This window comes from Pinus tabuliformis, chromosome Q, assembly GCF_031772625.1.
Source record: "Pinus tabuliformis cultivar Carrire ecotype Pingquan chromosome Q, CPIR1, whole genome shotgun sequence".
Lineage (NCBI taxonomy): Eukaryota > Viridiplantae > Streptophyta > Pinopsida > Pinales > Pinaceae > Pinus > Pinus tabuliformis.
Window position 1 is genome coordinate 898457444 of NC_142296.1, and position 257197 is coordinate 898714640.

A 257197-nucleotide genomic window follows, 5' to 3' on the forward strand; every position below is an offset into this window, starting at 1 on the left:
CGGGGGGTGACAACTCCCCTTGCTTGGGTCTACCCCCCCCCCCCACACAACACACACACACATAGAAAAAGGGTAGTTTTTGTGTCCATTTTTGGCAATTTTTGCCACGTGATTTTTGTTTTTGGCGATTTATGGCACATGGTGGTTCAACCCATAGTTTTGTAATTTTTGTTAAGGAGGTATCATTGAATTCAAATGCAAGTTTAATGGATTATGGATTTTTGGATGCTACATGATATACATGTTTTATTTGAAGATTGTAATGGAATAATATAGTAAAAAAAATATTTATGGTTTTTCAGTTTTTGGGTTTCCAAGGTAAAATGTTTGAGTTAAATGTGTGTATCCCATTACATCTTTTTTTGTTTTTATTAAAAATTTATTTATAGTAATTAATTTTACATGTTCAAAACCAATAGGTGAAGCATGGAGTTTTGAAAAGCATTGTGGATTTAAGAATGGAGTGTGGGAGCAAATTTAGATAGCCTTTATAATAAAGCTCCTCATTTTTTTAAGTGAAGCCAAGAAAAACTTGAGAATTGTGTTGAATCCAGTGGATTAGATTTGAGGGCTTGGAATTTGGGAACCATTCTTGGTGAATTGCTATCAACCAATAAGATAGAGTGAAGGAAAGGGAAAATAGGGATTGTCTCTTCATATTTTATGGAAAGAGTGTTAATAACCACATTCTCTTTTCCCTTTCTATATATGAGCTCATAATCATAGCCAAACATTCTCCTAACTCATTTTTGTTGCTTCAATGATGAAAGTTGCTACTCAAAAAAATTATTTGAGATTGTGATGATATGTTTTAATCTATAAATTTTTCCCAAGCAAATATGGGCCCCAGATGTTGACATTATGCAACATGGCCATAATTTTTTTTTCATAAGTAGATTTTCATATGTCGCTCTAAAATTTGTTTTCTAGTAAAATCCAAGGAGCGACCTTCTTGCATGAGAACTGCACCAATGCCTTTCTCAAAGGCATCTCATTTCAAGAAAAATGTCTTAGTGAAAGCAAGTAGGGGCAGGACTCGAGTGGTGCACATAGCATCTTTCAAAAGCTTGAAAGGCAAGATTAGTGGCCTCAATCTAATGAAAATAATTTTCTTAAGTAAGGTTGTAACCAAGGATTCCTAGATGGTTAATGAGTGATATAAAAGACAAGGATGATGATGACCAATCTCACCCCCAAGCCACATATCCCTTGAGTGTGCCCTCTATTTATCCTTGGGAATTTATTGTTTGCCTCGGTTTACTAGTAAATCCCTCTATTTCATGACAAGCAATAACACTACTTGTGTCAATGCCTTCTCTATATTTTTTTACGAGGGCACCTTCTCTTTCTATGTGATCGTACTTTCCTTTATCACTTGGGCCTTCTCACCTTTTTTGTTTCCACTCCACCATGGATTTCGCCTCGTTATATTTCTATGGTGTTCTACCTAGCTACCACTTGTTGGCCTTCCTTTTACCTTCGTCAAATTTTTTCGGCATGATTTTGTGTATCCTTAACCTATTCTTCAGGATTCACTTCATGCGCTCAACTTCTCCAAAATACCTCAATCTAACTCGCTTTTCCTCCCGCTTATAGTGATGATTGACAAGCACACCTAATGTTGTGGTGGTGGTGGTGGATGTGGGAAACTTGGAGGCTCATAAGCTTAATTTCGAGCAGAAACTTATGTTCACTAATATCTAAGCCACACTCCTCCTAAGATTTGGTCTGGAATGCAGGTAGAAAAGGATGAGGTTTTCCATGAGCATCAATGCATCCTAGATTCAAAGTCCTTGATTGTACAGTTGCTTAGGTTCCTAAACCAAGAATATGTCAAGGTGCTAGAGTCACTACTTCATACTGTAGATTTATATTTTCATGTCAGTTGTTGGGTAATATGTTGATTGACAGACAAAATGAATGAGGAAACCTTTTGATTAAGTTGAAGGAGCTAAAGGAGATGTTGATGATAGAAGAAAAACACTTATTTTTCCTAGAAATGGGTTTTTCCCTTAGGTTGAGAGCTATAACGGAATGCAAGGATCGAGGCCCAATCATAGATTTGAACACCTCCCTTACCTCATGATTGACAAGTTATTATATTTAGTTGTTCAAATCACTCTAATGCACTCTCTTATTATTATGGTATCTACATGTATGACTAGTTTTCCCATCTATAAGACAACCTTTTTTTCTTTATCCTTTCATGTGAAATTTTGTATGTCGATGATAACTTTAAATTTTGATCTTATGAGACTATTGGTTGGTTTTCCCTATGTAGGGCATGCCCAATTTTGGATAGTTTCTGGAAATTTGTTATTTTATCTCTAGGTTGGTTTCCCTTGTGGCAAGTCGGAGACATATAACCTTTTATGTTGTATGTAATCTTCTTATCCATTTATGAAAACTTAAACTAACTAAAAAAAAAGTTGTAAGCAGAGCTATAATTTTTCCATAGTTGTGGATAAACTTTTTATAGTAGTGTGTTAGGCCTAAGAAGCCATGTAATATTTTAAGGGTCATAGGTCATGGTTGATCGTTCATAGCTTCTATTTTCTTGGAGTCCACTCATACACCACCGTTACTAACAAAATGGTCTAAGTATTCTACTGTTGAGGCCCCAAAATCACATTTCGACCTTTTACGAAAAGTTTGATGATGATACAGTAACTGTGAGACCTTATCAGCATGGATGGGGTGGGTCTGCCATGAGTTCCTGTAAATGAGGATGTTATCAAAGAAGGCAAGGAAAAAATGGCATTGAAAAGCTTGAAAGACGTGATTCGTGAGCCTTTGGAAAGTGGAGGGGTTGTTGCACAAGTAAAGAGGCATGACCAAGAAATCATAATGAACTTCATGAGTTTGAAAGGTAGCCTTCATAATATTAACCACCTTCATACAAATTTGGTGATAACTAAAGTGGGGATCAAACTTGGTGAAAATTTGGGCACTAATAAGTTCATTCAAGAGGTCATCAATGAAAAGGATGGGAAATTTGTACTTGATGGTAATTTTTTTAAGGGCATGAAATTAGGCCTCATGCACCAAGTGCCATCTCTTTTGAGGACATGACCACAAGAGAATAATACAGGCTATTACTTTGGAAGATGATGTTGGAAACTAACAATTCTTGACCTATTTTATCAATTTCATTTTTCTAAGCAAAGGGGTGGTGATAAGAATGAATAATGGGGGGGAGTCTACTAGGAATGAGTGGACTAGAATGATCATGGGAACTACGAGAAGGTGGGAGGCCTTGAGGGTCTTCAAAAACTAAGTGGTTGTGGGACAAGATAAGGTGTATGTTAGGATGGATAGGTTGGGAAAAAACTTGAATAACATAAAACTCGGAAATTATGTTATAATGGCCCTTTTTGAAGAGTTTTTCCATGAAATGTGAACTATTAATCTTTGTTAAGTCGATTATGATGCCCTGGAAAGTATATAGATGGCCCTATTGCAAGCTCATATATAATTCCTTAAAATCCATACTAATGGGGCCTCGTGTGTGCAACCATTCCATTTTCAACACAATGTCACAACCCCCCATTTCAATAGCAAACATATAATATTTGAGTGAATAATACCCATTGTGAATGCAAACATTTTCACAATGACAACAAAATTTAATGGACCCACCATTAGCAATCATAACTTCGAAATTTTTAATGGCACAGATATAACAATGGGTCTCTTGAGCTACACTATATTGAATAAAATTGCCATTGATAATGAGGATAATGACTTTTTTGTGCTTGATGTAGCTAGTTAATTTCAAATCTTAGGGGGCTGAAAAGTTTTTGTTGCTTGCATTTGTGACCTGGAAATTATTTTTCATCACAGTTGTAACAAATACCTTTAAGTTGTTGTCCTGCCCTTTTTTACCATGTTAACTTGTGAATATTGGGTAGAGGAGATGGAGGAGAGGTATTGTTGGGGCAGGGACGAGGAATAAAAGATGTCTTTTAAGTTGAGAACTAACCACTTGTTGGGCTTCTTTGGCTTGTTGAGTAGCTTCAAGTCAAGTATGAGGGTGGGCCATTAGAGCATGGATTTTTTCCTTGAGACCATTGATAAATAATTCATGGAAGAAGGTGTCAAACATGCCTTTGGTGTGAAAATCCAATTGCTTGAAAGTATTAATGTAGTCTTCAACTATGCTTGATTGTTTAAGCTTGGTCAAATTGCCTAGATCATGAGTATTGATGTCAAGGTTTTCATTAAGATTAGCAACAAATTGAGTCCAAGAAATATATCCGTGGTGGGAATTCTTATGTCATTTCCACCATTACCAATGCTTTGGGTCTAAATAGAGGACACCCACACAAATTTTTAGGAGGCCATATGTGATACCATCCAATAAGAAATAATGTTCCATTTGGGTGACCTAGTTAATGGGGTCAAAGCCATCAATTTTATTATGATCTACTTTAGGAAGGCATAGATCACGAGAAAAAGGAGTTAGAAAAAGGATGATTCAATGCCCTCATGGTGTAGCATTTACTCTATGGAATTAGGACACTTGTTTTTATCAAGCTAGTTGATCCTATAATTAAGGGTAGATAATGGGGAAGCAATGTCATGAAATTTGTTTTCATTATGAGCTTGAGTAATTGAAAATTGGTTTGGGAAGTTTGTATAGTACTCTTCCAAGGAAGAAATGTGATCTTTGTATTCCATTGGAAGTGAGTGATGGGAGGGTAGGGCTAGAAATGAGGGAATAAGGTAAGTAGGCGAGTGGGTCCACACAAAAAGAGTTACTAGATAGTTATACATAAGTGATCAATGTGATGTTCTTAAGTGAGGAAGATAGGTGAGTAGTAGTATGCTAAGTGGGTCTACAGAAAAAGGGGCTAAATAATGAGAGGTACCAATACAATCAACACAACATTGGGGATTTGTTGAGAGAGGTCCCAAATAAGGGTATTGTTAGGTCCACTTCATACTCTCTTTTTTTATTTTTTAAACTCTGGCAAAGTTATAGTCTGAACTAAATAATAATGCGCTAACAAAATGCCCAAATTTTACATATTAACATATGTGTAGGAATTTTGTTACCTAATGCAATAAATTGATTTTCTAGGAATTGAAGCAATAAAGATAAGGGTATGAAGGGTCATAAGGAGAAGTGATCGTTCCATGTTGTAGCTATCTTATATGCTTGTGAGCTTTAACAATAGTACTTTAACCAACATCTCAGGGCTCTAACTTAGAAGGGCTGATCACACCCTTAGTCATACTACCTAATTACCCATACATGTGAGAGTATTCTTCATGACTACTATACTTATTGCCACTATAGTAGTCAAATAGTTGAGTGGTAGATTTAGAGTTGGTTTAAGGATGCCTACATGACTTACAATAAACTCAAGGGTAAATGAAAGTGAGATTCAAAGTATAGGTGTTGTTTGATGTGGTATTACCTTAGAGGTACCAGTATGGGTTACAAGGGTTTCCAATAAGGTGAAACCAGAAGTTTCCATCCAAGTGGAACCATGTGTAGTTATTATGTGTATTTGTCCTTGACTATATTTTTATCCACATAACGATAGATAATTGTGTTTTATTATAGATGCCAAAATGCATCTCTAGCATACGAAGATTTTTAGAAGAAAAAAAGGTTGAAGGAAGGTTGCTCTTATACCATTTATAATGTACCTAATAGAGATACTTGGAATAGAGGTTCAAATAACATCTAGGTATTTAACTAATTGAAATAAAAGAGAGAGCACATTGATAAAGGAGCAAAATATGATACTTTAATTACCAAGGGAATGATGTTCACTTGCTTCTTCAAGGGGAAAACCTCCAAAAGAGCAAAGCTCAAGTACAATAATCCTACAAAATTTGTCTTTCATAATGCTTCTACCTCTATATATAGTACTCTCTATTCTTTTAGAACATTAAAAAGGAGGAACTTTCTAGTAATCCCTCCTACATAAGTTATGTTCACGCTACTACTTTCCTTATTTACTAATAATGGTCTTCCTTACACAACAATATATTAATCTATATATAGGTGTTAGGGTGACTACGAACCTAACAAATTTTCTTGGTTTCATTTACCATGATAGAAACTCCCAACTTATGTTAGAGATCGCATTGGAAGAACTTTAGATGGTTTTACATAGCTTTTAAAAAGATAAAACCCTAGGGAGAAATTGGCTACTAGTGGAATTTGACATATTAGGATGTTTTGATTTTTTGGGAAATGACCAATTAATAGTCATCAAGTACTCAAGAACCTCAGGCATTGGCAATATTGAATACCACATTTCTTGCACTCATTCATAAATATGACGACCCATCCTCTTTTGAGCAATTGAATCCTATGTGTTAGCCTCCTATTCCAATAGGTGTCATTTTTCATGATTGACAGTAGAAGTGCCAAAAATGTTCATCTTTTCCATGCTGCAAAAGTTCCATTTTTGAAGGATTTCACAGTTAAGGGAAGGCCAAACAGCTTAATCTTGGCCTCCCTAGGTTTAAATTTCTTGTTTTAGAAGATAGAGAATAAAGATCTGTCCAAACTGTTTAATCTTGGCAGATTATTAGATAGGTAGAGAAGCTAGGGTACTCAACAGCCTAATCTGAGCCCCTGGAAGATATAAGGATAGATTTAGATAGGAGGATAGCCAAAAGAAAAGAAGAAAAGTTGGGTTTGCTAGTTCAAGTGCACCCAAACAAAAAGAAGACAAAATGCTAGGTAAGTAGGCTGGGTAGGTAGTTTTGAGGTTGCAGAATGATGAATTGTGATCAGTTTTGTGTTTCAAAGTGCTAATCTACTTCAGATCACAAGTGCAAGGCAATTTTCCCTTGGAGCAGCTCAAGCGAGGCATGACTAACTTCCCCTTCTTCCTTTTCCCCAAATCATTCACTAATTTTGCCCTAAAAGATGTTAAGATCTGCTTGATATCTTTAAAAATCATCATATTCCATAAACATTTGCCTAAGTAAAGATCTACTTTACTTAGGGGTGCTCATATCTCTTCTATAAAGTCCTATTTCCCCTTTGTAGCCTAATATTTCTATCCTTAGCGCTTTCTGAGCAAAATTCATATTAACTTCTAACTCTATTATATAAATCCCTCCTTATTTCCCCTCCCCATATTAAAAATATAGTAAAAATCCCCTTTATATACATATCCCCTCCTTTGGTTGAAAAATAACCATAAGTATTGCTTGGGAATTACTAAGTTTGCCTGAAACTTAGTAAGAACCCTCATTTTGCTCACCTAGCCCTCTTTCCATGCTTTGGACCCCTTCCAATGCATCAAAAATCCTTTCTAAGCCATAAAAACCCCCCTCCGATTTCATAAAACCCTTCTCTGATCAAGAGAATCTCCCTCTGATCGCATTGACCCTCTTCCGATTGAATAATTCCTCCTCCGATGAGCTTTCCTCCCCTCCGACGCGATATCGCTGTCGGAGGTCGCAGCATTCAATTATCGGCCCCCTTTTATAACACCCCGATATCATTACGTCGATGCGATTTCGCAGTCGGCAGTTGCAATGGTTTAATGCCCTTTAACATTCCTCCGATCACTTCCGCCGATGCGATATCGCTATCGCATCCGAAGCAATATCGCAAGCCACTTCTATCGCAAGCCCCCATTTCGCTATCGCATATATATAAGTCCCGACCTCTCGCCCTCCGCCGACGCGATATCGCCGATCGCGCGGTAGCCATCCGATCCGCCCCCAGATCCAATGGTCCACATTGTGTCGCATTCCCCATATCGCATCGCTCCATCGCATATATGATTAAGCCTCTGCCCCGATATGCGATCGTCGATAGCAATATCGGCGATCGCTATATCGCTAACCGTTTGTACATAAAGCACTCCGCCCATTTCTCACCCCCGATAGCGTTATTGCGATTTAATCCTTAGCCCTCCGATCCGCTCTCCCCGATCTGACAATGGACAGAAATGGCGAGGTGGCGGGATGTTAGCGTCCGATGGAGGGTGGTTTTACCACCGTACGCGCGGACGCGTGCCCTATTTTCATTGCATTGGGCCTCCTCTAACACTTACCACCCCCGTACAAAAGGTGGTCCGATGAAACCACTTACCGACATCTGCCTGCGTCCCCACCCTGCCACCGTGTCCTGTGCCACATCATCGCCCCAGTCAGCTGCCATGTCATCTTGCCGTACCTGGGACCCGCCGATGACGTCATGCTGACATCATCCAAAAAAACGCCAAAATGCCGCGGAAACCCAAATTTGCTCCGGACAGCGAGCTCGGCCCCAGCACAGTTATCTTTTTGCAGATCTTCCGCCAGTTTTCAGTATTTCTTCATTTTTGTTGATATTTTGATCGGCCAGCGCCGAAACTCCTCCAAAAGCCCGCAAAAGCACCGCAGCAGCTATTTTTTCCATAAAGTGGTGGGCAAGGGCGATTTTGCAGAGTCAAAGTGTATCAGCGGAGCGTTAAAGAGTATCAGTTAAAGAATATCAGTGGAGAATTAAAGCCACATCAAAGGAACATTAAAGAACATCCAACAAAGTCAAAGAGTATCAGTACAGAGTTAAAGGCTATTAAAAGCTAAATCTAATCAGGATCGATAAACATTGAAGCCGGCTAAAAGGAACAGATCAAAAGCCGAGGAACAGTTATTGCAGATAGACAGCACAAAGCTCAAAGGACACCTCAAAGCCTCGTTTTTTATGCAGCTGCCTCCAGCGCAGCAGTAGCTAGATATTTTACATTACTTGCAGTAGAAGTTAGGTTAATCTAGATATTGTTTCATCAGATCTTCTCCAAGATCTTGTTTGTAGATATTTTGCTTATAAATACCTCCCCAAGCGATGTATTGAGGGTTGGTTGTTGTTGGTTTGTAATTCATTTCTGAACTGCACTGTAACTCTGTGAATATTCTTAATAAAAGGCCGTTGGAATGCATTGTTGCTGAACTTTGGATGTGGGATTGATGACAGGGAACTATGTTACAGAATTCTTGAATCATTTTTTAGATCAATAAGTCTTTCTCTTACTTGTGTCTTCAATTTATGTCTTTCTATATCATACATGTTTCATAATCTAAATATCAGGGAAAAGGAATAGCCCAGAATTTACGTAACTGTAATCTGTGTTCAATCTCTGTTATTTTCTATGTTTTCTTCATAATTAGCACAAACAGTGAATACTTAATTGCTCATGTTTCCCTAGTTATCACATCTTGATTACAGGCTAAGAAATCCTTAATTGCTTCTTGGTCTTAATCATTCACTTTCCCTCTGTTAGATGAAGGATTCTTAGTTGCCCTTCACCTCTGACCCCATTCCATCTGACTTCAGCTTACAGATTGTTCCATGACTGATTCCCTGCTCTATAGCACCTCTTTTTGTCAAAGAAACCATATCTAGCTCATCGTCATGCACTCCATTGCCCAATGGACTGAACTTCTTAGATTTGCACCCTGTTCCATTGAATGACACCATCCATCCAACCAAACTTAAAACAAACTCTGTACTTCATAACTAGACTAAAATCTCCCCAAACAAAGCTAAATCATAAAGAGAGAGCCCTCTCTAGTTGCAGGTAGGCTAGGACCTGCAACTAAAAGATTAGTTTGTGGTTACCTCGGCCGTATTCCCATAGGAGTCAAAGGGAACAACCTGAGTGATAACACTATGTCAATTTGCAACACCACATAAAAAATTAACTCTCAATCAATAGCTTGTTGTCTCAAGGATATACTCTTATACTGCATATCCCTAGAGTATTTTGGTTTCCTTAATGGGAGACAAATTCATAAATCTATTATTCTTTCATAAGAAGCCCTACACTTTCTTAATATGGGTTTCTAAAAAGCCATCATATATAAAGTTGGCATATCAAGGGCCTTTGATAGAGTCAATTGACTTTATCTTCTACTACTACTAATTTCCCTTGGTTTTTGTCATTTCTTTGTCTCTTGAATTATGAACTAAACTAGCACTACCTTCTATGCTTTGTTAATCAATGGCTCAGTCACCCCTTTCTTCGATGTTGAAGGAGGACTAAAATAAGGGTTCCCTCTTTCTCCACTTCATTTCCTTCTAGTGGCAAAAGGTGCAATCAAGCTAATTAATAATGCCTTGACCATAGCATGTTTAAAAAGGCATGGTATTTAGCCTTATATGTTTCATTTACCATGTGTTGTTTTTTAATGACATATTGATTTTTGTTCAAGGAAATTTAAGATAAATTTAGCACTTAGAGGGTCTTCTTAGCATATTTTTTAAAGTTACAGGAATGTGCATTCATGAATCTAAATCCTCTATATTCTCTTAGGGGATGCTAGACCTTGAAAAACACTGCAAATTTCATATTCCTTCTCTCCATATTGAGGATATTGGATCATGCTTCAATTACCTAGGAATTACTCTCAAACCAAATGACGACAAGAAAATGATTTGTTTTGGCTTTTGGCAAAAAAATGAAAGGAAAATACATATTTCGTGTAATACATAGTTTTCTCAAGCAAGCCAATTAGTTATAGTAGAATTTATTTTAGGAGCCATTCAAGCCTATTTCTCATCCCCGAATTGGATCCCTAGATGAATTTTAGGAAAAATTTATCAAGTATCTTTTAGATTCTTTAGGTTGGACGAGTGTGGGTGCATTTTTTATGGCTATTTTTGCTTGGCCTAAACCCAAATTTTGGCTTATTATACGCAAGTTATACTTCATTTTGCCTATTTTATATTCATTTTGGCTGCAAAATCCATGAAAAAGGTATCCAAAGTCATTCTCTTCTAAGTTATGAAATTTTGATAATAATAAAAAAAGTGTGCATTAAAGAACATCTAACCATGAAATTTACCTTAAATGTTTTGCAAATACTCATTTAATTGGATAAATGCAAGACAACTAGGCAAAATGTAAGACGTGTCTTTTTCCTTGGGACCCAGACATGGAAAAACACCTATTCGCTTGTCAAGAATTAGCCCATACAGACCCGATCAACATTGAGTCAACACAACCAATTTTTCAAGAAAAACCCTTGTTTTGAGCTAAAATCAAATATATTTTAATTTTTTAGGGGTTGGATCAAATTTCAAGGGCCTAGAAGGGTGGAATTTGACCCAAATAGATCCTAAAAAAACTATTTTACTCTATGGCATTAGAAATCATAGCCTTTTCAATTTTGAGAATTTGTATGAAGGCACCAAGTGTGTGAAGACTTGACACAACTTTGTATTTTTCATAACTCTATTTTGAGAGCTTTGGTACCAAACTTTTAAGAACTATGTTGTAGATCTATTTATGTCTTTTTTATCAATTAATGAATCTTTTTGAATTTTTTTAGCTGATAGTCTTTGATAGATGTGCTTGCTTGAAGGTGGAGGGCTCTCACAATCAACTTGTCCACTTAGTTATTTTGTTGTACATCAACTGTGTTTTGGTATATATTTCCTTATTATTTTAATGCTAGCATATTTTTTATTTCATGTACTTTCTCAAGTCATATTGTACATACTCATACTTTTGCTTTTATATGCTCAAAATTGTCAATAAATGTCCAAGTTTGTTTTGTTGACTATTTATACTAGTTTAGTTTGTTGTCCATACTTATTTGGATTTTATTTAAACTTGTTTTATTTGTTTCCCATATCTTTCATTGTTTATGAGCAAAAATATCATAGGATAAGTGGTATACATTAGATTGTCTTATTGTTAAACTTAGTTGCAGATTAGGAGTGACGCTCTCTTCCTCTTCCTAAAGAGAAAAGGCCTTAAAGCATGCTTTGATTAATCAAAATAGCATTGTCTCGTGACATCTCAGTTTTTCATGCTTATAAAGATCAAATCATGCTTTCATATATTAGACAATGAATGGAAAGAAGAGCCAATTGTTGGATGTTGTAGACAATTAAGAGTGGCCCCTGATTTGGAAAGGCTTTTGTGCATAAGTCCCTCAAACTGGACTTGTTATCATTGTTTACATTTCTTGTCAATTTCCCTATCAAAGTATTTCATTTCAATATGTGTGATATTCTCAAAATCGATATTACATGAGAGTGTACAAGATCAAGAGCCGACCATTGTAACCTTGGGAAACCAATAAAGTTTGCAACATTTGGGACATTGATGCATGCCTAGTCATTTAATCAGTTTTTGGTATATTTTTGTTTCATTTCAAACCCTCTAAAGTTCTTCCAGTGTGATCTCTAACATCTTCAAATAGTTTATTTAAATCGAGTGTTGAAATATTTTTTTAAAGTATATGGTTTAAACATCTTATTCACACTTTTTTAAATTTTTAATTACTTTGTTTTTTTTTTAAGTTTATATGAAATTATATTAAATCATTTAGACATCCAAGTATTTTACTTATGATTGAGAGTGAGCAAAATATTTTTTATCACATTAAGTTATAATATCAACAACAAATCTTGTGACCATAATAAGATTGAGATTATTGATATGTTATAATACTTTTAATTAAAACTAACGAAACATACCTACTTAAAATCTTGTGACCATAATAAAATTGAGATTATTGATGTGTTATAATACTTTTAATTAAAACTAACAAAACATACCTACTTAAAATTGATACATTAATACATGGCAATCCTCACTCAGTGCAAATGGAGCACGAACATGTTCTCGATGCCCACGAGGTGGACGAAGATCTCGATGGCCATGAAATTAATGGGTAGCCGTTGTCGAGAATGAAAACATTGCCAAATCAACCTCGGCCTCGCTAACCAATATTCCTGCTTTTGTCAACTTCGCAATGCCAACGGACAAAAAACTAAAAATATCTTGCATTTGCATGACGTAATAGCTCATAAAAATGAATAAGAAAATATCATTCATTTAAAAGTTCTCCGAGGAAAAGAAACCTAAAATTATTGGTAACATGTTTTATGCCTTCGTGATTTGTTTTATTGTGATCAAATATGGTAAAAAGTTATTCGAACAGTTTACCATCCCGCTCAATTATGCACCAGCGTTCTCGTCGTTTGTTCGAGAGCATGGTCACGGTTAACATCTCCGTATATGTTTCATATCTCGTTAATATGTTCTATGTTAACTTTTGGATATTAACTGTGTGTAAATTTATATTAGTCCATCCTTCGGGTGGACCCACCATCTATGAAAGATATATTTGGATTGGAAAAGAGTGCAATGAGGGTTATGAGAGGTGAGACATCAAATTAGAGTGAATTGGAAAAGAGTATAAGGAAGGTTATGAGAGTTGCTTGTAATTTAATTGGAAAATTATGTAAATGTCAATTTATAGAGATTTTTTAAAAATATTTGAGTTTTAATTGGATATCTTGCTCTTTTTCCAGTAGGAGCTCCCCATCTACTTTGACCCTGATTTAGTTGTCCCAGTTGACTTGATTGTATCATGCTCCAACCTTAACGTAAACCATAATGTGAATTCAGTGTTTGCTTCTATTAACATCTTCATCCCCTCTTTCAAATTACTTCCCTCCTCTTTCGTTTGTCACTCCCCTTGTGTGAACACCTCTTTGAAGCATTCCTCCCCCTCCATTTGTTATCCCTTCGCATGATGTATCCCTCTCTTTGAATTGGTCATTTCCCCCCATTCCTTGAGCCCCCATTGTCCCTCCTCCCTCATCCTAAAATCCCCCATTATTGAAGGAACCCCTTCTTATTATATTTCACGAACGAGTGTCAAAGAATATTTCAACCCCCTCTCTTAATAGTAGGATGATTCCCTCCATTAACAGTAATATGTTAGCACCCTCTCGTAATAATAAGAGGGTCGTAAATCTCTCTAAGTTATATTTTGAGCCCTTGGTATATAGTCTCTTAGAGAAAGGATTAAACTTTATCCTTGCTCCGAGAAAAATCTCAATGGAAGATATTATTTGTAACGTTGAATATGGAATTAGGGACTTATCGTATAACATAAAAGATATCATTCGGCAGGATTATGCAGTTGTCCTTATAAAGGCTAGACCCCATAAGAGAAATACTACCAAGTCAGAATTTGAAGCTCTTAAGGCTTTGAACAATAACCCTGAAATTGTTATTCTAAAAGTCGACAAGAGTTGGGTGGTCATTATCTTAGATAGGGAGGAATATCGTAGAAAGATGTTGGATCACCTTTGTAACAGTGGTAGCTACAAAAAGCTTGATAAGAACCCACTAAACAAACTCTCAAAAGTTGTGGCTTTAGATATAAAATCTTGCTACACTGTAAGCTCCATAAGCCATAAGTTTATTGAGAGCAACCCTCTTACTCTTGGGATCTATGGGATTCCCAAGATCCATAAGAAAGGGGCCCCCCTTTGACCCATTGTCAATACAATAGGCGGGACAACTTATCTTCTTACCAAGTATCTTGCTCAAAAGATCAAACCCCTTGTTGACCTTACAAAATTCTTTGTTAAGGACTCTTCTTATTTTGTCAATGAGTTAAATTGATGCTTGGTCTTGGTGACATTCTGGTTAGTTTTGAGGTTGTCTACCTTTACAGCAATATCCTTATCAATGAAATTATCGAGGTGATAAAGTGCATTATTGATCTAGATACAACCAAGTTGGTTGAGATCTTCCTTACCTCAACCTTTTTCAGCTTCGAAGGCAAATTCTATGAACAAACATGTGGAGTTTCCATGGGTTCTCCCCTCTCCCCTGTTGTAGCTAACTTGTTCATAGAAGACTTCGAATCTAAAGCATTGGCTTCAGCCCAATTATGACTTAAGATTTGGAAGAGGTTTGTAGATACCTTCATCATTTGGCCTCATGGACACAATAAGTTATATTTGTTTTTTCAACATCCAAACAATCAATCAAACTCCATCAAGTTTAGAATGGAACCAAAAGTCAATTGAAGCCTTCATTTTTCTTGACATTCTTATCTCTAAGAAAGATGATGGTTCTTTCTCACACCAAATATTTCGTAGGAAAACCCACATTGAGCAATATCTTCATGCTAGTTCCCATCATTATCCTGCTCAAAAGTTGGGAGTTCTCAACACTTTGGAAACTCGCGCTTTAAAGATTTCTAATGAAAGTCACTATGAAAGGTGTTTATGAAATCACATGTTCCTGTGGGACTCCCTACATTGGAGAAATTGGCTGCTCTCTTAAACTAAGGATTCAAGAGCATGCAGCAGACCTCAAACATTTAGGACCCGCACCTAACCTTTGGCGGAACATTTGGAGAAGACAACACACCACATCTATATAGAAGAGTCCTAGGTCATTACCAAAATTGATCATTTCTATCACCAGAAGTTTAGGGAGACCGTTGAAATTGAAAAAAAATCGAGTACGCTTAATAGAAACGATGATTGGAAAATTAACACTTGTTGGACCCCTACCCTATCTTCCTATTGATTTTCTTTTTTATCTATTCTTTCCTTCCTTTCTTTTATTTAAGTTATTTCACCTTATTTTTATTTTTTCTTTTCGTATTAGACATTTTTAAATGTATATTACTATAATGTATTTTTGCATACTTATGTAAATTTATATTAATAATTTCTCATAATCATATTAATGTATATTTAGATAATATATTTCTTAAATCTTTTATGTTTCATTTTTTATATATAGGATCATTTTTGCTTGATTAGAATCATTTTGCTTTTGTTTCGATATATTTATATATTATAGATTTGTATTAATATTTTCTCATATTTATATTACTATATATTTATATTTAGAAATTTATTTCTTAAATAATATATATATATATATATATATATATATATATATATTCATTATGTAAGGATTTAGATCTTCTCCCCTAATTTTTTTTTTTTGTTTTTGGTTTATTATTTATTTAGAGAAATACATTTATTAATATATTAAAATATATTTTTATATATTAATAAATATAAGTATAATTAATTAGGTCGATAGGCCTTCTTTTGAATGAGTTTAGTAGTCTACCTTTTGATTCTCTGATTGAAATCTGGCGTCAAACTGGCATTTGGTTTAATTGACATCTGTCATATATACATTTTCATTTTCTGATTGACATCTGGTATATGCTTTTCTGTTTCACATATGGCCGCAAAAGATCTTCTTTTTGACATCTGGCTATAGTATTTATGTTATAGAGGACCATCTCCCTTGTTATGCTATGTCCAGTTCTTCTCGCTCTCCAAAACCGCAACAACATGCAGAACATTTGGCTGCTCCCTCTGTGATTTTAGCAGTGGAGGAAAATCAGCATAGTGGGGCTTGGAAACCCCGAACTCATCTCCCCTTTATCGCATTTCAGTCCAGGTTGATGATGAATGGTTTGGTATTTTCAGTACTTCCCAGACAATTTTTATTCATTGTTTCGATTTCACAGTGAAGACATGGAAAATCCCAAGGGCTTTCGCCATAGAGATTGCATTTAGATTATTTGGTCGTTCTTGCTTAATCGTTTTGACCTGCTTAAAAAAATTGCTAACAGGTGAAGAAAGGTTCGCCATGGACGGAGAATTTGAGACGTGAAGCTTCGGTTTCTGTATTTGTTTTATGTTTTCTCATTCATTTCTGTATCTGTTTATCCGTCAATTTATTTTAAGGCGGTGCTTAAAAGTTTTGCAGAGACTTTGGGGTGATGAGAGGAAATGTAGGACAAAAAATTCGAACGTGCCAAAGGATGTTCGTATACTTTTTTGCCTCCATTTCATTAAGTTAGGTAAGGACTGATTTCTCTTTCTCAGTTTCTCAGAAAGAGAGAAATCATTCAGTCATTCTCGGTATACTCTCAGTTCTCAAAAAGGGAGAAATCATTCTGTCATTCTCAGTATACTCTATTTGCAGGTACAAATTCTGTCAGTCTGTCGGCAAGCATTCGATAATTTCTCTGTTTACTTACAATTATGTTATGTCCTGAACCTATAATCGATAAGGGTGCCCAAGGTAATTTCTTTGTTTACTTACTTAATTAAATGCTTTATACTGAGGCAATGAGGTCCTTTATGACATGAGTTACAATCGAAATTTCACTGTGGCCTTCTCCACCTATATTGCACGAATTCATTTCCAATTTTTCTATCATCCTTTATGACATGAGTTACAATCCAAATTTCATTGTGGCCTCTCCACCTATATTGCACGAATTCATTTCCAATTTCTCTATCATCTGCTGGCTAGCACAAGTTGCATTTCCACTTTCCTTTGGCCTGCTACACTTATTTGGAATTAGTTTCAATTCCAATCTCTCTATGGGTTGACCCCTCCTGTGTGACATGACTTCCATTTCCATTCTCTTCGTGCTCTGCCCTATCTGTATAGCATGCAGTTCAATTCAATTACCTTTATGGACGAGTTTCATTTCCAATTTCTTTGTGGTTAGCTCCACTGGTATGGTATGAGTTTCAATTCCAAATTTCTATGGTTCGCTTCACCTGTATGGCATGTGTTTCAATTTGAGTCTCTTTGTGGTTCGTCTCAATGTATGACACAACTTTCAATTCAAATCTCTTTCTGGGTTGCCGCAGCTGGTCTGCTCCACCTCTACGGCTTGATTTTTAATTCCAATCACTCTATGGTTTGGTCCATCTGCATGGCACAAGTTTCAATTCAAGTCTCTTTTTAGGCTGCCCCTCCTATATGGGATACGTTTAAATTCCAATTTCTCTTTTGTTTGCCCCATTCTTATAGCATAATTTTCAATTTGAGTTTCTCTGTGGTCAGCTTCACCTTTATGGCATGAGTTTTGATTCCAATCCCACTGTAGTTTACTGTTTTCTCCACCTCTATGGCATTAGTTTTAATTTGGGTCTCTTTATGATCTACCCGACCCGTATGGTATGAGTTTCCATTCCAATCTCACTATGGGTTGTCCTACTTGTATGGCACGTGTTTTCAAAAGGATGAAGCTAGTTGAAAGTCCTAGGTGACTTTTGTCAATTAAATACCCTCAAACTTGGTGTCTGTGCTTCATTCCTTGCTCTCTCAATTAGCTTTCTTTCCTTTCTCAACATTCTATTTCCCAGATCCCTACATTTCGCCTGTTGATTAGCCACCAGTGTTGTTTTACAAAAAAAATGAAAAATCATCTATCTAAACCAAACCTACAAAAAAACAAAGTAAGAGACATTAGCCTCTTGATTATCCCATAATTTGAGGCGGCTACTTTTGTTCTCACTGCTTTCCAATTCCCCTTCTTGCTTCCTCTCTTGGGATTGACATCTTGAGCTGCCCCATTCCCAAATCAGGTTTCAAATTTGCTTTCAATTGTCCCTGTTCTCTCTGTTTTCTTTGTCTTTGAGCAACTCTGAGACAAAGAAGCTTTCACGTATACCTGGTGATAATCTGGAACCTTATTTCATTGACAACAAGAGAAACTCATGACAGTATGGGACCTTTGTGGCTTCTAAATTAAATTGACATCTACTCTTACTGCACAGTCATAATGTGTTCAATAATTAGGTGTGAATATCTAATTGTGAGCAATATGCTCTCACCATAGCATTTTGGTTATTGTTATAAAGCACTGCCACACACTGATGTTATGTAAACTCACGTTAGTGATCAAGGAGGATCTCGAGACACCAAGGGGATGGATAAAGGCTTGAAATTCAAAATGGTTGAAAGGAGAATTTGATGGCATCAATTGAGAGGGCTCGTCTTCCTGATCGTGGTGGCGCGAACAGTTTGTCAATCTGAGCTCGTATGCAAAAGATAGAGCTCTTCAAAGATTGGTATGGCAGAGGAAAAATGGGGCCCACAGTGCGCCACATGGCATCCCAGTCAGCACGTGGGACCCACATGGCAGCCCATCAAACGCTGACACATGGCAGCCCGTCATTAGCCTCCTAAACCTGCACAAGAAACATTTTGGTTATAACTACAGTTTTCATATAGTTATCCACTTAACTATATCAAAAACCAAATCAAAAAAAAAATAAAAAAAATAAAAAAAATAAAAATATATATATATATATATAACCAAAACCATATAATAATATGGTTATACCATACATGGTAAAAAGTTATAACCATACCAAAACATATATAACACATATAATAAAGTTCCAACGTATTGGGCACATATAACATATGGTGAACTATATTAAACCAACCCATACGTGGCATATTCCAACTCCCAACGAAAGTCAACAATGCAAGATATTATGGGAGGCAATACGTAACTGTGCCAACCCATGTATGGCACATAAACCAAACAAAACCCATACACCAACAAAGATTATGGTTGAACCAACGTATATGGAAATCCGCATGGAGATATGGCAAGAGCTAACCAGCTTGCCATAGGGCATTTAATGCTCCTATGGAGGCTGGTTCACCATACATGACCCACAGAAAGATTTGGCAAGAGCTAACCAGCCTTCCATAGGGCATTTAATGCTCCTATGGAGGCTGGTTCACTATACATGACCCATAGAAAGATTTGACAGGAGCATGCAGTGGATAGTTCTTGAGTTCTGACCTATCCACTGCATGCTCCTGTCAAATCTTTCTATGGGTCATGTATGGTGAACCTGCCTCCATAGGAGCATTAAATGCCCTATGGAAGGCTGGTTAGGTCTTGCCAAATCTTTCTATGGGTCATGTATGGTGAACCAGCCTCCATAGGAGCATTAAATGCCCTATGGCAGGCTGGTTAGCTCTTGCCAAATCGTTCTATGGGTCATGTATGGTGAACCAACCTCCATAGGAGCATTAAGTGCCCTATGGCAGGCTGGTTAGCTCTTGCCTGGAGATATGGTGGGTGGGGGCAGCCACGTGGTGGTCCCGCCACCCCCAACGTACAGCCTAAGTAAAGCATGCATTAAAACAAGGATGCCGCAGGTTTGGGGATGGGTGAGTGTGGTCCCGTGAAGTACGGGCCCACTCCCCAATCAAAAATTAAAATATATTATATGTGGTATAAAGTGGGTTTTTGGCTATGTAAAAAATGGGTTTGGTAAAAATAAAACATAACCACCTCATGGAGTAATCTGCCTTCATTATTTAAACTCATTCCTTACCATTTGACAAGGGGGGAGATCAACGGGCACGAATTTTGAGACCAAGTGGCGGAATCCTAAGTAGCCGAGAAACACTGGTGGAACCTTGCTTGAGCAACATTTTTGCAGGAAGGTGATTTTGGCCCAGACTCAAAATTGGGCAAGTTTTATATGGATTTTGCACCTCTCGGTGATAGGAATCCATTGGTGGTGTCAGTTTCTGCAACAGAGCTCTCCAATTTTCGAGAACTTTTCAGCATGGAGGTATAGTGCTCCATTTTGTAAATTGATGAATGTAACTTCTTTTGATGCCATTTTTAATGAATGAAGGCCTCCCCATTGATCGAGCAGGGCTCAGAGATGTAGTACAGGAGGGATGAACTCCATTATCAAGCTTCTTATCTTCTTGTCATGCTTATGTGTTTCTTCTTCTTCTTCTCACATGTGCACATTTAAGTTTCTCTTTGGTTAAGCTACAAACTGTTTATGTAATTCTTTTCATGCATCTATAAACAAAAGATAACCTGGATCAGTTAGGATATCACTGAGCATGATAATATGTGAAATCATTTAACTGCATTCATGGTTGGGTATATTGTTAAATATAGTCATCTAACTCAATGTTGGGTATGGAGTATTGTTATTTGATGTCTAAGCAGGGTGTACTTTTAAGGAACGACTGTCTCTGGAAGTAACAATGCTTTCAATGTTGGGTATGGAGTATTGTTATTTGATGTCTACGCAGGGTGTACTTTTAAGGAACGACTATCTGTGGAAGTAACAATGCTTTAAATAAGGTGGGCAAATTGTTGTCCTAAAACAAGAGCTTAACCGAGCATCATATGAAGAATCCATCCATGGGTTGTTTGTGTCAACTAATGATACCTCTATTATAAACGATGAAAGGTCTCTGACAGTGCACAAATCCTTAATTGTGTTAATGTAGGCAAAATTCAAGCTAAACACAAGGCTAAGTGACAATACGAGTACCAAACTCAAGATCAAGTTGTGGCAGTCATGAACATCATCCCTCTCTTTCACTCTTTTTTCTATCAGGTTGGAAGAGCTTCTAATATCAGGGTTGCTCATGATCACTGCTCATGATCAGTGGAAAAATAACCCAAATAATATATTCTTCCAACAAAGGAGCATCACATATTATATATTTAATATGAGGTCTGTTCTAATCACATGTTGGTGGAAGAGAGTAAAAGGAAGGTCATCTTCTCTCTGTATTGTTATCTCTAGGCCATCACATGTAGAATATTTCTACACCTTTCTAACCAAGTATAAGTTATGTAGTAGTATTAGAACCTGAAAATGTTAGATCCTTGTGTACCTTCAATTGATGAAATGATGCTTCAGCCATATTGTTCGATTCCAAAAAAAAGGGTTCAATAGTTAGTATATCATCTGAATAGATACCCTCCACGTGTGGGTGCCTTGAACCAATAACATGGAGATGTGTGCAAGGGAACCTATTCAAATGGAGATACATCAATAGGTGGAGCACTCCAATGAAACAAATTCCATAATAAGTTGACTAGTTCACTTCTTAAGGAAGATGCTTGTTCTTTTAAATATAGGCTGGAAAAGGTCAGTCCCTTGGTTTAGTTGTTTGCTCAATTGCTAGAGGAATGTACCATTTGGAGGAAGATGCAAGTATTTGGAATGGCCTACAAAGGTTGGAGTACCTAGCCCCACACATATTTGGAAGTGTTTCTTGTAGAAGTATTTACCTTTGAAGCGCCTTTGGAGGATGGATGTTAAGCATTGAAGCCCTTTGTTTCCAATGTTTATGGAGGTATTCCTCTCTTTGGGGGCTATTTAGTGTAAAGTATTATACATGTGGCATAAAAAAACTCAATTCTATGGAATAAGTTCTCCCTCTGGCAACTGTTTTTTCCCCATTACAGCCCTCGAGTCAGTGCTCCAATAGCAATGCAGTGCAACTACACATATAACATAAAACTTAAAAGGTAATTGGAACAAACCTAATAGTATATAATATATATTGTCAAACAAAACATACCATAAACCTCAAACTTCAGTATATAGGAACAAAGCAACCCCACCAATAATTAATCTTCTACATGACTTGGACATATATAAATTTTTTATCCATTATTATTTGCTTAATTTTGAAAACCAAAGTAATTTTTTTTATCAAAATTCTACAAGGCTTATTTGTTAATCAGGTAGCTGATCTATTTCATTATGTACTCTGCAATGCTTGATGACAAACTATGAAAGGTTCGTAACTTTGCTATCACGAATGTGTTTTTTTTTCCTTTTTCTTGATTCTGTCAACGATTAGGAATTACGGGGGTGTTGATTATAGTTTTAGTTGTAGCCTTTCAACCTTTTGGGCTTATTTTCTTATATCAAACATTTGTGCAGGGTTTCAATGAAATAACATTTCATTGAGTATGTATTTACAAATAAGTGATTTTGGGATCAAATCCCATAAAGTAATTTTATATTTGCTCTTCAAATTCCTTCAAGTTTTTGAAAGTAAAACCAATAAATTATCAATATAATTTTACCATAATAAAAAACAATTAGAAGGACTTTAGCCAACTCAAATTGCTCATCAGTATCTCTTCTAGAGAACTTCCCATGTAAAAATCTTGCAAGTATCCAAAAAGAAAACTTTTAATTAGGTAGGAATTTATACAAAAATTATTATTTTAATCAAATTAAAACTTTTCCAATTCAACCATTCCAATTTAATAACCTTATCGGCCTCTCTTTGTACCTTTTGGGACAATTGCTAGTAAATAAATATATAAATATTTTAATTATTTTGGTCTTTATATTATACGATTCATTAATTAACCAATCTAGATATATTTTAATTCTAGATTTACTAAACACCTAGAAGAAGAGATTTTAATTTTTTGGCGTTAGGTAGATCTGAAATTAAGATTGATCTAGGTTGGTTTAATTTCCCCCTTTAAATAGGATATATTCTATATGAATACCATGGATCAATATCATGAATTTTCAAAATCATATGCTATTTTTATTTTACTTTTATAGGGTTATTTTGATTTATTTTTTATATAATTTGACTTAGTCAAAATGTTAACATTAAATTACAACATCTCTAACATATTGGGATGAGAGAGCCTCTCCGTGCAACCAGAACAAATTTCTAGAAAAAAGATTTGAAATAAATAAAATTTCAACTAATTCTTATTTTATTTTATTTTTATTTTTATTTTAATTAATTCTTATTTGAATTCTTTTTTCAATTCTTATTGTAATTAATTCTAAGTTAATTCTTAATTCTCATTAATTCTTATTTTCAATTAATATATATATTTTATTATAAATTAGTTAATTACCAATAATTTTTAAATTTTGATTCACTCTTATTTTATCTTTAATTAATTCTTATTCAATTTTGAATTGGGAATTTGGTACAAATTACAAATATTAATTTTAATTATTTTAATTTGTGAAGTGTTCAGTGGAAACATTGGACATACCAATGATAACACACAGAATTCCAGAAAATTTCATCTACATCAAAATACTTGTTTCACTTATCAATAAATTTAATAATTTTTATTATTTGACCTTGACCAAATTTATTCTCTATACGATTAACCCAACAAATACTTTATTCTTTTTATCCTATGAAAAGGCTCTTCAGCACTCATTTACTCACAAAAGCTCTTTGGTCCGTGATAATGGATGGAGTAACCATCGAAACGTTGGACATAAAAAACATCACACAATTCACTTCTGGAAATCTCCAACAACAACAGTGATTTCATCTATTAGTTGGACTACTTTTATTAATAATATAAAACATCTAGGTCAAAAATTCTTATTAATTAACTTCTAGAAATCTCCAACAACAATAGTCATTTCATCTATTTTTTTTCACAAGAACGGTTATGGATTGTATTAATTGAATGGCCTAAATACCAGACTTGATTACAATGGGGGTGAGCCCGATCCAAATAGAATCGACCTTCTGAGGTACTATGGGGCTTGTATTCCCCTTCCAGCTCTTTTTGGGTTCAGCAATGTAGTTTATTTTTGTGATTTTCCCAAGCTTGAATATACAAACAAACTGATTTAAAATCAAACAATAAAACATATCAGCTGAGTTGAGTTATGGAATTGGATCCCATGTTTCGTCCCCGTCTCTTATCATTGCCCCGGCAGAGAGAAGTGCAGCTTTATTAGCTTCAAGATCTGCTTCTTTGTTGTTATCTCTTAGAACATGAAAGTAATTCAGTTTTTGGAACAGCTTTGCCACGCTTCTGATTCTTTGTATCAGCCTTGCTAATCTTAAGTCCCGAGGTGTAGAATTGGTCACCATGAGTTTTATGATCACTTGGGAGTCCCCAAAAATATTTGCCTCCTTGATTTCCAGATTCAAGAGCGACTTGAGACCTTGGTAGAGGGCCAATGCTTCAGCTTGAATGCCGGAGTTGATCCCCAAACCCCAGGCAAAGTTGTGGAGCGATGTGCCTTCAATGTTTTTAACAATTCCTCCTGCCCCAGACTTTCCAGGATTTCCTTTTGTTGCCCCGTCAAAGAAGAGAGAGTGCACCTTTTGATTGGAGATCCAGTCTTGAAAATCCTCCTTATTTTTTCCCCTTATTTGCCATTCCTCGGGAGAGAACATGCTTCTGACGGCTTGGTGAAATTGCAGGTTCAAGGAGGTCCCCCAATCAATGTCTAGCTGACTGAGATTCGAGTCGTCTTTTTGATCTCCCAGGCATTCTTTTAACTGGATCTTTACCTTGGCCGCAACCACCTTGGCATCGTGCTGGATGCTTCTGAAAGTTCTGTTGTTTCGCTCTAGCCAGATCTGCCAGCAGCAAATTTTGAGGAGAGAAGACCAAGCCGCTTTAATCACTTTGTTTTTTTTTTTTGGGGGGGGGGGGGGGGGACCGGGATAGTTGTTCTGCCAATTAGCGAACAGATCTGTTATGGAGGCAGGGAGCTCGAATTTGGGGTTCCAATGGTCCATCAGCTCTCTCCAGACCTGCACAGTGAAGTTGCATTTTAAGACGAGGTGCGTGGCACATTCCACATACTCTTTGCACAGGGAACACCTGGACGGGCCATAGAATCCACGCCTCTGAAGATTGTCATCGGTTAGAATTTTTCTGTGGCATAGGAGCCAATAGAAAATGTCAATTTTGGGCAGCGAGGGGATGCCCCAGACAGCCTTCCACGGAGCCGGATCAGGAGGTACGTTTGGAATTAAGGCGAGATTCGCGTATCCTTGGGCAACTGTGAAACCTGCCGAAAGAGTGCCCCAGCCATGCCTGTCTTTTCTACGGATGTGCGAGGGGGAAATCCCATTCAACAAATCATGGAGGTGGATGGAGTCCTGGAGGAGATCCGAAGGCAGATCGATCAAGCTCCAGCCAGCCCAATGCGTCCCATCCCACGAGGATATATCCCACAGTGTGGTTTTTCCAGAAGCCGTCAGCCAATCTCTCAGCGCCTTCACGGATGGACAGTCACCAATTGGATCGCGGTCCATGATGGTCCAGATATTATTTTTTTTCCCATTTCCAGGGATCCAGTAAGCCTTGGATCGGATCAACGGGGCAGCTTTGGAGCAGAGACTAGCAAAAGGCGAAACGCCTTGGGGGAGAGGCCCATCCAGACATCTAATCTGCTCGCCTTTGAAGTATTTTCTCCAAAGCGCTAGCTGAGCCCAGCCAGGCTTGGGCGCGATAATTCTCCAGAGGAGCTTAGCTCCCACAGCAATGTTCTGCAGGGGAAGTTTCTTGAAGTTAAGCCCTCCCTCCATCTGAGGCTTGAGGACAGTCTCCCAATTAACAAGAGGGATTCTCCTCTCATTTTGTTTACCTCCCTTCCAAAAGAAATTTCGAATATGCTGGTCCATTTTCTGAAGAATGCCAATTGGAGCTAGAAGCACTGAGAACTGAAATAATGGGAGACTGCTGAGAATGGCTTTGATAAGGACTGACTTGCCCGCCATATTTAGCCAGTTAAATCCCCATGCCTGGAGTTTGATCTTGAATTTTTCTACCTGAGGAAGCCAATCCCTGCTATAGGCACGCTTGAGAAAGATAGGGAGCCCCAGATACTTGAACGAGGTCCATTCTGAGGAGGCAACAAATCCTAAGCATCTGGTGATGGAATTAAGCAGAGTGGGCGTTGTATTCCAGCAGTAAGTGTGGCACTTTCCCTTGTTGAGACTGCTTCCAGACTCCATACAAAACTCATCAAGAGCCTCTTTGAATCTGTTGGCAGAGTGGATCGAAGCAGCCCCAAGAAGCAGGGTATCGTCTGCAAATAGGGCGTGGTTGATGTTTTGGACCCCCCTCGCAATGGAAATCCCTGAAATCTCCTGATCTTGCATTTTTTTATTTAGGTGGAAACTGAGAACGGAAGCTTGAATAACAAACAGAAGAGGAGACAGGGGGCAGCCCTGTCTTAGTCCTCTTGAATCGTTAAAGAATCCAGCAGCTCTACCATTGACTAGAGGAAAAATCCATGGTTATGAGATGCAAGCTCGGATCCAGTTTGTAAAGCTCTCCCCAAAACCAAATTTTTTCAAAACATTCAAGAGAAAGCTATGTCTAACACGATCAAAAGCATTTTCTAAATCTAGTTTGATAGGCATACCTTTTTCCTTGCACTGCTGACTTGAAAGGATTGCCTCTTGAACTAAAATGAAGTTGTCCACCAGTTGTCTTCCATGGATGAAGCCCCCTTGGTTCTCTGGAATGATTTTAGGGAGAATATGCTTCAGCCTGTTAGCAATAATTTTGGTGATCAGTTTGTAACCAGTGTTACAAAGGGAGATGGGACGAAATCTATTAAAGGAGTTGGCACCCTTTTCCTTGGGGATGAGAGCAAGAAACGAGGAATTTGTACTTCCTCCTATTTTCTGACAGGCTTGCGATTTTTGGACCATTTTATAGAGATCTTTTCCCACGATGTGCCAGCAGGTTTGGAGAAATCTGGCGGAGAAACCATCAGGACCTGGGGCTTTATCTGGGTCCATGGCAAAGAGAGCGCTTTTGACCTCGTCCATTGTGACTTTGGCTTCTAGATGGTGATTCATCCCAGCAGAGATTGAAGAGGGAACCCCGTCCAGCAGACAAGAGTTCTGAGACGCATTCACCTCTTCGCTGTACAGATATTTGAAATGAAGAAAGGTTGCTTGTTTGATGCTTGCAAAGTCTTTGTGGATGGTAGATTCTTCTTTAATTTCAGCTATGGAGTTGAAACATTTTCTAGCTTGAGCTTGCTTGTGGAAAAATGAAGAATTTATGTCTCCTGCTTTGAGCCAAAGGCAACGAGATTTAATCCTCCACGTTTCCTCTTCGGCCAGGCAGGCTTTATGGTATTGTTGTTGGAGTTGGACCTCTTTATCTAGAGTTTCTCTAGACACATATGCCTCTTCCGAGAGCAAATGATGGGCGTCTAGCTAACTTTGGAGCTTTTTTCTTTCAGCTGTTGGGTTAGGAAGAGTTTTGGCCCAGCACTTTAGGGCAGATTTCAATCTTCTGAGTTTTTCTTCCCATATGTAGAATGGAGATCCGTTGACAGGCTGGGACCAGCTTTCTTTGACTATCTGCAAGAAGCTGGGTTCCTTGATCCACAGAGGGCTAAACTTGAAGGGGATGGGGCCAAGATCAGTGTGAGCCCGGAGATCGAGCTTGATAGGCTTGTGATTAGAGGTGCTACTTGATAGAATATGCATACTAGCGTCTAAACCAAGCAAAAGAAAGGAGCTTTGCACAAAGAATCTATCCAGCCTTGCTGCAATGTGTCCAGGGCCTATTCTTTTATTTGACCATGTGAACTTACCTGAGACAGGCTTGATATCTAACAGATCCCAATCTTGGAGGAGATCCTCTGCCCATTCCCTTGCCGGATCTCGCACAATGTAGCCTCCTCGCTTTTCTGAAGAGTGCAGCGTGATGTTTAGGTCTCCTGCAATGATGACATTTTCCAGATTGCCCAGATCTGCTTGTTGTCTTATTGAATCCCAGCAGATCTTTTTTTCTCCAGCATTAACCGGCACATAAACGTTGAAGAGGCAAAAAGTTTCTTTAGTAATTAGATGTTGCATCTTTAGCATCAACCAGTGGGTATTTGAAGTCTCAGACACTAGCGAAAACCTACTATCATTCCAAAGAGTACCCAACCCTCCGGAGGCTCCTCGGGCTGAGACAGTTGTTGCTTTACTCTTATTCCAAAGTTTTTTACTTAAATGAAGGAAGTCTGGCTCCTCCATCTTAGTCTCCTAGAGAAGGAGTATATTTGGGGCCTCTATTCTTATTAAATTTCTTATAGCCTCTTCTTTGATTTTTCTCCCCATACCCCTACAATTCCAGGAGATTATTTTCATTATTTACCTTTGCTTTGCTAGACTCCCTTGGAGCCTTGATGCTGGTTTCTTGCCATCTTCGGCTTTTTTGCTAACAACTTCTCCAGAGTTGGTTGGCTGCCCTGTAATTTGTCCTTGTACGTTTCGTGCTCTCTTTTCTCCCGATCTGTTTTGTGCCCTCTTGTAGATCTCCTTACAGAGGTTTGGGAATCTCCTATTTCTCCTTCCTCCTCCGAGTCTTCCGATTCTTGATCCTCCTCCTCAACTTCAACGGGGGTTCCTTTTGAGCTTTCTGCAACACCCGTGTCCTTGGAAAAGGTAGGCAGGATACCTTTATCTGGGGACACTGGTTTTTGGACTACGACTTCATGGGTGTCCTCTGGCTGAGAGCTAAGAGGGTCGAACCTGTTCTCTGGGGCGGACTTGGGCGGGATCTGCTGAGCAGGGTCCTGATGAGGACCTTTGCCACTAGTGCCTCCCGACTTCTGGGTCTTGGAAGGAATTTTGGATCGTTTAACTTGATTCCAGCCGACCTCCTTCCCTTGCACAACTTCATTGGCAGATGGGCAGTTTCTGGCGAAGTGTCCATAAACATGGCATTTCCGGCATTTGAAGGGCAACTGTTCATAGTCTAGTTTCTGCACATGCGTCCAGCTTCCTACCTTGATTTTGATGGCCTCTGGAAGCCCCACCTCCAGATCTACCTCAACGCAGATCCTGGCACAATCATATTGGTCCTTGTTATTCGCTCGATCTATGAATTTCCCCAAGGCATTTCCAATGTGCATCAAAGAATCCCAGTTCCAACAATGAACTGGGAGATTTGGAAGCCTAACCCACACCGGGACAGCTTTGGGTACATCTACTGCTGGATCGAAGTCCGGAGTCCATTTATTCAGGTACAAACCCTGGGGGCCCATGAAGTAGGGGCCATTTCGAAAAATCAGATCTTTGTCGTCCTTTGAGGTGAATTCGAAGAGGAAGAATCCTCACCCCAGAAAGTATGAGGTCACACTTTCTTTGATCAGCGACGACCAGTTTCTTTTGACCCAGCTCTCTGTGGATTTGGGGGATGGCCATAGACCAGTGAACTGGCCGATGAGAGCTCGCTCGGACAAAGACAGAGCAACCTGAATCGGGGTTTCCGGAGGAAGAGAGATCTCTGGAATATCATCAAGTTTCTTGACGAATTTCGTCGCTTCAACATTCTTCTTCTTTGGGAGTCCTTCCAAAAGCCGGCTGAAAGCCTCAGCTGAAGAGATCGGCGGAGGGGGAGGAGAAGAAGGCGCCTGGGGGGTGCCCAGCACCTCCATGAGCGCAAGTCCAAAAGGGAGCCTGCCAGAAGCGAGCAGGGGTAGCTCAAACCCCCATGGCCAGGCCGACCGCAGGGAGGAGAAGAGCCCCGCGCGGACACGCCCGCAGGGATCTGGGCAGCGGAGTGCAGGCTCGCGCGCTGTCTGCAGGACGCGCAGGGAGCGGATCTTAAGGGAAGGCCAAGCAGGGGCCGAGATGCAGCGCTCAGTCGGATTAAAAATCGCTTCAGTCATTTCATCTATTAGTTGGACTACTTTTATTAATAATATAAAACATCTAGGTCAAAAATTCATATTAATTAATTTTTATTTTAACTATTTATTTTTAATTTATTTTATTATTATTGACTTTTTACTACCATTTTTAAAATTGTTAGTAATATAGACATTCATTAAGCATGTCTTTCGGATTAATCACATCAGTGTTATTTGGTGGACATTTCGAACCAGCTAATGTGGTTAATCCTTAGGATAAAGGTGAAAAAATCTATAGATCCTAATGAATAAATAGCAAGGATGCATCAAAAAAATCTATAGATCCTAATAAATAAATAGCAAGGATGCATCAAAGTCCACAATTAGTGTTAGAAACTAGCCCTTAGGAAATTAGTTATTTAATTAATAAATTAATATATTTTTAAAAATTTTAAATTCCAGTTAAAGACTATCTGTTATAAATTAGTCGTTAATTGTTTATATAAATATTTAATTATTTATTCATAATATTAAAATTATTATATATATTATTTATTATAATAATCAAATAAGAAATTATTTATTTGTTTATATAGATATTTAATTATTTATTCATAATATTAAAATTATTATATGTATATATTATTTATTATAATAATCAAATAAGAAATTATTTATAAAATTATTATATATGTATTATTAATTATAATAACCCATTTTTATTTATAAAATAGCGAGAGTCAAAGCCAACTAACCCTATTTATATTTCATAAATAAATCAATAAATAGAATAATAAAAACAGAGTTATTTATTAATAATATTAAAATATATATTGGGAGGACGGATGAGGCTCTGAAAATGTCGGGTCGGGTTATTTTGCGCGAAGGGTTTGGTTAGGGTTTCTTTTACTGAACCCTGATGCTGCAGTAACCGCGTAGCCCTCCGTTTTCCTCCCGCCGCTACCGCTGTCACCGCCTACCTCTCCTCCGTTACACTGCCTCTTTCGGTTTCGTATCTCCGCGCAGGGGGGATTATACTGTGCCGTGACTTCCGTTTCTACCTGTGACAGTTCATTTTTACCCTGCACGGTCCGTTAACTGCAACCTGTCTTTTTCTCCGGGATTCTCTACTCCACAAGGTGTCCGCCGTCCCGAGGCGCAGCTGGCCATGGAGGATCTGGATGCCGTTGATTATTCTGCTGACCCGTTGGAAGGGGTCTCCATCTGGCGCACCCCATATGCCACCTCAGAAGGTATGTTCAATTCTGATTTTTCCAGAAATTACTCACAGTTTTCCTTCGGTGAACCGTCGAGGACTCAGCCTGTGGTCCTTCCGGATGAACCTCCTACCTGGCCGGCCCTCTCTACGCCCCCTCACTCTCCGGCAACCCTCGGTTTTGTCTCCGGTTGCCTAAACCCTAACCCTGGTTTAGATCTCCCGGAAGCTGGCTCCATTTCTCGACCGCCGCATAATCCTTCTCTGCCTTCTTCCTCTGCCGGTCCCGTGGTCTCCCTTGGTCACTTCTCCGGTAGCTTCACTGCCATACCCCCGCTCTCGGGCCCCTCTTTTGCTTCTGGCTCCGGAATCCCTGCCTCACATCAGATCTCGGCTCCTTTGAATGTTACCGCTCCGCCTTCTGGTCAACCTCAGAACCTTCCACCTCCGCGCGGCCCTAAACGGAAATATAAGTGCTTCAAATCTAAGGAGGACGATATTTTCCTCAAACTGGAAGAGGATATTCAGTGGGGAGAAGCGATGGACTTTGCAGATCGGGTCTTGGTAGGTCGCATCAGGGGACGCAGCTACACGGCGGCACAATTGAAGACCTGGGCAACTGAGGTTTGGGGGCATCATTTGGTGAACATCCCTCATGTGCAGACTTTCGTGAGGGGATGGTTCGCACTGAGATTTGCTCGTGCTGACCACACTAATTGGGTTTTGTCCTCCTATTGGCACTTTGAGCATGCCCCTATGCTCCTTAAAAGATGGACACCTCTTTTCGACCCTGAGACAGAGCAGATAGGTATTGGACCAGTTTGGATTAGGCTCCCAGGGTTACCTCTCCAATACTGGTCTGAAGATATATTCAAACGTATTGGTAATGCTCTTGGTACTTACATGGGCTACGATAAATCCTATCATCAGACTGGCATGATGGCTTATGCCAGGATCCTTGTCAACATGGACACCAGGGGCGGGCTTAATGAGCACATTATTATACAGTGGAGAGACTTAGCTCGCAGACAGATCATTGATTATGAGGGCATTCCCTATCGATGCCGTAGGTGCCACAAAGTAGGGCATCTCTACAAGGACTTCCCTCTCCTCCGGAAAATGCCAAGGAACGGCAATGTAGTAGGGGTCGACCCGTCCCTAGACACCTCCCCTATTCAGCATCCTGCACAGCATACAGAGCCCCAACTGCCCGAACAGGAAGATGGTGTCCCCCGGAACACTTCTGCGGCCGCTGATACTGCCAGTGTCTCTGCTGCACCTCCAACAACATCAACAGCACCTGTGCAATCAGCGCCACAACAAGAGGACTCAGCGAATACGGGTATGTCTTTGTCTCCCCCTTCTTTGATATCTCATGCATCCTGCACTGCATCGGGCATATCATTTCCCCCTCCCTGCACTGATCCTCTTTCCTCTTTATCATCTCCTGCTCCTCATATCATTCATTCTCATTCATCTCTCACTTACTCCCTTCCTCTCCCTCCTCCGTTGGCCCCTCCTCTGTTGATCACATCGACCCTCGCATCCCTCTCCATTCGATCGACTCAGACATCACCTCGTTACTCGCTGCGATCCCGGTCGAGGGACAAGGGTCCTGACGTCGTAGGTCTCGACCCCGTGAGTGTTCCCTCCTCTCTTAGGACCTCCCGTGGTCGACCCTCCCGCATTGCCAAAGCCAGGCACACTGCCGATAAAGAGGTTGCCCTCGGGCGACAGCAAACTATCTTTAGGGCGCTTAGAGCAAGGGATGGCCCTCTTCCCCTTCCCTCATGAAGGTTCTATCATTTAACTGCCGAGGGTTTGCTAACTCAACCAAAAAACTAGCGCTCAGGAGGTTTCTCACTTCGACTCATCTGGACATTATTTTCCTGCAAGAAACCCTCTGCTTGGTTGAGCCCCTTACTCATACCCTCTCCTCCTGGCTCCCTAATTAGACCTTCCATGCACTGGATGCGTCCGGGCGATCTGGTGGATTGGCTATTGGGGTTTTCAACAGAGCTGTGGATATTAGGAATTTCTGGGGAGGCAGGGGTTTCATTGGCCTAGACATTTTTGTTCACTCTATTGAAAGGTAAATTCGCATCATCAACGTCTATGGCCCTTGCACTGACCGCGAAAACTACTGGAGATCCCTTCTGGAATCTAGACTTCTTCAAGCTGATAACATCATCTTGGGAGGGGACTTGAATTTTTCCCTGGGTTTCTGTGAATCATGGGGGCATATGGCACAGGTCGACACCCTCTCCGACACTCTCTCCACCTTATTAGAGGATCATCACTGTGTGGACATTCCATCTGCTCGTTTACAATACACCTGGTCAAATAATAGGAGTGGTGATCAGAGTTTGGCCAGGAGGCTTGATCGCTTCCTTATTAAGGAGACCCTGTATAACAGCCTCCCCAGATTCCGACAATGGGTTGGATCCGGTGGCTTATCCGACCACAGGACTATCTTCCTGGAGGCAGAAGACCTTGATCACAAAATCAAGAGCCCTTTTAAATTTAATGCAGCTTGGCTTCAGGACCCCTCGTATATTCAGCTGGTGCAACATTATTGGCAGAACAATCCCATCAGGGAAGATGAGGAACTCTCTGCGGGTTTTGTTAGAAAGCTTACTGAACTCAAACAGATCACCAAAACTTGGGCTCATCAAAAGCGAATCTAAGATAATCACATTCTGAAAGAAGCGGAACAGGTCATTGCTGAGTTTGAGAATACATCATCTGGGACTTTCCCCACCCAGGAGAGCAAGGAACTGTATACCTCTCTCATTGCAAAACGCTCCCAAATACTGAAAGAACGAGAGGAAAGTTGGAGGCTAAGGAGCAGGGCTATTTGGCTCTCTGAGGGTGACAATAACACCAAGTTTTATCATAAATTCTCCAATGGACGCAAAGCCATCAACACTATTTGGGAACTAAAGGATGCTCATGGCCACACTGTTTCATCTCAACAGAACCTGGCCAGACTGGCCACTGAGCACTTTAGAAGTATATATATCGCACCTGGAGACATCAATATTTTGGAAATCATGAGAGTAGCTGAACTCTTCCCCAGATATATTGAACAAGAAGAGTCGGATGAGCTTCAGAGGGAAGTATCCATGGAGGAACTGGAAGCTACAATAAAATGGTTTAAAAAAGATAAGAGCCCTGGCCCAGATGGGTGGACCATAGAATTCTACATCGCTTTCTTCGACATCCTGGGAAATGACCTTCTGAAGATTGTGGAAGACAGTAGGAGGAGAGGAAGGATATCCTCTGCTATCAAGTCCACCTTCATCGCTCTTATTCCCAAATCCGATGCCCCGACCTCCTTCGATGACTTCCGCCCCATCTCACTCTGCAATTGCCTCTACAAAATCATTGCCAAGATTATCGCCAACCGCCTTAAGCCCATCCTCTCGCTTCACATATCCTCCGAACAATTCGCTTTCTTGCATCAAAGACAGATCCATGAAGCCATCGCCACTGCTCAAGAACTCATGCACTCCCTGCAGATCAAAAAACAGAAAGGAATGATTCTTAAAGTGGATCTCTCTAAGGCATTTGATAGAACTAACTGGCTGTATTTAAGGCTGCTCCTAACTCATCTTGGTTTCCCCTATGGCTTCATTAAATGGACGATGAGCTGTATCACCGATGTATCTTACAGTGTATTACTCAATGGGGAAGCTACCTCCTTCTTTACATCTGAGAGAGGACTTAGACAAGGATGTCCTCTCTCACCATTGCTGTTCTTGCTGATCATGGAGGGTTTAAGCAGAATTATCTCATCCGCCAGAGATAGGCATCAATTGACAGGCATCAAAATTGTGGACAATTTCTTCCTCACGCACCTGTTATTCGTTGATGACATCTTGATATTCTTGAATGGCAGCATTGGGGACTCCACTTCGCTTCACAATTCCTTTCTCCTATTTCAGCAAGCCACTAGAATGAAGATCAATGAAAATAAATCCACGATCACTACGGTTGGCTGCTCCATTCATGAATCTGCCTTTGCCTCACAACGCTTTCCCTTTTTCTTTATGAATCTGAAGGATGGAATAAAGTACCTCGGTTTTAGACTTAAACCATCTGGCTACAAAATTGCTGACTGGTTATGGCTAATAGCAAAAGTGGAGAAGAGGCTACAGGTATGGTACCATCGATACCTCTCACGTGCAGGCAGATTAGTACTCATCAAAGTTGTCATTGAAGCCACACCTGTCTATTGGATGGCCCTAGCCTGGATTCCAAAAGGCATTTTGAACAGGCTCCAAAGTATTTGCTGCAGATTCCTTTGGAAAGGACAACAGCAGGGGAGACTTTTCGCCTGGGTAAAATGGGATACCATTGCCAAGCCCAAGCGATGGGGCGGTTGGGGCATCAAGAAGTTGGATTTCTTCTCCAAGGCTCTGGCTGCTAAGCTCGGATGGCGTCTACTTACCTCAGATGGTCTCTGGTCTCAAGTCGCATATGCTAAATACATTAAACCACAGACCGTTTTGGATTGGATCTGTACACAGCATGGCACCAATCACCAAATTTCCAATATCTGGAAAGCAGTCATCGGCACCTTACCTCTGCTGCGAGATGGTATCACTTGGCGCATAAAGGAGGGAAACGCCGTCCGCATCGGGCTGGACCCATGGGTTGGTTGTGGAAATGCCCATAGATTATCTGCTGATCTTATTAGACACCTCCAAGACAGAGGGATTACTCACATTAAACATATTGGAGATCATGTAAATTCCTCATTCCTTCAGCAAGCCTGGTTATCCGCCCAAGCTTTAGAACTACCTGCACAGTGGATTAACGAATGGTCGGAATATACAAGCGCACTAACTCAAGCTCACATCAGGCTCACTGATGGACCAGATGAGATCATTTGGGCGTTCGCCAAGCATGGTGTCTACACACCAAAGCTTGGATATCTAAGGCTCGTGGAACCTTATAGACCCCTAGATATACTACCCACCTGGAAAGCACTCTGGAAGCTTAAGTCAGCCCCTCGGACGAGACTGCTGATGTGGAACATCCTATTTGACAAAATTCCTACCGGCACCAACCTCATGAAGAGGTCCTTCTATGGACCCTTTCGCTGTCACTTATGTCATAACGCCGAAGAAAGCACCGATCATTTGTTTCTTTTCTGCAGCTCTTCTATTCAATTCTAGAAATCTCTTACCTCAGAGATCCCGCTTTTGTCAGAATGGCATGGTAACAACCTCTCTGAAGCTTGGAATGCCTGGTGCCATAATCACTCTGGGAAAGCTATTAACCTGCCTCTGCTGGCTTGCTGGGCCATTTGGATCGCGCGGAACCAGTCAATCTTTAACCTTAAAGCCCCTCTCTGGCCTTCTATTATCCTCCACACGGTTGCTGATTATAATATGCTTCCTGAAGAGGATCCCCCTGCCCCGCCTCGCATCCTCAGACCTGTTCCCATCGACATATCAAAACCATGGGCTTTTTTTGATGGCTCGGCCCAAGAAGCGGGCTGTGGGGGTGGTGCTATCCTCCATCTAGACGAGAGGCACTGTTTCAAGTTACAAATCAATCTTGGTAGAGGCACAAATAACTATGCTGATCTGTGCACGGCCAAACATATCATCCACTTTGCTATACATAAACAATGCAGACATCTACAGCTATTTGGAGACTCAAAAATTGTGTGCAATTGGCTGAATGATGCATCCCATTGTCATGCATATTCTTTGAGGCACATTCTTGATGAAGCAAAGAGATTGACTGCAGCCTTTGACTCTTTTGTTTGCCATCATGTTTACAGGGAACAAAACATCGTCGCCGACCAGCTCTCCAAAGAGGCCGCACATAGAGAAGGAGAAGACTGGTTGATCCAGGAGGAAATAGACGGCACATACTACCAGCACTACCACAGAACTTTTGATGACTACATGGACGAGGGGCTATGAAGCCCACTCTTTATTACAGTTATCTTTTTGTTTATAGCATGTACATAGATACTGTCTAGACATGAGTCCAGCTCATCTCTATTTTGTTTATATACAGCATATATATTGCTCTCTGCGAAGAGCATAGGCAAATTTTGTACACTGACAAACATACCAGTATTTTTGGAAATGCTCCCTGCGTGGAGTCATCTTGGACTACTCTCACTAGACTACAGTTATTTTTTGATCTCGACAGGCAATGCTGCCTCCATATGAATATGCTTCGGCATCTGCAAAATGTAATTTCTTAACACATAATAGAAATTACGACTTTTTCCCAGGGGAAAAAAAAATATATTAAAATATATATATATATATATATATATATATATATATATATATATATATATATATATATATATATATATATTTATTATTTATTATAATAATCAAATAAGAAATTATTTATTAATAATATTAAATTATTATATTTGAATTATCGATTATGATAACCATTTTTATTTATAAAATGAGCAGAGTCAAATCAAAAACAAATAAATAATACAAATTAACTATATTTTTATTTCATAAATAAATAAATCAATAGAAAAATAAAAATAAAAATATAATATAATATTTACTAATTGTTTATACACATGAAATTACTCATTATCTATTAATAATGGATGGAAATTGAGTAAAAGTTGGATTCCAGCGCTTTTATCTTGGTTATTCCTTTTTTGTGATAGACCATGAGTAATATTATAAACTATTAGTAAATATTATATTGTATTTTTTATTTTTATTATTGTATTTATTAATTTATTTATTTATGAAATAGAAATAGAGTTAGTTTGTATTATTAATTTGTATTTTATTTGAATCTCCTCATTTTATAAATAAAAATAGTTATTATAATCAATAATTTAATATTATTAATAAATAATTTCTTATTGGATTATTATAATATATATATGTGAGAGAGATTTAATATTAATAAATAATTCTATATATATATATATAATAATTTAATATTATTAATAAATAATTTTATTTTTATTATTCTATTTATTTATTAAAGAAATAGAAATAGGGTTAGTTTGTTTTGACTCTTGTCCTCTTGTAAATAAAAATTGGTTATTATAATCAATAATACATATATAATAATTTAATATTTGAAACTAGTGAAATGACACAGGTGAAAAAGTGGGATTGAAACTAGTGAAATGAATCACATAGCGTCAATTATCACTTTGGGATTGAAACTAGTGAAATGAATCACATAGCATCAATCATCACTTATGGGGCTTGCACCCAGCAACCAGGACTTCCCAGGAGGTCACCCATCCCGGACCTCCTCTAGCTCAAGCGTGCTTAACTATGGAGTTTTCCCACAATCAAGCCCACTTAGCTTGCTTACCCATTTGGAAAACCTTAGCAAGTATTGTGCCCCATGAACCATTCAAGTAGAGCTCCCTTCACTCTTATGTATTTAAGAGTGCTAAGTGGACTATTCAAAAATCATGAGAAATTAGTGAGTTACGACTACCTCTCATGGAAATGGTCATAGATGAATGACTTTCTTAACGCAATTGAATCCCAAAAAAAAAATGATATCTAATATAATGCACTGCGGAAGACCCTCAATACTTAAATACATAAGAGTGAAGGGAGCTCTACTTGAATGGTTCATGGGGCACAATACTTGCTAAGGTTTTGCAAATGGGGTAGCAAGCTAAGTGGGCTTGATTGTGGGAAAACTCCACAATTAAGCGCGCTTGAGCCAGAGGAGATCTGGGATGGGTGACCTCCCGAGAAGTCCTGGTTACCGGGTGCAAGCCCCGGAAGTGATTATTGACATTATGTGGTTCATTTCACTAGTTTCAATCTCACTTCTTCACCCCTGTGAGCATCACCTCATGCAATGAGTGTTAAGTGGACTATTCAAAAATCATGAGAAATTAGTCAGTTACAACTACCTCTCATGGAAATGGTCATAGATGAATGACTTTCTTAACGCAGTTGAATCCCAAAAAAATGATATCTAATATAATGCACTACGAAAGACCCTCAGGTTATTATAATATATATATATATATATAAATATATATCTATATATATATATATATATAATAATTTTAATTTTAATATTATGAGTAAATAATTAAATGTTTATATAAATAATTAATGGCTAATTTATGACAGCTAATCTTTAATTGGAATTTAAATTTTTTAAAATATATATATTAATTTATTAATTAAATAACTAATTTCCTAACAACTAATTCTGGACTTTGATGCATCCTTGTTATTTATTCATTAGGATCTATGGATTTTTTCACCTTTGTCTTGAGGATGAACCACATTAGCTGGTTCGAAACGTCGACCAAATAACACTGATGTGATTAATCCAAAAGACATGCTTACTACATTATGGATCACAAAAGCCTAAAATCTAACAATATAGACATTTCTTGGTAAAAATAAATAAATTTTTAATAATGATGCTCGTGATGAACAAGTTTCCAATGTCCAACTTCCGTTCATCCATGGGACCACTGATAAGATTGCTCATATTCTTAAAAATAATAAAGTTTTTGCTACCTTCAAACCCCTTAATACCATTAGAAATTCCCTTAGATCCGTTAAGGACCCAGTTAACCTTAAATACATGAAAGGGGTTTACTCAATCTCTTGCTCATGTGGGATTCTCTACATTGGGGAAATTGGTTGCTCCATTAATCAAAGAATTCAAGAGCATGCAGCAAACATTATGCACAATCATTCTAGTTCCTTAGCTATTGTTGAACATGTTGAGAAAACTAAACACCATGTCTGCATTGAGGATTCTCATGTCCTCGTGAGTATTGATCATTTCCATCATAGGAAGTTAAGGGAGTCCATCGAAATTGAGAAGCATGCAGTCAATATCAATAGGGACGATGGCTGGAAACTAAGTAGGAGTTGGATTTCCCTCTCTTCTTTAGTATCTCTTATCCCTCCCCCCTTTTAAAAAAAAATAAATTATTATTATTATTATTATATATAGACGTAGTTTAACTTATAGACGAAATGGCCCTATTTATTACATATTTTCTAGTTAATTTGAAACAAAATCCGAACAGGCACGTTTGCAGGTCTCCAAGATTAAATCAAATCTAACATTCTTGAAAAGATGTAGAGATTCATCCATTGTTCCTTCGTTTGCTAAGATTAAGCATTACCTTAATAATTCTAGGAACCATCATGTATTTTTTATTGCTAGCATTTCATTGGTTCGTTATGAGATTTCCAGGATTAGAAAAAGTATTGATCTTATATCTCGGAAGTTGTTCTCATTACATTTAGAGCTTTCTAATGTGGTATCCCCTGCCATTTAGATGAGGATTGAAGCATGTTCGACATTAAAGTCTCTTCGCTTAGAGGTATTATGGAAGAGGAAACAATCTTCAAAGTTTCTCAAAGTCTTAGAAAATTCCTCTTCTCATAGAGGTTTTTCTATTTCTTCCAATAGCAGATTGAATGGAAGTCAAATATATGCTCTTCGTTCTTGGATTAACAGCATTGCTCTTCCTAATTTTAGGAGTGTGTTGTCCCTAGCAAGCAAAAATGAGGATTCGAGGTCTCTCTATCAAACTTCTCATCATTATTATTTAGGGGTTGATTCTAGTGGATATTCCATGAACATTGTGCATTCTGAAGTTGCTCTTCATGTTCTTCCTCTTAACTCTGTCCTTCCTGCACTTCCTTGTTTCTCTAGCGTTGATGTTATTTCTGAAATTGATTCTTCCAGATCAAGCTCGATGTGTCCTAATTTATATGGTCTCATGGATCCCTCCCTAGCCTGTCCTTGTAATTTGTATTCTTCTTCTATTCTAGTTTCGGTTCTGTATAGTCAGCTTCCTTCCAGCGTGGCCTCACCTGTGGATAGTCAATCCTCCACATACGTACACTCTCTTGGCAACCATTTCTCTTTAATGTCTCGTGTTTCAAGCCCTAGATTTAATCCTTCCTAGTCCTCCATTAATCGGTTAACTCCCCTCGTCTCTATGAACCAGGCCCCTCTCTCCCCATCTTTCCCTTCTTCGTCGGTTGTTAACCTTTAAATCAATAGAGATGAAATCTCTACCTTCGAGACCCCCACAAAGGTGAACATTGATGTTAACCTCTCCTTTTATCCCAAGCATTCTAGTTCACCTTCGATTCATATTCTCATTTTGCGTAGCCCACTTTCCTCCAGCATGGATGGTCAACCCTCCACGTCCATTGGGCTTCATGGTAGTGAATGTTCCTCGATGTCCAGGGTTTCAATGGACCGAACCTCTCTCTCCCTGTTTTTTCCTTATTCATCAGATGATGACCATTCGAGCAAGAGAGGTGAATTATCCACCTCTGAGACCCCTCTTGAGGTGAACCTTTATATTGACCTCTCCTCTAATCCTAGGAGTTTCCCCTCTTTGGGTATCTCATGTCCTTCTTCTTTTGAATCCTTTAATAATAATAATAATAATAATAATAATTCTTTTGATTCCAATAATAATGATACTAATAATTTTGAATATAATAATAATAAGAAGAAGAACAATATTAAGCTCCAAGGGATAGCTCAGTTGGTCGAGTTCTCATTGCTAAGTACCTTGCCAATTGGGAGGTCACGGGGTCAAATCTCCTCGACTCCCTTGGGGTTATGCCCAACATATTAGGCAGTCAGGTAGATCCCTTTGAGTGGATATGCCCAGATTATTGCCCGTGGATGTAGTGACCACTCAACGACTATGAACCACAGTTGAAAAAAATAAGAAGAGAGATATCAATGTCGATAATAATAATACTAATACTAATAATAATAATAATCATTTATTTTTTGTCGATTCTAATAATAGTATTAATATTAAAAATAAAGTTTCTCTCACCTCTTTTAATGATAGAAGTTTAATCTTTCCAATTTTTCTTTTGATCCTTCTATTTATAGTCTTTTAGAGAAAGGTTTAAATTTCCCCCTTGCTCTTAGAAAAATCCATGTTGAAGAGATTATATGTGACATTGAATTCGGGATAAGGGACTTACGGACACTACTAAGGATATCATAAGGCAAGATTGTGTGGTTATCCTAAGAAAGGCTAAGTCCCCTAAGAACAACCTTAGAAAACCTGAGTTTGAAGCTCTCAAAGCTTTGAAAAATAACAAGGACATCGTTGTTCTTAAATTTGACAAGGGGGAAGTTGTTTTCATCTTAGATAAAGAGGATTACCAAAGAAAAATGTTAATAATACCACCTTTGTAATAGCAAGAGCTACATAAAACTTAAAAGAATCCCTTAAAGAAAATTTCTAAAACAGTTGCTCTAGCCATAAAATTTAGTAGCACTGTTAGCTCCCTTAGCCAGAAGCTTATTGAGAGTAGCCCTCTCACTCGTAGGATTTACGGTCTTCCAAAAATTCATAATGAAGGGGCTCCCCTGCGTCCCATCGTCAACACCATAGGAGGGTCGACCTATCTTCTTGCTAAGTTTTTAGCCAGTAAGCTAAAACCTCTTGTTGGACACATTGAATCCTTTGTCAAAGATTCATCTTCATTTGTCAACGAGTTAAAGGGTATAAGGATGGATCCTTGTGATAATCTATTGAGTTTCGATGTGGTCTCCTTGTACACTAATATCCCCATTAACGAGGCCATTGAAGTCATGAAACACATTACGGATCCAGATACAACTTATTTGGTTGAAATCTGTCTTACCTCCACTTTCCTCAGTTTTGAAGGGGAATTTTATGAACAAACCTATGGCATGACCATGGGTTTCCCCCTTTCCCCCATAGTGGCTAATTTGTTCATGGAGTACTTTGAATCCAAGGCCTTGTGCTAAGTTTTATTCCAACCTAAGCTTTGGAAAACATTTGTGGATGACACTTGCGTCATCTAGTCTCATGGTCAGGAAAAGTTGGAGCTCTTTTTCCAACATCTTAACAATCAATCTAGTTCCATAAAATTTACTATGGAATGTGAAATCGATGGTAGTCTACCTTTCCTCGATGTTATTATTTCAAAAAGAGATGATGGTTCTTTCTCCCACCAAGTTTTTCAGAAGAAAACTCACACTAAGCAATATCTTCGCGCTAATTCTCATTGTTTCCCTAGGTGTCCTCAACATCTTAGTCACTTGGGCGTTATAAGTTTTTGATGAAAACCACCTCAATGAGGAAAAGACCCATCTCCTTAATGTTTTTAATAAGAATGGTTATAGTAGGCATCAATGTCTTAGAGCTTTCCTGAAGGCTGAAAAAAGTCCTAGAATTAAAAAATATCTTAAGCATTGGTTTTCAGGGGTGCATCTTTCATTTATTCAAGGGACCACAAACATGATTGCAAGGATCTTGAAGAAGCATAAGGTTCCTTCGACATTTAGGCCCCTAAAAACTATTTGAAGCTAACTAAGATCGGTGAAGGACCCTATGAACCCTAAATATGGGAAAGGTGTTTACATCATCCCATTCTCCTGTGGGACTCTGTACATTGGTGAAACTGGTCGCTCAATAAATCAGAGGATTCATGAGCATGTAGCCGACATCAAACATGGTAAGTATCGCTCCTCTGCTTTGGAAGAACATGTGGAAAAGACAAAACATCACATTTGCATTGAAGAGGCCAGGGTGATCGCAAGAATTGATCATTTTCATCACCGTAAGTTTAGGGAAGCCTTAGAAATTGAAATGAGGTTTATCAATCTGAATAGAGACGATGGTTGGAGTATTAGAAGGTGATCATTTTCATCACCGTAAGTTTAGGGAAGCCTTGGAAATTGAAAAAAAGCTTATCAATCTGAATAGAGACGATGGTTGGAGTATTAGCAGGTGTTGGATCCCTACTTTGTGTTCCTAAGTTTTGTTTGTTTATTATTATTATTATTATTATTATACATTTGTATTTATTATTAGTATTATTATTAAAAAAATTAATTTTTTTTATTATTATTTATTAATTTTATTGTTTGGAACTATTAAGTTTGACCATATTATTCAATTTTAAGTATTTCTATAGGACCTTCCTTTTTTATTTAAGTAATAATAATAATAATAATAAAATTAATTTAATTCATGATTTCTATTTATTTTATTTTTTCTTAGTGTTATTTGTTTTATTTACTTTATTAGCTTGACCATACTATTTTTTAATTTTAGTTGTTTCTATATGACTTTCCTTTTGATTAAAATATTAATAATTATAATAATAAAATTAATTTAATTTTTACAGTTATTTGTCAATTGTTATATATGGTTCTTCATATTACCCTGAAGATGAACCACACTTGATGGTTCGAAACACGTCAACAAAAATGTTCCCTTATGTGATTTTCACCAAAAGATTTCTTAGCATGCAAGTTATGGATCACAGAAGCCTAAATTGAGAAATTTGAGTTTAAGTTGTTTAATATGTAGAATTTGAGTGTCACATGGGCCTTTTAGGGTGTTGAATCCATTTATGAAATCAAAAATGCAATTTAAACAACAAAAAATCACATTCTTTCTTGAAATTGTTTTGTCATATTTTAGTGAAAAAAGACTATTTTGTCTATATATATAATAATATAAGTTTAAGAATATGATATAAACATATATTTATTCCATTAATTAACCTATATTTATTTTTTCCCCTTTTCCAATTATTTTTAATTTTATTTATTTTATTTTTTCTAATTATTTTATTTATCATTTATTTATTTTTAATTTTTTTTAAACTTCCAGTTTAACTATTTATATTTTTACCTAAATACATATGATATTTAAACTTATTTTATAATAAAATGGTTTAATTTAATTTAATTCCTTTTAAAAAAAAATTATCATTTTTCTTTCCCATTTATCTTCTTGTTCTAGTCCTTTTTATTTATTTATTTTTATTTTTATTCTTTATTATTTTCATATTTTAAAGTTCTTTAATAAATGATTGGCTTTCTAATATTTTATAATATAATATATTGACATATTCAACTACTTGATTATATATATATATATATATATATTGGCCAATTCTCTAATCTAATGTTTAATTTTAATTAAAATATTTTATTTTTCCTAATGATTATGGTTTAAACAAGTTGACAGATTGGTTTTTTCACTGGTGATGAACCACATTAGATGATTGGAAATGTCCTCCAACAACTAATGATGTGATTCATGGGAAAGAGAGTCTGAAAATCAATGTCAACATTTCTTGGTAAAAAAATTATTAAATTTTTTTACCGTACCGTTATAATTCTTTGCATCTTTACTCTATTTAACACTAATGATGTGATTCATGGGAAAGAGAGTCTCAAAATTAATGTCAACATTTCTTGGTAAAAAATTTATTGAATTTTTTTACCGTACTGTTATAATTCTTTGCATCTTTACTCTATTTAACTCACCATCTTAAGCTTGGTGATGAACCACACTGGGTGGTTCGAAACTTTGGACCGAATATGAGTCCAAAAAACCAAAATTAAGAGAGAAATTGGAAATCGAATTATAAAAAATAAGCTTTTAAAATAAAAATTAATAAAAGGAGTAGTCTAACTAATAGACAAAATGGAAGTAATATAGATTTTTCTAGAGTTGACAACTTAGAAGATTCTGGATTACAAGTCTGCAACCTGCGAGCCTCGGCTCCTGCCATTTTGCGAGATCCGCTCTTTGCGGGCCCTGAAGCCTGCGGCTGTGCTCGCTCTCTGCGGCATCTGCTCTCTGCGGGCCTGCCCGCAGAAGGCCTGGTTCTGATCTGCGGTCGTCAGTCGAAGCATTGTCCTCTGGCTAGGGTTTGGTCGTTGCTGCGTGGCTGCCCCTGTGGCGGCCGGCATCAGGCCAGATCATATGGAGACGCAGGGTCAATCCACGGATCCACCCTCTGATCCTGCCTTTGATGCTTTCAATCAGCTCCTGGCCGGCTTGCCCCCGAAGAAAAGAAGTGATGCTTCAAAATTCGTTAAGAAACTCGATGAAATTCCTGAGATCTCTTTGCCTCCGGAGACCCCCATCCAAGTAGCTTTGTCTCTGGCTGATCGTGGACTCATTGGCCAATTCACGGGACTTTGGCCCTCTCCGAAATCTACTGAGCAATGGGTTAATAGGAACTGGGCGCCTCTGATCAAGCAAAGTGTTACCTCATACTTTCTGGGGCGAGGGTATTTCCTTTTCGAATTCACCTCCAAAGAAGACAAAGATCTGATCTTCCGAAATGGGCCGTATTTCATGGGTCCTCAGGGCCTCTACCTGAACAAATGGACTCCGGACTTTGACCCGGCGGTCGATGTTCCCAAGGCTGTTCCGGTGTGGGTTCGTCTCCCAAATCTGCTAGTTCATTGCTGGAACTGGGACTCCTTGAAGCACATTGGCAACTCCCTCGGGAAATTCATAGATCGGGCAAACAACAAGGATCAGTACGACTGTGCCAGGATTTGTGTAGAGGTAGATCTAGAGGTGGGTCTACCAGAGGCAATCAAAATCAAAGTTGGCAGCTGGTCTCATGTGCAGATCTTGGATTATGAACAGCTGCCATTCAAATGCAGGAAATGTCACGTTTATGGGCATTTCGCCAGAAACTGTCCGACCAATGCAGAGCCAGAGAAAGGGAATGAAGAGGGTTGGAACCAAGTCAAGCGAGCAAGAACCAACCACAAAGGGCAGAAACAGGGTGGACCCTCTGGCAAAGGCTATCTCCAGGCTAATGTCCAGCGTCCCCCTCCCAAAAAGGCGCAAGAAAACAAATTTGATCCTCTAAGCCAGCCGACAGAAGACACTCTGGAGATAGAGACCCAAAAACCAGTCTCTCCAAGTAAAGGCACTCCCTCAGCTTCCCCCAAAGAAGCTGAAAACCCCAAAGGCATGACTTTAGAGGATGAGGAAGAAGAGCAGGAAACTGATGAGTCAGAAGAAGAAGGAGAAATAGGAGAGTCCCAAACCTCGGTAAGAAGATCTACAAGAGGCCGTAAAACAGACAAAGAAAAAAGAGAGCAGCAGACCTACAAAGACAAGCTACAGGGCAGCCAGCCAACTCTGGAAAAACTGCTAGCCTCAAAGCCCAAGATGTTGAAAAATCAGCCCCAAGGCTCCAAGGGAGCCCACCAGAAACATAAATAATGAAGGTCATCTCCTGGAATTGCAGAGGTATGGGGAGTAAAGTTAAGGAAGAAGCCATAAGAAACTTAATAAGAACAGAAGCTCCAGACATACTTCTCGTCCAGGAGACCAAGCTGGAAGACAAAGTCTTCCTGCAAGCAAGCAAAAATCTGTGGTTCAAAAGTGAAGCAAGAGCAATCTCTGCCAGGGGTGCCTCGGGAGGGATTGGTACACTATGGAACTCCAATAAATATGCAGTCATCTTTGAAGCGAGCAACATTCACTGGTTGCTGCTAAAAATGCAGAATCTGGACACAAAGGAAACCTTCAGCCTCTTCAATGTATATTCTCCAGTTAATATCCGGGAGAAAAAGGATTGTTGGGACTCTATAAGACAACAGGCAGACTTGACAAATCTGGAAAATACAATCATCGTTGGAGACCTCAACCTCACTCTTCATTCGACTGAAAAAAGGGGAGGAAGTGCAGTTTGAGATCCAGCAAGGGAATGGGCGGAGGATCTTTTGCAGGATTGGGACTTGCTGGACATCAAGCCCTCTTCCGGTAAGTTTTCTTGGTCTAACAAAAGAGTAGGTCTTGGACATATTGCTGCCAGGCTAGATAGATTTTTCATTCAAAGCTCTTTCCTGTTACTTGGTTTAGAACCCAGAATGCACATTCTTGCTAGCAGCGTCTCGGATCATAAGCCCGTAAAACTAGAGCTCCTTGCCCATCTAGATCTGGGCCCTATCCCCTTTCGATTTAGTCCCCTTTGGGTCAAGGAGCCTCTTTTCATGCAAACAGTCAAGGACTGTTGGAGCCAGCCTGTCAAAGGTTCACCTTTCTTCATCTGGGAGGAAAAGCTTAGAAGGGTTAAAGGAGTTCTGAAACGTTGGGCCAAAACCCTGTCCAATCCTATAACAGAAAGGAAAGCCATTAAAGCCTCTCTTGCCTCTCATCAAATTCACATGGAGAGCACTACAGTCACAGAGGAGATGTTAAATCAAGAAACTCAGCTGCAACAGAGCTACCATAAGGCCTGCTTAGCTGAAGAAGAATACTGGAGATTAAAATCTCGAAACCTTTGGCTCAAAGCAGGGGACAAGAACACAGGTTTTTTTCACAAGCAAGCCCAGGCCAGGAAATGCTTCAACACTATTTCCGAGATCAAGGAAGATAATGACACGCACAAGGAATTTGCAGACATTAAGAAAGCAGCCTTCTCTCATTTCCAAAACTTGTACAGTGATGATCAGGATTCGCTCCAACACCCAGAGCTGCTAGACATTATCCCTCCAACAATCTCTCCTCGTATGAACGGGATTCTAGAGGCCAAAATCACTAAAGAGGAAGTTAAAAAGGCCCTCTTTGACATGGATCCGGACAAGGCCCCGGGGCCAGATGGCTTCTCCGCTAGGTTCCTCCAAGTTTGTTGGCCGATTGTTGAAAAGGACCTCCTTAAAATGATACAAAAGTCTCAAAATACTCAGAAAATAGGAGGCAGCACAAACTCCGCTTTCTTAGCTCTCATTCCAAAGGAAAAAGGCGCCAACAACTTCAGCAGATTCTGCCCGATCTCATTATGCAAGACTAGGTACAAATTAATCACCAAAGTAATTGCAAATAGACTGAAGCCTATTCTACCTAGAATAATTCCGGAAAATCAAGGAGGCTTCATCCAGGGAAGGCAGATCGTGGACAATTTCACTCTCGTTCAAGAGGCAATACATTCAAGTCTTCTCCGAAAAGAACAAGGTATGGTGATCAAACTCGATTTAGCAAATGCCTTTGATCGAGTAAATCATAGATTTCTTTTAAAAGTCATGTGCAAGTTTGGTTTTGGAGCAAATTTCATAAAATGGATCCGGGCATGCATCTCAGAGCCATGGATTGCCCCTCTTGTAAATGGAAGAGCCACTGATTTTTTCAAAGCCTCGAGAGGACTTAGGCAGGGGTGTCCCCTTTCCCCTCTGCTTTTTGTCATCCAAGCCTCTGTTTTCAGCTTTCTGTTAGACAAAAAGATGCAAGATCAAGAAATTAATGGACTGTGTATTGCAAGAGGGGTCAAAAGCATAAACCATGCCTTATTTGTGGATGACACACTGCTATTAGGCAATGCCACCCTTTCCTTAGCCTCTAAGTTTAAATCTGTTTTGGATGATTTCAGTGAGGCCTCGGGCAGCACTGTTAACAAGAATAAATGTCATATCTTCAGCTGGAATACCTCACCCAGGATACTCTCTGCCATATCTAGATGTCTGGGCTTTGCAGCCTCCTCTTCCTGGACCTCTTTCAAATATTTGGGCCTCCCTATTTTTCATAAGAGACTTACAATCAAATACTGGCACCCTCAGCTTGAAAAATTCAAGTCTAGGATCCAAACCTAGGGCTACCGCTGGCAAGTCTGTCCTTATAAAATCCGTGCTCTCCAGCCTCCCCCTATTCCAATTTGTTGGTCTTCTCGCCCTGGTAACCATTCTAAATAAAATGGATGAGTTCATGCGCAGGTTCTTCTGGAAGGGCGGAAAACAGAATGAAAATAAAATTCCTCTCATCAGCTGGGAAACTATTTCCAAGCCACTGTGGGAAGGTGGATTGAATTTTAAAAATATATGTCAGCAGAATGTGGCTATGGCAGCAAAGACTATCTGGAGGATCATTGCGCCCAAGCCTGGCTGGGCCCAATTGGCTCTATGGAAAAAATATTTCAGAGGACCTCGTTTAAGCTGTTTAGAGAATGTGATCCAATTGCCAAACTCGCCTTTCCTCAAGTTGTATGCCAAAGCAGCCCCTTTAATCAAAGCGCACTCCTACTGGATCCCTGGAAACGGCAGAAAGATCAACATCTGGACTAACAAAATAATGAATATGGATCCAATCGAAGACAGAACCTCCATCAGAGAGCTGCATTACTGGATGGACAGAGAAGGGCTGTGCACGCTGTGGGATATCTCTCTATGGTGCGACTCGGTATGGGCAGGCTGGAAACGCATTGAGGTGCCGCCCCAACTGCGCAGTGAATGGTCCACGTTGCTAGATCACCTCCACGGCCTGGCACCCACGCAAATGAGGAAAAAAGATTCGAAAGGCTGGGGATCGAATGACAGAGGATACACTGTCTCCATGGGATATATCAAGCTAAACGAGAGGCCTTACGTTCCCCCTGACCCAGCACCTTGGCAAGGAGTCTGGCGCATTCCCTCATGGCCCAAGATCGACTTCTTTGCTTGGCTACTCTGTCATGGACGAATTCTAACGTATGACATCTTGCAAAGGAAAGGATTCCACGGGCCATCCATATGCTCGTTGTGCAAAGAAAACGCAGAAACAGCTGTCCACTTAATTCTTGAATGCAAGTTCTCCAAACAAATCTGGCTCTCCTTCACTCACAATTTGGATCCCAACTTCTTGATGCCTTGTTCCACTGCTGAGATTTTCTCTAATTGGGCAGTCAGATACCCCGGTCCATCTCCTAAAAATCAGGTAATTAAATCAGCATGGGCCATCCTTCCAAAGATTATTTGTTGGCAGATTTGGCTAGAACGCAATAGAAGAATTTTCAGAAGCACTAATCAGAACAACAAGGCCTTAGAAATCAAAATTAAATGCCATATAAAGGAGTGCTTGACTGATATTAAAGACAATTCTAATCTCAGCCAACAGGACATTACTTGGGGTTCACTCCTCGACTTGCAATTCCAACCAGCAGTCAGAAACGCCCTTCCTCTTAAAGACTGGCAAATAAGAAAATCTGAAGCTGACTTTCAAGACTGGCTCAAATCGCATTCAAGGCACTCTCTCTTCTTTGATGGGGCAGCAAAGGGAAATCTGGGCAAAGCTGGTGCAGGAGGTGTTATTGTAAATCCATATGGGGAAAAAACCCATTCCTTCGCTTGGGGGCTTGGACATGCATCCAGCATTCAAGCTGAGGCTCTGGCCCTCTTTCAAGGCCTCAAGATCCTCAAAGATTTAAATATTGATGAAGCTAATGTAATCGGTGACTCCCAGATCATTATAAATGCAATGATATCCAAATCCCCAGTGTTGGACCTCAAGCTAGCAAGGCTGATATCTAGAATCAAGGGCCTTGGAAAAGATTTTCAGAAGCTAAACTACTTCCATGTGTTGAGAACTCTTAATAAAGAGGCGGACATTGAAGCCAACAAAGTTGCCCTCCTCTCAGCCGAGGTCAAGAAGAAAGACGAAGAAGAATCATGGGATCCCATCTGTTGGACACCTAATCCTAAGTGGGTTAGTGTGGAAGTCGAATGGACAAAAGGAGTCCAAGAGACCTTGGGATCTGAAACCCAAGAGTCACATATTTGTACTATAAATGTATATCTATTGTTAATAAAAAATGAACTCACATGATTTATCTTTCCTATTCTTTGTTGTCCATGTGTGTTTAACATGGTATCAGAGCCGCTTGTTTTTCTGTGGCCTTTTTATGTGCATGTCAGTGCTGCACCTCTGCCCATAATCCTGTAATAGTAAAACTGGCCTGGTAGATCTGCAAACTCAAATATATTGTCAGCGCTGCATTCTTTCCAAGATTTGTTTGCCATTTCTTTATTTGTCTAGTCAGCTATAGAAATAAAATTACTCTATGTTTATAATATTACTCAGTTCAATTCTGTGGCTTTTCTCTACTGTCGGTCATGCCTCCCTGAGCGCTCTGCCAGCACTACCTGTCTAGTTGCACTAAACATTATCGCTTCTCTCTGAAATCGGGTCTGACACTATTCCTAACGTCTCTGTCACCTACCTACCCTAGCTATAACACCTCGGCATCTTTGTTTGTCTCTTCAGACTTATCAAGCCTGTGCTGCCTCTGTCAAGTTAGCGTTACTGAAACAAGCCTGTGCTGCCTCTGTCAAGTTAGCTCTTTTTCTTACCGACGGTTACTAAAACCCTAACGCTCTCACCGGTATGAGAGACTCAATACGCCGCTGGATTGGTGAACGCTGCCTGACAAAGAATATTGTGGAGGACGCAGCTGGTATCATCGTTCTGAATGTGCAGTGCATTAAAACTGTCTCCGGTTGGAACCGTCCGTGTGCTCAGCGAAAGGAATCTCATAATCTAGCAAGTTAAGGTCTGCGGCTGCAATCTTTAATGGTCTAGTCACTCGATTTATGGAGGAAGCGAACAAGTAATGGCGTCGATCTATATTACATGCTAGGTCAATGGTCTGAAATTTTTTCTTACGCTGCATCATAACCGCTCACTCCCTTGCAACAATTTGAAAAGAATGCACTCCAGAATGTTCTGGTCTCTATGCCGATGCCGGGGGATGAGAAGATAGGCGTGTGATCGACTCAATAATGACTTTGATTTTTCATATTTTTTGCTACAGTGCCTTGTAGTGCACCACATCAATTGTTTTAATTGTTGAATTCATTCCTCGAATCGAATGTTGTCCATCTAGAGTCAGTTGAGGCCTCTTTTGCATAGGGGAACCATTTGCCTGCCTCTGTTGCCTCTCTTCACTGTATTGCTCCCTTAAGCGCTGCCAGCGTTCCATTGCCAGACCTCCGGCCTCTCCAATACGCATACCTTCATTGCCAGACCTCCGGTTGCTCATGCCTCTCCACGTTGCTCCCAATACGTTGTATGTTGCTCCCAATATACGCTGCTATCTCTGCTTTAATTCGCAGTCAACATCTCTCGCCTTCGCCTACACCATTGGCTCTCCAATACGCATCGTTGGCTCTCCACACATATATGCTTACCTCGGTCATGTGATAAGAATTTTGGAGCACTGGTGAGATCTTCTCGCTGGAAACATTGTCGATCAAGCACAGAGCAGAGAGGAAAGGTTCAGATTTGAAACAATGTCCTCATCAACAATGTCATCTTGAAGTCGCCTTTTAGTGGAGCCTGCGTTGAATGATGCAGTCAATGACTATGAGAATCCAATTGTTTGGTTTGGGAGCCGAGATCAGATTTATTCGAACAAAATAAAGACTTCCAAATTCAAAACCCTATTTTGTCCAACAAGGTACCGCTGTTTATCAGTGCAACAACTTTAGCTGTGCGATTTCGAGAGTTATATACCAGACGTGGCTTGCTAGGTATCAAGCTCTTCTACAGCTATTTGCAGAAGACTGTCGAACAGTCGGATTCGCCGTGGCTGTAATTCGCTGAAGCCTTTTTTCTCGGAAAATTTATGGCCGGGGTAATTTACAATTTCTCTTTACTGTCTCGGAGTAATAACTTAGGTACCGAATCTCCCGTGAAACAAAATCCTGGGTATTTACAATGGGAGTTGACTTTTCATGACAGGGTTGTGGAAAATCTTCGAGGACACTTCCCTAAGCGCAGTCCATTGCGCAGGTGGTTAGGTTGTTGTACAGTGCTATTCAATCACAGAGATCCCGGACAACTTCTATTGTTTCCAACCGTAAAGTTTATGGAGACATGGAGATCGCCGCTGATGATTTAAGAGCTAATGCTGGGAAAATGTGTTGATCTTCATTATAAGCATCATTTATATAGATAATCATCCACAATAAAGGAGTAACCTACCAAAGACCAGAAGTAGTGTGGGAATGCCTCTATCTCTGTGTGAGCTCGAGAGGCATCGAAAGGGTCATTGATGACCTGTGGTCATTCGTATACCCAATGCATAGTGCAGCATGCAACCACCATACTAGCTAGCTCTTGTTATGTTGTTTCCTTCGACTGGTTCATTTAAGTGATAGTGTGTTGGAATGTAATGAGGTTGATCTGGTGAGAATATAACAATGCATTGATATGTTTTCTGTTCTCGGCAAGTCGTGAAGGCTTTGTGCTTTGAATAATTCTGAATGTCATATGCTGGTATGCGCTCTGTTGGATTCTGCGTTGAATTGAAGGCTCTGGTTTGTGGTATGTGTTGAGTTCTTTTCTTGAAGGCTGTGCCGATGTTCTTTAAAGCTTTTATATTTGGGAGTGTTTGGTTCTGCTAAACATAGCATGCACAGTACAGTAGAGAAGACCTTTTATATTGAGCCTGCATAACAGCTATTTGCAGAAAATCATTTGTTATCATGCAAATCTGGAAGTGGACTATTGTTTTCTTTGAAGAAAGTGGCAAAATCAGAGGATACTGATTCGTACCCCAGTCAAGGCATATGAACATTCAAGTCCTGTCCATGACAGTGTTATAATTGTTGAAGTTTTGTTAGCCATCATTTCTGATTCAAAAGGGAAGGAGTATTTGAAGGATCCAAGTAAGTTTGCAGTTGCTGCTGCCCCAGTTGTGGAACTGTATTTAAAACTCATTATAGTTTTTGTTCCTTGATTCATTTGCTGCACATTTACAAAGGATTTTTCTGTGGCTTTGTACTGTGAGTGGGTGTTACTTTTACTCATTGGGTCATAGTTGTAATCAGTCTTTTAAAGGGGTGTAATTTTGACAATGAAGAATATGCCTCAAATTACTGAAGTATTAGAGTTCTTAAAAACTCTGATACATTCCTCTAATCATGAAACATTCCAAATCAGCAAAGGCTCTCTCTCAGAAATTCAGACATGTCTACAATATGCACAAGACAAAGTTGATTTTTTGCAGCTTGAAACACAGCTACAGCAAGAAGAATTAAAACGAAGGAGTCATTCTGAACCTGTTTCTGTTCAAAACAATGAAGCAGACTCCCATAAACAGCAAGTCAATATTGTTCAAGTTCATTCAGATCCAGTACCCAATAAAGCAACGATTGTATATGCAGATGCAGAAACTCAGTCTGCACTTCCCAAGCCCATCATCAGACCTTGGGAACAGCTTGTCCACAACAAGCACAAAAAAGGTCTTGGATATGACAAGGACTTGTCCTTTCATATTCCAGACTACTCAAAGCCCATTCAGTTTCAGAGTGCTGGATTCATTCATGACAGTTCACTTGTTCCTCATGACAGTTCACCTTCAGCTGTTCCAGATTCTGCCCCTCTTCCACAGCAACAACAACAACAAAAACAACAGATCGTGAAATGCCAACACTGTGACCGAGTTGGCCATTTGAAAGATCACTGTTTTGATCTTCATCCATGTAAGCACTGTCATAAAACCACTCATTCTTCAAACAGATGCTTCAAAAACAAAGGTCCTGCAAGAACAAAGATTCATATTGGATGGATCGCTTCTTGGCAATGGGCATCAACAACCAAGAAGATATTTCAAACACATGTCAGAACTTGTTCCAGAATATTGAACAGTCTTGCAGTTGAGTTTTCTCCATCTTCTCACCTTGTATCTGACAGGGGGGGAAATGATGGTCATCTACAAGCTTCAAAGTCATGTCAAGCGAGCCTGAGCCACAACCTGCCACACCAGTTTCAGAGTTGTAGCCAGAAGAAAAGATGCCCCTGAACATGCCTTCAGTTGGCAATCTGGGACACTTCCTCTAGCAGAAGACTTCAGCTTCTTGCCAGTTTTGGAAGAGTTCCAGGAACACAATTGAGAACACTTCCTCTAGCAGAAGACTTCAGCTTCTTGCCAGTTTTGGAAGAGTTCCAGGAATTGCATTAAGCATTCCAGAGTTGTTGGTTATCCTTAAACCATCACAGATTGAGAACACTTCCTCTAGCAGAAAACTTCAGTTTCTTGCCAGTTTTGGAAGAGTTCCGGGAACTGCACTAAGCGTTCCAGTGTTGGTGGTCATCCTTAAACCACCGCCCTTTATACCAACATTTCATAGAGCACATTCAGCCTAGTGCTGCCATGCATTTTTTGCACATTTTGTATTACAACTCTCTTCTTGGACTCATACATAACCCTTCGGATTAAGGAGGGGAATGTTGGACACCTAATCCTAAGTGGGTTAGTGTGGAAGTCGAATGGACAAAAGGAGTCCAAGAGACCTTGGGATCTGAAACCCAAGAGTCACATATTTGTACTATAAATGTATATCTATTGTTAATAAAAAATGAACTCACATGATTTATCTTTCCTATTCTTTGATGTCCATGTGTGTTTAACACCATCCCATAATCTGATTACTGCCATGTTTTACTGTTTGCTTTTAAAGAAATTTGTTTGTATCTCCAAGTGGGGGAAAATTTCAGAAATCGAAAATATAGACCCTATATCAAGGAAGAAGTCTTCAAGATTCAGAGGCATTCTCATTCATAGAAGTGAGATGCACCAGGACACAGACGTCCTCTATGTAATCAGTTTTTCGGCATTCAGGCCAAGAGGAATATAAATACCCCATAACAGTTTCTGTTTAACCAAAAAAAAAAAAAAAAAAAACCCTAATAGCCAAAATGACCTTTTTCAAGATTTTTTTGTTATTTTTAATCAAAATTTGGCATATATTTTTTAAAATTTGAGTTTAAGTTGTTTAATATGTAAAATTATTGTGCCCCATGGGTTATTCAAGGTGTTGAAACCTTTTATGCATTCAAAAATGTATTTTAAACAATAAAAAATCACAATATTGCTTGAAATTGTATCGTCGAATTCCACTGAAGAAGGATATTTAGTTTATAAGTTAGATTAAGCCTTAATAAAATAAGAGTATTTAATGGTAATCTTTGACTAAACAATGGAAAGAAATTTACCTCGTTAGGGGTGGATGAACCGGTGTTACAAGAAGGTAGAGCAAATTATGAATATAATTAATATGCACCGTGGCTTAAGCTTTGACGACAACCTGGCCAAGTGGATGGGTTGATGAGAAACATCAAGAAGGTCTTAGCGGGCTATATAACTATGGTGATTGGCGCTCTCAGCAAGGTTTTTGTGTATTGGTATCGGAGGGAAGGTAAGTGAAGGAACTTTGAATGAGTGTGCATAGGCTCGTTTCCTGTGCATGCCCCCTGGTCTGGGCAGTTTGTGTCTGCTCTAGTTTGACTGTGGGAGGTATGAGTTTAGTGAGTTTGTGGTTTGAGTGACTAGCCGAACGCTGTGGGATCCAGGAGAATGGAGTGGGAACCGTTAGCCAACCAAGCTCACATTGGAAGATTGTAGCTCTTGTATCATTGACTTGAGGGACTTTGTTCGGCCCTGAACGCAATTTGTTGGCCAGTGATGGTACTTGGGTAAGTGTAGGTTTCTTCCTGTATTGTAATTTCGTTCAATTCTTTGTTCTTGGGCTTTTCCTGGAGATCTCGATCCTTTTTCTCTGTTGGGAAGGCGTCTCTTTGTGTTATTTGTTTCTAGGCATTTAGAAAAGTGGTTCGATGTGGCCCCATTTTACAAGGGACATGGTTAGGGTCTTGTTGGTGAAGGGTGGAGACATTTCAAATTATAGCATAAGAATTGTGCTGGCAGTTGTTATGGGGAAGGGATAAATGGTGTTTTTTCTTAGATTGATGCTACCTCATGGCCTAACATCACTGGGGAGTTCTATGGTGGCCTTCTTGGAAGGCATGCTTGGCTAGTCGGGTAGCCTCTAGGGGAACAACCTTTCATGTGCCATGAGGCGGGATGCAATGCACCCACTTAGGTGTTGGAATGGAGGTGGGTGGTTAAGTGTAGGTGACTTGGGGTGTATGACCCCTCAACACTTTGTAGTAGCGAAAACATGAACCACCAAAGGGGTCGTGCTAAGCGAGGTGGTGGCCTTAGGGGTATGTCAAGTAAGTGGGCCAACCTAGGGGCGAGGAATGAGGAAATGGAGGGAAGCACATATGAGGAGGGTGAGTTCATTGTCAACCAATCTCGACAATGGGTGGTGCAACCGACCTCGCTTGCCACAAATGTTTAGCAAATGAGGGACATTGCAACTAGGTTAGGGATATTGCAACTAGGTTGGATGTCCTGAGTGAATGAAGATACGAAGACCGTAGTGAGACCATAGCCTACATTAATGACATCTAGTTTAGCCAAGGGGAAGTCCTTGACTGTCTTGCATTTGTGCATCAAAGCTAGTGAAAGACTTAATGAAATTGAAGCGTAGTTGGCTCACATAAACTTTCATGTTCAGAAAAATCTGGGCCACCCTTTGAGCCAAGGTGTTGCCAATGCACCAAATCCTGTTATATCTCTAATACCACTTGTTATGGCTCTGACCCATAAATATATGAGAATACAAATAAACCCAATAAATAACAAGATATAGATAAATGCGTCTTTATTGATCAAACCCTTAAGGTAGGGCAACACCATAATTCACTCCTTAAGGAAGGAGAGTACTCCACAAGCCATATGCCTGTTCATACAATATTCCTTGACATCCCTCAATGTGGAGTCTCTAGCCTCTATATAAGCCTCATACATATAATACCGTGGGTCATTACCATGGTTTCCTCAATACCATCTATCTAATACCATGGGCCCATTACATTATTACTAACTACTTGTGGTCCCTTACATGATACGGGTTAACCACCTTATTTATTACTATGGCCCATCCCATTATTACATTATTCCCTTGGGTACCTCCCTTTGTACCCCATATTATCCCCTGCTAGGTACACTACAAATCCTCCATTGTAAATGCTCTATGTTGGTTGTTTTCTAGTTTTGCTTGTGTTTTGGGTTTCAAGGATTTTTTGTCTATGGAATTCATGTAGATCTTGTCAATATCTTTTATATTTTTATATCGCTCTATTGGCTAACAAATGCGATTGGACTGAAGCTGGGAGAGCATGGACGATTTGGACTATATGATGTACTACCTTTTTTATGAAATAATATAAGATCTTTGACCGACAAAAAAACAATGGAAAGAAATTTGAAAGATAAATTATTAAAATAATAATTATTTAAAGAAATAAGGCTAACATTAATAATAGTAGCGGGGGGATAGATTAAGGCGTAGTCTAACTTATAGACGAAATAGTTTTTTCCAAGACATTTTTTCTGAGATTGGAGGCCTCTGTGATTCATTATTTAAGCAAAAATCTTCCGGAAAAATCACATTGATAACATTTTTTCTAGTTAATTTTAACCAAATTTCAGCAGAGATTTTTAAAAACTTGAATTTAAGTTGTTTAATCTGCAGAATTCGAGTGCCACTGGGGTTTATGAGGGTGTTGAATTCATTTATGCATTCAAAAAAATATTTTAAACAATAAAAGTCACAATCTTGCTTGAACTTGTATCACCAAATTTCGATGATAAAAGGTTATTTCGTCTATAACTTAGACTACACCGTAGATTAATAATAAAATAAATTCATTTAATGTAATAATAACAATAATATTGAATGGATCTTTTATTAAATTAATAAAATAAAATAATAAATTATCTATAATGATAGAAATTAATAGATAGGCAGTGATAAAATATTTAATGGATGATTCAAGGAAATTTGAAACTATAGAATGAAGATTTCCACATTTATTCATATTCGTAGAATATTTCCACAATTCCATCTAGAAATCTTCTGCAAATTCGAAACTTTCAAAGTGGAGAATCCAAGGAACACTTAGCATAAAGAAATTAAGGTATATTAGACGAAGATATTAAATCATTTATTAATAATTGATTAGATAGTAAATTTTTAATAATTAAATTAATTTATTAATAATAGACAGTTGATAGTAATAAAGAGGAGGAACCACTATTCAAAAGAAATTTGACAGGAAAGCTAAAGAATGTATTAAAACTATAATTATGTTAAATTTTTCTCAGAATTAGAAAGAATGGGCAATTTCAAAATGTATCAATGATCAAAGAAAGGACTGAAGAGCAAACTTGGTTGGGATAGGGAACCTTCGAAAATAAAGATAATAAATTCAATTAAATTGAAAGGGCCTCAAAATCTAAGGGACAAGAGCCTTGGGGGGGGGGGGGGTTGGTGGCGAAAATTTAATGAGGAGAGAGAATAAGCTAGAAATAAGGAGGTTTCAAGTAAGGGGAAGGAGAGAACAAAAGGAAGAGTTACACAAGCAAGGGGGGATGGGGAAGCAAAAGAAATATAAAGAAAGAACGAAGAGTAGATCACTGACTAAGACAGTGGATGAGGGCTTTCCAAGAGTCACTAAGTTTGAAGCCATCTTCCATATTGAAGTTTTCCTAAAGCTTTTCAATCTCAATAACTTCCTGAATCAGACGAGTGGACTAGAAAGGAGCACAAGCTAGTATCTTAATTTGGTCAAAGCTAATGAGGTTCTAATGAGGTGCTTGGTTTTTAAGGAGTGTTCTGCTAGAGAAGACTTTATGCCCCATTTTTTTAGTCATGTCAGCTATGTGATCCTTTAAATGGGCTTTAAAATACCTACCAGTTCGACCAATATAAGATTTGTGACAAAACAGGGAATTAGGTAAACTCCAGGACTTAGCATTGGATCCATCTTATCTTTAAGAGACCTAAATAATTGCTTTAGGGTTTTGAAATTTTTGAATAAGGTTTTTATGTTCCTGTTGGATAAGAATTTAGAAATGTTGTAAATGGTTCCTTTTATATACGGAAGGCATAAGAGGGCCCTAGGAGGGGGCAGAGAGTCTTAAGGATGGTGAGAACGAGAATATGTATAGGCTAATTGATTTGGATGAGGAATAATTGTTCTTGATAAGGGATTTGATGAGGTGAGCTCTTTCAATGGATAAAAATTGAGGATAAGATATTTTGAACACTCTATTGACGAGGGTCTTTAAGACGACAAGCTTCTGAGATGGTGATGATGAAAGTTTGCATAGAGATAATGGTTTGTGTAAGTTTTCTTCTGATACACCTAGAAGGAAAGGGAACCATCAGACAATCGGGTGATGAGGACATCTAGAAATGGAAGGGAGGAGCTATCTTCTAATTCCAAGGTGAATTAAATATGCGAAGAGAGTCTTCCAAGGTGATGTAAGAAATCCTGGAGGGCAACAAGTCCATGTGGCCAAACCACAAAAATATCGCCGATGAACATATACCAACATTTTGGTGGGTGATGCCATGAATTAAGGGACATAATCTCAAAATTCTCCATAAAGGTATTTGCTACAATAGGAGATGGAAAATATCCCATTTTTGTGCTTTCATTCTAGTCTAACAAGTACCTTTAAAGGAAAAGAAAGTAGAGGCTAAACAAATTTTAACGAGACTTATGGTTTCAGAGTCAACTAGCTTGGAGATAAATACCAAGGTTTCGGGAATAAGGATTTTGGTGAAGAGGGAGACAACATCAAAGCTAACCAAGATGTCATTCAAGTCAAGATGGATGGACTTGGATTTTTTATTGAAGTGGGAAGAATCTTTAATGAAGGATTTTTTGGCACCAACAAAAGGTTGGATTTTGTCGGTAAGGAATCGAGAAAGAGCATGAGTAGGGCACCAATGGCACTCGCTATGGGTTTTAAGGGAATGTCCTTTTTATGAATCTTAGATTGTCCATGGATTCTAGGGGTGACAGGGTGATGAGGGATAAGTCATTTCTAAATCTGGGGATCAATGGATGAGAATTTAATGGCTTTGGTGACCAAATTAATGGATTTTTTAGAGAATGGTTTAGAAGAAGACAAATATAAGATCTCTCAAACCTTGTCTTCATATTCAGACACATTCATTATCACCGAGGTGTTCCCTTTACAACCTTTACGACTAATATCTTAAGGTTATTGTTAAGCTCATTGATGGCAAGGAACTGCTCTTTTGAAAGGTTAGTCTAGAGGGTTTTTCATTCCTTAAAATTCTACCACATTCTTGTTTAATATCTTGGGCTTCATGAGAAGGCATACCCTTAGTAATTGACTAAATATCGTACATATTGTCTTCCACTAGGATTTTATGAGGCACACTGACATAATTGAAACCTTGTTCTAACTGCTTAAGGATGGGGGGATTAAGGTGAATAGGGGAAAGATTTACTACATTGGTGGAAAGGGTTAATGAAGAAGGGAGGGTGAAAGCCTTTATGTAGGAGTTAGGCAGGGGTGATGGGTCAAGTAAAGGGTTGGAATGGAAATAATTATGATGAGAAGAAGTCTGAGGGGAAATAATTGAACTCAGGAGATAATCATGAGGAGGGGAAAGGGTTGGAGATAAAGGGAAGCGATTGGATGGATCATAACTATGGCTTGAAAATGTTGGATGACGGTTGAATCAGAACGAGGGTTGAGATTCCTCATGGGAATTGTGAACAACTTCATGAGGTAGACCACAATAATCATAAATATTTGTAGTGAGAGCCATCGAGTACATGGATAGGGACGGGGAAGCAGCACCCTGAATATGAGACAAGGCATACGGGTCCTCAAGAGAAGATATGTTCAACGATTTAGAGCAAGGATTGGGGTTGACATTATGGTCATAAAGCAAGGCAGATGTGCCAAATAAGTTATAGGAGTCACTGATGCAAGCATCATTGATGATTGTTGGAGTTGTGGACAGCTAGCATGGTGAATCATACAATGGAGACAAGCGGAGGGAATTACACATTGAGGAAATCACATGAAAATTATGGTTAAGAAAAACATGGGAAATAACACCAGGGTCATCCAAAGAGTTTGAGAAATTGAGGGGGTGGACCAAAGAAGCGTCAGATGCAACATCATGGGAACCAATAAACTCATATGTAGATTCCACTAATCTAATTGCGAATTGAATAAACTGAAACGTAGAATCTCCAAATTCATTAGCAAACAAAAGCAAGGATGAGATCTAGTTATGAGAAGAAGAAGGAACTCATTGGAGTCAATTCATAGATTCACGAGATTCATACATTCTTTGTCTTTCCTTTTTAATCTTTTTTTTTTATCATTGCATCTTCTAATCATCTTTCTCCATTAAATTATTTTTATAATGGTTCTCAACCCCACCAAACCCTTTATTACTATTAAATCTCTATTATTAAACATACAATTTAATTATTGTTAATTTACTATTGAATCAATTATTAATAATTTTTATGAGTTTAGGCTTATGTGATGTGGATAACTTTGAATTGATTTGTCCAAATCCATCTCAACCATATATTTGAGTCGAAATTTGGAGCGAGTAAGTGTGTCTCATCATCACGACAAAGATGTGAAGTTTGTTTAGGTCTAGCTAGTTAAATAGGTGAGAGATGCCATGAAAAGTCAAACAATCATTATTTATTAATTTCTATCATTATAGATCAATCGTTATTTATTAATTTTTATCATTATAGATCATTTTTTATTTTATTTTATTAATTGGGCCAAGAGATGTTGTAATGTCGTGTAAGCATTTTGACTAGGTCAAAATAAAATAGAAAAAAATAAAAACAACTCTATGCTAAAATAAAAAGGAGTCGTCTAACGAGGCGGAGGAATTGCTCGGACAGCCAAAAGTGGCCGGAATCCAGGCAGAGAAATTTCAAAAAATCTTGTAGAGACATTGTTTGAATCGTGCTTTTGATGGTGGAAATGGATTCAGCACCATCAAAAACGTCTAGGACACCTAAACTTTTGAAGTTTAACAACTATAACTTGGATTTACAAAAATCCTTGTCAGATTTTCTCTAAATAAGACCGGAATTTCCATAACTTTCCGAGCAACTCCCCCGCCTCGTTAGACTATGTGAAACAAAAATAACTTCAACTTAATATAATAAAAATAAAATTTATATGTTATTATTATTATTTTTACTGAATTTTGTTTGGAGTCAAATTACCATTGGTTTTTTAGCTCTAGGTTTATAAGAAACCATGGTATTCATGTGGAACATAGCCTATTTAGGGGGGGGAATTAAAACAACCTAGATCCATCTCAAATCGGGATCTACCAAGCGAGAAGGATCAAATCTCTTTTAGAGTCGCTAAAAGATATTTGATCCCTCCTCACGCTTGGTAGATCCAAATTTAAGATAGATCTAGGTTAGTTTAATAATAGATCCATTTAATAGTATTATTATTATTACATTAAATTATTTTATTATTAATCCACCCTGTCTAAAGACTATTACTAACACTGGTGTTTTTTCTTTAAGTGGTTATTAATTTAATAATTCATCTTTCAAATTTATTTCTATTGTTTGGTCAAAAAATTTATTTAACATCTTTGTCTATTATAATTTAATTTCTTCATGCTAAAGTGTTTCTTGGATTCTCCACTTTGAAAGTTACAAATTTAAATATAAATCATTTTTTAATTTCATTTTATTATTAATTTAATAATAGATCCATTCAATAATATTATTATTATTACATTAAATTATTTCATTTTATTATTAATCCACTCCTTTTTATTAACCAAGAGGTCCTCTCCTACTTAGTATTGAAAATAGCAACAAGAAATGATAAAAATAGAATCCATAAATTCCAATTTTAATTTGTCCTTGAATTAAAATTGTGAATTAAAATCGAATTTAGTTTCACCAGCTGCTTGGAAATAATTAATTAATTCATTATGGATTAATTAGTTGGAGAAATTCAAGTTAGAAGTGTTTCTCAAGTCATGCAAGAATTATCCCTTAAATTAAGGAGATTATCCCTTAATTAAGGAGATAAGATTGAGTTATATTTGAGTTGTAATTAGTTAACTCAGTTTACTGAGTTAAGTCCAATTAAATTAGTTCCAAACTGTTTGAGGAACTAGTTGTGAGTTATCAGTCAGTCGATGCATGCATGCACCCAACCAGTGTACTCCAGATAACTGAAGATTCCCTCATCAGAAACTCGTGCATGTCTATTTTGATAAAGACCCAATTGAGCTAAATGTCAAGGACAATGTACTATCAGTTGCATGTGTTTTCCTATAAAGGAAACTCATGCATGCATTCAAGGTAAGGTTCCTTGAGGATTGCGCAGTTTTGACAGGGTGTGAGATTAGTGTGAGAGATCAGTGTTCCACTTGGTTGAGAGTTTTCCACTTGGTAACAGGAGGACCACCAAGGAGAAACTACGCAAGGAAATAGGAGCTTGGAGGGCAAAGGGGAAGGCTTGTGAGAAGCTTTGATTGCCTGTGAGCATCCAGGAGGATTGTATTGAGAGTTGGTTAGCTGTGAGAGCTAAGGCTTTGTATAATTCTGATGTATTTCCACCTTGTACGATAATACAGATAGTGGGGGTTTTAGCTGAGGCTTTCTCCTGAGTATTTTCTGTGTTTCATGTGTATCGATTCTTCTTCTTCTGGTTATATGTGTTTAGCTCTGATTCAGCTCAATATTTAAGCTTCCGCAAAGCAAATTGATAGTAGAAGTAGGTTATAGTATTTTTCTTTGGTATATTGCATTATCGGGTTAATCTACAATCAGATTTTCTACATGGTCTTAGAACGAGATTTGTAGAGAATTTGAATAATTTCTACATGGTATCGGAGCTAGCTAATCTATAGAGAAATTTCTACATGGTATCAGAGCCAAGTTTATCAGAGCTGTGAGCAGTATACAGAGAAGAGAATTCGAAGTTTGAAGTTCTGGGTTGTAGGTGCAAATCGAATTCTTATCATACTTCAAGGTTGGCCAATGGCGTTCTATGGCTTGAGACTTGAGTATGACTTGGAAGGTAGCTCGAATTACATAGCATGGAAAGATCGCATGGAGGCTGTATTAGAAGGCAATGGCTTGAAGGATTTCATTGATCAAGAAATCCCAAAGCCAGGTTCAACTGATGCACAAGAGTCGACTGAGTGGAAGAAGAGTGTGGCAAGGGTGAGATGGATCATCCTTGAGGGAGTTCGAGACCATTTTGTCTTGAACCTCCATGGGAAGGATACTCCATATTTTATGTGGAAGAAATTGAAGGACCTCTACCAGAACAATAGCGACCAGAGGAAATTGGTGCTCAAGGATAAGCTTCGAAGAATCAAGATGGAGAACGGCGATACTATTTCCACATATTTGAACAAGCTCACCACTTGCATAGATGAGATTGGTAGTGTGGGAATAACTATTGTTGATGATGATATGGTGAGCCTTTGGCCTTCCAAAGAGCTAGAATAGCTACCAGGACTCTGTGAATGGAAGGGAGAAACTACCGGATTGGGAACGACTATGGTCGGATCTTATGCAGGGGGAGATCAGGAGGAGCACTCAAGATGGTTCTTCATCTAAGGATGATGATGAAGAAAATCTGGCCTTAGCGAGTAAGGCAAGAAGGATTTCCATTCCAAATCCAATTCTTCTCATGGAGGGAAGAAGGGCGACAAGTCTAAAGTGAGATACTTTAATTGTCACGAGATGGGACATTATGCGACTAATTGCCCATCGAAGAAGTCCAAGAAGGATCCTTGGATGGATCGGAAGGTGAGGCATTAGCCTCTTAGTTCGAAATGGACCTTACTCTCATCGCATGCATGGTGTCATTGATGATGGGTTGTGTCTGGTATCTTGACAGTGGAGCCTCATTCCACATGACTAGCAATAAAAGTTTATTCAGTGCCTTGGAGGAGAAAGACCTCAAGATGCGCATAGAGATGGGTGACGACAAAAGGTATAATGTTTCAGGAGTGGGCACGGTTGCTTTTCAGAGGGAGCATGGAGCTCTTATCACCTTGACAGGTATGAAGTATGTGCCTGGACTGAAGAAGAACTTGGTATCAGTCGCGATGTTGGAGAACGAAGGCTACGATGTTGTCTTCAATAAAGGAAAGGTGTTCCTTAAGCACATCACCATGAGACAGGTGAAACAGATCGGTTCACGAGTTAAGAACCTATATGCTCTTGAGGTTCAAGATGCATGCAAAGCCTTGAGGAGCAAGGCAAATGTTAGAGACTTGGTGGTTGAGAGGGAGAGTAAATTACCTCTCAATATGCAGTTCCAGAAGAAGTCTCAGACAATTGTGGAGGAGCCACAATTGGAGAAGTGGGTAGAGGGATCACATGCAGCCATACCTCCAGGTGTGAGGTGGGGCGATGTGAAGTGATAGTCTCAAGAAGGCTGAAATTGGGCAGGGTCCATTGAGAGGTTTTATCTCATGGATCGTACCTTGCTACGAGAGCCCAAAGTACATAGTAGCGGGAGGAATCAATGGGATTGATGCAGTCAGAGATCAAAGTGACAGAGGCTAGAGCAGTCAGATACTAAAGAGTGCAGAGAAGGATTAACAACAGTGCAGAAAGGCAGAGTCAATAGAAGCAAAAAGTTTTTAGTTGACAGAGGCAATAGCAGTCAGAGACTTTGATGACAGATGCATCATACTGATTCAGGTTGGATTTTTTTTATTTTTTTTTGGAGTTGCTGGAGCAACAACACTAGAGAGAAGTGTTGCATGCATAACATTCCAAAGGTTCACGATCGGGATCAAGTTGAATTCCTTTCTTGTTGAGAGGGAGTGTTGAAAATAGCAACAAGAAATGATAAAAATAGAATCCAGAAATTCCAATTTTAATTTGTCCTTGAATTAAAATTGTGAATTAAAATCGAATTTAGTCTCACCAGCTGCTTGGAAATAATTAATTAATTCATTATGGATTAATTAGTTGGAGAAATTCAAGTTAGAAGTCTTTCTAAAGTCATGCAAGAGTTATCCCTTAAATTAAGGAGATTATCCCTTAATTAAGGAGATAAGATTGAGTTATATTTGAGTTGTAATTAGTTAACTCAGTTTACTGAGTTAAGTCCAGTTAAATTAGTTCCAAACTGTTTGAGGAACTAATTTGAGTTATCGGTTAGTTGATGCATGCATGCACTCAACTAGTGTACTCCAGATAACTGAAGATTCCCTCATCAGAAACTCATGCATGTCTATTCTGAGAAAGACCCAGTTGAGCTAAATGTCAAGGACAGTGTACTATCAGTTGCATGTGTTTCCTATAAAGGAAACTCATGCATGCAGTCAAGGTAAGGTTCCTTGAGGATTGCGCAGTTCTGACAGGTTGTGAGATCAATGTGAGAGATCAGTGTTCCACTTGGTTGAGAGTTTTCCACTTGGTAACAGGAGGATCACCTAGGAGAAATTGCGCAAGGAAATAGGAGCTTGGAGAGCAGAGAGGAAGGCTTGTGAGAAGCTTTGATTGCCTGTGAGCATCCAAGAGGATTGTACTGAGAGCTGGCTAGCTGTGAGAGCTAAGGCTTTGTATAATTCTGATGTATTTCCACCTTGTATGATAATACAGATAGTGGGGTTTTTAGCTGAGGCTTTCCCTTGAGTATTTTCTATGTTTCATGTGTATTAATTCTTCTTCTTCTTCTGGTTATATGTGTTTAGCTCTAATTCAGCTCGATCGTTAAGCTTCCGCAAAGCAAATTGATAGTAGAAGTAGGTTTGCTTTGGTATATTGCATTATCGGGTTAATCTAGAGTCAGATTTTCTACATGGTCTTAGAACGAGATTTGTAGAGAATTTGCAGAATTTCTACACTTGGTATGGTAGAGATATTGTAACATAATGTAATGTAAAAATAAAATTAAAAATAACCCTATGTTGAACATTTTTACCTCATCAAAATAAAATAAAATTAAAATTAACTCTATTTTAAAATAAAAATAACTTTAAACTAAAATAATAAGGTAAACTTGACTTGGTCAAGTTACTAGTGGTTTTTGAGCACTGGTTTATGAGAACCCATGGTATTGATCCATGGTATTCATGTGGACTATAGCCTATTTAAAGGGGAAATTAAACCAATCTAGATCCATCTTAGCTCTGGAACTAACAAGTGAATCTACTTAGATGCAAATCTCTTTTAGTGTGAAAAGAAATATTACCCCTCTTTGGGCTTGGTTGATCGAGAGTTAAGATGGATCTAGGCTGGTATTATTACTAATACTAGTGTGATTTATTTAAATGGTTATTATTTTAATAATTCATCTTTCAAAATTCTTTCCATTGTTTGGTAAAAGATTAACCATTAAATATTTTTATTTCATTAATTATTTAAAGCCTATATGTCAAAATTTCTTATTAATTAATCTTTATTTTAAATGTGTATTTTTAATAATTCAACTTTCAATTTCTCTTTGATTGTTTGGTGAAGGGTTAAGCTTCAAATAATTTTATTTTATTAATAATTTAAAATCTCTAGGTCAAAAATCTCTATCAATTGATATTTATATATTTTTTCAATTGAACGATAATATTAACTACATATTACTGTTGTGGGTGGCTCTCATATTGTTCATAAACCTCAAGGCACTATTTTTCCAATCCATCATAGCTTGCTTCAGTCCCTGATGATGGGTGGTGAGTCCACTCTAAATCTACACACAGTTAAAATCCAAAAAATAACATACAACATGTTGTACATGCTTATCCAAAATTTCCATTGTCTCTATGGATATTTTTCTCCTCTCTATGGATATTTTTCTCCTTTTTCTTTAAGTCTGAGGGAGTTTTGATCATGCCTTTGGGTTTCCATGGGAGGAAAGACAAATTGATTCTCACTAATTTATCATTCTCATCAATGTATATACGTAAATATTTATGAAGTCAAATATACTCAATATCTATTCAAGCATTATGTGTGACCTTGCATTGTAATAGGAACTCAAACATCAAACCAAATTGTGATTTTCTATATGAAAGTTCTTACAATCTCTCATTATGTTATTTGGTTTATTTCACATACATATATCTATAAAGGTAATATCTCATTATGTTATTTGGTTTATTATGCTGTAAAGCGTTCCCCTCTGAAATCAACTCCCCTCTTGTCCATCTGTCATAATCATGCCCCGTTAGATTATATGTTAGATGATTGGAAGGTTTTTAGCTGTTGGATCATGCAAAGGTAGTTTGGAAAGGAGTTATTAAACCCTAACCCATCACTCCCGAACGATTTTGACTTCGCGTCTTCAATCGTAGGCAACGAAGGCTCACAGGGGATCTTCCATTCCTCCCGAACAATTTCGACTTCGCGTCATCAGGAACAGTTTTGATTTCACCTCGTCGATTGCAAGCAGCAAGGGGTGAGGTAAAACCTTTCCACAACAAAGAGCTCAACAATGCTACCAAAGGATTCAACGTGGCTAGAGTTGCGGGTCATTGTGCATTTGGGACAGTTTATAAAGACATTCTGCCTAATGATGGAGCTTTGGTGGCAGTGAAGAGATCTACTTGCAACAATAAAGGGAAATATGAATTTCATACAGAGCTCTCAATTATAGGATGCCTTAGTCATCGAAACCTAGTCCATCTACAAGGATGGTGTCAAGAGAAAGGAGAGATTCTTTTGGCCTATGATTACATGTCGAACAATAGCTTGGATAAGATCATTTTTCAAGTAGGTGGAGGACCGGTGCTATCACGGGAAAATAGATGCAAGATAGTGATGGGGGTTGCATCTGCATTGACATATTTACATGGAAGATGGGAGAAACAAGTGGTTCACAGAGATGTTAAATCCAGTAATATAATGTTAGATGGAACTTTCAATGCTAGGATATTTTGGGCTTGCTCAACTTATAGAGAACAATAAGGGCCCTGATGCAACTTTAACAACATGAACAATGGGGTACCTTGCTCCTGAGTATTTATTCTCGGGAAAGGACTTAGACAAAACAAACGTCTTCAGCTTTGGGGTAGTTGTTTTGGAAATTTCTTGTGGAAGAAGAGATATTGAGGCAGATACACGACCTGGACAAAGCAATTTGGTTGATTGGGTTTGGGGTTTGCATAGAGATGGGAAGCTTCTTGAGGCCTCAGACTTAAGATTGAAAGGAAATTTTGATGAGAACGAAATGAGAAGAATGTTGCTGGTTGGAATTCTCTGTTCACATCCCGATCCTGGAGCTAGACCGACAATGATGCATGTATTGTAGCTTTTGATTGGAGAAGCTTCGGTTCCTCATGTTCCTCAGCGCAAGCCTAGCATGCCATTTCATTCTAACCTCCTTCTGAGTCTTCAGGAGTTTGTCTTTGATTGTGATCAGAGCCAGGTTTCTAGTTCCTCTACGAGCATCAAGGACTATTCTTGAATGTGATTGATAATCTTTCAAAGTTTAGTCAGTTCATTTTTCATTCCCCTAATTTGTCATCTCTCCTTGCTTTGTTTGGAATACAGAAGTGCATTTATTACAAGAAACTAGGTCACCAATTGCATTAAGAAGCCATTTTCTCAAAGCTTGATGATATTACTGCATGGATATTCTCCATTCAATACAGTCTCACCTGTTGACTTATTAAGGGCAGCTAATTCCACCTTCATTTGATGATTCCAAAGAGAGATGTAAAGTCTCCAGAATCACTGACTCTCAGATATGTGTGCTACGCAAAAAAAATTAACAGATCCATTTCCCATTTTGACAAATAAAATTTGATTTTATGTATGAAAAAAATGGTTGAATTTCCGAAAAAAAATGTTTGTAATGACATTCAGTTGCATTTCTAACAGGACAGTACAACAAAAATAAAAATAAAACCTATTTTCATGCATGTATATTTTGAGTATGTACCACACCAGCAGCAGTGGACGCCTTTAACTTCTCAGGAATTAGCTACGCAGTTTCATGCACAAATTGTTGAACTTGGAATTTTATTGGAGGATTTGAATGCCACCTACAAGCAAAGCACATTAGATTTTAATACGTCTGATCCTGAAAATATTATTCACATATGCTTCGGAACATGATGTCAAAAACTACAGAGACTCTGCCTACTGGATTGTGCTTCTTTCCATTAATACTTGAGTGAAACTGAAAATTATTCATAGCTGAGACCATATTTGCATTTTTTCGCCGCAAATTATTACTTGAAAATTTTCGGTGATGCGTAAAATTTTTTAGGTCTGTGAAAGGATTGTTCCGGCTTTGAGGAAAAGGATTCGACTGGAACAAAATATTCTTCCTATAAGTAAATTTTGTTCAGGATTAACTGCCCTTCCAATTTCACATGTAAATAATGGTATACATTCCATTTTGTGGGTATAAATCCTGTACACAATGGAAATTATGTTGGTGAGGAAATGTTGCCCCATTTGTTTTGCGATCACTGGTCTTCCAGAGGAATTTCAAATATTGCAAGAACAGTAATCACAAAAATATTTCCCAGGTTCCTGTATGTGATCATAAATTTACAATATTATTGGGAAGTCGGTTCTATCTTTTACTAAGAATGTAATGCAAGGCTAGGAGATTTTGGGCTTGCTCAGCTTACAGCGCACAATAAGAGCCCTGATCCAACTTTAACAACAGGAACAATGGGGTACCTTGCTCCTGAGTATTTATTCACATGAAAGGCCTCAGACAAAATGAATGTCTTCAGCTTTGGGGCAGTTGTTTTGGAAGTTTCTTATGGAAGAAGAGCTATTAAGGCGGATACACGACCTAGACAGAGCAATTTAGTTGATTGGGTTTGGGGTTTGCATAGAGATGGGAAGATTCTTGAGGCCTCAGACTTAAGATTGAGAGGAAACTTTGATTAGAATGAAATGAGAAGAATGTTATTAGACCGACAATGATGCAGGTATTGCATATTTTGAGTGGAGAAGCTCTAGTTCCTCATGTTCCTCGGGGCAAGCCTAACATGTCATTTCATTCTAACCGTCATCTGAGTCTTCAAGAGGTTGTCCCTGATTGTGATCAAAGCCAGGTTTCCAGGTCCTCCATGAGCATCAAGGACTATTCTTGAATGTGATTGATAATCTTTCAGAGTTCAGTGAATTCATTTTCCATTCCCCTAATTTGTCATCTCTTCTTGCTTTCTCTGGAATACAGAAGTGCCTGTATTACAATAAACTGGGTCATCAATTGCATTAAGAAGCTAGTTGGTCAAATCTTGATGATATTACTGCATTGATATTCTCCATTCAATACAATCTCACCTGTTGACTTATTAAGGGCAGCTAATTCCAACTTCATTTGATGATTCCAAAGAGAGATGTAAAGTCTCCAGAATCATTGACTCTCAGATATGTGTGCCACACAAATTTTTTGAACAGATCCATTTCCCATTTTGACAAATAAAATTTGATTTTATGTATGAAAAAATGGTTGAATTTCTGAAAAAAGGTTTGTAATGACATTCAGTTGCATTTCTAACAGGACAGTACAACAAAAATAAAAATAAAACCCATCTGAATTAGCTACGCAGTTTCATGCACAAATTGTTGAACTTGGAATTTTATTGGAGGATTTGAATGCCACCTATAAGCAAAGCACATTAGATTTTAATACGTTTGATCCTAAAAATATTATTCACATATGCTTCAGAACATGATGTCAAAAACTACAGAGACTCTGCCTACTGGATTGTGCTTCTTTCCATTAATACTTGAGTGAAACTGAAAATTATTCATAGCTAAGACCATATTTGCATTTTTCTCGCCGCAAATTATTACTTGAAAATTTTCGGTGATGCGTAAAAATTTTGAGGTCTGTGGAAGGATTGTTCTGGCTTTGAGGAAAAGGATTTGACTGGAACAAAATATTCTTCCTATAAGTAAATTTTGTTCAGGATTAACTGCCCTTCCAATTTCACATGTAAATAATGGTATATATTCCATTTTGTGGGTATAAATCCTGTACACAATGGAAATTATGCTGGTGAGGAAATGTTGTCCCATTTGTTTTGCGATCACTGGTCTTCCAGAGGAATTTCAAAGATTGCAGGAACAGTAATCACAAAAATATTTCCCAGGTTCCTGTATGTGATCAGAAATTTACAATATTATTGGGAAGTCGGTTCTATCTGTTACTAAGAATGTAATGCAAGGCTAGGAGATTTTGGGCTTGCTCGGCTTATAGAGCACAATAAGAGCCCTGATCCAACTTTAACAACAGGAACAATGGGGTACCTTGCTCCTGATTATTTATTCACGGGAAAGGCCTCAGACAAAATGAATGTCTTCAGCTTTGGGGCAGTCGTTTTGGAATTTTCTTATGGAAGAAGAGCTATTGAGGCAGATACGCGACCTGGACAGAGCAATTTGGTTGATTGGGTTTGGGGTTTGCATAGAGATGGGAAGCTTCTTGAGGCCTCAAACTTAAGATTGAGAGGAAACTTTGATTAGAACGAAATGAGAAGAATGTTGTTAGACCGACAATGATGCAGGTATTGCATATTTTGAGTGGAGAAGCTCAAGTTCCTCATGTTCCTCGGGGCAAGCCTAACATGTCATTTCATTCTAACCATCATCTAAGTCTTCAAGAGGTTGTTCGTGATTGTGATCAAAGCCAGGTTTCCAGTTCCTCCATGAGCATCAAGGACTATTCTTGAATGTGATTGATAATCTTTCAGAGTTCAGTCAATTCATTTTGATGAGAACGAAATGAGTAGAATGTTGATGGTTGGACTTCTCTGTTCACATCCCAATCCTGGAGCTAAACCGACAATGATGCAGGTACTGCATATTTTGAGTGGAGAAGCTCCATTTCCTCATGTTCCTCGGCGCAAGCCTAGCATGTCATTTCATTCTAACCTTATTCTGAGTCTACGAGTTCTGTCTATTTCTTGAATGACTTGAACTCTACGCTATGGCATGTCGATCCGCTTCTTGTCTAATCACCGATCCAGAGTTGAAGTAACGCTGCATTGTTTATTAGTATGATTCATTTTTCTACATTGTTATGTTGCTTCGTGGATTATACATTCCCGTAACATGAAATGCATAATGCAACTTCCTCGTGAAAAAAAAAAATAATAAAAAATTAAAAAATTAGCTAATAATCTTTTGAAAGAGGTAAGTTTCTTTAATTGTATAATGTGGATGCCAATTTGTTTTTTGCAATGTTCCAAGTAGTTCAAAATGGCCATTCATAAGAGGTTTTCTTTCAATGCCAAGAGACTAGGATTCTTATAGCATACCATTTTTAAAAATTGGTAGAGGTTGGTAAGCTTGAGTCTCAATTTGTTTCAGCCATTATTTTACTTTTTTGTTGGAGGTTTGACATGAAATATTACTATTTGAAATAGGTTATCTATTTTAAAATTGATGAATGTGGTAAAGGTTGGCTTGAACCTTGAACCTTTAAACTATATTTCTTTTATCTTGGTTTCTATGGGAGATCATGTGTAGAGGAGACGCAAGGAAGGACAATCAGTGGAAGAGGTATGCTACCCAATGTAGATTCTTATGATTAATTTGTTGTAGATAGACATTTATTTTCATTGATCAGTTTACAGTTATTTCCTTTGATTAGTAACATTATTTCCCCCCGAGGGAATAAAATGGCCCAATTGGCCAAAAGAGAGGCATTGATAAATCCAGAGATATGTTTTCTGACCATTTAACATGTACACAATTACATGCTATATCCTCTTCTATCTAGGATATTTTGGCAGGTCCAACATTGTTCAATATGTTTTAGTTCCATCAAATTTTCCTGTTCTATGCACAATGCTTCATGTTTCCCTTGATTGCAATTTTAGTCTCCTTCGCTAGCAGTTCATTTTTGTTGAAGTTCCTCCAACACTTAAATTTTCATTTATATTGTATGCTTCAAAAGTGCTATAGTCTTTTCCTTTATCTATTACCAGATTACGATCAGATAGGTCACATTACTTTTTATCTTCCACAATGTTGGGCTTGTACAACACCTATGTTTTATTTGTAAGGAGACACCACCCAATTGGTATTGAAAAATTGTGACCTTTTGCATTATTGGTTGATGCATCGTAAGCCTAAGCCTATAGTAGTATGTGCTTCTTCTTCCTATGTAATGTTGCATCTTCTTTGTCATTGCACTAAGATAAGTGAGGGGTGTTCTACAGCCCTGTATGAGGGAGATGTGTAATACCAAAAGCAATGATCTAGCTGCTGGCATAGACAATGTTATTAAACTATCGATATCTATTGTATGTTTCATGTTATAAATTGCAGTATTTTGTCAGTTGTCATTACATTGATTACAAATTTTAATTTTTGTGTTATAAATTGTAGTATTTTGTCAGTTGACATTACACTGATTACGAATTTTAATTTTTGTGAAGTTTAGTTGTTATTAGCTGTGAGTTCATTGAGAAAGTAACATTGAAGGAGGAGAATTGATTAATGTTAAGGTTATTTATCTTTTATGGCTCGGCTTCAATGAAGCAAATTAAAGCAGGTGCAAACTAATGATGGTTTATCTTTTGGGATTTGTTTCATCTCAAAGGCTGAATCTAGCCCATGAAAAGGAAGGATCTTCTCCGAAAGAGTGCATTTGTCATGGAAGGCTTTCATTTTCCATTCAAAAGAAGTGATCTAGCTGTTGGCATAGACAATTTTTAAAATATCCATATCTTTTGCAAGGATTGGATTCATTACAAGTTTGCAAGTCCCATTGGAGAGATTGGCAATTGTTTTTAGCAATACACATTTTTGTAAAGAGTAACATTTAAGTGATTGGCTCAATTCAAATGGTAGAGTTGTTGGTAGTAGCTACTTTAAAGTTAGTTGACCAATCATGTGTTGTGATTAAATACTTCACCATGACACATCCAAAGTCTTTATGAAGCTAAAATTTAAACTTTTACCATACTCTTGAAGCCAACAAGTGGGATATTTGTAAGGGATTCATGTTTTGTTGGCTGAAAAATAGTGAATTCTTGTTCCTGAAGCCTTAAAATTAATATCCAAGTTGGTCGATTCTGAAACCCTCAACCTTATTAAAATGTGTGTATCTTCTACTTTCTTTTTCTACAATTGTATTTTCTATGAACACCTCAACTTTATTAAAATGTTTGTATCTTCTACCTTCTTTTCCTACAATGGTATTTTCTATGAACACACAAAAAGAATGGCAATGGGATATAATGATTTTTTATATATCATGATTCTTCTTGAATGTATGCCTTACAGCGTTTCCTTTGCAACATATGATGCAAATGCTAGTTTTACATACATATAGCTATAAAGGTAAGCATTTATTGGTTATTGCATGTGGTATTAATGTGTAACCTTTGTTTTTTGCGCACATTATCCATAGTTAATTTAATATCACTCTTTTTTTCTAGGGAATTCTAAACTTGGACGAGAAACCTATCCTTATTGCCAAGTATATACTTTTATTTGGAATGATATATGGTTCTAAATATTTGTTATTTAATTGACAGTCATGAAGAGTTTTAGGGTTTCAACAAGGTTTAATGATCTATCTCAACTTTAGTAACATCGTTATTACTCTTATGGTTTTCTTCTTTCGACTTTTCGCTCTTTGTGGCTAGGGTTTCGATTATTTTTCAATGGTGACCCTTCTTTTTCATCGGCATTAAGTTGCAGATGTAAATAGGATAAACTTCTCAATTTTGCTACTTCCATCTATCGCACAATGACCATTGACCATGCAATTTTTACAATGGAGTTCCTTCTCCTCTAATATGTGTCAAAACCTTGTTGAAGGTAACTCTAGTATTCAATTTTTTTCCTAATTTATAGTTGAAAATTATATATAACAATGTTATACAATTCCTCTGCTTCTTGTAGGGTTTTTTTGAAGATTATTTTGAGTTTTGGAACCTATGTATCTTTAAGGTTCACTCAGTTTCACTGAGGCAAACTCTTTTGTTCCACTCTGAGATCCCATTGGGTAATTATTGGTCAATTATTTCGTTTTTTTTTTTTCAAGGTTTCGTTTCTTAATTTACAATTTTCCTTAACTTTGCTCTTGTTTTATTTTTCAAGTTTTTCAAAGGATTCATAATGAAACCCTTATCCTTATCCTTATTTCTACTAGCTTGTAAGGATATTTTTTATGTCATTGGCTTTTATGTAGAATTAAAAAGGGATTCGCCAATCAATAAATGTAATATTTACACCCTACATTATCATTTCATAAATTTAGAATTTCTTTTTCATTGTATCTCGTTTCTTCAAAATTTGACTATTTTTTTGGTCTTTGAATGAAGGAAGCATTTATAACCCTTCTACATCTCTTGTCATAGGGGCTATGACAATTTTAGAGATTGGTCCATTTCTATATGTGTTTTATTTTAATATATAGTCTAGTTTGACTATTTATGTTATGTTTCTTTCTCTATGTTTTTCCCAAGACCGTCGAAACTATTGTTATTCTCATAAATTTTACAGGTTGTAAGAAACCTAGGTTTTATCCTGATTTCTGAATATAACAAGGTATTTGTATTTCATATGTCAGCTCTACCTATAACTGACTAGTTTGAACGTTTTTCATTTATTTTCTTTTTTTGGTCCTTTTAGTACCAAATTCATACTAAAAATAGAATTAACTTTTTGCTTATTATCTGGCAAGACGATTCCATCTAAAATTTTGTTTAAATTTTCTATAATTGTGTGTAGGGTTTTATCGGGACAAAGTGATAAACCTCGTTAGGTATACTTTCCATAAATCTCTTCCTTACATTCTTTCTTTCGACATATTAGATAATATTTTTTTTACATAAATACTCATAATAGTTTCTATGTTTATGGATAAGTACATTCACAATGTGCTTCATTCCATAAGTTATTCTCCTTTGGAAGCCTTTTTCTTGGCAAGCGGAATTGCTATGATTCAAGAGAAATGCTAACCAAGTTGTCTTTTTCTTATGAGGTTGGACAATACCTACAATTTTCTTCATCATTCCTTATATAGGAAAAAAATATTTTTCTTCAGCTAGCATAGTTCTTATTGTTAGTGTAATTATACTTATAACCCTTTGATGGGTTGTCTTTTAGGAATTTGACAGTTATAGTAGAACTAAAAACACATTTTTTATTAAAGGGTTGCAGACCTGTAATGTTTTTGTCATGTATTCTTATTTTAACACAAAGGTTATTCTAGAAACCCTAACCTTAGGGTTTACGTTTATGTTTTAATTAGTTTAAATTACACCTCAATTCTGAGTTTTCGGCCCCGTAGAACTAAGTAAAATGATTTTTTTTAGAATAAAAGTACTTTTTTTATTAAAGGGTTGCAAACCTGTAATGTCTTTGTCATGTATTCAGGTTATTCTAGAAACCCTAACCTTAGGGTTTACGTTTATGTTTTAATTAGTTTAAATTACACCTCAATTCTGAGTTTTCGGCCCCGTAGAACTAAGTAAAATGATTTCTTTTAGAATAAAAGTACTCTTAATATTCCGCAACAACGCTGTTTTAAATTTAAAATCTTAGAAATACTTCTATAATTTTTCTTTGTGGCGTTCGTTAACTATTTACTATGTTAATATTGTTCAATATACACTTGAATAATATATATATATATATATATATATATATATATATATATATATATATATATATATTCTTTTTTTTAGTTATACGTCTAAAAAATTGTGTTTATATTATTGTGACCTCACCCTTCTTTTGCTTCTATTATTCGACTTCAATATTTTTCATACAGTTCTCTATTTTACGAAAATTATAACCCTCACTTCTAAATGCTTCTCTTGAGTATGAAATTCTCTTTCTGAGACTTTAGTTTTTCAACATATCATTACACAAGAGCTTCTTTTACTTCTAAATAAAAAAACATAGAATGCATAATTTTTGCATATGCATTAAGTCTTCGTTTCAAATTTAGTGTAATTCCAACATATATTTTGAAAAAGACAAGAATAGTGTTTTCGTTTTATGTGAAAGAAGATAAAGAACCATATCATTAGTATTTCTATTTTGTTACTTGAATAATTAATACCAGAGAAAATAATGAAGTTTTTCTTTTCATCCACCCATCTATAAGAAAAATCATTTAGCTACACTAGTTGTTTAACAACAATATTATTTTAATATGTCAATGATCCGAATTTAAACAAGAATGCAACAAATTATAGATATAACCATAAACACAAACATGCAACAGAAATAACACTTCATTTCATTAATATCAAATACTAAAATATGCTTACAAACAGAATGCAATAGGACTAGCTCGGGCGATGATAGCTTATCTTTGAGAAGAGATGTGCCGGCTACATGCCTCTAAATTGTGTTACAATGAGGCTCAAGGGCCTATTTATTATTGGAAAACATGACAAACCATAAACAACCAAAACACTTACCCCAGGAGATGTAACGCTAGGAGTTTGTGGGCCCTATTGAGGTTAGTTGGGTAGCCAACTTCCCAGGGTTGTAACGTGGTCATATTATCTCTGTTTAGCACGTAAAATACCTTGTTGGAAAGGTCTCTTTGAGTACTACAGGTTTTGCCGCAGGCTCCTACCTACAATTGTGGGTTTGTTGCGGACCTAAAAAAACATCATTTAGGGGGTAAAAATTGCTCCGGAAGTTCAGGGCCCAAAAAACTGCTAAAAATAGTAAACACTGAAATAAACAAGGAAACAAATGAAACTGACTGGAGGTCTAGGTGGGAGAGGTGGGTGGCCACCAATATCCACCTAGATCATTCCTCCCCCCTTGGGAAGCAATGGTCCCCATTGCATGCAGAGCCTCCGTGACCTCTTGCCTTGGTGCAGGAGTTGACCAACTTTGACAACCCAATATAGTTGGATCTTCTGCTGGTGAGTGTTCTTGACCTGTGTGTCCATAATCTGATCAGTAGTGGCATGTTCCATGCAGTCTAGATTTAACTTTGTTGGCGTGAGTTGTTCTGCAATGTCTCATGTGTTCAGTAATGGTGGGAAGTATGGTTGAAGGTGGTCCACATTGAACACTAGGTGCAGACCAAGGAATAGGGGAATGTTGAGCTCAAAATCATTGTCTCCCATAGCCTTGGTAATGGTGTAATGACCATATCGGAGTGGTCTGAGCTTCCAATGGGCTCTGGTAAGGCATTCTTTCTACAAATGCACCTAGACTTTATCGCCCACCTGAAACTTATGTGGCAACCTATGTTGATCATGTCGCTACTTGTACTTGGCATTTGACTTCTCCAATATGCCATGAACCTGTTGGCCGATGTGTTGGATGTGTTTAATAAATCTGGTCACTTTATCCGCCTCAAACGATACACGTGTGGATTTTATTTGTGTAGTCGCCTGAGGCATGGCAACATCAATCAGACACAACGGTTGAAATCCTAGACCCACTTGAAAGGGACTGCGACCAATCGAGCTATGGAGAGCTCTATTATAACTATGTTGCACATATGGAAGACTCTCATCCCAGGTTCGAGGATGCTTGGAGTTGTACATGCAGAGTATGTGCACTATCATCCTGTTGATGACCTTTGTCTGACCATTAGTCTGGGGATGGAAGGCAGTTGACTTGGTGAGCTTGGTGTCCAATAGTGTCCAGAGGCTTGACCAGAATGTGCTCAGGAACTTGCTATCCCGATCTAATATAATGGTCTGTGGGATCCCAAAATGTACCCATACTCGTTCAAAGAAGAGTTTGGCAGTGTCCTCTGCTATGATACTCTTCTTGTAGGCTGCCAATATAGCCATCTTAGAAAATTTGTCCATGACCACAAATACACAGTCATTACCATGTTTGGTAGAAGGGAGGCCATACATATAGTCCATGGAGATGGATTCCCACGGCTGGTTGGGAGTAGGCAAAGGAGTGTACAGGCCTTGCTTCTTGATGGATGGCTTGGCAATGGCGCAGGCAGTGCAGGATCTGATATATTTCCCAACATCCAGTCGAAGTTTGGGCCAATAGAAGTACTTTTGTAGTACAACCACAGTTTTCTCCACCCTAAAGTGTCCTGCAATCCAACTGTAGTGCGCCTCCCAAATCATTTTGGCACGCTCGCTTGAAGGAACACAAATGTGGCCCAGGTAGCATAACAATGTGTCCTAGAGGTGGAAATCAGTAACATGCTTTCCATCCCCTCGCATCTGGTATGTGGAGGCAAACTCTTGATCATTTTTGTATAGTTTCGGCCATCCAGAGGTATCGAGACCACAAGAGTTGAGAACAATAGTAAGTGCTGCAACTAAGGGTCGACTGAGGCAGTCTTCAAACATGATTGGTGCTTCCCTTTTTGTATTTAATGTTCAAGTGGAATTGTTGCATATATGTAGACCACTTCTGATGACGATCATTCTGCAACTTCCCCTATGTCTGTATAAATTGAAGAGGTCGGTGATCGGTGTGGATGATCATCTCCTTCCCTAGAATGTAGTGCTTCCACTGTTGGCGAGCCTGCACGATCGAATACAATTCAAAAAGTGTCTCACTGTGATAGGCCACTCGATGCCCGTGTTAGGTGAAGACTACATCAATAACATAGTCTTAGGTGTTTGGCTCAATTTCAAATGGCTACTGTAGGTCTGGCAATGTGAATACTGATGCAGAGCAGAGGCGACGCTTCAACTCAACGAACACCTTCTGTTGGGACTTGGACTAGGAAAAATTTGCTTTCGCCTCGCCCTTAGTAATCTAACTCAAAGGCCAAGTGATATGGGAGAATCCCAACACGAACCTATGATAAAAATTTGCAGGGCCCAAAAAGCTGAAAGCTTCGTTAGAGTGGTCAGGGCTGGCCAATCTCGAATGACTTGGATTTTGGTCAGGTCCACATGCATGCCACGCTCATCTATGATGTACCCCAAGTATTGGACATGGCCCATCCCAAAGGTGCATTTCTCCAAGTTGGCACACAGTTTGTGTTGTCTAAGGGTTTGAAGGACTTGCCGAATGTGCTGCAAGTGTTCTTCCCAACTCTTGCTAAAGATGAGGATGTCGTCCAGATAAACTACCATGAATGACTTGGTGAAGGGTCGTAAGATGTCATCCATTAGCCTTATAAAAGTAGTGGGGTCATTTTTCAACCCGAAGGGCATAACCAACCATTCAAAAAGGCCTTCCTTGGATTTAAAGGTAGTCTTCCATACATTTATAGGCTCTATTGGAACCTGGTGATAACCAAACTTTAGATTGATCTTGCTGAAATACTTGGCCCCCTTGAGTTGGTCCAGCAGGTCATCAATCCATGGGATTGGATACCTATTCCTGACAGTGATTTTGTTTAATGCACGATAATCAATGCAGAGCCTCCAAGTTCTGTCCTTCTTTTGTACCACTATAATTGGGCTCCCACAAAGCAAGGAACTTGGTCAGATGTGCCTTTTTTGCAAAAACTCTTGGCTTTGCAGCTTTATCTCTTCATTTTCCATAATGGAGTGGCGATATATCGGCATGTTTGGTAGAGGTGCTCCGGGAGTCAGATCAATTTAATGCTTTCCTTGATAATGCAAGCATACCCCTGTGGGTGAGGAGAAGATGCCCTTCTATTATTCCACGACCGCATCCACCTACTTCTGTTTCTTGGAGGAACCCTTCCCGGGGGCCATAAACATGGCTATGACCTTCCCCTTACTTTGAGAGTGAATCAGAAAGAAAAAAAAATTCCCAGTCTGGGAGATGACCTTACTGCATTTCTTAGTAGATATCAAAGAGATGGCAATAGGTGGGGCTACCTCCAGTATCCTATATAACTTAGTACCCAAAGAAATAATAACAGAACAAGGTTTAGACTCATATATAGCATGTCGCTTCCATAAGTATGGTTGTCCTAATAATACATCACAAACTTCAAGAGGAGCAACATCGCACAGTACCTCATTCGTGAAGGGCTTGATGTTGTAGAGAAGGCGACATTGCTGGCTGACTCAGAGATCTTGTCCTTTATGAAGCCACCCGATGGTGTAAGGTTGCGGATGTGTTGTAGTAGGTAGGCCCAGCCGCTTCACGACCTCTGTTGAAATGAGGTTCTTTTGGCTCTCGTTGTAGATAATGAACTGCAGCGGAGAACCCTTCACCCACATTTGTGAGTGGAATAGGCTCTCCCCCTCTTCTGGATCTTCAAGCTCGATATTCTGGATCTTGGTGGTGGCCACAGTGGCACTGGGCTTTGCGTCAATGATTTTCTTCCCTTTATCATTCCCCTTGTCGGGTTCTGACTTAGAGTCAGAACATGCGTCGAAGTCAAAAGCCTTCAGCTCAGCCACGAGTCACTGTTTGGCCGAACAATCACTTGTGTTGTGAGTAGAGCTCTTATGGAACTCACACCACTTTCCCATGTCCTTCTTTATCTTCGTGGTGTTTTTCTTTGCTTGTGGCTTCGGTGGGTTATTCTGGGTCGCCCCGCCTTAGCTTTTCCCTTTGCTCTGCGGTTTGGGGGTGCCTTTCCCTTGCTTCGGATTCGTAGATCCAAAGTCTTCTTTTTCTGCTTAAGCTTCTTCTCAATCTTGACAGCGTATCAGTACACCGTGCCAAGCAAGGAGATGTCCAGGAACTCCATCTCATCTGGGATGTACCTGTGTAGGCAGTCACAATACTTGAGTACCAAATGTTTCTTAGAATCCTTGATACCCAACTTCGTGCGAAGGGTATGAAAAACATTGGTAAACTCTGGCACGTCTTGGTCCCTTCCCTATCGTAGTGTGGTCCAATTTATGTATTTATCCTCATAGCTCCCGACAGGGTAGTAATGCTCTTTGATGGCGTCTCGGAACTAAAATCAAGTGGGTGTAGCTGAAAATAGTGATGGAATACTTTCATCCTTATGCTCGTAGTAGGTTTCCCACTAGTCCTTGACATGGGGGGTGGTTTTGAGAAGAGAAAAAGTAATATTTTCCCGGCTAGAAAAATAATGAATAGAAAAATATCCTTTTGGCATATTTAACCATTTATCTACGGCGTCTGCATTTATTTGACCCTCAAATATGGGAATGTCAAACTTAACTTGTACCTTAAAGGGTGTGGCGCTTCCAAAGTAGTTGGTGGAATTAGATGTATTTCCCCTCAGTAGCCGCTGAATGATCTGGTCGAAGTTGTCCATCATCACGTTCCTTTGTTGCTCGAGGGCTTCTTTAAGCAAGATTTTGATAGGATATCGTGCCCCCTCTTCCTTCTTTTCTTTCGCCATGGGAGGCCATCGGCATTTGCAAGGCTAGTCTTGCAAAGGTTCGACCAATTCAAGCCCTAACTCCTTATATCTCAACCTCATTAGGGACAAGCAAAGAAAAACAGAGAACGAGCAGAACACTCTGATACCATTGATCCGAATTTAAACAGGAACGCAACAAATTACAGATATAACTATAAACACAAAGATGAAACAAAAATAACACTTCATTTCATTAATATCAAATACTAAAATATGCTTACAAACATAATGGAAATAAGACTAGATTGGGAGATGGTAGCTTATCTCTGAGAAGAGATGTGGCGGCTACTAGCCTATGAAATGTGTCACAATGAGGCTCAAGGACCTATTTATTATTGGAAAACATGAGAAAATCCTAAACAACTAAAACCCTAACCCTAGGAGATGTAACGCCAAAATTTTGTGGGTGGTGTTGGGGTTAGTTGGGCAGCCAACATTCCGGGGTCATAATTTGGTCATATTATCTCCATTTGGCGCATACGATACCTTGTTGGAAAGGTCTCTCCAAGTACTACAGGTTTTGCCGCAATCCCCTACCTATGACTACGGGCCTGCCGCGGACCTCAAAAAAACAACGTTTAGGGGGTCAAAACTGCTCCGGAAGTTCAGGACCCAAAAAACTACTAAAATAGTAAATGCTGGAATAAACAAGGAAACAAATGAAACTGACTTGAGGTCTATGTGGGATAGGTGGGTGGCCACCAATATCCACCTAGATCAGTCAAATACTCGAACAATATAATAGTTAGAAACATCGACTTCCAAAGTAATTCTGACTTGTAAACAATTTTGGCTCCACCCAACCTTGACACAACAATCAACTTGTCCCCCCAAGCAAACATGTCTGCAATTTGTTCTCTATTTTTCTCACTGCTTCTCTTCAGTCTCTCCAATTCTCTTCTCAGAAAATTACAACACAAAACACATAAATCCCAGAGATATTATCCATATACCACTCTTTGGGTGGTTATTAACTGCCTCCACCTCACCAACAGGTGGGAGGTAGTTAACTGCTCATTTATGAGCTCTTGTTTCCCACTTCTGAAGATAACTCCCTATCTTCTAGGAAACATTAAATTAACCAACATAATAATTTCAGTATTAAATCTAATCACCCAGATTAGATGCCTTTAACGTTCTTATGGATAATAATTTCCCAAATAGATTGCAACCTTTTTTCCTCTTTCAACCATATGTACTTTAACAATCAATTTCTTGGTTTTTCATAAAATAAAACATAACTAGACTTTACAAACAAAAACTTTTACATTGGTTATTATCAGTAAAATTACTGATAATCAAATGTCTATCTGTCTGTTAATGTAGCATATTCAATCAAAATTAAACTTATGTACATTTATTTACAATAAAACATTAAGTTGAGGGATATCACACCCTCCCTCGCTTAAATTTGACATTGTCCCGATGTCTATTCAACACTCTTCTTGGAAACCATTCTAGAATTCCTTTCAAAACATGAATGGATAAGCTTTTTCGAGAGCATCTTCTAACTCCTAGGTTGCTTCTTCTAGAGTGAAATGTTTCCATTGAAGCTTTAACTGTACCAAATGTCTATTATGAAGTGTAATCATCCTCCGATCTAGAATATGTAGCGGTTTTGCTAAGAACTCTCCCTCTAGTTCCACCTATAAAACATGTCAATAAATCACATGAGATGGATCGTGCACATACTTTTTCACTAATGAAATATGAGACACATTATGAATATTAATGTTGGCTGGTAGGGCAAGTTGGTAAGCAACATGTATAACTCTGGGTAACACTTTAAAGGGTCCACAATATCTAGGAGATAACTTAGCAAAACTGCCAAGTCAAAGTGTACTTTTCTTAGGTTTGACGTTCAAGTATACATGATCTCCCACATGGAATTCTTTCTAAGTTATTTTCAGGGCTGCATAGCTTTTCTGACGATCTAGGGTTGTTTTTATATTCTGTTTGACTTGCTTGACTATTTCTTCCATTTCTTTTAACATGTTTGGACCTAGTATCAATCTGTCCTCAAGATGATCCCAACTTAATGGTACCTTGCATCTTCTTCCATACATGACTTCAAAAGGACTCATTTTTAAAGAGGTTTGATAACCATTGTTGTAGGCAAATTCAGCTAGATGCAAATAGTCTTCCCATTTAGTTTGCTTATATTTCATATACATCCTTAACATGTCCTCTAATATCTTATTGGTCCTTTCTGTTTGACCATCAGTTTGAGGATGATAAGATGTACTAAATTTTAACTTAGTTCTCATATTTTCAAACAACCCCTTCCAAAATTTGGAGGTAAACTTTGCATCTTTATCTTAAATTACAACCTTAGGTACTCCATGGAGCCTAAAAAAATCCCTCATAAAGATTACTACAATGTTTATAGCATTAAAAGTGGATTTGACTAAAATGAAGTGTGCTTCTTTATTGAGCTTGTCAACTACAACCATAATGGCATCATGTTGTTTTCTACTTCTTGGTAGCCCAATAATAAAATCCATTGAAATGATTTCCCATTTCCACTCTGGAATGGGTAATGGTTGTAGCAATCTAGCAGGGTGTTGATGAGATGCCTTGACTTGCTGGCATTTTAGACATCTTGCTACATATTCAACTATCTCATTTTTCATATTTGGCCAATAAAAATCCTTTCTTAACATAGTGATCAACTTTTTATAACCTAGATGACCAACTGTTGGCCTCTTATGCAACTCAAAATATATATATATATATATATATCAAAATTATGTCATTTGGTATGTAAATTATGTCTCTAAACAACAATACATCTTGACCGTTAACTAAAAAATCAGCTTCCTCTCCTTCCAATTTATCAATTTTTTGCACCTTTTCTTTAATTTTTCAGATATTCTAAATTAGATTTTCCAACTGTTTTGACTCTTTCTATCAAATTTGTTGACCAATTGATTGTTGTATTTCAAATTTGATTAAGTTTTATGCTTAAAGCATCAAATATATTGTTTTCTTTCCCTTTGATTTGTATAGGCTTAAAATCATACTCGCTAATAAATGTTAACCATCTTGCTTGTCTAACATTTAAATTAGGTTGATCAAATAGATACTTGAGACTAACATTATCTATCCTTAGCTGAAATCTTTTCCCTATTAAGTAATGTCTCCACATTTTAAATGCATGAATTATTGTTGCTAATTCCAGATCATGAGTAGCATAGTTTTTCCCATGTTCCTTCAATTTTATGGATTCATAGCAAATAACATGACCATCCTACATTAAAACTCCTCCTAATCCCTCTTTACTTGAATATGTACAAACCACAAATTCCTTATTGGGGTCAACTAGTTTTAGAATTTGGAGTTGTAGTCAAAATTTATTTTAGTTTATCAAAACTAGCTTGACACTTTTGACTCCATTCAAATATGATTCCTTTCTTTTGTAAATTAGTGATTGGATAAGCAATTTTAGAGAAACCCTCTATGAATTTTCTATAATAGCATGTGATGCCCATAAATTAATTGACTTCTTCTACATTCTTAGGTACTAGCCACTCCACAATTTCTTTTCTCTTCTAAGGGTCTACAACAATTCCTTCTTTTGATATTGCATGTCCTATATAATGAATTTGTTGCTAGTAAAATTAACATTTGCTATATTTAGAATATAGTTCATTGTCTCTTAGAGTTTGGAGGACCATTTTCAGATGTTGGTCATGCTCTTCCTTACTCTTTGAGTATACTAGAATATCGTCTATAAAGACAATCACAAATTTATCTAGGAATGGCCTTAGTACATTGTTCATGAGGCACATAAATGTTGCAGGTGCATTATTCAACCCAAATGGCAGCGTTACAAACTCATAGTTCCCATAGCGGGTGCGGAAAGTTATCTTGTGTATATCTTCATCCTTGATCCTGATTTCATGAAATCGTGACGTTAGATTAATTTTAGAGAATATAGAAGCTCCTCTAACTTGATCAAATAAGTCATCTATTCTTGGCAAGGGGTATTTATTTTTTATAGTCATTTTATTCAGTTGTTTATAATCTATGCATAGTCTCAATATTCCATCTTTCTTTTTCACAAATAACACAGGTGCTCCCCAAGGAGATACACTTGGTCTTATGTACTTTTTGTCCAATAATTCTTGCAATTGAATCTTTAATTCCATTAATTCAGGAACATTCATTATGTATGGGGCTTTGGAAGCTGGAACAACACTAGGAATAAGATTAATGGTAAAGTCAATGTCCCTTCTTGGAGGCAATCTTGGTATTTTTTCTGGAAATACATCCTTAAACTATTCTAGTACAAGATATTTCTCTAATGATGATTGTTGTTTATTTTCAGATAGATCTTGTACTTGGACAAAGAACAATAGGAAACTTTTCCTAACATATTTCTTCACTTATATAGCAGAAATTTGCCTCACATAATTTTTCCTTGGAGTTCCTTGAACCATGCAAGCTTTCCCTTCATCATTAACATAGGTAAAGGGTTACTCGAAACAGTTTAATATCACTTTATGTTTTTCTAACGAGTTCATTCCTACAAGGATATCATAAGATCCTAATGGTAAAATATTTAGATTGAGGAAAATTTGCATTCCATTAAGGTCTATAGTGCAATCCTTACTAATTTCAGATACTTTTCTTTTGGTTCCTATGGCCAACTGTACTAACCAAGGCTTATGCTATTTTTCCTTTCTAAGTTTACACTTCTCAACTACAACAAGGGAAACATAATTCAAGGTAGATCCTGGATCTATAAGTACAAATACACTTTTATCAAAAATCTTACCTTGGACTTCAACCATAGTTGACTGATGGTCTACTTGACTTCCATCCAGTACAACACTAATTTTGGGTATATTACAGGCGACATCATGTATTGTTGATGCTTCTTGAACTTGATTTAACATTGTATTCTTCTTTTGAGGATTCTGTGGATAATCTCTCCACAAGTTATTTTCACCACAACCTCAACATTTTATGGGTGATCTCACAGAATCACTGAAATTTTGGTTGACCACATCAAATCCTCCTTAATGTCCAATATTTTTCTATTGGTTAAAACTTATGTTGTATTTTCCTAGTTTTTAAACCCTATTCTTTTGCTTTTAAAATTTTCAGGTTTCTCTGACACCCATCCTTTATAGCTATCTCCTTTTTTATTTCTTTGGTTGAAACATAATTTTTCTTTTCTAATGGTCTCATCCATTGTTTTTTGTTAATCAAATTCAATTCTTTCTCTATATGAGAAAGGTAGACAACTGACAAATCTTTGGATTTTTGCTTTCTCTTCTTTCAAGTATGGAACATATCTCAACATATTCATGAATTTGTTAACAAATTCATCCATAGTAAGTTTTCCCAATTTTAGCTCATGGAACTCCCTAGCTTTCTCATCAAAATATCTCTCAGTTAAATACTTCTTTTTGAATTCTTTTCTGAACAATTTCCAAGTTAAATATTTGCTTCTAATCCTTTTAACTTATTTATTTTCTTCCCACCATAAGGTAGCCTTACCAGTTAACTGACAGGTGCCCAGCCTTGCCTTAATGTTTCTTCGATAATTATACACTTCAAATTATTTGGACATATCGAGGAGCCATGCCTATGCTCCTTTTTCAAATTCACCATCGAAATTGGGAGGTCTGATTTTCTTAAATTCTCCCTGTAACTAAGATGATGATTTTCTTTTTCTGGATGAAGAAAGGTTGCTACTTGATTTCTATTCATCTTGATCATTATCAGTAAAAGTTTTTGAATTTCTTATGCTTATAGTACTAACCTATTTACTTCTAGGTCTCTTCCTATGAGTCCTTTTACTAGTTTTTCCTTCTGCAATTTTCTTAACATGTATTCATTGGTTTCTTATTGATCTCATCTAGATTTTATCAACCTTTCCTCACTCATTTTAATATCATCCAGATCAATTTTTAGATTCCTTATTACTTGTAACAGATCAATATCTTGTCTACATTGTTGATTCCGCCCCCAACCATTCCTAGTTCAATATCATGTTTTGCATCACCCCTTGGTGATCCCGCATAAGTTTATCCATTAAATTCTTCAACCATTTTTTACTTCTTTTGCTCTTGTTCACAATTTTTTCATAACATATATAATGGTTTCAATTTCAGGACCAAAAAGAGGCCCAGTGTTGCAACTTGGCTCTCATAACGCTTGTAAAGACCCTTAACTGCATTTGTTTTTTTGAGCTTTTATCAATGAAACCATATTATACTGAGGAATATAATGTAATTTTATTGAATTAATGTTTTTGATTAGATTTCCCATTTTGTATCGTTTATGAATGCGTGACTCCACTATATTTTGGAATCTCTATTATACATAGTTTTATTAGAGTTTCACACTTCAAGGCATATGTGTGTGTGTGTGTATCTTTAGTTTCTATATTATAATCCTTCTGTTCAAAATATTATGGATTGATTTACATTATATTAAAAGAGTGGACTTATATCCAATCACCTTTTGCTCATACTCAATATGTATTATAGTATTATGTGCAACCTTGCATTCTGTTATCACATTTTTTAGTCTGTAATTTTTTGAAGCACTGACAATGGGAGTGTCAGCACGGATTTTAAATAAACAGGGTTAAAGCGTTGACAACGGGAGTGTCAGCGTGATTTTGTAATAAACAAGGTTAAAGTGGTGACAACGGAAGTGTCAGCGCGAATTTGTAATAAACAGGGTTAAAGCGTTGACAACGGGAGTATTAGCGTGATTTTGTAATAAACAAGGTTAAAGTGCTGAAAACGGGAGTGTCAGCATGGATTTGTAATGAACAGGGTTAAAGTGTTGACAACGGGAGTGTCAATGTTATTATAGTATTGAAAATTTAAAATTACGCTCACATCCAAGGTATCAACGCCAAATGGAGAATTTTTTTTTTGTCTTATACCGCGTTGACATAATCCACATTAGCCATCGAGAAATCATGGATCAAACATGTGTTGGGTAGTCAGATTGTAAGATCACGTGATATGTGGTTGGATTTCGCTGTCGAGAGGTATGTGGGTTTAAAAAATTATGATCACATGATAATATTTTTTCAAATCGGTTGTCGGTTCATTATAATGATGAACATATTGACACATTTTGGAATAAGTTTCCCCATATATAAATTACCCATATTATCCATGCTTTAAATGTTGTTGCCTTATGCTAAACGCAGATGGTTTGTTGAGTGTTCCCCGGAGAGATAGAATCTAATCGTGATCCCTTTCCTATCCTTTCACTTGGCTGTGACAAACATGGGAAAAAGTGAAAAATTGAATAGGAGTGAACGCAAGGCTCCTGACCTACTCGAAGTGTATCCTGAAATCCAACAACGGTTTCGGGAAGTAGGATGGGAGGGATTTTTCAATCGGTGTGTAGGTTACCATGACAATGTCACTAGAGAATTTTCTGAAGGCTTCTATGGTCAATACGTGTTTGTTGGAGGAGTTACCTTTCAGGTGATAGAGGAGTTGATTGTTGAAGTTACAAGATTGCCTACATATGGAGAGAGGGCGTTTAGAAGTCATGTCTTAGCTGGCGTTGATGTATCCTTCTTTCAGAGAGATGAGTTTAAATAAATGAAGTGGAGATTAGGGGTGCAGAGGTCTTGTCTAAAGGATGAATGACACTATCTCCTACGAATCCCCAATCATATTTTACCTGTGAAGGATGCTACAACCATGTTAATCTTTATCACTTTTGATTTTTTGCTCACATAGTAGGTCAATTAAGAATCAATACCCCTTATTTTCTGTTGGAAATCCTAAAGCACATGTGTGCTAGGGTCAAAGCAAGAACAGATGGTTGCTCCCATTTTATATATCATAAGGGTCTAATAAAACTATTAATTGAAAGCCAATTAAGAAAAGTTGGGAGGACTTGGGAGCATTTTTTGTTTTGGGGAGGGTTTCAACCTCAGTTTACAAAACCAAAAAGGGGTAGGAAGAAGGGAAGTAAAAATAAACTTAGACAAGAAAAACCTTGAAGTAGGGACTTCACCTTAGGGAACCTCTTATGTACAAACAAAGAGTCAGAAAAAAGTAGAAATAGTTCTTCCTTTGGTTCCTGAATTATCTAGGGTTTATACCAAGAAAGGTTATAGGCTAAAGAAAATGAAGGAGACCCCTCCTCCCACTTAAACCCTACCTACAGACAACAAACAGACAAAGAAAGATAAGGGAAAAATGATTGAGCCCGAAGCTGAGCAGACACTAGTAGAGAAGGAACCCACCTTGGCATAAATGTTTAAAGGTGGAAAGAGACCCCACACTAGGCCATGGAACAAACTAAAACTTAACATCAAATTGAAGCATAAGCCTGAGCTAGATGAGGAGGTCATAGATGTAGACAAGACTCCTCAAAAGGATATAAGCTCAAAAATATCAAAGAAAGAAAAGGACTCAAATAAGGAGGTTACTATCGAGGGTCAAAAGAGTAAGAGATAGAGGAGGACGAATGTGGATATTCTACTGGAGGCAGCTAGCACACTTAGCTAGTTAATTTTTTGACCACACAGTTTTGATCGCTCACTATCAAGGTGAAATTTTGATCTATAGACTGACAACTCGCCTATCAACGATTTTACGCTGGTAAAGGTAAATGGGCGCTGACAATTTCATTGTTAGCGCATTTTTGGCAAGCAGCTTAAATAAAAGAGTTGGTAATCGACTTGTTAGCGAAACTATCATATTCCAGCTTCAAAAGGATAACAATGAGATTGTCAGCGTTATCAGATTAAGAATACAAGAAGGAGGAGTTGTTCAATAAATGATGTTTTTCGAGGGGTGACAAAGCACGAATTCCAGCGAAGGAGGCAAAAGATCAGTCACCATTTTGACCTTGTTTTTCGAACATATTTGTAGCATGTTGTTATGATTTAGATACATATAGGATTAGAAAAGTTTTATATGCATGTATTTGATATGTACGTCGTTATTTTTAGACTCAGTAATTAAGAATGTGCTAGAAACATGTTTTAAGTTGTAGTATTTTCTATAAAGATGAGTTATGAAGAATGAAAAATGGTTGAAAACTTATTGCAGAACCTTATGTATACATTTTGACATTAATATCATCATGATTGATGTTATTTGTTCAGATTTACAAATATTCCAATTGTGCAGGCAATCCTTTCTGCAGACAGAAACGATCCCTCTAATCCTATGGGAGGATCTAGCAACTACAAAAGACAACTACATGCAATATTTCCTAATTCATATTAGAAAATACAAAGGAGGATATATCTCCTACCTCTCTCTGATGCTAATACCCTTGATGTCGACCTTGACTCTTTGGCTTCCAAGCTCACGATCTCCTCTTCACTAGTGTAGATGAGTGCCTACAAGAAAGATCAAGTGGAGACAACAAAACTATGCAAAGCATAACATTTTCTAATACAAATTATGTAACAGATCGAGGAGCATTATAATAAATCAACAATAATTGACACAATTATGGAAAGAAAACATATATTGTATTATTAATAGATGGAAAAGGGAGTATTACAATCAATGAAGCCTTGATATTGGAAGGCTCCTTCAAGTGAGATTCCAAGTGCAAGCCTTAGCCTTCAAACACCTTTTCTCCTTTGAAAATGGGCAACATTTAGGCACAATTCAGCACTAGGATGGCAACCAACCATTGGTGGATGGTGGGCAATTCATTTATAGGGAAGGAGAGGGAGTTGAGGATCCATGAAAAGAGGGAGGAGTTCCACATATCAAGGGAGAGATCCAAGGAAAGAGGATCAAGGGCTAGGAATGGGAGCTCTCGTTCCAATCTTCATTCACTTGAAACCACATTATCTTTCTCAAGCTTTCTAGTGAAAGAAGCTTCTCCTCCATTTTGGGAAAAACTGCCTGAAGAGGACCAATGCAGCTTTTCTTGATAAAAGTAGCACTGACAGCGCTAGACATGTGTAATGCCAGAGGTTATCAGTGTAGCTTTGCATGATAAAAGTAGTGTTGGGCTTGCAAAACAAATTTTTTGACATGTTCTTCAGAATGATTTCAAGGCAATTTTTTTTCCTTTTCTTCAAGGATGTTCCAAACATGTTTCATGGTGAATACATTATTTGTGACAACTTTCATCACTTTGCGAAAATTACAACATTGACGACACAAAGTGCGACACTTCAGGATACGAGATTAGGAGTGCGACAAAATACTATATAACAGATGCCCCCTAAAGCATGAAGTCAAAACGGGAAGTGATGGTTGAAATGCTTTACAAGAAAAGGCAAGGACTTAGAGAACCACCATCAGGAGACCTGCAAATCACACATAATACAATATATCTAACATCTCTGATGTAAGTATGCTTAAAGTGTAAGCATCTAACAATACATGGATCCATGACATGGACACAACCATCCGTATAGAAAGGATCATGTTTACAATCATGAATACTTAATAACTCCATGCAACCTAGATTTATCAAACAAAACCCAGGGTCTTCATCTCTGTCTCCATCCAACCAAAGTATGAATCTCACCATGCAAATAAATTGTTGGGTTGTGTTATATTCTTTCCACGACTACCCCATGTGCAGGGGGGTGTTAGACCCCCCTATACATTACGTCAGGGGCTACCGGAGGGTCACAAGGGGGTTGGTTTCCCCCCCTGTTGAGGGGTATGCAAGGGGGCAGCGGCCCGAGAATTTTTTTTGGACCCTATATTAGGTGGGTGGACCTACCTATGGTTTTGTGCATGAATTTCGCACATGGTTTTGGGCATGATGGTTTTCTGTCCATGGTATTTTCTAGATTCGGTCAAGGGAACTATGATTATGTTCTAATCCAGGGTTAATGGATTGGAGTTTATAGATGCTCTGACATGTATATATATGTATTGTAACATTGAAAGGAACATAATGAAAAATCAATCCAGTAGTCCTGATTTTGGGATCCAAGGGAAAATCTATGTGTATATTTGTGTTATGTTTTATGCTCTCGCCGTTGTTCATTTTTTATTTTTATAGTTCTTATGTAAGTAATTTCTGTACAGGGTTAAAACCTACATAAATGGGTTGTAGTCGAACATGGTAGAAACCACCTGATTACCGACCAATGATGTAAATCGTTAATAGGCACGAGAGAAACCACCAATGATGACGATGGATCTCAAGGTACAACAACACAATCCACAAGTGTGAACAATGAAGTTGAAGTTGAACACTTGCAGAATCATTCGATCAAAGGCTAGTGATGTGAACCTATCGTCGAATGTGAAGAACCTGCCATTGAGACATGCAAGCTCCAAGGTATTGAAAGGGAGTTTCTAGATCATCCTCCTAGATAATGAGTTGGAGTCTGTAGGAGGTGATCCGTCGAAGGAGGGCCATAATGTTTCCCACATCATCAACATGGAACATAGGATTTTGAAAAGTTGGCAAGAGTGATTCATGATTGATACAGGAAAATTCAAATAGGGTATAAGTGGTTTGAATTTGCAGATGGGACTTCTCTTGAACATATCGACGACACGACTCCGAAATTTGGTAGCATTTGACTCAAAATAGGATAAGAGGTCATGGTGATAATAGGATATAGTCAAATGAGAGGCAAATGGATTTCCCAAACCCAGTAAGACAAGTGACGAAGTGAGGATACCCCAAACCCAACACAAGATATAGATAAGTGTCACGTTCAAGAGCGACATATTGCCTTTCACACAAAATACAAGATATATGTTTCTTTCCATTTCCCCCACTATTTCTAGAGAGTACCTCTTTATTTTAATCTCAAGCTTGAAGAGGATACCATATGTTTGTCATATAAGTTCATCTTCAGATGAATTCATTCTAGTATTTATAAAGAGCCCTAGGAAGGAGTAACTCGGTCTCGTCATGGTGACAAGTCCTCCTTCATTTTAGTTTTACGAGTCCGACAAAGGGGTAACTCGACATATTTTTCATGTTTAGAGAGTTTGAAAAAGAGGCGAAAAGCAAACTCCAAATTTCCCTTTTCGTAGATAGCCTCTTAAGTCTGAAAATGTAGAGAAAAATACTCAAGAGAACCTCTTAGACATGTTACACTAAAGTATTCCTTTTTTGTAGCTAGTCTATCTTAGTTCAGAAAAGGGTTAAACTTATATTGATTGGACGTCTTTTCATTTACTTTTAAAAGTTCGAAAATGCAAGTGCTCGACAATATTTTCATATTTTTGGAGTCTGAAAAAAGCTGAAAGAGGATTCCACCTGAAGAACGAGTGGTATAAAGGGGTAGCAACTGGTTCCAGTAATGATGGAACTACTAAAAACATGTACAGGTCAAGAGGCTAGCTAATAAGACCACTCATCGCAGTAGTTCCTCAGAAAAGGGTAAAACAACCAAGTGAAAGCATATGATCAGCCAAAGAGATGGTGACGATGGAATGAAAAAACCAAGGCTCATCTAGCAAAAATAGACTGATAAAAATGACAATCACGAGAGGTAAAGTGGGAATGGTTTCATTTTTACACAAGATTGAAACATGGGAAACTATGCTTGAAGATACTTGAAGATGGTTTCTTTTTTTCACAAGCTTGAAAGATGAGAAAAAACTATGCTTGAATTTGGCTTTATTTTTACAATTCTTTTGGTTAATGCAATATAGATAGTCGGGGTTTTGAGCAGTGGCTTTCCCCAAAGAAATGTTGTGTTATGTGCGATTGGTATTCTTCCTCTTTTTGATTATTGTTTTTCATCGATCATTATTGGTTTCCGTTGTAAATAGTAGAGTATATTCTTGTCTTATGTTTTAGTATATCACATGAGTTGTTGAATCTACAAAAAAATCTACATGGTATCAGAGCTGAAGACAATATAGAAGAGGAGATTTCGAGTTTTTTGTGTTGGTGAAAATCGAATTTGCAGTTCATACTTTAGATCAACAATATGTCTTTCTACGGGTTGCGACTTGAGTATGCCTTGGAAGGCAGCTCTAATTACATAGCATGGAAGGACATGATGGAAGCAATGTTGAAAGACAATGGCCTCAAGGAATTCATTGATCAACACTTTCCTAAGCCTCTAGCATTAGATGCTCAAGATCTAGCTGAATGGAGAAAGTGTGTGGCAAAAGTGAAGCATATTATTCTTGAGGGAGTTCGAGACCACATTGTCTCGAGTCTCCATGGCAAGGAATCTCCATACTCAATGTCGAAGGAATTGACAAACCTATTTCAGAATAGCAGTGACCATATAAAGCTGGCACTGAAGGACAAACTCAGAAAGATCAAGATGGAGAAGGGTGACTCAATTTTGAAATACTTGACCAAGTTCACTCATTATTGTGATGAGCTTGGAAGTGTTGGGATTACTGTTTCTAAGGATGATATGGTGAGCCTAGCTCTTCTAGGACTCCCCAAGAGTTGGCACAGTTATCAGGACTCTGTTAATGGGAGGGAGAAGCTGCCAGATTGGGAACGACTGAGGTCGGATTTGGTACAAGATGAGATTCATAGGAACACTAGAGACGGATCCTCATCAAAGACTGATGATGAGGAAATTGTGCCTTCGCTGGTAAGGCAAAGAAATGGAAGGGGAAGGCGTCCCATTCCAAATCAGATTCTTGTCATGGAGGCAAGAAGAAGTACATGTCAAAAGTCAAGTGCTTTCATTTTCATGATCTGGGACATTTTGCTACAATTTGTCTGCTTAAGAAGTCCAAGAAGAATTCCCCAAGAGGAGCGGCAGGTGAGGCTCTTGCCTCACAATTCGAATTGGACTTTAGCCTCATCACATGCATGGTGTCATTGATGATGGGTAGTGTATGGTACCTAGACAATGGAGCTTCTTTCCACATGACTGGTAATAAGGAGCTCTTTAGTGACTTGAAGGAGAAGGATCTCCAGATCCATATCGAGATGGGTGATGACGGGAGGTATAGTGTTATTGGGTTAGGTACAGTTACCTTTAAGAAGGAGCCGGGTGCTCCTCTCACCTTGCGAGATGTTATGTATGTTCCTGGTTTGAAGAAGAACTTGGTATCTGTTTCCATGTTGGAGGATAGAGGTTATTATGTGATATTTAGTAAGGAAAAGGCATTCCTTCGTCACATAAGCACATGGTAGGTAAAGAGGATAGGGATTCGAGTGAAGAATCTCTACAAATTGGAGGTAGAAGATTGTGTTGCCTTGAGCGTGAAAGCAGAGAAGGTGTAGAGCCGAGACATCAGTGAGTTGTGGCGCAGGTGGTTGGGCCACTTGCATCATGGTGCTTTGAAAATCATACATCAAATTTCTACTGGTCTTCCCAAAGGCACACTAGAGCAAGTTGAAACTTGTAAAGGGTGTACTTTGGGAAAATTAACCAAAGCTTCCTTTCATGACAAAGACAGTCGAGCACAGGCAATCCTAGATCGAGTCCATTCAGATGTGTGTGGACTGTTCTTGACAACATCCACGGCTTAACAATGGTATTAGGTTGTATTTGTTGATGATTTTTCTCGCAAATGCTGGATCTTTTTCATGCGGAAGAAAGATCAAAATTTTGAAAACTTTTGTGAATTTAAAGCATTGGTCGAGAAAGATACTGGTGGGAAGGTTAAAGCTCTCAGGAGTGATAACGGTGGAGAGTATGTGCCAAATGAGTTTAAAAACTTATGTGCGACAAAAGGCATTAAACGAGAATTGACAGCACCCCATAACCCACAACAAAATGAGGTGGTTGAAAGGAAGAATAGAAGCATTGTAGGGGCAACACGGGCGATGTTGCATGATCAGGGCCTGCCACTACATTTGTGGGTCGAGGCATGTAACACAACTGTTTATTTGTAGAACATAAGCCCTCATTGAATTCTTGGGATGAGTACACCAGACGAGGCTTTATCAGGGAAGAGACTAGATATGGGTCACTTCAGGATTTTTGGCTCATCGGTATATTGCCATGTGACAAAAAATGCACGAAAGAAGCTTGAGTCGACAGCAGAGTTGGGGATATTTGTGGGGTACACTGATACAAATCACAACTATCAGGTGTATCTACCGACCAGCAGGATGACAGTGGTTCGCAGGGATGTCAAATTCGATGAAGAGAAGGACATGCGATGTTCCCTTGAGAGCGAGCTTCAACTACATGTGGTTCAGGATCTTTTAGCTCCTAAGGAGGAGCGTTAGATTGACGTGGAATAGCCACATGCAGAGGATCCAAAAGTGGAGACATATACTTAGGCAGAATCTTCCAGAGATGGGAGAAAGCGCACCAAAGAGGTTGGCATGTTATTGTAGGATGCGAGAGAGAATGTGGGAGCACCCACATCACATCGTAGGCAGAGTAGGTCACCTGAGAGGTACACTGGATGCATGGCTCTTATGAGCAGATGTGTTGAGACAGAGTCGTCTTATTTTTAGGAGGCAGTGTAGCAACCAGTTTGGATTGATGCCATGGTGGAGGAATATGACTCCTTTGTTCGTAATAATGTTTGGGATGTGGTCCCAAGACAGGCAGACAACTCAATGGCGAGTTCCCGATGGCTATACAAGGTAAAGCAACCAACGGATGGTAGTGTGGAGAAACATAAAGCCAGGTTCGTGGCCTGAGGCTTTTCTCAGGTAGAGGGTATTGATTACGATGAGACTTTTGCTCTTGTTGTAAGGTACTCATCAATCAGATCCATTTTGGCACTATCAACGTAAATGGGATGGAAGATACATGAGATGGATGTAAAGACAACCTTCCTTAATGGCATGATTAAGGAAGAGGTGTATATTGAACAGCCTGAAGGTTTTGAGACCTTTAACCATGAGTCGCATGTGTGTCAACTCAAGCGAGCATTATATGGGCTGAAGCAAGCACCCCGTGCTTGGTACACCAGGATCGATAACTATTTCACCGGTTGGGCTTCACCAAAAGTGAAGTAGATGCAAACCTGTACCATATTGTGGTTTAAGGTAAATTGTTGATTATCATTTTATATGTCAACGATTTGATTATGATAGGTGATGATAAGATGATAAAGTCTTGCAAGGAGGATCTTGCAAGAGAGTTTGAAATGAAGGACTTGGGGCTCATGCACTACTTTCTTGGCATGGAAGTATGACAAGGTGATGGGGAATTGTTTGTCTCTTAGGGAAAGTATGTCAACGAGATACTCAAGAGGTTCCACATGGAGAGTAGTAAACCCATGGAGACTCCTCTACCAGGTAACTAGAGGAAGGAGGATGCTACTTCGAGTAAAGTACTGGAAGCTATTGTTTATAGGCAGCTTGTGGCTTCACTCATGTATTTGGTGAACACACGACCGGACATGTGCTATGCAGTTAACCAACTTAGTCAAGCGATGGTTAGGCCGACCAAGTTGTATTGGAAGACGACCAAGCATGTGTTAAGATACCTTAGAGGCACTACTTAGTATGGATTGTGGTATCGACAGACAGAGGGAGTGAAGCTTCAAGGCTTCACCGATGCAGATCGAGCAGGGAGTCCATTCGACAGGAAGAGCACATCAGGAGGAATCTTCAGTATTGGGTCAACAGTTGTTTCTTGGTACAACAGGAAACATAGAACAGTTGCACTTAGTTCAGCAGAGGCAGAGTACATGGCTGCTAGTTAAGCAACTTGTGAGGCCATCTAGATGAGGAAGATTCTGGTTGGTTTGTTTAGTAAGCAGATGGATTCAACTGTGATGTGATAATAAGAGTTGTATCAAACTCTCTGAAAACCCATTTTTTCATGATTGGTCCAAGCATATTGATATCTGGTATCATTGTAACAACCCTGGTGAAAAATTCATGTAATAAAAGTTAATAAAGGAAAAATAAGGCCATGGTTAAGAGACACTTATTCCAAGCTTGATGATTGGGCAAATATATCCTAGTGGGTATCACTGGATGTGCGTTTATGGCTAAGGAAATTAGCAAAGGCATTAAAAGGAAAAAATACATTTTTAGCACATTTATTTATGAAAATAAAGGAAATTAGGAGAAAAGGAAGGTAAAAGGTCACATGTTGCATGTGAGGAGGAAATTGAAGGAAAATAATGGAAAATGAAGAAATTAGAGGCCTCATGCATAAAAAGGATTCTAAGGATCAGTTCATGGCTTTTGTCAAGTTCAAGTTTGGAGCTCTCTCATTATTCTCTCTCTCTCTCACTCTCTTGGTCACTTAGAGTTTTCTTGGAGCACTCTAGTTTGGAGCAAAGGAAAGGGAAGGCAAGGAAAGGAAAGGAAAAGCAAGCAAGGAACAAGGAAAGGAAAGCAGGATCAAGCAGCTTTAGCAGGAATACTTGCAGGTAACCTTTTGCATGTGTGATTTCCTAACTAGTTTGGACATGCATGGCTTTGCATGTTGGTGTATGGTTCTCTTGTTGTCGATGGCATGGTTTTGTCAGGTTATGACAGTGGTTTTTAGCCTAGCCTAGCCTTTTTCCGAATGCCATGGTATGTTGGGATGTTTATTTCGGTTTTGGAACTTTGGAATTTCCAGATGGATTTCAAAATCCGAGGCGAAGGTGGTCTCATGGTTCTTTCCCAAAGGCCCAGGAATCCCTTGAGCGATTTTGGTGGGATATATGGTAAAGCCTAAGGGAGCGGTCTCGGTTTAGGGCCTAGTGATCTGGGTTTGGATTGTGGTAAAGCCTGAGAGACAAGGAGACAAAAATTACTCAAGGATAGTGATGGATTCTGGATGGCATTCCAAGTTCTGTTCGATTGTGATCGAAGCACCGGTTTTGGTGTGATCATGGTTGGATGAGGGTGGAGTTAGTTTAAACTTTGGATTTCCTTGATTGTTCTTGGATTGGTTGTTCTGTGAGATCCCACATTCATGCCTGGAATATGGCACGGGGGTGACTGGATGAAAAAGAGATTTGGTTCAGCCATGTCTATGGTCGAGTGGTACGTGGAAGTCTCGAACCTGGTCAGATTTGCGTATGATTAATAAAAGCTAAGTTATCTTACTTTTGCATTGATTTATATGTGGATTTAATGGCTATCATATCTCCAATATTTATATAGTTTTATGCTGGTTATAAGCATGGTTGAATGATTAGTTCATGTCATGGTTATTTCATATATTTACTTGTAACTGTTAAATGGATGGATGCAAGACCCAATTGATGATGTAGTAGTTCAATGGAGGAGGTGATCCTTTTGGTTATGTTTCATAAGTTGTTTCAGTCATTTATGCTCTGTCTTGTATCCTAGACTTGTAGGTTGCATTGATGCCAAGTGTTTGACAAAATGTCAGTCCTAGTTGGGGATGCTCAAGCCTAGTCCTGAGGGTGATTTTGATTGATCAACATGGTTATCATGTTCTTAATGATTTATGAAAGTTATGACAAGTTCTGGGTTGAGGCCAGGATTCTGGGCTAGAAAATCCAGGGGTCGTTGGCACAAAACTGGAAATTTTGGACCATAGTTGCTGGCAGGCAGGCCTATGAGAGCGACTTTAGGTTGCTAGATGATCCCTTGCCCATAACATGAGAGTGAAAAAGGCCTAAGAGCTGCAGAATAGTAGTGGGACCCAGGGGCAGACTGTCTGAGTGGCTGACTTGTCTCCTTAGGGATTTGTTGATGATGTTGGATACCTGTATGTGATGTTCCATCGATTCCACTTCCTTAAGGTGACATAGGAGGCCGAATTTGATTGTAGTAGCATCTCTCCTCATGTTTACCCCAGTTGACATGGTTACTTTGGGTAGAATTGAGAGGGGGTGTTATAGATTGGTATCATAGCATGGTTACACTCTCTTTGGGTCATATCTGGTGGTATAGATATGGGTGAATGTGTGTGGCTCTTACACTAATGTTCCATGTGTGCTTACTGCACTGCATCATATTAATCATGGTAGAAGTAAGGTTATCATGAGTAACTTGATGTCGATTTTAAGGAATGCATCATCATGGGTATATGACTAGTTATACAATTACATGCAACTTGATTACATTCTTGTATGTTGGGTTGCATTCTTGGTTATTTGATTACATGCATCAGTCTTGTAGGTTGATTACAAGAATTGATTGCTTATGCTCGACTACATGTGGTTATGTGTATGTATAGTTGATTAGGCATTGCTTATGCAGGTGGACTGTTGCATGAGGCAATGTGTATACTGGAGTATTAGTTGTTGTCATGCATGAGGTCATAGCATGTAGTGTTGATATGGCCTTACATTGATGACTGGACCCCAGCTACTATGATGGTTATGCGTTGATGCACTTATTCGATATATGTCTATATGATGTTATGATTATGTTATACATGTATCATGTTGATTTGATGATCTTGCAGATAAGGTATCCTCCCTGAGTATGCTAAGGTACGTTGATTTATGGTGATTTGGTTTAGTTGACATAATATGCCTTGCAGGAAAGAGATCAGATGGCCAATAAGGTGGTAGACTACATAGAATCTCCCTATGAATCAGATGGGCAGCGTGGTGTGGGGAACTCTTCTGACTTAGCAGACACCTTGAGAAGGCTGAAGGAAGAAATAAGGAATTGCAAAGCAGACAATGACAAAATCATGTAGGCACAAGAGAAACAAGCAGAGGTGAATGCGATATTACTTCAGAGTTTGTCAGATTTGCAGCGACAGGGACCTCTTCGGATCAGCCATGGACATGAGGATAAAACTAATGGGGAATATGGCAGTAGGTCTCATAGTAGACACAGGTCGGACAGATCTGACACTATCATGGATTGCAGGTTGTTGGAAATTCTAGATAGGAGAGGTATTGGACACAGGTATTACTCTAGTTTTGGTTTTGATAGACATCATGATTGTCATCATTATCATCTATACAGGAGGAAAGATAGGGGATATTTGTTAGATGAGTTCAAGAAGGCAAAGCCACCTACCTTTGATGGAGAGATGAAGAAATCGCAGGATGTGGAGGCTTGGTTGCTTGGCATGCATAAATTCTTTAGATTGCATGATTACTCAGAAAACATGAAAGCAAGGATAACCCTTTTTAGTCTCAAAGGTAAAGCGAATATTTGGTGGGAAGATGTGAAGAATGTCAAGGACATACATGAGGATGAGTTGACTTGGCATGTGTTTGAAAGGCTCTTCAAGAAGAAGTACTTGTCTGAGAGGTACTATGATGATACAACTAAGGACTTTTACGAGTTGTGGATGGTTTCTATGACAGATGAGGAGTATACTAGTAGATTTTTGGAGTTTTTGAGATATGTGTCTTACCTTAGAGAGGAGAAGGCCAAGGTTCAGAGATTCATCAGTGGATTTCCAGTTGCATATAGAGACCAGATTGAGTTCGATGAGCCTAGATCATTGGAGGAGGCCATTCGAAAGTTGAAGCATTGTTATGAGTAGTCGAAGCGCAAATTTGAGCCTAAACATGACTTGAAGAGAAACAACAAAACTAAAGGAAAATGGCCACCAAAGAGAGGAAGACCTCAAGATGCAAGTGAGAAAGATAATGCAGTTCCTTACAAGAGATTCAATACAACTAAGAAGGGACATGGAGAGCAGCAAGCTAGAGGCGGTGGTAAGGAACCATTACAGTGTTGGATATGTGGTAAGGATCATCGTAAGAGGGATTGTCTGCAATATCAGAGTGGTGGTAGACCCCAGATCTACAGTGCTCAGGAGGCACATACAATTGGTGATGTTGGTCATAACATTCCTCATGTTTATGCAGATGTGGACAACAGGCAGGCAAATCATCAGGCATCGATCATTGAGATGGACGGTAAGCTTTGTGATCAAGTTGTTTCTATTTTGATTGATCCTGAATCTAACTATAGTTATATTAATCTTGACCTAATGGATAAGGGTGGTTTGATAAAATGAGGTGCATGCGAAATCTTGGTGGGTATGGTTTCCTACAGGTACAAAGAAGCGAGTTCGCCAGTAGGTAAGAGCTTGTGCATTTGAGCTAAATGGTATGCCTACAACAACGCATTTGAATGTATTTCCATTGGGTTCGTATAGTATGCTTTTGGGTATGGATTGTCTATACCTTCACAAAACCAAAGTGGATTGCTTCAAAAATTCCATTGAGTGTGTGGATGATAGTGGGGAAAGAGGACCTTGCAGGGAAAGAAGAAGCCTACATCAGTAAGGATGGTTACCGCTATGCAGGCTAAGCGTAGTTTTAGAAAAGGTTGTGTGATGTTTGCAGTACACATTTCCAGTGACAAGGGTAAGGAGGTTGAGGATGCTGATGTGTTGAGCAGGTACCTAGTATTGCAGCAATTTTGGGATGTATTTCCTGAGGACATTTCAGAGTTGCCACCTCATAGGGAGGTAGACTTTTCTATTGAGTTAGTGCCAGGGGAAGCTCCAACATCGAAAGCACCTTACAGGATGAGCACACCTGAGTTGGTAGAATTGAAGTTACAGCTAAACGAAATGTTGGAAAAAGGATACATCAGACCCAGAATATCACCTTGGGGCGAACCAGTGTTGTTCGTAAAAAATAAAGATGGTGCTCTTAGATTGTGCATTGATTATAGGCATCTGAACCAAGTAACAATCAAGAACATGTACCCTTTGTCGAGGATTGATGATGAGCTAAAGGGAGCAGCAGTGTTCTCTAAGATCGACTTGAGATCGGGATACCATTAGGTACGCATCAAGGAAGAGGATATCTTCAAGACTGCGTTCAGGACCAGGTATGGGCATTATGAGTTTGTTGTTGTTCCATTTGGCTTAACTAATGCTCCAACTACATTCATGTGTTTGATGAATAGTGTGTTGTGTCCTTATTTGGACAAGTTTGTTATTGTATTCATTGATGACATATTGGTATATTCTAAGAATGAGGAGGAACATGCCGAACATTTAGCAATAGTGTTGAGATTGCTAAGAGAGCATCAGTTGTATGCTAAACTTAGCAAGTGCAACTTCTTTCAGATTGAGGTACACTACTTGGGACATGTTGTCTCCAAGGAGGGCATTGCAGTAGATCCAGAGAAGATAAGGGCCATCATGGAGTGGGCAACTCCTAAGAATGTAGGTGAGGTGAGATCATTTATGGGATTGGCAGGTTACTACGGGAGGTTCATTAGGAATTTCTCACACATTGCATATCCTATCACATCATTGCAGCGAAAAGGTACGAAATTTGAATGGGCGGTGGAATGTGAAGATAATTTTGAGCAACTCAAGCAATTTTTGGCACATGCACCGGTGTTAAAGATTACGGATTCGGACTAGGATTTTGTTGTGTGTACAGATGCTTGCAAAAGGGGACTTGTTGGAGTTCTCATGCAAGAAGGACAGGTAGTGTGCTATGAGTCACAGAAACTGAATGAGCATGAGCAGAATTATCCGACGCATGATTGTGAGCTAGCAACGATTATACATGCATTGAAGATGTGGAAACACTATCTTATGGGAATGAGGTTCACATTGATGAATGATCACAGTGGGCTGAGGTATTTGTTTGACCAACCAAATATAAATGCCAAGCAAGATAGATGGTTGAATACCCTTAGTGAGCTTGACTTTGAGATCAAATACATCAAAATAAAGGAGAACCGAGTTGCAGATGCTCTTAGCAGGAAGGTACATGTAAATTATATAGCAGTTATAAGCTCTTATGGGATAAAGTTACAGGATAGGATCTTGAAGGCAGGTTAGTGGGATGACAAATACATGGAGATAATGCACAAGTTACAGAAGAGCATAAGTACATGTATAGGTACAGGTACAAGTGCAGGTGCAGGTACATGCACATGGGATCAGGATGCAGACATTCGTCTCACGCAAAATGGCTTGGTGAGATTTCGAGACAGGATCTATGTGTCGAATTGTAGTGAGCTCAAGAAGCTTATCTTGATGGAGTTTCATGTGAAACTATATTCGCGTCATCTAGGATATCAAAAGACATTGACGACGGTAAAGAAGTTATAATATTGGCCAAATATGAAGAAAGAAGTGGTTGAGTTCGTGGTTGGATGCTTAGATTGTCAGTAGGCAAAGGCAGAGTGCAAGCATCCAAGTGGTTTACTACAGCTTGTAGCGATTCCAGAATGGAAATGGGAGGTCATTTCCATGGATTTCATCACAGGTCTTCTGAGGACAGTGAAGCAACATGATTCTATTATGGTCGTGGTCGACAGCTTGAGCAAGGTAGCTCACTTCATTCCCGTGAAGACTACATATTCAACCAGTGAGGTAGCATAGGTGTTCATCAGAGAGATAGTGAGGCTACATGTTGTTCCAAAGAAGATTGTGTCGGATAGGGAATTTCACTTCCAAGTTTTGGAAGGATATATTTGCAGGCTTGGGTATAGAGTTGGCCTTCAACACAAATTAATATTCATAAACAGATGGCCAGACAGAGAGGGTCAACAGGATCTTGGAGGATATGTTGAGGATGTACGTATTGCACCAACAAATGAAATGGGAAGAGTATCTACCATTGGTGGAGTTCGCATACAACAATGGTTATCAGGAGTCATTGAGGATGAGTCTTTTCGAGGCATTGTATAGGCGAAGTTGTAACACCCCCATCAGCTGGAGTGATCTAGTGAACAATATACTTATTGGACCAAACATGTTGGCAAGCATGGAGCAGGAAATGCAGGTTATAAACAAAAATCTAAAGGAAGCACAAGATATATAGAAGAGTTGTGCAGATCAACATAGGGTGTTCAAAGAGTTTCAGGTGGGAGCATGTGTATTTGCGCATCAAGCCCAAGAAAAGCTCTTTGAGGAGTTTTTCATGTGCCAAGTTGGCACTACGGTATTGTAGGCCTTTCGAGATCCTTGATGATCTGTTATTAAATGTTAGTTTTGTTGTGCTAATTTCAATTACAGATTTACAAACACATGCTTGTTCATTACTTCCTGTGCATAGATTTCCTTAGGTTGTTTGGTGATTGAAACACGTAAATTTCATCAAGTTTAATGTGACATTCATGAGAAAAATAGCTTAAAAGAACAATGTTGAACATCAGCAATAAAAAGTACAACAAATCATCAATTGAACACTTTAACACAATGTTTTGATGAAGGAGTTCACCCCTCCTAGGCTACATCTCCTTAGTCCAGCTTCCATGGCTTGGGCATTTGGTATTAGCTCAATATGGAAAAAAAATACTATTTAAAAAGCTCTACTGCTCTTGATACCTACACCAATGTGTTCAAAATGTCGAAATTAGCTAGGAACACCTTTTCCTGAGCTCAATTTGGTCGAAAAATGCTCCAGTTATGGCTCAAATAGTTTTTCCCTACAATTTCTCCTCCAAATTTGGAAGAACTCCAGTTAGGGCCGCTAAATTTGGGGTTGGCGCAAAAAATTGTGGAGTCTGCTAAAATTCCTCCGATTTAAACTTAGAGTTAACTGTAGATTAACTATATGTTAAACCAGGATTAGCTGGAGTATTAGCGCTAATCTTGCGAATAACTATGACTGTTTTCTGAAATCATTGGCAGTCTCTGCAGAGGGTTTACATGTTGTGGTAACCATTAACCAATCAAATTGCGCCACATCACCAATCTGAAACCCAATTAAAAAATGACACTTCTTGCACTGTGATTAGATTTTGACCATCCATTGATCCTGCCTAGTTAATTTCCACGTCAGCAATACAGACTACTCACTGTGCAATGTCTGAGCAATTTTTTTTTGCAAATTTCGTCTGTTTAGCAAAGCGAACAGAACTAGATAACTTCCTCATACGAACTTGGTTTTCAGTGAAACGAGTTGCGTTAGGATCATTTTTTCAAGACGGACACGGTCGTTCAAGTTTTGAGCCATTCTAAGAACTTTGATTTTTGAGCTAAATATTGAGCGCATAATCATTTCTCCCCATTAGAAGCCTTTTGGACCCCAAAAGATACTATCAATTGTTCAGAAGGTTAGGGTACAACTCCCTCACCTTCTCGATTTGCAATCATTTAGCTTTAGAAGGCTTTTGTCCCTTGAGTCCCACTCTAAGGTATTCGACATCCCCTCTTTTCGAAGTTCTGGTTCTTCTGTCAAGTATGAGATCCTATTGAAGTTCATCGAGATATTCTAGCGAGAAATCATCTATTGATGGCAGCTGAAGATGCTCTCCTTGATCATCAATCAAAGGAGGCTCAAACAATCTCAAATTCTCAACATTAACAACAGAGTATATTTTGCATATAAGGAGGCAAACCAAGCTTAAATGCATTGTTACCAATCTTTTCCATACTTTTAAAAGGACCATAACGGATTGGCTTAAGCTTTTTACCTCCCCCTTGAAGTCTCTCTTTGCTAATATATAACCAAACTTCGTCTCCAACTTGAAATTTGTGATCAACCCACTGTTTGTCATGCCTTGCCTTGTAGCTGTTTTGACTTTTCTCGAGTTATTCCTACACTGTATGATGTATCAACTGAATTTGCTCTATGAACTTCCTTGCCTTATGGATGTCACTGTGACCATCGATGGCGGCATCTTTCTCAAAGATGAAGTCCAATGGCGATCTTGGAAAGTACCCATAAAATGCCTCAAACGTCGATGTGTTTGTGGAAGAATGCTTTGCCTTGTTGTATGCATGTTGTATGTAATGCAAATGTTCATCCCACAACTTGGGATTTTTGTTGCAATATCCTCAAAGAAGATGAATGATTGTTCTATTAACCACCTCAGTTTGTCCATCTATTTGCAGATGAAAGGTTGTACTCTTATTCAACTTTGTGTCCATCATGTCCCACAAATTTGACCAAAAATTCCCAACAAATCGAGAATCTCGATCACTTACAATAGAAGTACGAAGCCCAAAATGAACCCAAATGTTTGAGTTGTTTGTTCAACTGTAATTTTCTTTTTACATGGTGTTAATATGCACATTTTGTTGAACCTGTCTACAACTACATAGAAGTAATCATGACCTTTCCTTGACAATGGAAGACCTTCTGACTTAGTTACTGGAGAATCCACAGTAAAAACCATTTTCAGTGAACGTTTCAAATCCCAATCGGGATCCATCATTAGGACTTCTTGAATGTTGATAGTAGAAGAGCTTATTTTAGGAATTAAAATAGTTATGAGGAGAGTAGATTTAAGGATGAGATGAATGTCGGCTTGTTTTAATAATATTAATTGTAGATTTTTGATTTTTTTTTATTAATTACTGATGAGTTAATTTATTAATTATTATTATAATCCTTAATCTTAAACCTTAATAATAATTAATATTAATAACTAAGTTAGTAATCATTATTATAAATATTTAGTAATTATTATACTAATAATTCATATAAGACCTCCTACAAAATCCATTGAGATACTCCCATGGATGTGAAGGTACTGGAAGTGGAGTGTAAAATCCAAGTTTCCTATTTCTAGGCTTACTTGTTGCACACAAAGAACATCCTCTTATAAAACGAGAAAAATTATCAAACATGCGTGGCCAATAACAATACCTTTTGAGATTTGTTATTGTCTTTCCTACACCAAAGTGTCCAACGTTCAATGAAGTGTGCGCCTCCCTTATGATATTGTTTCTTTTTCCCTCTGGAATACACAACTTTCCTAAATGATACAACAAATTGTTATGTACATGATAATCCAACTCTTCAATTTGGTTTCCCTCACTCAAGCTTGCATACACATCTTGAAAGTCACTATCATTTGCATATTGTTCAATGTAACTTTCATGTAAAACAGAATTATGCTTGAGTATAACAGATAAATTTACAATAGGCCTTGAAAGAATATCGACTACCTTGTTGTAGATTCCTTTTTTGTACCTGATAACCAAATGAAATTGTTGTAGAAAACCCATCCATCTCAAATGTCGTGACTGCTACAACTTTGACTGTGATTGTAAGTACTGTAATGGTTGATGGTCAGTATGGATAATGGTCTCCTTTCCCATCAAGTAGCGTTTCCATTTCTTAACACTTTGTACCATTGTGTAAAGTTATTTGTCACAAGTGGGATAGTTAGTTACAACTCCATTAAAAATTTCAGAATGAAATGAAATGGGCTTACCATGCTGCATAAGAACTGCTCCCATGGCATAATCACTAGCATCCGTTTGAATCTCAAATGGCTGTCTAAGATCCGGAAGAGCCAATACCGGTGTTGAACTGATATTTTGCTTCAAAGCATCAAATGCTTTCTGCTGTACATCTCCCTAATGGAAGACTTTCTTAACACTTGTCAATGCATGTAATGGAGCTGCAATGGAAGAAAAAATAGCAATAAACTTTCTCCAATATTGTGTTGCCCCTAAAAAGCTTCTTACCTCTGTAACTGTATTGGGCTTGGGCCAATTCAGAATGACCTCAACCTTAGAGGGGTCTATCTTCAGCTCACCTCCTCCAACAATGTGTCCCAAATACATTAAAGAAGTCTTTTCAAATTCACACTTTGACATCTTTAAAAACAATTGTTCTTTTCTCAAGACATCAAGTACTTTGTTTACATGCATGACATGTTCATCTATGGATTTGTTGAATATGAGTATATCATCTAAGTACACAATGACAAAGTCATCTAGAAATGGTCTCAATATACCATTCATTACTCTCATGAAAGTAGTTGGAGCATTTGTAAGACCGAAAGGCATAACAAGCCACTCAAACAATCCTTGTTTAGTTTTAAATGCGGTTTTCCAAATGTCCTCTTCAGCTATTCTAACTCGATGATAACCACTTCATAAATATAACTTAGTGAAATACTTTGTATACCTCAACTGATCAAGCAAATCATCAATTCTTGGAAGTGGATAATGATTCTTTACCGTGATTTTGTTTTGCGCATGGAAATCCACACACATGCGCCAAGTTCCATCCTTCTTTGGCACCAGGACAATGGGCGCATGGCGAAGTAGATGGGCATATGATACCTTTGTTCAACAATTCTTGAATCTGCTTCTTGATTTCCATGCTCTCCATAATTGACATGCGATACATGCCAATGTTTGGAAGTGGAACATCCTGCTACAGCTATATCTCATGTTGAATTCCCCTCTTGGGAGGTAACCCCTTTGGTTCCCGAAACATCTCGCCATGCTTGCTTACCACATCAAACAAATCAGATTTCAATTTGTCATCACAACCTTCAAAAGATTCATAATCAATATCATTCTTTTTCATGATCACGAGAAGCACAACATTTTTACTTGCATTTACTAGTCTCTTCATCTGCTCTGCATTAACCAAAGAAATGTTCAGCGTTTTGCAATGGGCTCTCACAATGTACTCCACCCCATTCTTGAGCAATAAGTATTTGTTTTCATGGCGATAAAATATTTCTTTCCTATCATACAAATAAGGACTACCCAAAATGATTCTTGAGATGTCAAGTGGAACTACATCTAAATCAACTTCATCAATGAACTTTTCAGTAATGGCGAACTTGAACAAACACTTCCTTGTAACCTGTAAGTTTGCATTGTTAACTATCCAACCCAATAGATATGGCTTATGATGAGGTACAGTTTCAAGGTTGAGCTTTTTGACCAAGTCTTCTAAAATTAAGTTTGATTGTGACCCACTATCAAATAATGCATCAATCTTTGTATGATTTGAAATTACCCTTACATGAAACAACTCTATTCTTGATTCTTCATTTGGAGTGTTGTTTTGACTGTGTGAGGAACTAGTGCTTGCAACAACTTCTTTCCCTTTTGTGACCATGGCTGAAATCTTGGTCTCATCACCAGAATTTGAACCAAGGTCATGTTGTGTGGTAGTGGTCGTCTTTTGTTTTCCTTTATTGTTTTGTTTCTTGGGCCTTAGTTTGGGATGTAATTTCCAACAATGGGCTTCATCATGCCTAGCTTTGGAATAATGTTGGCATATAGTTTTCTCCCCTTCTTTCTTCACACTTGCATTCTTCTTTCTCTTCCATTCCCCCCCCCTTCTCTTTCTCCTTACCCTTGAAAGGCTTCTTCTTACTACCCTCTTCCTAAATGTTCTTTCCCCTTGCTTCAAGGTGTGTGGCTTGCACACAAACCTCATCCAAATTGCTTGGATTGAACATAAGGATAGTATGTTTCAAATAGGAATGTAAACCCCCAATATATTTCAACAGTGTATCTTGGGAATTCAAGTTTACTCCTAACAACAAAGCCCTCTTTCTAAACTCCTGGGTATAGTCTTGGACTGTTTGGCCTTTAAGCTGCCTAAAATTTTTCCAACTCATAATGGCTTTTTGCATATAGGCTAAAGGGTAAAATTGTCTTTTAATTGCAAAAACAATTTCAACCCAAGAAATGGATATACTACCATGAATTCACATTTCCTCTTGAGTCTTTGCTTCCCATCAGACAAATGTTTCTCCTTCTAGCCTCAATGAAGCCAGCTGGATCTTTATGTCATCTTCTTGAAGGTTCTGAATTCTACAGTATACCTCCAATTGTCGAATCCAATTGTCTAACTTTTCTGTATTCAATTCACCATTGTACATGGGAAGTTCAAACTTAATGTCCAATTTGAGTAAGGGAATTTTTCCTTTTGGGGTTTGGGAATGAGTATGGATAGTTTTGGTGGTGGAAGTGGAATATTTTTGAGATGTTAAGGATGATGAAGATGATGAGGAAGATGAGGAAGATGGTGGAGATGGAGTTGGTTTCCCTCCATTGCCCTTGGAATCCTTCTTATCATATTTTTTTTGTCTCTTGAGCTTCCTTCTCCATGTGGAGGTTTAGAACTCTCTCCAACCATTCTAGTGTTCCTCTCTTCATAGAGGAATTTAACCATCTCAGTTAAAGTATAGAAAGCTTTCTTAAATTCTTCCTCTTCTGAAGAAGGACCTTCAGGCTCTCTTTCTCCAAACATAATGGCTGTGGATTCAGGCTCAGAAACTGGTACTGCTTGTACCTCTTCAATCTCAGTTGAAGGAAAAACTTGAGGAGTTTCAAGTGCAACTGGAATTGGAACTTTGGGTGGTGGAGATTGTGGCCTTGTGGCTCTCCTTCTTCTGGGCATTACCTCAAGAGTTGCAACCAACAATTTCCCTTCTCCTCTCTGCAACCTTAACCTTGTAAGCATCATAATTTTGCAACCATTAAAACCTTACTTGCACAAAACTCAGGCAATCAAGCAAATAAACCTTTGCTCTGATACCAACTTGATTTGTTATTGAATGTTAGTTTTGTTGTGCTAATTTCAATTACAGATTTATAAACACATGCTTGTTCATTGCTTCCTGTGCATAGGTTTCCTTAGGTTGTTTGGTGATTGAAACAGGTAAATTTCATCAAGTTTAATGTGACATTCATGAGAAAAATAGCTTAAAAGACCAATGTTGAACAACAACAATAAAAAGTACAACGAACCATCAATTGAACACTTTAACATAGTGTTTTTATGAAGGAGTTCACCCCTCCTGGGCTACATCTCCTTGGTCTAGCTTAGATGGCTTGGGCCTCTGTATTAGCGCAATATGGAAAAAATGTTATTTACAAAGCTCTACTGCTCTTGATACCTACACCAATGTGTTCAAAATGTCGAATTTAGCTAGGAACACCTTTTCCTGAGCTCAATTTGGTCGAAAAATGTGCCAATGATGGCTCAAATAATTTTCCCTACAATTTCTCCTCCAAATTTGGAAGAACTCCAGTTAGGGCTGCTAAATTTGGGGTTGGTGCCAAAAATGGTGGAGTCCGCTAAATTTCCGCCGATTTAAACTTAGAGTTAACTGTAGATTAACTAAATGTTAAACCAGGATTAGCACTAATCGCACGGATAACTTTGACTATTTTCCGAAATTGTTGCCGGTCTCTGCGGAAGGTTCACATGTTGTGGTAACCATTTGTTAGCGATGGCCGTCAGGTTAACTGTTTGGTGTGACGTTAACTGTTGTGTCATGTTATGTGTGTTCACATAGTTGCGATAACTGTCGCAGTTGGAGCCCTGGCGGTTACAGTAACCTTAACTGCATTATCTGTTGCGTTCACATATGGACTGCACTAACCATTTGCGGTGTGGTTTTGTGGACCATTTGCATTAACCCTTTATGATGATTGTGGGCGCGTTGACATGGGGAGGGCTGGCCTGTAGACTGACCCTCCCCTAACCGCCAACCCTCATCCTTGCAAAGTTTAAATATAATTGACGCACTCTAAGGGTTAAGAACCAATGTAGCAGAGATGGTAGAAGGATTTGGTTGCAGAGGGGAGGTCGCGGGGTCGAAACATGATGCCTTTGATTTTTTTTTGTTGAATTCCCCTCTGCCTAGGCTGTTGGGAGGTGCCACGTGGTGGCCTACGAGCTTACCACGTGGCATTCTCTCATTGGTCCAAAACTGAGCAATCAACTTGCGCCACCTCACCAATATGAAACCCAATAAGAACACGACACTTGTCACACTGTCATTAGATGTTGACCCTACCTAGTCACTTTCCACGTCAGCAGTACGGACTCCTGACTGTGCAGTGACTGGACATTTTTTTGCAAATTTTACTTGTTTAGTAAAGCGAACAAAACTCAATAACTTCCTCATACGAACTCAGTTTTCAGTGAAACAAGTTGCGTTATGATCGTTTTTCCGAGACGAACGTGTTTGTTCAAGTTTCGAGCCATTCTGAGAACTTTGATTTTTGAGCTAAATATTGAGCGCCTGATCACTTGAGAGGATTGGACCAGTGGCATATCGACTTGCACTGCCTCCAACAGTGAAAGTCCATGATGTTTTCCCTATTTCATTGCTTAAGAAGTATGTGAAGGATGTTGATTGGTCTGTATTTTAGGTGAAGCAAGAAGGAGAGTTCCAGTCAGAGCCTTAATGCATATTGCAGCGGAAACATCTCATGCTCAGGAACAGAGCCATAGAGTAAGCTAAAGTGCAGTGGAAGCATTTGGACCTGAAGAAGCTACATGGGAGATGGCGGATCAGATGCGGGCTCTATATCCTTCATTGTTTGCTGATTGAGGCAAATAACTTTTGGTTTGATGTTGGGTTATGTTTGTCATATGCCTTGCTGATGTTTTGATTTTGTATATGTATATGTATATGGATGTAAATACCACCATGAGCTAACTTATAAAGCTCCAATAAGCGGTATGGTTAATATCTTGTCATGTTGTCATGATGTTTTTCTTTTGAGCAGGTTCTTCATTGTAAATACTATAACGAGCTAAGTTATAAAGCTCCATAGGCAGTATGTTTGCTTTTCATTAGTTTTGCTGAGGTCTTATTGTGGTTTAACAGCGAGAATGGTGTTCCCCAAGGGGGAGGGTTCTGTATAGCCCTGGTGAAAATTTCATGTAATAAAAGTTAATAAAGGCAAAATAAGACCATGGTTAAGGGACACTTATTCCAAGTTGAATGATTGGGCAAATATATTCTAGTGGGTATCACTAGATGTGTGTTTATGGCTAACGAAATTGGCAAAGGCTAAGACAAAGGCATTAAAAGGCAAAAAGACATTTTTGGCACATTTATTTATGAAAATAAAGGAAATTAGGAGAAAAGGAAGGTAAAAGGTCACAGGTTGCATGTGAGGAGGAAATTGAAGGAAAATAATGGAAAATGAAGAAATTAGAGGCCTCATGCATAAAAAGGATTATGAGGATCAGTTCATGGCTTTTGTCAAGTTCAAGTTTGGAGCTCTCTCATTATTCTCTCTCTCTTACACTCTCTTGGTCACTTAGAGTTTTCTTGGAGCACTCTAGTTTGGAGCAAAGGAAAGGGAAGGCAAGGAAAGGAAAGGAAAAGCAAGCAAGGAACAAGGAAAGGAAAGCAAGATCAAGCAACTTCAGTAGGAATACTTGCAGGTAACCTTTTGCATGTGTGATTTCCTAGCTGGTTTGGACATGCATGGATTTGCATGTTGGTGTATGGTTCTCTTACTGTCGGTGGCATGGTTTTGTCAGGTTATGACAGTGGTTTTCAGCCTAGCCTAACCTTTTTCCAGATGCCATGGTATGTTGGGATGTTTATTTCAGTTTTGGAACTTTTCATTTGCCAAATGGATTTCGGAATTCGGGGTGAAGGTGGTCTCAAGGTTCTTTCCCAAAGGCCTAGGAATCCCTTGACCAATTTTGGTGGGATACATGGTAAAGCTTGAGGGAGCAGTCTCGGTTTAGGGCATAGTGATCTGGGTTTGGATTGCAGTAAAGCCTGAGAGACAAGGAGACAAAAAATTCCTCAAGGATAGTGATGGATTCTGAATGGCATTCCAAGTTCCGTTCGGTTGTGATCAGAGCACTGGTTTTGGTGTGATCACAGTTGGATGAGGGTGGAGGTGGTTTAACCTCTAGATTCCCTTGATTATTCTTAGATTGGTTGTTCTATGAGATCCCACATTCATGCTTGGAATATGGCATGAGGGTGACTTGCTAAAAGAGAGATTTGGTTCAACCATGTCTATGGTTGGGTGGTACATGGAAGTCCCGAACCTGGTTGGAATTGCCTATGATTAATAAAATCTAAGTTCTGTTACTTTTGCACTGATTTATATGTGGATTTAATGATTGTCATATCTCTGATATTTATATGGTTTTATGCTGGTTATAAGCATGGTTGAATGATTGGTTCATGTCATGGTTATTTTATATACTTACTTGTAAATGTTAAATGGATGGATTCAAGACCTAATTGATGATGTAGTAGTTCAATGGAGAAAGAGGTGATCCTTCTGGTTATGTTTCATAAGTTGTTTCAGTCATTTATGCTCTGTCTTGTATTCTAAACCTATAGGTTGCATTGATGCTAAGTGTTTGACATAATGTTAGTCCCGGTTGGGGATGCTCAGGCCTAGTCCTGAGGGTGATTTTGATTGATCAACATGGTTATCATGTTCTTAATGGTTTCTGAAACTTACAACAAGTTCTAGGCAGAGGCCAAGATTATGGGCTAGAAAAGTGGCTGAAATCCCGGGGTCACTGGCAATTCTAGACCACAGTCGCTAGCAGGCAGGTCTGTGAGAGTGACTTTAGGTTGCTGGACGCTCCCTTGTCCATACCATGAGAGCAATTGAGGCCTAAGAGTTGCATAATAGCAATGAGACTGAGGGACAGGCTGTCTGAGTGGCTGACTTATCTCCTGAGGGGTTTGTTGATGATGTTTGATGACTGTATGTAATGTTCCGTCGATTCCACTTCCTTAAGGTGACATAGGAGGTCAAATATGACTGTAGTAGCATCTCTCCTCATGTTTACCCCAATTGGCATGGTTACTTTGGGTAGACCTGGGAGGGGGTGTACAATCATTATCTTTGAGATTGTGTGCAAAGGTGAATTATGTTGTTGCAGTACATTCCCACATAGGAGTAGGATGCTGACATTTTGATAAAGGCATTGTCAAGATGTAAATTCAAGTTTCAAAGAGACAGGATCGGGGTAGCTGATAATCCCTTTCTTGTTGAGAGAGAGTGTTAAAAATAACAACAAGAAATTCCAATTTAATTTGTCCTTGAATTCTGTGAATTAAAATCAAATTCTAATCTCATAACAACTTGTAAATAGTTAATTAAGTTAAATTGACTTAATTGACTTAGGAAATTCGAGTTGGAAGTCTATCTAGAGTCATGTAGAGTGAGCCCTAAATTTTAGGGGCCCAGGTTGAGTTCTTTGGAGTTGTAATTAAATAACCCGATCTAACTAAGTTATAGTCAGTTAAACTAGTTATAACTTTTGGAGGAAGTAGTAAGGGTCTAGTAATGAGTTAGTGCACCAAAACCACACCAGCTAACTGAAGATTCACTCATAAATAACTCATGCATGTAAGTTCATAGGAAGACCCAGTTGAGATTAGAGTGCAAGGACAATGTACTATCAGTGGTATAGTTTTCCGAGTTGTATAAACGATGCACGTAATTAGTTGAGGACCTAAGTTTGGATTGCCTAGTTATGGAGGAAGGATTTCCCAATTAAATATGGGCCAATTCTCCCAGGAATTGCGAAAGGAAGTAAGGGCTTGACAGACAACAAAATTGGCCAAGTGTTGGCTTGAACTAACTTGTGAGGCAGAGAGTCAGATCATACTTGTGCATGAATTGTTCTAGCTAGAACAAGCATTGTATTTTCTTCTTAGATCTTCTAGTTAACGCAATATAAATAGTCGGGGTTTTGAGCAGTGACTTTCCCCAGAGAAATATTGTGTTATGTGCAATTGATATTCTTCCTCTTTTTGATTATTGCTTTTCATCGATAATTATTGGTTTCCGCTATAAAGAGTAGAGTAGATTCTTGTCTTATGTTTTAGTATATCACATGACCTATTGAATCTACAGAAAAATCTACAAGATAATACTCTAATTTACATATAATATAGAAAATTAGAAACAAAATTCAATACATATCAAATTATAGTTAAATTGAATATGTTTGGGGAATTGAACACCCAAAGCCATACCAAACATTAGAGCATAAAAATGGAGCAATCTCAAAAAATAGATAATATTTATCTTTTTAGAATAAAACTTGTTGAGCCAAGAGGCTCATGCTACAACCTAGTATGAGGGGATATGTAAGTAAGTTTGTTCGTCCGTGCCCCTTTCAAATAAAAATAAAAAATATGTTCTAAATAGAAAAATAAATGAATATGCTAAAGTAATTAGAAGTAAAAAAAAAAAAAAGAAAAAAAAAAAGTGTGAACGGCCTGGAGTATGCCGTAAAACTGCTTCTGCTTGGCTAAGAGCTCGTCTTCCTCGGACGTAAGGAAACAGGTTAACGGCCCAAGACCCAGAGGCATCTGGCAGGAGTGAAAGCCTGCTCCCTTACGGACCACCAGCAGGTTATTACAGGTGGCGTGGTTTTCCTTGATAACAGTGATGAGTCAAACCGACATTCGCGGATAGCAGCCAGAGATGGCTGTCCTCACTGTTGGTTTGACACCTGAGTTTGATAGGTTTTGCCACCTTCGGGAAAAAAAAAAAAAAAAAAAAAAAAAAAAAAAAAAGTGTGAACTAGATGTTTAAATCTTATACTTTTCAAAATTATTTCAACAAGAGATTTAAATAAACTATTTGAAGATCTATGTTAATTAATTTATGTCGATGCCAACTTCATATATATCTATATATAGAAAAAATTAAGTTTTAATGGTTAAAATTTTTATTTGGTCCTATATATACTCTATTTAGTATTCAAAAATACAATTTAAACAATTAAAAATAACACATTGTATTTTACACTCTAAAATTTTGATCCCTCTAGATTCATGTTAAATCATGTTAAATCCCTACGTAATTTTTATCCCTTAAGCTCATGTTAGATCCCTACTTAACATGAATCCAATTGTACACATAATTAAATCTAATTGTTATATCCTTAAAACTTATAAATAAAATAATGAAAAGGTGAATGAAATTGCCGTTTATCATATTATATTTATAAATACTTTTAATCTTCCCAAAAAAAATTACACAAATATGAACTTTGGAAACGCAACTCACATTTAAAAAAAATAATTAAAAAAAATATAGATATTAAAAAGAAAGAACAATACAACCCAATTTCTTTGTCTCCCACCATATAATACGGCCCAATTTTCCAATTTTTTTTGATTGCTCCTCCCTTTATCCCTGTATCCACGCGTTTTCTTCCCAACCTGGGGTACGCTGATATACAAAAACAAAAACTTGATTAAGGTGAAGTAAAGGTTAAAGGAAAAGCAACCTCTTGTGTTTAATATAAAGGCGACTAGGAATTTGAAAATACACCAACGTTGTGAACAATCTATGATTTGATTGCATAGGCAGCTAAAAATCTGAAAAAGGAGGACCACTCCAGGCGGACGTGAAAAGAAGTTTCAATCGCGTTTATATTTGGCTCCTACGTTACGAATGAAGAGATTTTAGTTTTTGCTCGCGTACCCATTTTTCCCTTTATCATTTCCACCCCTAACACTCCCCTTTCCGCGGGGATCGTTAAGGTTTCGCAGTTCTTTGCCTGCAAAATTAAGGGATTTTTCCCTCTCCTTTTCTGCCACTGCCAGGTGAGTTTTCATATTCATCCATTATTTCTTCGGTGAAAATTCTGAAACAGTCATTGGTTTGTGTTTTTTTGGTACGAGTTTCTTCACTATTGCCTGCGAGGGCTTGTACGATACTGTCAAGTCATTATTTTTTCTGCCAGGGTTCCAGCGATCTGAATCTCCTTTTCCTTTTGTGGTTCTTATATACATAGATAATAAGTCCCTCCGTTTAAATCAGGGTTTCTGAATTTTTTGGTCAGATTATTGCGAGAACATAAGCTATTTTAAGACTCTCCATGCTCACGTTTTACCTCAATTTACCAGGACCGTTTTCCTGTGTTTGCATGTTTATTTCTGCCTATTTTTTTCTCCAATTCACGTAAATCACAGTAAGTTTGCCACTGTGGATACTAGCTATTTTTTTTTATTTTATTACGTGAAGAGTATACTTCTTTCCTAGCAGTATGTAAGATAAGAATGAAGTATGATTTAACTCTATGAAACATTATAGTGCTACCCCTTAGCGCCCATATTTTGTCCAATTGGTTGTTTCCAACTGAAAATTAGTTAGTTGAAATGTATGAAACATTATAGTGCAACCCCTTCGCGTCCATATTTTCTCCAATTGGTTGTTCCCAACTGAAAATTAGTTAGTTATTTGTCGGATTGTTCAACTGCAGCGTTTTTGCTGAAACTTTGTGGACAGGAGTGAGTGCTGGGTCTGGTTCAAAGATAAATACATTTACCCGCCCATGAGATAAGAAGTGATATTATTCCAAACAACCTTTATAGCCTTGGAACATTCATTGCTAACAATCCCTAAGTTTAACCCTCAAAATTTATCTTCTAAACCTGTTTAGAAGGAAGTCGGTCTATACTATGACACCCATATTAACTGTTACAACTGCTCCACATGAAAGTGTTTAACGCTCTTAACAACTGCCAGCATGTCTGAAACTGACACCACCACTGTAAGCATTTATTCTAAACGCTTTTTTCCTACTGGAAATCTGGAATTCAAGGTTACTGGTCAGTTACTACTGGCCTGGAAAAGATGATAACTGCAGAGACCAGTTGTTTATGGTATGAAATGCTAAATGCTTATCCCCGCAGTTGATGGATATAGAGTCTGCAGTGCTCCTATTACTTTGATTTGTCTTACAAATGCAGTTTGAGTGATATTTGTCATTATATCTTAATTTCAATTATAAACTTTCTTTGTTCCTTGTAAATAAAAACCAAGTTAGAGGTGTTATCTATTTTAGAATTGTAAATTCAGTTCGTTTGTGAGAAAAAAAGAAGCCTTAATTATAAAGTGAGTGGTGATCTCATAAATTTATGATTAATTCAGATGTTTATAACCTGTATATCTAAATATAAATAACACTGAGGCAAAGACAAAGGTATGCATCTTTCTAGTGGTGTGATTTTTTGCAACTGTAACTTTCGTTGTTTTTGTTCTCGAATTATTTATCTTTTTGTAACCCCTCGGATCCACAGTGTTAAATATTCCAGACTCTTGCGTTCAAGGTATGATGGGTGTATAAGTCTGTGAGAAGGTCCTTGTAAAATATTCTTACCCTGAATTGAATGACAATTCAAATGCTCCAAATGAATGTTTCTTAACTTTGAATTTGTGATGTCCTCAACGAATTGAGGACCAATGGACTTGGTATCCTATCTGCCCCTGTAGGCTTTAGTCCTCCAAAAAAGGGGATAAAACCCCAAAACCTCCATTGTGGGCGAGTTTTGGGTAAGTTGGGTGAAAAACCCAAAATCGGGGCTTTGAGTATGACACAGTCAACCACTTAAGAAAGTAAGACCCCTCATAGAAGTCTATAAATTAGGGAGGTTTGGATTAACTTGGAGGCATTAACTGTGGATCACTTCATTTGTTTTTGAGCTTTAGCTCTAAGGGTTTTAAGACCCCTTTACTCATGCCAATTTCGATGGTGAAAGATTCCACTCTAATTTGGCTTTGCTTCTCTTTTCATCTCTATTCTGTTGCAGGAAGTCTTTGTAGGATAAATGAATTCTCTAAGCTTGGTTTCCTCTATTGAAAAGTTTGTGTATGGGTTAGAGAACTCTCTTCACTTATGTGTGCAATTCACAGAGTCCTTCCTTTCTGTAACAGTGTGACCCTTGGGTACGACCTTCTGTGATAGTGAGTCATCTGGGCATCATTTCCCGAGTCAGCGAGTCATCTATGTTTCGTTCTTCAGATAGCGAGTTCATTTGGGCATCATTTCCTGAGTCAGTGAGTCATCGATGCTTCATTTCTGAGATAGCAAGCTTCTATATCAATCTTGACCCTGTGGAATTTGAGACTTGTTGAGCACATGAAATCTTTTCTTAGACAACGGGGAATTACAATATATAGAGATGTCACCAGTGTCTGCGAAGGTTTGTGTCTTTCTGGGCAGTTTGTGTGAAGGACTTAGGCAGAGCTGGAGATTGAGTGACAATTTGAATACAAGTCCCTGTAACGAAATAAGGAAGAAATCCGCAAAAATTATGAGTTTGTATGGATTTTCAACGGGCTTTGTCATATAGCGTAGCAAGAATCCACAATTGAGGGTGGATCATGAAACTGTTCAAAATCGGTCGTGTTGGATTCCTGAGATGTCATAAACCCAAGCCAGGACTGCGACTGCTTTGGAGTGATTGGTCTGCAAGGTATATGGTCATGTTCAATTGTTGAGGCGTCTAAAGTTCAGGGTTAATAATAATTTAGGATTATTACACAGTGTATAAAGAATTTGTGGCAAAATTATGTAAGGACTCGTGATTATTCAGTGAATAGTTTATGTGTGGGGACAATGCGCTGTCATAACAATTGGATATCGGAACCTTATAAAGTATTATGTTCGATGAATAGTTTATGTGCGGTTTATGTGGGGACAATGCACTTGGATATTGGAACTTATATTGTTTACCTTTCTGTTGCACTATCAAGTATTGTTTAATTTGTTGGATTGTTAAGGGAATTATTGTTAATTGCAATTGCAACAAATGTGCAATTGGAAATGGATGTGAAATCCTCGATATTTTGTAAATAATTACCCTAGGCCATTACAGTGGTATCAGAGCACAAGCATCCTGCCAGCTTGTGGGGAATGGTAGTTTATGCTTCTTGAAGACACCAACCACATCACTGTAAGAAGGAGAAGGAATAACCATCACTCCATTATGGGGGACAGAGTAGAACGTGACCCTAGTATCTTACTACAAGAATTGTTACAGGGGCAACAACAAATGAATCAACACTTGCACCAACAAGGGCGACAAATGATTCAAGGTAACAGCAGATAGCTCAGGCCTTGACCCAAGGGCAACAGCAAATTGCGGTGCTAATTGCTCACCTCACCAGTCAGGCGAATGTTGCTGGCACTAATAGAACTACAACTGAAGTAAGTGGGAATCATAATCCAGTCCCACCTCTCAACCAAGCCAACAACATGATGCATGGCCGACCACTTCTACCTCAATTTACAGACAATCAAGTGCCAGTACGCCAAGAAGCAGTTGAGCCAAATCAACTCCTAAACACTTATGCTTAGGACTATGCACAATTGAAAGAAAATACTCCAGCAACTATGTCTTTCAATGAGTACAGTGACTTTCGGTACCAGAATAGACCCTGAGGACAACTTAATGGAGAATTAGCCTGCAAGGTGAGTACTTCCTTTACCCTCATTTGATGGATCATCTAAATGTATAGCAAGGGCTTGGGTGCAAATTTGTGTATGGGTGCAAGAATTTGTCTCCCCTTCTTGTTTCCTCTGTTGAAAAGTTTGTGTATGGGTTAGAGAACTCTCTCTTCACTTCTGTGCAATTCACAGAGTCTTTCTTGAGGCAGTGAGTGGGTTTTTGACATCTTTTTGTAACAGCGTGAACCTTGGGTACGACCTTCTATGACAGCGAGTCATTTGGGCATCATTTCTTGAGTCAGCGAGTCATCTGTGTTTCACTCCTCACATAGCGAGTTCGTATGGGCATCATTTCTCGAGACAGCGTGTCATCGATGCTTCATTCCTCAGATATCAAGCCTCTATAGCAATCTTGACCCTGTGCAATTCGAGACTTGTTGAGCACAGGAAATCTTTTCTCAGGTGGCGAGGAATTACAATATACAGAGATGTCACTTGTGTTTGCGAAGGTTTGTGTTTTTCTGGGTAGTTTGTGCGAAGGACTCGGGTAGAGCGCATACCTAGATCTGAGAACGCATCAGAGCAAAGTCTGGAGACTGAGTGATAATTCGAGTACAAGTCCCTGTAATGAAATAAGGAAGAAATCCACAAAAATTCTAAGTTTGTATGGAGGTTTGATGAGCTTTGTCATATAGTGTAGCAAGAATCCGCAACTGATGGAGTATCAGAAAATTGTTCAAAGTTGGTCTTGTTGGATTCCTGAGATGCTGTAAACTCAAGCCAGGATTGCGACTGTGACTGCTTTGGAGGGATCGGCAACCAGTTAGCGGGGTTTCGCAACCCTTGGTCTGTAAGGTATATGGTCATATTCAATCACTGAGGCGTCTAAAGTTCGAGGTTAATAAAGTCAGGATTATTATATAGTGCATACAGAATCTATGGCAAAATTATTTAAGGACTCGTGGTTATTCGGTGAATAGTTTATGTGTGGGGACAGTGCGCTCGCCGCTGTCATAACAATTGGATATCGAAACCTTATAAAGTGTTATGTTCAGTGAATAGTTCATGTGCGGTTTATGTGGAGACAATGCACTTGGATATTGGAACTTATATTGTTTACCTTTCTGTTGCACGATCAAGGGTTTAATTTGTTGGATTGTTAAGGGAATTATTATTAATTGCAACTGAAACAAATGTGCAATTGGAAATGTATGTCAAACCCTCGATATTTTGTAAATAATTACCCTAGGCCATTACAAAATTGAATGGAAATTCAATTTCGCCAAACCAATAGCATGTTTCTTGCCAATGGTGCAAAGATGTATATCTCATTATAAACGAGGAGATCAAAATCCAATAGAGCTCCCTTCAACTGATCCACAATGCATGGATTGGGAAAAGTTCATGCACTAAAAGAAAATAAAAGATCTTAAAAGATTTCTGTTGCTGATTTGCTTGTGTTCTAATTCGGTCAACCACTAGCCTAAGAAACAGGACACCTCAACTAGGGGCCCATGCATGTATCCCATGTATTAGACACATACATGCTAGAACATGTGCCCTGGATGTGCCTGACCCTAAGAAAACAGGTCAGGTGCCAGACACATGCCCTAGAAGTGTGACCCTAAAAAAATAGGACATGTGCCAGACATGTGCCCTAGAAATGTGACCCTAAAACACAAGACATTTGCCAGACACATATCAGACAAATGCCCTAGAAGTGCCCCGTGTGTCCTACTCTACAAAATGTTTTTTCATCAGTATTTTCCTTCTTCCAACTGTAGGGAAAGAGCTCTCACAGTATCTCATTGTGCAGGTGAAGGGTAAAATTGAGATTTGAATTGATTCCAAGTGTTTTGTAAATGTTCTAGTTTCTAAAATAATTTGGGCCTTTATGTTTCATTTCAGTATTTGTAATTTGTATTTTTAATATATGTACATATATATAAAATGTGCCCCCCATGTCCTCTTTCTAAGGTTGATGTGTCCTATGTTGGATACTTGTGTTTTTGTGTTCTCTGTGCCCCATGCCCTTGTGTCATAAATTAGCTGCTAGCAAATTGACATCTTTACAATTGGCACCAAGTGAATATCACAAGTCTATGTCAACCTATGTTACCAGATCTGTGGGGCTGGGATTTTGGATCCACGGATTGGATATGGATTTGCATCTGGATTTATTAGGATCCGCTCTGTAGCACACTTACTGTGGTATATGTGAATTTTGAAATGCTGACACTGTGTAATCAAACTCTAGATTATTAAATTCCTCTTGTTTGGCCCCGGATGATTTATGTGACTGAATTTGTAAATCCAATGCATGTTAGAAATGAATGATTATTAATATTTGACCTGTGATGAGTGATAGGTTATGTTGTAAAGGAATGTTTATTAAACAGTTTGGACCCCCTTAGTTTATGTTTATAATTTCTATAACAGTTAAATGTTATATTTTAACTATTTAATAATGGTAAACGTTGAGAAAATATATAATTTAATTTATATAAAATAATGCGTGTTTTACACAAATAATATGTTAATAACCAGTTTATGAATCTAATATATAAATTATTTTAATTTTTATATAAATGTTACATATTACAGATATACAAGTTATATAACTTGTATATTTTTTTTTTGAAATTTTTATCTAAGTTTTATTTAAAAAAATTATATATATTGTTTGTACTTTCTGTGCCCCTGCCATATGCAGAGTCCAGACAGGTTTTTTCAAAAAACTGGTGGATACATATCTGTATCCGGACCTGAATCCTGGTAATGCAGATGTCAACACCATAGGATGCCCAATTCCTTTTTTATCTGGTCGAAGGTTCACCTATTTGCATTCAGTGCACTTACTTTGTTGCAAGCCATCTAGTTTAACAGTCCATTTATCCATACCATGAAAGCATTTTTTATCAATAGTTGTAACTTTCACAGGTGGCTGAGCTTGTTGAGCTTACAATCATTAGTGCACTCTCTTTGGAATGATTTCATTTGCAATAATAGTATTCTAAGTGTCCAGAATAATGTGGTATTTATAGAGTTTCGACGCAAATTGGCAAGTCCACTTATTTTGGGAGTTTCTTTCTGATATTGTGCAGTTTTTTCAGGAATCAAGAGGCAGTACAGCATGGCAGACAACAATGTAAATGAAATCATAATTGCTGAAAGAGATCAAGCTGAATGTTCAGATGCAACTGTTGAGATAAAGGTTAAAACACTGGATTCACAGACGTACACTTTAAGAGTCGATAAATGTGTAAGTATTTTATTTTCTGGTCATTATTTATCTTAATTTTAATTTGAGTTAAAATTGGATATGACCACACTAATTGTGAATTCATTAAGCTCTGAATGCTGATGTTCTGCTACAGCTTTTATTATAGCATTCAGAAAAGAAATGGGCAAAATGGCAGAAACTTTAGAATGTTATATATATTTATATACATTTATCTTTTTTTTTTTTTTTATCTTACTTTGAGGTGCTCACTCTGTGATATCATTCTATTTGGTGGAGTTTTATATTTACACCTTTCTGCAGTGAAGGTATTTTTAATATTTTTCACATAGTTACATTGACGGGAAGTTTGTTATCTTGTCTCTAATAAGTTCTATATGTTATATCTTTTTGTAAGTTGATTTGTATTACTTCAAAATATCCAATTACATCAATCTTTCCATCACTGATAAGCTCAATACACAGCAATACATTCACTACCTAGCCCATACATTACTTTTATCTTGGGTAATGAATCTGGAAATGATCATGGATCCCTCTGTGGATCCTTTTTACCTTTTTTTTCTTTCAGACAGCTATCCACCCTGACAAATTGTGAGGAGCAGATGTAGATGGTACAATAGTATTGTTTTCTTGATTCAACTCCAATACTGGGGGTCTACATTTGTAGCTGCTTCCTTATCACTATCTGAGTGATCTTATTCATGGAAGTGTTTGTGTTTGCTTATTGACGAAGCTAAAACCATAGTTGTGTCTCCTGCGGCTGTGTTTGAGGGGTGGACCCCAACATCCGTAGGATGTAATGGCACTGCATGTGGTTGAGCTGAATCTGAAGGACTTGAATTATCTGTAGAGGTTTGTTGGTGTTGAGAGTTATTTGGCTGGTGTGTTGCAGATTTCTTAGATTCCTTGGAAACTTTTGGGTCTTTCCGTCCTCGCGGTCTATTCTTGGTAGCCAGAGGGGTAGAGCGCCCTTGAGATGAAGGGCAGACATTCAGAAGATGATCTGATTGTTGACAAATCCTGCATCAGAAAGCCATATTTCCATAATCCAACAATTGTGTATAAGTCAGGCCTTTCTAGTGAAGAAGGATTTTATTTGGCAATGCAACAAAGAGATATATTCCACACATGCGGGCAAATGTAACAATACCCTTCTCCATCTTGTTTGTGTCTACCTTGATGAAACAACCAATTGAGTTACCCACTTCAGCTTAAATATCTGGATGCAACAGATGAAGGGGCATATTCAGGAGCCTAACCCAATTGGCATGGGCAAAGATGGCATAGAAAGAGGGTTAAAACAATAAAATTATGGCTTCATGCAAAGCCCAACTTGACCCCAAAACTACGGTCCTTCGATAAAAACCTTATCTTTGTCCTTCATATCCTTAAATTTCACCACAAAGAAACCTTTAGAGCAAAAGAACAAATCTACATTTGGTGTCTAGGTCGGATGGACCTCGTCCCGAAGCGCATTTATCAATGGCCATAACTCGTTAAAATGGAAAATAACAACATGCAACCCAAAATCCATGCTAGAATCCTAGGAGATATGGTGATCTACTTTAATAACATGGATATCTTTCTGTTGATCCACAATGAAAACTTCAAAGCAGGCCCTGAGAGTTCTTTATGTGTCAGAGGATTGGGCCCTGGCTTGATGGCATCTGTGAAGGAATTTGGTTGGGATGAGGAGGACACACCCCAACCTTTAGCTCCTCTTCTTATTCTTGGTACAAGATAAATCGAGGCATCCTTGGTTATGCCATACTTGCTAAGAGACTTTTGATCCTGAAGCTGTTGTCCTTCGTGAAGGAGCCATATATTTTCATATGGGATTCTTACCCCTTGTAGTCTGGCTGTGAGTGAGGAGACGAGATCTAAGGCTTTGACCTGCAAACAGAAGGATCCCCCTGTGATTGGTCTCACAAAGACTGTGAAATGGTCCACTTCTAGGTTGAAAGGACCCACATATGGATGAAGGTTTTTAGGCACAATATATTGATTTTTATGAAGCCCATCCCTGGATCTCAAAGACTAGACTTCATGATCTTTGGTGCAAAAATCATTATTCCTTCCACAACAAGCGAGAAGCTTCAAATTCCATTGGGATCGTGCCACAAGTGACCCCATAGCATTTCCATTGTCGACTAGGAGACTATCCATAGTACATCTTTCGACTTCCCATTGTTCTAGAGTGATTATTCCCTAAGAGATTCCCCCTCCATGGATAAACGAGGGCTTCTTGCCACTCCCATTCCCATCATCGTCGTTGTTGTGGTTGATCATCTTGTGCCAAATTAGATCTGGCTTGCAAAACCCTAACAAAGCGACTTTGTAGAGCTTATGAAATTTAAATTTAATTATCATTCCTATTTGATATATATTGAGTTGCTCCATAAATACATTTGCTCTATAGCAGAAAGGACATTATCTTTTTTTTTTAAATCATGTTCTTTCAAATATGACTTGGCTTGTAAAATGCATTTTTAAAAATTTAGTCATCATCAATTTAAGTTTCGAGACACCCTTGAAATGATGTTGTTCCTGTGATATATCTGTGTTGAATACTGATGTAAAATTCCGATCCTTTTTATAACAAGATTCAAGTTTGATATTATAGGTTGAACATTTGGGTAGGATGTTATTCTAAAAAGCATATGTTTTTCTTTTAGGTTGAATTTCATTCTAGATGTAGTTAGAAATATATATCTCTGTAGACTAGAAGAATAGAATTGAATGATATTTGCTTCCAATTTATTTTGTTTAGGCACTTTCAAGAAAGAATGGAGGTCATTTAGGGCTTTAACAAGATAGCTTGATTGCTCTTTTCGTATTGCCACTGAGAACAACAATACTGGACAAAGAAAGTTAGTAACTCAAACCACAAAATAGTTAAAGGTAGGCATACTATCTACGACCCAAATAAATTAAAAGGTAGGTGTTGTCGCTTGAAGTGTACACCTAAGGCACAACGCTCTGAACATGGGCAGTCACTCTAAAACCCTATTTACTCCATTTAGATTCTCTCCTAGCTAAGTCAGGGGGGGTAGTCCCTAAGAATGATAAATGAAGGAAAACTTGTTGCAACAAGTCTAGGAGATTTAAGGGCAAGGCAATTATTATTAGAGTAAATTGATTGTTAATTAGAGCATGATTTAAGAGTTTATGAGCAATGTTTTAAAATGGATTCAATTAGGATCAATGGGGCAAATATAAGATTAAATATGATAAACCATTGCCTTTACAATGCTCAATGGAAATTTAGAGACTTGCAAGTAAATAGATGTTCAAGTTACAATAACAACAATGCTGAAGAAGTGTTAGCGCAAAAGAAATGACACTGTCAAATATGAGCAGATAAAAATAATTTGCACAACAGAAATAAAATGTACTTTCAAGGAAATGCTCAAGATAAGAATGACAGTGTAAATAAACAGTGAGCAATATAATAAAAAATGAGTACGAGGACAACGATACAATATTCAATGTTTTAAAACTTCGACTCGGGTTTAGAACCGACCGAGGGTTGGCTCTGATTCATACTCCGACTCGGTATCGATTCGACCGGTTTGATTTCAATGACTTGGTTGTTGTAAAAAGTACATTAAATATTTATTTTTTATGAAAAAACATAATTTTAAAGATTTTGATTCATGTTTCCAAACACAAAGCATTAGAATATAGAGAGAAGACAACATATGATCAAAGTAGGCTCATGAATATATCCATTATATCAAAATGGCACCTAATGCACTGTCCAATATATACATGATATAGAGATCAAAACAAAAGCACATAACTAAAGGAGGCTCTAAATGGCCTCTACAACAAAAGTAAACTGTAAAACATCACTAATCACCAGTACTACTGGCTATTACTAGAGAAGCCAACATCATTTGGCTCTAACTTTAAATTAGATTCAGATAGGGAAACCCATGGCTCCTCCTCCTCATCACCATCTCCATCTGTACAAGTAGTAGCACTAGCAGCTGCATGCTGAGATAGATGAGATATGCGCTTCTGTCGTGGCTGAGTAGAGGAAGTGCCTGTAATTGGAGGACTTGGGCTGGGCCTGGTACAAGTGGATCTGCTTTCTACTGAACATTATGTTCAACATCAACTTCAGCTAATACCTCTCTCTGTAAATCCAAATCAATATCAAAATACTCATCAAAATCAAACTCTATTGGATGACTCTCCATTACCCAATCTGATGTTGGATCAATATCTTACAACACAATGGGATCTGTATCAGGTCTTTTGTTCAACAATTGGTAGCGTCTTAGTCGGAGGTTGTATTGGACATAGACTAGATCATTTAACCATTTTTGTTCCAAACAATTTCTCTTCTTTGTGTGAATCCTCTCAAAGATAGACCAATTGCGCTCACACCTAGTAGCATTACAAGTTTGACTCAAAATACAGATTGTAAACTTCTGCAATTGAGGACATTGGCTATCAAATGCCTCCCACGATTGTGCTGCAAAAGACATAGTTGTGTAATGAGTTAGCTCAACAAATTATATCCAACTTTCAAATTATAAACAATTTAACAAAATAAGAATTCGAAAATTGAAATTGTTTGTTTACCCGACTCATTTGTTTCCCTTGCAATCCTTGCTAGGTTCTTGCCAAAGGTATTTGTGGCTTTGCTAAAACAAGTGATCCGTTAGTGTATCTCCAACTGATCACTCTCCTTAGGGATCATTCGGTCAATGCAGTCATTCAATCCATATCTAACCTCCCCAGTCAAATTGTCTGGCTCCAGGGATTTATAATGATACCTTGGGTTTAGAAAAAACCCAACTGCATGTATAGGGCGATGGAGTTGATTGTTCCATCTTTCATTAATGATGGCCCAAATGGGCCCATACCTAGCCACTCTATCCTTGTATACTGCCTTTATTTGCTCCTTTGCTTGATCCATAGCCTCCTAAATGAAGCCCATAGCCAATCTTCCCCATCCACCAACCACAACACCTTAACTAGTGGCTCAACAACCTTCACAATTTCTGCTGCCTTTTTCCAAAATATTTCTTCATTAACTTTCTTTTTCACATCTTTGCCATCCTCTTTAGACCATTGACATTCATTCCATTCATCACTGGAAAACACCCTTTGCAAGTTTCTATGTTGGGAAAGCATATATTGCAATGTTAAAACATGAGTTGCAAATTGAGTGATTGCAGGGCTAATAATATTCTTGACCCCCTGTGTGTTTCCTCATCAAACTCAAAATCCATGAGTGATTGTAGATGTATTTTGTTATGCTTTTGGCATGCTCTATAGTGTTTTTGACCCAATCTATTTTGCCAATATCCTCGAGCATGAAGTGTATGGATTGTGCAACACATGGGGTCTAAAAGATGGTTTTGTGTTTTTCCTCTAACATTTTACCAACAAGAACATAGTTAGAGGCATTATCTGTGATGATTTGAACAACATTAGCCACCCTCTTCAACAACCTCATCCAAAAGATGAAACAAGAAGTGTGCATCTTTCACCCTATCAGATGCATCAACTGATTTTAGAAACATGGTTCCCTGTGGGCAAAAATAAGAAAGTTTATGATGGTATGATTCCTTTGATCAGTCCATCCATTGACATGATGGTACATCTTGTTTTTGCCCATGAGCTTTTGAAATCTTTCAAATATTCATCAATGGAGGAAACTTCTTTTCACAAAAGAGATCCCCTTAACTCATGCATAGTTGGGCCTTTGAAGCCCTTTCCAGCAACAAATATGGCATCAAACATAGTTCATAATATGGTGAACGAGAAGCATTGAAGGGGATATTAGATTCATACCACCATATAGCTATGTAATCACAAGCAATCTCTCTCAATTCGTTCTTCCAATGGTCATCTAAAGTGGGTTGCATATGACTTCTACTAGCTTGAGGATCATGTGCATTTGATGGAGAGAAGTGTGTGAAATAACTTTTAATAACACCCCTTTTTCATTTTACGCTTAACCTTTTCTTGAATAGACTCCAAAGAGGGAGGAACATAGCGAAATGGGTTGGATGCATCAGTGCAAGGGATAGATGAAGAGCCCTCATAATCAAAATTGGGGTTGGTCATATTCCCTCATAATTTTGTCTATTGAACCCTCCCTCAGGTTCACCATGTTCCCATATAGGGTTGAAATTTCTTGGCATTTTTAGTCTTCAATGTAATGATTGATCTTAGGGCACAACATAAATTTGAAAAAATTAAAATCAACATTTTTAGATTCAAAATACAAAAAAATTGCATAAAAAAGGACAAATATAAAATTTACATAAATGGTAGATATCCCATCGTCTCAAAAGAATTTAAAGAAAAGGAAGTTTAAATATATTTTTTTATTTATTAGTTTAACTATATATATATATATATATATATATATATATATATATATATATATATATATATATATATATATATATATATATATGTTTTATTATTTAATTTATATTTTTGTTTCGTGGGTGTATATGTCTAGAGGAATCAACAAATGGGTTGTCTCGTACTTGCATGACGCTGGGTTGATTCAATTCACTACCACTATAACCTCTAGGTGAACCATGCCGCCCCTAGCATGCAGCCACACCATTACTATACATGTATATTTTTTATTTGTTTCTTGTAAAGATATCAGAGTGACTGATGATATATTTATATTTACTATTAATATTATTATATTTTTTCATGGAAATGGTTAAAATACATATTAAAAGGGGGTTGTGGTTGTGCCACGTAATGATTACAAAAAAGAAGGAAAGCTTGTGCCCTACATACAAAAGTAATGCAAATGAACATGTTTTCTCATGGCTTTTAGGATTACAAAAAAGGCCTACTAGAAATTGCCAACGACATTAGCTGACAAATTGATGAAGAAAAACAATTAAACTTATAACTACATCTTAAGACATAAAATAAAACAGACATTGAAATCATGGCTTATGTTGTTCCTCTTAAATTCTCTGTTGTTCTCAACCTTTTCCTCATGCTCCCAATAGGTCAACTCTTTGTATTTTTCATTTAAATGAGCATTGATTTGCATGGAGGCTAAAGATGCCCAAGAGGAGTATTACGCTGAAGAAGAGTTACATTGATTGGGGGGGAGCAAAACTAGATTTAGGATACCTAGATGGGACGTCCTCCTTTGAAGCAGTGGTTTAATGGAGTCAACTTGTAATGAAATCTTCATATTTTTTATGAGTTAAGTGCTAGAAATCATTTACCTCTTTTCTATGATCTAGATTGCTTTGTTGTGTCAATTGCATAGGTGTACCGTGTATCTTGCAGATATGCAATAATTTCTTTTCCATCTCTTCTTGTTAATGATCTGATTTGATGTGGGGGCTAATAACGACATAATGTACCTCACCTACCTTCTCCATACAATACTGAACCCTTTGCTTCAATTTTTTAATTTTTCATTCAAGATACTTGCTGCACGCACAATGCACCATTGCTCTCCAACTATTGGGTTCGATAGAAGGTTTTGCCTTACCTTGTTGCTACACCCAACAGTTTCTAGAACCAACTCTTAGAACCAACCAAGCACTAACTAGAATTCATATAGTAGGGCTATACTTGGAAGTGGAGACCAAATAAACCAATCACCAATTGAAGTTAATTCACATGGCTATAGATTTGAAACACTCTCCTATAGATAGGAGAGGTGCAATCTCAAAGTTGGGGAAGGAAATTGTGGTGATAGCTACGAGTTGCCTCATGACCAAAAGAATACATGAATACTCAATCCAAACACTGCTTGAAAATCCCTTGAAAATTTTGAAATGGCTCTTGCCTTGAATTTGCGAGCCACATTAATTAACCATATAGAGTACCTGTGATACATATTAATTTGCATGTGAGAAGGAACAAAGAGTGTGTTGAGAATTCAATAGGGCAATGAATATGTTAATTCTCTTAACTGATAACTGTTTGTGTTACCTTTTACTTGATTAGCTTTGTTCATTATTATTCCAATTTGCAATACATCAAACAACTACTAAAACAGTAAGAATAATGACATAGTATATAGGCTGCAAGCCAGGGCCAAAACCCCTCCTCTTGAGGGGAAAACTCGTAAATCTCTTCTTTATCTTTTAGATCTTTCAATTGATGAATACCCTCCAAGATCAGGTCTACCACGACCTCTTGTTGCAATTTCTTCGACCTCCTAGTAGATCCGAAATTTTGCTCCCCAACCACTGCTGTTGCCTCTCTAGAAGACTTCAATCTCCCTCTAATAGCCTTCCTCTTGACTTCGCTTGCTTTGACTTGTGTCCTTGGGCTAGTAGGACGCCCTAAGATACATTCACTTGTCTTCCCTTCTCTTCTCCTTCAAAATCGAACCCCAAAAAATCCAACACAAAAACCCTAACTTCGATCCTCCCAGAAGAATAGATAAGGCCTAGAAACTTCGAATTCTTCGACTTCCTCTTCTTCGCACTTCCTTCTTCGACTTCTCTTCTGCTCCTTCGCATAAGAGATGAGTGAGTGAGTGATCCAAATGGAGGACAAGTTCCTCTTATATATAGGCTTCTTCAAGGTTGGACATGGCTCTTCATGTAGGCCGGCTTGATAGCTCATTAGGCCGGCTTGATCTTGGAGGTATTTCGACACTTTAAAGACAATGATTTTTTCTTTACACTTAACAATGTGCCCATAGGGTCTTCAATATATGACTGACTGTTATACCTAGGACAAACCCTAGAAGCACTCAATGGGTGCTTGACCTATAAAGTAAAAGAACTTGAACATGAAACACATGCTCCAATAATAATAATAATAATATTTTTCATTTTATATTTACAAGAAGATATTTCATACTTATGAAGACCGAACCTAGTTGCACATTTTCCAACAGAGTGAAGTCCCACTGTTGTTCCATTGGCATCGAGAGAGGGCGATTTACATTGTAAGCACTTAAAACTGTTATTCTAGAGAGACCTTAATTTTTGTGGGGGGTAATGAAATGTTGCCCCCTCTGATTGCCTCCCCTCGGTTTTCTTGACAATCTACCAATTCATTTTGATGGTGAAGCACATGAAAAAAAGGATATTTTATCAACTTGCATAATCTCTTGACTGATCGTTCTCACAATTTGAGATAAGGAGTAGTTTAAACAATCTTTCTGAATTGCTCTAAAATTATCATGTATTAGCTTATCACAATAAACTCATTTATTTGTTGGGTGTGTCAAATTCAAATTCTTGATTTCCTTTTGAGTCAAATATGACTCGCCTTTGTTGTTGCTGTCCCAATACTATTATTATTATTATTATTTTATGTGGATTATTTTTATTTTATTATTATTATTATTATTATTTGATTTAATTTATTTTTTTGCCAAGAATTGCCCCATCAACGTACCTTATAGTGCACATCTCCCTCATATTGTGTTCCATGATGCCTTGGATTAAGTCAAAGAAATATTATAAAATGTTTAAAATGAAGCATGCAATTTCCAATGTGGAAATTATCAATGAGATGGAACAAACAACTCCATTGAGCTTTTCATGCGTCTAGGTATTTTTTAAACCCAAAACATTATAATGCATCTAACTTCTCATTAGGTAACAAGCTAATTGATAGATTATATAATTGCATAGAGCAAATTCACCCCAATGATGATAAATAGGATGTGATACACTTACAGTTATTGTATTATATGACACCCTTCAGTTATTTTCATTGAGGGTTGGCCATTTGATGAACAAAAGGCCTTTTAGGTATATCATTTTTATTTATAACTTGAAATCTCACACCCTAATGATGGATCTCAAGGTGGACCAATGCCATTTAATGATAATGCTTATGGTGATGAACCCTTTTAGGTATATAATTTTTATTTATAACTTGAAATCTCACACCCTAATGATGAATCTCAAGGTGGACCAATGCCATTTAATGATAATGCTTATGGTGATGAACAAGTGCGCTATAACGAACAAAGTTCGTATACTCAGAGGAATGCTCTGATACCAATGTAATGAACAAGGTTCGTATATGCAACAATAATTTTCAGACTACATCGAAGACAAAGACTTCCATTGTATGACAAGTAATTATATATAAAATTAATTGAATACAAGTGAGATGAGGGTGAGGGTCTGCATATATACCTAGGGAGGTACCTCTTCACAAACGGTCATGTCCTTAGAGATATGCCTTTTCAATACTAATTAATAATTACTAGTTAATTAATCATTATTATTTATATTTATATTATTTTATATATATTTTATTCATAACATTGCCTTTCTCTTCGGAAAGCTTTGTCCTCAAAGCCTTATTGCTTGACAAGGCGTCATCTGTATCTTTTAATCTTTTCTTATTTTTTGGAGTTCTTCGAATTGTCATCTTTGTTGATACATGATGATAGGATCCTTTTAGTGATAAACCTATTCTTTGCATTGAGAAGGGATTTGACCATCCTAAATCAATCTTTTGTGGAATCTTTCGGTTACTAGAAACTTGTGATGAACTGTTGTCACTGGACTGAATTGTGCAAACTTCAGTATTCTTTGGAACATAAGTTTGTTGTTTATTATCTGAGTCATATAGATTTGTAGATTGATTGAAGTGTCTATTCTTGTGATTCAGATGCAAATAAGGAGTTCTTCTTATTTGACCTTCCTTTAACATGTGTGCGGTAATTTCTTGACTGATTTAGGTACTGATGTAGTTGAGTTGGTTATAGAATCTTCACTTGGAATTTTCATCGTCTGAACTGCCACATTTGAATATGTTTTTACTTCAATTGATTGCTTAACTTCTTGAGTTGAGAAGTTGACTAGATCGGTGTTCGTTCCTTTTTCTTCATCTTGGACTGTTACATTTGAAGATTTTGATGCTTCTTTTGCGATAAGTTCTTCAAATTTGTTCTTTAATGATTTTTTATCATTTTTAAGTTTATTAATTTGATTGAGTAGATTTTGATTATGGTTTTTGAGACGTAAGAGTTTTTTAGTTCGTGCTTCATCATTCTTATTTTCAATGTTTTGATGTTTAAGCTTCTCATCTTTTAGATCTCTGATTTGTTCTAATAACTTTTGATTAAGGTTTTTTAAGCGCAAATTTTCTTCTCTCTGAGATAGGTTTTCGTTTGAATATCTTCTTGAGATATTCTTTCTCTTCTAGTTTTCCTTTGTAATTTGGGATTTCTTGACCTTCTCGAGTAATTGTTGACTATGATCTCTTAGATGCCATATTTCTTTGTTACTTTTTGTTGATTCTTCGTAAAATCGATCTTCAAGATCCTTATAATTCTTTTTAGATGCCGCATTTTTTTGATGAAGTTCTACGTGCTCTTCTTTTAATCTTTCAATTTGTGTATGTGGATTACAATATTCTTCCAAGATAAACAATTTTCTACATGTTGGACAAAATATTGTGCGATTTTTAAAAATTGATGAATACTCATATTCTGTTCGACAAAACAAAAATCGATGAATGCTCATATTCAGTTCGACAAAACAAACATTTGGTCCAAAACGTAGAATTATGTGTGGAATACATAACTCCATTCATTTTTGAATTAGACTCCAAATTTCCCTTCTCTTCAAAGATGGATTCCATTACCATAATATTTTACCTTTAATATTTTATTATATAGGTATTATTTTTATAATACCTTTCTCCTTTATATACTTTTGCACTTCTTTATAATCTCTCTCTCTCTCTCTCTTTTTTACTTTAGTAATCATTTTTTCTTTCCTTTCTTTTATACCCACCTATCCACCTTGGATATTGATGCTTGACTTTTACTTGAACTCTTATTTTATTATTTACTTATCTTTCAATATTGCAATGCCTCTCAATATTTATTGATAGCACCTTCGAATAGATTAATTTAATTTGTACTCGAAACGTATTTGTTTGTTTGTTTCCAAGCCTCATAACTTATGCTAGCCGCAATGGCTTGATTAATTAATTGATCATTGAATCTGTGGAAGATTACAACGCTTGAAACGAAACTTCTGGAAATTAATAATAGTTTCCACCAAAATAATACCGTTTGCTTATTGAAATAGTGGCCTACTGAACATGAATGATGCAGAGACGACAACAGATAGGATTGCGGTTGAGGACACAAAAAGTTAGTGGTACTGTGTCTACAAGTAGTGCAATAGTGAGGGTATTGCGTCTGTCGGGTGGAGTAGTGTGGTGGGGAAACAGGACGAGCAACGACGACTTGGTGGTGGTAGATGGACCTGTGTGACGGGTAGTGGACACGAAGTAGTGGTGGCGCAGATGGCTTGGAAAATGGTTGGTCAGGGTGGAGCAAACTGCTGCGAAGGCCGTTCGCTTCAACACGTTTGTAGGCTGCAGTGACTATGGTGCCTCAGGAATGTTGCGGTCGCGACTGTGTAGCTATCCAATCATTTTTTTTATATTTTTTTTTCTATATGATTTTTTTATTATTTTGTAATTTTCTATATATATATATTAACTTTATTTTTCAATTTTTTTTTAATATATATTTTTTATAAGTATATAATTTTTTGTTTGTTTGTTGTTTCTATAATATTTTTTTGTGTTTTTTTTTTTTTTTTTTTTTCTATTTCCTTTGTTTTTTTTTTCTTTTCTTTATTTTTCTTTATATATATATATATATATATATACACACACATATATATTTTATAGTTGTATATATATATATTTTAAATTAAGTGGCCAAAGGCCTAAATGGTGAAACCACCAGAATGGAGAATTTCCAAAACTTTGTAGTGAAAACGCTTCAATAATGACGACATCAACATTGACGTAGATATAATGGCCAAAGATCGGATCAAGCCGCTCTATGCAGCGGTTGAGCTGTCATAGGATTGAACGACTCTGATACCAATGTAATGAACAAAGTTCGTATACTCAGAGGAATGCTTTGATACCAATGTAACGAGCAAGGTTCGTATATGTAGCAATAATCTTCAGAATACTTCAAAGACAAAGACATCCATTGTAGGATAGGTAATTATATATAAAAATGTTTGAATACAAGTGAGATGATTACAAATGAGGGTGAGGCCCTGCATATATACTCAGGGAGGTATCTCTTCACAAACGGTCATGTCCTTAGAGATATGCCTTTTCAATACTAATTACTAGTTAATTAATCATTATTACAATTATCATTATTATTTTTATTTATATTATTTTATATATATTTTATTCATAACATGCCCCTTCAAAATTTTCCAAAGACATTCCAACACCATAATGTAAGAGAGCAAAGATGGGTGGTATTTATGATATGTTTGATGTGAAGGGTACCAAAGGTGTTGATATTGCAATCTCTTTTAAAGTAACTTGTTATTGTTATAACTTATTTTGAACAATTTGTCTGTTGTTTAAATGAACAAGTTATAAGCCACTTGGTTATGGAGCCAATGTGAACGCCTTAAGTCTAGTATTTGTGACCGTTATGGTGAGGAAGTTGGTAGAAATGTTAATGCTTTTGAATGATCAAGGATAAGAAAGAAGAGACGTATTTTTTGACCTCTTTCTCTAGCCACATTGTGATGATGATGATGATGATGATGATGGTTAACGTCCACTGAGACCAAAATGGTCTATCGGACCTATAATTTCTTAATTTCTAATTGTCTGACTCCTTGTCTTTCTTGGCGAGATTGGTGATGTAGCTTTCTTTTTCTTCTCTATGGTCTTCCAACTTCCTTTATCTTGCATCTCCTTCATCTCTTCTGGATCTTGGGACATTGGTGTCTTAGCTTCGCGATCTATTGTGTTCGTCCTTTTGGAGATAGTCGGAGAATGCGCGTTATTTGAAACCTCATAACTGTCGATGCTTGAGGGGTTGTTGAGTTCACCTTTTTGTTGTTGGGCGGGGCTTTCCCCTGCTTGTCTTGAGAGTTGTTTCTATCTTGCCCGATTTCTTGTAATTCAGAGCTTTCTCGAGAGTATTCTTCTTGCATGACAGTGTAGTGTTCTTTTTGTGCTCCTTCCCACCATGTGGATCTGTGGTGAGTTTTTCTAGCAAAATTTTTCTCGGAGGCTTTTGGGCAATTTTTGGCTAGGTGGCCTGTCTCAAAGCAAGATCGACATCTGAAGAGGACACTTTCATAATCGAGTTTCTGGTTCCACACATAGTCTTTACTTGTTAGGTGTATTTCCGCTGGGAATCCGGCGCTGAAGTCCATTTCCACACAGATGCGTGCATATGTGGTTCTGGCATATTCCTCTGTTTCTGGGCACCTGCAGTAAAATTTTCCAATTGCATTTCCAATGGCTTCTAGCGAAGAGAAATTCCAGAGATGCAAGGGTAGATTTGGCAATCTCACCCAAACTGGTGCTGAGGTTATGACTGTTGTTGAGGGATCGAAAGATGGGTTCCATGGCCTCATGAATAGGCCTGATTTCTCCCAAAACCAAGGGCCAGAATCTAGAATACATTGTCTGCTTTCACGGTTTTCAAAATCTACTATAAAGAAACCCCTAGCACACGGGTAGATATTAATTGCATCAGAAATTAGAGGCTTCCATACCTCCGTGATCCAACTATGGAGAGCTGTGAGCCGCGGCCAAAAACCATTGAATTGGCATATTAGGGCACTCTCAGAGAACTTCAAAGCCTCATCGAGTGAAGCCTGGACCACCTGGACAGTGGGAGCTGGGGCTTCACTGACTATATGGGCAGGAGCTTGCCCCCCAGAGGCGGACGGAGAGCCAGCAGCTATTTTCGCGAAGCTGGGAGCCATCTAGAGAATGTTCTCCTTAGTAAGCGAGGTAACTTTGACTTTATGGAATTAGGGTTTGCCGTAGGGATTGAGGAACCCACGGACGTTCTAGATCTCGGAGGTTTTGGCGCCACAGATCTAGAGAGCTGCAGCAGAGCCGCAGATTTGGACGGCCATGAGCCCTAGAGCATATAAAGAGCCGCAGATCTGGGCTTCGATAAACTACCAGAGAGCCGGAGTCGAGCTGCCGTATAGCCGCAGTGAGCCGCAGTCTATATGGTGGGCCGCAGAAGAGCTCGATGAGCCGCAGAAGAACTCGAGATCAAAATCAAGATTTATGTTACACCCAGTCGAGCCGCAGTGGGCCGCAGAAGAACTTGATGAGCCGCAGAAGAGCTCGAAGAACTCGATGAACTCGATTACAAATTACTTCGATGAGCCGCAGAAGAACTTCGATGTACTCATCGCTGTTCCTGTTCTCATTATTGTTGCTTTGCCCCTGAAATAAACACAATGTGGTTATTACAAAGATAACATAGATGTGCTTGTAAATATATATAGAAATGATTGAATACAGATTGATTGATGAAGTTACATGTGCCATACCATTTACATTGATTGGTCATGAGCATGAACATATATGACCTTTTGTTTTCTAATTATTATTGTGTGTTTAGTTCATCTTTATTGCATCTTAGTTTATGTACATGACATGTCGTCTTCCCTTAGAGGTTGCTTTTTCCTCAAAGCACATATAATAGGACTTTTCTACCACCGATCATGTCTTCTTGGGAAACATCTTTCTTTATCCTGCTGCAAGGGTTTTGCTTGGTTCTTGATTCGATGTTGAATGCTACAAGGTTCCTTTGTTGTGTGCATCATACTTAAGAATGTTTTCATCTGAATTGTTTAATGTGAAACCATGAGATTAATTTGTAAAATAATTCTGTCCTTGATTAAAGTGAGGAGTTTTGAGCTAATTTTCTGATGTTGTTGCATGTGTGTTTGTGTTTCTTTTCCTTTTTTTAACTTGTGAAGCACCTTGCTTGTAACACTAGGTTTCAAATCTCTACGATTTTTAATTTTGTCCCTGCTAATTAAATCCCATGAATTGTTCTTTTGTGATTCTGGCCTAAGTTCTATGCCATATCCCTCATATTGAGTGATAGGGCATAGAACTTTGTTGTTAGTTCCAATTTTTTTATATTTATAAAGAAATTTCATGGCATTTTCTACAACTTTGCTTTCCTATTTGTTAGCTCTTGTATTAGCGAGATCCTAGGTAGGATACACAAAAATGTCTGACCTGTTAGTGATATTGATGTCTACAAAGTTATGTGTGCTATGGGCTACAGACTTTTTAGTATTGTGACATTCCTAATTTTATGAGTCATCTAAGTTCGAGTGTTCATAGGTTGTAGTATTTTTCCATCTACAAGTAGGAATATATGATTCTTTTTCATTTCTTGGGTCTCGAGTCTTATCAATGTTCCTTAGGTGAGGTGGAGTATCTCTGTTGAACTAGATGAAGTTTTGAAGCTCTCATTCTGAAGTGTTACCTGTGACACGATCTGATGAAGAAAACAAAAGATTGAAGCAGACTTCTTTGCAGACCTAATTGAAGACAATTTGAGGCACCTTATTCTGGAAATCTTGAAGGGTTTACTGTTGATTTTTGAGTAGCTTGGGAGGTACTCCAAGCCCTAAGGTTGAGGGTTTGGAGGGTGAAGCGCCACAAAAGTCATTTGTGGGCTTGGAACCCAAGGTTGGGGTTTTGCACCCATCGATGTTTGGGTCAAAACCATGAGGCATTTTCTGCATGTGATGGATGGAGATGATAGAGGACGTTGAGGAGTATCCAACACAACAAGAATTGTCGAAATCTGAGTTGTAGAAGATGAGTTATGAATTTTTGAAGTTGAGAATGAATTTTTGGACAGTCAATTCATGTAGGCTTGAGGTGAATTAGTCCAGAAGACATGTCTCTTCATGGATGTATAAATAGAAGGTGAGAGGATTCATTTTAGCGCATCCAAATGTGTATCAACTCATAGATTTCTCTCTGAAATAGGCCGAGCTCAAGAGAAGGAGGACGAAGGTGTTTAGGTCTCTGTTTGGGTGAGTTTGACACCTGTGATTAGGCCGAGTTGCTATAGAAGGAAGGCCGCAGGCCTGAGGGAATATCTGGTAATGATTTATGTGATATTTTTCTCTGTTTGGGTCTGAATTCTGAGCAGGAGATAAAGTCGAAGTACTGTGGTAATTCTGGGCAAGTTTTTGTGTGGACAGACCCTTGATTGAGGCAACAAATTGGTACAGCAGGCTGAGTTTTGTTTCACCATTTTAGATAGGGCTGAAAGTGTGAACAGAGGGTTGGGGAGTGGCTGTACAGCCAGCGTATAGGAGCAACTCAGCAAGGAAGTACAACCACAGCAGTGAAGTAGGTTAGGTGGCGGATTGGGAGGGCTGATGTGGAGTTCTATCGTTCCCTAACCAGACCACAGAAATACAACAGTGCTCAACCCATGAAGGTATGTACTTGTTAATGAGATAGTGTTGAGTTGGTTGCTAGTTGGATGGTCCATATTTGGACAGTTGTAGCAGCCTGTAGGAGTCATGTGTTGAGGTTGACTTGGGTGGTTGGAAACCTCAACACGGAGCAGATCCTACAGTGATTGTATTGGGCATCATTGGATTGGTGGAAGGTAGCATGTTGATGGCCCAAAGTATCCCTTGACAAGCAGTCATAACGAGAGCTTGACAGCTGAAGGTTGGGTGAAGGATTGAGCCTAATGTGTAGCTCTTTGATGGACAAAAGAAGCTACTAGATTGGTAGATTGGAGCTCAGGTGTTGGCCAACCTAGAAGAGCAGATTGGATAAGCTTGTGTTCATTGAAGCAGAAGTGACTTGCAGCAGTGATAGGTGGCAACCCTCCTGGAGACTCTATGTGTTGTCCTTTGATGGACTAAGGGGCAGCTAGAGAGCAGAATGGGAGCAAAGGACCGACAAGACGAGATATGACATAGAGACTGCAACGAGATTGTCATTGTATCTTGTATTCTTGTACTTGTGGATAATTGAGGGCCATTATCCCTTGTATGGGAGCCCTAGACAATTGTATTATATGTTGATTAATATAACGAAGTTGGGTTGAAATTTGTAAAAAGTTGTCTATATTTGTGCATGTGTGATTTATTGCTTTATATTGTTCTGCTATGCAAAGTAGCTTTGTTGAGATTCTTGGTTTGGTAGCATCAGAGATTCTAAGATTCTATCTTAGACCCAAGATCGTGGAAATTCAACATGGTACCAAAGGGTGTCTGAGCTACTAAGGAGGACAATGAATTAGAGTGTGGACAACAAAGTACAACAATGAATTAGAGTGTGCACAACAAAGTACAACTTAAGAGGGAGTTGGTCACATTGTAGGTGAAGGGTTCACTACAATGTCGAAGTTGCAGGCTGGTCTCTAGTATGAGGACAGGTTGGAGGGGTTGCCCAACTATAGACCATGGAAGGAAAGGATCAAGTTGGTCTTGTAGGTCAATAGGATTTGGGAGTTCGCTGAGAAAGCCATCAAGAAGCCAACCAACCCAAAGGAGCTGGAAGTGTATGAGGATTTGGATACGAAGGCGAGATTGATCATCCTTGATGGTTTGAAGGATCCCCTAATACCTCATTTGTCCAGGAACAACACTGCACATGAGATGTGGATGACTCATCAAAATTTGTTCTAGAATAAGAATTAGAATAAGGTATAGGATGGACTTCGTATCTGACGAGATTGTCTCATGTCAAAGATGAGTTTGTTGTTGTCGGTGTGGCTATTTCAGATTTTGATATGGCGAGGATTGCTTTGAAAGGGTTCACCGAGGAATGGAAGCCCTTCATCAAAGGGATCGTTGCCCGAGAGAAGTTGCCAAACTGGAATAGGCTGTGGGATGACGTCATTTAGGAATAGTTGCGAGATGAGGATCTTCATCCGAAGAAGAGGGCTTCAGATGATGACATGGCACTTGTAGCACGAATGAATGGTGAGCAGAAGGAGGACTTGAGTAAAGTCAAGTGTTTCAACTATGGCGAGATGGATCATTTTTCGTCGAGATGTCCGATGAAGAAGGGAGATGACGAGAAGAAGAAAGGGAAGCGGGTCGTCAGTGTTGCCACTTCTGCTGAGATAGCTTTCCCCAGGAGATTGGAGGAGGAGGACTTTGATATGATCGCTCATTTCTCGCAGGGTATCAATGAGGATGGATGGTATGTGGACAGTGGTGTGTCGAAACATATAATAGGGTCACAGGAGGTTTTTGAGACTCTAGTTGAATGGGATTCAAGTTGCACATGGTGTTGGGCGACAAGAGTCAGAAGGAGATCTGAGGATCGAGAGTTGTGCCATTCAGGATGGAGACAGGATGAGTGATGTGGGTCCAGGATGTACTGTTTGTACCAGGAGTCAGATATAGTGTGATATCTGTCTCGATGATTGAGAAGAAGGGGTTTGAGGTCTTGTTCCAGGATGGGAAGGCAAGATTCAGACCGAGAGGCTATAACTCCACAGGTATTGTGCTTGGAGTTACAGAGCATGGTCTATACATGCTGACAAACAAGCTTATGGATCATGGGAAGAAGAAGCAAGCGGACCAAGTGCAGGTTCAGAGAAGTAGATGCAGGTGTAGGCTTCAGAGGTACAGGTACAGGTTCCAGAGAAGAAGGTCCAGGTACCAGAGGCTTAGAGGGAGTCAAGTTCTAGCAGGAGCTTGCATATTTAGAGGGAGACTTTGCAACCCAAGAAGAGCGCATGGTCAGTGGGGAGCAAGGGTGCTCCTATAGCTGCCAAGAAGGAATCATGGAGAGAGTGGAAGACATTTTAAGAGAAGAAGAAGAAGAAGAAGAAGAAGGATGCTTCTAGTGATAGCGACACTTCCGAGAGAGGCGTGGTTCACGCTACAGGGATCATTGCAATTGTGAGCGCCAAGAGTTGGCGAGTGTTGCGAGCAGTGATGATGACGATGAGTTACTTCCTAGTCTTGGAAGTACCTCCCTCTCTAAGAGGGAGTGTTGATTTTTGAGTAGCTTGTGAGGTACTCCAAGCCCTAGTGTTCGAGGTTTGGAGGGTGAAGCGCCACAAAAGTTATTTGTGGGCTTGGAACCCAAGGTTGGGGTTTTGCACCCATTGATGTTTGGGTCAAAACCATGAGGCATTTTCTGCATGTGATGGATGGAGATGATAGAGGACGTTGTGGAGAATCCAATGCAATAAGAATCGTCGAAATCCGAGTTGTAGAAGATGAGTTGTGAATTTTTGAAGTTAACAATGAATTTTTGGACATTCAAGTCATGTAGGCTTGGGGCAATTTAGTCCAAAAGACATGTCTCTTTATGGATTCATTGAGCCCTTCTTTTTGTGTATAAATAAAAGGTGAGAGGATTCATTTTAGGGCATCCAAATGTGCATCAACTCATAGATTTCTCTCTGAAATAGGCCAAGCTCGAAGGTGTTTAGGTCTCTGTTTGGGTGAGTTTGACACTTGTGATTACGTTGAGTTGCTAGAGGAGGAAGGTCGCAGGCCTGAGGGAAAATCAGAGCATGATTTATGTGATATTCTTCTTTGTTTGGGTCCGAATTCTCAGTAGGAGATAAGGCCGAAGTATTGTGGTAATTCTGGGCAAGTTTTTGTGTGGACAAACCCTTGATTGAGGTAGCAAATTGGTACAACAGGTTGAGTTCTGTTTCACTATTTTTTGAGAGGGCCAGAAGTGTGAACAAAAGCTGGGGAGTGGCCCTATAGCCCGCGTATAGGAGCATCTCATCAAGGAATGACAGTCCCAACAGTGAAGGAGCTTAGGTGGCAGATTGGGAGGGTTGACGTGGAATTCTATTGTACCCTAACCAGACCACAAAACTACAACAATGTTCAACCCATGAAGGTATGTACTTGTTAATGAGATAGTGTTGAGTTGGTTGCTAATTGGATGGTCCATGTTTGGATTAGGAGATAAGGCTGAAGTACTGTGGTAATTCTGGGCAAGTTTTTGTGTGGACAGACCCTTGATTGAGGCAACAAATTGGTACAATAGGCCGAGTTCTGTTTCACCATTTCGGAGAGGGTCGAAAGTGTGAACAGAGGGTTGGGGAGTGGCCTTATAGCCAACGTATAGAAGCAACCCATCAAGGAAAATACAACCACAACAGGGAAGGAGCTTAGGTGGTAGATTGGGAGGGTTGACATGGAGTTCTATTGTGCCCTAACTGGACCACAAAACTACAACAGTGTTCAACCCATGAAGGTATGTACTTGTTAATGAGATAGTGTTGAGTTGGTTGCTAGTTGGATGGTCCATGTTTGGACAGTTGTAGCAGCGTGTAGGAGCCATGTGTTGAGGTTGACTTAGATGGTTGGAAACCTCAACAAGGAGTAGATCCTACACTGATTATATTGGGAATCGTTGGACTAGTGGAGGGCAGTGTGTTGATGGCCCAAAGTAGCCCTTGATAAGTAGTCATAACGAGAGCTTGACATCTGAAGGTTGGGTGAAGGATTGAGCCAAATGTGTAGCTCTTTGGTGGACAAAAGAAGCTACTAGATTGGTAGATTGAAGCTCATGTATTGGCCAGCCTAGAAGAGCAGATTGGATAAGCCCGTGTTCAATGAAGCATGAGTGACTTGCAACAGTGATAGGTGGTAGTCCTCTTGGAGCCTCTATGTGTTGTCCTTTGATGGACTAACGGGTAACTAGAGATTGGAACGGGAGCAAAGGACTGGCAGGACGAGATAGGACATAGAGAGTGTAGCGAGATTGTCATTGTATCTTGTATTCTTGTACTTGTGGATAATTGAGGGCCATTACCCCTTGTATGGGAACCCTAGACAATTGTATTATATGTTGATTAATATAATGGAGTTGGGTTGAAATTTGTAAAAAGTTGTCTATATTTGTGCATGTGTGATTTACTACTTTATATTGTTTCATTGTGCAAAGTAGCTTTGTAGAGATTCTTGGTTTGGTAGCGCCAGCGATTCGTGGAAATTCAACATTGACTTGACATTTGGAGAGTTATCATCTAGTTACTATTGGTCAGTTTGATTATGACTTGGATTTATCTTGTTGAAATAGATTCTATAAGGAAATAATGGCTAGGTTTTCCCCTTGTGGGTTTTGCCTTAGCCATTGGCCTAATCTTTGGTGTCTATTGTCTCTTTTGTACTATGATCTTTACTTTCTGTATGCTTTTAGATGTATAATTGCTTGATGACATAACTAAACAAAGTAAATGTTGAAAGGAAATTTATATATCAGTCACAAGTAATTATCATGATAAAAAATTATAGTTTCCACTCAAATTTTGACATGGTTTCAGAGCTAGTTTCGAGAAGCAGTCTGTAATGAAGTCCAAATCAACTCTTCGGTGGTCCAAATTATTCCTGTGAAGAAGTCTGAAGGTTTCCCAAGTTAAGGAACAAATCCTCTCTTTGATCCGAGTAATATCTGAAGTAATCCAAACTAATTAAATGATAATCCTATGCAATGTGATAAGTATTAATCTCCTATTCCCTATGAATACCTTTGTAACAAATCTGAACCTCTGTGGAATTGTGCTAAACTTTTGTGAAACAATTATTAACCGATGCTACAATGAAAGAGGAGGACTAGTCCAATTCAAGCTGGTTTGACTAAGGAAAAGTTACTTATATTGTGCATCCTCTATCACCATAGTTTTGGGCAGTGAAACATTGGATGACAAGTTACCTAGAAGAGGCTTGTTTCATCTCTTTTTTGCATGAAGGTCAAGGCCATGATACCTCTGTTGTTGAAGGAGGATTGAGGGTCTTAGACTACTAATAAAGAAGGGCCGAAAGGCATGTTAAGGTGTAGGAAGAAGATCCATGTAACCTCAACATATGATGAAGGTAGGGAAAGGCTTCTACGTGATGATATAGGGTTGCTACAGTATGAATATGAGGTTTGGAAAGTATAAGACTGGAGTTTTACGATTGGAGTGTAAGGTACGTTTGGAATCAAAAGAATACTTTGACAATATTCTTAGAGACCTTAGCTAAAGGAATCAATCATTTAAGCGCTTGCTCGAAACATTTTGTATCTAAGTTGTGATCATAAGAATACATTAAAAGTTTTGTTTATGCTTATCAAGGGGATGCCTAAAAGGTTGAGAACCTCTGTTTAAACCTTAAGGTTGCAATTCATTTGTTAAACATCTGAAATATCTTAGAAAAATTGCAAGGCAAGTCTCGACAAAATTCTAAGGAGTATTTTGCAAATGACATCATTTTTTAAAGAAAAACTTGATTGTTGATACTGATTAAAGGAATAAAGAGAAGAAGATACAAATCAATATGGCTTCTGGAATCATGGCAATTTCATAAAATCAAGAATTTATTTGTTGATTATGAGTAATAAGTCTAAAGATAGTTCTTAGTTGTGAATGGACAATCTCTTGAATGCATCAAGAAAGCTCGTATTTCAAATTATAAATATTCAAATATTGCCACAATAGTTTGAGAGTATACTATTGGTTGAGGCAAGTTGCAGTAATGGTCTGACAGTAAAAGAGATTTGTTTGATAAGCATAATTGTTAGAATTTTGAAAGTTTGTCACCTTACCCTTTTGTGATGAAGACAACTTATTAGAAGATCCTTGCCTGACATCAAGGTGGGTCATCTTTGATTCTGAAACTTGAAGACCCTATCTAGACTTTTGGTTTTTGATTTGCAAAGAATGCAAAATCTAGGGTAATGAAACCCTAGGGCTTGTAGAGAAAAATCCTAGAGCTAGACCAAGATAGATGTTTTTGTTGAAAGAAGAAACCCTAACCCTAGTAAGGAATGCCATCATGATAACAATGTGAATGAAGCTGACAAAGTTGTAGATGGATGCATGAAGGCTAAAGATCAAGAGGGAGCTGACTTTCTTCTCAAAAGATAATTATTTTGTATCTCTCTTTTTGAGTTATTACCATTATTGTTTTTATTAGTAGTTAGTCTCTTGTGTTTATATCTCGTACTTGGTTGTAATTGTTCTTCCATGACCTCCTGTGAGGATTGCAGGTACATAGTAGAAGTTGCCAGGGTTTCGATAGTGTTTGGAAGAAGTGGAAGAACGAAGCAAAGCAAGAGGACTTTCTAGAATTGCTACTTGAAGGATATTGTACTAGATGAGACCCAAGTTTAGAGGGAGCGAGGAGTTTGAAGTATGCCATGATTGTGCTTAAGAGAAGTCGAGATCTAGCATGTAGCAGATAACAACATGGTTTGAGAAGGTTCTCCTAGAAAGAGGGAGAGGATCATGTCAAGACATTTGGCTCAGTTGATGATCTGATATGGCTTGTCTCTGACAAGGAGGACTCATATGTTAGAGGGAGTAGCCATGGAGAAGGTATTGCCTCCAGAGGGAGCCGTTAGAAAGCCCTGTTATGACCCTAGAGAAAGTTGACCTCAAATTCCTGGATGATGGGCTGTTAGTGTGAGAGGGAGCATCTGGTTTGGGTATCCAGAAAGCATTTGTGATCTAATGAAGGGATCATAACAGTCTATGGTCGAGCCAAGATGTGTCACTCAACATGTGTTGTTAGCATGGTATAGTTGGTCATGGATGTTTTAAGAAGTACAATTGTAGACTTAGCTTGGGCTTGTGGAGATTACCTCTCTCATTGAGAGGGAGAGCTAATGAGATGGACATTCTCCTCGTGTCTTCATGACCTTGGTTGGAGAAGTTCTCCCTGTTTCATTTAGACCTTGGCTGGAGAATGGTTTGAAAGATTGGATAGCATTATGGACTGACATTGTTCTTGTGTCATGTACTTTGACTTGATTAGGAAGGCTCTACCCGTGTCAAGTACGTATGCTTGATTAGGAAGAATGGTTCGGTTCACTGACATTCTTCCTATGTCATTGTATAGTGACCTGATTAGCGCTGTAGTCCCTGTGTCACTTTGACCTGATTAGAAAGAATAGTCTTGTGGACAGACATTTTCTTATGTCATTGTATAGTGACCTGATTAGGGATGTAGTCCTTGTGTCACTTTGACTTGTATAGGAAAATGGGCTGACAAAGGATTGTCATTCTCTCTGTCATTGAATAGTGACCTGATTAGGGAGTTTATCCGTGTCACTTTGACCTAGATTAGAGAGAGTGGTCCTAGAGGTTATAACTCCCAACATCATGCTCTTATCTCTTTCTAGAGTGAGCTTGTTTTGCATGGTGCTCTGATCTCTTTTTAGAGTGAGGTTGTTTACCAAACGATGTATTTGTGCCATATGTCAGGGGTACTGTCTAGGTTATGGCAATGTGGTTGGCTTTGGCGATGATATTGATGATGATGCTTATCTTAACCTTGATAATCTTTCCTTATAAAATTGTCAACTTTAGAACACCTTGATAGTCATTATGAATACCTTCCTATTTAAGAGGGAGTGTTGAAGTTGTAACTAGGTTCGGTCTTCAAAATCATAACCTTGTAAAGAGTAAAAAAGAATGTATTTGAGTCAGAAGAAAAAGTTATTTTTATTATTTCCCATTTGGACATTAAAAAGAAAGAAAATTCATCTTTTATAACATATTTAGGTCTCTCCAAAATGCCTAAGTCGGCCCTACAAGAAGTCATGTCGACTTGCCTATGGACACACCCATTCGCTCTTGATGAAGACTATTTATAGGTCATTTCGTCTCCCTCCAAAAGATGCAATGCAAGAGAAGACACATGTATGGAAGCATACGAAAATCTGAGGCTACATATCTTTGTTGTAGACAGCAAAGTCTGAGGAAGCATCTCTGTTGAACTAGATGAATATCTGAGGCTCTCATTTTGAAGTGTTCCCTGTGATAGGATCTGATGAGGAAAATGAAATTCGACCCTTCCTGAAGGTTGAAGAAGACTCCTTTGCAGACCTAATTGACGATAATTTGAGGCACCTTATTTTGGAAATCTTGAGAGGTTGACTTGGCATTTGGAGAGTAATCATCTAGTTATCACTGGTAAGTTTGTTTATGACTTGGATTTCTCTTGTTGACAAAGATGCTATAAGGAAAGGATTGTTAGGTTTTCCCCTTGTGGGTTTGCCTTAGCCATTGGCCTAATTTCTATTGTCTATTGTCTCTTGTGTACTATGCTCTTTACTTTCTATATGTTTTTAAATGTATAATTGCTTGTTGACATAACTAAACAAAGTAAATGTTGAAAGGAAATTTTTATATCAGTCACTAGTAATTATCATGATAAAAAATTTTAGTTTCGACTTGAATTTCAACAGTTGGATGGGCCCCCGTTGATTGTTGGTGGTTCTTGGGTCAATTTTAATGGGCTTGCATGAAGGGAGCCACATGAACGAAAATTAATAGTTGGAGATGGATGACATGAGTGGTGGCGTTAAGTTGGTGGTTGAATCAAAGGGCAATGGTTGGTGGTTGTGTCAGATTGGAGGTGAGGTGTTTAATAATGGTATAATGGAATCCAAATTTGTTGGTGGTTGAATCAAAGTGCAATGGCTAGTGGTTGTGTTAGATTGGAGGTGAGGTGTTTAATAATTGCCATGGTGAATATGATGGATATGTGCTCATGGCTCGATTGTTGGCTTCGATAGGAATTATAATAAGCACCATGTGTAAATCATCACAAAACACTTGTAACTAGTGCAACATTGGCCATAACTGGTGGAGCTAATCCATTGGTGGAGCTAATCCATTGGGCTTGTATAGTCGTGAAGCTCTTATACCTTCATTATTCAAGTCAAATCATTTGGCTAGTTCCATTCTAGTAGTCGATTCTTTCAAATCCCCTTAGGAGAGGCACAATAATCTACATCGATGAGCTTGAATCCAAATTCTATGACAACATGATGCTCCTTGCTGCAAATGATAAAACCCTAGCACTCCTCTCCACATTCGCTAAAGCTCCCACACCCATCAACACTCAATAGTAGACCACCTTACTACTTCATTTAGGTATTTTCTTAAGTTGATGAATTTATTTATTTCCTCTGCTTGAATAGTTGCCACCATCTCGTTTGGTCATAGTCCACAAAGATAATTATATTCTTAATATAGGGTTTCTTGTTTTTTAGCAGTAGTTTTTTCACAAAAATTGCTTGCTTAATTTTTGAAGACCCTTGTTACTAACCACTGCAATGGTGCCCTTGATTTCAAATTAAGGTTAATGATTCAAGGCTTAATTTAATAGAATCGTATTAATTTTATCAACATTGAATAGTTGACCTTTATATTTCATGGGCTTGGGAGACCCCCCACCTTCAAACATATGATCATGACCGATGGGTGTGGGACCACATGGCTGGCTCAGGTGGTAGAGAAATGGCACAACGAGCTAGTTGGTGGCGCAAGGGGCTGTCGATGGAGGACTATCATGGAGAAATTTTTCTCCTAGGGATAACACCCACAAAGTGGTGGGTAACATTTGGCTCCAACTGGGACATGATCTCTCAGAAATGTGGGCAAAGCTACTCGAATGGGAGGTCATGAGAACCAACAATCTCTTGGTTACCATAGACATGTTACCTGCACATATCAAAGACTAAACCCACAAGGAAACATGTTTCTATGGTGTCTTATGATCACCCATTCTTAATATTAGGCATTAAAATCAACAAAAAAATAAAATATGCAAATTTTTATCTAAATGCAGCTAATCTACCTTGAGAAATATCATATGATGTTAACTCTAATGCGAAAATCAGCATGAAATGCATATAGTTCGTCGTTGAGTTTAACAATGTAATAATAGTCCTCCCCAACTTTCCCATGAATCTTGATAGGCATTGGGTCTTTATCGATCTCCACTCCCTAACATTATACTCCTTTTTAGGCTCCCACTTTTTGCTTGTTCTGTGATTTGGCCGTTTGATAATGCAGATTTCTTGTGAAGGGAGAATATAACATGGGTTCTCGATGTCATGTGTCTCATAGTATGGGACTGGTCCAGGCTCAATCACAAGAGAAGGGTAGATAGGCTCCCTATAGAGGACAAAAGGGGTTCCATCAGTTTATGGGATAGTAGCATATGACAAGTCCATTTGGACATGGCGTCCAATAATGGCTCCTCATTTCCTAGATAAGAGCATCCGCCATACATTAGGAATATCTATGACCACAACATCCATGAGAAGTGATATATCAGGATTCCTAGGCAAAGATACCTTAAGGTCTTTTATGAGACCTTCCACCTCCATGGGCATAGAATTAAAACCACACACCTTTCTATATGACCGCGTGATGTTGAAACCCAATTGCTTCATGACTTTCAGAGGCACGATGTTTGCGGAAGCCCCCAAGTCTAACATACAATTATGTAATAGGAGGTTGTTCATAGCCAAAGTGAGCATAAATGGCTCACACCCAAGGTTTCAATCAGGAATATGAATGTTTTGCAAGTCTTCGGGCAATTTTTCCTCTTCAAAACCTAGGGATTGGTGGATGCAAGGGGTTGCTAGTTGCCCACTGATGACCATCATGGAGAAATTTTTTCTCCTAGGGATATCACCCAAAAAGTGGTGGGTAACAACTAGCTCCAATTGGGACACGATCTCTCAGAAAAGTGGGCAAATCTACTCCAACGGGAGGTCATGAGAACCCCAACAATCTCTTGGTTACCGTAGGCTTGTTACCTATACATATCAAAGACTAAACCCATGGGGCAACATGTTTCTATGGTGTCTTATGATCACCCATGCTTAATATTAGGCCTTCAAATCAATAGAGAAATAAAATATGCAATTTTTTATCTAAATGTAGCTAATCTACCATGAGAAATATCATATGATGTTAGCTCAAATGCGAAAATCAGCATCCAATGCATCCTACTCTACCATGCATATAGTACAATATCAAGTATCAAGGAAAGGGGTGATACGACTTAACTTGACCGGTTGTGGCCATAGTTCGTCGTTGAGTTTAGCAATGTAATAATAGTCCTCCCCAACTTTCCCATGAATCTTGACAGGCATTGGGTCTTTATCGACCAAGACCAAGTCCCTGACCTTATACTCCTTTTTAGGCTTCCACCTTTTGCTTGTTTTGTGATTTGGTCGTTTGAGAATGCAAACTTCTTGTGAAAGGAGAATAGGAGATGGGTTCTTAATGTCATGTGTCTCATAGTATGGGATTGGTCCAGGCTCAATCACATGAGAAGGGTAGGTAGGCTCCCTATAGAGGACAAAAGGGGTTCCATCAGTTTGTGGGATAATAGCATATGACAACTCCATTTGGACATGACCTCCTACAGTGGCTCCCCATTTCCTAGATAAGACCACATACATCAGGAATGTTTATGACCACAACATCGATGAGAAGTCATATATCGAGATTCCTAGCTAAAGAGACCTTATGTTCTTTTATGAGACCTTCCACCTCCACGGGCTTGGAGTTAAAACCACACACCTTTCTATATGGTCGCGTGATGTTGAGACCCAATTGCTTCGTGACTTTCAAAGGCATGATGTTTGTGAAAGACCCCTATTCTAACATACAATTATGTAATAGTAGGTTGTTGATAGCCAAAGTGAGCATAAATGGCTTACACCTAGAGTTTCGATCAGGAATATGAATGTTTTGCAAGTATTTAGGCAATTCTTCCTCTTCAAAGCCTAGGGATTTCTTAATTTGCTGGTGTTGTTCAGGAATTTTTGTAATCTCTTTGAAAGGAACGGGTATAGTTATTTTCCCTATAGTAGTCTCTATGTCAATGTTAAGTCCAGTGTCTTTGCCCTTCTCTTTCTTCTTGAGGCTCTCTTTCCTTAGGGGATCCTTTTTTGGATTGGCTTTAGTTTTGGGATCCTTTTTAGGAGGGATTTTAGGGGGAGTTTTCTTAGGAGGGGCTTGCTTGGGAAATGAGTCATCTTTATTGGGTTCCCTAGAGGTTGTGGGGTCCTTATTGTTGTACTCGTGAATATTGGACTCCTTTGAATCTTCCATTATCCATTAGTGTTAAGAATGGGCCCCTCCTTTTCTTCTTTAATGGTGACCTCAATAATCGGAGGATGTGTGCATGAACCTCCCAACAAAATGTTGAAGTCGTCAAATTCTACTAGGTTAGCTTGCTCATCTCCTTCCTCATCATCATTCTCATCCTTTTCACTTTCCTCATCTTTAGAAGATGAATCTTCTCCACTACATTAATCGGAGCCAAAGTGTTTGGGACTCGTGATGAGCTTAGCTTATCTTCTTCATTTTGCTTCTTAGGAAAGGGTTTTCCTTTTGGGATGTAACTAGATTTTTGGGCCCTTTCCAAGGTAGTGATTTTATTCATGATGACCCTGTCATGTTAGTTGACTTCGTCACTAAACTTTTCCATTTTCTTAAGGATGGCCAAAAGGGTTTCTTCATGTTGATCTTTGGATTTTTCCTTCTTGACCTCGACTTTGACTCTAGGGTGGTCATTGGCATCCATTTTTGAGATTCGTAAGTTTTCTTCTACTTCTGTTGATGTCTCTTTAGCTTCCTCCAATGTGGAAGGTTTCTTATCTCTTCATGCATAGGTTAGGTGGTGGTGGGCTCCAGTATTGCAACAATAATGCTGCAACTCTTGGGACTCTCTTCTTTACTTTTATCAACCCGGTTGTTCGTAACAAACTTGGAAGCGACGGTGCTGTATGCACAAGTATTAGCTCTTGCTGCAGCTGTCACTTGGTCAGCTGGCACAAGTCCGCTAGGGGCTTAAGCCAACTTCTATGAGCTCTTAGAAGAAGCTTTTTAACTGATGGATGAAAGCTAACTCAAAGGAAGCTAATCTACTTGCGGAAAGAAACTGAAAGCCAAAAAAGTAACGCAAACCCTAGCAAACCCTAATTCTACCAGCTAGTCCTACTGATGCAAAGGAGAGAATGCAAACTACTGGAAGAGATGCCATTACTTCTATGAAGGTAAAATACATGTGTCTAGACTACCTCTATCTAAAGAAAACATCTTTTTGTATTTTTGAATAAGTTATTAGAATTATCATGCATGTGCTTTTTAACTGGCTTTTTACTGTGTAGGGGTGGATCAAGGAGGAGAAATGCTTGGAAGAGGTCGGGAAGGTTCAGAGAGGGTCTAAGGAGTCCCTACACCCTTCCGGAGAGTTTCACAAAGTTTGGCTATCAACAAACCTCATTCGTGAGCTTCTACAGGAAGTCTGCAGGGGTTCTACAGGATGTTCAGAGATTTCTACAGGATGTTCAAAAATTTCTACAGGATGTTTGAAACGTGGATTTTAGAGGATGGGTGAGTGAGGGAAGATGCATGAATGGATAGGGAGGTAGGATAGGGGCCTGGAGTGACCCAGGGACTGGTGGATGGAGTGGTGAGAGGGTGTAGAAGGTTGACTTGGCTTAAAGAAGGCTAAGACAATGATGGAGCAAGAAGGTAGGGTTACGTGGGCAAAAGGACAGGTGTGAGACGAGGATCCTAGCTAGGAGATGGAACAGCTGGCTTCGATGAAGCTTAGGCGGATGAGAGAGTGGTAGAGATGCCCTGCACAATGTACATTTAACTGAATCAACAACGTCTTACAAATAATCAAAGTCCTAGCTAATCTAATCTAACTGTCAATAAAACGAATGAACAACAACTTTATTTGGAAAGAAAACCATGTACATCAATCATGCAAAGAAACATTTCAGAGATCTGAACCCATAACTAACTTCTGCAAATGAAAACCGGACACTAAGGATTGCATGGTCAAGCAAACTAGTGTTTTTGTTGGGGCAACACTGTTTCTTCAATTCCAGCCCCTGATCCAATAAGGATGAGGCGAAACAGAGAGTGTTGTTGACCCTTTTCTTGGAGCTTCTTCTTGTTATTATCCTACCAATCCATTTTAAACATCTGAAGCAATTCTATTCATAAACAGTGATCTATTTAACCAACACAACTAAATCTGCCCAACAGAAATACGTTTCAAATGCATAAAACGAAAACAACGATGCATAAGGGAAAGGTAACAGTACAAAAAGGAAGCCCTAGGCTCTCAGGTTGGGCCCAACCTTGAGAGCTATGGCTCCTATAGAAAACTCAGAGTTGATATAAAATCGGACTGCTTCTCATTATCAAAATATAGTCATAAGTCAAGAGTTATGCCCAAGATGGCTACAAGAGAACAAAGTAGAGCTAACAACATTGTAGTGCAAAATATGCAATGGTTTCAAAAAGTCCCTCACGAAGGCTGAGGCCTTAACATTTATACACCATGAGGGCCCTAGCTGGCCTCCTAAATCTATGGGACTTCGCTGCCCAAACTGTGAGTAGACAGCTCCTTCCAAAATCTGCTTGGTTGCTTTCTAGATCCGGTTTTGGTGGCCTTTGGAGCTCGGAGTTGGGGGTGAAAATCCCGAGGAAGGCTATTTAATGCCATAGACAACCCCCCTACGAATCCTCACCTCAAGCTTGGCTGTCTTCTAGCCCATGATTGCTCTGTTTTGCTCCAACATGTGCCAAAAAACCTGAAATGAGCACGTGTTAGCCACCTAGGAAGAGTGACTACCCTTATTCGTACAAATGACATAAACATACTGAAAAATAATGCATAAGCTATGAAAAATGAAGGATTGAACAAGGATAATTAAGCCAAATGAGCCCAACAAGTTACCAAATTTGGGGCTCATCAGGTGGCCACCCACAACTTTTATGAATTTGTCAAGGATGTTGGCATCAAGGGGTTTTAAATGACCAGGGATGTCCGTGACTACGTTATCAAACTTTTGAATGAATTTCCGGATGTCTTCGCTTTCCCCTAGTTATTTGTTATTTTTTTTTCAATGTTAAAGGTTCTTTGGGCATTGCATGACCATCTTTTCATGAATAGGTCCTTAAATACATCAGAATCTTCTATGCATGCATGGGGGAGACTAAGGTACCATTCTCTCACTTGTCCTTCAAGTGATAAAGCAAAAAGCACCATGAGCCTATCCTCATCAAAAATCATTCTAGGGTACATGTGCCAATAGAATTCTTCAATAAAGTCACGGGCACTCATGGTAGCATCACCCTTGAATTTGGGTAACCATCGATTATACTTTTCATGTAATGGTTTAGGATCATCACTCAACTTCAAAGGGGCAAAGACACTAACCAAATGTCTCTCACTCTTGGTCATTTTGGGACGGTCAGTGGTGGAACTAGATGCCATCTTTGGGGTGGGATCACTGACCTTTTCGAACTCAGGAAGAAGAGTAATTCTAACAGCGGCTGGAGTTCGTTCTCCCCTTTTTGCAGCGACCCTAGTTAAAGGAGGATATTGTCACCTTCAAGTAAACTAGGGGTTTGGACAATGAATGGAGTCGCTAGAGGAATGTTTATAAGTGTCGTCAATGAATCAATTCCTCAATGATTCACTAGGGCAGTAGACCTGCTTCCTCTCGGGCAGTAGTGCCAAAATGTTATCGCTCAAACTAGCAGGGGTTCTAGAGGGGCACTTGCTAGGTTAAGAGCAACAATAGAGCTATAACCCATTGTCACCACAGCTAAAGCTCCCTACTCTTTACGGATTTTCATTGACGAGAGGAGACCCAATAGATATAGAGAATCACATATGGAGGGTAGATCAAGGAAATGGATAGGAGGTGATTCCAATAGCCCTTTGCCAGGAGAGACTCAAAATTAGGGCTTGCTTGCTTGTTAAGCAAGGTGTAGGGTTCTCTAGGAGGGGTTGACGAGGATTTGAGGGCTAGTTTTAAGAAATATGACTTGCAAAGGGGCTCCCTAATCCCTAAAATCCTTATGGAACTTGGTTTCCCAAGTGGTTTTTCAAGAATCAATTTTAATAGGGAATGGGACCACACGGGAGCAAGTGGACTCTCGAATAGGTCAAGGTAATGGGGTTTGGCAACTAACGATGTACTTGACACAACTAGAGAAGAGAAAGGGATCAAAGAAAGAATTTCTAATAAAGGCAATATAATGATCCCAATGAGGCTACAAGTCCAAGGAAACCAAGGGCAAGATGCAATCACGAGGCTAGGGCTTGGGGTATCTCACAATCCCACTGTCAGAATTCCCTCAAATTTGGAGGAGACCCAGGAGACATACCAGCGCAATAGGAGCCAAGGGTTTGAACTTTTTGGGTGAGTGGTTTGCAAGAAAAGTAATGCGCTAGGAGACCTAATGGAATAAGGCCTAGAAAAGGGGAGAGGGTGAGAGAAAAGATAGGGTTTAAGGTGATCACCTTATGATAGAGTGATAGGGCAATGCTTAGTCCTTTGGGAAGATTGGAGTCGAGAGAATAATGAATATGGACTTCGTTTTCTAGGTCAAGGAGGCCCCAAAGACAACTTTGCTTAGCATTAAGGCAAAGGAGAGTAGCTTTGAAAGCTTTATACTTCGTTTGCAATATTGGATGGCTTATTGAGATAAATTCAACAATGGAACATCCCTAGGAACATTCATTCATCATACATGGCCCATACATGAAGAAGGACTATCTAGAAACATAATTTCCACAACTTCGCATAAATGGATGCAACAAATTAGCCCTAGTATAGCGAAAATTTCATCATCAATGCATATGACAAAGTAAAAGAAAGAATAGCATTAAATTGTACTTACATGTAAGTGAATATATCTAACCATCAAAATTTTGCCAATCAAGAAGCTCGAAGACAAGAGAACAATGATCCAAACATCAAAATTCATTCCATGCTCCAAAATTTCGTCCACCAAGAAGGATAGCGAAAATCTCTTAAGAGATACAACTCCAAAACCAAGTGATGATCCTAAAATGAAGCCACATCACTTTTATTTATACATGTCCAAATGAATTTGATTTGCCTAATCAAGCCTAATTTAGCCCCTAAAATAAGGTAATGTACAAGATAACTAACTTTTGGTGACAAGCCGACCAAACTAGCTCAAATTCAAAAGAATAAGCCTCTCCAAAGGATGAATGATCAGTAATGCACGTCGTTGGGTCTTGGAGAAGGCTTAATGGAGTCCATAGGTTCCATAATGTGAGATAGGACTCCCAAAAGCAGTGGACAAGCGGGTGGCTCCTTGTTCTCCAAGTAGTAAACCTGTGGTGCTCCCAAGTGGGTGTGGGGGCACACAAGTGTCCTCATGGGTCATGCTTGTAGATAATCTGCAAAGGCTCAGATGATAGTATAAATGATGCCACATCATCATACAGGTATCGGGTCATTTGCCAAGTGCATAATGTGACTGTGGGGCCAACTGGGCATGGTGATCCGGGTGCATCTTATTCGTCCAATAGGTGAACCATAAGCGATCTTTTGAATGACTTTGGGGATGCATGTAATGGTACTTGTTGCTTTGGAGGCCCATGGTTGTCTACACACACCCTATATGTGCCAATGTAGCCCTCTGCAGGATTAGGACACCGTATAGAGTGACCAAACCCTAAATGGAGACCATCTGATATCTTTCATAAGATCCATTGTGTCCTCGTACCTTCCAGCATATGAAGTCACTAAAGCAATCAAGTAAAAGAATTTATAAACCATGGAAAACAAGTGGGCACTTCATAATGGCATGCCCTTCCATAATGGGCTTTGGTATTTGCTAATGTCCCCCAGCTCCAAAGGGGGGTTAACCAATCATCCTATTTGGTGGTTTCTGCTTCTAAGTGCAGGGGGATATGTTCATGGTACATTCTTCAAATGGTGGTGGCATGTCATACAATGATGGAATGGAGTGGTTGATGAAGGGGAACAACCGGGGTCACATGTCATGGTACAAAGGTAGCTAGCCAAAAAAGGGAAGCCCACACTTGGGTAAATGATGTTTAGGAGGGAGCAATCATGGTACATGAGTTACCTCGACCTTGATTTTTCTACCCTTTTTTGTATGTCTTTTGCCCTTCATGATTTTCTTTGGTTAACTGCTTGGGGCTCAAAGGAATGAGAGCATGATGTATAAAGTATAGTAGTGGGTAACCCCTTTTAAGGTGGGGCAGTTCATCGCCCTCTAGGGGTTAGGATAATTACGGGTTCCTAATTGATAAAGGAGACTCACTTAGGGCCTCTAGGAACTAGGGTGATGGCCATTGAAGGGGTAGAGCTCATGTAATGGCTTTTGCCCACATGCTAAATGTTTTGTCCTAACCATCTTTTGCATTTTGTGGTACAATTTCTTGTTGAATGTGGCCAATTATGCTTTTTCTTTTCTTTTCAGCTGCATTGAACTCTTGGGGCATCATTCCAAGCCCGACCTGAGATGTGCGCAAGGGGAGGGGGTGGTTGACCCTATGTGGACCTAGTAGAAGAATGTGGACCCAGGTGGGAGAAGTGATGAAAAGGGTTAAAATGAGTGGAAGGGGGGTGATATATGTGAATTGGGGAGTAGGACCACGCATCCAATATTAGGTTTCCCATGTAATACCGTCATAGAAACCCAAAGGTCAATAAAAGAGATCCCACGGTACTAGGGTTCAAGGTTAACATCCCAAAAGAGATCTAGGGGACAAGAGCACAAACCTAGTCCATTCTTTCCACCGAATCCCCCCATTATTCCATGTCCAGGAGTTTCCATGATAGGTAAACTAAAATACTTAATTACTAAATGACAAGTCATTCCTTTAGGCTTGGGAGGCCCACCTTCAAACATACGATCATGACAGATGGGTGAGGGACCACATGGTTGGCTCAGGTGGTGGAGAAATGGCACAATGAGCTAGTTGGTGGCTGCAAGGGGCTAATGGTTGCTGGCTAAGGACCATCACAGAGAAATTCTTTCTCCTAGGGAGATCACCCATAAAGTGGTGGGTAACAATCCTAATGAACCCCTAAAGAGAGACACAACTAGAAGAGGACGAGTTAGTGTGGTTTGTTTTTGTTTTGGAAGAAGAATTCTCTCGTTGAGAAGAGGCTGATTATCTCTCCTAATGAAGGATGAGGGTTAAAGCTTGTTTTGTTCCCTATTTGTGCATGTTTGAGGCTGATTTGAGCCTTAGAAGTGGGATGGATGGACTCCTGTTCACGCCGTAAAAGGAGTAGGAAGGTCGAGTGTGTCTAAGGTATTCGCGCTGAAGTGCAAGTCTGATCTCGACAATAGTTGTTTTGGGGCTTGGCTTATTCTGTGACAGGGTCACAGGCCACAGGCTGGCGTAGCCCTAAGAGCACGACTGAGGGTTTATACAGACCTAGCAGACCTACCCAAGGTTGATTTGAGATAGGCTGAGGCTGCTAGATGTGTGGACAAAGCTAGATGTGAAGGCTGAAGTGTTGATTATGGTGGACAACAAACTTTGAGGGCTAGTTGAGTTGGAGAAGGTTGATGTAGAGCAGACAACAAGTGAAGGCAAAATGAAGAGGGCTGATAAAGGAAGGCAGTTAGGTTAAAGGAGAGACCTAACAACAAGTATTTTGTTTAAGTATGGGGGTTTATATAATGCATTGCGTAAACCCCCATACACTGCACTGTGTAAACCCCCATACTTAAATTCAAAAAGAGTGAAGGGATCTCTACTTGAATGGTTCATGAGGCACAATACTTGCTAAGGTTTTGCAAATGGGGTAGCAAGCTAAGTGGGCTTGATTGTGGGGAAAAACTCCACAGTTAAGCACGCTTGAGCCAGAGGAGATCTGGGATGGGTGACCTCCTGGGAAGTCCTGGTTACCGGGTGCAAGCCCCGGAAGTGATGATTGATGCTATGTGATTCATTTCACTAGTTTCAATCCCACTTCTTCACCCCTGTGAGCATCACCCGATGCAATGAGTGCTAAGTGAACTATTCAATAATCATGAGAAATTAGTCAGTTACGACTACCTCTCATGGAAATGGTCATACGTGAATGACTTACTTAACGCAATTGAATCCCAAAAATGATAAGTATTTTGTTGTTCGTATTTATACAGTGAGTTGAAGGAGTAGCCCTACTATGAGCAATTATGTGATAGAGGTTTAATGTAGCTAATCTTTGTATGATCTTGGAGGTAAAGGATAGCCAAGACAAAGGACAGAAGGGAGCTGATCTTTTGTGGACAATATGACTGAAAGGGTTGATTGAAAAGGGAGGTCAACGAACAAATAAGTTGTGTGTCTTGTCTTTGTTTTGTTGGGCAGATTGAGGGTCTAAAGGATTAGGCCTCAAGTCCTAGCTATTATATATTGTATATAATAGCATTGTATTTGGGTTATTAAAAGGGCCATGACCCCTAGTACGAGAGCCATTGATGGTTTTTTTATGGACAGATAAGAACAAGTTTTGGGCCTATATATCTTGTGTATTGTTATTGATTTAACTGTTGATATATTTCTCTGTGCAAAGTGTTCATTGTTGAGCACTCCTAGTGTGTTTATGTGCTAGTCTAATCATAGACCGGGCCTAGGGTGCAAGGGAATTTCAACAACAAGCAATACCATAAAATACAAATTAGATCCTCCACTAGCTCTTGTTGTAGAAAAGTTTCTATTCAGAGTTTTTTCTATTTGGCCTTGGATGTAAAAGGAGTTAACCCTTCTGTGCCTTGATATGCTCACACTATCCACATATCAAGAGAAATATCAGAATATATATTCACATTTCTTTACAACATATTTAGAGCCATAGGTCTTTACTTTTGTCTCTCAGAAAAAACTTGGAGGGGAGAAAATATAAAAATAAATAAACATCTTAGCTTAACTTGTGTTATCTAATCATTATTCATTGATTTGAATCGACTTTGTTGGAGTGGGAGCATGAAGTGACAATTCTTAGAAGACTTTGAGAGTGAAGCATTTCAAGAGCATTTTAAATAATACATATTTTAATTTTTTTTGACGTTAAAAAATGTGTGATGTCGAAGTTTGTGTGGAAAATACGAAAACATAGATTTAACTACTAGATTAATGATGATCACTAAAGCATCAACCATTTAGTACACAAGTAACATGAATTGTCTTGGAGTTATAACTTTTAACATTGTTATCAAAGGATTGATGATAACATTAGGCATCAACCTTAAAGTTTTAAGTCTTAATAGGTAATATTTTACATCAACGACTTGCAACAAATTACACGCAACCTTGAATGAAATTGCACAACATGAGCAAATTGTTGTAATGGGAGTCATGAGTTCAAACGTAAATTCTCATAAAATGTTTGATAGAATATGCCATGATAAAGAAAATAATTCTAAGTTCTAGAGTCTAGATTCTAAATTGTAGAAGACAAACAATTATGCTCTTTATTAAGCTTTGTTCTTGACATGAGCAGTCCCTGATTTTTTTATATTTAAATATAATATAATATTGTTATTATTACTTTTACCTTTCTCTATGAATAGAGGTAGGTAGAAGTGGTCATGGAACATTGGGATGAGCACCATCATGAGCTACATTATGGAGGTTGTGAAGCTAACGCTGTTGCATCCGGAATCCTACATTATGAACATCTTCCTCCTCTACATTGTAGTTCTTGATTTTTATTTATTTAACTATAATATATTGTTATTATTACTTTTACCTTTCTTTATGAATAGAGGTAGGTTGAAGTGGTCATGGAACATTGGGATGAGCACCATCATGAGCTACACGATGGAAGTTGTGAAGCTAACGCTGTTGCATTTGGAATCCTACATTATGACATCCTCCTCCTCTACATTGTTGTCCCTAGTCTTATATGTTCCATCATTCTTCGATGCCTCACAATAATAGGATAATGACTCTAAGTTGAAAGTCTCTTATATGCTTAAAAAACTCTCTTCGGAATAAGTTTTTACAATTTGTGAAAGTACACTCACTGCTAATTTATGCAAATGTGTGGTAGAACTTCCTTACATGTTCCACTATTCCACGTAATTCATCATAATTGTACCCCTAGATGTTGGTTGGGCCAACCGCTATAGAATAGTATATGGTGTAAGGACACATGTTAAGGCATGCTTTGGAACATTTCGATTATCGAACCTTTGATCACATGCTTATGAATATGATCATGCAAGATGACATTTTCCAGCTCAATTCCTTTTATTTTGGCCTAACATGCTATCCATATGCTCATATACCTCTCCAATTACTAGTTGATTAAATTTGGAAATAGAATCATATTATAAATGGGTTTGGTGAATTGCAAAACATAGCTAACTTGCCCAAAGTCAACTGTCATGAACGATGTCCTTGACCTTTGAAATTTCTCTTAATCAGATGTAGAAGCTACATCAATTATGAATCTTGTTATGAATCTCTCACCATTGTACTAGTAAATGCTTGTGTTACCTTCCAAAACGTGCCTGGAGATGAGATAATTATCTAGTAAGTTCGGTTTTCATAGGCTTGAGTAACTCTAATTTTCGAGTGATTGCAAAAAATGAAGTGGGCATAATTATGATTGGTGATAAATGTTACCATCCTCTTCTCCTTCTTATGTAGGTGACCAATCCATTTATAATCATACTTCATCAATATAATAATATCATGCATCAGAATATGTTAGGATATAGAAGCTACATCAATTATGAATCTTGTTAGGAATCTCTCACCATTGTACTAGTAAATGCTTGTGTTACCTTCCAAAAGGTGCCCCGAGAGAAGATAATTTTCTAGTAAATTCAGTTTTCATAGGCTTGAGTAACTATAATTTTTGAGTGATAGCAAAAAGATGAAGTGGGCATATTTATGATTGGTGATAAATGTTACCATCCTCTTCTCCTTCTTATGTAGGTGACCAATCCATTTATAAATTATAATCATACTTCATCAATATAATAATATCATGCATCAAAATATGTTAGGATATAGAAGCTACATCAATTATGAATCTTGTTAGGAATCTCTCACCATTGTACTAGTAAATGCTTGTGTTACCTTCCAAAAGGTGTCCTGAGAGAAGATAATTTTCTAGTAAATTCAGTTTTCATAGGCTTGAGTAACTATAATTTTTGAGTGATAGCAAAAAGATGAAGTGGGCATATTTATGATTGGTGATAAATGTTACCATCCTCTTCTCCTTATGTAGGTGACCAATCCACTTATAATCATACTTCATAAATATAATAATATCATGCATCAAAATATGTTAGGAAATATGTCTTGCTTATAATTAGTAAGATTACTAGTAATGACTTGTTGACATTGTATGATCTAATCTTGTAAATGGCTTTTAGTAAGGGCTCTATTATATTAAATGGTCTTGTAATGATTTGAGTAATGTGTTGTAAGGAACATTACACAACTGGTGGAGACACCAAGAACATTTATTAGTGGCTTGCCTTTAACATTTGTCCATCCATTACATACAATGGATACTCGACATTTTCTTCAATCATTTATAATTTTTTATAGCATTATCAATTTTAGCTCCTTAATGGATTTTGGCTCCTATTAACTAGAAGCTTACATGAAACATTTGATGGCATAATAGAGTCACTTCACCAACCCCTCTCTAGTAAATTTAGTTGTATAAATTGGCTAATTCCTACTAACACAATACAACACAGAATGTATATTATGATAGCGATGTACCATATTGTACTACTACTTTTGTTATTATCATGCGAATTTATCCAGTGCATAACGACCTGTTTCTATCTCTCTCAAAGTCAGAGACACGCTCATAGTTCCATTTATTGATCTTGATTGAGTTGAAGTTGGGTGGAGAGACAGGGCTTGGCAATGTAGGTAGGACTTGCATGTGTTGAGCATATAACTAGCAGACTCTTACTAGCATTTTGAGATTGGCTAACTTTAGTGTGCTTTAGTAAATTGAATGGAGTGGGAAGGAAGGAACCTCCAATTGGGTGATCAACTCAATCTCCCTCAATTTTGGCAATGAATTTAATAAAACCTATTTTGATGCCAAGGAATTTTTTTGAATGATTCGTTGAATACATGCAAAGGGTTTTGTCCAACACAATTGTAGGTGGATTTGAAAAATTCATAAGGGCATTATTCCAATATGAGGGAATCAGGATTTGTTATCAATGATTGCCATTAGGGATTCCTCATCTTTGGTGAGGATAGATCGTAGTCACATATATTTTTCTAATCAAATGAGGCTTTTAAGGAACAAGGTCAATGTGCATTTACATGGCCAAATTATGAGACTGTCATACCTTGGGATTGAAAACTATGCAATATTGTTCCATAAACTCTTGTTTATTCCCTTCATGTTTGGGGATCCTTTCGACGAGTGCTTTCAATTGTCCAATCTTCATAGAGGCCTCTTTTGGTTGCCAGTCTACCACTTAGAAATGGTCTCAAGTTTCAACCTTGGCTACATTGTGGCGTAGATGGAGAAAAATTGCTTCACCAAATTCACACACAAATGCAATCATTTGTTCAATTGCTTCATTTCATCACTCGATCTAGTGTTCCTCTCTCTGTGGTTTAGGCAATAGGTTCCAATCTCTTCAAACAACTTGGATGCATGTTCGATGAGGAGAGTCCATGGTTTGGGCATTCTCATTTTAGTCCCTCAAGAAATGAAAAAAAATTATTGGTTGCTGGTCTCAAATAGTGCACCGCATAGCTCTTTCCTTGTTACACTACCATCACAATAAAAGGAAAAAATATTTTTTCCTTGAGAGCATGAATCTATCTAGTGGCTTGATCACTTGCTTAGGGGTGCCTCTTGATATTGGACCAAGTAAACCAGAGGTTTGGAAGGTATAGAGCAAGCTTAGCCTCAAGGCCATTCTAAGCAGAACGACACCTGAGTGGTATGTGAACATGATTAGCCCCAAATATGTTATTGTGAGATTTCACAAAGTTAAATTCCACAAACAAAAGCCAATCAACCTCTGGGAGATATTCACCTTATTAGTTCCAAAGCCTTGCATATTCTTCTGCTACACTGGATGTATATAGGTTGGTAGTTTCATGAACCTTACCATCTAGATTAAGTAGTACCTATACTACTAGGCTAGATGGATTAGTTCCTTGATTGATGACATGTCTCAAACTCGGCTAAGATAAGAGTGTTTACCCCAGCTTGGCCTTCATGTAAGGTATGGAAAGATGTTGTGTGATGCTGAATATATTGCAAGGTCAAGCTCAAGGTAAAGCTATTGACCTTTAGCTCAAGTGGGTGCATAATATGTAGGTCTTAAATCAATGAACGAATTTGAGAACCTTTTTAATGACATTAATTTCTTCTTTGTCCTTACCATGAAGCACCTAGTAGGAGTTATGGGAGATAGTGCTTGTCTTCTCCATTGCATATTGTGTTGATTTTTCCTAGTACTTCAGAATTAAGTGTGTCTAATTGCGAGCATAAACACATTCAAATACACACACTCCAAGCACTTTGTACAATGGAAATGTAACAACAATGAACCAATTAAGTATACCAGAATTTATCCAGACCCAAAACTTGATTTTATTACAACTTTAATAAATCAAACATAGGGCTCCCATACAAGGGATCATGGCCCTTACAAAGCTCTGATACAAGGAAGAACTAGGGTTTAAGTTCAACAAAGTTTGACTCTCAATCTACCCACATAACAATAACAAATACAATGACTTGTTGTAGATGCACTTCACTTACAGCCCTTTTGGTCCTCTTGTCCTTGGTGTACCTGGCAGGTCCTTCACCACCTCTCTCACAGAGAACTTTGCTGCTCCAAAGCCTCTGCACTCTAGCTGTTCACAAGGATGTTTACCTCTTCAAAATCTCTTGCATACTCAGACTCAACCAATTAGCCTTCTCATAGTGAACTTGCCTGCCAAATCACTGTAAAATTAGCTTCCAATAGAGGTCCGCAACTAACAATGAAACTACCCTTCAGATCACTGTACTTTTGCCCTCAAACAGTGTTTCCCAAAACATTCATGGACAAACTTCATCAAAAGAGTTCAACATTCAATCTTCTTTAACATTCAGCCTTCAAGCACTAGTTAGTTTATGTAGTGCTAATTTAACGTTCAATCTTTTAGCACAGTTAGTTTATTAGTTTACCACATCAATGATGTTCACAGTTCAATGTTCATTGTTCAAGCACATAAGAAACTAGAAATTTAGAAATATCATGATTGATAAAATAAAACTAGAAATTTAGAAGTAGAACTTAGATACTAAAACCCATAAATTGTGGATTTTTCATATAGTCATAAAAATTTTAAAGTGACAAATTTATGATTCATGTCCATATTCCAGGCAACATATGCTCAGGTGGAGCCGACCCATCACTATAGATGCCTACCGGTTATGGAAAATAGGGGCATCGAGCAGCCAAAAGTTTGGAGCCACCAATCACTTGAAGGCTGCTGTTATAATTTATTAAATTATTATTTTACCTGTTTGAGCGATCTTGTAGCTATAACGCTAAAAGTTGCCATTGCCAGAGGTCAATGTGAACCCATGTGCCACAATTAAGTGTGTAGCGTCAACATTTGTTTTATTGTGTGAAAATCCACCTGCAAATCCCTCCATCCGCCTACAAATCGATGATAGTCGCACGCTCAACAGTATTCCTTTCTTGAACAGACACAAAATTGACAGAAAAAAAAATCAAGACGCGACGCTTTTCACTTTGGGATTTTAGTGGGACACGTGTCCTAAAATCAGGACGCTTTAGTGCATTCGTCCGACATGGCCCAAACATGTGTCCTCCTGTTAGGACACGTTGAAAAACATGTCAGACATGTTTTATGAGTTGTGTTGTGTCCGACAAACAGGATACAGGACATGCTACCCCTAAGGGCTGGGTCTTGTGACTTAGCTTCAAATTTTAAATGCTGTCCTCTTGTAGTTCTTTTTGTTACTGTTTAGCAATCTGAAGTCAACTGGCAAAGAAGAAACTATCTCATCTAAGGAGAACAAATTTGCGAAATCTCGCTAAAAACTGCTTTTATAGACCTCCTGGTGCATTCCATCCTAGACTCAGGAAATGAAAGTGTGATTTGGACAAAAATTGCGAGTTTCAATTGATGTGTTTTGAATGGGCTCGTTTGGAAGCCAATCTGATCCAAACCCAGGAAATCATGATTTAAAGTGCAATTCTATAAACATTGTATCAGGTAGTAAATGTCAGATCCAGCAGTAACTATGATGAGGTGGCCAATTATTGTGGTCAGGCCACTCAATGCTGTAGAGTTGGGTTAAGAAGCATTGACAGAGCTCATTTCCCTCGTAACTTTTTTAAGTTTTTGATTTAATCTTGAATGTTGAATTGTCATTTGATACTGATGAAAAATTTGAGTTTTGAAGTGAATCTGAATTATAGATTTCAGTTCTATTTTCTAATTTTGTTGTTTTTCTATATAAAATTACATAGATGTATTCTCGATGTTCACCTGCTCCCTTTTTCAAATAGAGCTGTATCCAAACCTACACCCGCAGCCCTCTGCAACTTGGGTTGAAAGTGATTGGAAATTGAGCACATCTCTTTTGTTTACTCTTTATGCTATAATAGACTGTTTATCTTGAGTTGTAGTTTGTGTTATTTTCGTTCATGTTCCTTTTTTAAGAGGTGTTGTGGCTAAGGTTGTGTAATTTAGACAAGTTCCTTTGGGATCATTTTGGATTATAATTTTTATTGTATCCAACATTACACTGTGGATCTCCTTTGACCTAGATGTCAGAGCTTAGGTGTTTACAATCCTTCTTGTGGACATAAACTTTAAGTTTTAAGTTCTAACCTATCTTAGCTTCTCCGTGAGTGTAAAGTTATGCTTACAATAACCAGGGTCTTCATTTTGCCACCTAAAATATAGCTGAGTAATTTAGTCTTGGTGTTCGGTCCATCTGAGATAAATAAATAAGCAAATTTTTAATTAAGTTGCTTGATAAGAAGTTGAATTAAAATATACTAGTATACAAAGTTTTCCAACATAAAAAACCTATGTCAATTTAGATATGTTACGCAAGGATGCACTCCCCTAGGTGGGTGGCATGTCCCTCACACCTCTCACCTTTTTGCAACATAGGGAAGCCCAACAGGGGATGTTTCCCTAGCCGCTCATTTCGAGAAATGCAGGGGGGTGTTTCCCAAGAAGTAGGAGATGTCTGCATTTTGTGGAAGACTCCTAATCACCTCCGCTCTAAAAAGTGGCATTCTTCAGTGTCCCCTTTGATTTTCACTGAAGGGCCTTGAAAATTTCAAATTTGTTTTCTCAAAACACGGAAAAATCAAGTGAATATTTAATTAATTTTTTCTTTGATAACATTTTTGACCTGTCATTGTTTCTCAATCTTAATTTCTTAAGAATTTTGGATAGGCCTCATGACATTTCATAAATTTTTGGGGTCTCACCACAGGACCCCTGAGATTGTTTTTCGTGCTCAACAATTGCTATGACATTTCTTAAAATTTTGGGGTTGTCTTTACATGTCCCCCGAGCAGGTTTCCGTCTTCCTGTGCCCCCCACCCGTTGTCTTGAGAACTTGCTGAAACATTGCAATTTAGACTAATCAAGTCTCTTTCCCATTAGGTTATATGTCTTGATATCCTATATCTTTTTTTTTTACTTCATAAAATTTATGGAACTTAAGCCTCCCTCAAATTGATTTTCAAATTTATGACCACTTTCCTAATAGTTTAGGGTGAAACAAAAACCTTGCCTGAGATTGAAGTTTAACTCGAACATACATGTTAATGCATTGTAGTGTAATCGAGTCGAGGGGTCTTCTCAAGCAACAATCAGACTTTGGGTTTTCTTACTTTTCAAAATGAGCTGTTTGACTGAGTATAATGCAATGCTCTTGGCATTGAGTCAACAGAGAGTTCAATATGGGGCAAGACATTTCTGCAATTGTTAAGAATCAGTTCTAGAATTTGTGGATAATTAGACAAGAGTAACTGCTGTTCTAATGCCCTTGTTTCTTATTTTAAATTCTTGTTTTTGAATGGGAGAACCCTTAATGCGTCATGTTCAAGATAATGTCTTGTTTGTTTATCCTACTTAGTATTCGAGTTGAGTACTGGCTTGAGAAGTTCCATTTACTTTGGTTGCTTTTGTCAAGTCATTCTCTTGTATAGGCTTTTGTAGCAGCAGTAGGTATCCTACTTATCTTGCACTGGAATGTTGCTGACCTTTGTCTGGTAACTAGTTGCATTTATTCAGGCAATTTTTTTAACTAACCCTTGCGTTTTTCTCATTTCCTGTATGACCCTGTCTAGAAAGCTTGCTTTTATCCTCCTCACAGGTCTCTGGTTTGACTCTTGTGATTCTTTTTTGGATGAATGACTTCAAAATTTACATTTAAGATTGCGCTTGTGTTAGATTGTGATTGTGTTGTGCTGGTGCATTCTACTCTAGGTTCATTGTTTTAGCTTATTATTTAATGTCTTCCCAACATCTTTGCTCACCTGTAATTTAAATGAATTTTTGTCTTAATTGGTTGATGACCTTTTAACTTGTATGCTGTTTGCTCTTCATTGGACAATTCAACTTAGTGTGCATATTCAGGGTGGTAGTGAGATTTAGATGGCTACCTCTTATATTTAACCATTTTATTACTAATGAAGCCACAGTAAATTTTATGGCTTTCACAGTATTTTTTTAATAATTACGTGGATGCAAAGCTGTTTATTTACATTGTTCTCTTTTCCCTAGTCTCTCCAAACTCTAATTATCTCGGAAATGCTAAGCTTTCTGATTATGTTAGAATTTTTGGGTTTCAATATTATGTAATCTCATTTACATATATTTTGAGTACATGTCCTGCAGGTGCCTGTTCCAGCATTGAAAGAACAAATTGCAACTGTTACTGGGGTGCTTTCAGACCAGCAGCGACTTATTTGTCGGGGAAAGGTCTTAAAGGATGACCAGCTTTTATCAGCGTATCGTATCCTTTTATTTTGGTTGCAGTTTTGTGTGGTTGGAAATATAGGAGACAATGAAAGCTATATTTTGAGTCATTCTATCTTTTGTCAATGTTGGGATAAAAATGTTTATTAAAATTAATTCCATTAGTTATAATATTTTGCTGCATGATTTAGGTATAGATTGTTGAATTTGCATGTTGGTTGCTGGGATTAGGATATTTCTTTGGGTACAATGCATGCTAGATCGTGCTTGATGCAAATAAAATTAAAGATATTTTATATTGGTCAGCTATCATGTACCTTAAAATAAGGGGTTCCACAAAATCATTAACACAGCCTCTTTTTAGGTAATTGGTGCATACAATTTGGTAGTACAGAAAATAGAGATCCTATAAAATTCTGTAGCCTTTGTACATTTCCAGACAAGGTGCAAAAATGTGTAATATCCCCAAGGAAATTTTACAATGATAAACAAAGTATGCATAGTAAAAACACCCACAAAAATAGCACATAAATCAGACACCATGAAATAAGCCAAAATTGCGTTGCTCTGAGCCATTTTATTATCAAACTATGGGGTTACAACAAATGATTGGAATGTGTGCACCTGGGCTTGCCCAAGGCAAGCTAGCATAGCCCAAGTGATGAAAGCAAGTGCCCCAACTGGTGCGTAGCTGTTCAAATGATCAAAGATTGCCCAAAATGAGTGCCTCCTATTTTGTCATTGTGCCTCCAATTTGCTCATGTGGGACCCATGCATTGATTCCCTCCATCCTTTCCCTCCAAGAGTGCGTGTTTCCAAGAGGGGAGCATATTCCCTCTTTGGCGTGGCCCCCACCATCCACTAGCCATTCGATTTTTCCCTTTCTCCTATGTTGGGCCCTTGCCTTAGCGCGAAAGCTTCAAGTGGGGTCCTGCAACCCACTTTTCCCAAGTGAAAGTACAAAATATGACAAAATTGACAACTCATATTCCCCCTTAGCAATATTGCTAAGTGGGAATATTATAGTGATCCTTGCCAAAATGTTGCTTGCCCTTAAGCAACTGTAAGGATGGATGCTGGAATATCTTCTTTCCCTCCCAAGTGGCATTCTCATCAGGTGGACTCCTCCATCTGATTAAGAACTCTTTGATGACCCTGAGCCGCAAGCATCCCTCATGGGTGTCCAAGATAGCCTTAGGCTCGAAAACCGGATGCCCCTAATCATCCATGGGCGATAACTTTTCAGGAAAGACACATGAAAAATGTTGTGAACTTGGCTCCCTGGGGGTAGTTCTATCTCATACGCTACCTATCCAACCCTCCTGGTGACTCTGTACAACCCATAAAATCGGGGCTTGAGCTTTTCGTCCCCCTTCTATTTGTGCGTGGATTGTTTGTATGACTGAGGTCTCAGGAAAACCAGATCTCCAACCTCAAACTGCCTCTCTACTCGACCCTTATCAACATAGAGCTTTTGCTGGTTCTGGGTAGTTTGTAGGTTGTCCTTGAGAGCCGCCTATAGGATATCCTGGCTCTCCTATATCCAATCCTTGGTGGCCCTTGGGGCTTGACTGCCTTCAAACATCATATCAGCGAAAGTAAATGCATAATAACCGTACAAAGCTCGGAATGGGGACATACTTGTGGACATGTGGTATGTTGTGTTGTAGCAATACGAGCTCAAATGCAACCACCTTATCCGTGCACATTGCTGGCTCGTCACATAGTTGCGTAAATATCCCTCCAACCACTTGTTTACAATCTCCAACCGAAATAACTTTTGGTAGCTAGTGCTCGGCGTGAGCTCAGTACCCACCAACCGAAATAACTCTTGCCAAAATCACCCCAAGAACTTGTTGTCCCAGTCACTAACAATAGTCTTCGGAAGACCATGAAGTCGAAACACCTCCCTGAAAAATAGTTCAACTACCTGTGAGGTTGAAGACCCGGCGGAAATATGAAGAAGTGGGCAAATTTGGTTAATTTGTTTACCACCACATAAATGAAGTTCTTGCCTTGTACTGTAGGCAACCTGGTGATAAAATCCATCGAAATACTCTCCCATTTCCCCTCAGGGATAGGAAGAGGCTGCAACAATCCAACAGGGTGTGTTTGCTCACCTTTGTTCCTTTGCCCCGTATCACACTCCCAGACGTGCCTCAAAACATCACCCTTAAGGCCCTTCCATGCAAAACGCTCCTTGATAGCCCTATATGTTTTGGTAAACCTCTGATGCCCTGCTAACGATGAATCATGGGTGGCTTGCATAATCTTCCCCCTCAATGGGGAGTTGGGCACTAAATAAATTCGGTCCTTATAGTAGATCACCTTGTTCATCACCTTGTACAGTTCATCCATAACTGCGCCATCAAGCACCTCACATGCAAATCGGTACTTGGAATACTCCACTAGCAATTGCACCCTCCAATCCGAAGCAATGCTCATCATCGAAATAGTGGTCGACCTCTTGGACAATGCATCAACTATCACGTTGTGCCGACTGTTGACGTAGTCATTGTCAAAGTCACATGCTTGAAGTTTGCTCACCCACTTTTGTTGCCTCTCCTGCAACTGTTTCTGCTCCAAAAAGAATTTGAGGCTATTGTGATATGTTTTCACCAGGAATCTGTTGCGCACTAAGTACTGTCTAAACTTGGCCAGTGCAGCATGATGATTAAAATCTCCTTGTTGCATATGGAGTATAGTCGCTTGTGGGGAAGTAGGTTTTGACTCTCAAAAGCTATCGGGTGCCCCCCCCCCCCCCCTGCATCAGGATAGCTCCTATGCCCTCCCCTGATGCATTGCACTCAAGCACAAAGGGTTGCGTGAAATATGGAAGTGCCAACACCAGGCATTTGCTCATCACCTGTTTGAGGTGCTCAAAAGCCTTCTGCGCTCCATTGGTCCACTCAAATGCTCCCTTGGTCAAATCAGTGAGGGGGGCTGCCAACTAGGAGAAGCCCTTCATGAACTTCCTATAGTAGGTGCATTTACCCACGAAACCCCTCAAATTTGTCACATTTCGTGGTACTGGCCAGTTTTGGATGGCCCTAATCTTCTCCTCACGCCCTCTCACACCATCCTCCCAAATAACATGCCCCAAATAAAGCATCTTTGTCAATCTAAACTCACACTTGGACAGTTTGGCATAGAACTGCTACTCCTCTAGAATGCACAACGCCACCTCCAAGTGCTGCAAATGCTCCTCCCAGGTCTGTCTATAGATCAAAATGTCGTTGAAAAATACCAATATGCATCTGCGCAACTGCCCATGAAACACATGGTTCATGCAGAACTGGAAGGTGGTAGGTGCGTTGGTTAGGCCGAAAGGCATAACCAGAAACTTGAAGTGCCCATATTGACACCTGAAAGTTGTCTTGGGGACGTCTTGATCCCTCACTCTGATTTGGTGGTACCCCGAACACAAGTCTATCTTGGAGAAGTACTTGGCTCCTCTCAGCTAATCCATCAACTCATCTATGTGTAGAATGGGGTAGCGGTTCTTCAGGGTCTTTTTGTTGATTGCCCAGTAATCTATGCACATGTGCAACGTCACATCCTTCTTCTTCACCAGGACAACTGATGAAGCGAAGGGACTAGAGCTAGGCCTAATATGCCCAAGTGCCAGCAGCTCATGAATGGCTTACTCAATCTCATCCCATTAGGCCTTGGGATGTCGGTATGCAGTGGTAATAACGACCTGTATCCCTGGCTCTCTCTCATTCATGTGCTGAAACCCTCGGTCAGGTGCCTGCCCTGGCGGTATGCCCCCAAACACTACTGAGTATTTGTCTAGGATGGCTTGTATGTCTGGGTGTGGTGGCTTGGGTTGACCCCCAACCTCAGAAATCCTCAACTCCACTGCCCACTCAATGTCACCATGTCTTAGGTCAGCTTCCATTCCGTGCACTGAGACTGTCTGTGGAGGGTACGAATGCATGCCCCACAGAACAACCAATTTTCCATTTGACCTTGTAAACTCCTTCTCCAACTTCCTCCAATCAGTAGTGACCTGTCCAAGAGACTAAAGCCACTGGACAACCATCACCACATTGGTGTCTAGTACATCCACCACGAAGAAATGGTCTGTCATTGAATAGTTCTACATGGTCATTGTCAAAGCGAGAACATATTGCGTACATTGCATGGTCTTGTCCCCTGGCACAAGGACTGAGAAGCCCTCAAACTCCTTGGTCGTGATACCCCTCCTTTGGACCATCTGTGCATTGATGAAATTTTGGGTGGCCCCATTGTCCACCAAAATTGAGACACGTTGTCCCTGCACAATGTCTATTGTCCACCAAAACTGAGACACATTGTCCCTGCATGGTGTCTACTGTCGCCCAAAACTGAGATTCGTCAAAAGTCAAAATTTTGGGTACCCCGCTTAAGGACGTAAGGAACCCATCCTGTTGGCGCGAAATTTTATCCACCTGGTGGTGGAGGTAGTGGTGGTCCCCTCTCCGCATCTGCCACACTGTCATCTCCACCCATCTCGAACTCTACGCTATCCTCTTGGTCATTGTTAGAGAAGTCCTTCATGTAATGGGCCTTGCCCGATGTGCATCTGTGTCTTGGTGCCCAAGGTTCCTGATAGGTGAAGCATAACTTCCCCCTCCGTAGGTCTCTCTGGGTCTCCTTGTCCAACTGTCCACGCCCCTGATTGGGTCTCAGTGGTGGAGCCCTAGTGTCTCTCCCCCTTTGTTGGAACACTTGTTTGGGCGGTATCTGCGGTTTGGCCCTGGGTAGAGCATCCTGCAAGTCCTGAGCTCTACCAACTGTGTCCTGCAAAGTGGTGGGCCTGTTGGACCTCACCAAACCCCTCATTGGCTTTGCTAGCCCTTCCAAGAACATGAAATCCCTACTGGCCTTTGATAAATCTGACACCATCACTGACAATCTTAGGAACTCGGAAATATAGGCCTCAACACTCCTCGTCTGCTTGAGCTGTGTCAACTCTTCAAAGTGCTCCCGCATAGGCCGTGACTCCCACGTGGGTAGTGACTCCCGCATGTCCCATAGTGGTTAATCCATGGAACCACCAATCATGGGCCTCCACCTCTAAGTGCAGTGTGGCAATTTTAATTTGTCTTTGCCTCTGCTTGCTTTCATTCGATGATCATTTGTATAATGGAATGGGATCAACCTGTCTGTCTGCGCTCCAGCTTGTCTCCTCCAAATGTGGGTTCTGTAATAATCCTCCCAGCTGCCTGCTTTTAGATCTCCCCACCCAAAGAAATAGGGGTCCCCCACCGGGTACCTAATGTGTAATTCGAAGCGGCTTCGCACCTCGTCCGATCAAGCAATAAGTGCCCTCCCCGTATGCTTCCATCCCAGCTGTCTTGCAATTTACCGACCCACTCTCCCCAAATGGTTCCTTCGAAGCGATTGACCCTCCCTCGTCCAAATGGCTTGCCCCCGGTCAAACTCCCTTCCCCTTTTTTGTGGGCTGCAATGTCTATAAAGCATATGTATGTCTATGTTGGTTGTATGCCTATCCCATCGGCTCTTCTACCTCAAATATAAGCTTCTGGAATGTCGATCGAGTAGTTAGTTATGCAGAGGATATAATTTCATTCATACTTCAGGAACGAATGATAGGGAGATATAGACTGACCTTACAAGATGAGAAAGAAAATAGAATGGGGAAGTTTGTCACGAAGTACCCCTTTAGGGCCTGCCTGACTGTAACGAACGAAACGGTCGAGCGGCTCTCCAACTCGCCCTTTCTTTCTTCCCCTCAAATTGCTAACCAGAAGGTAAGGAAGGTGTTATGCCTAGCCTGGTCCAGGTAGGCAAAAGTAATATAGCGCCTAGCCTGGTATGCCTGGCTGGTAGGTGGGGGTGCCTATGTTTGGTTAGGTAGGATATGTCATCTAGTTGAGCTGAAAATAAACATCTAGCTTCTCAACCCATGCCCTGGCCGAGCCATCAAATGTTGGGAGTAATAATCTCCCCATCGTGCGTTGAAGGTCAATGCCATGTGTTTAGCCTCCTTCACTTCGTCCCTTGCTCTTATCGTTGCCCTTGAGTTGGCAGAAGTCCCTGAAGGTGATGGCATCTCTAAAATCGTGCCCATAGGATTGATCTATGTTGCACGGGTTCCCGCACCCGGGGGTTGGGTTCTCGAACCTGTCCTGGGTTCCCGCACCTAAGTACCAGATTCGGGTACGGGTTCTTCCCAGAAGAACCCAGAAGAACCCAGAAGAACCGGGTTTCCAAAAAAAAAATTCTTTGGGTTCTTGGGTTCTTCGGGTTCTTCATAAAAAAAACTATATTTTGAAAATACATACTAGGATACGGCATGCATGAATGACATGTTTATGCTACTTATAACTTTATAAGTTATTTCAAAAATTCAAACATAAAATAAGAATTTACATGTAACATTGTAAGATACTAAGATGTCTAATGCCAAAGCAGCGAGTCCAACATTTACTTAACTTAAGTAAATGCTAGACTCAGCTATTTTGGTGAAACTTGGGACAGATTTTGTCACACACAGCTGACTGAGATACACTAGCCAAGTTTCCTACAAACTCAGGAGTACGCTCAAAAATCCTAAAGTATTCTGAGTTCTCAAAGACTCAACATTTTAAACTTTATTTTATTGGGCTGCCTTGTGTGTTTGGTGGGACAGCAGTGAAATATATGCTGCCAGCAGCCATAATTTATACTTTAATGTAGCCACAAGCCTAAAAAAAAACCACAGAATTTATATGTAATGATTCAAAATATATATAGTATAAAAAATGCTCTCGATCTGGAAGCTTCTAAAAATTGTGTCCCCCACTCTGGCTCCCACTTCCAAGCAGCCTTGGTTCTTATACCTATTAGTTCTTTTTTAATAAAAAGGGATGCAATAATATTGGAGGTCAAATAACTTGTATTTTCCAGTTTTTTGGTCTTTGACGAAGCCATTGTTCCTTTAGGCTTTAGCTATTTAGTATTTTAAAATTTTCTAGCTCATGTTTGAAGATGCCTTAAGGCAAATTTTGAATGTAGTATGACGATGGACATATATCATGATTCATGATTCTTATTAATATGTAAACAATGAACAGTTTTTTGGTGATAAATTTTGAAATTTCAATGTCAATGTTGAATGTTCAATGATGTGCATGTTTAAATGATTAAAGTTTTCTTGTTTAAAGTTGAAAAAATATACAAATTCAAATTTCATATATGTTATTAGTTATAATCTATAAATTTATAATTTATAAAATATAATTATTAAAATTTAATATTATTAAATCACCCGACGAACCCACGCACCTGTTTCCAAAAATGCCGTCCCCGTCCCGTACTCGTCCCCGTCCCCAAACCCACGTTTCCTGGCAACATAGGGATTGATACTCCACAAAATAGTCCCCCATGGGCATCTCCTCCCGACCTTGCGACCCTCCTGCACTAGATGTCAGAAATACTGGGAGAGTAGTTTTGGGTGGTGTGCTGGAAATAAGTGGTGCGTTGGGTGGATTTGCTGTCTCATGGTGCGAAGTGGCTGAGCCTTCACCCAAATGGATTTCTCTCTAAATCCCTTTTCCCTTGTTGTTGCTGCAATTTTGCTGCCGCAACTCATCAATGCCCTTAGACAGATCGTTGTTGGCGTTTAGAATATGTTGGGAAAACTCCTCTTCTTTACTCATCTTGTGTCGCCCATTATCCCCCATGCCTGGCCTCTCAACCTCAGGTTCAACGGTCACTGGGTCAAGAGTGATTTGTTGCCGCCTTTCCTTGTTTCTATACCTGTACCTCCTGTAAGTGATGTTCTGCTTATCCTCTGGTGTCATAGACTAAGATGCTCCCACAGGCTGGGCCAAGACTATGAGCTCTGGTACCAATGTAATATCCCTAAGGAAATTTTACAATGATAAACAAAGCATTCATAGTAAAAACACCCACAAAAATCACACATAAATCAGACACCATGATATAAGCCAAAACTGCGCTGCTCTGAGCCATTTTATTATCAAAGTATGGGGTTACAATAAATGTTTGGAAAGTGTGCACCTAGGCTTTCCCAAGGCAAGCTAGCATAGCCCAAGTGATGAAAGCAAGTGCCCCAACTAGTGCGTAGCTGTTCCCTCTATGGCTCTGCTTTGAACACCGAGAAAATTGAATTGCTGGTTGTGAAAAATGGCTGATTTGGCCCCCTTTCGGTGCTCAAAAAATTTCAATTAACCCCGTCCTCTCTTCCAATAACCCATGAAAACCCAGAAAGGGTTTGTCCAAACACTGACCTTGGATTTGCGGCCCAATTTCTCCTTCCTTTTCTGTTGGGTATTTTGACCCTTCTATAAATTTCACTGCTGAAGGCTCCCGAAATGGTCGAGGTATTCAACAAATCCCTTTCCAGAACTCCTCCACAAGTCAACCCCAAACTCCTCTTCCTCTCAATGCCCCACATGTGGCACGAAAGGGTACTGTGCAGGCCCACGCAGTCTTTGCTGAACCAGCTCCACAAACACACGGAAAAAGGCTCCCAGATGAGACTGAAGGTGACGAAGACTCTCTCCTAGCGCTGGCACTTGAGGTCCACTGAAGCAAGGCTGAGATTTTCTCCTGAAAATCTCTTGTGCTCAACAGCACAGGCAGACTTGGCTTTCAGCTCAAGTGTGCTAGTGAAAGTGAATGTTCAATGATCAAATATGCCCAAAATGAGTGCCTCCTCCTATTTTGTCATTGTGCCTCCAATTTGCTCATGTGGGGCCCAACCATTGATTCCCTCCATCGTTTCCCCCCAAGAGTGCGTGTCCCCAAGACGGGAGCATATTCCCTTTTTGGTGTGGCCCCCACCATCCCCAATTTCTCCTTCCTTTGCTGCTGGGTATTTCAACCCACCTATAAATTTGACTGCTGAAGGCTCCCGAAATGGTCGAGTTATTCAACAAATCCCCTTCTGGAACTCCTCCACAAGTCTTAGCCCCAAACTCCTCTTCCTCTCAATGCCCCACGTGTGGCACGAAAAGGTATTGCGCAGGCCCACACAATCATTTTGCTGAACCAGCGCTACAAACACACTGAAAAAGGCTCCCAGATCAGACTGAAGGTGATGAAGACTCCCTCCTAGTGCTGGCACTTGAGGTCCACTCAAGCAATGCTGAGATTCTCTCCTGAAAATCTCTTTGCTCAACAGCACATGCAGACTTGGCTTTCAGCTCAAGTGTGCTAGTGAAAGTGAATGTTCAATGATCAAATATGCGCAAAATGAGTGCCTCCTCCTATTTTGTCATTGTGCCTCCAATTTGCTCATGTGGGGCCCAACCATCGATTCCCTCCATCCTTTTCCCCCAAGAGTGCATGTCCCCAAGAGGGGAGCATATTCCCTTTTGGTGTCGCCCCCATCATCCACTAGCTATTCGGTTTTCCATTTCTCCTATTTTGGGTCCTTGTCTTAGCTCCAAAGCTTCAAGTGGGGTCCCGCAACCCACTTTTCCTAAGTGAAAGTACAAAATATGACAAAATTGAGATTTCCCCTTAGCAATATTGCTAAGTGGGAATATCACAAAATGACATCTCATCAGTATAAAAGGTTGTGGGGGGTTGTTGTTTGCGGGGGTGTAGGGCATCTGATAATTTCCATTATAACATGTTGGGTGCCTAACTCTTGACCTTGGTGAATCAAGGGTGTGGCAAAGAAAACCATTTCCAACTTGAATGAGGCCCTGTACATTTTATTCAACATAATCAATAAAAGACAAATAACTTTGAGTTCAAGTTCTAGGACCTCTTCAAATTCAATTTACTCTGTATTGGGGCTAACGTAAATAGCCTAATTGTATGCAAGAAAATGGGGGAATTTGCAAAGAGGCAATTCCAGATGAAGAGATGTCAAATTTGAAACTAAGAGTGTGAAGCTAAAATGATCAAAGATTGAAATCCCACTGGAAATGAAGGCTCTCATATTTAGTAAGAGATAAATAAACACTAATTAGGATGCTAGGGTAACAAAGTGTATTGCTTGCTCAAACAGTCTGACAAAGTATGCAGTTTGTTCCAAATACTTAAAAACTAAAAATGGTCAAAGATGTGGCACATGTGAGTGTGAACAACCACTAACAAATATTAGTTTTTAATGTTGGATTGGCTGAACATGCGTGCCAAAGGGGAATGCTCACTACAATTGTACGATTGCCACTCAAGGATAAGCTTTATTCCCTTGTTCTACTTCTTTCCCCTTATTATTTCCTTTTTTTTCTCATTCTTTTTCCTGTTCAAATTGGAGTAAGGGAATAAGGCTCTGATGAAGGTTTAAAACTTTGAAATATAATAAGGAAATAATGTAGTACTTAATTTGGGATTAATTTTGGAAATATCCCAAATTAGTTTGGCATATTCACACATGGAAAAGGTGAAATAATGAAATATTCCAAATGAAAGGGTAGTTTTGAAGGGAAAACTATATAATCATGAATGAAATGTTCATGCGCCCTCTAGGAGTTGGAATTGTATGTAATTTGGTTTGTAGGAATTTGGAAAGTGGTAATATGTTGAAAAATGGAAGATAACTTGGAAAAATGATGGAAAAGTGATGAGTGGGAGTGGATAAAGGTAAAACACTAGGAGAATACCCCAACATGAGGATGTCAACAACTAAGAACAAGGCCCAACCCACATGTTTTGTCATGCTGATATAAATTTCAGTATGCATTCATTACAAACATTAAAATAGTACTTCTACTATTTTTCACTTTCCTATCAGCTGGTAATTAATACAAAATTTAGGCAAGCATTCAAACATATGAGAGACTTATTTTTGGTCAAGTTGACCCCGGAAAAACCCTACAGCCTCTTGGGGAAAACTGGTTTTCAAAGGAGGATTTGTTGCTTGAGAAAATAATATTAAGTACATAAAGTAAACGCAATACTTATCTCCCTTTTCAGCTGTGGCATTAAATGCAAATTTCTGAAAAGTTGTGCCAACTGTAATTTTCAGATTTTCACAAAATATCATGCCCAGAATGGCTGTTTTTTTCCCACAGCTCAGCTCCTTGAATTTTGTGCCCAAATTATGCCTTGAAATCAATGCTAACTGCTGCCTCGATTTCTGTGCACATGAGTGACTGTTGTGCCTCGATTTTTGTGCCAGAAGACAGCTGCAGACCTCAAGATCTGCGCTGCCTGAGGCTGCATGAACAGCGCTGCATACTCCCTTGAAATTCATGCCTGCTGCCTTGAAATTTGTGCTGAGTTTGCTGCTGTGTTCATCGATTTTCATGCAGCCTCGCCTTGAAATTCGAGCTGCTGTTCTTTGATTTCTGTGCTGCCTCTTTCTCCTAGAAAACTGTGCCCTAGCTCAACTCTCCTCTTTGGAATTTCGAGCCCTCCTTTCACTGCTGCAATTTCTCCTTGAAGTTTTCTCCTCCTCATGCTATCTCAAGTGAAGTGAAGAATGAGATCCCTTTTACCTCTTTTGTCTCCTTGGAAAAGATTGAATCCTTAAACCTAAGATCCAATGGTTGAGATTTGATCTCCAAACCTTAAGATGTGTGGTTGAGATCAATTATTCCAAATAACTCCCTTCCTACATTGGCTCCATCACTTAAAAGTCTCCTAGTACATTTTTCAAGTTGTGTATCTTTTCTATTTTTCTCTTAAATTGATTTTTCAACTCACTTTAATATTAGAAAAGTACATTATGTACTTTACACATAAAGTCACTTTATAAAATACAAGTGATTTTAATATTAGAAAAAATACATGGTACGACACTTCTATATACCTTCTTCACACATGACATTAATTTAACTCATAAATGTCATTGAGACAAAAGTCCATCAATGTGCTCACTAGGCTGAAAGGGATAAAAGCCTAGTAACACCTTTCCTTGGTACTATTTTCAACATTAAACAACCTAGTTATGTTTGTGACTAAAGCATCATGAGCAAGGGAAACAAAAAGATTGTCACCCAAACTATGATCAACCATGGACAAACATCTGTAACAAGATGAAAATACATGATATGCTATTGAAGCAACCACCACCAATGGTAGAAACATAACTAATCTATCTTATATGTTGAAAAGGGTGAAATAGGCATGACAAATGATTGTGCCAAGTCTTTGTGTAAGAATACCATCTTTTGCCTTGTTTGGGTAGGGGTTGGGTAACCCATAATGGTAGCACCCATAGTTTTAAAAATTGGAATCGGTGATTGAACCCATCTACCTATCGTATCGGTTTTTGAACTAGAACTAAAAATATTGGATTGGTCAGATCTCAATGAATCGGTTTTCAAAAAAATAAGTGAAATAATTAAATTTTGATGAAAAAAGTATTATTAAGATTTAAAACCATGCTTCCAAACCATTTGAGACAAAATATGCAAAGTTTGCTCATCTATATACCATGTAAGGGTGACTATATCAAAATGGCATCGAGTGCAATGCATATCAACAACAAAATATATAATTATGAGGTTTTAAATGGCCTCTAGAGTGTAAAAACAATGCTACAATCTCGGGGCCATTGGCCTACTACAAGTCTACATATATCAGCGATCAACATGATCACTCATCAAACTCATCACTTCTACTAGACATGGGATCATCAACAAGAGCTAGATAAACATCATCTAACTCAGAGTTTAAGAACTCCTTAGAGTCCTTTGCAACCTTAGTGGTAGTAGTAGCAACAAAACTAGACCTAATGAAAGCACGAGTTAGTTGAGTTGCACGACTGGTGCCTTTCATTGGATGTTTGCCTTTGCTTGATTCAACTATTGATTTTAGTTCCTTTGTCACTACCAAATTTGCATTGGGATCAACCCCCCTAACGCCATGGCATCAATATCAAAGTCAGGATCAAACTTAGTTGGTTGAGTCTCCTCCACCCATTCGTATGTTGGATCAATATCATCCAACACAATGGGATCTAGATTAGGTCTTTTGTTCATCAACTGGTTGCGCCCTAGTTGAAGGTTGTGTGAGACAAAGACGAGATCATTTAACCATTTTTGTTCCATAAAATGTCTCTTCTTTGTGTGTATCTGCTAAAAAACAGACCAATTGTGCTCACAAATAGAAGCACTGCAAGTTTCGCTGAGGATTCTAACTGCAAACTTTTGCAATTAAGGACATTGGTTGCCAAATCATTCCCACCTATGTGTTGCGACAACAAAGACATTAGTTAGTTCATTGTATGTTAAATGGAGTTAGAGGAGGAAGGGTTCATCTAAATTTAGAGGTGCACTAAACTTAGCAGAGGGACCCACAAACCACTATCTGCCTTTATTTTATTATTTCCTAGTAGGGGGACCCATAGTCCACTAGTTTTGTGAGTGCTTTGTGGGCCTAGTTCGAGCTCTTAAGGGGGGGATACTCAGATATGGTAGCTGGTGGTCAGTTCAATTTGCATAAGTTGTGTGTGTGTTCTTAGCTATTGCAGCCAATTTCTAGGTTAGGAGGAAGAGGACGTTTGACCATAATATTTTTCAAACTAAGTGATATCTACAACCAAGCCGAGTTTCAACTCAGAAAGGCTACACAGAGGACTGTGTAGACCAGTTCAAACTTTGTACAATGTGCAGGTTGAGAGATGGCCATGCTCAGGAAGAAATGTTGAGTGGATTATGCGCAGACCAGCTTCGACACAGTGAAAATTTGAGGAGTTGCTAAGATTAAAGGGAAGTTTCCCTGCCCATTGTAATTTTCTGAAATAGCATTTGTTGAGAAGAAATAAAAAGAACACACATGCATTGTAGGTTTTCCCTTGTTGGGGTTTCCTGGGTATATACTGTGTACATGTGTTTTTTATGCTTGTTTATCTTCAGATTTATTTACCTTCCGTTGTGCATGCAAGTTAGGAAACTCAACATAGCATTGAATTAAGTTAAAGTTTCAACTTCAATTGCTTTACCGTAGAAATTCAATGTTTAGGTTCCGGGTTTTAAAAACTAGCATTGTACAATAATTTCATTTCTGAGTTTGGCTAGAAAGACAAGTATTTATAGGTTGAATTGCTTACATGGTTGACCCACATCTCTTGCCAACTTTGCCAAGTGTTTGCCGAAGGTGCTTAAGGCCTTAGTGAAAAGTCAAAGTTGTTTATGTATTTCCAATCGGTTGGATTGCTTAGGGACCATGCATTTGAAGCAATCATACAATCCGTCTATGAAGTCCCCAGTTTGATTTTCTCCTATCTGAGCTTTAGAATGGTACTTTGGGTTAAGGAAATACCTGACTGCATGTATTGGACAATGGAGGTGATTGTTCCGTCTATTGACAATGATCTCCCAAATCGACCCATGCTGACCTACTTTATCTTTGTATATTGCCTGTATGTGCTCGTTTGCTTGATTCATAGCCTCATAGATGTAGCCCATGGCCAATATTTCCCCATCCACCAGTCGTAAGACCTTAGCAAAGGGCTTGCTAGTTATGACAACCTTTGCTGACTTTTACCCAAAAGAGTTGTCAAAAAAGCTTACTTTTTGGTGTCTTTGCCATCTTGTCTACGAGCCTACTAAGATGATACCATTCATCAAAAGAAAACATTTTCAGAGAGTTTTGTCGCTGAGAATTGAGAGATTGCAATATAACAAAGTGAGCTGCAAATCTCTTAATTGGAGGCCTAACAAGCTCCTTGCCCCCAATGTTTTCACTCATTAGGCTCGATACCCATGAGTAGTTGTATATTTATTTTGCTATGTTGCCAGGAAACGTGGGTTCGGGGACAGGGACGAGTACATCATTTTTTGAAACAGGGTGTGTGGGTTCTTCGGGGGTATATTATAATTTATATATATAATATATAAATATTATTTTTTATAAATTATAATATATATATATATATATATATATATATATATATATATATATATATATATATATATATGAATTTGTATATTTTTCAACTTTAAACAAGAAAACTAAAATATTCGTAATTTAAATTCTAAAGATTGCAATATAACAAAGTGAGTTGCAAATCTCTTAATTGGAGGCCTAACAAGCTCCTTGCCCCCAATGTTTTCCCTCATTAAGCTCAACACCCATGAGTGGTTGTATATTTATTCTTCTACGTTGCCAGGAAACGTGGGTTCGGGGACGAGGATGGGGACGGGTACGTCATTTTTTGAAACAGGGTGTGTGGGTTCTTCGGGGATATGTTATAATTTATATATATAATATATAAATATTGTTTTTTTATAAATTATAATATATATATATATATATATATATATATATATGAATTTGTATATTTTTCAACTTTAAACAAGAAAACTAAAATATTTATAATTTAAATTCTAAAGATTTAAACAGGCACATCATTGAACATTCAAAATTCCCATTGAAATTTCAAAATTTCTAGTTTGATATCAAGTGCAAATTTGAGTTCACATATTAATAAGAATCATGATATATGTCCATTGTCATACTACATTCAACATCTGACTTAAGGCATCTCCAAACATGAACTAGGAAATTTTAAAATACTAAAATAAAAATAGCTAATAGCGAACAATATCTTCCTCAAGCCATGTGATCAACATCACTTAGATCTTCAGTTAGCATGCTCTCTAGGTAGGAATAACTCTCATCTTGAGGCTCTTGCGCATCCATAGCAATTGCAGGTTGCTCAGTAAGGCCATCTGGTTGTATCTCCTCGTCCACACACATAACATCATCTGTGTAATGGTCCCATCTCTTGAAAGCACCCTCCTTGTACCTAGGGTCTTTTCGAGATATGAGATGGAGTATGCTATGAATGTACACTAAGTTCTTTGCCTTCTTTGAGCCCAACCTATTTCTCTTTAGTGAATGGATAAAGGCGTAAGTACTCCAATGAGTCGCAAGATGAAGAACTAGCTACTTGGAATATTAATATTAGGGGAAGCCCATTAAATTAATTAAAAATTTAAAAATAAAAACTAAAATGAACCCTAAAGAACTTGATTTTGGAGTTCCAAGTACCCACCATAAGAGTTCTCCCTACTCGTCAAGACAAAAGAACCCAAATTTTTTTAATGGAGAACCCGGTTCTTCATAGAAGAACCCAGTTCTTATGGGTTCTTCTTAGTAGCACTCGTATCCGAATCCGGTACATGGGGACAAGAACCTGGGATGGGTTCGAGAACCCCACCCTCGGGTTCGCGAACCCGTGCAACATAGTTATTTTGTAATACACTTGGCATGCTCTACAATGTTCTTTACCCGCTCCACTTTGCCTATGCTCTCAAGCATGATGTCTATGCAATATGCAACACATGGGGTCCAAAATATGGTCCCATATTTGGGCTCTGGCGTCTTTCTAGCAAGAACATAGTTTGAGGCATTATCTGTGATGACTTGCACAACACTCTCCTCCCCCATTGTCATAATCATCTCATCCAAAAGCTCAAATAGAATGTTTGCATCCCTCACTCTATTGGATGCATCAATTTATTTAAAAAACGTGGTTCCTTCAGGGAAAGAAACAAGGAAATTAAAGATTGCGCGGTTGTTTCCATCGGTGCGTCCATTTGACATGATTGAACAACCTGTTTTGGTCCATGAATCTCTATTCTTAGTCAAATTTTCTTCAATGGGAAAAGTGGCTTTTTGCAAAAGACTTGCCCTCAAGTCATGCATACGAGGGCCTTTGAAGCCCTTTCCTGCAAATATAACGGAGTCCCACATAGCTTGGTAATATTATGAGTGGCCAACATTAAAGGGGATATCTGCATCATACCACCATCTAGCAATGTATTGAAACACAACTTTTTTGCATTGCTTTTTGCAATGGTTATCTGGCGTGGGTTGAGCTACACTTGGTTAGGAGGAAGTGGCAGTGGCAGAGGCAGTGGTGGGGGAAGTTGAGAAATAACTCTTGGTGTTCATCCTCTCTTTACATATAGATTGTCGGCCTTGATTGTAAGACCTAAGAGCAGGCTGAACATAATGGAAGGGGACATAGACATTGGCGGAAGGGATAGAAGCGGTGTCTTGAATCCCAAACTCTTCACACCCACCTGCTCTCATGGCTTGTACAAGTTCCATCTTCCTTGCAATTTTTTTTTGGATAGCCTTACCCAAAGTTCTCAAACCTCCCAAGGAATTCTGCCCTAATATGCGCTATCACTTCATTTGGTGCTTTACATGGCTTTACTTGGCCTCTTCTCCCAGTCAAGTGTTGTTTAAACATGTGAATCCTGTGAATATCCTCTCCCTCAACAGATTTTTGGCAATATTTGCAGATAATTTTGCCATCAATCATATCACAATAAGTCCTTGCAGTGTCCTTGGCTTCTTGGGGCATGGTGGCTTATGAAATGTTTGAAATTTGTAAAGGAAATAAATGTGCAAATTTGAAAAAAAAAGTTGCTGTTAAGAAACATGGAAAACCTAAGATAAATTTGGAAAAAAAGGGGCAGATTTAGCCTACAAACAGGCTGAAATTTAAAACTTGAAAATTAAAAATTGAAACTTGAAAGAACAAAAATAAATTAAATACATGGACAGCAATGGAATATGTATTTTGTCAAGTGAAAAGCCTTGTCTGGAAATTAAACTAGCTGCCTTAGCCTCCTCCTGAAGATGCCAATTCCACTAGACAGCTCCAAGATTGCAAAGACAGCCTAAACTTTCTGCTGTTACACTACCTCTGCAAAAACTCAACACTTTCCAAGCTCACAATGAAGTTCACTAAAACTCCAAATGAGATGTGCAAGGTAAATGAGAGGGGAGGATTGATTTTGTAGGCATGGAGGGGCTGTTTTTGGAGGGAAAACATCCCCTAGTTTCCCGAAAAACCACTCACAGCCATCCAAAACAGCTCAGCATGGGTTCGCAGCTGCGCATATGGGAGTTGGCAGTGACACGGCTGGGTTATGAAGGAACTGGCCAGGTTATACCTGTTCATGCTGGTTTGGTGTCCCAAATCGGGGTCTACCTCGGTCCAAACCGGGGTCATTGGCCGGGTTGACCTCCGAGCCTAATGAACTGGCCAGTTTGACTGGGTAGCAGTTCAACCTGGCCGGGTTTTAAAACCGTGGTACTAGCCCCAAAATTAACATTTGCACCATAATAACTCCTAGGATATGCAACTGGTACATAGAAAGTTCATGAGTGTCATCCTAGGTGTCATGAAATGGTCCTTGGACACACCATACAACATGTGGTGTAACACAAACTATTGGCTTATTCCTAAACCGGGGTCATTGGCCGGGTTGACCTCTGAGCCTAATGAACTGGCCAGTTTGACTGGGTAGTAGTTCAACCTGGCCGGGTTTTAAAACCGTCGTACTAGCCCCAAAATTAACATTTGCACCATAATAACTCCTAGGATATGCAACTGGTACATGGAAAGTTCATGAGTGTCATCAAGGTGTCATGAAATGGTCCTTGGACACCCCATACAACATGTGGTGTAACACAAACTATTGGCTTATTCCCAAACATAATATTTCTGTTTGTGGTTTGTTGACCCTGCCGCCTACACCTACCTACAAGTCAGTGAGAAAAGCCTTCAACCCCACAAGGTGTGGTTGGTGGCAGGGAACTCAGAGAAGGGGCTGTCACACTGAATCCCTTCTTTCTCCGTGGAAGCTATATCTCCTAGGTTAGCTAAGGGGGGTGGTCCCTAATGAAAAGTTCAGTTAAAAAAAGATGTGAGTTTCTAGGAGAATTGTTAGAGTTAAGTAGATTATTTCTTTAAGATTTATAAGCAAAAACTGATATGAGCAATAACCATCATAAGATAAGCATGAAAAACATAAACAACAAGTGCCTTCCAAGTATTTGCTCTTTAAGAAATGAAATTGTATTTTGCTTAAAACAAAAGTAGAATGCTTCAAAAATTGAAAGCAAAACAACCCTGAAATGGACACTAAGATGACATGAAATAGTCAAAATGATAATCTACAATTAGTGTACAAGAACTAGATCAAGACATGCAAGTAGAGCTCCATACTTGTCTAGTTAAAACAATGCTCTAGGTAGCAAATAAAATCCTTGAAAGCACAAGATATTGATCAAGAAAAATATTTAATTTTAATTTATGTGATCTTAATAAGCTAGAGGACAGGAAACTCCCTCTTTCAAAATCGTTTGATGAGATCCTTGAGGCAAACCGATTGGGTCCTTCTATTCTTGATCTTGGGAGTTAGTTCGTCTATTGGAGAGCTGCCCCACACCCAAATAAATCTTTCAACCAAATCTAAAGATCTCTACACACTTGGAAAAAGATGTCAGCAATCATAAGGGATTAGATTATACAACGGAGGAGAAGGCTAGAGATTTCACCAAAAATTTTCTAGTGCTCCTCTTCCTAGAGTATTTCTCTAACCCAAAAACCATACAAGATAGCTTTCATATGTTAATCCAAACAAGTGGCAAAATGATAACTAGCATAATCCAACATACATGTAGAATGTAAAGCACAAAAATTGAAATAACATCACCTCAAGAAATGGAAGGAGAACACCAACACAATAGTACCCCAAAGTCTCTTTTATTATATGAAAGATGAATACAAAATCCAGCAGAGTCTCCACAAGCCCAACAGCTTGTTCTAAAGATACAAATGAGAGCTCAAGACTCATATAAATAAGAAAATGGGAGATGATTTCAAGGAAAATTCCAATGACAAGTGGAGATGGATTGACAATCCCAATGTAGAAAATCAAATCACAAGTGGCAAGATGACTGGCTGTAGGTGGATAACTTGATTCCTTGACTGTCCATCAAATATCCTCAAATCTGCTGTGTGATTGGCTGCCTCTAAACTGCTGTTGACACCTCAAACAGTCAAGCCAACCAACCGCTGTGTAAGCTGTTATGAAGATCTGCGTGTAGCTGTTATGGTGATTGTGTGTAACGTTTCAAACATGTGCTGCGTACATGTGTGTAAAAAGTAGAGATGAGAGGAGACAACTTCCTCCAAACCTGTGTTTAGTTTTCTGCCACATATACTTGTCTTTTCTTGAGCTGCATGTGCACGAAAGTCTTCTTTACGTGCTCTCTAGCTGGTTGAATTGAAGGCTGCATTCACTGTCTAAACTGGCAGCATAGCCCCCCTTGTTGGCTGTCAACTACATGTGTTACAATGTGTGCCAATGAATGGGGACAAACTCTCAACACATTTGCCCCCCACTAATCCATGAGTCTCTAGCTCTACATATGCTATTTTAACTGCCTGTGCATTCGTTGAAATTGGCTAATGCGTACACCACTAACAAATTGCCACCGTGTGATTTTAAGTGGGACAAGATCTACCATGTCACTTTTATTGTCCCCCCTTAACTTTGGAACTAGTTTAATGTGTCTACCTTTAATATTTTGAGTTTCTCGTCCTTTTGAAATAAATCACCACTTTTAACAATTTGATGTGGCTCATAAACTCAACGTGGGCCCTCTTTGACTTTATTTGACGTGGAACTTTGAATTTCATTGTGGCTTCATGTGGTGGGCTCCACATTGCTGCTACATCACCCTCTACTCTCCACATAATTTCCATGTCAAAATTTGACTTATTTTGACTTTGGAAAAATTTATAAATTTTTCCAATTATTCATTCTTTTGAATTTTTTCTTCATTTTTGCTACTGTCATTTGAAAAATCGGCTTTTGAGGGACTATAAGTCATTTTTTGACCGCCAAAGTGGGTCCTAAAATAATGCTGGGCCTCTGAAGATGAATTTCGAGTAGTCACACGCCCGAACATTTCCTAAGGCCACTTATTTATACCATTACATAGAAAATAATTAAAAAATCCCGTTTTGCGGGAAATTTTTAATTATTAAAAAATCCTATTTAGACCTAGCCAAATTCCATGAATTTTTTTGTGTGATCTAGTATGGTAATATACATCGGCTTTAGACACTAAGATGTGTTAGGGGCTCAACCTTCAAACCGTCACCCCGGCTTTGGGGTTAAAAATGAGTGAAAAAGCCAAGAAAATTATCTCTAAAAAAGAAGGGATAATTAACCGGATAAAAAAAATACTGCAAGGTGTATTCGTATGTTGATCAAGTCCCAACATCCTAGGCTTGTTACAGATTCAAAAACTCATCATTACTAGCATCACTTATTACAATTCCCCGCAGGGTGTGGAATATGGAAACAAGAAATTTGATGAGAAGATAAAAGTAGAGTTAAAAAACTCTGTTGACTGATGATATCTGATGGTACAAGTGTCATTTGGATCATCCTTGGGCATGGAGTTTTCATATAATCAACAGGTGCTACTCTAGTGGTCAACATGGTCTACATGTTCTAATCATGACCATGAGTTTCTTTTATCATGATAATTTTGGTGTTGCATCTTGAGTTTTCAAAATAGTAACACAACACTGCATACAGTTATTCAGAATCTCCAAATCCTACAGTGAATTATTCTGTTTTTCACTGAGTATCAGTCTTGCAGTCGACTTTGTGTTTTTCATGTTCCTTGTTAATGGTGTTATTATATTGTGTGCATGTGAGATTCTTGTTTTTCTAATCATAATTAGATGTCGAGGATGGACACACACTACATTTGGTGGTTCGACAGCCCCTTCAACAACCACCTTCATTTATGGCAGGAATTGCTGGTGATGGCCATTCTGAGTCTCAAGGTATAATTTGCTTTGCATTGCCTCCAGAGTTTTTTCAGTTATTGTTGAACTTGTACTATTATTTTTCATTGGGTTCCACTCAATTATTATTGTTTTTCTTTTTTGGTTTTGCATAAACACGTTTCTTAGCTTTGCCTCTCAGAGCAAAATGAGCTGGTTCTTGAATTCTGGATAAAATAGCTGCCTTTTAGAGAAGGATAACAAGGTCCATGATGCTTTATAAAGAATAATCCAAACATAGATTAAAGGGCCTTAACTTTCTGTAACATTTGTGAGATCAACGAGGCTCTGTAGGCATGGGTACTTGCAACTGAGAAGATTCGTTTGCTTTTGCTTTAGGCTTCTTTTTGAGCATCTTGTCTGAATTGAAAAAAGAAATTCATTAAAGAAAGAGGTATCAGAGGACTTGATTTGGATTTGAATATTTGATTGCATAAATGAGAGATGAAATGCTTGTCAAAGTTGTATGTCACCTTTTGTTGGGATTGTGAATCAGATAGCTATTTTATGATTTATTTATGTAATAATTCTAAGATGCCCCTTTTACTTTTAGTGTCAATCAGTTATACTGAACAACCTAGTATCTGTTAAAATTCTCTTTATTCGAGTTAGTGCAAATAGATTTGAGACTGTGCCTTTATAATTGTAACTAGCAATGAAGACACTCCAAATTTGAAAAACATTCAGCTGTCTTTCTTGCAGAAGTTAATTATAATTAACAAAGTCAATTAGTTATTTTCCAATTTTTTTGTTTTGAATCTAGAGGAATTGGCAAGTGGACTGATTTCATACTTGTGTGACGTGGGGTCAATTCTGAGTGCTACCGATGTAGCCTCTAGGTTCCTACCTATGGCCCTTTTGCAGATACGAGTTAATCAGTGGGGTTTGAATCTCATATCGTATAGTTTACATGATGCTTTGTAATATGGCCATTGCCAATTGAGCTGCCCTTCGGGGGATTTCCAAAATTTTCTTTTATCTGAATGTATTTGATAAATTGCACTTTTCTATTAAGAGGAAAGAAAACCATTGCTACATGCAACATGCTTGTGCTTAATTTTGCTATTCTTTTCAAATATATATGGCATTCTAATGTGATCATGATTGTAAGATTGTTAAGCATATAGTAGTTTAAACTTTAAAGTTCTTATGTGGAGGTTGAATCTGGACAAGAAATGAAGAACTTAGGAACAAGTGGCATGAAATTTGGTAGTTCACTATTATGCCCCATTGTGTTTTTCATGTGAGTAACTTTAAATCTGTATAACATACCTCTTGGACGTAATGTTTTGAACTTTGCTATTGATTTTTAGGTAGTATTTGCTTATATTAATCATATTTGAGGAAATATACAGTATGCTTGACAAACATTAGAGTGATTGTGGTCGTCACCTTTGTGCATGTAAGAATACTAATCATGCAGTAGTTCATAGCTCATTTTTGAGGCTGAACCTATGGAGGAAACATTGACTAGGTTGTGAACCAGTGGAATGAAATTTGATAGTTTATGACCAGTTAACAATTTCTATGACACACTGTTTAACAATAGGTTATGGACTTTACTAAGTGATGTTGAGCCTATCTTGCTTATGTCAGTCATGTTTCAGGAAAGGAGTAAGTTGTGATACAGATTGAAATTGGTGGTTGACCACCATTTATAATATTTCTAGTTCAGGGTAATCTCTTTAGTATTATGCTTTTAGAGAATGTGTTCTAGACTTTGTAATAATATTTGGCAATAATTAAATTTTAAACAATCAAAAGAAGCATGATTACAATGTAGCATCTGCATAGCTAGTAAGGGTTGCTAAGAAATCATATTTGAAAAAGAAATCTGAACCTTATTATGGCACAGGAGCTGTTCCTATTGCAGGTGATACTCGAAACAGGAGTGGGCAAGTGTCCCACAGTGTGGTGCTTGGGACCTTTAACATTCCAGATCAAGGTGATGGGGGTATTCCAGATTTAAACAGGGTAAGTTAATAAATTTGCAATGTATTGCATCTCAGAGGAAATGATGTTTGTACGTAGTACTTCTATTTTGGTATGAGTATATTATTGTCATTTAACGTTTGAAATTTTACAAGGTCTCCCAAGCGATGAAAGAGATTAAGTTCTAGTTTCAGGGGTCTGATGGATTTGCATTTTTGTTGTGTGTAGATTGTTTCAGCAGTGTTGAATTCTGTTGGCATTGGTAGTCTAGTACCTGTAAATGCTAGCATTGGCAATGGGTCAAGTACTATTGCTGTGAGTGCTGCTATGGAGTCCCACTCCTTATTTCTAGATTTTTGAGGGTTTCCTTCATGATTATGATTGGATTTAAATAAGATTATCCCTTGGATTTCTCAAATTTTCAGTCTGTTTTACCATCTGATGGCCAGCAAGGAACTGGTTTGCAAGGGCAAGAAAGGGCAGGCAATGATGGTAGCAGATCAGATACCAATCAGCCACAGGCTGATCATATCTCAGATGTTCAAGTTGATCCTGGTCATGTTTCATTTCGTTTCCCCGCAGCACCATTGCTAAGGCCTTTTCAGCAAGCCACGGTGGGGTTCCCTATAATCTCCATACATGTTGTAGCTCTGTTTAAAATGCAAGGTGCCTTTTATCCTCATTCATTGGATGAAGTGAATAGGAAGTTTTTTGTAGTCTTATTGTGGAATGAATTGAATTTCCTTTCCTTGATTTTGCAGGTTATCCCCGATTCATTGACAACATTGTCCCATTATTTAAATCGTATGAGGAATGAATTTGCACTAAACAGTGAGTATATTTTCTTTTTTCTTTATTACCCTGCTTACTGAATTAAAATTAATAAATGGAATTATACCTGCTCACAGAATGGATCATAGATTTTCCTGGATGGAAGATATTGTGGATGAAACTTTGAATTCTATTCATACATGTCACAGGTTTTGATAATCAATCACAAACTAGTACCTTAGAAAGCAATGAAGCAGAGGGTTTCAGATCAACGGGTTTACAATCAGCTGCTGGAGGTTTGCCAACACCAGCAGTGTTGGGAGCAGTCATTCGGTCCACACAACAGTTACTGACTCAGCAGGCTGGAGCTTCACTTGATGTAAATCCTGCTTGCCTGGTTGCTCAAATCTGCTCCTTTAATTTCTGTATTATCAAGGAAATACTTCCTTCTATATGCCTACCATGAGAACCTTGAAAACTGTTTTCAGCCGTGTTTAGTTTTGATGGTTTGATATCCATCTTGACATTTAGTTCCGCCTCTATATGCTTCATATCCAAGTTCTTTGAGATCTATCTTGAGTTTCAGTATCACCTCTCTATGCTTCAAAATTTTGTCATATCCAAGTTTTACAAGCTGTTCACGATGATATCTTTCTTGCAACTGTACACAAAGCATTTTCTAAGTGCTTTATTTTCATTGAAGGTGTTATTTATAAGATGCATATGATGCGTTCTTATTATCTTCTAACTATCTTCTAGGCGCGAGCTACCCTAGGGAAGCAATTTGGCATTCTTGTCAACCTCGATATTCCTCTAGTTCTTTGTAGATAACCAATAAAAATTACATCAATTTAATTTCAACAGCAGTTTTACAGGGAGGGCTTAGTGGGAAGCAATGTTTTCTATGCTAGTATTTCATCTTTCTGTTATATGAACTTAATTTGTAAGCTTTTCTTTGCAGGGGTCGGGGCATATTTCTTTGTTATTTTTGTCGGCAGATCACATCTTTCTTTAGACCTATGTTACCCAATGGCATTATGAGGCACAATACAGATATTGGAGATATTGATAGATAGTTGTAGATCACTTAATGCCCCCTGAACATGAATTTCTCAATGATTAACTTGTCATGGGAGCAACTAGTAGTTGGTGTACAGTTGTTACTTCTTCCCATGGCTGCCCTAATTATCTTGGATAGGAGCACATCATCATATTTTTGAACTCTACTCAGAGTTTTTTGATGTTGGATGTCACAAGAACTTCAGCTTTGAGTTCGATATTGCCATATTTTTCAACTCTTCTCAGAGTTTGTTGACCTTGGATGTTTCCCTCACAACCCTTGGTTCGATCATGGAATTTGGGATTCTTGGCCAACTTAATTGTATAAGTATTGTCAATCAAAAGTATAGTTCTCTTGTTTCTCTTGCAAGTGATTAAGAATTTTCTTGAACCACACAATCTCCTTTGTTGCTTTTGCAACTGCCACATAGTTTGCCTGTGATGTGCAATCTGCTGGAACTGATTGTTTGCATGTCTCCCAGGAGACAGTTCCTGATTCAAGACTTATAAGGTACTTTGAAGTAGACACTCCACTTTCCTTATCTCCATCAACATCTGAATCAGAATATCTGATCAAGTTGAAGTCATCCACCTATGAATATTTGCATCCAAAGTCTCGAGTTATTTTCATGTACTACATTAGAACTATTTTTGTAGCAGACCAATGTCCTTGATAAGGATTTTGCATAAGCTTGCAAAGGATTCGAACGGTAAATGAAATATCTAGTCTGGTAGTGGTAAGGTAGATAAGACTTCCCACAAGTTGTCTATACTTAGTTGCATTCTCTAATTCATTCCCTTCTTTAGATGTGAGATTTATATTTTGTTCCATTGGAGTGGAAAAATGGTTGCATTTGGCCATGCCAAACTTGTTCAACAATTCTCCAATGTACTTCTTTTGAGAAGGAATATAGTCCTTGGATGTTGAGTCACTTCAATGCCCAAGAAGTAGTGAAGGTCTCCCAAATTTGTCATATCAAATGATTTTATTTTTTCTTTATGGATGCATTATATAGTTTTCATTGTTCTATGTTATCAATAGATCATCTACATATCCCACAAGATAGATAACAATTTTTGCGAATTTTCTTGACAAATACAGTTGCATCATTAAAATTAAGTGTTTGAAGTTTAATTTCATAAGATTAGTGGAATTTTCATACCGGGGTCACAATGCTTCTTTTAGGTCATATAAGGATTTGATGAGTTTGAATACTTTTTGTTCTTGTTCCTTCACAACAAAACCTTCTGGCTGAGACATGAAGACATTTTCTTTCAAGTTTCCATTCAAGAAAGCAGTCTTCACATCTATTTGATGAACCTTCAATCCATTTTGAGCTGCCAAGGCAAAGAGAGAGTTTGGATGGTTGCCCATTTTGTTGTGGGGGAAAGGGCCTGTTCATAATCAACACCTTTTTGTGCAAATCCTTTTGCCACGTGCCTTGCTTTGTGCTTATTAAGTGAGCCATTTGATTTGTACTTGCTCTTGTAGACCCACTTGTAGGCAATTGGTTTGGCTGCAAATGGAGAGTCCACTAGTTTCCATGTTCCATTCTTTATGAGAGCATCTTTCTCCTTCTGCATTGCTTCTTTCCATTCATCATGAGAAGCAACTTCTTTAAAGGAAGTTGGTACAATATTAGTGGACAAATTAAATTCATAATCATATGAAACATCCATATCATCAACTAAATTAGAATTATCTACATCACCTCCATCTCGTTTAGTGGAACTTCTGGTTTTTGTCTTTTCGACTTCATCATGATGAACATTTTCAAGTGTTTTGGTGAGCCATTTTGGGGAACCTTTTTGAGATGGTTTAGGTTGCTTTGTTTTTTGATATGGCGTTGTATCAAGATTTAGCCTTACAATCCTCTCAATCACATCAATCAAAGGGTCTTCCTGATTTGAAGAAGTGGTTGAAACTTCATGAGGGGGAGATAGTGTTTTAGAAGGAGATTCATAGATTGATCCAAAATAGGGACCCCCCCTCCAAGATGTGGAGTCTCATTATAAAATTCATGATAAGGTTTTGAATGATTGATTCTATCCAAATGATCAAATTGCCACTAAACAATGTTTCTTGTCTTGGAATTCAAGAAAAATCACATCTCTAGATAATACAAACTTCATCTTTACCTCATCGTAAAGATTATATGCTTTGGTGGTATATGAATACCCCAAGAAGATGCATTTTTGACTCCTTACATTAAGCTTGCTCTTTGTTCCTTAGGAACAAAGGCATAGTAGGTGGAACCAAAGATTTTTAAGATGTCTTACCAAAGGAATGTGGCCATACCACATCTCATAAGGAGCTTTACTTGTGAGAACATGAGATCGACATCCGTTTTTGAGATACACTTCAAATATAACTACATCAACCCAAAACATCAACTTTACATTTTTGAAAAACGTCATGGGGCAAACCATATTTGAAATTTTCTTGTTCATTCTTTCAACTACACCATTTTGTTGAGGATTGTATGGAACAATAGTTTGATGTTGAATCCCATGTTGGCGAAGATAGTTTTCAAATTCATTAGAAGTATATTCTTTTCCATTATCAATATGAAGGGAGCCAATATGTGATTGTGCATCATTTTCAATCCATGCATGAATTTTTTTGAAAGTTTCAAAAGCTTTTGATTTACTTTCAACAAGTATACCCAACACTCCCGATGTAATCATCAATACAAGTCATCATATATCTATTTCCATTTGCAGACGGAATAGTCATAGGGCCTCACAAATTAGAATTAATTAGTGCAAATTTTCTTTGCGCTCTGGAAGTAGAATCATGTAATAGCTGTTTGTTATGTTTTCCTTGGAATCAAGCATCACATTGCTTCAACTTCTTTGGAATAGTTGGGAATCCAAATCTTGCATGTAGTAGAAGACCAGATGGCAATGTACCTTCATTGTACTGAGAAAGACATGTAGACTTCTGTGCACCAGTAGATGTTACTTACAACTTTAGTAGTCTTTCCTCATCTATTCTAGTTATGATGATTGTGTTGTCAAATGCTTTCCTTATCTCTACTTTTCCATTAAACATATGAATGGAGTGCTTGTTCTAGTGAATGTGAACAAGAGACAATGGATTTCTTCGCAATTCTAGAAGGTAGAGTACATCATGTAGAAGAAAGTCAAAAGTCATGGCAGTTTAAGCTTGATTGTGCCAAGTTTGTATGGCTTGAGACTTGTCTTGTCTACAAAGTACATTGCGCCATCTACATTGTCACTGATGTCTTCAAAGAAGTCTTTTCAAAATGGCAGGTTGCACCTATATGAAGTAACCATGCATCTCTCCAAGAAGCAGAGGAAGTATGAAACAAATCATCAATTACTTCAATATTACAATCGGCAACAATGTAATGCACAAATTTAGTGCTTTACCTTTTTCTTTGTGGTATTTCTTGATTCTATACTAGGGGATTCTGCATGTGGATGCATCATTTCCATCTCTGTCACAACAAATCCATTGGAGATGAAATCTTTCACCTTGATGGTGTTTACCTCGCTTACCTCCGTGATTCGTGATTCTTCCTTCTATGCCCTCCTTTGCCGCCTCTTCTTTTAGGAGAATCATGTGACTTATTCTTTTCATTCTGAGCAAGGAACATTGTTTCTTTAGGGGACTAAGATGTTGCCTTCCTCTACCCAAAAGCTTTTTCTTGTTCTGCAAACTTCTTATAGGAGAGTCAAAAGTAATGGCATTGAGTTGTGCTCTAGCTTTTAGGGATTCAAGATAGTGAGAGCATGGGATAAAGGGATTTGACAAAGACTGTGAGAGGAAGGTCCATCTGAACTTCGGTGGCATTTATGTCATGCATGATGGCTCTAACTTGAAAAGCTAGGGCTAGGGGCTTTATGAAGAGAAAGTCTCTTAAATTGACTTAATAAAAATTAAAAAGGTAAAAAGGCAACAAAAATGGTCACTCAATTAAAGTGAGGAGTCTCTACTCATTCTAACACTTGCATTTTTAGAAAATGAGTTCTTGGAGAGTTTGGAGAGAAGCTTATGGTTTCAAAAACTCTAGCCACCATTTGCTAGCTTCGGGCTAGAAACTAGACACCCTAGTTGGTCTTGAGAGTGGAATGACTTAGATTTCACCATTGAGATTCAAAGCAAAAGATGAATTGCAAAAGATAATAAGGTAAAGAGGTCTTATTAGTTGATTTTATCTTTTGATTTTGTGTACTTCATACATGTTTTTATAGGAGGAAGATTCAAGCTCAAATTGGTATCCTAGTGACTCTTGAAGGAGGTTGAATCTCTCTCCCTTTGTGCTGGACGAGTTCACTAGAGAAGCGGTTGAGTTCCATAAAGCAATAGAGTCCAAACTTTTGGCTTCCCACAGTACGAGTTGCCCATCTCAAGGGAGATTGAATCAACTTGTATTCTTGCCAACAAAATTCTGATATAAATGAGTCGAGTTTTCCAAGACATTCCTGGAAGAGAATTTTACAATGCTATCAAAGCATGTTCTTGGACAACTGTGAGGTTCAAGTGGGGTTTTTTTAACCACAGTGGATGATTTTAGAAGATCAACTTATGTTACTTACAAAAGACACTACAAGACCTGAGAGCCCACTCCCATTCAAGTGGAAGAATTGTTAATTTTAGGCAACAATGGTATGTTCTATGCTTTAGAGCAATTTTACTTCAATATCTTTATTAACCCAATATCAGTATCTAGATTAGCAATCACATCAACATGATAGTAAAATGCAGATAGAACATAAACATAAATAGTAGAAGACAAGCAGACACAAAAGGTGGCACCACCAGCTAGTCACAAACACCAATGTGGGGAAACCCTTGATCAAGTCTTCTTTTAGTCTTTAATAGTTCAACAGAGAGAGATAGTACAATTTACAAATTTGATAATTTATAACAGCAACAAAAGAGCCCTAACCAGAAAAGTCAATGTTTGTCAACAGGGCAGATTTGACCCTCAGCAAATCGGTCAACTTCAACCTCCAAACAACGAGATAAAACAACCCTCAAAACAGTCAAATTCAACCCAGTCAAAGTTTGGTCAAACAACCCACCTGCGGTAAGGCCTAGCCGCTGTCAACGTTGGTCAAAAGTATAGAAATTTGGTCCCCTGAAATTTCGGCTTCTTGAAATTTTGCTCTCCTAAAATTTCGCCCTCTTGAAATTTTGCTCTCTTGAAATTTCGTACGTGTGGAGAGAGAGAGGCCTAGAAATCCGTACCCAATCAATGAGGAGAGAGAGAGAGAAGTGTGAAGATGAGTGTGTCCAAATGAGGCTAAGTCACCTTCTATTTATATGCAACGTGGAGGATGAATAGAGGTGACTGTTGGGCTTCTGAGCCTACATAATTTAGCTGGCCGACCTTGACAATTTGACCATAATCAAAATAAAATCATAACATCATTTGTACATGCCAGAATCAGATGATCTTTAAATCAATCCTACACCTCTCGGAGAGAGGAATCCAAGAAAAATATCAGCGGTCATAAATAAGATGACCCATGTGGAGTTTGGCCCTAGTTGCCGATTTTCACAGTGCCTCTCAACTAGGGAGAATTCCATTTGCTAATCCATTTGCAAATCTGTACTATCTCTGCCATCAATGCACTGCTCTGTTATGCTGAACTATGAAGAAGAAGAAGCGATCGAGAATGTATCATACCATTCTCTGTTGACTCGAAGTTAGTCCCAGCCAGTGTTGATAATATCGCTACGGGAAAATATCGGCGAGGGTCCAGAAAATATCTTATCGGCAATATCGGCGAAAATATCGGCAAAATATCGACAAATATCGGCAAGCATAGAAAATGCATAATATATTCATTTTTTTCAGATTTTTAAACATATAAAGCAATAACAACATGAAATAAACACATTGGCACATAAATATGAAGAAAACACTGATATATATGATGTCAAATAGAAATGATATAACAAAGGTGATACCAAATCGTGCTAATCCCTGATAATTGTCCATTCAAGGACTCAAATGTGGAGAACCAATACAAAATAACATCACATATAATAATAAAAGTATCTCATCATCATGAGTTACATGTAGCATAACAAATAAAACTAGCAGCTATCTATCTACTGCCCTCTCCCCCTTTTACGGGAAAACATGATGGGCTGTTTGCCAGGCCTGCCCCTAGTAGTAGAAGGCCCTGACACTGCCTCTGCACCTAATGTCAAATAATGAGTGCTAGGCATGGAGCTATGCTCTCCTATATCTATAGCAGATGGTGTTGATGCTGATGCTCCCGCAGTGTCCTCCTTCTCCTGCTCCTGCTCCTCCTCTAAGTGCTGCTGCTCCTCTGACTCCGAGTCCTCCTCTTGCTGCCCCTGCTCTAATGGATCATCTGCCACTGGCTCTAACCATGAAGGTGACTCCTCCAATATGGGCTCCTGAGACTCCACCCTCCACGGAGACAATACATCAATATTGTCTAAGGAAATGGCATCTGGATCCACTGGTGATTCTATTTGCCTCACTCGAAGTCGGATGTTGTAATGCACATACACCAAATCGTTGAGGTGTGCGAACTCCAACCTGTAAGAGTGTCAAAAAAAGTAATGAGTCTTGACTCTTGACTCTTGACACTTGAAGGTCATAAATTAAAAATTAAAAATTACAATAAGTGTAATTGCTCAACTGAAGGCTTGAGTTCAAAGTTATACCTGTTGCGCTTTTTGGCGTGTATTTTCTCAAATACACTGCAATTGCGCTCACACACTGAAGAGCTACATGTTTGACTCAAGATTCGTATAGCCAATTTTTGCAAATTTGGTGCCCTTGCACCATAGCTTTGCCACCAAATATCTACAACAAAATAATGAAATAAAAAATTCAAAAACTTAAAAGTTAAAAGTTAAAACATAATTAAATTCAAATTTCTAATTTCTAATGAGTGATGACTTGTCACTTACGTGGCATGAAGAGGGCCCTTTCCTTAATGGCATCATCAAAGCCAAATAGGCCAACACAATCCTGATAACACTGTACCTCGCGCTTGATTTTGCTACGAAGCTCAGAATCAGGTACCATCCTCTGAATACAGGAATGGAGCCCTTCCATCACCTCGCCATCAAAATCAAAGTTGCATTTGTATGCAAATGCAGGGTTGAGGAAGAGTGCTGCTGCATGAATGGGTCGATGAAAGCATCCCTGTCCACGACTATCGATCACATCCCATAACATCATCTACCTATTAAGTCCAGCAGAACCCTTGTCTGCATAATAGGAACGAATGGCCTCCTTGGCCCTATCCATGCCCTCATACAAATAAGGCATTCCAGGCTTCTCTCCATCCACCAATCTAAGAACCTTTACTATAGGTTCGCTAACTGCACATGCTTCTTGTACTCCACGCCAAAATGTCTCAGAGTACACCATTTTTGCAATGGCTCTCCCATCAGGTCTCCTGCTGTATCTACAATTACGCCAATCATCAGACACAAACATTTGCTTCAACTCGAACTGACATCGAAGCAAAGACTGAAGAGTAATAAAGGTTGTGGCAAAACGTGTGATGGCAGGACGCCGCAACTCCTTGTTTCTAGTGAACCTCCTCATAAGGCTAAGAACAAAAGCATGGTTATAAATAAACTTGGGGATGCTCCTAGCCATATCAACTGCCTCCTTGATGAAGGAGAGTTTCCCCATATCCTCAAGCAACAAATCAAGACAATGCGCTGCACATGGAGTCCAGAACAATGTGGGATGCCTCTCCATAAGCATTCTGCCGGCAGACACATAATTAGCTGCATTGTCTGTTATGACTTGCACCACATTCTGCACACCAATCTCCCGAATGAACCCATCTAACAACTCACATATCGTTGCTGCATCTTTGATATGTTCTGATGCATCCAACGATTTAATAAACATGGTACCTTTAGGACAATGTACCAAGAAATTTAGGAGGGTCCTACCCTTCCTATCTGTCCAACCATCAGACATCACTGTGCATCCAGTGACTTCCCATGTCTTTTTCAACTCCGCCAATCTAGAGTTGATGTCCTGTTTTTCTGCTTGAAGAATTGGCCCCCGCAACTCCTCATATGTGGCACTTTTGTACCCTGGGCCCACAACAACAATAGCATCACACATTGGTTGCCAAAATGGATTGGTTTTTGTGATGCTGAGAGGTAAGTCGCTCCAAAAAATACACCTCCCCATGACTCTATCTGCTTCTTGCTTCTCCTTTTTTTAAACAAACGATTTTATGCCAGGTTGTGCTCCAGCTCCTGTTCGTGGAACAAAAAATGATGACCTCGCATTCACACTAGCAGTAGCGCTAGCATGTGATGGTGTGCCAGTTGTGGAGCCCCTCCCACTAGGGCCAGTAGGGCCACTACCCTCAACATCAAAATCAGGAGAAGATATCCCGAAAGATCTACCTGCACGTTCAACTTTGTTTCTTTCCGCCTCTTCCTTCTTTCTGTCCTTTTCTTCAATTGCCTCAAGAGCTTTTTGTATAAGCTCCGGACTAGAAACTTCACAAATGCCAACATCATGTCCAGTGAGTCTAGCAAGATGGTATTTCAGTCGTGTAACCCCACCTGTCATCTTGGTCCCACACAATTTGCATGCAAGATATGCACGATTTGTCCCACCATCAGGGATCCCATACTCCCAAAATGGGTCCAAGTTTTTTGGCATATTTGTATTTTGTAGTGGGCTAACTCAAAAGGAAACCTACAGCACCAAAAAAAATTTGGAATTAGTAACTTAATAAGTAATACGAAATTACAAATAAGTTAATAACCACATCATTTTACAAAACAACATCCTTATCTCTTAGATCAGTGGAGGAAAGAAATTTTATTTCTGAGATTTTGCAATTTGTGATTGACCTCTCTGATTTAAACTCTGCTGCGTAATTTTATTTCTGATACAGCCAATGGTTTTTAACTTTTTATTATCTATAATTCAAATTTCAGAGACAGCTCCCAGCCTAGATTAAATAAATTTTAAAAAATGTAATATATAACCCTTGTTTTTTTAATATATAAAATTCTTAAGAAAATGACAGTTAATTTGTTTTGTTTGCAAGATAGTATGCATCAGAAACTCACCGCTGCAATGCTCATGTGTTTATTATTGTTGTTCCCGAGATAAGTTATTGTGCTAGTCTCTTTTCCTCCAACTGATTTGAACGGTGGGTCTCCAGCCATAGAAATAAGTTGTTCTTTTTAATATTCCCAGTCTTTTTATAGTTTTATATAGTTTCCTAGTGAGGTCTTCTGTCAAACAGTTTAATGAGGTACTGCTGTAGGTGTAATTTCTTTGAGTTTGGGTTCAAATGAGTATAACTATACAGTGCCCAGCAAACACTCAAGAAACTATTTTAATTTTTAAAGCAACATCTTCATGTTCAGAATTTAAACAACAAAAGCAAACGCCATTGAGACTTGAAAATCAGCCGCAATTAAATTCAGTCTTCACTGATATATTGCTTCAGGAATTACACAGTAGTTTTCCAGAGAGTTACAATCACTGATATATTGCTTGAGGGCGTTGCTCTGTGGATGATTTTCCCCCACGTTTAACAGGGTATACCCTGAGTTTTGGTCAAAAGGCAGTGCTGTAGGTTACTCCAGCAACATAACCATCAGAAAAATGGGCTGTGAGAGGACCCTACAAATTTGGGATCATGGCCATTCTTTTATTATCATGCCAGCAATTAAGAAGAGGTGGTCAAACCTGTTACAGGTGACCCAGCAACACAATCAACCATATGTTGATAATTATCAATCCATCCCAATTCCAAATGATAACCAGAGAAGCAACCAATACTACATACTACAGACTTCAGTGAAGAATAGAACCTGGTTTAAAATTTAAATGATGTCCAAAGAGGCTATGCCGGTCATGCTATAGCAAAGGCACAATCGTTTTGCAATAAAATAGTGCCAGAAGTATGTTAAAGAACGATTTAGTGGTGTAGTGCGGTCTCATGTAACTGTTGAGGTGAGAAGCTTGAACATAACATAGTAGAGATAGCATGAAAATGCTCGAGAGTCGAGACAATGATAGGACATACATTATCTATGTTACTGTAGTCTTGACTCTTAGCAATACACCACTTAACCAACCAAGCAACTGTCACAAGATACAAGACCATGAACATAGATAATCACTCAAATCGGCTTACTGTTCAGTGTTGAGTCGTTGAAACTTGACTGTTCTGCAGAGACGTGGGAGCCTGGAGCAGTCGTGGTTGGGAAAAATCGTGGCCCGTGGGAGCTGTGCACACTGCAGATAATTGCTGGAGAGTCCGAGAAGTTGAAGTCGGGCACCGGCAGAGTCGTGGGCATCCGCAGGTGTAGGTAAACGGAAACCCTCGGCAGCGAGTCGGCGACAGGCAGAAAACTGAAATGAAAAACTAAAAACCAAAAAAATCGTTTATATAGCACAACCTCCCGCGATATATTCCTTCGTGGCGCGATATTTACCGATTTATCGCCGATTTCTCGGATTTATCGCGCGATTTTATAAACCCTAAAATATCGCGATTTTTTGCTGCCGATATGTCGGATCGCCTGAAAAATCGCGATATTTATGAATATCGCCGATATTTCGGCGATACTATCATCACTGGTCCCAGCTAGCAGCTGTGTATTCGGCCTCGGCAGTGCTCAAGGCAACCGATTTCTGCTTCCTGCTCATCTAGGATATCAACGCAGAACCCAAAGAAAAACAACATCAAGAAGTGCTCTTGCGATCCACCACATTGCCAGCCCAATCAACATCAGAATAACCATGCAGCCTCACATCCTCGGTAGTGTATCGCAGTGCATGAGTGATTGTGCCCCGAAGATACCTTAGAAGATTCTTGGCACCAATCTAATGTATATGATGAGGCTCAACCATATATTTGCTCAATGTGTTAACTGTAAATCATATGTCCGGACGGGAGTTCACAAAGAACATCAGTGCTCCTATGAGTTGACGATACTTAGAAGCATTTCCCAATTCATGTCCAGCAACACTACCACATAAGTTAAGTTCCATCGGACTAGTCACAGGCTTGTAGTCCACCATCCCAAATCTTTCCAATATCTTCACAACATATTTTCCTTGAGAGAGGAAAATTTCACTTGGCTTTTGCCAGACCTCCAACCTTAGGAAATAATGCATTAGTCCTAGGTCCTTCATCTCAAATTCAGAAGTCAGCTCCCTCTTACATTTGTCAATGAAAGGCTCTACACTTGTCAGAAAGAGGTCGTCCACATAAAGTACCAGAATGAGAGGTTTATCATTTTCAACCTTAAAGTACAGGTTTAGATCAACTTCACTTCTAGTGAATCCCAGCTTCATTAGATGGCGATCGATTCTCTCATACCAAGCTCGAGGTGCTTTGCTTCAATCCATCTGATGTAGGTTCCATTCTTGAGAGACAGCAAGGGCTATGATCGAGCGGATGGTGGTGTATCGGGCAACAAGAGAAAATATCTCATTGTAATCTACACCTTCGTTTTGAGAGAAGCCTTGAGCAATAAAGCGAGCCTTGAACTTTTTTGCACTTCCATCAGCTCCATGCTTGATTTTGTAGAGCCGCTTAAAGTTGACAACCGATTTGTCCTGGGGTCTAGGGAGCACATCCAAGACATCATTATTCATAATTGCCTCGTATTCTTCATTCATAGCATCCTTCCATACTTGATGCTTCACGACTTCTTCGAATGATGAAGGCTCATTTTGAATAATAGTGCTAGTGGCAATCAAATATCCTTGATACCTGTTCTATTTCTTGGTTTCAAGGAAAGTCCCCGTTGGTGGAATGTGTCTCTTAGCATCTTTGAGAGTCTCCCTAAGCAATGAGGGTCTCCTTTTGGAGGACGACTCATGAGGAGGAGGATCAAGAGGATCCATAGGTTCATCAACATCAGGCATCGTTTCGTCTTCTTTTGCACCCTGATTTCCGGTGTCAGCTTCTTTGTCCTTCCTTAGGATAGGAAGGTTGTTGATCTTCCTAAGGGCCATATTTTTGTCGAAGGTGACATCATGACTTATCTCAACTTCCTTTTGACCAGCCGCATAAATTCTATATCCCTTAGAATTTTCACTATAGCCCACAAAGATTCCTTTTTTCCCAGATGCTGCACCCAATTTGCTTCTTTTCTCTCTCGACACATGAAAAGATATGAGACTTCCAAAAATTCTAAAATGAGAGACATCAGGTTTCTTATTAGTGAACATTTATTTGGGAGTCTTGGAGTGCAATGCTTGATGAGGGCATCAGTTTTGAACATACACGGCGGTATTTGCAGCTTCAGCCCATAGGAACCTCTGAAGGCCTTGATCATGAAGCATGGCACAAACTGCTTCTACAATAGAGCGATTCTTCCTTTCAGCCACACCATTTTGCTTAGGAGTGTATGGCGTTGTAGTCTCCCTCTTAATGCAAGCTTCTCTGCAATAATATTGGAATTCATTGGATTTGTACTCGGTCCCATTATCAGTCCTCAATATCTTGATTTTCCTCTCAGATTGGTTTTTGATCAAGGCTTTCAAGTGTCGGAACCAGGTGAACACTTCATCCTTCTTCTTCAAGAAGTAGATCCAGGTCTTGCGAGAATAATCATTCGTAAAAGTGAGATAATATAAGTATCCCCCCAAAGAGTTTATGGGCATCATACTAGATATGTTGGAGTGGATCAATTGCAATATATCTGTGGTCTTGCTATTACTTGAGGGGAATGGCCCCCTTGTAAGATTTGCTTCGGCACATCCTGGACATACACCTTCATGCTCCACTTTGAACTCGGGCATACCTGTCACCATTTGTCTCACATCGGGTAGGGCCTTAAAATGAAGATGGGCAAACCTTTGGTGCCATAGTTCAGATTGTAGAGATGTGTCGGAAGACATGGCTCCTGTTGGACTTCCTCCAACTTGATACAAAGTTTCAACCCTGAACCCAAGAGTAAAAGCATGTTTAAAGTTTCTTTTCCAAATATGTACCTTTCCTCAATATCTTGATTTTCCTCTTGGATTGGTTTTCGATCAAGGCTTTCAAGTGTCGGAACCAGGTGAACACTTTATCATTCTTCTTCAAGAAGTAGATCCAGGTCTTGCGAGAATAAATCATTTGTAAAAGTGAGATAATATAAGTATCCTCCCAAAGAGTTTACAGGCATCATACTAGATATGTTGGAGTGGATCAATTGCAATATATCTGTGGTCTTGCTATTACTTGAGGGGAATGGCCCCCTTGTAAGTTTTCCTTCGGCACATCCTGGACATACACCTTCATGCTCTAGTTTGAACTTGGGCTACCTGTCACCATTTGTCCCACATCAGGTAGGGCCTTAAAATGAAGATGGGCAAACCTTCGGTGCCATAGTTCAGATTGTAGAGATGTGTCGGAAGACATGGCTCTTGTTGGACTTCCTCCAACTTGATACAAAGTGTCAACCTTGAACCCAAGAGTAAAAACATGTTTAAAATTTCTTTTCCAAACACGTACCTTTCCATCGATGAATGCCACCTTGAATCCTTTGTCCTCCATGACTGAAATGGGCACCAGGTTCTTCTTGAGATCAGGTACATATAGTACTTCTTGCAAATGAATAGTGTTACCTTGAATAAATTGAAGGGTAACATTCCCTACTCTTTTCATGGGATAGGTGGCATCATCTCCAAGGATGATCTCCAAGTTTGTCTCCTTTTTTATCAACTTAGAGAGGGTTTCCATGTATCTAGTGAAGTGTCTTGAGGCACCACTATCAATCAACCAATTTCCCAAAGTGTCCGGAGGAGAGGCAGTGGAGAGGGCCAATATAAGATAGTACTCTTTTTGTTAACAACATTTGATTCTTCATACCTGGAGTTCCTTGATTTCTTGGAGGGTCAACCATTTCCTTGATGTCTCACATTTATTTTTCCTTTGCCATTGGACTTGCCATTTCTTTGATCGTTGTTGTTGAAGTTGCCCCTGGAATGATTGTGACCATCATCATGCGATGTGTCCCTTCTATTTGGACACTCCCTTGCATAGTGGAAAAACTTATTGCAAACAAAGCACCTGCCCTTCCTTCCTCCCTTAGATCCACGCTTTCTAGGGAAATGACCTTTAGACCCCACATTTTCTCTTTTTGGCATGGGCGGAGAATGTAGTGGGGTTGCTTCTATTAGGAGGCATTTCTTGCTCCACCATTCTTGTTTCTTCTTGAATGCATCTCGACATCAATTCTTCAAACCCTGGAATTCGATCATTGTTGAGGACGGTGGTTCTAAATACATACCACTCAGGTGGGAGTCCTCCAAGGGTGGTGAGAGTAAGTTCCCTGTCAGGAATGACTTCTCCAATCGAGAGTAGATCATTCTTGATCTCAGTAATCCTCAAGAAATAGGATTGAATATCCTCGTCATTGCGCTTCTTAATATCCTTCAACTTATTCTTGAGAAATAGAATTTGATTAGCATTACTAACCTTGAACATGCCGACCAACTTGTCGTAGATCTCCTTGGAGGTCTTCAATTTGGAGATGTAGGCCACCAGATGCTTGTCAATGGAATCCCTGATAATCTTCTTTGCTTTGACTTCAACCTATTGTACTTGGTCTTTGCAGCAACCGGTGCATTTGAAGGAGGTTCAAGGATTTTACCCTCCACATAGTCCATCACTTTTTTTTTTTCTTCCAAGGTCAAATCAAGAGACATCTTCCATCCATGATAGTCAGATTTATCATGTAACTTGTCTTCAGCCGGGAAGTAGGACAAGGAACCCATTGAACCTTTTGTCCTTGTCCAACTGTCTTTGGTGATTGCTCTTTCACTCTTGCTTGGGCTTTGCCTTCACCTCACCTCTGATACCATGTTAATTTTAGGCAACAATGGTATGTTCTATGCTTGAGAGCAATTTTACTTCAATTTCTTTATTAGCCTATATCAATATTTAGATTAGCAATCACATCAACAAGATAGTAAAATGCAGATAGAACATAAACATAAATAGTAGAAGACAAGCCAAGACAAGAGCCAAGACAAGAGGACATAAGATGTGGCACCAGCGAGGGACAAACACCGGTGTGGGGAAACCCTTGATCAAATCTTCTTTTAGTCTGGAATAGTTCAACAGAGAGAGATAGTACAATTTACAAATCTGATAATTTATAACATCAACAAAAGAGCCCTAACCAGAAAAGTCAACACTGATCAATAGGGCATATTTGACCCTCAACAAATTGGTCAACTTCAGCCTCCAAACAACAAGATAAAACAACCCTCAAAATAGTCAAATTCAAACCAGTCAAAGTTTGGTCAAACAACCCACCTGTGGTAAGCCCTATCTGCAGTCAACGCTGGTCAACAGGCCAGAAGTTCGGTCTCCTGAAATTTTAGCCTTCTAAAATTTTGGCCTCATGGAGAGAGAGAGGCCCAAAAATGCATACCCAATCAATGAGGAGAGGGAGAGAAGTGTGAAGATGAGTGTGTCCAAATGACGCTAGGTCACCTTCTATTTATATGCAACATTGAGGATGATTAGACGTGACTGTTGGGCTTCTGAGCCTACAAAAGTTTGCTGGCTGACCTTGACAATTTGAATGTAGTCAAAATAAATTCATAACTTCATTTAAATGTCAGAATCAGGTGATCTCTAGATCAATCCTACACCTCTCGGAGAGAGGAATCCAAGAAAAGTATTAGTTGTCATAAATAAGATGACCCATTTGGAGTTTGGCCCTAGTTGCCAATTTTAACAAGAATAGATTCTAGAAATAGAAGAAGAAAACCCTAGTAAGAAGAAAGGGGTAGAAGCGTCGCTTGAGAGAGAAAAACTAGACATGGGGGACAAGGAGACTCAAGCATTTAACAACTTGCTCAGTGGACTGAATGATTTGGCTGAGGGCCAAAAGGAGATGGTGGACTTCACGAGAGGAATATCAAACAAGGGGACTTCCACTGAAAAATATCCTGTAAATGGGGAAGGGTCCAACAGTGCAAAGAGCAATCATGCCTAGATTGCCACACTGAGCCATTCATGCCTCAATTCCTACATGATAAAACCAAGGACCAAATGGAACACACAAGTCAAGGGATCCCTTATGCAAATTATTTGGAGGAGTATAGAGCATTGGGACATGAGTTCCAGGTTGTCATGGGTTTCACTGATTTCTGCCACCTTCAGTTAAAAAGCAAGCTTAAAATAGTTCAGAAAACTTTCAGGTAGAATAACGAGTTGCAAAAGACATTGGGGAAAGAGACCATTCCTTGCTTTGATGGGTCATCTAAATGCTCAACTCGATCATGGGTTCAGAAACTGGATACATATCTCCAATTGCATTAGATGACAAAGGAGGATGACATTAAGTTGGGCACATTACACTTGGGATGACGAAGCCCATGAATGGTGGTATCATGGGTTGGTGACAATGGGTCACAATATCATCACTTGATATATTGAGTTCACTCAGGGGCTTATTGAGTGATTTTGATAGGAAGGATTCATATCTTCATTTTAGGGAGCTGGCCCAACTTAGACAGATAGGCAGTCCAGAGGCCTATATTTCCGAGTTTAGAGACTAGTAGTTATGATCAAAGGTATCTCAGAGGCTAAGTTGGTGATGCTATGCGTGGAGCGGTTGTCTAAGTCTCTATGTGGTTGGGTAAAAGGCTTTGAGCCCACCACTCTTTGTGCAACAATTAACAAGAGTAGGGATCCCGCAGGATGCCGTCTCTAAGAGCAGATTCCCTCCCAAGCCTTCCTGTTTTTGGAAAGGCAAAGAAGTCAAACCTTTCAAAGGGAGGGCACTGGGAAACCAAAGATGGATGAAGAAACCCAAAAGGAGTTGAGAAAGAAGATGCTTTGTTTCAATTGTAAGCAGCCTTAGACACTAGGGCACAGGTGCGCAACAAAGGACAAGGTGGGCAAGACCCACTATATTGAGGTGTACTCTGAGAGTGACAATGATGATGGAGATGAGGAGCCGGTGCAAGAATAGGTACATGGATAGATACATCAGACAATCAGGGTGAGACTTCATAGTAGAAGGCAAAGCTGCTATTATTGCATCTATGTTAGGGTTCCCTAGGTATCATACTTTCTGAGTCAAAGGGGTTCTGGCAGATACAAGGTTATGGTATTGATCGATGGTGGGGCTTTCAACAACTTGATAGATGCAACCATCGTTAAACAGAGAGGGATTCCTATTGAGGAGGTTATTGAGGAGGTCGATGGCTTTGTGGTAGCTATATTTGATGGCCATCAGAGAGATTGCACTAGATATATCCCCACGCTGCAACTAACCATGGGGAGCCATATAATGATTGATGACTTCTTCATGGTGGATGTGCCAGGCACCAATGTGGTGTTAGGTGTTTAGTGGCTCTTCTACATCAGGAAGTATACTACGGATTGGTTGGATGTGGAGATGGAATTCAAGGATTCAGTGGATGGCAAAAAGGTAGTTTTGAGGGCCATGCATCAATATCCACCGAAGATAGTATCACCTAACAACATGGAAGCAGTCTTGAGGCGGGGTGATATAGAGTGGGCGGTTGAGTGCTTTATTTCAGACAAGAAACAACCAGATCAACTACGACAACATCACGACGACATTTAGGTATTACTCCATAAACACCAAAAGTTTTTTTTGACATACCTCTAAGTAAACCACCTGATAGGGGTTTTGAGCATGTTATAGAATTGTAGGAGGGTGTACAGGCAGTGATTACCAACCTTTACCAAGACCCTAAGGTTTACAAAGACGAGTTTTAGAAGGCCATTAAGGAGTTGTTGAGGTTGGGTGACATTCGACTTAGTTCCAGTCATTTCGATTCTTCGGTGGTCATGGCCAAGAATAAGGATGGTAGCTTGTAGATTTGTATAAACTACTTGGCTGATAACAAGAGAACAATAAAAAATTGGTATCCTATGCCCATGATAGACGAGTTGATGGATGAACTGAGGAGAGCCAAATATTTTTCAAAGATAGATCTTCGTTTAGGTTACCATCGAATTTCAGTTCATGAGTCGGACATCTCGAAGACAACTTTTAGGTGCCATTATGGGGACTACGAGTTCTTGGTTATGCCATTTGTGCTAACCAACGCCCTTATAACTCTCTAGTTATGCATGAACCATGTGTTCAATAAACAATTGCAGAAGTACTTGCTGGTTTTCTTTTATGATATTCTTGTCTACAACAAGACTTGGGAGGACCATCTGATGCACTTTGATGAGGTACTGGGGATACTAGAGGAGCAAGAACTACATGCAAAGGAGCCCAAGTGTGAGTTTGGTATGACAAAGATGCTCTACTTAGGGCATGTAATTGGGAATGATGGGGTTTAGGTCTATCAAGAAAAGACCCGGGCAATCATCAAGTGGCCTGCCCCGAAAAATATAACTTACCTTAAAAGCTTCCTTGGACTCTGCACATACTATAGGAAATTTGTTAACCATTTTTCATAGTTGACATTGCCTGTTACATACCTTACCAAAAAGGGGGCTTTTAGTTTGACCGAAAAGGCACAAGAAACATTTGAGAAGGTGAAGCAGATGATGAGTTCGTGCCCTGTGCTTGCATTACCAGATTTCGCCCAACCCTTCTTTCTAGAGTGTGATGCCTCAGAGACTGGGATAGGAGCTGTTTTGATGCAGGATCACCATCCAATAATGTTTGAGAGCCGCAAACTCAAAGATTATGAGCGACACTACGCAATTTATGACAAGGAAATGTTGGCCATCATGCATGCATTGGCCAAATTTTGACAGTATCTTGTGGGGAAGAGGTTCAAAGTAAAAACAGATCATATCAACTTGAGATTCCTCATGGAGCAGAAAGCGCTAAGTGAGAGACAACAAAAGCAGATCAGTAAATTACAAGCCTAGGAATTCGAGATAGAGTATGTCAAGGGAAAACACAATGCAGTAGCAGATGCTCACATGAGGATGCCATCTAGTCTCTCACTCATGGAGATAATAGGTGACTGGATGTCGCTGTTGCTTGTAGAATACTCCAAAAACAAATTCTCCTGTGAGATTCTGGAGGGGGTTGATACAAGATGACAGATACCGAGTAGTGGACGACGTCATCTACAATAAGGACCGAACCTATCTTCTACGAGAATCAAAACTGAAGAAAAAAATAATGTAGGCAACTTATAGCTCACCTTTGGTAGGAAACCTAGGATTCCTGAAAATCTACAGGCAAATCAGTGAGAGGTTCACTTGGAAGGGTCTCAAGATGAATGTGCTGAGGTTTGTGAAAGAATGCAACGTCTGCCAACAAAAAAAAGTTAAACATACTCATCCAACGAGGACACAGGAAGGGAATACACAAATGTCATTTCAGGGGTTTTCCGGGTAGCAATTGCTGGGAGAATTTTGGTATAGAAGCTTTAGTGGGATATCAGCCTTTTGGAGGAGTTTTGGTGTAGGAGATTATTGCTTAAAGGCAACACAGATTGCAGCATCCAGGGCCAGCGGAGGAGCCTCTCACTTGGCATACGTGGGAGTTTGTAGGACGAGTTGTGGAGCTAGAGTTTGCTGTGGGAAATTAGGAGAACCTTGGGGGAGTGAAGCTTAGCCTTTTTGGAGTGATTTGGAGGGCTTTCTCTGGGAATTGTTGGTAGGCCGTATTTCCTAGCAGCTACAGGAGGACGTGGTATTTGGGGGTCAAAGCCATACCGAACCCTTTCTGGATTTTGGTGGGTTATTTCTGAGGAGCTTGGGGTTAATTTTGCAAAATTTTTTGAGCAGCGGAGGTGCGTTTTCAATAGCTTCTTTCTAGCAAACAATACAATTCTATGGGGCAACACAAGGCATCATTGGAGCAGTTGATTCTATCATCTGAGCTTGTTATTTTATCACCTAGAATTTGTCGCGCTTGCCATTGAGGCAAGCCCAGTGTGCATTTCTTCCACACTATTGTACTATTGCCCTAATTGCTTAATAAAATGGCTTAGATGGTTATCATTTCTGGAGTTTACATGGGTGTTCACTGAGTGTTTAAAATTTTTGGTGTGTATTTATTGTTTGCTTTGCATATCACTGTTTTTCCTAATTTGGAACATTACATAAATCATGTAACATTGGACTTTGAAATGTATGATGATTGTTCACTTGAAGCTGCAAAATCGATTGGTTTGCAAGAATGTCATTTGTAAGGTGTCAGGCTATCACCATGTGACACTATAAAGGACGAGTTATAGGATTTGCAATAAATACTTTAGGAGAAGTGGAAATGGTGCTCTGCTTTAGAGGGTATGGTGGAAATGTGTAGGTTTGAAAATGCGGGGGAGGAAGAATTTTCACAAGTTAGTATTGAGGGAACAAGTATAAGGTCAAAAAAGTGGGAGATAAGAGGGGTGTGCAATTTAAAGTCTTTTGAATTGTACATTACTGGAAAATAGAAGATGAAGATGAGTTGATGAAAGTATTGCTGATGTAGTGTGGTTGCACATGTTAATATAGTGCCAATTGTTTCATTAAATTTTGCTAGTGGATTGCAATGTGAATCTAATGAGTGTTGTGTAAACATCAACTGTGAGGTGTAGTTTGTTGCTAAGATGGATGTTATGCTTGAGAACCAAAGCCCTAGTTCTTAAAGACTATATTTTGGTACTTGTGTAGAAAAGAGCAACCTTTTGGAATTCAAACCAAGTATTGAATTGTGGTGTGAGGGGAGAAATTTTCAACCAACATTGGCACTAAACAAGTCATTGGTTAAACATGTGGTTAGTGACTTGGCAAATCTTACATTGATGAAGCTTGTTTCTTGTCATGAAGTTAGCTTCATCTCTCTCTTGTTTGGCAACTTCAAAAGTTGATTTTTGAATCGCATTTAAGAGGGGCATGTGGTCTTATGCAATAGGTATTGGGATGTGAGATTATAGATGATGTATTGGAGGATTTTCAACATATTGCCTTGTAGTTTCCATAAATTTGGGGTTCAAAAAAGTTTAATGGAATAATTCTACATTGTTAAACAATGTATTGGAGAATTCCAATAGATTGACTTTTGGTATCATAACATTCACTTGATAATATTTTGCGCAATTTAGAAGGGTATTGTAAGCATCATTTAGAACATTCTCTGTCTTAATAAGTTTTTCATTTGAGGGGTTGACATTGTTAACATATTCTAATGGTCATATCATGTATTTTTAATCTTGAATATTAGATAATAAAGTGACTTAGGACATAATGTAAGAAAGTCACGTCATATTAATAACTAAGTTGAGAACAATGAAATGAAGCTATATGTCATAATAATTATGGTTCATAAAGCTATGTGTCATTAATAATTATGGTTCATAAAGTTGTGTCATTAATGAGAGATGGACTTGTTTTTGATCTTGATACATAGGGAGACTCTAGATACATGCACTTTGGATCTGTCTTAGAATTTTTGGGTGGGATTTGATAGATTTTGGATTGAGATAACGCATTGCTTCTCATGGGTTAGATAGGGAGGGTTGTTAGTTATGCCAACTATAAGAGTTGGAGATAGACGAGTATCACATTTTTCAAGAACTAATCTAGTATGAGATCAAATGGGGATACTATTGCATATTTTCAAACTCATGGTGTTCCCTTTTAATGCTTGTTCAATGATTTTACTAGAAATGTGTTGCCCTTTTGGTGAGGGAATTACTGAAACACATATGACAACCTCTCTCTTCCTTTAATTGGAGGTGTTCAGGAGGATCACCTCATGTCCATTCCTCCACCCCTTAGGGTTGCTCAAACAACCTTGGTTCAATCAAGGGTTTGTTCAACAACACGTTGGATGTATGGAGTGATGGGTCACTTGTTTTTTTGCTTTACCTATGCTCATACAATTATCTGGCTTGGTCACTCCCTAGGGGATATGTTTCACTAGTGCATTTGCTCCTTCAAAATATTGTTGACTGTCATGAGGAGCCCGTATTGCAGTCCTATCACACGACCTTGACGAGGAGCACTAGTTGCAGAAGGCCTTGACATCCTCTGCTTTGTTTTAGCACTAGGCTTGGTCACTTCCTAGGGGATATGTTCCACTAATGCAGCTGCTCCTTCAAAATATTGTTGACTGCCATGAGAAGCTCGTATTGTAGTCCAATCACATGACCTTGACGATGAGCACTAGTTGCAGAAGGCGTTGACATCCTCTCCTTTGTTGTAGCACTAAGATCTTCTTGGATAGATTTTTAGCTTTTAGCTAGACACTTAAGTCTTAATTATTTCTTCTTTTAATATTGATGTAGGAGTTGCTTTCACACTATCACATCGAATTACATTGAATGTACTCGTATAATCCCTTTGACTTGCTTTTGTGGTTTTAATAAAATAATTTTATCTATTTTCATCAATCTATTTCACTATCTTTCCGCTTCTTTGTGACTCACTATTTGTGCATAATCTAATAAAAGCATTGTTAGATGCTTTAATATTTTCTTCTTTGGTTCCTCGTTCTCCAGGGTTTGTCTTTGGACTTCATCCTCAAATATAGTTTGATGGTTTGATGCAATTTAACATTGTTGATTTCAGACATGTCTTCGAGGAATTGATCAGTGTACTTGGATTTTCCATCAGGGCTTTCCCTTTTTGCTTGTTGCCTTTGGTACCGATAGTCTTCATAGCAAGACTTTGTTGTTCTTTGTGAACGTTAAATGAAGAGTGGGGTCTTTTGAGCAAGACTAGTTCATAGGTCACATGAAAGCAATGTTATCAAAATCAGAATGGAATTGGTGGAACTGGTCGATCAAGCCGGTCAAGTCGGTTCGAATGAAGAGTGGGGTCTTTTGAGCAAGATTAGTTCATAGGTCACATGAAAGCAATGTTATCAAAACCACACTGGAACTGGTGGAACTGGTCGGTCAAGTCGATCAAGACGGTTCGAATGAAGAGTGGGGTCTTTTGAGCAAGACTAGTTCATAGGTCAGATGAAAGCAATGTTATCAAAACTAGACTGGAACTGGTGCAACCGGTCGGTCTAGTCGGTCAGGCTGGTTTGGGGGTCAAACCGGTTCGGTTTGTGGTCTGAAATTGTAAATGGCCTATTCGATACCGAATTGACCGATTTTGTACCGAATTGGTTGGTTCCATACAATGTGACCAAAGATGTTCCAAACACAACCTAATATTCAAGCCTATCACCCTACTATTGCTATGCAATTAATGGTAATGCTAAATTCTTTAAGTAAAATTCTTTCATTTTCATGCTTCCACTTAAATTTTAAACATTACCATGAGTTGACTCAGGATGTTTGAGAGTGGTTCCGACGTCATTGGATTTGATATGGAAAAAGTAGAATTTTAGATCTCACTTAAAATCCTTTAGACTTAATAGTTTTTTTTTTTCTTTGTTCTCTCTTATATCAAGATTTCAAGATTGTAGAGATGGCAACGTTTCCATTGGATTTTATCATGTACGAGGGTATGGAAATACTATTTAATCAAGAGAACTAACCCTATATCTCCCTTGGAGTTAGTGACATTGGTTGTTGAACTCCTCTATCATGACCCTACTAAAAATGTAACCATCACTCAAACAAAATCTCGGTTTGACATGCTATGTTTTTTCTATCTTATTTTAATGCTTAGAGGGTGATATTGATGATGGAGATCCTACTATAGACAATGATTTGAATGATATGTAGGTATTTGTTGTAGCATGCTTTCTTTTGGATGCTAGAGGCTAGTTATCGACCACCTGTGGGTAGTGTATATAGGAGAAATTTTTTCTGCTAGATGGTCCTCAACTAGCAACCAACAACCCCTTGCAGCGAACAGATCATTAGTCCTTCACCCACTTGTTATGATTGTATGTTTGAAGGTTGACCTCCCAATCCCGAAGGTATGCCAACTTTTCGTTGGTGTAGTTGAGTAATTTTCCTTACTTGTCATGGGCACTTTTGGGCATGGATTGGTGGGGGGATCCGGTGGAAAGAGTGGGCTGGGTCTCTACTCTTGTCTCCACTGCCCGATTCCGTGGTTAGCCTTGTATCCTAGTCCTGTGGGATCTCCTTTATTGATCACTAGCTTTAAGGTTGGCACTACTTGGAAAACCCTGACTTTGGTTGCGTGGTCCTGCATCCCAACACCACATGCATCACCCCCTTCCACTCATTTTAGCTTTATTCATCTCTTTTCCCATCTGGGTCCACATGTGTCCATTGGGTCCACATAGGGTTAGCCTCCCCCTCCTCTTGTCCACACCTTGGGTCAAGCCTATAATGATTCCCGAAGGTTGATGTAGCTTTAAGGAAAAGAAAAAGCATAATTTGGCCACTCAACAGGAAATGTACCATAAAATGCAAAAGATGACCTAGACATACAAATTTAGCACATGGGCGAAAGCCAAACATGAGCTCTACACCATATACATGGCCATCACCTTGGTTCCTATGGGCCCTAGATGAGCCCCCTCCATCATTAAGAAACCCATGATTGTCCCAACCCCTAGTGGGCAATGAACCACCCCACCTTAAGGGGGTATCCACTTCCATATACTACACATCATGCTCTCATCCCATGTAGCCCCAAGCAGTGATGAAGAAAAATCAATCGAAGGAAAAAGGCATATGAAGAAGGGTGGAAAAACAAGGTTGGGGTAACTTATGTACCATGATTTTCTCCCTCCTACATTCACATAACCCAGGTGTGGGCTTCCCTTATTATAGCTACCCTTGTACCATGACATGTTGTCTGGATGAGTCCCCTGATCCCCACTTTGTTCCATTATTATATCCTTTGCCACCTATCACTTGAGGGATGTACCATGGACATGTCACCTCGTTTAAAGGTTGAAACCTTCTAGTAGGGTCTTTGATTAGCCCCTTATTGAGCTTGGATACACTTGTACATGCTAAAGCCCACTATGGAAGGGCATGCAACCATGAAGTGCCCCATTGATTCCATGACTTGTAAGCTCTTTTACTTGATTATTCTAATGATTTGTTGTACTGGAGGGCAAGGGGACTCATTGGATCTTATGTAGGATTGCAACTGGGTCTCCATATTGGGCTTGGTCACCCTATACAAGGTCTTAGCCCTCCAGAGGGCCACATTGGCACTTGTAGGGTGAGTGTTGAGAGCCATTGGCCTCCACCATAGTAGAGAGTATTTCATGGATCCCCAACACCACTCATTGATTGCTCGCGTTCCACCTTTTGGATGAGGATGATGCACTTGGTTCACCATGCCCAACCTACTCCACACATGCACCATAGGCTTGGTAGATGCTCCAGGGTCTAGAGGATGTTTGCCACTATAGAGGGAGGGCTTATGCCATCATCCTAGCCCTTACATATGGTCTATAGGCATTTTTGATCCACTTGAAGACCCATGAGGATGTCCTTGTGCCCCCCAGACCCACTTGGGAGCACCACAAGCTCTTCCTTGGAAAACAAAGGGCCAACCCCTTGTCCACTATGTTTGGAGTCTAGTTTTACATCATGGCACCCCAAGGACTTCATTAGGCCTCCTCAAAGGCCCAACGACTCACTATATTGGTCATTCTGCTCTTTTGAGAGGCTTATTCTTGTTTTGTTGAGCTATTTTGGTGGGGTTGTCCCCAAAAGTATTGTTATTATGCACATTATTTTATTTTAGGGGAATTATTAGTCCAAATTAGGCCATTCGAATCCCTTAGGATTGTATAAATGGAAGTGAGATAATTCATTTTTATCATCATCAGTTGGATTAGATTGGTATCTCTTATGAGATTTTTGCACTTTTTGCTGTGATAAATTTTCGGAGCTTTTCTTGATGCACTATGATGTTTGGATTTTGCTATTGTCTTTAGAGCTTCTCTAATGCGAGGTTGATAAGTGCATATACTCTCTCTCTCATGTAAGTAAAAAATTTGATGTTATTCTTGTTATCTTACTGGTTAATTGCATGTATGTTGTTACCTTTATTCTTGTATGGGTTAAATGTAATGTGAAATTCTTTTGGGACCTTGAATAAGTGAGTAAATGCATGTGTTGACCTTTTGAGTGATTCGGCGAATGTTCCTAGAGGTACCTCTTAGGTTAAAGACCTCGAAATTGTCTCCTTCGCAAATTTGAAGTATAAATCTTTATTGATCTAGTTGCTGGCCTTGGAGAGGCTAGCAAAGATCAGTTAGGGCTCCTTAGCTCACGAAATTCCATGATCTTTGTGTATGTGACTCCATTAAGCCCAAGCAATAAGGCATTGATCCTCGTATCCCTTTGGTTGTCAATAACATTTTTTTTTCATTTCTTCCAATTCTAGGCCTATCCCAAAAGGTCTCCTTGGGCATCACACGAAATCATTTGTAGCCATCCAAAACCCTTGAAAATTGGTCCACTATTGCCCTGTAGTTTGCTCAAGAGCTACTCCAAATTTCAAGAAATTCTAACGATGGAATACCAAGATATAGAAAGCTCTAACCACAAGACCATTTCTTGCCCTAGGTTGATTTTCGGTTAGTGACCTCATCATGATCATTGCATTCAAATCTCAAAAGAAAATTTGTCCTTTGATTCTCTTCTCTTCCATAATTAGGTCAAGCCCCTCCTTGGTTGATCGACTCCATACCCTTGACCTAATTTTGGGTCCACTTGTTCTTGTGTGGTCCCACAACTTTACAACTCCAATTCCATAAAGATCACGTAAAGGCCAATTCTCCATAAGGATTTTTGGGTCTAGGAAACCTCTTGACAAGATATATTCCCAAACCCTAGCCTCAAGAATCCTCTTAGCCCTTCCTAGAGAGCATATCACCTTGCTTTTCAAGCAAGAAAGCCATATAATTGAGTCTCTCTTGTGAATAGGCCTTTGGAATCACTCCTTATCCTCCTATTTGATCCATTCATCTAGTGATTCCCCTTATACCGGGTCTCCTCCCATCGGTGAAAGTCCGTAAAGAGAAGGGAGCCTTAGCCGAGGTGACAGTGCGCTATCCCTCCATTGTTGCCGTTGATCTAGTAGTTGCTCTATAGGATCCCCTCTTAGGACCCCTGCTAGTTTGAGCGTTAACAAGGCCATTTAGAGCCTGTTTGTTGATGTATTTTTGGTTCAGAGATGGATTGCACTGGGTGCTATTTTGGTTATGTGCACCTTTACATGCTATGTAAATTAAAACTTTTTCTTATTTGTGTATAAATGGGTTGGATTCATATGGATGCACAAGAATATATATTTTTTTCTTTAAAATTTGAATATTTTATGTGTTTTTGGTCTGTTGGTTTTTTGGTCCAGTTTTTTTACCTGTTCCGTCCGTTTCTCAGTTTAGAGGGTTTTCTGGTTTGATCACTGGTTTGGTTCTGATAACATTGCATGGAGCTGTCTGATATGTGTGGTGTTCCCTTAGAGTGTGTCTACTGTAAGCAAGAATCTTCATGTTCAGCAAATGTTTCATGTGGAATTAGGCCCATATCTTGGACAGGTTCTGAGCTTTTTAGCTGCATAGTAACACTCAGAGCGTCTTTAGCTGTAGGCTTCAATGAGGTAGGGTAATCCTCGTGAGACTGGCCTATATCTATAGCTGGAGCTTCTTGCATTGATTCTTCATGTTTTCCCTCTCTATCTGTTTCGGTTGCTTCAGAAACTATTGGATTGTTTGGCTTGGAGGCATCTTCCCTGTGATCAGTTTTATTTCTCTTTTGCTTTTTATAGGGTCATTATCCCAATCATCTCTTTCTTCTATGGTTACATTTCTAACAGTGCGATTCTTTCTAGCTTTGTGTTTGGAGGAATTCCCTGTTGTTGATGGTTGGTATTGATTGGGATTATTACCCTTGTTGACGCTCTTTGAATTGTTTGTGGGCATCTTTGGGGCCTTGTTCTGCTAGTGGCAACGTGAGTATCTCATAGAACTTAACCATCATTTTCATCATTGTTACAATGATTACTTGGTTTATTATCAATGTTGGATTGTTTGTTGTATCCCATATCTGAAATTTCTTGTGTCCTTGACTCAATCATAATCTACAGGATTTGTATAATCCTTTTCAACTGGATACTTGCAAGTCAACTTCCTCTAAAAATAAGTTGTTTCATGTCCACCTAAAACTCACCATGGAGTTCCAAACCCCTCAAATTGCATGTAGTATTGGCATTGACCAAAGTCAGTGATAATTATGCCAACTGGAAAGGAAATGTGAAGAAGAGTCTTATGTTGCATGCGGTTTGAGCCAGACAGTAACAGAGGTAATTTTTCTACATAATTGTGGAAAGAGCAATTCGTACTGTACAAAGTTGGGGGTAATGATAGGGAACTCTTTGAAACTGTAAGCCCTGGTATAAGTATATAATCCTTCTTGAAATATTAGTCAGTCTTTCCTGTCAAGGCCTAATTGCATTCTTCCATCAGGTTGTCTCACTAGTAAATATATAGAACTCTTTCCCAGAGTTAACTTTCAGTGTTGAATGAAAGTACTTTATAGTACTGTATTTAGGCATTCTGGCAAATTTCTCGTGAAATAGCAGTGCACAAACCACATAATAAATAAGGTGAAAGCTGTTAAGTGTATGGGAGCTCCAGGATCTGTCTGCAAATTTGATCACTAATTTTCTGGACCCAACATAATGGTACAACTTAGTATTTGCCTCCATGAACACCTTACATACGAGCCGGGATATATTGTCAAAGGTTAATTTGAAAGTGCTAATCTCATACATTGGTCTTTCTTAGCAGGGTAGGCTGAAGGAGTCATTGGGGTAGCTAGTAAATGGCATGGTACTGAATTCAGAATTTCTTGTCTTCACTGAATGAGATGCCTCTGATGAGTTTTCAATGTCTCAGCTGTTAGTAAGGACAAGGGTCAACTATTACATTATCTTTGCTTGAAGCTGACATTGTGGTCTTTGGGTCATATTACGTGATGCACCAGACCCAACTTCCATAGGTTTTGCTGCCTGAGTTATTGTGGGTGCATCTTGAAAGAAATGGAATTGATGGTCAGGCTGTTGTTGTTGATGTTATGAGCAGTATTTTAAAGACATTGAATCTTTGAATATGATCAATGGACATGCACTTCATCATGAAGTGAAAGGTTGTGTTGGTTGAATTCCTATGTCTTGAAGAGTACTTTTTTGAGGTTTACTTTATTGGCCTTACCTTAATTTTTTTAGACAAGTCACATTTAAAGCATTGGCTATGCCTTTTCTCTCGTATGGATTTGTGAGACCTAATAAAGGTCGTTATCCTTTACACTCATTGGACTGCCACAAAATCGAGGTAGCTGCTAGTTAACATTGCATTGTTTTCATCCAATTCAAATAGACATGCAGCTGTAAGTAAACATGACAGAGATTACACTCATTGGACTGCCACAAAATCGAGGTAGCTGCTAGTTAACATTGCATTGTTTTCATCCAATTCAAATAGACATGCAGCTGTAAGTAAACATGAGATTCTCTGTCGCAGTGTCTAATTTTGGCAACCTGGTTATAGTCAGGTCAGATACATTGGAGATTTCATTTCTTTTTTCTAGTAAATAATGTTCTTTTCACTGGCTGATGTTATATGAATTTCATGAGAGGCACATTGTGTGGCACTTTTTGGCTTTGAAGTTGTACTCTGGTATATTGGACTTGAAATTTGGGTTCTGCTATTTTACTAAATCAGTCTGTTTTTCTTTTGGTGGTGCCAGCAACTTGCCACGCAGCTGGAAGGTGAAGCAACTGTAACTGATGCATTGGCACGCGGTGAGATTCAGGCTGCTGCCATGCGAAATGGAATTATGATGCAGAATTTGGGTGCATTGTTGTTAGAGCTTGGACGCACCACAATGACATTGCGTATGGGACAGTCATCGGTATGTTTTGCTTGCCCTGGCTAACTTGGTGTGGATTCTGTTTAATTTCTCAGTTCCAGAATGAAATAAGTTTTGGTTTTCTTTGCTATTAATTGCAGGCTGAGGCAGTAGTAAATGCTGGGCCAGCGGTATTTGTCTCTACTTCTGGTCCTAACCCTTTAATGGTTCAGGTATGCTGTATGCTGTGTAGCGAGCGGCATTCATATTTTTAACAATTATGAGGCCTTTTATGTTTTCTTTTCTAAATCACGTAATTGGTTGCTTTCTGTTTATGTTCTTGTCAGCAGCCCCTTCCTTTTGTGCCTGGCTCAAGTTTTGGTGCAATTCCTGTTGGATCCACCCAACAAGGTACAAGGATGACAGCAGGTTCTGTCACTCCAGGTGATGTACTAAGGAACATCGACATACATATAAGATCAGGTATTCTGAATGTTTTAACCAATTTGCTTATTTGCTTTCTTCTTTTTGGCAACAAGTGCCCATACTTTGTGTTCCTTATGAAACAGGGTCATCATCAGCTCCTAGTGCAAATGGTGAGCAAGGAGAACACGGTAGTGTGCAACAAGCAGAAGGACAGGGTTCAAGTGCTTTTGGAAGACAAGGTGTTTCGTCGGTTCTTGGGGAAACAAGTGCTGTACGGGTAGTGCCAGTGAGAACTGTAGTTGCTGCTGTCCCTGCAGCAATAAATGCACGTCCTCCTAGTGAATCAACTGGTGGTGCACTTGGTGTCTTTTATCCACTTCTTGCAAGATTTCAGCAGCTGAACCCTTCACAGATAACTCAAATTAGAAGTTCACCCCACACAGTTTTTTCTGGAGACAATCCTAGGAGTGCTGAGACTGCCCAACAACAGATCCCGGGATCAGTTTCCTTATCGACTACCTTGCCTCAAGTGCAGGTGCAGGCTTCTGTGCCGACAGCTAGTGAAAGTGGTGTCAGCCAGGAAGAATTGCGATTGGCTAATTTCCCAGCTTCAGCAGGTGCAACTTCAGCTGGTGAAAATCAACCTTTAGTGCAAGGGATGCCACAGAGACAACCTGGTGGGTATGCCAAAGCAGGTGCCATATTAATTCGTTTAGTTCGGGTCTACATCAAAATTAATACAGCTATAACGTAAATATTAGAATTCCAGCTTTTAGTAAATATTAGAATTCCAGCTAGAGCATTCAAGTGAGAACAATCCTAGGTTTGAATATTAGGATGATAGGATCAAGGAGATGCATCTGTTTTTCTTTCTTTATTTCTTCTTGGCGATCATATATGATGATGAATTTATCGATCAACCTGATCAGAAAATTGATGTTAGTGTGTATTCTTGTATCCATGGTCTTTTTTACCATATCGTTCTTCTGGTTCAACAAAATATGGTTAGTATTTACTCACGTGCTAACAACATGTATTCCCTTCTATTTAATAGCTCGTTGCCATGGTCCTACTGCAAATTAGTTGAAAGGAATTTCAGTGCTTCTTGAAAGTTGATTATAAATGCAGTTTCTGTGAGGCTTCAGTTTCCCTGTCCTCTCGGGTTATGATTTTGCCAGAACTCAAATGTGTAGCCTTTTATTTTAGTTTATATTAGTTTCCAGGGCAGGATTGTAAATTTACTTTTCCTCTTCATCTATCTTGGAATTGTTGTATGTATTTGTTGTTAAAATATCCTAAAACCAGCTATCTAAGCAAACAGATCAGATCTAGTTACTTGCTGGAATTCTTAACTCTTGCATGCAGCAGAAAACAAGAAAAATAATTATACAGTGCACAATTATTTCAGCTCTCCTAGATCCGTTCATCATTTAAAATTATCTTGAAAACTTACAAGAGCTCCTGTATAGGGAAAATGGCTTTGAGAAATTAATCAAACAAACAGCAAATCGGAAAATGTTAGTCTGCTCAGAAATCAAGGCAACCTGCCCTCCAATCTGTACAGACAATTGTACGCCTGCTCTTTTCATTGCTGCTGACTTGCTAACTGTCCTTGCCGAAGATTAGCTGCCTTCTCCTTGCTGAATTACTGCTGAAATTCTCACCAATGCCTGAAAAGTAGATCTTTGATTTTCTGTTTGTGTTTTTGTTTTTTTGCCCTCTCCTTTTGTAAAGTTGATCTAACCGTGAGATCAATGGCTCTCTTTTAATTAGATCATTAAGTAATCCACTTTAGTCACTTTAATAAAAAATGTTCACTTTATTAATTAATTAATGAAGTGAACTTCTAAAAAGAGCATAGAATACATTTAATGATGATTTCCATAAGTAGACACCCTCATGGAGATCCGTCTGAGCTACAAACACAAACAGCTTCCTGCTCGACAATAGCAGCAGATGTTGTACTCTGGTTTACGCTACATAGAAAACTCAAGCTTCGTGCTGAGTCACACTAACAGTGTAAGACCCTTTTATGCTTTCCACATGCTGGATTTTTGTTCTATTGTTTATCCTGGCTTGTATAATTCATTAGCAATAGCTCTGATACCAATCGATTTGTTATGCCATGTTTATGCACAGAGATGCATGACTAACCTTCTACGTTAACATATATTTAAATCATGCTGAATTAACAAAAACATATAAAGCAACTGTCCATTAAATGTTTCAAAGAAAATACAATATAACAATTAGACACATTAATACAACAATGGTTTACAACATTTAAGTCAGCACTAAATAAAGCTTATGACCCTCTAGCAAATAAAAGGGATTGCTTGTATAGTAAAATTTAAATAGGTCACTTGGAACTGGGTCTACATTTGTGATATGAGTATATATTGGTCAGTATAGTCATTCACACTCACAATTGCATATGATAATTATTTGACATTGATATTTTTGGAGTTATTCTCTTAACCGTAATGAGTTTTTGTGAACCTCATCATTGTCAGTTAAATCAGGAGTTGTGTTCTGTATCTATATTTGGCGTACACAATATTTATTGGGATATTCTTGTTAAATTGGTTTATAACTTTGATAGATTGCTAGTCTGATATTGCAGTATAAAATGCTTCTGAATAAAAGCTGAGTCTAGGCTTAGATTTAACAGACATGTCATTGGTAATCATAAGATGCCTTCTCCATAGAGCAGCTGATCTTTCATTGATATTTTCCCGAAACTTACTTTAAATTCTTGTAGGTCTATAAGCATATCAGCAACTCAGGTTTCTAAATGTTGGCAATCCTACAAGTTTACTAGTTTAGTGGTAATTTTAGTTGCTTCTCCGTAATACTGAGAAACATGGTAATAAAAGATAGTTGGAATTAATTATTGTCTTTGATTTATTTGATATATTATCTATCCTTCAGACTTAATGCAATGAAACACTTGTTAGCCATGAAGAGATTGGAATTTAACAGAATAAATTTTAAGGTTGTTGATGTTGATCTCTGATTTTACAGGTTCATCTGCAGAGCAGGACTTAGGTCAAGGACCAGCCAATGTGCGTGGCTTTATCATAGATGTTGAGGGCCATAACATGCAAGAAGGTCATCCTCAGGGAAATGTTGGGACAACGAGTACTGAAGAAAGCTCTTCAATACAGCTACCCAATGGACTTGGTCAGTTATTTACTGGTATGGTCTCTGGAGGACAAACCAATAATGGAAGAAGAGAAACTGTGGACTTCATATCTCAGCTTCTTCACTATCCAGCAAGAAGCAGTATTTCGAGACAGTCTGCAGGACAAACTGAGACAGTTGCTCCTTCTGGAATAAGTAGCATGATTGAGCAGGCTATGCAAAACCCTTTTTCAAGAGGCAGTCAGTTGCAAATGATGGAGCGGATAGGAGAAAGAAGTCGAAATCTAGCAGAGATGTTCTCAGGTTTAAATAGGAATCAAAATGTTGATTTTTCAGGACTGTTGCAACAGATGATGCCTGCTGCGTCTCAAGTCCTAGGCAATGAATCTGAGGCCCCAGTATCTCAAAATGCTGCCGAGGAACAACCTAGAGCCTCAAGTTCAGGCAGTCAAGCATATAATCAAGATGGAGAGACACAGACCAGAATCTCAAATGAGGAACAGCATTCAGCAGAAGAGAAAGAAGTAGGAGCTCAAAAGCCTCAGGTAATGTGTGCATATATGTGAGATTACATTTGTGTGTGTGTGTGCGCATGCATGACTGCAGCTGAAGGCATGTGTGTATGTGGCTATGTTTGGGTGTGTGCATACATGCATGCATGTGTGTGGTTTTGTGCGCATATATGCATCCATGTATGTGTAAAGGTGTTAATTTCTGTGCATGCATGCGTTTGTCTGTGCATGTGACCATGCATGCACATGATTTGCACTTATTGCTCTTTGTATACGAGTAAAAATTTCTGAATGCAACGTATTTTCTTTCTTCCTGTGTGTCATTGTCTTCCAAAGGATGAAGCAGACAATGTTAATGGAAATGGAAATCTTCCATCTAATGCCGAGATACACCAATCAGAGAATTCTGATGATGTTTACCCTGGGGTTTCTCCTCCTTCCAAGCGTCAAAAGGTATAGGATTATTACATCCGATTCTACATTTTGCTCTGTTTGTTATCTGTTGGTTCATTTCTGATTTCAGTAGATATAAATAGGCTTTCCTTACTTTGTTTTTGGAGCTCTCTTAGGGTCAGAATGAATGAAATGGATTGGCTGATGGATGTATCTAGTGTGATTGACCTTTTGCTATTTCTAACTACTTCAGAAATCTTTTGAATGAGCAGACACAATGATTCACTTAATGAGCACCGCTGAAAATATTATATGCCAAGTCTCTAGCTTTCTCCAAATGATATGGAACTGGGGGTGATTCGGGAGTTTTATTACTACAAGTTACTTGAGGTTCTATTAGGATCATGTCCAAGATTGCTTTAGGTACTATTGGCACAAAACAAATGGAATGCCTGATGGAGTAGAGGCTTCACTGCTGTCCCATCAGGTATCTCAGGCAAATGTTTCTAATTGTGAGTTAAATTCTCCCACTCGATTCCTTTGGTGTTGCACAAATTAAATACTCTAGATATATTTTAGTTGGACTTGTTTTGGAGCCCTTCGTTGTGAAGTAATTGGATTTTCAGGCAACTTCTATTAACTTGCGTTTTGTTTTATATATATTGTTTAGTGTTTACTCCCTGATTGGATACCTTCTTTGGAGTGTTAGTTTGCATTGATACTGTAATGATTCTATTCTTGGAGCCAAAAATTGGACCTGCTTATACATGATTTAACTTCTGAAGTTCGTTTCTTACAGGAATATAATCACAGCTTTGACGACTGGTCTATGTTGCTCTTCTTTTAGTGTCCAAAGAACTGTAATCTTGAAAGCTGTATAGGGTAGCCAGAAAAGAGTTAAAATGATTCTATTGATGCATTGCTTATCTTTCTTATATGCATTGAAGAGTTGGTTGGATGCGTATGCTTGATATTAGTTACAAATATAGTTGTACCGTTTTTGGTGAATATAATTCTTTCGTAATTATGCTGCCATTTTGTCTTTGGATGATTGTCTACTCGGCCACATCCAGGAGGCACTGATCCTTATCATATTCTTCACAACTGTAGCTAGAATATGACAAAGTGTTCTTTCCCTATTCTTGTGATCTTAAGTTTGCTATATCTCATTTTATATACAGGGTTATGGTTCTTTCTGAATTTACATTCTAACGATATGAATTGCTTAGTTTATCTCATTCTCTTCTTTATAGTTTATTCCTTAGTTTATCTCATTCTCTTCTTTATAGTTTATTCTGTTCTTCTGTTGGACCAAGTGTATGCACCTTTCTTTGGCACTATTTCAATCAAGTCCCATTCAACCATTAGATCCTCCATGTTCTCCCTGTATGGATCCCTGATTATGCTGCCTCCTTTTTTCTCATTAGCTGAGATTATTGTATTAAAATCTCCTCCTATTATAACTTCTTGATAGATGTTTAAGACTTTCTGATTGCCTAATATGTTCCAGAATTCTTCCTTCTCGACATACAGGGTTGGGGAGTATACATTGTATATAATATAAATCTTGTTGGAGGAGAGGTCTTTCAAAACAGTTTTAATCCAGAACTGGTTGTCTTTTTTTCTAGTTCTTGATATTTGTATGGGTTCCATAGGGTGGCAAGGCCTCTTGAGTCCCCTCTCGCACTGACTATTGCACCTTTGCTGCTGGCCCAACAAATTTGCTTGGCTTTTTCAAATTCATTTGCATCCATCTTTGTTTCATGAAGGAATAAAATGCCTGCTTTCTCAGTCCTTATTATATCCTTTACTGCCAGGGTTTTGATGGTGTTCCCCAAACCTCTTATATTCGAAGAAATTATTTTCATTGAGAGGTGCGCAGAGATGCTTCCTTCTCCTTGTCCCTGTATTTCATTGATTCCTTTCTGGCATTCTGCTGGTTTTTGTGTTGCTGTTCTAATGTTTTCTGCTTGCCTAATATTTTCTCAATTGCAGTGGCGTCATCTCTTTTCTCCTTGTGAGGTTTTCTTCCCATTTTTTTGAATCCCTTTTCAACATGCTCAAGATGTTCCCCATCAGCCCAGGAGTCTGATTTCTTCTACTTGCAGGAGGTGTTGATGTTCCTTTTAGGATGAGGAACAGGAGACCCTTCGTTGTTGAGAGGTTCAACTAGCGAGGTCTTCTCAATGAGAGATGAGTTAGCAGGGTCATGGGGTGAGGGGGCTGTGTTGTCCACTGAAGGTTTTTCTTTTTCATTGGAGAGGAAGATATGACAGGAGAGGTGTAAAGACTAACTAAATCAGCAGGAGGGTCATCTGCTTCAGGGCAAACAGATTCTGTTGTTGGGTTACCATGTCAGGAAGGGTAGTGAAAGGGTCAAAAGGGTTAGGAGTGGTAGTTACAACCTCTTTCCTGAACGAAGATCCAGCTTTGACATGCCTTGCACATGTTTTCTTAGGGACATGACATTCTCCCGAGGGACTTACAACAGAGGTTTTGGACTTGCAATCATTGGCAAAGCGACCATATTCGTGACAAAGCTTGCACTTATAATGGATCTGTTGATAATCCAGAGTCTGCTCATGGATTCAGTCTCCATTTTTGAGTATTTTCTCTGGAAGAGCTTGTTCTAGATCAACTTCAACACAAATACAAGGACAAACATATTGTTTATGCTTCAGTTCAGATCTATCTAGAAACTTTCCAAGAGAGTTTCCTATGTAGATGGGGCTGTCAGACTCCCAGCAAGGAAGAGGAAGACAAGGAAGTCAGACCCAGACAGGGTAAGGGTTGTGACTCGAATTTTTTCTGAAGGAAGCTCCGTGGTAGGAGCATTATCAGCTTTCTTTATAAATTTTGAGGAGAGGGAGGAACTGGTTTTGACTTTTTAGTTTTTACCCCAACCACTAATTAAGGTGCTGAAAGCTGAGTCTGCTTGGAAACCTCCAGAACCCGATGATATTTCTTCTAACGTTGTTGGGTTAATCGATTGCGTATCTCGTACAAAGCGAGGAAGACAAGATTCGATTTTTTGAAGTGCGGGAGCAGTTGCAGAGCCCTTGGAGACAAAGCTTGAACAAATTGAAATAGAGGCCTGTGTAGATAGTTAATCATTGAAATTTCTGAGTTTTATTGGCCGATCAGATGATTTGGCAGTGGACTGGATCTGTTTTTCCTTGTATTGTTGGTGAGATTTGTATAACTGGGAGAAGTGGTTGCTGATTTGGTGATTCAAGAAGAAATTGATAGATTTCTGAGTGTTTTGCCACAGAGATTGGGTAGATTAATCAGAAATCCATATTCATGTGTTTCACTGTTGATTTTGTGTAGATTTATCAAAATCTGTGGGATTTTTGACTGTTTAAGAGCAGATTTTTGGAAATGTTTGTGTTTTGTTCTTGTTTGAGGGCAGTTTTTTCACAAATCTATGTGATACGTGGCTGCCTACTGGTGTTGAGAGCCCATATACAATGGTTTGTCCTCAAGCTTGTAGAGTGAGGGAGGGAGGAAAATCTATTTTGAATTTTCAGCATTTTACTATGTTTCAGTGTCTATTTCTGCATTTATGACCTGTATCACTGGCCTTTTTACCCAACATCATGTTGTAAGGTAGCCATGGAATTTTTGGCAAATGCTACATGCATGTGTAAGCAACATATGTTTGTCATATTTGAGTAGAGGTGCTTGGTTGATATTGTCCTAGGTAGATGTTCCCAACTACAAGCTATGGGTAGAGAGTCGAGACCAAGACAAGTTTGATGTGCAAGACAGAGAAACAACTATGTTGGTCAAGTTATCCATGACATATGATATGCTTCAGGACTTCTAGACAGAGAAGACTTTGGCAGCAATTTATAAGCATTTGGAAAAGTTGTGTGAGACGTTAGACAAGGACAGATCCTTTTTCTTGAAGAATATGTTGTTCTAGAACACGGTAGATCAGGGTGAATGCTTGCAGGAGCATTTGCTCAAAATGAGGGATATTGCAGATTAGTAATTAGGCATTGGTTAGAGGATGGAAGAGGAGGAAATGGCGGTAGTCAGAATGAAAAGCTTACCATGTGCTTACTAGCACCTTATTGAGACCCTAAACATTACCACTACAGATGTTGACCTGAAGTTTGATGAACTATGCAATGAACCCTTGCAACAGGACAGATGGAAGAAACAATGTGGTAGCGGTATTGGGATAGAGGGTTCAAAATATGCCTTTGTAGCCAATGTGAAGAGGAAAGACAAGTGGCAAAAGAAGAGAGGTCAAGCCAGTGGTAAAGATTCAACCAGAAGTCCCTGGAACATCATATGTCACTATTGTGGCAAGGCACGCTATAGAACGGAACACTGTAAAAAGAGGTTGGTTAGTTTGAAAACTAGCCAAGGAGGGCCTCAAGAGAAGGCTAATGTCATGAAACATATAGGGGAGCTATCCTTCTTTGCATTCATGACCAAGTGATTGGTAGATCAGCTTAGTTTATTTGATTCGTGCATTGATTCGTGGGCATCAAGACACTAAACTAGCAAGCACCACTAGTCCATGGAGTAAAGATATAATATACTCAAAATTGTTTCTAGTTTTCTCGATTTTGGATTTCTAGCGCAAGTCTCCTCATTAAATGTGTGTGTGTGTGTGCCATTGTACCTTTTCTGTTTTTATTAAGAATATGTTTGCTTTGTAAGAATTAATTGTACAATCTTAAAACGAACAAATCTATGTGTCAATTTTTTTTTGACATGATTGTTCTAGGCCTTTGATATTATTATCTAGGTGTAGTAGTTTGGCAAATTGGTAACAATTTTTTTTGTCTCACAAACAAAATGTTTTGTGGGTTTGCTTGACAAGTTTAGAATGATATATTACAATATTATCTACCCTCATGGAGAAAGGGTTAAAAATTTCAAGGAAGATCGACTCCTTGGTAGTTAATGACTCAGTCTACAAGTAGCTAATGCGAAAGCTTGATATAGATTATGACCACTAGGCTTGATTTGAGGTATGCTTTGAGCTATGTGTGTTGAGATATGTGAAGGGGATACTCGACTTTGGCATTCTTTATTGTAGAAGCAAAGACCTTCAACTATGTGGGTATACATATTTAGATTGATTAGGTTGAGTGAATGATAAAAAAACACTAGTTGTGGATATGTAGTTAGCCTTGGCTCAGGTGCAATCGCATGGACCAACAAGAAACAATATGCAATAGCCTTTTAAACTACAAAAATAGAATATCGGGTAGCAGTGAAAGTAGTGTATGATGTAGTGGCTCACGAGGTTTCTTTCAGACATGGAGATGTAATAGACAAAGTTGACTCCCCTGCTCAATTATAATCGAAGGGTGGTTAAGCTACCCAAGAGTTCGATCATTGACAAGCATATCAAGAATGCTAAGATACATTGCCACTTCATTAGACAACTTGCATAGGATGGATCTATTAAGGGGTTGAGAGCGAGGGTTTTTTTTACCATTGGGCAAGGTTTATTTGATTCGTGCATTGATTCGGGGGCATCAAGACACTAAACTAGCAAGCACCACTAGTCCATGGAGTAAAGATATAATATACTCAACACTGTTTCTAGTTTTCTCGATTTTGGATTTCTAGCGCAAGTCTCCTCATTAAATGTGTCTGTGTGTGTATGCCATTGTACCTTTTCTATTTTTATTAAGAATATGTTTGCTTTGTAAGAATTAATTGTACAATCTTAAAACAAACAAATCTATGTGTCAATTTTTTTTTGACATGATTGTTCTAGGCCTTTGATATTATTATCTAGGTGTAGTAGTTTGGCAAATTGGTAACAATTTTTTTTCTCTCACAAACAAAATGTTTTGTGGGTTTGCTTGACAAGTTTAGAATGATATATGACAATATTATCTACCCTCATGGAGAAAGGGTTAAAAATTTCAAGGAAGATGGACTCCTTGGTAGTTAATGACTCAGTCTACAAGTAGCTAATGCGAAAGCTTGATATAGATTATGACCACTAGGCTTGATTTGAGGTATGCTTTGAGCTATGTGTGTTGAGATATGTGAAGGGGATACTCGACTTTGGCATTCTTTATTGTAGAAGCAAAGACCTTCAACTATGTGGGTATACATATTTAGATTGATTAGGTTGAGTGAATGATAAAAAAAACACTAGTTGTGGATATGTAGTTAGCCTTGGCTTAGGTGCAATCGCATGGACAAACAAGAAACAATATGCAATAGCCTTTTAAACTACAAAAATAGAATATCGGGTAGCAGTGAAAGTAGTGTATGATGTAGTGGCTCACGAGGTTTCTTTCAGACATGGAGATGTAATAGACAAAGTTGACTCCCTTGCTCAATTATAATCAAAGGGTGGTTAAGCTACCCAAGAGTTCGATCATCGACAAGCATATTAAGAATGCTAAGATACATTGCCACTTCATTAGACAACTTGCAGAGGATGGATCTATTAAGGGGTTGAGAGCGAGGGTTTTTTTACCATTGGGCAAGGTTCAATTCTCAAGGGCTTAGCTTGGATCCATGGGGGCACCTTGAGGTAGTGTTCAAACATGTGGTTGCACCTAGAGAAATTATATTAAATGGTCTTGTGACTTGTGCACACATAGGTGGATCATGGCCCACTCCCATGTTCTCTTAAAATAAATCCGATTAAGCTAGGTAGAACAATGAATGTGTCAAATAGCAAGGCATTTGCTGATTAATAGTGGGGCCCCACTCAGATTTGAGTCTTGGTTAACTTTCCAAGCATGCTTGTGGCTGGTTGCTTTAGGCATAGGAGCATGGGGGAAATCACTCCTTAACCTTGGGCCCTCTTGGTGACAGGCGATAGGTCTACTGATTCTCTTGATAAAAAAAGGTGGGCAGGAATGTCATTGTGATGTACTTAAACCTACCTCCCTTCACTATCAGGGTACCTCAATAAATCTTTCATCTTTGAATGGAGTTTACGTACTATGAGTCCAACTCATTATCTAAAAGCCTTATAACAAGTTTAAACATTCAATCTAGTCTCAATGTTGATACCAATTACAATTGTAGTGGAAATAAGGATCTGTACATAACAATATCCTTGCATTGAGTCCCATTTAAGCTCAAAAATCCCATGATATATTTTACACGTGATATATAGAATCAAAATTTAAAATGGAAATACACATAATGTATGACAAGTTTTACCGAAATTGTTGCAACAAATATTTAACACATGCACAAATTACATAGTGATTCTCATCTAGATGGTGGGTGAAGAAATTTGCCCTTATGCCATCAATCTCCCATTAAACTCTCTGCCATTAAACCATATGCCAATGAGAGGTATACTTGAACTTGGAAGTTGGAACTAGTAGTCCATAGTACATATTCATCTAATTGATAGAAGCAACTCTTGGGACAAATGCAATATATGGAGTGCCTGGAAAGGCAAGTGAGTGATCAACATTTTACACGTTTAATTATTCCATTACATGTTATTCATATAATGTGCTAGATCCATGGAAGAACATAACATAATACAAATCAAAGCTCTCTACAAAGAGATATAAGTTTGACCGTTTATTGGTTTTCCATATAGTTGGCATAACTACATCTTTATTTATACAATAGAGGTTGAATTGTGCGTTTTTGTACTAGAATGGATCATCTGAACAACCTGAATATACAATTATATTTCAACTAGCCATTAACATATCTAGCAATTTAACATTTAGAGAAGCAACATTGACACAACAACCAATAGAATTAATTCTCCAAATATAGGGTTAAAGATAGTTCACCCTTTTCTATTTCAAGATATTCTCTCCAAGCACCTCAACTAACTCTCTAACATTATAGACAACTCCTAACACAACACACAAACACCCCTATTCCTTGTTAAAGGGTTTGTTAAGGCATATACTCTACTTAAGCAATGAAAGCTAGAGGGAAAGCTATTACATTTTCTCTACTTAAGAGACCAAGGGGCTAGCCAAACTCGGATCATACTTAGCCAAATTTATACATTATTAACCAAATTTACCTAAAAATACATAAAATATTAAATTGAATCAAAAAATACATTTTAAAGATTCTATCCATTAAAGGCAAAATATGAGAAGTTTGAATAAGAATATTCCATGTATGGATGAATATGGAAAGATGGGATGAAGTGCAATTCATATCTAAATCAAAATACACAAGTCAATTGTAAACTATCCACAAGGGTTGCAAAGAAAGCTCGATGCTGACTACAAATCACAACTCTTTAATACAATTCCACAAAACCCAAGTGCTCTTAAATGCTCAATGAGAGAGATGTGAGGCAAATGGGGGGCAGGTGGGGTGGGGTATGGCTCAATATAATGTCACTTTAGGGTGCAATGGGCGAGAAAGTCTAGCTTCATCTTTTAATTTTATTAAGAATGAGTGGTCCAAACCCATCCAATTTGTAGGTGATTAGTTCATTATAGACTAGGTAGAATTGGCTTGTTTGTATAGGTTTCGTATTGAAGCTATTGTTTTAGTGGCAATGCAAAACTGGTCCCTTAACTGGTGTGAAGGCCAATTTGATTAGCCTAAAGACCTTGTTGGTCAATTTGATTGGTTTTGGTTCTTGTTCAACAGGGTTTAAAATGATGGATGGGACCAAGTTTGAATAAGAGAAATTGGGAGTAGAAGGAGAAGGCAACTAGAGGTAGACGAGCATCAAAATTCCAACAAAATGAATGTCTCAGGGAGACATGAGATAAAAGTTGAGTGAAGGAATGCAGGAGAATTCCAAAGTAAATGACATGTCTTGGTCAAATTGATTGGTTTTGGTTCTTGTTGAACATGGTCTGGAACAATGCATGAGACCAGGTTCGAATAAGAGAAATTGCGAGTAGAAAGAAAAGATAACTAGAGGTAGAGGAGCATCAAATCAAGATTTTGACAAAATGAAATGTCTGAGGGGAGCATGAGATAAAAGTTGAGTGAGGGACTGCAAGAGAATTTCGAAGTAAATCACATGGCAAATGGGCATACTCAATGAGGGGTGTGAGAGAGAACACTCACATCTATGTTGGAGGATTGGATGACATTACAATGATCAAATGATAAGCATGTCAAAGAGTTTATTGTGTGTGGACTCTGGAGTATGTTGCCATAAAACAATAGAGTGCGACTTAACAATAGAATGAGACTTGAGGGAGGAACACCATTTGAGAAGAGTGGCATTTCTTGAAGTGACCATGCTTTCAATGAAGCAGTGATCCAAGTTATCTTTTGTTGATTGTCAAAATAGGACTAACAAAATGAAATGGTTGAGGAAGACATGAGATAAAAATTGAGGGATGGAATGGAAGAGAATTCCAAAGTAAATCGTGTTATCTATGGGTAGTTTCAATCAGAGGAGTGGGAGAGTGGTGTCATCTATTTTGGAGGATTGGATAACACAACAATTTGATCAGATCATAAACACGTTGAATAGTCTATATGTGTGGAGTATTATTGCCATAAAAGTTAAAACAATGGATGCATACTTGGAAGAAAACTCCATCTAAGAGGAGTGTTGTTTCTTGAAGTGGCCACTACTTTTGAAGGGACCATTTGATCCAAGTTATCTTTTCCTCTGGAGCATGGTTCACAAGAGGGGAGGAGGAGACACTTTCAACTCCTCCAAGCAAACCCACAATGTACCATCAATATGAAGAGCGCCTTTGTTAGCTATTTATTCTACCTTAGCATTAAATCATTGCCTAATGTTGAAGGACACCACCTCAAAAACTTTTAGAAAGAGTGTTTTTTGAAAAAACAAGGAACAAAGCTTAGATGCTAATTGTTAAGTCTCCTATCTGCGAGACATTCGCTCTCTAAAGGTTCCTTAATGGCCTCAGTCCTTGTGCTACACGACCTAATCTCCATGAGAATTTAAATTTTGATTTCCTTTGAGATCAGTGATGCATCCCCTCGTGGCTCTTGTTGTGATCGTCTACAAGACTTCACATTGACACTTGAATTATATGCTTTTAGCTTCATGTAAGAGGTGTTAGGGTCTATCCTTTAGGATACTACCTCTATTGTGTTCCTCACTTGATGTCTTTTTTGGGTTAGGAACCATAATCATGGGTGACAAGTTGACACCACGTACCATGAGAAAAATGCAGGGAAATGCCTAGAGGTTTCACTACGAGGTATTACGTGGAAAATAAAATGCTTCCACTTTTGAAGCATATGATGGCATTGATATCATGCTAATTGTCATCTATATTTGCCAATCTCATTTTTGCTCTTATTGCTGTTATGTTCATAATTATTAAGAGATATGTACTAAATCTAAATTCATGTTTCCTTTAAATGTTGTTGTCATGGTTGGTGGTTGTACATGCCTGTGTAATATAAAATTTTTGTGCAACAATTACAAAACTTATATTTGATGTAATTGTCCTTTAAAATAATATTTAGATGTGTGTGTCTTTGTCATCAGGTTATAGCTTGACTATATACCTTCAATACATCCAATGCATATTTCAGTTCTTAGCTTGATATGTTCCTATATATTAATTCAGTTGTTTCATGTAAACAACAATTTATGACTTATTTAGTTGTTTTAATTGGAAGTGCCGAATTCAATGTGAAAATATGTTCTTGCTGGGATACATGCACATAATCTTTGTAATATTTTTTTTAGATTTAGTTAAACTTGTATTATTCAAATAGATCTTAATTTTTAAAATTTGAATTTGGTAGAAGAAGCACAATTTGGAAGGAATATGGTTAAAATCGATTTTGTGATAATCGCAATCGGGATTAAATCGACGAGGGTTTGAAAAAGGAAAAGATCAAGATAAAGTCAGTAAAAATCGACAAAAAATTGGCAAAACTAAAATAAATACAAAAAATCGTTTTTTTCCAAATTTTTATTATCTAAAGCATCCACAACATAAAATAAATGCATTGACACATAAAATATGAAAAGAGAACACATATATAATATGTGTAATATGTAGCGCCTACCTGCTCCACTACCTCCTCTAACTAATCAGGGGTCGATTCTGTGATAGGCCTCTCGGCCTCAACCCTCCATGCAAAAGTGGTGTGAATCCCATCCAATGAGAGGGCTCGCATGTCAAGTGTCCTTTCAAGTTGCCTCACCCACAATCAGAGATTGTAGTAGATGTAGACCATGTTGTTAAAGGCATTGGGACTCCAACTTGTATGAGGGTCATAATTATAAATTAATAATTATAAAAATAAAAAAATATTGTTTTTTTTATTATTTAATGAATTCAAAAAATTAATTGGATTTTTTTTTTTAACTTGTTACGCTTCTTGGTGTGTATTTTTTCAAATACCCTCTAGGTGCACTCGGATCTGGAGGAGCTAATGTTTGGCTGAGCACCAAATGGCAAGCTTTTGGAGATTGGGTTCTTTGCCACCATAGCTTCTCCGCCATGCATCTGCAACAAATAAGTGAAACAAAAGAAAAAAATCGAAATTTGAGAGTTGAAGCAAAGTATGAAGAGACAATGAAATTTGAAAATTGAAAGAAACTAAAGCTTACATGGCATTTTGGTTGTCCTATCATGGATAGCCATGTCAAAGATAAATGTGCCACTTGCCACCTGTATATCTCCATTTTTTTATAAATTTCTTCACGTTCTGCTTGAGATGAAACCCTATTCTGAACACAAGTGAAGAATCTATCCATGACCTCAACATCAAATATGAAACCACAGGAGTAAGAAAATGTGAGGTTCAAGTAGATCCCTGTAGCAGGAATGTGATGATGGAGTGTATTGCTGCATCGCTCATTAATCGCTTTCCATATTAGTTGTTGTTTTTCAAACCCCTCATCCCCTTTATCATCATAATTACTGTGAATGGATTCTTTGGCCCTATCCATGGCCTCATACAAGAAGCCCATTGTGGGTATGTCTCCATCAACTAATTGAAGAACCTTTACCAAAGGTTCAGTAATGATACCTCCTACACTCTTGCCTAGAAGCTTTCCTAGTATGAAACTAGCCTGAATATGGCGTCTCCCTTTGGTTTGTGGCTAAATGACAATGCATGCCACTGCTCTGAAGGAAACGTTCTCTTCACATCCTACATAGAATTCAAGAGAGATCGAAGATGTATGAAGCTAGTGGCAAACCGTGTAACAGCAAGGCACACCAACTCCTTGTTGTTGGTGAATGTTCTCATCAAATGAAGCGCAAAAGCACGATTATATCTAAATTTTGTAAAGCTTTTCACTGATTCAACAGTATCCTTGACAAAAGAATTTTTTCCTACGCCCTCCAACATGAAGTCAATGCAATGTGCAACACAAGGTGTCCAAACTAAGTTAAGATGCCTCTCCATAAGCATCTCGACAACAACAACATAACTTGCCGCATTGGTTGTTATGACTCGGACATGTTGTGGAACCACCTCCTGAATGAACACGTCTAGCAAATCACAAAATAATTGTGCATCTTTGATATGTGCAAATGCATCAACAGATTTCATAAACATGGGATAATTAAGCAAGAAGTTAGTAAGGGTGCCCTTTTGATCAGTCCAACCATAGGACATCATAGTGCATCCCGTCTGTTTTAATGATGCCCTGAACTCCTACAATGTTGTAGTGCGTTCTTCCTTTTCATTCTAAGGAATACGCCCGCTAAAGTTATCATAGGAAGGGGCTTTGTAGCCCGGGCCAACTATAGCAATAACATCAATTGTAGGTTGGAAAAATGGATTGTTCCTAGCAATGTTGAAGGGAATGCCACTCCAGAGAGGACACCTGCACAACAACTGGTCAACTTCTTCCTTCTTTTTTTTAAGAGCTGACATGATAGATGGTTGTGCACCAGGTGTGGTTCTAGGAACAAAAAATGATGAGGCAGCTGGGGGGTTGACTGTAGAAATTCATGCTGAAAAAGAACCACTCTCATGGTCACCTCCCACCACTCCACCCCTTGCCATTTGATTCTTCAGAGCTGCCTTGGTTAGTTTGGTTGTCTCTATATCTTCCAATGATTTGAGGGCTCTACAAATGATTTTTGGATTTGTATTTGTGCAAAGCCCTACTTTATGTCTTGGAATTTGTGCAAGTTGGAATTTCAATCAACATACTCTCCTTGTCATATGCTGACCATATGACTTGCAAGTCAAATTTGATCCGTCAAACCCTCTATCGGGTTCGCCATATTTCCACATAGGGTCTAGTTTTCTTGGCATGTTTGTTGAACTCTTATTGTAAGATTGAACCTAGGGCTACGAATAATTTAAAGTTAAACAAATTAAATTAACCATCAACATTTTGAATTTTTGATCCAAAAAACCCTCCACTAATGGCAAAAGAAACACACTCAAAACCAAGCAAAAATCATGGAAAAAACCTAGGGCACAAGAAGAATTTAAACAAATAAAATTAACAATCAACATTTTGAATTTTTGACCAAAAAACCCTCTACAAGTACATCAAAAATGGCAAAAAAAGCACACTCAAACCCAAGCAAAAATCATGGAAAATATATGGGTGACTAAACCCAAGGGAAAACAAGGAGAAAACAAAAAAATAAGGCCAAATTTGATGCCCATACTTGAAATCCACGCCTTGCTGAAGAATCTTGGTCCAAATTCAATATTTCTTTGCTTGGGATTGTAGATTCCTTTAGTTTTCTCCTCTCTCGACCTTGTAGATTATTTCTCCTTCTTCTTAGCTCTCATCCTTGCCCTCTGATTGCAAAATAAAACTAAAAAACCCAATGAAACATTTTAAAAAGTCATTGTTTTCACAATTTTTTGGGGTTGGATCGTGATGTTTTCACAAAAAATTGCAATTAAATCGCAATATTTTCAAAATGAGAAAAGCGTCAATTTAATCATTTTAAGAGGGGGATTTAATCGCTTTTAAGAGGGATGAACACCAACAAATAAGCTCGTGCTTGGATGGAAAAATCATATCCCTCATCTCATCACTACACAACACCAAATTCGAAACAAAAATAAACTGCGAAATAAACAATATAGTACACATGTATTTTTTAAATAAGAGAAATTTAAAAATAACAAATTATAGAGGGTAGGGTTTTGACTACAATAGCTATTTCAGCCATGGTCCAACGTTTATCCTTGACGTTGCATCCATGCAAGCATGACATGTGGCCTCCCACTATTGCCTCAAGGAAATAGTTGGACGGGTGACCCCTTCTAGGTAAGTCTTGCACAATTCCAATCGAAAAAATGTTGATAAGAGAAGACAAAAAAAAGCGTTTAAACTGGATTTTTCTTTTAAGGAAATATACCTCCTACAAATAATTTTTTGTAACAAATATACTTGTGCAAAAATTCAAGATATATAGATGCCAGAAGCCACGAGAGTATAGTCACATATGAAGGAAAAAAAGGAAACTCCAAGCCAACTGTTATACACAATCCTTGTTTATGTGGGTGAAGACAGAATGATTCTATCTGTAAAATATATTGATTGAAAAAAATGATTGATAGAAATATGATACTAACCCTTGGGACGATTTACTTATAGCGTTGACTTTCAATTAACTAATTAACTTATTATTATTTATTATTATTATGTTTATAACATTGCCACCCTCTTAAGGAATGCTTTGTCCTCAAAGCACAACAAATAAGATTTTCTCTAGTCGAGTACATTTCTAAGGTGGAATGAAATTGATCTATTTTTATGGGTTTGATTTCGTACATGTTGAGTGTTGGTAAGGTTCATGTGTATTGTCTGAATATTTTTGAGAGTGGAAGCTTCAACACCTTATAATTTATAGTGTTTACCTTGCCAATTAAACTCCATGAATTATTCTTCAAGGTTTGTAGTATAACTCTGCAATTGCATCAACCATTCTACAGCTAGCACTATATCATCTCTTCGAGTAGTAGAGCGTAAACTCTAGATCTTTTTTTTGTAGTTCTAGTTCTTGTATTTGAATTGGAATTTTATGTCATTTCCCTACTTCTTTGACTTTTTGTCCACTAGAAGTTGTCAAGGTAAGATCCTTTATGGGGTACACAAAAGGGTTAAGTTTAGCAACAACAATGTCTTTACAATTATGAGTACTACCAGAATTTATGAGTGTTGTGACATTTCTATCTCTTATGACTCCTTTAAGCTTTAGGGTCTTAGGTTGTGGTCACCCTTCATGGTTGTTGGCAGAACTACATCATTACTTTGTTTTTTTCTTAAAGACTAGATCCTATACCTTTTAAGATGTGGTGGAACGAAATTAGTGATGCGTTTTGTGGTATATCATCTTGATATGAACATGCCTTTTATGTTATAATAATTTTATCATTTGGCTTTTGTATCTACTTGCTTTCAATCCAAAATTTATAGTAATGTAATGACATGTCGCCACATATGTCCCGGTATCCAATTTTCCTGACACCACAACAATTGTTTTTTTTGTTTGTTTTTTTTTCTAGTTTCTCTGATTCATTGCTAGATGTGTCTGAGCCCTTTTCTACTTCACAATTACATAATTTCTTATTGTTGGCGACCATTTGTCATCACAATAGCTACACTAGTTTACCCTTTTCTTTTGTAAGTCTTGATGCCAATTTTCATCTTCTCTGGTGAATAATGGCCTCATGACTTTGTATTGTTTTTTGGTTCAATTAATTTTGTCGCTTATCTAATATCCTCATTGGTTTCCATAGTTTTATTTCACTATAGATGGAATCCTTCAACCCACATATGTACATTATTAGTAATTGTTCATCAGCGAATCCACTTTGTGTTGATGCAGGAACCTTGCATTCGTGTGAATAGTCATTTATGTTGCCTTTTTATTTAAGATGTACGAATTTGTTGTACAAGTCATTGTCTTTCTCATCATGAAAGCTTTTTTAATAAGGTAGTTGTGAAACTCTTCTAGTGAAAAGAACGAGTGTCACCTTTTTCTAGACCACCATAGAAAGCAATCATAAGCTTGCCCTTCTAAGTTGTTAGAGTTTGTGCTTACTTCTTTCTTTTTCACCTAGTGGGGGTTTCAATTCCAAAATACCCTCCATTTTTTGACTCAAATGCCTTCTCTTTTATGTTCCTTATTATCAGGGTCGATAACTCCTTTTTTTTGATAATATCTATCTCGACCTTTTGTGTGATACTAATTGGTTGAAAAAATTACTTAAGGTGCTTCTTGATGTTCTAGGTCACTTGTATTTTGTGATTGTTGACTTGATGTTTGTTTTCGATAAGCTAATGATTCTACAAATGATATATCTACCCTCGCAATTCACTGATTAGTTCTTTTGCTATTGTAGTGAAGTGTCTTTTTCATTTCGTCCTTGTTGTTTCTCATTCTTAATGTAGTTTTCGACCGACTCTTTGATTCCACTATCGAATTATCATATCGCCGTGTATGATAGTCTCAATGTGTATGGACATGACCTTATGAATAGTGGTACGAAAAACTCTTATTCGGTCGTTGTGGAAGATGTGATGGCCATTAATTAATTAACATGGTGAAGAGGTTTTATACATTATTATTATGTTTTTAATACCAACAAATTGAAAGAAATATCATACCTTTGCAAATTACATAAGCCCGAAATAAAATAAATCTGGATCTGCAAAATAAAAAGTTTATTACTATAATTTGTAGCAAATGAATTTTGAAGTTAGTGGTAGCTTTGGAAGGTCTTCACATGGGCATTGTGTCTTAGCATGTGTAAGACATTATTTGCCTCTTCTAGGTGCTTGCGTGGTGGAGTGCACAGAGAAGGAGAAGTTTGAGTGGATTGGGGTGAATCGAGGAGGACCGAGTAAGAGGAGATTGTAGGATAGAGTCCTTAGAAGGAGATCGATTTTATTTGGAGGAGGCTGAGTTGTTGGAGGGCCGTGTTTTCCCTAGTGCACATTAGTGGCATGCAAGGAAGGCACAAGTCGAGTTGATGGTTGAGTATTTGGGCTGAATTCTCCAAGGTCATTTCATCTGGAGGTTGATTCGCTAGAGGCCGAATTCATTCTGAGGGAGTTGTGTTATAGGTTTTGAGGTTTTGTATTTTTCCTTGTATTTCTATTAGTTCAAAAACCCATATTTTCCAGATAATTCAATGACGGAGAATTGTTGTGGGCAAATTATTTTGCAATGTGTGGTTGATCTCTTTGATTTATTTCCACTGCATATATTTAATTCTAGAAGTTAGTAATACTAGTTATTTTGTTTTTCGTGATTCAATAATTATTTGGGTAAATAAATAAATTGTTGGGGAAAAATTAAATTGCTAGGAGAAAATAAATCTGTGGTTGGTTTTAGAAATTTAACATGGTATCAAAGCGATCTAGAAGACACGGAATACAAATTTGAGATCACAAGGATTTGCGGCAACAAGTTTCCTTTTTGTGGCAACACAATTATTTCTTAAAATTTTGTAGTTGGGTTTTGTGGCCGTGGTTGATTTGTGGAGATGGCATCATTGAGCAGTTTGAGATATGAAGACAGGTGGGATGGGGTATCAAAATTTAGTCCCTGGAAGGATCAAATTTCCATGATTTTAAAGATGAATGGTCTCTGGGATTTATTGCAGAGACATGCAAGTTCCTTTAGATCTGAATCTTGTAATTCCTCACATAACAGGGAAGGGCACCAGAAGATAGATGTGGGTAGCTCTGATTGGTCTTTATCAGAGTACAATTGAGGACGAAAAAATGGTGCTGCAGCAAAGGTTGAACAACATTAAAATGAATAGATCTGAGACCGTGCCATCTTATCTCATGACGGTCCAACAGGCTCGTGATGAGCTTGTAGTTGTTGTGGAAATTGTGCATGATTTGGAGTTTGTTAAAGTTGCTTTGAAGGGGTGCGTAAAGCATTGGTCCACTTTTATGGGTGGGATTCTTGCTTGTCAACATCTTGACTGGAGCTGGTTATGGGATGAGCTTACTCTCGTTGAACAAGCGAAAGGGCCAAAGCGAAGACCAAGCAGAACTAGGGTGGAGGAGGATCTTCAGAACAAGAAGTAAAAGGATATGGGCAAAGTCAAGTGCTTTGCTTGTCACAAGTTCAGGCATTTTGCCAGTCAGTGTCCAAACAAAATGAGGGCAAGGGAAAGATTGCTACAATAGCTACTGCACAGATGGAGGAGATTTTCGAGAAGTTTGAGAAAAACTTTGCCGTAGTATCTTGCCTTTCGTGGACAATATGGCATCTCATCATATAGCGAGATCTCAAGATTTCTTCACCAACATGACCATGAGGCTAGAGATGTACATATGGAGCTTAGTGACAAGGCAAGTATGTAATTTAGGGCATGGGAGCATCAAGTTCCAGTTGGACTCATGTGGCATCATGTAGGTGAATGAGGTGTTATATGTATTGAGGTTTTGAGAAAAATCTCCTTTTAGTTTCAACTATAGAAGACAGAGGACTGGAGGTCAGCTTTATGGGAAATGAAGTGGTTGTTGGGTTGAAAGGGATTGATTTCGGTAAGAAGCGAGTGTTTGGTAGAAGGGAGAGGGATATCTAGCTGTTGAGAAGGCAGTCGGTAAAGGCTCTCATTCATGAAAGTGACAACCAACACGAGATTTGGCATAAGGATGGCGGCACCTACACTACAAAGCTCTTCCTACTAGGTGTCTAGAGATTTGCGTAGAGCAAGATGGAGTGTGTAATGGATGTGTACTTGGCAAGCAGGCCAAGGTTGAGTATCCTCATAGCAAGACCATGTTTAAGGGAGTGCTAGACTTGGTGCACTCAGATATTTGTGGTCCTATTTTTGTGACAACTATCACAGTGTATTTATACTTTGCGATGTTCATAGATGATTATTCTAGGAAAACATGGATCTACTTCTTGAAGACGAAGGATGAGGTCTTCGATTGATTTCAGGAGTTCAAGGCTCTTCTGGAGAATTAGAAAGGGAAGAAGATTAAGGTGTTGCGATCAGATAATGGGGGTGAGTATAACTCCAACAAGTTTTAGGATTTTTGCCAGGAAGTAGGAATGACGGAGCTCATAGTACCTTACAACCCTCAACAAAATGGGGTTTTCGAGAGGAAAAATAGGACCATCATGGAGACAATGAGGGCAATAATATATGATTAGGAGTTGCCTGTGTTTTTGTGGGCGGAAACCTACAATACAACTGTGTACGTGCAAAATAGGAGTCCTCATAGGTGTTGGAGGACATGACTCCTGAGGAGCTATTCACAGGAGTGAAACCAAATGTGAGTCATTCACATATACGGTAACCCACTTTATGTCCATGTTGATACAAAGAAGAGGACTAGGCTAGAGCCCTTGTTTGAGAGGGGCATATTTGTGGGCTATAGTGAGGTCTCAAAAGCGTACTGAGTCTACATTCTAGGATAATAGAGGAAGGTGATATTATGTCGGGATGTCAGATTTGATGAGGGTAGTACCTTGGGAGATCTCATGAGAAGGAGCCAACAACGGTAGAGGAGTTGTAGGGGTACATAAATTTTGATTGGGCAGGGAGTGTGATGGACAAAAAGTCCACATCTGGATGTTTTTTTAGCTTGGTATTAGGCATGATCTCGTGGTTTAGCAGGAAGCAACAATCAGTGGCACTCAATTCAGCAGAGGTAGAGTACATGGCAACAAGTGTGGCTAGTTATGAGGTAGTGTGGCTTCTTAAGATGCTTGTAGGACTATTTGATCTGCGAATGGGACCAACAATGATCTAGTGTGATAATTAGAGTTGCATTAAGCTCTCTGAGGATCCTATGTTTCATGATCGGTCCAAGCATATCAAGATCACTTCATTAGAGACATGGTCCAGAGAGGTGCTGTGAGATTGCAATACATTTCTATAGAGGAGTAGGTTGCGTATGTTCTCATTATGCCTCTAGTGAAAGGGAAGTTTGTGAAGTACCAAGATAAGCTAGGTGTGGTAGAGAATCTCTTTCTTGCTAAGAGGGAGTGTTGAAGTTAGTGGTAGCTTCAGAAGGTCTTCTACATAGGCTTTGTGTCTTAGCATGTGGAAGAGACTATTTGCCTCTTCTAGGTGCTTTCCTGGTAGAGTGCGCAAAGAGGGAGAAGCGTGAGTGGATTAGGGAGAATTCAGGAAGGCCGAGTAAGAGGAGATTGCAGGGCCTAGTTGTTGGAAGGAGATCAATTTTATTTGGAGGAGGCCGAGTTGTTGGAGGGCTGAGTTTTCCCTAATGTGCATTAGTTGTAGTTGTTGGTTGAGTATTTTTGGGCCAAATTCATTACGGGGGAGCTATGTTATAGGTTCCAGGGTTTTGTATTTTTCCTTGTATCTTTGCGGGTAGAGAAACCCAGTTTTTCCAAATAATTAAATGACGGAGAATGTTGTGGGTGAATTATTTTGCAATGTAGAATTGATCTCTTTGGTTTATTTCCACTGCATTTATTTACTTCTAGAAGTTAAAAATACTAGTGATTTTGTTTTTCGGTGATTCATAGTTTTTTGGGTAAATAAATAAATTGTCGGGGATAAATTAAATTGTCGCGAGAAAATATATCTTGCTGGCATTAGAAATTTAACAATGAGCATTGTCCTCATGTGGGAGGCTGTTTTAAGTCAGAGAGCTGCCTCTCGAAAATGATGCCACAATCTTTGAATGATAAGATTTATCTCTATTTTGACCCATAAGCAACAAATAACAAATGAGAAAAACAACACGCAGAGCCTTTTTTGTATTCTTTTGTTTAGGGTTTCATGAGGGAAATTCAATTTCCTCCACTTTATTTATTTGTTTTCTTATCGACATTTTCATTTCTACTGTTTTCCTCTTCATATATATTTGCATATATCTTGTTAAATTTATTTCTGTCATAATATTGGTTTCAGCATTGTCCTCATGTGGGAGGCTGTTTTGAGTCAGAGAGCTCTCTCGAAAGTGATGCCACAATCTTTGAATGATAAGATTTATCTCTATTTTGACCCATAAGCAACAAATAACAAATGAGAAAAACAACACGCAAAGCCTTTTTTGTATTCTTTTGTTTAGGGTTTCATGAGGGAAAATTAATTTCTCTCCACTTTATTTATTTGTTTTGTTATCGACAGTTTCATTTCTACTGTTTTTCTCTTCATATATATTTGTATATATCTTGTTAAATTTATTTCCTGTCATAATATTGGTTTTAGAAATCATTCCTTCACTTAATGTTTGTATCGGATATGATAAATCCATGAGCATAATAAGTGGATAGATAACTATTTTCATAAACTAAAATTCAGTAATACACCATATTTTATGATTATTTACTTCATAATGCATAAGCTAATTTAGTGATGGGTTAGTTGGAAATCTGAAAATTGATAATGAAAAGATGTAAATTTCTTTCACTTGCTTGCATTAACAGATTGCCTAATTTGGATTGTTCACCAATGACGCTGGGATACTTTATTCTTCCAAATGAAAAGATGTAAATTTCTTTCACTTGCTTGCATTAACAGATTGCCTAATTTGGATTGTTCACCCAATGACGCTGGGATACTTTATTCTTCAATGCCCGTTGAGCAACAATATACTCTTCACAAAACTTCACTACAAGCAATAATCACATACATTAGATAACCTTGACTCGACGTTGCACGAAGTGGGGACGAAGCAGGGACGTTTTTTGGAAGCGGGGATGCAGAAGCATCATTTTCCAAAAATCTAGGAAGCGAAGCGTCTCAAAAGCGTCTACTATATATATATATATTTTGCATTTATATTCAAAACAAACATCCCAAATACCAAATTAGTTGTAGAAGATATGAAAACATGCATATTTTTACATAAATCAAGATAGATATGGCATCCATGATTCCATTGTACATCAATGATTAATTATTTGAGCATCAACCATCTATATTCCAGCGATTACAAACATACATCAAGTTTTTAAGCATATTATAAAACATAAAAGATAAGGCATATTATCTAGCAAGTGAGCAATTGTCAGCATTAGTCATGTCCAAAATTCAAATGATAATGTTTACAAAATAGACCACTTGTCCACTACCAAGACAAAAAAGTTCAAATTCACAACAAGCCTACAAGTCTAATCTATGACAATAGTGGTAAGTTGTGAATATATCTACTAATATCGCCTCCTTCCACCACGAAGAGTACGTGATAGTGGGCCTCCACGTGGCGGCAATGAAAAGATAGTCGCTGTGAAAGTTGTGGCACTGAAACTGATGAAGACGAAGCCCTGTTGTTGGTGTTGAACCATGCAACCTGGGAACAAGGGACCAGATGGGGGTGGCATCTCAACTTGATCATTATCATCCTGGATAAGAGCATCCTCTAATTGCTCTAATCTCAACACTCCATTCTCCAAATTGGGCTCCCTGGATTCCTGTCCCAAACCTTAATGTCTTTATTAGTCTTTGGATCATCATAGTAATGGGACAATAATCGCAAGTTGTAATGAACATAAATGAAGCTCTCTGCACTGTCTAAACTCAAATTGTTCCTTTTAACA

General features: G+C 38.5%; 1 protein-coding gene across 8 annotated transcripts; it reads left to right on the forward strand.

The window, feature by feature from the left end:
* Positions 1–120964: 120964 nt before the first annotated feature.
* On the forward strand, positions 120965–235238 carry LOC149222367 (ubiquitin-like domain-containing protein CIP73). Of its 8 annotated transcripts, none has more exons than XM_089385402.1 (18): positions 120967–121183; positions 123297–124836; positions 125053–125667; positions 127917–128074; positions 175306–175423; positions 196817–196921; positions 198777–198895; positions 199082–199168; positions 199279–199467; positions 199615–199684; positions 199834–200003; positions 230248–230412; positions 230511–230582; positions 230697–230832; positions 230919–231470; positions 233800–234464; positions 234768–234884; positions 235097–235238. In XM_089385402.1, exons 4-18 carry the CDS (start codon positions 127946–127948, stop codon positions 235103–235105), a joined length of 2703 nt encoding a protein of 900 aa, XP_089241528.1. In that variant the 5' UTR covers positions 120967–121183; positions 123297–124836; positions 125053–125667; positions 127917–127945; the 3' UTR covers positions 235106–235238. The 8 variants fall into 8 exon arrangements, with proteins under 8 accessions (XP_089241531.1, XP_089241528.1, XP_089241527.1 ...); XM_089385401.1 differs by having other exon boundaries at positions 127926–128074; XM_089385405.1 differs by lacking the exons at positions 123297–124836; positions 125053–125667 and having other exon boundaries at positions 120965–121183; positions 127926–128074; positions 198795–198895.
* Positions 235239–257197: the final 21959 nt, after the last annotated feature.

Coding starts and splice junctions, on each gene's coding strand:
- LOC149222367 (XM_089385402.1), top strand. CDS start 127,946: ATGGCAGACAACAATGTAAATGAAATCATAATTGCTGAAAGAGATCAA. Junction 175,424..196,816: donor CCAGCTTTTATCAGCGTATC/GTATCCTTTTAT, acceptor AATCATAATTAG/ATGTCGAGGATGGACACACA. Junction 230,583..230,696: donor CTAACCCTTTAATGGTTCAG/GTATGCTGTATG, acceptor TGTTCTTGTCAG/CAGCCCCTTCCTTTTGTGCC.